We start from the raw sequence: 288,358 nt of genomic DNA on the forward strand, positions 1-288,358 counted from the left end.
TATGTGATTCATATTTTTCATGCGAATCAAAGAGACTCATGGAGTCACAACATATCCTGTACCTCAGAGTTTCATTTGCCTTTGCTTTGACAATTGTTAAATATGTTTTCCATGAAGATGGTGTTAATTAATTACGCTGCAGAAAGAACAGAAGGAGACAGACTCTTGACAATATGGTCAATGTCAAGAGGTGCTAAAAAGTGATGACGTCTAACAAGGAAAAGCAGATTTAAACTACTGCTAATCTTAGATAGTTAACTACCAGACAATATCAGGGATTGTCCCTCTCATCTCACCTGTGGGCCTCAGGCAGGTGGTAAACTGTTTAAAAGAAAAAGAGCAATGTGCTTAACTCTTGATGAAATTCTTGAAGAGAAGCGTTTCTCAACGAGAATGTTCTGTTAGTTTGTAGAAAACTTTAAAGACAATTAGATTAATAACAACAGCAATGCATCCCAGCAGGTTCGTTGCCACACAAATCAGTTTGGACAGCTGCCACACACTGCTGCTGCCTTTCCCCCTGCGTCAACTGAAGCAGGAGATAATGGGATAGTGCTCTACAGCAATGGAAAATCTCTTCAAGGGCAAGCAACTCATAGATCCCTGTTGCGTTCTTTATTCTTCCTCCAGTAATTGACCCATATAAATCTAGACTGTTGGTATACTATAGAGGTCATTTTAAAGTTGTTACCTGAGGGCAAGGACATGGAGCTTCTAGACACAAAGCCTTTGTTCCCTTGACTCCCTCTAGCAGCCCCTCAAAGCAAGGAGGCCATTTGCCCATACGGAGCCCGTGGCAAGAGTCCTTTAAAGTGGGGAGGCTGTGGTGCTACAGCTACCATATGGTTCTGGCTGACCAGGAAATGCTCCCGCTCTTACCGCCTGCATATCAGAAGGATCTAGAGGTTGATAATCAACCTGCTTGGCCACACCACAAACATGCCTTTCATGGCCATCAAGTCGGGACTTAAGTGAGACTCAAACCCAGAGCTTTTGACTCAGAGGTAGGATACACTACCCACTGCACCGCAACAACTCCCATCACTCCTGTGACTATTTTATTTGCAATTACACCCTCTGAAAAGGTGCTTACACCATCTCTTTTTTATGACCCTTACTTCGAGATACATTAAACACTCTTTGCTCAACATTACAAATAATCTTCTGTCTCATGGTATCAGGAATTACAAGGCTCCACAGCATTGCTACAAGGCAGACTTTATTTACTTATGGTGTATGGTTCAGAATAAACTTCCAGCCCATTAGAAGGTCAGAGCTCCCAAATCCATCTTAGAAGCAGACAGTGGCACCAGTTCTACAGAGCTGATTGTCTTCCTGGTATTCTCCAGATATTAGTTGTTTTAGCAAAGAAGCTGACTTTTGATTCATAATGGAATCTGAATACAACCTGACATAGCCCATAGCTTCTCTAACAGACAGTGAATGCCCTGAAGTGATTTCATCACAGGACCAATACAGCCCAGACTAATCCCAACTTTATTTAATTTCTGTGACTGGGTGACACTCGGAAACAAGGACCTTCATACGATCAAATGGTACATTTGGCCTATCATGCCTGTGTGTAAGGGCTATACCATTAAGCTAAGCTCTGGTAGGCATTTTGCTTTCACTCTCAAAATCCCTGGGGCGCTTAGGTTAAGTGCAGCTCCCCAACTATCTCCTTGACCAAATCTAATTAAATCTGCACAGGCCAGGCCTGGGGCCTTCCTGACCTGTGCAGCTCAGGACAAGTCAAGTGAGTCATCAGGGAGAGCCTGAGCAATAGGTTTCAAAGTTTAAAAGAGGGATATGCTCATCCAATTTCCGTTTGAAATCGTTGCTTGTTTCCACATCCACCACCCTCATGGGCAGCAAGTTCCAGCTCATTAACACTTGCTGTGGAAAAGAAATTCTGCCTCAAATCTTCCCTCCGCCCCTTGCCCAAAATGTTAAACCTGTGCCCCCAGTCCTTGTATAATTAGCTAATTGGAACAGTTTTTCCTTGTCTACCTAGTTTAAGCCTGTCATAATCTTGTACACCTGTATCAAATCTCCCCTCAATCACCTTTGCTCGCAGGAGAACAACCCTAGCCTTTCCGAACTAACCTTGCAATTAAAACCCCCTAATCCTTGGAACCTGATTAATGTCCTCTGCAGCCTCTCAAGGACCTTCACATCTTTATCTTCACTCAAAAAGTTTTGCCTCATGTCACCATTGCTTCTTTTGTCAATTACCTTAAACCTGCGCCCTCTGGTTCTCTATCTTTCTACCGATGGGAACAGTTTCTCCCTATCCACTCTGTCCAGGCCCCTCATGGTTTTGAATACCTCTTTCAAACCTCCTCTCCTTCTCTTCTCCAAGGAGAACAGGCCCATGTAACTGAGGTTCCTCATCCCTGGAACCATTCTTGTGAATCTTTTCTGCACCCTCTCTAATGCCTTCCCATCCTTCCTAAAGTGTGGTGCTCAGAACTGGACATGCACATTCAGCATACATCACCAATAAAAACCTTCCAAAGGTATGACTTCTTAAAAACTTTATTTGTATCAGTCTCGCACTCAAGAGAAATTCACCTAATTTTCCCCTCCTCTCTGTCTCTCTGCTTTGCTTCCTCTCCATTCTCCCCATCCTCTTCCCCAGTATTGGGGACGGAATTTAATCCAGGCGACAGGAGTCTCACCCGCTGATTGAAGAGCTGGCAAAAGCCCCTCAGCACCTTCTTTGGGGAAGGCCCACCAAAATTAAGTGCCAGTCAGTCGCTTAAGTGGCTAGCGGCATGCCTTACCCGGGATCAAGGACCCCGAGGGTGGATATCCAGCCCCCTCAAGAGCTGCCCGCCAATCAGAGGCCAGCAGCATCTCATTAGTGGCAGTGCCAACAGGGGAGTCATGGTAGCTGCTGGTAATGCTCCCACCAGAGGCCCAGGAGGGATCCAGGCCACATGTAAGTGGGGCAAGATGGGGGTTGTGGGGTGGGGGGGTTGCAGGAAAGGGCAGGGGGTGGCTCACAGAGGGCCCAATCCCCCCTCTTCCCAATGCCAGGTTCCCCGATCAGGCAAGGAGTGCTTGATAATGAGGGACCAACCCCACTCTTTCGGGCTTCCCGCTTGGCAAGTTCCCTGCCTACCGCTGGATGAATACCAGCAATGGCCTGATGAGGGCCTTAAGTAGGCATTAATTGCCCACTTAAGGGCCTCAATTGGCGTCAGGGCAGAAAGGCGTTTCATTAGCCTTCCCACCCCGGAATTATTTGGGGCAGAGGCAGAAAGGCGGTAGGGTCCCCACCCGGCACTCCCCTGCGTGCCTCCAAACTTGCCCCAGCGTAGGGTGTTAAATTCTGCCCTTGGAGTGTAAAATACAGCCTGGCATACAAATTGGCTACTTTTACACAATATCTGACAAGGTTATGTTTCAAGATACAAATGCAGACAAGAATAAACCATTTGAAAATACATCTCCGCTTCTTTTCTAATGCTGGCTAATGAGCTCTCTTTAGATTGTCCGTACAAAATCATTGTGTGAACTGAGCAGTGGAACACAAAGCCACAGATTACTTAAACAGCATGTCGAAATGCTGCATAATTCTTATCTTTTCTTCCAAGCAAACAGAAAACCAATTTGTTCTCCCCATCTGATTCATGGAATTCTGTCCAACAGTAAAAATGGAACAGGAACAATGGCAATAATTGAAGGCCAACTCCAAGTGAATAGTAACAACTGGCACGCACTGCACCTCATGTCCAGCCTGCGCTCTCTCACTGGCATTTAAACATTCCAAATTGAATGCTAGCGCTATTTCCTACAAACAAAGTCACATTCTATAGCATATCCCTGACTGAAGAGAATTTACACTTGCATTCCAAATGACTCAATTCTGGGAAAAAAAGGTTGTCTGGCAATAATATCTCTTTCATGGGCAGCTCTCCTTTCCTGTGACGCCTGCTGAGATACAATTCCACTCTGATTTGATCTCCCCTGCTCCCTCCACACCCCATCCAAGCAGCTATACTTCATGTGTGAATTTGGACACTTGAGCATACATAGTCCATTTGATCGACGAGGACATTACAAATGAGCACAATTCTACATTCATCCAATGTCGAGAACGCATGGACACCAGAAGGGTCATTGTTCATAGGTCAGCGGTGAGAAACTGGGTTAATCTTCCTCTGTTGTGGCCCACGAGTGCTGAGTCAAATTTGCAGCCTCCGCTGCTGTCCCGGTGGACATCAGATAACTCAACCCAGGCTGAGAATCAAATCCAGGATTCTATTGGTCCATATGGCTCAGATCCACCCTTACAAATTGAGCCATCAAAAGGGTGGATCTGAGCCATATGGACCAATAGAATCCTGGATTTGATTCTCAGCCTGGGTTGAGTTATCTGACGTCCACTGGGACAGCAGCGGAGGCCGCAAATTTGACTCAGCACTCGTGGGCCACAACAAAGGAAGATTAACCCAGTTTCTCACTGCTGACCTATGAACAATGAGCCTTCTGGTGTCCATGCGTTCTAGATATTGGATGAATGTAGAACAGATGGCCGTCTGTCTTACCTCAGGCCTCCCTGGCGAACATCATTGTGCTCTTTGCAGGTGCCATCTAGACGGCCTGACCGAAAGGTTTCTCAGCAGAAGCAACTTGACATAGCTGAGCCAGGAAGAAAATTCATTTCGCAAAAGGGTTCACATTCCGAGGGTACAACACAAATAAAAGGCAGGAAATGCGACATAAAAAGAGTCAGTCAGAAATTATTTTACATAGATTTGTGCAAAAGTTACATTTACTGAATAGGAGAAATGGGTTTAAGAGTAAATTTAAGAGGTGTTTTCTGAAGGAGTTATGAGGGGCATGGTGAGCAGGGAGATGGGAGATATTGGAACCACCATTACATGCTGTGGGTATTTTATACTAAATGCTTGTTTGATGTTCTGAATAGACATGTCATTCATCGCATAAGTCGACAGGCTGGCTTCTCCCAAATCTTCACTTATGTTCCTCTAAACAAGCAACCAGTAAGAGGGGAGCAGAAGCCTGGGCTGACTCACTCGCTGATTTTCATTCGTTCCATGGTGGGAGCATCTGGAATATATCCACAATCCATGGGGACTTTGCTGATTTTTTAAAATGGTCATTCTTTCCCTACTTAGACAGCACAGATGCCGAAAAATTATCAAATTGTGTGTGAAGGCCAAATCAATGGATTTATGGAACTGACCATCTGTCCTGTAGAGGGTGGGGGGGGGGGGGCCTCAGCTTTCATGTAGTTGGTAGTCAAAAACCTTACAATGCAAAATAAAAATGAACCTCTCTTTGCGCTCTGTTAATTTGTATGTGTCAAGCACATTCCTTATTTTCCTGGATTTTCACTGAAGGGTCTCAGGCTGTCATAATGAGTCTCTGAGGGTTTTAAAAAGTGAAATGTAAGCCTGACATGCAAATCCAGGGTCATTTGGCATCTCTGCTGTTTACAGCAAGTTTCTATCAATGGAAAGATGGAAATCACAGGCATCTGGTGTAGGTCTTTGAGATCAGCAGATCTGTCAGCTGTAGACCAGGGGCATTGTTAAACTCCCAACATCCTACACCATCGTTATAAGCTTTAAGGCAAAAGGAGAAATGTTAATAGCTTTTCTCACATACAGCTGGACATCTCACAGGGCTTTTTATTAAGGACAGAGGTAGACGGTGGCGTAGCGGTAATGTCACTAGATCTGTAATCCAGAGGCTCAGGCTAATGCTCTGGAGGACATGGGTTCAAATCCCATCACAGCAGCTGGTGGAATTTAAATTCTAGTCTCAGAAGCTATTGTCACAAAAACCCACCTGGTCCACTAATGTCCCTTAGGGAAGGAAATCTGCCATCCTTACCTGTAAGTGACTCCAGACCCACAGCAATGCGGTTGACTCTTAACTGCCCTCTGAAATGGCCTAGCAACTTACTGAGTTCAAGAGCAATTAGGGATGGGTAACAAATGCTGACCTTGCCAGGGATGCCCACATCTCATGAAAGAATAATAGTGTGAGGGTGGCAAATGTATTTTCAATCTCTACTCTGTTTCATCAACCCTGTTTATGAATTGCCTCTTGTCACAGAAGAGGATCTGGGGTGGGGGAGACCTTTTGATTTCCTGACCATTTACGAGCAGTTCCACTCCCTTGTGTGAGGAGGCCATCAGATATTTGGCAGTCACTGTGTTGATCAGATACTGGCGTCCTTCCCGTGTTCTGGGAGTTAATCCCTGCACTCCAATATACAAAATTCAGTGTGGTGTGTGTCAAAGCCAAGACAGATAATAGTTTTGGTGTGCTGTAGAAACAACCCTTATAAGATGTGGAAGGGGGCTGAAAATTCAAATGATGCACAGGGCATAAGCGCTCTTGTATTACTGAGGCCAGAGTGAATGTGGCCTGCTTTACTTGATAATCTTAAGGGAATTTTTTTTTGTATTATTCAATCGCAGGTGGAGCGCCATACTGGCATGGCTGGCATTAATTGTCCATCTCATGTTGTGCTTTCCTCTTTAAGGGACACTTTTGTTTTAAATAGAAAAGCCTAAAAAATGGTTGGTGAAATTAGCGGTCAAAGATTTAACACGGTTAGATGGCATTCCTGCGTCCATTAACCCATTTAAAGTAAAGGTTTATGTTTATGATGAATGTTGTCTTTTAATACCACAAATAATAATTTCTCAGTTTAAAAGGAGTACTGATTTTCTAAAATTAGAAGTAATCTGTATAGTTGAGAGCAGTGAACAATCTATGAATCAGTGCAAAGGTACAAGGAGTGATTAATACATGGGGTGGTGTTTGAGTAGGGTAGCGGAGGTGTGATTCAAAAGGCAGCTCCATGCCGTGATGAGTAGGTTGCTTGATGACTACAGGCTCCCTCATCTGTACTGATCTTTATGAAAGCACCTTACTGTCACATTGTATTACAGTGCTGCTTATTATGTGACTGGAGGCCATGGCAGCCCATCATCCCAATCAACATGTGGTCCTGAAGAGACCTGATGCCATGCTTTATTCTGGGTCTCATTCATGGTCTATCAGGCTGTGGGATGTTGACTGGGCTGGAATCCAGTGCTGCGCCCTCTCCTTTTCTTGCTGCCTGGTAAAGACGGAGAGGCTGCTATTAGGCAGCTTAGTTATCCCAGCTAGCATACAGCAAAGGGAACAACTCAATTAAAACAGAGTTATGTAATAGAGCTATCCGAACACATTATTAGGAAAGAGGAACAGATAAGATAAATCGACATTTTTAGGGCAACATTGCAGAGAATACAAATTAACCACATTCCACTGGGAGAAAGCTGAAGCTAAGGAAGAAGATAAGCAACAAATGAAATAATGTGGGACATTAGGGAAATAAAGAGAACATTCCACAACTATAAATCTACAAGTAGATCAGAGGATAGCAATAAATTAAAAAAATATTAAATTGGTTAAGAAACTGGTAAAGAGAAGATAAGATTCAGATTGCATGGAACGTAAAGCACAATGTGAAAGTCCTTCCGAAATATATTCACAGAAAATAGATAGTAAGGGGATCAGTAAGATGCATAAAGGATCCCAAAGATCGCATTATATCATACGGTTAAAGGATGACAAGGATCTTAAATAACATTTATGTGTCTTCTGAATACAGAGGTGGAATTTCTAGAAAGGAACAAAGAACTGTTGAACATATTATAAATTACAAATAGGGAGATAGCTCATAGGCTGAGAGCAATAAAGGTGGTCAAGGCTCACAGCTTAGATAGATTGCATACCAGGGTATGCACACGAGAGGAACTTGAGGAATTGGCTCATAAAATTGTCTCCAGGCAGTCAATTTTAGAGTTTTGTTAGAAATAAAAGTGCCTGAGCATTGCGGCAATGCAAAGGCAAAGCCACTTTATGAAAAATTGAATAAAAATAGCCCTGAAAACTGAAGGCCTATAAGGCTCACATCTCTAGTAAGTAAAACATCAGAGGGAATGCTGAAAAAGGGAATAAGGTGCTGTCAAAGTAGCCTTGTTGAGTTGCTGCAGTGCAGATTGTAGATGGTACACACAGCTGCCACTGTGTGGTGACAATGGAAGGGGTGGATGTTGAAGGTTGTAGATAGGTACAAATCTAGTGGCTGCTTTTTTTGGATGGTTCAAGGTGTACACCATCACCTAAGGAAATCTGAATGATCAGAAGGCGACCAATATAGTTTTATGTGAAGAACGTTGTGGCTGACTAATCCACTGGACTTATTTGAGGAGTAGTTGTATCCTGTGAATAAGGGAAAACTGAGTGGACATATATCATTAGCTTTTGACACAGTGTCAACATGAAATAGATGGGTAAGTACAGAAGGTATAAAACTGAAGGGATTGGCCAGAGAAGCTTGTGCAGTGGATTAGAAATTGACACAGAGAAGACAAATCAAATCAGAGAAGACAAATCAGAAGACTCCCCAACGTCTGTCCACCATCTACAAGGCACAAGTCAGGAGTGTGATGGAATACTCTCCACTTGCCTGGAAGAGAGCAGATCCAATAACACTCATGAAGCTCAACACCATCCAAGACCAAGCAACCACTTGACTTGCACCCATCCACCACCTTCAACAGCCACCCCCTCCATCATCGCCACACAGCGGCATCCGCATGTGCCATCTACAATCTGCACTGCAGCAACTCAACTCCTTTGGCAGCACCTTCCAAACCCACAACTTCTACAACAAATGCAACAGATGGATAGGAACACCACCACTTACAAGTTCCCTCCAAGACACACGCCATCCTGACTTGGAAATATATCGCCATTCCTTCACCGTCACTGGATCAAAATCCTGGAACACCATTCCTAACATTACCATGGGTGTACATAACACCACATGGACTGCAGCGGTTCTAGAGTTGTCTCACCACCACCACTGGGCCTGTATTCACTGGAGTTTAGAAGAATGACAGGATCTCATTGAAACGTATAAAATTCTGACAGGGATGGACAGACTGGATGCAGGGATGATGTTTACTCTGGCTGGGAGGTCTAGAACAAGGGGTCACAGCCTCAGGATACGGGGTAGGCCTCTTAAGATGGAGATGGAGAGAAACTTCTTCACTCAGAGGATGGTGAACCTATGGAATTCTCTACCATGGAAGGCTGTGGAGGCCATGTCACTGAATATATTTAAAAAGGAAATAGATAGATTTCTGGACTCTAAAGGCATCAAGTGGTGTGGGGAGAGAGCGGGAGTGTGGCGTTGAGATAGAGGATCAGCCATGATCATGGTGAATGGCAGAGTAGGCTCGAAGGGCCGAATGACCTACTCCTGCTCCTATTTTCTATGTTTCTCTGTTTCTCAAAGGCAATTAGGGAGGAGTAACAAATGCTGCCCTAGCCAGCAGCACCCATATCCCATGGAAGCACAGAAAAGGGTAATTGTTCACAGAACTGTATCAGAATAGAAGGTGGTTAATGGGTGCCCCAGGTGTCCATGAGAGGGTTATTATTGTTTACATTGCAAAGAAATTAGACTCGGATTATAAGGGATGGTTTATGTGGAGAAAAACATTGATGCAACTTAATGGGCCAAATGTTTGCTTCTGTTCTACAACATTTTAAGATCAAATAACTCTGCAAAATTATTTATAAGTGTGGTTAGAAATGAAGCTGCAGATATAAAAGTGCAGGAAGGGGGTCGCAAGTACTGGAATACTCAAACTAATGACAGATGATAAATTGAGGGATGCTGATATGAGGCTGCTGCTGGTTCATGTGGACTTACAGATTCAAGACCTTTTGACCATCGCTCCATAAAAAGGATTTGAAAAAAGAGTAACTTTAAGAGTTAAAAATAAGATGAGAGGTAGTTACAATGTGAATGAATTAGCTTTAATGCCGTTTCCTCAATGACTACAAATAATAAGCAATTTGTGATCTTGCCTTGGTATCGGTAAACATCTCATACTGACTGTGTTGGAGAGTTGCCAGTCCAGGAGACTCAGTAGGAATTTTACAAGACTTGCTCCTTCTGACTGTGAATAGCACAAGATAATAAAAGGACACATACAGAGAAAGGCAAGGGGTTTTTCTTTGAAACAGGAAGGCTGCCAAGGCAGTCAAGTTTATCAAAGAGAAAACTGTGAGGGCTTTTATTTCAGTGAAGAGGTTAAAAACGTTGGAGTATAGTTTAGAAGGCATCTGATCTAAGTCACGTTATCTGACCTATTGATCTTCAGTAAAGTGACATGTTCTTTAATATAAAAAGCAAAATGCTGCGGATGCTGGAAATCTGAAACAAAAACAGAAAATGCTGGAAAAACTCAGCAGCCTGACAGCATCTGTAGAGAGCGAGAAACAAAGTTAATGTTTCGAGTCCGTATGACCCTTCTTCAGAGCTGAAGAGAAATGGAAATGTGATGAAATTTATACTGTTTAAGGGGGGTGGAGCAGGTGGAGCTGGATAGAAGGCCAGCGATAGGTGGGGGCAAAGGAGAGATTGACAAAGATGTCATGGACAAAAGGACAAAGGGAGTGTTAATGGTAGTGGTTAGTGCTAAAAAGGTGCTAATAGTGGCATAAAGGTAAGAAAGCAGAATGTGATAATAGCAGAACAAGGGTAGCATTGTGTGAAAGCACATGGAACATGTGACAGGCGGCCCTGTCGGGGATGGGGTGGGGGGAGGGGGCAGTGGTGAAGGGGGGAAAAAAGAAAGGATAGAAAATGGGATTTAAAAAAAGGCGTTAAAACTACGGATAAATGAATAAAAAGAATTTTTAAAAAAACAAGTGGGACATGTTCTTTACCTGGACCCGAATTTTACCTTTGGCGGGTGCAGGTGATCGGCGGGCCCGGGAGCGGTCAGGAAATGGGCCCCCGACTGCGATTTCATGCTGGCTGGCCGCTAAAACGTGCGCTGAAAAGCTCAGCACTGCCGGAGGCAGGAAGAAGATGGGTGATGATGTTTCCGTGGGCGCGGGAGAGCACTGCGAGAGAGCTCCCTGAAGGCAGACAGCTGCCTCAGGGAGCTGCAGACCTGAAAACGCTCAAATAAAGGTTTAAAATGCCGCCAAAAAAAATGTCCATGCATCACAATCAAACACCTGAGAATACAGCTGATAAAAATGCTGTCCACAGATATTTATTTTTATTTTGTTTCATAACGGAAATTTCATCCCGCCCTTGGATGAGGTTTGATGAAAAATGTTAAGGCCGCCTGGCCGATTCACCCGTCCGCCAACTGTAAGGCTGGAAGGACCCCGAAAAATTGGAGACAATTGCGCCATTAATTGCCCTCTCAGTTGTCGGCGGGGTGCGCTTCCAACTTGTGTGCACCCACTGAGCAAAATATTGCGCGATGACGTTGGCACGCTCGCCCGACGTCTTCTCGCGCAATTTAACGCCCGATCAGGTCGGGCGTGTGGTGACCCACGGAATGTAAAATTCAGCCCATGGTATATACCACTTGATCTCCTAATGCTTTGGACACACGGGGTTGAATTTAGTGGCTACAGCAGAAAGCTGGGGGCAAATCCCTCTGTGTCCATTTTTGGAATTCAACAGCAATCAGGCAGTTAACTGCCTGCCATAGGGGTTTCTGCCCATTTAAGGGTGGAGGTCCCATCTCCAAGAGCTGCCAACCAATCAAGAGGACCAATAGCTCTTCAGGCCCAGTAGCACCACCAGGAGCAGTGGCCACTGCTGGGACTGCAACAGGTCCAGACCAGCAACATGGAGGCGGCCCCAGAGTGCAGTGGCACTCAGCTCGCCTGGGCCAGTCAAGCATGCACCAAAGAGCTGATGGGTGGTCCAACAGGTGGGCAGGGGTATCTGGTATTCTCCGAGTGGCAGTGGTATGAGGCCCTTAAGTGGATATTAATTTGGCCACCTAAAGGGCCTCAATTAGCTTCAAGGTGGGAAGGTCGAGATTGACCTTCCCCACCCCTGACTTAATTTGGGGTGGGTCAGGTGCGGAGTGGAGGGCTGGTGAGTTGGGAAGGCAACAGGCTTTTCAGCTCCTGCCATCCCTCCTGATTCTATGGCCCAACTGCCCCCCAGCCTGCTCCCAGTTGGGGTGGGGTGCGGGAGGGGAATTAAATTCTGCCCAACGTGTGATAATCAAGGCCACTTTTGAGGCCAACAGATTAGGAGGCAGACAGAGAACTGAATCAAGGTGAGAAAGGCAGCAGATGAAGAGGCAGAGTGAGAAATGGGAGAGAGAGATGGGTGAGGGGTTAGAAAGATGGTAGAAAATCAGAAGGGAAAAACGGGAGGGGAGTCAAATGAGGGGAAGAGGGATGGAGAAGGATAAGGAGAGGGTGGAGAGATATAAGAAAAGAGGAGTAAAGGGGAAGAGGGAAAGCAGAGCAGAAGAAGAAAGGGAGGGGATAGAAAGAGCTTGGAGAAGGGGTAAGTGAGTCAGGGAGAGAAAGCGAGGCAGGTAAGGAGGATAGAGGGAATGGAGAGAAAGAAGAGGGGGAGTTGGTGTGAAAATCTTGCCTCAAAAGGAGCCATCAGTGCATTTTTTATTATGTTGGGATGCCGATTCAGATTTCTTCAGTCAGCATGGGTGAGGCAAGTGGAGGCGGTTGCTGTCAGTAGGTTTCTCATGCGGGTATTTTGCCTCAGTGGATGGAGTTGGGGGAATGTTTATGTCTAAAATCATACTCGATTGCGGAGCTGGGTTGTTTTGATCTACTTTGGTTCCCTGATTAATCTCACTGCCTCTAAAAATTTCATTTTTAGGTTATTTCCATTTATGATATTGTCACTTTTTTCAGCACCATACTTTGCTGGATTTCTATTGGGAGTTATTTGTAGGTTGTCCTCATTTTCTCAGGTTTGACTTTTGACAATGTGCTGGTGATAGTTTTTGTGGAGTCCGTATCACTGGTTTTGTTGGTTGAGTTTTACTGGGCTGATTTTAACCGCAAAATGAGTGAATTTGGGTCACGTGGGATGTTAAAATGAAAGGAATCTCAAATTCAAACCCAACTCATTCTTAAACCCGTCCACTCCAGTCTTACTGGAAGGGGGAAGATGACTGACCCATATCCAGGAGGCGGTTGGAATGATCATCTAGATATTTCATCTCTTTTCTAGCTTTAACACTGGTTGACTGAGTTTTGGGAAACCCAACAGCTAAAAGGAGTGAAGGACTGCTACATGGAGGAGGTAAGTGCTTTTCTAACACTATTTGTGGGCCAAGCAGAGCAGGGGTGCTCGCTTGACTGCTCCAAGAGGACCTGCGCAACTGGGCTCCCTGGTCCACAACCTGAACCATCCCTGCAATCGGTCCTTCCCCACTATCACTGACACTCCCTGGTATCCTCCAATTTCCTCACCCGATCTCTCTCCAAACCCATGCAATCACTCCTGACCCTCCAATCCAAGCTGTACCCAGCCACTGCTCACAATCTCCACCCGAAGCAGTGGAAACCAACTTTGCTGCCCTTCTGCATGTTCCTTGCCCTAAAGGGTACCAAGCCTGTTAATCAGACTGGCTTCCAGGGAGAGAACCTCGTAAAAACAAACATGCTCTCTATGGAGTTAAAACTCCACAGCGTTCAGGGAAACCAGGGGCGGAATCGTCCCAGATTTGCACTAAGTGCGGTAGCGGGCGGGAAAAACGATGTTTAACCGATGTTCACTCCGTACCGTCCCAAACCCGCCGCATTAATCATGCATTCCCAGGATACACGCGTTTCGATGGAGGGCAAGCTCCGATTCGCCTGCCACACCATCACCTCGCCACTTCATCACACCGGGCACCACATTTTAAATTCACCGACGCTCAGTGCAGCAAGGAAGGCATAGCCCCAAAAGGCAAGAAGACTGCAGCCCTTGAGCACCATTTGGACACTGTACAGGCCCACTGTGATGTCCTCTAGGGGCAGCAACATTACCACTCCAGCTTGGTAGGTAATGGCAGTAGTGATCAGTGCCAATGCTGCACAGAAGATGTTGGCCATTCAATGCAAATAGAGGATGAATAATCTCATCCGTGCAGCCAGGGGGTGGCAACCATCTCATCACTCTAAACTCACAAACTCAGCCCATCACACATTCACTGGCATCTCGCTCACTGCCAGCTCAAGGGGCATCACCACCCATTCTCACACACGTGCCCTCTCATGTCCATCTGGCTTCATCTCCTCTGGAGACTGCCTCCTCAGCCCTCGCTATCTTGAGGCCACTTGCACAGATCAACATGTGCCCCCACACACACCCTGGGATACCCACTTCCCCAGTACAGCCCTTGTCCTGCAGCCTCTTCCCTTGCCTGAGGCCACTTCTCCCCTTTCCACAAGCAAGCCCTAGCCCTGCAGCCATTGAAAAGCCACCCACATGTGGCTGATCTGGTAGGTAGAGACCTGCCCATGAGCCCCCCTAAAAGTGATGTGGTGCTGTCGGTGAAGCCTGGCGCTGATGACTGCGAGTGCTGCCGAAGCAAGGTAGGCAAACAAACCTTGAAATCCCGAGCGAAGTGCAGCCCTTATATATGCCATTGTGAAACACGTTGGCGCGTTTTCCTGCCGACGTGGGCGGACACTGGCAGGCTGGCCTTATAATGATTTGCTCATGTATTCCAATGAGGTTCCTGACGTCCAGTGGCAGGGAATGCAGCCCGCCATCGACAGGCTGAGCGGACAATTGCAAACTGATTTCACAACGTCGTGAAACCGATTTTTGGCCTTCTTGCTATATTGTCCACTCACGCCACCAAACACGCCCGATGCCAGTGGGCACGGAAAATCGCAGCCCAGGAGTTAACTGCTCCTCCCGCACCACCACCCCCTCACAATGTTCCCCCCCAGTTCGAAATCCCATCCCAATAAAGGCCTCTGTTCTCTTTGCTGCAACAGCATTCTGATTTTGAGCAGTTCTACTTCTCTTCTTTATGTTGTATTTTGAACTTTTTGGATTTATTTTTGGACTTCCATTTTTAAATTCAACGTGAATTGAGTTCTACTGAGTGTGGTCGGCCTGTCACATAATGTGATGTAACATAATAGTAGGTATATAGACCCATCCTGCAGCAGCTTAAATATAATGTTGTAGTCACGTGCCACTTTTAAGATCTAATACATGGATGAATATAAATTGTACAGATTGAACTAAATTGAGCCTGATCATAACAGTTCTGTATGTACACCTTGAAATAAAATCAGCTTAACAGTTTATTTCTGGATTCATCCCACCAGGTGCTTTCTCAGTTTGCCTTCAGACATGTGAAAAATGCAAATATCTAGTTCAAGACATAAGTGAGTGCTACTGTTATATCCCCCAGATTACACTACACTACATTGCCATTTGAATGATAGTGTAAGACTCTCAGATCACTTACAGGGGTAACTGACAGTATTGAACTTGGGAAAGTATTTACAACAAATCCAAATTTATAACACCTATACAAATTTCTAAGACTGAGGATGGAATAAACAGCGCAAATATATTTTAAATTTAGAACGCAATAGAGAGGAGGGATTGGGGCGATGATAGAAACCCACAACTTTTACCATCTAGAAGGGCAAGGGCAGCAAAGTCCTGGGGACACTACCACTTCCAAGTTCTCCCCTTAGTCAAAAGCCATCCTGACTTGGACACATTGTCACTGGGTCAAAATCCTGAAACCCTGTACCTAACAGCTTTGTGAGAGCACCTTCCCCACATGGACTGCAATGGTTCAAGGAGGCAGCTCACCATCATCTTCTCAAAGGCAGCTAGACATGGGTAATAAATGCTGGCCAACTGAGCTATGGTCACATATTACAGTGGGATCATCTTCACACTGGAGAAGGTACAGAGGAAGGCAATTAAACTGATACTGAACTACAAAAGAGCAAGGAATCTGGAAATGAAGGCTCAGGGGAAAGCTTCTCAATGTTTTAAAAATTCCAAGGTAATTTGTAAACTGAAACTTAGAATCATATGAGTATGGTAGTCGAGCGGTCAGGTTACGGAACTAATAATCCCGAATCCAGAGCTAAGAATTAGGAGATTCTCTCCCTGGTTTTTAAAAAAACAAAAAAATAAATCTGATATAAAATGCTGATATCAAGCTATCAGATTATTGATAAAAACCTAACTAGTTCACTAAGTGGTTTCCGTTAGGCAAGGAAACCTGCTATTCTTACCTGGTCTGGCTGTGACTCCAGACCTGCAGCAATGTGATTGACTCCTACCTGTCCTGCAAAATAGCTTAGCAAGCCACTCAGTTGTAGCAAACCCCTAGAAAGAAGTATAAATAAGAATAAAATTAAACAAATCACTCAGCTTTGACCTCAGCATCTGATTCAGAGGCTGCATTGCCGAGCCCAATCGGTCTTGCAAAGACCTCAATCACACCAAATCACATGTGCCAAAGCTGACCCACAGACTAATCAAGCAACAACCTGGCATAGACACATAGAACCATACCTTTAGCCAATGTCCCAGACTCCTCCATTACCATCCCCGAGTATGTCTTGTTCTAGCGGCAGGACAGACCCACAGGAGATGGTGACACCGTGGTATACACTCAAGCCAGGTGACCAACTCTGATTCAGTGAGGAGTATGAAGGAACATGCCAGCAGCAGTGCTGGGCAATTCTGAAAATGAGGTGCCAATCTGGTGAAGTGACAACAGAGGACGTCATGCATGCTAAACAGCAGAGCTAAGCGATTGCACAACCAACAAATCAGATCAAATCTCTGTAGTCCTGCCATGTCCAATCATGAATGGTGGTGGATAATTAAACAGCTAAAGGGAGGGGGAGGCTGCATCGACTTCCCCATCATTAACAATGGCACAGCCCAGCACTCACGACTTTTGGCACCCATCTTCAGTCTGAAGTACTGAGTAGATCTATCTTGGCCTCCACTTGAGGTTGGGTCTGGCCAATCAAACCCAGCCATTCACAATTCCTCAGATAATGAATCAGTCTGTGATTCAGGAAGCATAACATCCAGGCTTAAGCGGCAAGTAACGTTCACACCACAAAAGGCCATCTCCAAAAAGAGAGAGCCTAACGACCTTCCCTTAACATTCCATGGCATTACCATTGTCAAACCCCCCATCATCAACATCCTGAGGAACCTCATTAACCAGGAACTTCAGTGCTCCAGCCACATAACTATCATGACTACAAGAGCAGCTCAGAGGCTGTGCATTGTGTGGCAAGTAATTCACAACTGACTCCCCAAAGCATTTCCACTATCAAGGCACCAGTTAGGGGTGTGATAGAATACTCTCCACTTGCTTGAATTAAGACAGCTGCAACAACGCGCAAGAAGCTTGACATCATTAAGGCAAAGAAGCCTGTTTGATTGGCACCACATCCACCATTCTAAACATTCACTCCTTCTGCCTATGGCACACCATGGGCACTGGGTGCAACAGCCATGCCAAGTTTACGTTCATAGCACCTCCCAAACACACAACTTCTACCAGAGGCCTGGGAATACCACCACTTCCAAGTTCTCGCCTGAGTCAAATGCCATGCTGACTTGTACGGATCGGAACAGGGTCAAAATCCTGAAGCACAGTATCTAACGGCACTGTGGGAGCACCTTCCCCAGATGGACTGCAGTGGCTCAGGAAGGCAGCTCACCATCATCTTCTCAAGGGTGGCTGGAGATGAGTAGTAAATGCTGTCCTTGCCAGCAGTGTCCACAACCAGCAATTGTGTTTTTTTCAAAAAATACAGCCCATGGCCAGAATTTGGCATCGGGCATCATGGCGAGCATGGGCATCATGATGGGCATGAGTGAACAATATGTTGGGAAGCCAAAAAATCAGTTTCACCACATTATGAAGCCAGTTTGCGATCATCCCCTCCACCCACCAATGGCGGGCCGCCTTTCCCACTGCTGCACGTGGGGAACATCATTTTAATAGTCTGCATATAAATATAAGCCCTGCTCACCAGAATCGTCGCCCCATGAGGGATCATCTGGGCACATCAGCAGGAAAACACGCCAGCCCAGAACACGTCATGACAAGTGTGACGTGCAGAAGTCAGACTTACTGTTAGGGTCTTGCTCACATCGCAGACATCCGAGGACCAGAAGATGCTGGGGCCCAACAGCAACCGGACCCTGGAGGAAGATGTTCATGGCGTGCTCCACTGCGACGCAGCTCACTGAAGGTGGGGGGTCTCCGTTAATGCCTGGGGTCTGCTTCAGGAGATCAGGGGGACTTGGCTGTGGTCTGCTATGGATGATCCTCATGGGGGTGGAGAGGAAGGTTTGGGTTTGGCTTGGAGAGAAAGGTGTACAGTGTGATGGGGGTTGGGGGGGTTGATGTTGGGAAGTGGGGGAGCGATGGTGTTAGGGGAGTGAGGGTGAGATGGGGGAACAATGGTGTCGGGGGTTGAGATTGGGGGGCAGAGAGTAAGGGCGGGAGGAAGGTGGAATGGGGGGAGAATGGGGCAACTGAGGAGGTAGGTGTTAGGGGGAAGGAAGTGTAAGAGAAGGAGTTCGGAGGGGGTAAGGAGTCCAGGAGGTAGGAAGGAGTCCAGGGGGAGGAAGGAGTTTGGAGGGGGTGGAAAGGAGTCCAGAGGAAGGAAAGAGTAAGGATGGAGGCTGGAGTAAGGATGGAGGAAGGAATTAGTGGGAGGGATGGGGGGAAATGTCCAGGTGAAAGTGCAAGGGAAGGGTCTGTGGGGAGCAAACTGAGGGTGGGTGTGGTAGGAGGGAATGGTGAGTATGGGAGGGGCAGAGGCAGCTGGTAGGTGGGAGGGTGAGGGTGTGTTGGTAGCAGTAGAAGGGACAGCGAGGGTAGTTGGTGGGGACTCAGAGGCTGATGGAGATGTGAGGGTGTGTGTGAGGGTTAGTGGTGTTGCCCCTTGAGGTGAGAGATCCCAGTGGGTGTGTGATGGGTTTTTGAGTGTGTGAGTTGAGAGTGATGAGAAGAGTGACTTACCCTGGTGGAACGGGTGAGACCATTCATCCTCTTCCTGCACTGTCGTCTTTTGTAGGGCGTTGGCACTGACCACCGCTGCCACTGCCTCCCATGCTGGATTGGTGACCTTGCTTGCTGGTCATCGCCCAGAGCGGGGGTAGAGGATTTCACAGTGGGCCTTCACTGCATCCAGTAGGTGCTCAAGGGAGGGGTCGCTAAATCCGGGAGCAGCATGTTTCCTCCCTTTGGCAGCTATCAGTTCCCAGCAGCTTCCTATCCCTTGAAGAGTGCTGGCTCTGTGCAGGGACGGCCTTTAAACATGGCACCTGGTTTACTGAAACTCTAAGGTGACAGCGGGGCAGGCGAATCAGAGACTGCCCCACCAGCGACCCGGCGTGTTTCCCGGGAATGCACAATGAATGAGGCGGGAATGGGACGATAGGGTGAAAAGTCGCCATTGCGGCTGGCGGGTTAAACATCCTTCTGCTCGTCCGCTACTGCACTTAGCGCACATCTGGCAGGGTTATGCCCTATGAATGACCTATTCAATTAGCCCCACTCAACTGCTCCTGCCCCACAGCCTTGCAGGTTTTCCCTTTCAAACATTTATCCAATTCCCTTCTGAAAGGTACTATCGATCCTGCTTCCATCGCCTCTTCAGGCAGATCACAGCTATTTTAACTCGTTTGAAAATCAGACTGTAACATAAAGCACGGACTTAAATTTGAAAGGGAAAGTGAATAGAGTGTGGCCAGGATTTTACAGACCCACCACGGCACGTTCCCCCCCGCTTCTCCCCCCACCCCCCCGGACGGATGCGGCGAGCCATTTAAATCTCCATTCAGTTCGGCGGGAGCGTAATATCCCACCGGATTGGGAGGGACCGTAAAATCCTGGCCATAGTTTAGATTGAAGTATTTCACATAGAATGTGGATAATCTTGGAAAATTTAAGAGGGAGCTTAAACAAAAAGCACAAAGAATGAGTGGGGAACGGCGTGTTTTTTAAAAATCTTTAAAGACTTAGATGGATTCTAATGGTCGTTTGTACTCCTCCCCACAAAATGGAGAAATTGCAGAGATAATTACCCGATCATTTTGCGATGCAGCATGTTCCAGCATCCCAGAGAGTGGCTCTCAAACATTGGAAAGAGACCCTCTACAAGAAAGTTTGCTTCTATAGTGCAAATCAAGACCAAGTGATATACAATGTGCTGTCAGGGGAATGATCCATGGATATAGAATTTAAATGGGGTATATAGTCTTTTTGATTCACTGTAACAAGGTTTTAATGAACATAAAAAGGAAAAATGCATGTTATAATATACATATCATTAAAGAAATGTGGTGCACTTTTCGTAACATATTGATACATTGCCACAGAATTTTGTGCTTAGATCTGAAGTTTTACAAACAGCAACTAAAAATAGGCAAATTGCAAATCTTAGTCCCACAGGCTGTTTAATTATTTATTCGGAGATTTAATCAGAACAAAATAGAAGCCACGGAAGAGAAAAGACAGATTACTCACTGAAGGTGTTCTTGTCTTCATTATTCAAGTGAGGCTCTCTCCACATATACATGTGGGTAGTGGTTTGAAGCCAGTTTTGAATGCCTGAGGGAGAAATGTGAAAGATGTTTCCCTCTTTAAGAGTACAAGTCATCCTGTAATGTGATCTTTCCATCTCCCAGCTCCTTCATCAATCCTATGTCTTTCCTGACCCCTAGTACTTTCAGTCTGATAGCCATCAATTGAGGACATCTACCAATCAAATATTAAGTGTTTTCTTTTCTTCTTTCCCCACCCTCAAATATTCTCTCCCCTCCCTTTCCTAATCTGTTGCTCTACAGTTGTCCAAAAGAACCATCCTTTATGTGTGAACCAATTCTGGCCTCTTGCACATCCCCTTTTCAATCTCTCCATCGTTGGCTGCTGCACTTTCAGCTGCCTAGGCCCTGAGCTCAGGAATTCCCTGTTTAAACCTCTCCAACTCTCTCTCCTCTTTAAGATGCTTTTCTATGACCGAGCTTTTGGTTGTCTGACTTAATATTTCATTAGTGGCTCAGTGTCAAATTTTGTCCAACGATGCTCCTGTGAAGTGCCTTGGAACATTTTATGGTTAAAGATGCTATATAAATGCAAGTTGGTACTTTAAAAATAATTATTCACAGGATGTGGGCTTCGCTGGCAAGGATGCCATTTATTGCCCATCCCTAAATACCATTGATAAGGTGGTGGTGATCTGCCTTCTTGAACCGCTGCAGTTCTTGTGGTGTATGTACACCCACAGTGCTGTTAGGGAGAGTGTGCCAGGATTTTACGTCACATTCAACCTTTGGAGGCATCACAACTGAGCCCAATCCTTGTCTTAACCCAAAAGCTACACACACCCACTTCCCAGCAAGACTCGTTGGACAGTGGTCAGGAGCAAGAACCCTGGTCAATTTTCACTCAGTGGCCTAAGGATTTTGAGATCGATTATAACGGCACCTACCCTGTCCTGATTGAGTTCAGCTAGTTTAACAGGCTGGAGAAGGGATTCATGGCATTCTAGCCTGTGTTACTCATTCCGCAGCATTTACTCATAGAAGCACTAGCGGAGCAAAAATATTGCCTTTTAACATAGAATGCAGATTTTTCTTTCAGATATCCCTCATCAAAATAAGCTTTCCTTTTCTGCGTTTAACAAGCTTCTCTCATTTTTCTTTTCAGCTATTTTAACATCAATTCTGTGGGTCCCAGCCTCAGGGCAGCCTTTTCATAGCTTCATAATGCCAAGCAATACGCATTATAATGTAATTTGCCACAATTCAATCTCATATGCATTTGTCAAATACAAAAAAATAGTCTCGTCAAGAGTGCTGACCCAGGTAATGGACCATAAATACATCATGAGTTGCCTGCGTTTTGATGCAGTTGAGGCCTCAGTCTCGATAATAGTCCGGTTAATTCGCAAGGTTCGTCAGATCCCGAGGGGCTCTGCATTTGCTAGCACTTCAACAGCAACTCATTTAATTAAATGAAGACACGAGCTCATAGGGAAATCAATTTCTCATTTAAACCCAGTTAAACTCTTTTGCTCATTACAAAGGAATATTTTCACATTCAAATAAGAAATAGGATGGGATTGCGATGATTCATGCTGGCCTATATTTTTTTTTTCTCTTCCATATTCTAATTCCGCTTGCAAATTGACCTGGGCGCAAAACTTTTCCCTGCCGCTTTAACCCCGAACGTAACCCAGACCCATTTCCCTGCATTAGCACTGCAGGATTCCTGCCCATCATTATGGAATCTGCCACTGCAATTAGACTATCACCGTAACAAGTGAAGGGTATTAATGGGGGTGAGAAGAGCCCCAGAGGAGGAGGGGCTTTCTTTGAGCCTGGGGCTGGGTTTGAGGGAAAGAGAGGCAGAGTCAGGAACATGGTTGTAGGCTTCACCGTCTGATTTTCTCACTCTTTCCCCTGCTTTCATGCAGGAAAGCAAAGGAAAATCCAGCCCACTGTATCTACAAAGGCTTTTACATGGGAGGAAAGAGTTAGGATTCCTTCGCTACGAATGGAGCCAGCCCAGGCTTTGATTGCTCTGCAGTCACACCCATGATTGTTTGACAGGGAGCCTGCAGCTCATATTTGGCAGGTTATCATTTTCTTTCCTCTAATCTCCAACTACCTTTACTTGCTCCCAACCATTCTTACCGTATGTATTTTATAAATACTCACATTGTCACTGCTTTCCGGCACTTTCCTTCGTGTTATCTTCAAGCTCCCAAAATACCATTCTTCCTCTCCATCTTTAATGTGTCGAAGCTGAAACTCATCACACTGTCTCCCACTCTCCAATTCAGAACCTCAAAATTATGGACCAATTTAAGTACTTTGACCTCCTCTTCCTGTGATAGGAGTACAGATTCTTAAATTAGCTTATATTTCACCTCTTTTCTATTTTTCCTTAGTTCTGTTGAAGAGTCATGTGGACTCGAAACGTTAACTGTGTTCTTCTCCGCAGATGCTGTCAGACCTGCTGAGTTTTTCCAGGTATTTTTATTTTTGTTTTGGATTTCCAGCATCCGCAGTTTTTTGCTTTTATCTTAGTGTTTAATTGACTGCCACTTCTCTTCAAGGAATGCCTACCTTGAAGAAGTATTGCTCTTCTCTCGACAGGATTTCCATCTCACTCTTTTGCCTCTTTCACCTTCATTGCTTTCCATTTCTCTCCTGGTGTTTGACAAGGTGTTTACTAAAACCCACTTTCACAGCTATATGTCCTTCCTCAGTGACTGTCTCCGTCTCCGACTTACCCCACGTGGATTTCAACTGAAGTTCCATCCCTCATGTTTTGAACCCACCCAGGATTACAAGTATCTCCGGGACATACAACGCTCCTCGGACTGCTGTTCTCATCGCATCCTGAGATCCACACTCAGTGTCATGCGCCGCTATATTAACACACTCGACCTCTCCCTCCAGCAGCACCGCCGCATCCTATTTCTAAGCTCCCGTGCCCCCAGTTTCATTTTATTCTTCGTCTCATCCGACGCCTCAACAAGAAGCTTTGTCTCTTTCTTTCAGGTGCAAAGGAACGCAAGCTCCAACAACTCATCAACACCAACACCCATCCAGGACCCTCCACCCCTGCCTGTCCCTCTGTCTCCATCCCGTCTTCCAATCCCAGCCCCGGCCGTGTATTCACCATACCCCCTGACCTTCCCTCTCCGATGCTGAACGTTCAGTGCTCAGCAAAGGACTTAGTTTCATACCCTTGCACCCTCATCTCAATGAATTTTGGGCTCGGCCCGATGCTGGACTCTTCTTCCCCCACCTTCGTCTCCGTGCTCACTTCTTTGGGCAAGAGTCCTCTCCCCGTTCAACGGATTCTTTTACCCGCCTCCAATATTCTCCCTCCACCTGGACCCCTCTCTCTGGATTCTTAGCTTCTCCTGATCTTTTCATTGAGAACTGTCAGCGTGACATCAGTCGTCTCAATTTCTCTGCTCCTCTCACCCACTCTAACCTGTCTCTCTCTGAATTTGCTGCATTCCGTTCTCTCAGGTCCAACCCTGACATTGTCATCAAACCTGCTGACAAGGGTGGTGCTGTTGTTGTCTGGCGCACTGACCTCTACCTCGCAGAGGCTGAGCGTCAACTCGCAGACACTTCCTCCTACCTCTCCCTGGACCATGACCCCACCACTGAACATCAAGCCATTGTTTCCAAGAGTGTTACTGACCTCATCTCCTCTGGAGATCTTCCTTCCATAGCTTCCAACCTCAAAGTCTCCCAACCTCAGACGGCCTGCTACCTGCTACCCAAAATCCACAAAGAGGACTGTCCCGGCAGACCAATCGTGTCAGCCTGTTCCTGCCCCACGGAACTCATTTCTTGCTATCTTGACTCCATTCTCTCTCCCCTTGACCAATTCCTTCCCACCTATATCCATGATTCCTCTGACACCCTACATCATATCAACAATTTCCAGTTCCCTGGCTCCAACCGCCTCCTCTTCACCATGGACATCCAATCCCTCTACACCTCCATCCCCCACCGGGATGGTCTGATGGCTCTCCACTTCTTCCTCGAACAGAGGCCCAAACAATCCCCATCCACCACTACTCTCCTCCGTCTGGCTGAACTTGTACTCTCACTGAAATATTTCTCCTTAAACTCCTCTCACTGCCTCCAAATAGAAGGTGTGGCTATGGGTACCTGCATAGACCCAGTTATGCCTGTTTATGGTGTATGTGGAGCATTCCTTGTTCCAGTCCTACTCCGGCCCCCTCACACAACTCTTTCTCCGGTACATCGATGATTGCTTCGGTGCTGCTTCATGCTATCGTCTGGACCTGGAAAAAGGTATTAATTTTGCTTCCAATTTCCACCCCTCCATCATTTTCACATGGTCCATCTCTGACACTTACCTTCCCTTCCTTGACCCCTCTGTCTCAATTTCTGGTGATAGACTGTCCACCAATATTCATTACAAGCCTACCGACTCCCACAGCTACCTCGACTACAGCTCCTCACACCCTGCTTCCTGTAAGGACTCCATCCCATTCTCTCAGTTCCTTCGCCTCCGTCGCATCTGTTCTGATGATGCCACTTTCCAAAACAGTTCCTCTGACATGTCTTCCTTCTTCCTTAACCGAGGTTTTCCACCCACAGTGGTTGACAGGGCCCTCAACCGTGTCCAGCCCTTCTCCCGTGCATCCGCCCTCACACCTTCCTCTCCCTCCCAGAAACATGATAGGGTCCCCCTTGTCCTCACTTATCACCCCACAGCCTCCGCATTCAAAGGATCATCCTCCGCCATTTCCGCCAACTCCAGCATGATGCCACCACCAAACACATCTTCCCTTCACCCCCCCGGGGCATTCCACAGTGATCATTCCCTCCGGGACACCCTGGTCCACTCCTCCATCACCCCCTACACCTCAACCCCCTCCCAGGGCACCTTCCCATGCAACCGTGCCGCCTATCTTTAAAGGTGTTGCTCTTAAGTGTAACATGGCAACATGGAGATCTTGTTTTGTCTCCCTGCACTTCATGATTAATGCTTTACCTAAGCAAACCATTCACTTGGCAAGACTGTTGGATCTGGGATAGTGTGGTAATGCTGTCATATGGTTTATGCCCCATTTGGCGCACATGTCCTTAAAAGGTCTGCCAGTATATTGTGGCCCATTGTTTGACATGATCTCTTCAGGTGTACCGAACCAACTGAATACTGCACTTATTGTGCCCACCACAGGCGCACTTGAAGTATCCTTCAGTTGCCTGATGATTGGAACTTGAAAAAAATAGTCAGCAACTTGAAGAAAGTCGTCACCATGGATACTGAATTTATCTGTTGCAATTTTAGACCAAGGGAATGAAGGAATCTCGTGAGTGTGTAGAGGTTCTTTATGTTGATGTGGTTGGTGACTTCTGGCATGCTTCACACATCTTCACTACCATCTCAATATTGTTGTTGATCCCTGGCCAATACACAGTTTCCCTCTGCTAAATGAACTGACCAATATCCATGTTTGGCGTCCAACTTGGAGAAATACTTTTCCCCTGTGAATTTGGGATCCAATTCCTCTAATATTGGAATCTTGTATGGGTCTCTCTTCAGACCTTGATTTGGACATCGTGGGTCCAAGCATACCCAGTTAGCGCCATCTTTTTTCAGTACACATGTGATAGCACTGCCCCAATCTGTGTGCTGATGCATACAAGAGATAATGCCATTACGCTATGTGTCATCCAACTCCCTCTTAAGCTTCTCCTGTATGAGCACACCGCACTTTCTAGGAGGGTCAATTGACGGAAATTATATTTTCTCTGACGTGTAATACAGCATCACCTCTGAAGGTTCCAATAGCATCAAATCTGTCTGTGTATATCTGCAATAGGTCATGGACTGATACAATTCAATTATTCTGGGCCTCTTCGGCTGCCATTGGTATGTTGGCGATCTTCTGTATGGTCACAATGTTGGGTTCTGACCACACTGGTAATCCTACAATTGCTGGTCCACTTGTGTCCACCAGGTAAAATACTTGTGGTTTCTATGCAAACTTGTATGGGTTCTGGGTAGGGGATACGTAGACTTACAAAGCAAAAGGATACGGCAGCATTGCAGGGCAGCTATTCAGGCAATGATACCCAGAGTGTGACAGGAAGGGACAAAGTGTCCAAACATAAAAAAACAACAGCAAATAGGATCAAAGAGGGAAAAAATGATAAAAAGACAAAATTAATGCCTCTTTACTTAAATGCACATAGTATTCAGAACAAAATAAATGAATTAATGGCACAAATAGAGGTGAATGAGTCAGATCTTATTGCCATTACAGAGACATGGTTACAAGGAGATCAAAGCTGGGAACTAAATATTCAGGGGTATGTGACTTTTCGAAAGGACAGGCAGGAAGGAAAGGGTGGTGGGGTAGCATTGTTAATACAAGATGGAATAAGTACGATAGCAAGGAATGATCTTGGATCGGAAGATGTAGAATCCATACGGAGGTAGGAAATAATAAGGGGAAGAAAACACTGGTGGGAGTAGTCTATAGTCCCCCTAACAGGAGCTATGTTGTAGGATAGAGAATAAATCAGGACATAATGAGGGCATGTAAAAAAGGCAGTACATTAATCCTGGGTGACTTTAATCTTCATGTAGATTGGGAAAATAAAATCGGCAGAGATAGCCACGAGCAAATAGTCATAGGGCAGAATTTTTCCCTTAGCGTGTGTGGTCAGCAGGGACGGGCAGGAAGCTGATTGCCACCCGCGATTGGCAGCACACCGTGATTTTACATGGCTGGGCCAATTAAGGCCTGCCCAGCGTAGGACACAGCTGCAGAATGAGTTCAAAGGGGCGGGCACTGATCCCTGTGGCACTCCACTAGTTACAGGTTGCCATCCTGAAAATGCCCTCTTATTCCAACTCTCTGACTTCTATTAGGTAGCCAATCCTCAATCTATGCTAATCTCCTACCCCCAACACCATGGGCTCTTATCTTATTAAGTAGCCTTTTGTGTGGTACCTTATCGAATGCCCTTTGGAAATCCAGATATATTACATTTACTGTTCCCCTTTGTCTATCCTGCTTGTTACCTCCTCAGAGAATTCTAATAAATTTGTCAGACATGATTTCCCCTTCATGAAGCCATGCTGACACTGCCTGATTATATTATGCATTTCCAAATGCTTTGCTATTACACCTTTTATAATAGACTCTAATATTTTCCCAATGATGGATGTTAAGCTAACTGGCCTATAGTTACCTGTTTTGTCTTCCTCCCTTTTTGAATAAGAGTGTTACATTGGCAGTTTTCCAGTCCTCTGGGACTTTTCCAGAATCTGAGGATTCCTGGAAGATTACTAACAGTGCATCCAGTAGCTTTGCAGCTACTTCCTTTAATATCGTAGGATGCAACCCATCAGGTCCAGGAGACTTATCGGCCTTTAGCCCCATTAATTTCCCTAGTACCTTTTCTCTAGTGATAGTTATTGTATTTATTTCCTCACCCCCTTTTGCCCTTGATTATTTAGTATTTTTGGAATGCTATTAGTGCCGTGAAGACGTAACATAGCTCCTGTTAGGGGGACTATAGACTACTCCCACCAGTGTTTTCTTCCCCTTATTATTTCCTACCTCCGTATGGATTCTACATCTTCCAATCCAAGATCATTGCTATCGTACTTATTCCATCTTGTATTAACAATGCTACCCCACCACCCTTTCCTTCCTGCCTGTCCTTTCGAAAAGTCACATACCCCTGAATATTTAGTTCCCAGCTTTGATCTCCTTGTAACCATGTCTCTGTAATGGCAATAAGATCTGACTCATTCACCTCTATTTGTGCCATTAATTCATTTATTTTGTTCTGAATACTATGTGCATTTAAGTAAAGAGACAATTATTTACAATATATATTAATGGCTTGGATGAGGGAAATGAATGTACTAGCACCAAATTTGAAAATGACGCAAAAATTGGTGGGAAGTCAAGTGGTAAGGATAATACAAAGAGTCGATGGAGTGTTATGACACAGCAGTTCATAAAGTCTGTTATTTCAAGTCCCAGAGGGAAGCTTTAAACAACTGTCATAACCTATATTTTCAATTGGTATGTTTGAGATGCAGCTCTGAATTCAGGAATAAGACCACTAGTTCTCAAGAGGTTTTTATATCAAACTAAATGAGGCATTTATTAATTTACAACAAATTAACATATACACATGGCTACAAATTACTATTATCATAACTTTGAACAAATTCCCAAATTAACCTCCGCTCAGGCAGCAAAAACCAATAGACTTAACCAGACACCAAGCAAAGCGTGTTCACCTTATGAATTCAAAAGCGGGTTCCTTTCAATTTGGTTCCTTTGCAGACAGTTGTAGGCTTACAGGCTTTTATCTTACATGCCTCTGCTCTGCACACACAAACTCCTCTCAGATCTTACCCAGCACTCCCCTTTGAATGTAAATTCTCATTGTATCACCAGGTCCTTTGAACTCCTTTCATAGTATTAATTTTATTAGTAATATAAACAGCTGGGTGCAAGATTTCACTCCCACTCCTGAATGCCCTATTCAATAAAATGCAAATGCACCTCTACCTCTGTTTACATCCCAAAACTACTATACATCAAAGCCAGACTAACTGGCTTTAATCCAATTAAAACACACACAGAGACACCCACAGACCAAACCTCTATTTTAAAAAAAAATAAAATTTCCAATAACATTATATACATTAATACCTTCATGACACCCCCCTTCCTATCGAAAAATGAACCATCATAATTCTAAAAGACGGCTTCATTTTATAATAACCCATCTCACACTATCTCTGTCATGAGGTTATTAATGTCTATGATATTTTGGAAAATATTTTTCTTTTAAAGTAGAGGTTTAATCTGCAGGTATGTCTTAATTGGATTAAAGACAGCTAGTCTGGGTGTTTTGAGATGTAAGTAGAGAGATAGCGTGCATTTGCAATTTTTGAATAGAGCATTCAAGCGGGGTGAAAACTTGATGCCTATCTAGCAGCTACCAAGCCATATGTTTATATTACTAGTAAAATTGGTACTATGAAAGGGGTTTCATTGTTAAAGGGTGAAGTTCAAAGAGGCTAGTGAGATAATGAGGATTTGAATTCAATCAGTGGTGGTAGTTATAACTTCAGTAGTTTTTGGGTGTGCAGAGCAGAGGCAATGTAAGATCAAAAGGCAGCTGCAAACCTCCAACTGGCTCCACAGTGAAAAGAACCTAATTTTGAATTCATAAGGTGAAAATGTTTTGCATGGTTTTTGCTTAAGTCTATGGGTTGCTGTTGCCTTAATCGAGATTAGTTTGAGAATGTGTTAAAATTTATGATAGTAGCAATTTGTAGCCATGTGTATATATATTTTAACCTGTGTAAATTAATAAAATGTTTCATTTAGTTTAATGTAAAACTTCAAGAACTAGTGGTCTGATTCCTGAGTTTAGAGTCACATCTCAAACATAACACTTAAAATTATTGGTTATGACAGTTGTTTAAAGTTTCCCTCTAGGATTTTTAAAATAACTCTGCTTTACCAAATGCATCAGTCATAACAATCTCCTATACTTATTACACTATTACATTACCAGATGCATGCATTAACATAACAATATATTTACACAAGTCCTTGGTACCAACAAAAATCACTCCAGTTCAGTGTCCAGATTTTTTTTAAAATTGTCTAATTTTCCTTTAGGCTTCAAACTCTTTGGGCAGAATTTTCTGAATGATGTGCGGGTGACAGGCCCCGCACGTCAGCGCTTAAAATGGCGCGCGCTGACGTCGGGCGAGCGTGCCGACATCACCGCGCACCATTGTGATATTCAGCTGGCCGGGTGCGCGATGAAATGCGACGCGCGCCCGCCATTAATTAAAGGGCTTGTTAAGGTTCTTAACTCGGCAATCAATGCCAATTTTGAGGAGCCCGTGCAATCTTTGGCTCAGCGCATGGGCGCAACGGGCAGGCGGGTAAGTGACTTTTTAACAAAACTCATCCACAGGTGGGATATGTGGGCTCAGTGGGGTTATCAATGTTTTATGTGAAGTATTTATTGCAGCAAGTGTTTTAAACTTGCCTGTGTGATCTGTAGCAGTTCAGAATGAATTCCAGTAGCTTTCTCTGTACTTTGAAGCTTCAGCTCAGCACTCTGCAGACAGTAATCTATATTGGGCCTGCAGCTTTCCGGAGGCCACCATTTAGTCTGCGTATGGGTTTTGACATCTCCACTGAAGGCAGCTCCTCCGAGTAGGAAGGGAGGGCTAGAATAAGGAGGCCAGGATTGGACAATCAGCCTCCAAGGGAGCCACCTTTGGGTGGCCAGGCGCAGGCACAAGGGGCGCAGGGCCAAGACGTTGTCCAAGGTGCAAGGGGCCGCAGAAGACGCCACTATCCTGCTGCCAGGGTATCCAGGCGGCGAAGCAGCTACCTCAATATGACTGAGGTGCAGTGCCGAAGGAGGCTCTGTCAAGGGAAACAGTCAACTACATCTGTCAGATCGTTGGCCCTGAGATATCTCCCAACTGTGTGGGCGGACACCCAATGCCAGCAGCTCTGAAGGTCACAGTCGCCCTCCACTTCTATGCATCTGGCTCCTTCCAGGGCTCAGTGGGTGATCTTTGCGGTGTCTCCCAATCAGCTGTCCACACTTGTGTCAAGCAGGTTACAGACGCTCTGTTCAGACGTGCATTGACCTTCATCCACTTCCGCTGTGACCAGGCACAGTGAGCCAGAGGCTTCGCAGCCATTGCTGGCTTGCCCCATGTCCAGGGGGCAATAGACTGTACACATGTGGCCATTAAGGCACCAGCAGGTGAGCCCGGTGCCTTTGTCAACAGCTTCCACTCCATGAACGTGCAGATAGTGTGTGATCACAGGATGCAGATTCTGCAAGTTTGTGCAAGGTGCCCAGGCAGCTCCCACGACGCCTACATCCTCAGACACTCCCAGTGCCGGGGCTCTTCAGTGCTCCGGCTTAGCTGGATGGATGGCTGGTGGGTGACAAGGGCTATCCCCTCAGAAGGTGGCTCATGATGCCTCTCCGCTATCCAAGAACAGGAGCTGAGGAGCGCTACAATAGGAGCCAGGGCACCACAAGGGCTGTGGCGGAGAGAGCCGTCGGTCTTCTCAAAATGCACTTCCGATGCCTGGACCGCTCAGGGGGCGCACTCCAGTACTCCCCAGATCGTGTCTCTGTGATAGTGGTAGTATGCTGCACTCTGCACAATCTTGGGCTGGAAAGGGGGGATGCAGTGGACGATGAAGACCTTGACGCAGTGGATGAGCCTGCACATGATGAATCCAGCAGTGGCTCAGAGGATGAGGAAGCACAGGGCAATGATGAGGGGCAGCACGCCGACCTGCTACTACACCAAGGAGGCAGGGACATCCGGGACACTTTAATCTAACGAACCTTCAGCTAGCTCCACACACATGGATCTGCAGGACCAACATTGCCTGGCGCATCCACACGCGGCACTTAAGTGGTATATCTTCCACCTCATCAGCTACAACTAAGGGCTTAGTACAGAAACATTAATGTCCACTCAAACACTCATGATATGTCTGTGAAACAGACAAATGCAGCACAAAGAAAACGCCCTCAGCCATGGAAACAAATGTGGACTTTATTGCCACCCATCAGATGGTGCCACAAAAAACAAAACAAACTGTTGCTCTGACGTTGACAAAAATAAATTCCCTAATCTAGGGGCAACAGGAAAGCACCAGTGACAAACTTGTGGGGTGCCTAACGTGCCTTATGCTTATGTTTGCGGGTGCCTCGTCTTGGTGCCACCCCATCGCTCGGAGTGGCTTGTGAGACAGCCTGCTGACTCTGCTGTCCTGCTGGCATCGATGACCTTGGCGGCTGTCCTCTGGCCCGTGGAGCCTGTGCTGACCCCGCCTGGGAGGGAGTGGCCAGTTCCAGAACTGGCACCTCCCCAGTTGTCGCAGCCTCAATGGATGCAACGGTCACTGGCAGAGGGGCGGAGGAGCTGCTGCCCTCATCCGGAGCGCCCTGAGAGGAGCTCGCAGCAACGACAGGCAGCTGCTGTGCCGACGTGAGGTCACTTTGGACCTCCCTGCTCACCGTAGATGCATGGGCACCGAGCTGGGACTCTTGGTGCCCAGAACATCTCCCACATTGCAAATGACCACCTGTGGCCATTAGCGCTGTGAGGGCTTGCAGGTCAGAGTGTAACCCAATCAGATGATTCTCAATCTGCTGGAAGCCCCTCTCCATGAGAGTCGTCAATCTCTCAATGGAGGAAGCCTGATGCTCTGAAATGAGGTTCATGCCATCACTGACACTCTGCCTGGATTCCTCCACCACAGAGACCAAGTGAAGCACACCCTCATGCAACACTGCCAGATGCTCCCGCGCACCCGGCCGCTTGTCCTGCAGCTGCTGCATGGTGGACATCTCCAGAGGCACATCATCACTGCCCGACTCAGCATGTGCCTGGTCCCCTACAGTCCTCCGGCTGCTGGCGCCATCGGCACTCTCTGTCTGTGCCATCTCCTCCAGCGATTGTGAAGTGCCCTTTCCGCTGTGCCCCGGGATACTAGCCGACGTTATATTCCCCACTGATGTGGTAGTCGTTGCGCTGGTGCCTGGCTCGCTGAAATGATGTGACGCTCGTGCCAATTGACGCCCCTCAGGTGTGGAAGGGGAACTCTGGATGTCCTCCTGGTGGCCATGCTGCGGTGATGCTGAAATTAACAACAAGGACAGTGGATCAGTTAGCATTCAATCAGTAACACAATTCATCCCTTTCCCCCCCAGGCTCATAATGCACTCAACCTTCAAGAACCTAAGGAGACGAACATTAGTGAGGTGGTAAATAGTCAAGAGGAGGCCCAAACATTACACGCGCAGACAGACAGGTTGGTCAGATGGCCTAAGAAATGCCACATGGAATGTTATGTGGGTAAGTGTGAGGTTATGCACTTGGGCAAGACAAACAAGGTACGGGAATACAGGAGAAATGGTAGGACCGTGGAAAGTAAGGACGATTACAGGGACCTTGCTGGGCTGACCCGTTAAGGTAGCAGAACAGGAACATAAGGCGTTTAACAAGGTAAAAGCCAGACTTGCCTTTATTAGCCGAGGAATAGAATGTAGGAAAAGGGAGGTCATGTTGCAAGTGCAGAAAACGCTGTCGAGGCCACAGTTACACTTCTGCGTTCAGTTGTGACCTGCGCTTCATGGGAGGGATGGCATTGGAGTGGGGAGAGTGCAGAGGTTCCTGACCAGGATGCATGCTGGCCTGGAGAGTTGGGCTTATGAGGAAACATTGCATACACTTGTGAGATTTGCCGTGGAGCACAGGAGATTGACAGGTCACATTATTGACCTTCATACCGTTATGAGGGGCATAGATCGGGTGGACACAAGGCAACATTTCCCCTTGGCACAGGGATGACTGACGTGGTGGCATTTATTTAAGTTGAGTGCCATGAGGTTGACAGGTGAGGTGCTGAGGACCTTTTGGACAGAGTAATGTGGGATGCACTGACTGAAAGGGTGGTGGAGGCACAAACCCTCCTAAGATACAATAAGTATTTGGATGTGCAGCAGTGATGCCATGGCATGTTAGGCCATGGGGATAGTGGTCAGAAATGGGATAAGGTGACTTTAGAAGGTGCTTGAGACGTGCATCCTCAAGGGGCCGAGGGACCTTTGTGTATGACTCACACGTCTGATTGTATCAGTCTGTGAATGAGCAGTGTTGCTGCATTAACGATTGCAGCAATCATTAGTGCTTTGGATGGTGGGGAGACAGAGTGGATGGGACTGTGGGCCTCAAATACCTGGCCGCTGCACCCTAGCCTCACTGACACTAGCTGACCTGGCTGCTTGGCTTCTTTCCAGCTCCATGCACTGTTCTTTGAATTGGGTCAGTGTGTGCAGCATGCTCTGGCCACCACCAGTGCGCAAACGCTCATGGGTATTGTGCGCAGTTTTCACCTGCAGAACAGAGAACACCATTTATTGGGGCTGATCACTCATGTACTCTACACGCGCACGCCGCACCCCAACCACAGTGGCCCATCTGAGGCCTCCAGAGGCTCCTGTCCACAATACTGGTGATCAGTCACCAGAAGATAGTACGGCTGCTCCCAACCCCCTCCCCCAATGGCCACCTTGGACACATTCGGCGTCCATCACTTTGAATAACACACGGGTCTTAGCGCCCATGGCAAGGAGGCGCAACTCGGTGCGGCGCCAAGGCCAGCAGATGGCTCTTGGCCACAACACCTTGAGGCTCCCCTTCCACCATCTCATCACCATCAATAAGACATGTGTTGGAGTTCTGAGTATGTGTCTAGCTGCCTCTCCTGCAGGTTGCCCCCAGACTGCTCAAATGCGGCAAACACCAACATATGCTGCGGGGAGAACCCATCTTCTCCTCAGGCGCTAAGGCTGATATAAGCATGGTCACTATCTGTTTGCTCACCCAGCGTGTGCCAAATGCCCAATGCAGTAACGACACTAAGACGTGGGGGGTGGTCTCAAAGGCTAAGGCTACCTGCTGGGTTAAATGGCCAAGGCCAACATGATACTCACCCTTCCAGAGTGCAACAAATCATTGAAGCGTTTGTGGCACTGGGTTCCTGTTCAACGGACAGCATCTTGGGAGCTGACCACCTCTGCCACCTCCTGCCAGGCCCGCTTCGTCACATGGGGGACCCTCCTTCTCTCATCCTCGGGAAACAGGATCTCTTGCCGTGCTGCCACCTCCTTAACAAGGGCAGCAAGGCAGGCATCAGCAAAGCGAGTGGCACATTGGCCCTCCGCTGGCCTACCCTGCAGCCTACCCTCCTCCTCTGGCCTTCCCTCCACCAGAGCCTGCTGTGCAGACCCCCTGCACCTGTAGCTGGCCATGGTGATCAGCCTAAAGGAGGCTGCCTGACCTTTCTTTACACAGACTGTCGGTTTCCCATTGGAACCGGCGGTCTGGACATGCCCACCGCAATTTTAAAAATCCCGCTCTCCACGGGAATGTGAAATGGACTGGGTGGGCCTTAATTGGCCCGACCGCACAAAATGGCGGCACGGCCCATGACTGGGTCGGCTCTGCCCGCCCGACAAATGGAAAATTCAGCCCTTGATAACGCATCTGCAAACAGATTCTCTCTACCAGCAACATGTATAATCCATAGATTAAATGGTTGTAATAATAAACTCCACCTAAAAAGCCTTGCACTTTTGTCTCGAAATTTGTCCAAAAACCTCAAAGGATTGTGGTCTGTATAAACAATTGTTTCTAATGAATTGTTTGCAACATAAATTTCAAAACGCTGTAACGCTAACACCAAACCCAAAGTCTCTTTTTTGATTATTGAATATCTTCTCAGTTGCACATTCAGCTTCCATGAAAAATACCCTATCGGTTTTTCAATTTCAGTGTCATCTTCTTGTAATGGTCCAGCCCTAATGCTATATCGCTTGCATCCACGGCCAACTTGAATTGCTTGGCATAATTGAGTGCTGCCAAAACTAGTGTCATAGTTAATATAGTTTTCAAACTGTCAAATGACTTCTGAAACTCCTGTGTCCATTGAAACTTCTTGTTATTTTTTATTAGTTCAGTCAGTGGAGCACCACACGGCTAAAATTTGGTACAAATTTCCGGTAAAACCCACTCATGCCCAGAAATCTCAAAACTTCTCGTTTTGTGGTAAGCACTGTGATAGCCATGACTTTCGCATCTCTTGGAGCCACCTTGCCATGTCCAATGATATGGCCTAGATACGTAACTTGCGCTTTTTCAAATTCACTTTTAGCCAAGTTCATCACCAAATTAGCTTCTTGACGTCGAGTAACTAATTCTTCCAGATGCTGAAAAAGCTCCTCCCACGTCTGAGTGAAAACAATTAGATCATCAATATAAACAGCACAATTGCTTAGACCTGTAATTACTTTGTTTGTCAGTCTTTGAAATGTTGCAGATGCATTCTTCATACCAAATGGCATGACTTTAAACTGATATAGTCCACTTGGCGTTACAAAAGCTGATATCTTCTTTGCTCTCTCCGACAACAGTACCTGCCTATATCATTTTGGCAAGTCAATCTTTGTGATAAATTTTGATTGTCCCACTTTCTCAATGCCATCTTCCAACTGTGGTATAGGATATGAATTAGCTTTTGTCACCACATTTACTTTTTGATAGTCCACATACGGTCTTTGTGTTCCATCTGGTTTCGGTACCAGTACAATAGGCGAACTCCAGTTACTACAACTAGACTCAATGATATCATTTTGAAGCATGAAATCAATTTCTTTTTGTACTTGTGGTAACTTTGCCGGATTTAATCTATAAGGATGTTGCCTTACTGAAGATGAAATTTTTACTGAAACATCATGATTAGCTAAATGTGTCTTTCGCAACTTAATTCCACAAATAGATTTGTGTGACTACAATAGCTTTTTCAAATCACTTTGACACTTGCTTGGAAAGTAACTCAATATTTCATTTAAATTTTCAAGCACCCCCTCATTATCCAATTTGATTAGAGGAAAATTAATTTCAGAATCCTTCATTTCCACCTCTTTCTCATCATCCACCATCACTAATACCTCTTTTTGTTCCTCTTCCCTGTCAAAGGACTTTTTAAGCATATTTACATGACACACCCTCTGCTTCTTTCTTTTATCTGGAGTATTTGCTAAATAAGTTATTTCACCCAATTTCTTTTCAATCCTGTAAGGCCCACTAAATCTTCCATTTAATGAATTGCTTAGTACTGGTAACAAAACTAGTACTTTCTCTCCAGGAACAAAACTGCAGGTTTTAGCTTTCTTATCTGCCTTCACTTTCATCACTTAGTCATTAAGTCACAGAGTCATAGAGGTCGACAGCACAGAAAAAGGCCCTTTGGCCCATCGAGTCTGCACCAGTCAAACAAGTACCTAACTATTCTAATCCCATTTTCCGGCATTAGGCCCTGGGCTTTGCGTGCCATGGCATCTCAAGTGCACATCCAAATATTTCTTAAATGTTATGAGGGTTTCTGCCTGCACCACCCTTTCAGGCAGTGAGTTCCAGATTCCCACCACACTCTGAGTGAAAGAATTCTTCCTAACATCCCCTCTAAACGTCCTGCCCCTTACCTTAAATCTATGCCCCCTGGTTATTGATCCCTCCACCAAGGGGAAAAGTTGCTTCCTATCTACCCTATCTAAGCCCCTCATAATTTTATACACCTCAATCATGTCCCCCCTCAATCTCCTCCACTCCAGGGAAAATAACCCCAGTCTATCCAATCTCTCCTCATAATTAAAACTCTCCAGCCCAGGCAACATCCTGGTAAATCTCCTCTGTACTCTCGTGCAATCACATCCTTCCTATAATGCAGATTCCAGAACTACATGCAATACTCTAGCTATGGCCTCACCAGCATTTTATACAGTTCGAGCATAACGTCCCTGCTCTTATATTCTTTGCCTCGGCTAATAAAAGAAAGTATCCCATATGCCTTCTTAACCACCTTATCTACCTGTCCCGCTACCTTAAGGGACTGGTGGACATGTACACCAAGGTCCCCTTGATCCTCGGTACTTCCCAGGGTCCTACCATTCATCGTATATTCCCATGCCTTGTTTGTCCTGCCCAAGTGCATCACCTCACACTTATCCGGATTAAATTCCATTTGCCACTGAACAGCCCATCTGACCAGCCCATCTATATCCTCCTGTAATCTAAGGCTATCCTCCTCACCATTTACCACCCCACCAATTTTTGTGTCATCCGCGAACTTACTGATCAACCCTCTGACATTCAAGTCTAAATCGTTTATATATACCACAAAGAGCAAAGGACCCAACACCGATCCCTGTAGAGCCCCACTGGACACAGGCATCCAGTCACAAAAACACCCCTTGACCATCACCCTCTGCTTCCTGTAACTCAGCCAATTCTGGATCCAATTTGCCAAATTGCCTTGGATCCCATGGGCTCTTACCTTCATTATCAGTCACCCATGCGGGACCTTATCAAAAGCCTTGCTGAAGTCCAAGTAAACTACGTCAAATGTATTGCCCTCATCTACACACCTGGTCACCTCTTCGAAAAATTCAGTCAAATTGATCAGACATGACCTCCCCTTAACAAAACCATGCTGACTGTCCTTGATTAATTCCTGCCTCTCCAAGTGTAGATTAATTCTGTCCCTCAGAATTGCTTCCAATAGTTTCCCCACCACTGAAGTTAGACTGACTGGCCTGTAGTTCCCTGGTTTATCCCTTCCTCCTTTCTTGAATAACGGTACCACATTGGCTATCCTCCAGTCCTCTGGCCCCTCTCCTGTGGACTGAGAGGTATTGAAAATTATTGCCAGCGTCCCTGCTATCTCCTCCCTTGCCTCACTCAACAGCCTGGGACACATTTTATCTGGGCCTGGAGATTTATCTGTTTTTAAGCCTGCCAGACCACTTAGAACCTCCTCCCTTTCTATGCTAATTTCTTTAATTATATCACAGTCCTTCTGCCTGATTTCCATACCCATGTTGTCCCTCTCACTTGTGAACACTGACATAAAGTATTCATTTAGAACCCAGCTACGTCTTCCGGCTCTACACACAAATTACCACTATGGTCCTTAATGGGCCCTATTCTTTCCCTAGTTATCCTCTTACTCTCAATGTACTTGTAAAATAACTTTGGATTTTTCTTTATTTTACCTGCAAATGTTTTTTCATGCCCCCTTTTTGATCTCCTTGCTGTGATATCTTTAAATGTTCCCTAGTCAACTCATAGGCTCTTTTCAATCTTTTCCTTGAATTTGATACGTAGTCCAGGTGAATAGTTTCTGAATTTTGACCTACCAATTTCTCATGAATCAATTTCAGTGGTCCCCTTACCTCATGACCATAAACTAGTTCAAAAGTACTAAAACCAGTTGATGCATTCGGAGCATCTCTAATAGCAAATAACAAAAATGGAATTCCTGTATCCCAATCCTACGGATAATCCTGGCAGTATGCTCTCACCATAGTTTTTTAAAGTTTGATGCCATCTTTCCAAAGCTCCGGATTATAAGCTGTTGACTTAAACTGTTTTATCCCCAAGCTATTCATTACTTCCTCAAACAGCTGTGATATGAAATTTGACCCCTGATCTGGTTGTATTTCCTTAGGTAAACCATAAACTTGTAAAAAATGTAATTAACTCCTCCACAATCTTCTTACTTGCAATATTTCTTAAAGGTATCGTTTCAGGAAACCTGGTAGGCACATCCATTATTGTCAGTAAATACTGATTTCCATTTTTAGTCTTAGGGAGGGGTCCTACACAATTAATCATGACCCTGGTAAAAGCTTCTTCAAATGCTGGTATTAGGATTAAAGGCGCCGGCTTAATCACTGCTTGTGATTTTCCTGTTACTTGACATGTATGACAGGTTCTACAGAATTTGACAACATCCCTATGCAATCCTGGCCAAAAAAATACCTCCATGTCTTTTACTGTGTTTTCCTAATTCCTAAGGAATTTCATGAGCAATCCTCAGAATCTCATTTCTATACCTTAACGGGATGACAATCTGATGTACCTCCCTCCAGTTTTCATTTGCTGAGACATGATTCAACATCCATTTTCTCATTAAAATATCTCCTTAAAGGTAATAACATACTGGAATACATTTTGCTTCTGTTTCTGAATAAGCTTTCTGATATAACTGTTTTAATTGCAAATCATTTTTCTGTAACTCCACTAACCTCCTTGAGTTAAACACTTCAGCTGAATTGTTCTGTATTCTTTCCTCCTGAACAATGTTATCAAATACAGCGCCAGCTAATTTGATTTCGACACCTTCTCCTTGCCTTTGAACTACCTGCCTTTCTTGTTTTTCTTGTTCTTCCCTATGAGCCTTTGATCTCGTTAGAACACAATCAGGAAACAATCCAGGATGTTCCTTCTGTAACACCTCTGTTGAAAACACTTCTACAGGCTGCTCAACTACCATAGGCATCACCCACATTTGCAATCCAAACTATACCATTACCCAGAATAAATTGAACCCCTGCAATGGGCAATTTTTCCACCACTCCAACTACAACGTCACCTGGCTTCCATTTGCTCTTTAAATTTACCTTCCACAATGAAATAGATTTAGTATCTCCTTGAACCCCACTTATTATTACCTGCTCCTGCAATACTCCCTTTGAACAACAAATATCACTATCCCACAATATTAAGGATTGACTAGCCCGTGTATCTTAAAAATGTAACATCTTTACCTACTTCACCCCGTACACTTGGAAAGACTTTCCCTTCACATACAAAGTCTTTAAACATTTCTGCTCCTCAGAATTCTCTTGAGCAAATTGTGATCACATTCCTACTTCTTCACCTGTCACTGATTCTCCCTGTTTCACCTGTACACAAACCACTGGTTTCTCCTGTGCCTGAACCTCAGAATCCATAGTACTTTTACTTCCAGAATGTTTTTGTACCCCAATAATTCCAACAGATTTTTTCCTGCAATTTCCAAATTACTGACTTCATGTGCCCCACTTTATTACAATGAAAACACTTAAATTTTTGAATGTCACTTCTACCTTCAGCACCTTCCTTTTTATTCTGAGAAAAAACTTCCTGGGAACTTCCAGCCATTCCTTCTCTTCCCTTTTCACTCTACCTTTCTATCCTTTTCCAATTTGAAAGGATGACGGAGAAAAGGTTTAGCTCTATGAACTAACTCATAATCATCAGCTATCTCTGCTGCTCGTCTTACAGAATCAGCCCTCTGTTCCTCCAGATAAGTTCTCACTACTGAAGGGATTAAATCTTTAAATTCTTCCAAAAGAATTACTTCCCTAAGAGCTGCATATGTTGTCTCTAATTTTAATACCTGTATCCAATGGTCAAAATTACTTTGTTTTACTCCTTCATACTCAATATAAGTTTGCCCAGACTATTTTCTCATATTCCTAAATTTCTGCCTGTATGCTTCAGGAACCAACTCATATGCATTCAAAATAGCCTTTTTCACCACATCATAATTCACCGACATTCCTTCTGTTAGCGAAGCATATACCTCATGCGCTCTACCCACTAACTTAGACTGCAATAATAACGTCCAGTTTTCCTGTGGCCATTTCATCTGTTTAGCTATCTTCTCAAATGAAATGAAGAATGATTCAATATCTTTTTCCTCAAACTTTGGAAGAGCTTGTACAAGTTTAAACATCTCCCCACTGGGTTCTACTCTAGAGATAAGTCCTTCCTCACCTACTGGCATCTCTTGTTTAACTGTCAACATTTTCTGTTGGAATTCCCTCTCTCTCTTTTTCTCTTTCCTCCTTCTTTATCTTCACAATTTCTAATTCCCTTTCCTGTTTCTTTCACTCTCCTGCCTTTCTACCTGTTCCCTTTTAAAAGCCATTTCTCTGTCTTTGCTTCAAATTCAAGATTTTTCAATTCCTTTGCTTAATCAAATTCAAGCATCTTCATTTATAACTGAAGTCTCACTACCTCCAGCTGTGACTCACTAGTGTCAGGTTTCACTTCCAACTGTAGATGCTGTGCTATACTTTCAATTATATCTGATTTCCTAGCACCCTCAGGCAACCCTCGATTTTAGCTTAACTGCCAACTGTGTTAACTTACTTTAGGTTATTTTTTCCAACCCAATCAGAGTTATATCTTCTACTCCCAGACAAGTCTTAGCAATTGCCAAAGCCATCTTGCAGTCTCACCACTTCTATAATACCTCACCAACTCCTGAATTCAAAGTGCTTCTCGTACTTGTAACCTTAAGATTCACCAATTCCAAACCAATCAAGGAATTATAAATTTTATCCCAGACAAGCCCCCAATTGTTATGACACAGCAGTTGGTAAAGGCTGTTATTTGAAATCCCAGAGGGAAACTTTAAACAACTGTTATAACCTATATTTTCAATTGGTATGTTTGAGATGCAGCTCTAAATTCAGGAATAAGACCACCAGTTCTCAAGAGGCTTTTATATCAAACTAAATGAGACCTTTATTAATTTACAACAAATTAAACATATACACATGGCTACAAATTACTACTATCATAACTTATAACAAATTCCCAAATTAATCTCCACTCAGGCAACAATAACCAATAGACTTAACCAGACACCAGGCAAAGCATTTTCACCTTATGAATTCGGAAGCGGGTTCCTTTCAATCTGGTTCCTTTGCAGACAGTTGTAGTTGTAGTTACAGGCTTTTATCTTACATGCCTCTGCCCTGCACACACAAACTCCCTTCTGTTACAAACTCCCCTTTGAATGTAAATTCTCATTATATCACCAGGTCCTTTGAACTCCTTTCATAGTACCAATTTTATTAGTAATATAAACATTGCTTGGTGTCTCCTAGCTAGGTGCAAGATTTCACTCCCACTCTTGAATGCTCTATTCAACAAAATGCAAATGAACCTCTACCTCAGTTTGCATCTCAGAGCCACTATACCATAAAAGCACTCAGACTAGCTGGCTTTAATCCAATTAAAACACCCACAGACTAAGCCTCTATTTAAAAAAATAATAATTTCCAGTAACATTATATATATTAATATCTTCATGACAAGAGGTTAAGTGAGTGGGCAAAAACTTATGGAACATAATGTGGAAAAATGTGACATTATGCACTTTGGCAGGAAGAATAGAGGAGCTGAATATTATTTAAAGGAGAAAGACTGCAGTAAGCTGCAGCACAGAGGGATTTGGGGGTCCTTGTGCATGAATCCCAAATGCTAGCATACAAGTGCAACAGGTAATAAGGAAGGCAAATGGAATATTGACCTTTATTTCAACTGGAATGGAGTATAACAATAGGGAAGTCTTGCTAAAACTATACAAGGCACTAGTTAGACCATAACTAGAATGCTGTGAACAGTTTTGGTCCCCTTATCTATGGAAAGATGTGCTGGCATTGGATGCAGTCCAGAGAAGGCTCACTAGGTTGATCCCAGGTACGGAAGGATTTTCTTATGAGGAGAGGTTGAGTAGGTTGGGCTGCTACTCAGTGGAGTTTTGAAGAATGAGAGGTGATGACCTTATTGAAACATAAGATTCTTAGGGGGCTTGACAGGGTAGATACTGAAAGGTTGTTTTCGCTTGTGGAGGAGTCTAGGACCAGAGGGCTTAATCTCAGAGTAACGGGTCACCCATTTAAGACAGAGATGAGGAGGAATTTCTTCTCTCAGAGGGTGGTTAATCTGTGGAATTCTTTACTGTAGAGGGCTGTAGAGGCTGGGTCGTTAAGTATATTCAAGGCTGAGATAGACAGATTTTTAATCAGTAAGGGAATCAAAGGTTATGGGGAAAAGGCAGGGAAGTGTAGTTGAGGGTCATCAGATCATCGTTGATCTCACTGAATGGTGGAGCAGACTCGATGGGCCAAATGGCCCACTTTTGCTCCTACATCTTATGGTCTTGCCAGAGCTGCATTTTAATGTCTATGTACCTATGCAATGAATGGGTGACCCATTATATGCAGTTAATTTGGCTATAGTGCTTGGTATCATTGACTGCCAATGATCCAGATAGACATCCTTCAGGATCTTGGCTGGCAAGAGCTTCACACTCAATCCCATGTCGACTTTGGCTGTGATTGTGTGTTTCCTTCAGGTATATGAGGCTGATAGCAGCAAAAGCATCTAATTGTTTGACCTCATCCACACATAGTTTCACATTCACAGTGTAGATGGTCTGACCACTTTGCAGCTGAAGCTTTTTCCACACTGAATCTTCACCCTGGTCCATCTGGCTGTTAACCTCCCGTATGTGCTTGTGCTTATGCGGGTCCCCGGCATGCTCACTGTTGTTGCTGCCAGTATGCTGCACATACTTTTCGTTTGGTTGTATCTTAACTGTAACCTCTGGTCACACCTCCAGTACCAGATTTCCTGCATAGGTGTGCCCAATGTCCTTTCACACCGCATACCTTGCAAAGATGTTGGAACACCGGATAGCTTCCTGGTGAGAGCAGCTGACCACACTTCCCACATGGCTGTTTGCTTTCTGTGTCCTCGCTACTATGCCAATACAGGTAGCTGCACCTAATGTTTGCAGGTGTTATTACAGGTGTTACAGCCACAATGGCTTTGTACTTCCTGCCATCTTATAGCAGTGTGTCAATATCGTGACCTTTCTTTTTCTCCAAAAGATATTTTTTGGAAAGCATTGGTCAGCATCAAAGCTATAACCAGCTCCATTATCTGTTCAGACAGCTCAGCTTCCAAAAAATCGTAGTCCATGCCCTTATCACAGCACCTGCTGATGAACGGATCAATTGATGCTTGCAGCTGCTGTCTGTAGGACATTAGCTCCAACCGGTTAATCGTGAAATTCACTTATACATGAAGCTGATCCTCCAGCATGTTCCATAGCCTAACAGGGTACTTCTGTTCCTCCTCAAACAGGCCCAAAGTGTTGAGGCTCTGCAACCCCTCATTTCCAATGGCTATCTTTATTTTCATCGCTTGTTTATCTGCCCCTGTGACTGAGACAAAGCACAGTTCCATCCTTGGTTTGAAATTCGGATTGGACATCTGTGGCCTTCCAATTTATGTTGGGGAACTTAGTTGTCATCTTCTTGATCTGTAGGAGATTTGTAACCGCTCTACTCCGTGGAAAGATTCACCAATGCAGCTGCTGTGTTTTTTTTTAACATTTATTCTCTTCCCTTTTTTTTATGGCTGCAGTTCAGGTTTCCCCTCCCTTTTTTGCCCTTTTGTCTTTTGTGCGGGAAAAACACCCGAGGACATCGCAATGACCCTGACTCAGAACCAACTTGTTGCCTCCATTAACTAACAACCCAGCCAGCCCACAAATCAGCTACTCACTATTCTGCAAAGCAGCTTCTGTAGAGGAACTTTACCTCCCCAAGTTTCAATATAGATCCAGCCTCTACTGCACCAAATCTTGCCTGCAGCTCATCCTGTGGTCTTCAAACTCACATCGCTGCTATCACATTGTGTTTCTATATCTGCTCTCCACAAACTTACCAATCTCGCACGCAGGATAGGTAAAGTGGATGTGGGTTTGGTTTATCTAAAGATAGAGTACATCCTGTACTGTACCTTCAAATAAACGTCCTGTCTCAGCAGACAGATCTACTTTATGGATTCAGCAACTATTACTCAAGGCCAGCACAACTGCAATGCCCCCACCCACCCGCACACACACACACACACACACACACACACACCCTCTAGCTGCTGGTCACATGCTGCTTTCCATCCAGGTTACTTGTCATTTGCATATTCCCTAAAAGTGATACATAACACTGCCTGCCATTTTTCCAGCACATTCTTACAAGTGCTCTCGATTCAGGAGTTGTCCCCTTGGATTGGAAAATTGAAAATCTTTATTCTAGTGGGCTGGACTACTAGGGGGTAAAAGTTAAGTTACAGTTATATAAAACTGTAGTTGGACCCAATCTGCAGTAAAGCATCTAGTTCTCGACAGCATATTTCAGGAAGGATATAATGGCCTCGGACAGGATGCAGGACAGATTCTCCAGAATGATAGTTGGGGGTAAAAAGGTCAAATTATGAGGATAGGTTGCATAGACTAGTCTTGTATTTCCTCGAATTTAGGAGATTAAGTGGTGGTCTAATTGAAATGTTTAAGATTGTTAAAGGAGTTGATTGTTCGGTAGAGAGAAACTACCTCTAGTGGGGAAAGTCCAGACAAGGCAGCAAAACCTTAAAATTAAAACAAAGTTGTTCAGGGCTAATATCAGTAGGCATTTGTTCACACAGAGGACAGCAGATAATCTGGAACCAAAGAGCTGTTGAGGCTGGATATCAATTGAAAATTTCAAAACTGGGATCGTTATGTTTTTGTTAGGTAAAAGTATTAAAGATTATGGATACAAGGCAAGTAGATGCAGTTAAAATAGAGGTTAGAAGGAGTTAAAGCAGAGGTTAGAAGGAGTTAAAATACAGGTTAGCCACGATCAAAACAAAAGCAAAGTACTGCAGATACTTGAAATCTAAAATAAAAATGAAGTGCAGGAAATACTCAGCAGGTCCGACAGCATCTGTGGAGGGAGAAACAGAATTACCATTTCAGGTCAGTGATTATAGCCATAATCAAATTGGATGATAGGACAGCATTGAGAGGTTGAATGGCTTACTTCTGTTCCTATTCTCCTAACTCCACTCCAACCTGCCATGGCAACACCTACTAACCAGAAATAGTATGTTCGATTAGTGAAAGGATTCTGCCAAAACCTGACAAGATGAGGCAGTCAGGTTTTCACATAGTCCAGAAGATGTAGCCAGATTTGGGGGAACTAGAGTAGCAGATTCTGTAGTATGTTAACTTTACAAGAGTTTATTCCACAAGGCTTGAGAAACATAAAATTATTATTGTGTGGTCTGGGATGGATTTACTCAAGTTTCAGTACAACCCACAAAAACTACTAACATAATCTAAATAAAATCATATCTAATCCAAAAAGTAATCTTATGTTATAATCAGAAACACACACAAGATCATTATTCATAAAGATATGGTAATCAAATAATCATTAAAAGAAAAAAATTGTCATGTATGAAGCCTAATTGGAATGAAATAGCTTAAACTCTTATCAAACCTAGTTTGTTGTGGCTCGTTGGCTTGTGCTGCCTTTATCAGCTGTGTATAGTGTTGGAAAATTGTCAATTGGAATATACTGTAATCATCCAGGTTTTATTCAACATTTTATGTTGAAGTGAGGATTAGCAATAATGTACAACTTGGAAGGAGTTTGTTGTGACTGGTAAGGTTATGGGAACACTAAAGGTCTCCACAAACTAAGAAACCAAATAGACCCTTTGCCAAATCAAGTTTAAACAGTGCCATGTCAATTAGATTTAAGATATAAGCATTTGTTTTAGTATGTGGCAAACTTGTGCCTAGACCCAATTATAAAATAAACTGAGACATTTCATGATGTCATATGTTTAAGGCGTTATATAAATATGTGTTGTTAATCCTCAATTAAACTTGGAGGATTCAAATAAATGAAAATCAGGGGAAACTCTCCACTGACTGGTGTCTTACCTAACACAAAGGAAGATGGTTGTGATTCTTGGAGGCCAATCATCTCAACCCCAGGGCATCGCCACAGGAGTTTCTCAGGGCAGTGTGCAAGGCCCAACTGCTTCATCAGAAGGTCATGAGTGGGGTTGTTGGCTGATGATTGCAGAGTGTTCATTTCCATTCGCAATTCCTCTGACAATGAAGCAGTCCATGCCCGCATGCAACAATTCCTGGACAAGATTCAGCCTTGGGCTGATAGGTGGCAAGTAACATTCACACCACACAAGTGGCAGTCCACTAATTATCTCTAACCACTTCCTCTTGACATTCAACGACATTGCCATTGCTGAATCCCCCACCATCAACATTCTGGGGGTTGGGCAGTCTGGGGGGGGCGTCACCATTGAGCAGAAGCTTAACTGGGTCAGGCACATAAACACTTGGCTATAAGAGCAGGTCAGAGAATGGGGATTGTATGATGAGTAACTCACCTCCTGACTCCCCAAAGCCTGTCCACCATCTACAAGGCATAAGCCAGGAGCGTGATGGATACTATCCACTTGCCTGGATGGGTGCAGCTCCAACAACTCTCAAGAAGCTCGACACCATCCAGGACAAAGCAGCCAGCTTAATTGGCACCCCATCCACCACCTTCAACATTCACTCCCTTCACTTCCATAAACAACCTCTCTCTCCATTGGCTGCAGTATGTAACGTCTAGAATATGCACTGCAACAACTCAACAAGGCTTCTTCAACAGCGCCTTCCAAATCCCCGACCTCTACCACCTAGAAGGACAAGGGCAGCAGGTGCATGGGAATACCACTGCTTGCAAGTTCCCCTCCAGTCAAAAACCATCCTGACTTGGAACTATACTGTCAATCCTTTATTGTTGCTAGGTTAAAATCCTGGAACTCCCTACCTAACAGCACAGTGGATGCACCTACACCATATAGACTGCAGCGGTTCAAGGGGGAAGATCATACCATCTTCTCAAGGACCATTAGGAATGGGTAATAAATGCTGGAACAAAAACAGAATTACCAGGAAAAACTCAGTAGGTCTGGCAGCATCGGCGGAGAAGAAAAGAGTTGACGTTTCGAGTCCTCATGACCCTTCAGCAGAACTGAGTGAAGTTAGGAGAGGGGTGAAATATAAGCTGGTTTAAGGTCGGGGGGGTGGGGGGGTGGAGAGAAGTTTGGGGGGGGGGGGGTTGTAGGGATAAGCAAGCAGTGATAGGAGCAGATAATCAAAAGATGTTACAGACAAAGGAACAGGGAGGTGTTAAAGATGGTGATATTATCTAAGAGAATGTGCTAATTAAGAATGGATGGCAGGACACTCAAAGTACAGCTCTAGTGGGGGTGGGGTGGAAAGACTGACAGGGTATTATAGTTATAGATTTAAAAATAATGGAAATAGGTGGGAAAAGAAAAATCTATATAAATTATTGGAAAAAACAAAAGGGAGGGGGAAGAAACGGAAATGGGGGTGGGGATGGGGGAGGGAGTTTAAGATCTAAAGTTGTTGAATTCAATATTCAGCCCGGAAGGCTGTAAAGTGCCTAGTTGGAAGATTAGGTGCTGTTCCTCCAGTTTGCGTTGGGCTTCACTGGAACAATGCAGCAAGCCAAGGACAGACATGTGGGCAAGAGAGCAGGGTGGAGTGTTAAAATGGGAAGCATCTTCCCTTCACCCCACCTGGCGGCATTTCATAGGGATCGTTCCCTCCGGGACACCCTGGTTCACTCCTCCATCACCCCCTACTCCTCAACCCCCACCTATGGCACCTCCCCATGCCCATGCAGAAGATGCAACACCTGCCCCTTCACTTCCTCTCTCCTCACCGTCCAAGGGCCCAAACACTCCTTTCAAGTGAAGCTGCATTTCACTTGCATTTCCTCTAACTTAGTCTACTGCATTCATTGCTCCCAATGCGGTCTCCTCTACATTGGAGAGACCAAACGCAAACTGGGCGACCACTTTGCAGAACACCTGCGGTCTGTCTGCAAGAAAGACCTAAACCTCCCTGTCGCTTGCCATTTTAACACTCCACCCTGCTCTCTTGCCCACATGTCTGTCCTTGGCTTGCTGCATTGTTCCAGTGAAGCCCAACGCAAACTGGAGGAACAGCACCTCATCTTCTGACTAGGCACTTTACAGCCTTCTGGGCTGAATATTGAATTCAACAACTTTAGATCTTAAACTCCCTCCCCCATCCCCACCCCCATTTCCGTTTCTCCCCCTCCCTTTTGTTTTTTCCAATAATTTATATAGATTTTTCTTTTTCTTTTTCCACCTATTTCCATTATTTTTAAATCTATAACTATAATACCCTGTCAGTCTTTCCACCCCACGCCCACTACAGCTGTACTTTGAGTGTCCTGCCATCCATTCTTAATTAGCACATTCTCTTAGATAATATCACCACCTTTAACACCTCCCTGTTCCTTTGTCTGTAACATCTTTTGATTATCTGCTGCTATCACTGCTTGCTTGTCCCTACAACCACCCCCCCACCAACTTCTCTCCCCCCCACCCCCCTACCCCACCGCCCCCCGACCTTAAACCAGCTTATATTTCACCCCTCTCCTAACTCCACTCAGTTCTGCTGAAGGGTCATAAGGACTCGAAACGTCAACTCTTTTCTTCTCCGCCGATGCTGCCAGACCTGCTGAGTTTTTCCAAGTAATTCTGTTTTTGTTTTGGATTTCCAGCATCCGCAGTAGTTTTTTGTTTTTATCTCTGTAATAAATGCTGGCCTTGCCAGCAACGCCCAAATCCTTTGAACAAAAAAAACTTTTAGTTTGGTTCAACAGTTCCAGAGGGCGGAATTTTACACCAACGGGATTTTACGGTCCTGCCGAAGTCAATGAAGTTTAGAATGGCTTGACGCATCTTACAGCCCTGTCCCTGCTGTGACAGAGCCATAAAATTCTAGCCAGAGCGTGTAAGAAAGACAGACTTGCCGACATATACTGCTTTTCATGGCCTCAGGACAGCCCAAAGCACTTTACAGTCAATGAAATACTTTTTAAGTGTAGTCACAGTTGTGATATAGAAAACGTGGTAGCTAATTTGTGCACAGCGAGGTTCCACAAACAGTAATATGATAATGACCAGATAATCTGATTTTTACTGTGTGGATGAGATGGCTGAATGGGATGTCGATCAGGGGCGGGGAGAAAGAAAGAATACACAGTCAACCAAAGTCAGAAGGTTAACTAACTTTGAAGCAAGTCTGAAAAACCTCTTTCTCAAACAACTGGTTCCTCCTGTTGGAAGGTTAGGAGGCAGTGCAGCGAGTGAGTGCAGTAACAAATTTATACAAAACTGAATGGAAGTTCCAATCATGCAAAACAGCAAGTGAGCAATACGTGAATTGCTTTGATTCTTTCATAAGATATGAAGAAGGATCTTCCACTATTGAATAACCATCAATAGAAATATGACAAGAAGTGATGGTCCCTGTATAGACTGATAGAACTAGGTTTCAACGTGTTTAAAAAGGAAGTGTTGCAAGCAATCATGAATTTACTGAATTCAGAGAGATTCAAATGTTTATTCAGGCGGCAAAAATATTTCCACTTTCTCAGAAGCCTTTCTAGACTCCATCATGCTATCTGCAACTGATAGAAGCAATCTAAATGAATTTAGCTTTCTTCTATCAAGCACCAAGCTGGAACGCACTGGTTAGGAGGCATTCAGCCATTCAAAAGATTTAATTTAATCATCAATCTGACTGGAGACGGTATTTAGTATGTCTGAAAACCTTGCCTCTATATAGGCTTGTTAGATTTTTCTCAATCTCTTTTTATCTCCAATTCCCTTAAAACTCACTTTGTTAATGCCGCCATCTATAATGACCTTCCTTAACTCTTCCCAAACTCCAGGTCAGTGTTTCACCTCACGTTCTGATGCAACCCTGGACATTTTTACTGTGCTTGTTGGTGTAGGTACAGAGTGGGGAGATGGCAGCATAGTGGTAATGTTACTGGGCTAATAATCCAGAGGCCCAGGCTAATGCATTGAGATCATGGGTTCAAATCCCACCACGGCAAAATCTAGAACATAAAGCTAGTCTCGGTGACTGTGAAAACCATTGTCAATTGTTGTAAAAACCCATCTGGTTCACCACTGCCTCTTTAGGGAAGAAAATCTGCTGTCCTTACCTAGTCTGGCCAACTTGTGACTCCAGGCTCATAGCAATGTAGTTGACTCTTAACTGATCCCTTAAGTGGCCTAGTAAGCCACTCAGTTCAAGAGCAATTAGTGATGGGCAACAAATGCTGGCCTTGCCAGCAATGTCCACATCCCATGAAAGAATAAATAAATTTTAAAAAACACCTTTTCCTCGAGACAATTCCCTAAGAGTGCAAGTGGTATGACAGGAAAAGTTCAAGAGAGGGATAAAATATCCAGTACTGTCTGTAGCTTAGATCCTCATCTCAGTCCCTTTCAAGCCTCTGCCAATTACAACTTAGTAAGATCATCAGGAGATGCAAAAATGGCCCAGAATGATTTGGCTGTCTTAATTTTCCTCTTACGCAGGGGAGTAAGAGAAGAGAGACTGCCTCAGCTTCACTTAGTATTTCAACCCTTTCCCTCTGACATTGTGATTCCTTACATCTTAAATTCCCAAATCCATTACTACTCAACATACAGCACTGAGGCACCAGCCCACTGCAAGTAGCATTTGATGTATGATTCCTGAAGCATGAAGTTAGGGGCCAGCTACTAACGCCCAATCTTCAGCCGAGCTGCCCATGGGAGCACCCCTGCACCAGGGCCAGGAAGAGAAATCGTCAGTCTCGGTGCTTCTCCTGTTTCTGGGCCCCTTATCTCCACCTTTGCACCCCCCACCCCCCCAACACCTTTAACCCTCCCCCTCACATCCTTCGGGCACCCAGATTTGGGAAGCATAGTCAGAGTGGGGTTGAACGGTTTCCTGTGGCTTTAGAAAAACTTATTAGGCTTTTGTACTCTATGCATCTATTTATAAAGTCCATTGAAAGTTATGGTTTCAGGATGATACTTGGGGCTGGGATTAGGTTGGGGTTAGGTTAGGGTTAGTCTTTAAAAACAGTATTGACAACATTGTTACGGTTAGGTTTAGTGTTAGAATTGAAACCACTATTGACACATCATTGTAACTGGGAACTTTCTTTTATTCCTTCATACAGACTTGTCAGAAAGCAACCTTGTGAATTGTTGATTCCAGGAGCTGTCTTCCCGCCCAATCTCAAGTTCCTCACTGCTTCCACATCTTTACATTTTTTTACCCAACAAAAAAATACCGGGAACATTTGGCTTGGATAAAAGCAAAAAACTGCAGATGCTGGAAATCCAAAACAAAAATAATAATACCTGGAAAAACTCAGCAGGTCTGGCAGCATCTGCGGAGAGGAACACAGTTAACGTTTCGAGTCCATATGACTCTTCAACAGAACTAAGTAAAAATAGAAAGGTGAAATATAAGCTGGTTTAAGGGGGGGTGGTGGGGGGTGGGGGTGGGTGGGACAGGTAGAGCTGGATAGAGGGCCAGTGATAGGTGGAGATAGCCAAAAGATGTCATAGACAAAAGGACAAAGAGGTGTTGAAGGTGATGATATTATCTAAGGAATGTGCTAATTAAGGGTAGAAAGCAGGACAAGCAAGGTACAGATAGCCCTAGTGGGGGTGGGGTGAGGGGAAGGGAAGGGATCGAAATAGGCTAAAAGGTAGAAATAAAACAATGGATGGAAATACATTTAAAAATAATGGAAATAGGTGGGAAAAGAAAAATATATATAAATTATTGGAGAAAAAAGGGAGATCAGAAAGGGGGTGGGGATGAAGGAGAGAGTTCATGATCTAAAATTGTTGAACTCAATATTCAGTCCGGAAGGCTGTAAAGTGTCTAGTCGGAAGATGAGGTGCTGTTCCTCCAGTTTGCGTTGAGCTTCACTGGGACAATGCAGCAGGCCAAGGACGGACATGTGGGTATGAGAGCAGGGTGGAGTGTTGAAATGGCAAGCGACAGGGAGGTCTGGGTCATGCTTGCGGACAGACCAAAGGTGTTCCGCAAAGCGGTCACCCAGTCTGCTTTTGATCTCTCCAATGTAGAGGAAACCGCATTGGGAGCAACGAATGCAGTAGACTAAATTGAGGGAAGTGCAAGTGAAATGCTGCTTCACTTGAAAGGAGTGTTTGGGCCCTTGGACGGTGAGGAGAAGGGAAGTAAAGGGACAGGTGTTGCACCTTCTGCGGTTGCATGGGAAGGTGCCGTGGGAGGGGGTTGAGGTGTAGGGGGTGATGGAGGAGTGGACCAGGGTGTCCCAGAATGAACGATCCCTGCAGAATGCCGCCAGGGGGGATGAAGGGAAGATGTGTTTGGTGGTGGCATCATGCTGGAGTTGGCGGAAATGTTGGAAGATGATCCTTTGAATGCGGAGGCTGGTGGGGTGATAAGTGAACACAAGGGGGACCCTATCATGTTTCTGGGAGGGAGAGGAAGGTGTGAGGGCGGATGAGTGGGAGATGGGCCGGACACGGTTGAGGCCCTGTCAACCACCGTGGCTGGAAAACCTCGGTTAAGGAAGAAGGAAGACATGTCAGAGGAACTGTTTTGGAAAGTGGCATCATCAGAACAGATGCTACGGAGGCGAAGGAACTGAGAGAATGGGATGGAGTCCTTACAGGAAGCGGGGTGTGAGGAGCTGTAGTCAAGGTAGCTGTGGGAGTCGGTAGGCTTGTAATGAATATTGGTGGACAGTCTATCACCAGAAATTGAAACAGAGAGGTCAAGGAAGGGAAGTCTCAGAGATGGACCATGTGACAATGATGGAGGGGTGGAATTTGGAAGCAAAATGAATAAATTTTTCCAGGTCCAGACTGACTTGGATATTTTGTCAGAAGTCCGGGTGGATTCAGAATTTCCACTGGGTACATTCAGTTATCCGGATTCCTGTAAAACTCTTCTGACATAACATGTCACCAGGTTGCCACCTGTCACTCTGCTTCCATTCGGGTTAGTGTTTAATTTCAGTGCTTTTCCATTGCCCTGCTCCGCCTTTTACCATCAGATACATCTAATCGAAAAGGGTGTTTGACCACAGAGCCGGGGAATGTGTGACTCTGTGCTACAGAGAGTGTGAAGGCGGCGGAAGGACAGACTCGAGCGGAGAATCGAAACCCAACTGGGAAAACGGGAGCGGAACAGAGAGAGATGGAGAAAATATGAGGCTGTGATTGGAGGAGCAGAAAGTGGGAGTTGTACCTGACTCTCTCAGATATCATGGTTTCGGCGGCCACTGGCAGAAATTTCCCCATTTCCCAATAGCCAGCTCACCCAGCTCACCTGTGCGGGCCGGAGATGTGCCTCTGCCCCCAGCCCCAGTCTGCAGCTCTGTCAAAGTCCGATGAAGGGGCGGATAATTGAAATGGAACGTGTGATAGTTCAGGGAAATGAATGTTCTGCTTTACTGCACATTGCACATCTCTCTCTCTCCTTTACTTCTTCATTTTCATGTTCAACAGAGAGGTGCAATCAGTTTGTATTTTATTTGGCAAGCTTTTCAAAAATTATTTCACTAAAAAATTTAAGCATAGCTACACTAACCCAAACATACCTCAGTCAACCTGCCTCGCTAACAGAAAGGAAGGGTGGTGCATATTCCGGGATACAAATGTGAACAATCAGAAACCCACTACTCACTTTGGTTGCTTTGTACTATAATTAAATCAGACCGATGAAAAACTAACCTGGAGAAAGAATTATGATAAAAATTCATGTTGAAGGGGGCATTTGCAGAATTCAAAAGTAAAACCCTTCCCTACTGCTCCGAGAATCATGGTCCAGGACCCTTCCCCTCCTCATCTCTTCTCTAAATCCTGAAGTCCTCCCCAGTCTAGTCCCTCCGTCGATGGTGTCCAGGGCCCTTCCCCTCCCAACAACGAGAAGAAACCGCGGGGGAGGACCGTGGGCCACAGACACCATCGTTAATGATGCCGAAGGGCTGGACTGGGCTTCAGGACTCAGAGAAGATGTTGGGAGGGGAGGTAAACATGGAGACATTTACCTTCCACCCCAGCAGCTTCCAGACTCCAGCAAGAGAAGGAAGCAGCGCACCGAGCCTCACAACACCAAGAGGTAAGCAAGTGAAGGAAGGACTGGGGAATCTGGCACGTCAAAATAGGCCAATGATTGCTGCTGTTGCGAACAACCTGTTGACTGCTTTGGACACGGAGCATCCCCATTGACAGGCTACTCGGCCAACGAGCCCGGGTCGCCCTAGGGCCACGGGCTCTAGTGATTAGCAGTGTTTGCACCCCTCCGTCCCTCCCTCCCCTGGAGCCTGCCCTGCCCTGGGGCAGTGGGAGTGCAGAATTTACCCTCTTTATCTCCTGGGAGCCTGTTTTGCATAAGCACGCTTTTTAAAACGTTTTGAGAGTGGTTTCTAAATTTGCAATTTATTTTTTTTAGAGGTTCTGACTCATTGAAACATGTGTTATTATGTGGAGAATAATGAATGGGTGCAATTACAGCAAAAAATCTTCAGAGTTCAGCTGTCCTCAAACTGTGACTAAGCTGCACTGAAGTGATTTATCATCTTGCCCCCGTGATGAGATTATTTACATTGTTATCATTCACTCGTAACTACTTTTATATTAAAAATACCTTCCACCTCATAAAATCCTAGTCTGTTGTGGCATTGCTACAGAGATTGCAGATTGTTCTCCTTCCCAAGTTTCTACTTTCTGAAGGCACTAACTTATGCTGCTGTAGGGTTCTAAGGGCATTAGGAATGCTCTGGTACCTCACGCATCGCAGTCCAAATACCAACAAACTATTCGACTGTGGAGAGCTTTGCTACTGAACCCAATTCTGTTCCCTCAAGTCACATACCCAAATCCCAGGGGGGACTATTTGGTACTAGTCAGGAGCAGGAACATAGGAACAGCAGGAGGCCAATTAGCCCCTCTACTGTTCCGCCATTCAATGAGATCGTGGTTGATCTGAAACCTAACTCCATTTACTGAATGTGCTGCAGCTGCCAAATCCAGTGCCTGTTATAGGGCGTTGGATACCATTTGGTAGGTCTTAATGAAGTTTTCGTAGTCTTAAGTAGGTTATGTATTTATTAACTACAAGAACTATACAGTAAAGGGTTCAGCTGGAAGTTGTCTCCATGCTTGCTGGTACACACGATTCTATCCAACACCTGACTGACCCCTAGGTGTGGGTCATGTGTTTTCTTACATCACTGTTTAAACTCTTTCGAGTTATCAACAGTCACAGATTGCAACTCTTTCGAGTACAATCACAGTTCTTGGTTTCCAGGAGTGGGACATGAACCCACAACCCTCTGATTCAAAGGCGAGGGTGCTATGAACTGAGCCACAGCTGACACCTCCAACATCACTGTTTAAGTGGTACTGCACTCAGTTGCACATTAACTCTTTATGTGCCAGACCCTTATACCACAGTGCCTATCAGGTTAATGGTCCAATCAACCATTGCTTTGGAAGCTTGATCACACAAGAACAATGACTCCAGAATGAGGGGACATAAAATTTGGAATATGCCCTTCAAAGCACTTTTTTACACAAAGGGTAAAGGAAATTCAAAACACCATCCCCCAAGAAGATATTGATATGGGGTGGGGGAGGCATGTGTTAGAAATCTATCCATCAGTTTTGAAATTTTTATCAGGAAAGTGTAATTAAGGCTACGGAACCAAGGCACATGGATGGAGTTAACACATAGATCAGTCATGATCCACCTTTGCTCGAGGGCTGAGTGACCTCCTGTCCCCATCCAATGGTGCATCAAAAAAATTAAATATTGCTGAAAAGAGAGACACGTTGCCTTTCCATCTTGTACTCATCAGGACAAATGCAAGAATGCCAAATTTCAAACAATCATAATTTATACCATGAGAGAAAAGAGTGCTGATTGGTTGGCAAGCCGACTGATTGGCTGAGGTGAAAATTGCCACGGAGAAAGCAACAGGGAACTATAGGCTCCCCAAGCTCCCGGATAATTAAGAAAAAGCAAAAAATTTGAGCATATTCCTTTTCCTTGAAGAAAACGGGTCTCTTTGCATGAATGTATGTTGCTTCTAGTAAGTGTAAATGAGCAATGTTACAAGCTCAACTGATTGTCTTAAATTGGTTGTTAGTGTAGCTATTAGCACACTCAGGATTGTTCAGCAAGTGCTGCGCAACCACCAAATCTAACAGTAGACATTTTGTTTTGGGTTTTGCAAGTGCAGGCTGGTTGAGTACAGTCTGTACTCTGCCTATTATGAACAACTTTTCATTTTATTCTTTCATGGGATATGGACATCACTAACAAAGCCAGCATTTGTTGCCCATCCCTAATTGCTCTTGACATTTCAGAGGACAGTTAAGAGTCAACCTCATTGCTGTAGGTCTGGAGTCACATGTAGGCCAGATTAGGGAAGGAAATCTGCCATCCTTACTCAAAGGACATTACTGAGCCAGATGAGTTTTTACGACAATCGATGATGGTTTCATGGTCACCATTACTGAGGCTAGCTTTATACTCCAGATTTATTAATTGAATTTAAATTCTACCAGTTGCCTTGGTGGGACTTGAACCCACAGCCCCAGAGCATTAGCATGGGCCCCTAGATTGCTAGTTCAGTGACATTAACATAATGTTGCCATCCCCACCAAGGAAGGAACATGCTGTTCGATTCAATCAGCCAATCACTGGGATGTACAGCCTACCTACCTGGCATCATACCTGCACTGAAATTCATACACAACATTGCTTAAGTGTGGTAGGCAGAACATTTTTTTGGACTGACAGCAGCATCTCGTTAGTGGAAAATACCACTTGCGTAGCCACTTGCATAGTAGCAGCATGAAACAGCTTGCTTAAACTGTTCAAACTGCAGAAGATAAATTAACCGGATCTTTAAAATCCACGACTAATTATTGATGGTTCCTTCTTTCAGCTGGAGATACAAAAGACCACCAGCACTGCTCCAGCTGAGACCAGCCAACTCCAGAGATTGACCCTGGGGCTTTCCTGCTCTGTACTATAATAGTAGTATAGCGTACTAAACTATTGGGTAAATTGTGGTCTCACAAAGCAGGGCATTTCTTTGAAAGGCAGATATGCCTGATTAACACAGTGCTTGCAAATTTCCAGTCACTCTACTGGTAAGACAGGGGAGGCAGGTTTAGCAATGCAGGCTTCAGGGTCCGAAAATCCAAACTGAAACTGTGCCAGTGTAAAAGTGGCCACAGGAACACGTGCAGTTTGCTTGACATTGGTCCAAAGTAGACTCTCTAAGTAAATCCAGTTAGAAAGGAAAAGGAGAGTCATTTACCGTGTAAACACATTGACAATAAACAGACAATCCTTTTGAGCCAGGCTTTGCAGCTGAACACCATACAACAGGACACTATGGTGCTGTTGTCAAAGACTGGAATAGAATGTAATACTCACCATCACCTCACATGCCACCCCAAATGTGAATAAAAATCCGCAAATCTCCAATTTATCTGGTCACCATAAATAGACACATGTCGGTGTAGCTCAGGGTCAACATTTACAATTCAATTTTTGCCCCAGGCAACCAAAAAGCAACTAAGTCCCAGCTATTAGAAATCAAACCTTTCGCCTATAATTTTCTTTTAAATTGTGCAAAAAATGTTTATCTTTGGTGATTGGAGGGCTTTCATACCAAGATAAGGCTGGTTAAGTGCAGACCATGCCCCCTCTGTCCAGCAGTGTGTTAAAAGCTTATTAACTCATTTTATTAGTTGAGGCTAATTCTGAATGGAGTTTAAGAGTATTTGAATAGGGGGATATACTTTCCTTCACTATGTCTCTGATTGTGGCCTATATATTTCACGGGAGAGTGGTTCTGTAATCACTTGTAGATAGTCAGGGATAAAAAACAGAACTCAAATGAAAATAGAAATTGGATTTGGGTCAGTAATACTTGGGAATCCCAACCACTTGCACTTATCAGCTCAAAACAAGTAATCTATAAATACACATTACAATACTCAGGTTAGCCTTTGGCTTTCATTCTTATAAAAATGGCCAACATCATTTAATCTTATGATCTTATGGGTATGCAAATCATTGCTACTAAAGACTTGGTATAGAGAAATGCTGCCAAAATACGATAAAATACACTTCCTGACGCAAGCTGTCTTTCCTTGTTTTCCGAGTACCAATCGTTCTTTGTCAAAAATGTTAACATTTCACGATATTCATAAGGCTGAGGCTTCTTGCAGTCCACTCCCTCTTTCCCAGTCACCCTGAGCATATCAGAGATGGCAAATATCTACACAGCTCCAATCAGATTTCCTAAAATTGGGGTGTCAGCAAGCTGGGATTCAGCATTCCTCTCTTGCTTACTGGCCAGTGAGAAAAATTAGTCATGCTATTAGAAGGCAGAATGATCCATATCCAGAGCAAATGAAAAGACTCTTATTAAAACCACAGAACCAGTTACAAAATGGAACTGCTGATCCTACTTGGTTTTATTGTTGGTCTCCACTAAGCAGCTCCTTGGAAACATCTTTGTCAGCAGAGGTTGTTTGGGAAGTCACTGACCCATCATTCTGTATTCCCAAAATTATCTTACTTGAAAACCAATGCTCAGTATCATGACCCTGGAGGCAAAGCTAGTGATTAACACTAAATTAAGCCAATGACACCAGGGAATGCACATCTCCATTTTGTTAGGACCAGAAAGGCCAGTTGATTGACTCAATTGCATTCAACTTGACCTCCAAGCATAGTTATCAGTAAGCAATAGAACAAAGAGGTCACACATGAACGGCCACCTTTGGTTGGAACTTGGATGCACACCGAAAAATAGTTGAGGCTTCCCAGTGATTTATTATACTGATTCCATTGTTAGAGTAAACAAACAAGAGTAAAACAGAGTTCAGATTCTAAGTAGAAGATCTTTAATGATTGAACAGTCTAATTTCCACAAGGATGGATTTGAGCAGTCCCAGGGATTGGTTGCAGCTCAGTGTTTTGACTGATTGAGTGAGTTTTATTAGGTCCAAATTAGTTCCTTTTAGAATTAGTGTCCCATGGATACTGAAATATGGTATTGGAGAGAAGGGTAGGAAACTAAATGATCATCTGCAATCAGAGGGACATGGAACGATGTTGCTCTATGCTCCCTTGGCAGGAAAAGAGTGGCTGAAGGACCAGAAGATGTACAATTTGCAGAATAGTGAAATAGTGCCCTCAAATACAAGTTTTGACTTTCAGCATGCAAGAACAGCTTCTGTTTTGGGGGATCTTAAACCCTGAGTAAAAACCAATTGCTATGGCTCTGAAGGAGTCAATATTTACATATTGTGGCAATATGTCATTAGTAAAGAGCTGGCACAGACAATGGGCAAAATGGACTCCTGTGCTGTAAACCTCTGCAGTTACATGGTTCCAAAACCAGACTAAGGATTCCCAAATGATAGCGTCAATAATCATGCAACATTCTTACTCTGCCCTCTTCTTGGAGATCACAACTATTTCCAGCAACAAGAACTAGTATTTTACACCATAAATACAAGTATTCCCTTCATCAGATTCCAGTTCAAAGACTGCACACAAATATTTGTCTGCTAGTGTCAAAGTGCAGGAGGCTGTACAGAATTACCCTGATGTACACTTTGGCCATTCATTAGGGAAGAGCAAAAAAGTCATGAGATATCTTCCTATTTGAAAAGATAATGAGTCCTCGTTTTCTTGCCCAATTTGTCGTTCTTAAACAGTTTTATTTTTCTGTCAGTTGAGTAACCTTTGATTTTGGGAAGTTAAATCTAACATGGGTGAATATTTGGCCGTACCCAGTGTTAGAAAGTAGGTTGGAACTTGTAATTTTCTGCCCATTGCATTTTTAGTTATAGCCATAATGGTATAGGGGTATTCTGAAAGGATGCCACACACCCACCAGAGTATGAGAACCAGGGCAAGTCTCAGCATCCAGCTGTTTACATAATTCCCCAAAGTAGCAGTGGAACAGCATTGGGGGTCTACCCTCTCAGTCAAGTTATTAAATGCCCTGGTGAGAGTGCGGGAAAAGATAATGACTTATCAGAGTGGTTTGTAATCTCACCAATAATAGGAATACAAAAGTGTCACAATTCATACTTGGGAGGTGTAGCTTTTAGCAGATTATTTACAACTAGGAAAGAGAGGGGATTAGGATGAAATAAGACATTCTATAACCTGGCTGTTTGCACCCATGTGTCAAATGAAACCAGGATCATCAGCACCAGTCTTCAAACCATTGAACTGTTACAAAAATTAAATATACACACAAATAGTTGAAACATAATTGCTGAGTTATCAAGCTCACAAGTTGCATCCACCAAAGAGAACTTTATTTTCACATTGCTCCCAATTATTTTTCCTGCATGGTTGAAGAAGCCGACCAGGTCCTTCCACTTATTCCATTTGTAAGCCAACCAACCAGGTAGAATGCGATAGCGGCACGGGAAGATGGACTTCAGCATTCCCAGGCTGGGAGAGAGTGCCACGGGATGCAATCGTTATCCAGTGATTTCTGCTGAAAAGTGCATGTTTGTGTGGATGCCAGATAGGGTTCAGCTTTGGTGCTCTCCAGATTCAAATAACCTAAAGACATTCAATATCTAGGTTCCCATATGAAGAGTGGCCACTTGGGCACAGTGTCAAAGGGCTACCAGCGCCCATGGATTCATTACCCCAACATGAGTCTGCACCTTTGTAGAAGAGGTGTGGGAAGATGTGAGAAAATTAGGAGAAAAAGTGACCTGGGAATGACTTCAACATTCCTCCCTTTCTAAAACAGCAAGCACAGGCCCAATAACTTAATGACTTAGGGGTGAGAAAGTGGAAGAAATACAAAAAGAGGAAAGGAGCAAGAAAAGGCAAATCTATGGCACAATATACCCTTGCCTCCATCGTTCTGTGCACTGCACCATTCACCAACAAGAAAGGTAGGGCAGAGAGTGTTACAGCTGAATCCTCCTTAAAAGAGTTCCAAATGTGAATAGGTCAGCTAGCCCTAATAATGGTATAGAATGCTTTGAAATCTTCATGCTAACCACTTGAGAGATGCACAACCTCCAGACAATTGAACATGTAACTCTGTTTGTAAGATGGAATTTCTCTTCAAAACTCAGAGTTGCAGACAATTGAACATGGTGCAATCTTATAACAGAGTGTACTTCTGGTAGACACATTCAACAAACGCAAATCTGTACAAAGTCAGAACCCTACAAAGTCAGTGGAATCTGCCAAATCAGCAATGTGTTTTCATTCTTGTTGTGTACTGTCGGCTTGAAGTCTCTGTTAAAGTTCTGGTAGCCCCTGCCTCCAGAGGCAATGGCAACCGAGCTGACCTTCTCCTTTCTGACAACCTCTCGGGCTGAAGACCTGCTTCGAACCCACACGTCCGGGTCATCTACTATCTCATAGATGGAACCGTCCTCAACGCTGTGCTCCAGGGAGCTCTCAGTGGCCTGAGCCTCGCTGCCGTGTGCTGACAGTAACTGACCGGGCAAGTGAGAAGTGGAGCGTAGGTTGTAACGCAGCAAGATCCCTTGCTTCTTATCCAGGTGGTTGTGCTGCTCGTGAAGGGATTCCTGGGAGGAAGAATCCTCTTTGCCATTCCCTTCTGGATATTCAGGCATGTCCTCGGTGGACTCGCTTTTCAGTAATTCCAAGTCCAAAGAGCCAATGGTGGGGATCAGAAACTCCACAGGCCCACAGTGTGCGTTGAGAGAAATCATTCCCTTTCCTGCACAGGAGAGAGGAATAAAACTCAGTGACTGGGAACATGACTAAAAACACAATGCAGAGTCTCGCCCGTTGGACAACTCCCTGTGTCATCATATTAACTTGAAACACTTAACAGGGATGCTATGAATGAAAGAGGTCCGTCTATGCAAGGATGCAAAAAAATAGATTGTTTTAAAAACACCAACATCAAGCAAGGGTTCAATGCAGATTCATGCTTCTTCTACAGTGTCCTGACAACACTTCCCAAGTATAATGTGGACCAGTTGCAGATAAAGCTTCCTCCACACTGCCCTAACACTTTCAGACATTTAGGAAGTGATTGCAGTACAGCTAATCTCCCCTGACACTGCTGAACAACAGGCCTTAACCCCCAGCTCAAAACAACATCCTTTACTACACTTACAAAACACTTATATTCCTTTTAACTGTCTAAATTTCTGAACCAGTTTGGTGCTACTTAGTAATAAATTATGCATAATGTTGGATTCATATATGTTCCAATGCACACCTTCATTCACTGTGGCACTACATCACAAGGTATTCTTTCCTATCTATCTGGTGTTTGAGTAACCATGTCAGTCCCTCTGTTCTCTCTATAACTCCAACAAGACTCATCTTGTGAAAGAAACTACAAAACTGCGATTATTAAGAGAGAGAAAAAAATCTTTACCTGTTACTTTTGGAATTCCTTCAAGTTTCGATACTGGTAAAGCGATCAAAATTCCTTGATTGGTCCCAATCCAGAGCATCCCTTGGCAAACCAGCAAACACGTCACCAAAATATTCCTTTGGCCTTAAAGAAGGAGGAGGAAGGAGAAAAACATCATTGTACAGAAGTCCAGATAATGTTAAGGTCCAGGAGCAAGAACTTGTTCTTTGTATTCAAACCGAAGGATTGTGGGGGCCTGGAACGCACTGCCTGAAATAGGGTAGTAGGGGCAGAGACCCTCAACTCAGTTAAAAGGTGTCTGGGTGTGCACCTCAAGTGCCGTAACCTTCAGGGCTACGCACCAAATGCTGGAAAGTGGGATTAGGCTGGGTGGCAGGTTTTTCAGCTGGTGCAGCCACAATGGCCTCTTTCTGCGCCGTGAACTTTCTATGATCCTACAAACAAAAGAGTACTTCCTCTGGACATTTTCTCTTCCCTTTATCTAATCACTAATACTATAATTAATAATAGAATTTAGGAATAGAATAATGACAGGCAGGCTGTCAAATCAGACCATGAGCTTGGTTTTGTATCATCAGCATTGACAGAGCCTGTCTGGCCATTTAAATAAATCTGGGCCCTTTCCACATTTGGTCTTTTCCATTACCATTGGCAATTTCTCTCTGCAGCCACTAACCAGACATTAAAAACCAACAGAGAGATGGCAGTATGTGCAGAACCAATTGCAAAATTTACACACTTTTGGATTTACTTAACGGATTGTGGTCCGGAGATTAAGATTGCTTTCCCATTCGGCAATCCATCAGTCCTTGTATTTCCAAAAAAAGCTATGACATTTAGCCTTTCCAGCGTGTGTGTACACTTATGCAGGTACTGTTGGGCATTGCAGCCTACAGATGAATTAACTGTCTGTGTTTGATGTGTAAGGATTGATCTGTGTTGATATGGGGCAGGATATTGAGTTCGGCGAGCGGGGGGGTGGGCCCACTCGCTGAGTAAAATGACGGGCGGAACTCCCGACATCACCCCACATCATTTCAATTTTCAAGTCGGCGGGGGCGCAGCCGAATCAGCTGTGCGCCCGCCGACCTGTCAATGGCCAATTGAGGCCATTTAAAAAGTAATTGAACTAGTTAATGGGCCTGCCCATCCAACCTTAGGATTGGCGGGCAGGCCAGGAGCCCTGGCGGGCTTCAGAAAAAGCATGAAACCTCATCCACCAGCGGGATGATGAATTAAAAATGATGGACATTTCCCAACTCATGTGACAGTGTCACATGAGGAGACGTCAGGGAAATTTTATTTGTCTATATTTCACATTTTTGAATTTGGCGCCAATCTCCCGGAGGCAGCACTTAACCTCAGGGAGATGAGTGCACTCTTTTGCGTGCATGCGTGAAAGAGCTCATTCTCGGCTTAGGGAATCCACCCCCGCCCGCACAGGGAACGCATAGCGCTTCCTGGCGGACATCACGCTGGGCGGGCTTTAATTGGCCCACCCACTTAAAATGGCGTGAGCCCCCGATCGGAGGCGCGCCTGCACACGCCCACTCCCTCCCTCCCTCCTGGGGAACATTCTTCCCACGGAGTTAGTTCAATTGCAACTTCCGGATTTCTGAAGGGCTGGAAAATTGCCTATTAAAGCCATTCACCAGTCAATGATCATAACAAGATGATTGAAACAGACCAAGATAGGCTATATACATTTTGCTGGGTCCTTGCTTTTTTTGATTTATTGATCTATATATCACCAAAGTTAAAAATGGTATACAATGGTGGTCAATCACTGGGTAGCAACACTCATAGGAATTGTGAATAAGATGTCTGAATAAAAGCGTGTGAGAGAACATGAGTGCTCAGCTGTTTATGGTGACAACAGGAAAGCTGTGGAAGAAATATTTGCAGCATTTTCTGGTTTTACTTCAGATTTCCAGCATCCGCAGTGTTTTGTTGTTCAACTGTTGAACTGTAGCAGTTTTGTGATGGGACTTGTGTAACTAAATGCTTGGCCAAGGCTGACTAAATTTAGGCCAGGTAGTTAGGAAGGAACTCACCCTTCTGAAATGAGTTGCCTTCCTAAATCATATAAATCTCATCTAAAAATCAGACGTGTGCAATACTCAAAAAAATGTGGTTGCATTTTATTATGCTGGTCTAAAAACCATTCAAACCTATTTTCGCATCCTGCTTCAGGGACTCCTCAGTCTCACTCCATACCCTAGCGTTGGGACTTTGAGTTCAACTCTATAACAACCATCTTCTCTTCACCCGCAACCCCCCCTACTCCATCCCCTCAGGAATTCCCACTGTCCCATTCTACACCCAGCTCATCGACAGTGTTGTAATCTGGTTTAGAGGACAATTGGGAGAACTGCTCAAATTCCAAACAGCTTTCCTGATTTGGGTTAATTTAACAAGCTGCAGCAGGAACCAAATAAAGCAATTCTCACAGTAAAATAATATTGTGTTACAATGGGGTGAGAAAGAGAGCACTAGGGACATTAAAATGAAATGTTGCTTATCAAAAACTCAGGTGACCAGAATGTAAATATTTTCAGTCTCTATCATGATTACTCTAACATAAACTGGATAAGTTCACTAGTATTCATAATACAGCCTGGGGCCCAATTATAGCCCATCTCCCCTCAAGTACAGCCTTATTTGTGGCTGTGAGATGTTGCCAGAGATGATACTCGGCTCTTTTTCTGCTCATTTACTTGGTGGCCATCAAGGTAAAGAAAGAGGATTAAGAAATGGAGCTATCCCAGCAAGTATAGAGGAATTAAAAGGGTCCCTTTCCCAGGGAAGGGGGACAAGTGGTTGCAGTATGCAAGGCACAAGTGCTTTGGATCAGTGGTAGTACTCCTGCCACGGTCAGGAGGTCCGTGCATGGGTTTAAATCCCACTCCAGAGACTTGAACACAAAATCAGACACTGAGGGAGTGCTGCACTGTCAAAGGCGTCACGTTTTGGATGAGACATTAAACTGGAGCCCCGACTACCAGCATAAAAGACCCCATGGCACGATTCTGAAGAACAGCATGGAAGTTCTCCCTGGTGCCCTGGCCAATATCCCTCAACCAACACTACTAAGGTCAGGTCATTCATTGTGGTTCGTTGGAATTTGTCTGTAAATTGGCTGCCGTGTTTCCTACATTTCAAATGAAGCTATACTTCAAACTACTTAATTGGTGGGAAAGTGCTAGGAATGTCTTACGGTTGTGAAAGGCACTGTAAGTCTTTTATTCTTTCAATATTTGAAGTTAGGAATTTATTTCCTAGGATCCTAGGTTTGCACCTCATCATTACTTGGTGCAGTTGGTACTATTCCTATGGGCTGCCCTCAAACACGAGGCTGGCATTGCTACCTTTGATGTTAAAATACATAGGCCAAAATGCAAACAAATTGCAGGTTTCCTGTGCAGTGTGAAGCATCTTACCTGGAGTGAAGAATGTGCCGCGTGGAACAACATTGATTTCCTGCAGATGTTCCAGAGTCTCTGTGTGAAATAATCGAATGGAGGACCCTGCAGAGAAGGCCATCCACACCCCACCACCAGCTTTCATCATATGAGTCACGTTCACCTCGTCATCAGGGTGGGCATCAAAACACTGCCGGATACCAGGGAGGGAAAGGTCAGTTTTGCTTGCTAAAGAAACACCATGACGTTGTTTTAAAAGCAGTGCCAAGCCAGATCATTCTTAACTGTTTAGCAAACTGAGTATTAGAAAGGAGTCCCTACCGTTATTAGATAAGAACATTTCTTTTGAAATTCTGTATTCAACCCTGGCATATTATTAAAAAGGAAATGGAACAACTGATTTCAGACACACAAGTCACTTTTGGCTGCTGGACAGCTAAAATCTCCCATGCAGTTGACCCACTGACACTGCGCCAACGCTCATTCTATGATTTTAACCTGCTCTTCTAAGCAGGCAAGAAGGTCATTTCCCAAAGACTAGTGGGATCCTTCTCGAAATATGCGGCTAAGGCTCTGTTGGCGACTGGGGCTGTGGTTGCTATTTTAACCATAAGCCTAAGCAGGGAAGCCATTGTCATTTTCCACCAGACCAGCCCAGTGGGCAGAAGTGTTGGGGACAGAAGAGACTCAAAGAGGTAAGTTTCGAAACTTTGTTTTAAAGCTTTCCGTGTGGGGCTAAGAATAGCGGGTTTGCCCTTCAGAGGGAAAATTTCGGCCTCTGTTTGGTCCTTGGTGGCTGCCCCTTGCAACACAATCCTCTCCTGCCTGCTGGCCAGCTCCCATTTCCCACCTGTTTTGGGCAGGCAACTGACAGGGGACCGTGCAAATGAGACCCAACAGTTTAAACTAACTGATCTTCAAGTTGAGGAGTGTCAAGATTGTTTACTTCCCACCCTATTAGGGCTCTCCTGGGGCTACAGTGCTGGCATCAAGAAATCCTAGGTTAGACGCAATACAAATCAGCTGCGAGCAAAAGCTATTTCTACTCTGTCCCTTCACCCGAGCGACACTTTTCCTCTTTCCAAATCCATCTAACTAATTGTTTTGTGTGCGAGTGTGCCAACATAAGGCAACTTTACCCACTAGGGATTGGATTCAGGCAACCTGAAATTATATGTAGTACCTTCACAAACAGTAGAGAGGAAAAAAAAAGACTTTCACTGAAATTGGACTGAATTTAAATCCAAGTGGAAAAAGGCCAGTGTACAGACAGATGTTACCAAGTCCTACCTGCAGATAAACATTAACAGAATTCTGATGAGCAGAATCACCACACAGGGCTGCAGGGCACAATCTAAAAGGCAGCCATGTCCGAAGACAATCGTCCAAACAGTGATGGTGCCCCCGTTTGCTTTTTCCACTCTGAACCAATTATAAAACTGGCATAAACACTCAATATAACTCAGCAAGACTAAAAAAGGTACAAACTCCCAAGTTCCTGACAAGAGGAAAATGGAAAACTTTCCCAATCGATGAAAAAGGCAGTTCATCCCAAAGCCTTCATTAACAGGTGCCGTGAATGATAAAGTTAGCTCTGCTATGGCAAACTGTGGGCTGATTAAATCACAAGGTAGCACTTGAGTACGTTATTCGGGCCTCTCTCTACCCCAATGCAAAACCTATTCATCTAATCTCTCTCAGCACGGTCTCATTTTTTTTTGAGCAGGTAGTTGGCCATCAACAACATAAATGGGTAAAACGTCCAATTCCTTCAGAAGGAACATGGGCATAACTGTAGTTGGGAGCAATGTCTCACGGATGCAGCTTTTACACTTTGAAAAGGAAATCAGTGAGAATAATTACTGTCAATAAATGTCAAACTCCATAGAATACAGCACACTTGGGATTCCCCAATGTATTATTGAGCTGTACACTTCAGTAAGGTTCCAGGATAAATGCCCCAGATGTATTTCCTCTCAGCCAAGGTACCCAAAAGAATGCTATAAATCAGTATCAGGTTGCCTTAGAAACCTTCCAACTGCTATTCCTGCTTCTTATTGCTAACCAGCAGAAAATGTTGAGGGTGATAAGATTTGGCCAGGTTGTGATACCCTTCACAGCACAAAAGTATTGACGCTTTGAGTATCTAGTCTCACACACGGCCTCTTTAGAGCTGAGCGAGGGAAACCAGTGCCAATGGAACTACACTCCAGTAAGAATCCATCCCTTCAGAAGTCAAGGGGAGAGAAACAAAAAAGCACATGGAATGTTTAGAATTTACAGCACAGGCTGTCAAATTCAGCTGAATTCAAGGAGATCCATTTTGTGTTTTGTAAACAAAAAGATGCGCGGAGGAAGGAAAAGCCTAGTCAGCCTTGCAAGCCAAACTAATTTTTCTGGTTCACTGCTGACAGATACTTCAGCAAATACAGTACATTCAGTCCCTGTCAAAAATATTCCAACAGACTAGCTGAGATCAAGATTTCTCTTTCTCTCCTATATCCCCTGGTTTCGCAGTTGATCCAATAAATATCATACACACAGAAGTAAAGGGTTCTTAAGTTTCAGCAGACTTACTGTAATACCATACTACCTCATCTATAGCCCAAGGAGGAAACAAAAACAGACAAAAATCAAATGTTAATTTCTGATTCAACAATTCATCATATAAATCAGGTAACTTTTATGTTTAACATGATTTTGGATGAACGAATAAGGATTCTTTTAACAGTATTCATGAATTATACTAAAAGAAGTATGTGCATTTGCTCTAAAATTGGGTGTCAGCCTTCGCTCAGTGGTGGCACTCTCACCTCTGTGCTAGAAGGTTACATAGAATTGGAGAATAAGCAGCGCAAACAGGCCATTCAGCCCAGCCACCCTATGCCAGTCTTTATGCTCCAATCTTTCTCCTACCCTTCCTTATCTAACGATTAGCATAACCCTCTATTCCCTTCTCCCAGATATGCTAATCAAGCCTCCCCTCAACTGTATCTAAACTGATTGCTTCAACTACTCCACTTGTTGACGAGTTCCACATTCTCAACTCCAGGTAAAGAAGTCACTTCTAAACTCCCTATTTGATTTCTTGGTAACTATCTTGTATTGATGGTCTCTAGTATTGCTCTTCCCCACAAGTGCAAACATACTCTTTGGGCAAGATTTCAACTCACTCAAAGCCCATCCACTTGCAGAGCAAAGTCAAGTCCTGTGTGTCTACTCATCCGATCCTCTAATTATTTTAAAGGCCTCAATTAAGTCAACCCCTCTCAAAGGAAGGGGCTCAGCCTGTTCACCCTTCCCTGCTGGGTAATATCTCACAAATCTGGTATCATATCTTTTGCACCCTTTGGTTCAATAAAAATTTAGCATAATTTCTCTACTTCTAAATTCTATCCTTCCAGAAATAAACCCAAGTGCTTGGTTTGCCCTATTGACCTGTGTTGCAACATTTAGTGATTTATGTATTTGTACTCCCAGATCCCTTTGCTCCTTCATCCCCATCTAGTTAGTAACAAAAATTAACTATATGACTTCTATTTTCCTTAGCAAAATGTAATGCTTCACACTTGTGTTGAAATTCATCTGCCAACGGTATGTTCATTCTACAAGTTTATTAATGGCTTCTTGAAATTTGTTGTAGACCTCCTCAGTGTCAACTAAGCCCCCTCTTCTCCACCTACCCCCCCCAAATTTGGTGTCATCTACAAATTAAGAAATTATGTTTTTGATTCCAAAGTCTAAATTGCTAATATGAACTGTGAACAGTGGTCCTAGCACTAGACCTCAGTTCCTACCTTCTACCACTGAATAACTACCCCTTACCCCCACTCTCTGCTATCTGTTTTTCAGCCAGTCAGCTACCCATTCTGCTCATTGTCCCCAATTCCACATGCTTGACCTTATTAATTAGCATTACCTTACCAAAGCATTTTGGAAATCTAGATACATATCGACTGCATTACCCTTGTCTTCTCTCTGATACCTCTCCAAAGAGTTCAATGAAGTTGGTCAAGCAAGACTTGTTGAAATCCATTATTTATGATATTATTATATTTTTGGTTCTAAGATGTTTTTCTATTCCCTTAAGTAAGGGTTTCATTATCTTCCACTGATGTTAAACTGACTGGTCTATAGTTCCCTGGGCATGTTCTAACACCCTTTTCAAAAAGATTGTGGGTTGAAATCCTACTGCAGGGGCTTGAGCACAGACTCTAGGCTGACACTTCAGTGCAGTATTGAGGGAGTGCTGCTCTGTTGAAAATGCTGCTGCTCGGTTCAGTTGTCAAACTGTGGCCCATCTGCCTTCTCAGGTTCACAAGACGATACTATGACACTATTCAATGATGATCAGGGGTGTTCCCCTTGTTGTTTGAGCCATTTATCCCCTAACCAATACATAAAACAAATTATTTGGTTTTTAAAAAAATTTAATTGCTATTTATGGGAGTTTGCTATGTGCGATGTGGCTGCCATTTTGCAACAGTGCCTACATTTCAAAAGCACTTCATTGGTTGTCAAGCCAGCTTAGGATATTCTAAAGGTTGTAAAAGCCACTTTAAATGCAAGTCCTTCTTTACAGTACTGCAAGCAGCATAGGCCACTGAAGTTGTGTTCGATTACCCCTCTGCCCTTCAGTATAGAGAAAGATGAAGAGCTTCCTGTGGTAAGCAAGGCGAGTGGCAGCAGTATACTAGCACAACTTTTCTGGAAGTTGTGTATTCTAAAATGAAAAGGGTAGTAGCAATTGGAAAAGTGGGATATCCAATGCAATTTTCTAGGCCAGATAGCAGAGAATCCTAGGTTAATGCTCACAATTTCGCAAAGAATTCCCTATCATGGTCCAGTTAGCAAGAGGAGCATGATGACAAATATAAGGAATAAATAGAAAAGGTGCTACTCTGCCTTCTGTACATAAGTTGCACAAGCAGAGGTTTGGTGATTGCATGATGGTAAATGGTTCATATACTAGATACTAGAAAACAAAAATTAAAAATTAAGTCAAGAAGGAAAAAAAGTCAGGCAGAATTTATTTTCACCAAAGAGCATTAGGTTTGCACACAAAAGGCCATTGAGGAATTAAGAACATAAGAAATAGGAGGAATAGGCCATTCATCCCTTTGAGCCTGCTCCACCATTCAATGAAATAATGGTTGATCTTCTATTTCAACACCATTTTCCTGCACTATCCCCCTATCTCTTGATGTTTTTCAAATGTAGAAATCTATCGCTCTCAATCTTGAACGTACTCAACGATTGAGCATCCACAGCACTCTGAGGCAGAGAATTCCAAAGATTCACCACCTGAGTGTAGAAATTCCTCCTCATCTCAGTGCTAAATGGCCTGCCCCTTATTCTGAGACTGTGTACCCTGGTTCTACACACACCCCTCCACCGCCCTCCCCAGCCAAAGGAAAAATCTATCTTGTATCTACCCTGTCAAATCAGTTCAAAGGGTAGTTATGGGGCATTTCTGAAAAAGAGAAATTGAGGAATATGACAAAAAAAGGTCAAGGTTTAATGGATTTTTCCAGTTCCAGAAAATTTTGGTGTTAATAAACTCTCAAACTCGGAAGAAACGTGTTGCATGTCAAAATCTGCCAAGACAGACAACAGTGCCCCTTTAAGGTCGAATAGATTAGAGCATGTTTTGTGCCAAAACTGACTGCAGCAATACTCTGGTGTTAGAACAGAAAGCAACATCTGCTAGTTAATTCTATTGCTGCTAGTGGGAGCATCTAAATCCATTTTTGCTTCATGTGGCTTTCATAAAATATTCTCACAGAAATTAATCAAAGATCATTTTCTGCAGTGCACACACACTCTTGCCCACTTTGTAATGCAAATGGCTCAAGCTTCTCAAAGCTAATATGAATTTTTAATGTTTTTATGCGAAGTCTTAAGAGATCATATCATTTAAAAATACATTTTAAAATTGTCCTCCAACGTCAAGGAGATAAGTTTATGGCTCCAGCTGTGCAAAGATTTCACTGACTGTCAGGAAAAGCAGTCACTGGATAGGGATTATGCCTACAAATAAAAGGTTCCTGGTACAGTGGTTGGGAATAGCCACATGTAGCATGTGCACCTTTTTAATTTTCATGTCAAAAGTGAGACAGATTGCAGGCATCAGATACTTTAGTGTTCGATCGATCAAGCTAAAACATCTCCTCCCTCTTCACACCTCCCCATAACTTCTCCTCTCTATTCTATTGAAATTACAACAGTTAGTGTTCTTCAGGATATATCCTTCATGATCCAACCTCCAAATGCATCATCCTACGCGCTCTCTTCCACTTTCCTACAGTCCTTACTGTGTTATCACCATCAACCCATTTTCTCTCTCTCATCCTCAAGGCTGTTGAAGTCCTTAATTCTCTGTCTCCTTTCCTGCTATGGTCTACAGCCTATAGTTTCATATAACCTAATTTCACTGTAACCTCTGGAAAATCTGGAAATCTATTGTGCGGAAACGCCAGTTTTCCGGAAATTTTTTGAGCAGACCCTCGACATCACCAGCATCACCTTAGTATAATATTTTGAATGGAAACATGGAGGATACAGTATTAGGATAAGTAGAACAAATTTTTATTACCACTTCATAATGCTTTACGTTTCAGGTAATCATTTATATCTACAGCATTTCCTAGTTCACACGCTTGTGGTTAGGCATTCTAACATTTTATAATCCAGAAAATTCTGAAATCCAGAAATAACTTGCTCCCAAGCATTCCAGACTGCAGAGGTTAAGAGTGTATTATTGTGATCCATCACATCTCTCCCACTCTTTTCAGCCTTGGTGCCATTTCCTCAAGCATCTCAGTCAACTTTAATATCACATTCTTTTTATTCTTTCATGGGATGTGGGTGTCACTGGCAAGGCCAGCATTCGTTACCCATTCCCATTTGTCCTTGTACTGAATGGATTGCTTGGCCATTTCAGAGGGCAATTAAGAGTCAACCACATTGCTGTGGTTCTGGAGTCACATGTAGGCCAGACCAGGTAAGGACAGCAGATTTCCTTCCCTAAAGGGCATTAGTGAACCTGATGGGTTTTTATGACAATCAACGACAGTTGTCATGATCCCCATCATATTTATGTTCCAGATTTTTTTTTATTAATTGAATTTAAATTCCACCAGCTGCTCGATTCACCTATAGTCAGTATGGAAACAGTTCAGTGAAAATTCTGAGCACCAACATTCAGATCACTGCCACCACTGTGGTTATCTACAACGTGGCCCTTGGTCCTTCTCCTTGATTCATGAGTTGCAACAGTAAACTAAAGCTCCTTTGGTAGGGGATGTAGCATAATCCAGAGGCCCAGACTAATGCACTGGAGACATGAGTTCAAGTCCCATCACAGCAGCTGGGGGATTTTAAATTCAAACAACAAATAAACCTGGAATAAAATGCTAGACTCATTCGTTTCATGATCTGTATTGTCAGATTGTCATAAAAAACAATCCTGCTTCACTAATTTCCTTCAGGGGAATTCTGCTCTCCTTACCCTGGTCTGGCCTGCATGAAATTCCAGACCCACAGTAACATGGTTAACTTTAAACTGCTCTCCAAAACATCCTGGGCAGCCACTTGGTTGTAGATGGCTCACCACTACCTACCTGTTCAAGGGTTATTGGAAGTGGGCAATAAATGCTGGCCTTGCCAGCGATGCTCACATCCCAAGAATGAACAAGGTAAAAATCTGCTAGATGCAGCTTTCACTGAACCATTTTCATTCAACCTGCAGGCATAGTAGAATGTGCAAATTACAATAGTCACCTCTTGACCCATGCCTTACAGGGAGTCCCAAGCTGATAAGCAAATGTTTACCTAGCCACAGCATGGCCAATGAGCTGGTGACCAAAACTTAATGAGAAACACAAGGCATAGCTCTAATAAGACTACAAAGAATTTTGTTTCCCCCCCCCCCCCAACTCCCCCCACCAATGTAATATGGTTTTGACATTATAGGCCTAGAATAACACCAAAATGGTTTACAACCTCACAGCAAGCTCTGAAGTGCGTTCGTTATAAAGAAGGTTGGTTTTGTACTTTTTCCCCCCATGTTTAGATTACATTGGTTTTATTTGCAACTGGAGTATGTCATGTGGTAAGGGCCCCTAGGTTCGTGAAATCAGGATTGGGCATTGCCAGATGTTGGAGGGGAATACTACAGCTTCTTTAGATATTATACATGAATTTTTGAGGGAATTTCGCATTGAAACCACTGGGAATTTGTTTTTTTTTAAAGACCAATTTCCTTTATAAGTGTACCTCAATGCATTAGATTTGAGATCAAATAGCAACAGCAAGGAGGAGAAATCTAGATCTCATTAACTTCATCAAAGGCTGCTGATGTGGCTAGAATGTTCAAGAGGAAGGAGTCTGACTAGCTGGTAGCAATACCAGCGCTCATACCCGTGTAGTGAAGCAAGAGATGTTGATCAACGTGACCTGGTTCCGACAGCTAGCCCACACCGTGTCATCCACTGCCAGGAGAGATTGGATTGAAGCTGACCCAACTTTTACCAATCGGGGAGTATCCCACTCCCATTTTCCCTCTGGAAAAATTAAGGGAAAGAAAATGTTGGAAGAATTAGAGTGAAACGAGATTCAATGGACACAGTCAAGCTCCAACGTCATTAGGTATCACTCCACAAATAAAAAGGTGTCCAAAAAAAGGTGAAAACTGGTTTGAAAATGTAAATATTGTCATCACAGGCAACCACAGGGACCACTCATCTTCCAACATAGTCCCTGATAGAGATTTGGGGCTGTTCACCGATGCTCCAGAATGCTGTTCCACGTTAGACTTGCAGTGACTCCATTCATTTCAATGAAGGTCACAACTTCTAGCTAATGGACAAGCATTTTTAAAAAATCAGAAAGCTGAAGAGACAGAAATCTGATCTTGGTCGAACGGTTGGGACTTCAGACAGCTCCAAATGATGAGGGAGACCAGTTTGAAAGCCTACAGTACGGTTCGTGCTTGGTCACTGAATCTGTCTAAAAGACTCATCCCTGTACAAACGAAATCTGGCACTATTCTAATAAAATACTTCCAAGGTATTGATGGAGGCTGCACCAGTAACGAGGAGAAAACTTTTGTCACATTTCACAGCAGGAAGTCAGGGTTGGGCAGAGGACGGAAAACTGTTTCACCACTCTCTTACCATTTGTCCTGGTGTATATTGCGACAGTCCCATTCTGCAGGCCTGCAAACAAGATGTTCAGCAAATGCTTGAGGCACACGACAGGCACCTCTCCGGGGCTTTTAAATATAAACAAACACTGGGTTGCCATGTCAACACTGGCATATCCCACCATACTGAAAAGAAAGAAAGATGAGTTGATTGGGTTTTGCTTGTGGTTAACTGAAAATTAGACACAAGTTGCGTCACATATGTAAAACTTCAAGGATACTATTGTGCAATCATTGGGGGACAATTTTTGCCATTTTGTCAAGTCATGTTCTTTCCCTGCTCAGATCCTGGAATGGTTGTTAATCTTCCCCCTCCACCCCCTGAGGTATTTATACATGATTGCACCTCTGCCTTCTCAGTGCCAAAATGGATGGCAACATGGGATTCAGCTACAGAGATGTCGAGAGTATCATGGACAGTGGTAAGGGTAAAAGCTGCTCAAGTACCCAGATATGGACAAAAGCTTATAGTAAAGGTCAAAATATAACAGGGTGATGAGAAACAAGGCGTAAATGATGACTGCTGACCATTTTGATAAGGTAGAAGAGGGCAACTGTGCCTATGGAATTGTATTCAAATAAAAGGAGTCAGTGACTCCACAAGAGGAACAGAAGAGGCGAAGAAAGGAAAAACTTTGAACCAAAAATGAAAAATATACTTGTTACATCATCTGACTGGAATCCAATTGAATCCGAATTTTCTGTTGCTTTTTTCACAGCAGGGCGTTTATTGTAGATTAATACATGTCCTTCGTTCACAAAGACTGTTTGACTGATGACTATATGTATATTTTTTTTGCTCGTAGTCCCCATTGAAAAAAAAAAGACGCAGACAATTGAAACGTCCGATTTGCTGATGGATTTATTTTCGATGTAGCATGTCAACATACAGCATCTACAGTACACATTGATCTAATTACCACATCAGAAGTTGACATAATATACATAACTGCACCTAGGGCAAGTCTGCTGCATCATACATATATAATAGGAATCAGTGCCACTACTAAGTATACAGCAAGGGGATTAGAGAGGGTGCAAAAATTGGGTACCAAGGAACAAGGTATGTGCACATGCAAGTACACAAAAACATGCACACCAGAGGGTAGGTACAGGGATGGAGTATACTAGGGGCCCGAGCAGTCCCCAAAGAGGGATTGCCAAACAATTAAGAGAAACTAAGTTTCTTTTAAATTTAATCTTTCACAGGATATGGGTGTCGCTGGCTAGGCCAGCGATTGTAGCCCATCCCCAAGTGCCCTTGAGGAGGTGGTGGTGGTGGTGAGCCACCTTCTTGAACAGCTGCAATCCTTGTGGTGTAGGTGCACTCAGTGCTGTTAGAACATAAGAAATAGGAATGGGAGTAGACCATTCGGCTCCTCGAGCCTGCTCCGCCATTCAAGATCATCATGGCTGGTCTTTGCATTTCGATTTCCACATTCCCATCCAACCCCGATAACTTTGATTCCCTTGCCTATCAAGAGTCTACCTCCGCCTTAAAAATATTCAATGACCCCCACATCCACCACCTTCTGAGGCAGAGAATTCCAAAGTCGCACAACCCTCAGAAAAAATTTCTTCTCATCTCTGTCCAAAAGGGTGACCCCTAATTTTAAAACAATGCCCCCTAGTTCTGGACTCACCCACAAGAGGAAACATCCTTTCGACATCCACCTTATCAAGGCTGTTCAGGATCTTGTATATTTTAATCAAATCACCCCTCACTCTTCTAAACTCCAGAGGAAACAGGCCCAGTCTGTCCAACCTTTCCTCGAAAGGCAACCCACTCATTCCGGGTATCAATCTATTAAACCTCCATTGAACCACCTCCAATGCATTTACATCCTTCCTTAAATAAGGAGACCAAAACTGCATGTGGTGCAGTCTCACCAATGCCCTGTATAACTGAAGCATAACATCCTTACTTTTATGTTCAATCCCTCTCGTAATAAAGGATAGCATTCCATTAGCCTCCTTAATTACTTGCTCTACCTGCATGCTAACATTTTGTGACTCATGTACTAGAACACTTAGATCCCTCTGCACCTCAGAATTCTGCTGCCATTCTCCATTTAAGTAATACTCTGCTTTTTTGTTCTTTTTTTTAAGGGAGGGAATATGAGCAATCTGAAGTAAAAAGAGAAAGAACAGCAATTTGCCACATTTTAAGAGATCAACTTTCTTGGTTTAACTCTGCTAATGAAGTGTTGCACTTAAAATATTTATTGGTTTCTTTCCACCCTCCTATGCAATTCCAGCAATTTATTTTTATTTTGGGAATGCCAGATCACTTATTCTCCACATTTCTTATTTTAGTGTCAATATATACTCCCATCAACAATCACCATTTGCCTGGGCAAAATGCCAGAGGGCAGTCAGTGCTTAATTAACATTATTAGCACATCAGTCTAAAGAGATCAATGTATGGATGCCTCTATAGGGCACAGGTGAGTTCATAAGTTCACACATTTATTGCTTCGATATTGCTTGTAGCTCTTTAAGTGTGTCAATATATTACTGTATTTAGTTTTTGGGTTCTTCATAATTTCATCAGTGGGGCTGGAAATGACCAGCTAATCAGTACTGAATTGAATCAGAGAACAGAGTCATAGAAAGCTTACGGCACAGAAAGAGACCATTAGCCCATTATGTCTGTGCCAGCTCTTTGCAAGAGCAATTCAACTCATCTCATATCCCTGCCTTCATAGCTCTGCAATATGTTTTGCTTCAGATATGCTCCAATTCTCTTTTGAAAGCCACAATTGAATCTACCTCCACTGCATTGTCAGGAAGTGCATTCCGAACTTTAACCACTTGCTGCATAAATAAGCTTTTCCTCATGTAGTCATTGCTTCTTTTGCCTATTAACTTAAATAGGTTTGCGATCCTTCTCCCAATGGGAAGAATTTCTCCCTATCTACTCTGGCCAGACTCATGATTTTGAATACCTCTATTAAATCTCTTCTCAGCCTTCTCTTCTCCAAGGAGAACAGCCCCAGCTTCTCTAATCAATCTCCATAACTGAAGTTCCTCATCCTTGGAAACATTCTCGTGAATCTTTTCTGCACCCTCTCTAATGCCTTCATATCCTTCCTAAAGTATGGTGCTCAGGACTGGATTCAATACTCCAGGTGAGGCTGAACCAGTATTTTATACAGGTTTATCATAGCATTATTGCACTTGTACTGTTATGTCACTATTTATAAAGCCCAGGATCCCATATGCTTTAACCTTCTGTCCATCCCCATTAACAGAATGGAGAAAAAAAATGGCTTGCATTTATATAGCACCTTTCACGACCACCTGACATTTGAAAGTTCATTACAACCAATGAAGATTTTTGAAGCGTAGTCACTGATGTAATGCAGAAAACGTAGCAGCTAATTTTCGCACAGCAAACTCCCATAAACAGCAATGTGATAATAAACAGAAATTCTGTTTATTGTGATATTGATTAAGGAATAAAAATTGGCCAGGACACTGGGGATATCTCCCTGCTCTTCTTCAAAATTGCTGGAAAAAAAGACATTTTTGTCAAAGCTTTTCATCTTGCAATCATCAGGATAATTCGCAAAACAGCCAAATGTAAAGTGAACAACAATTTATACTGTATGAGATGAGAGTGCTGATTGGTTGACAAGTGGACTCTGATTGGTGGAAGCATTGCCATGGACGATGCAGCAGTTGATGTTGACTGACAGTTAACTGCCAAGCATTGTTAGAAATTTAAACCAGGCAGCTTGACCTTGATTGGTCAAGGCATTACCTGAGGAATGAACCAGAGAATAGCTGTCACTTATTTTGTTTAGCTAAAACAGGTGCAATGCGTGTACACATTCTTTATGCCTGCAAAGAGGGCCCTGTGTATTAATATATGTAGCTTCCAGTACACACAAATGTGCCACACTGTAAGCCCAAATGACAATCCTAAATTGGTTGTCAGTTTAATTCTTAACACATTGAGGATTATTTAGCAAATAATGTCCAATTGTTGAATCACATCTAATGTTGGACACTGTTTTGAGTTTTGAAATCATGTGCTGGTTGGCTACAGTCTGTACCTTGCCCATTGCGAACAGTGAAAGGGACATGCTGTTTTATATGATTAACCAGCCTTTGGGATGTACAGCCTACATACCTAGCATCACACTGGTACTGAAATTAATATACCACATCACTCATTTGTGATAGGCAGAATGTCTTTTTGACTTAATGACAGCATTCTGTTAACGGTGAACACCATTTGTGTTGCTACTGTATAGTAGCAGTGTGAAACAGCTAGCTTTGCCTATGGCTCAAATTGGAGATAGCTTACCCTTCCAGGGTATCCTAAGGTAGACTGGGTAATTTTCAGGGCTGAAAGTGACAGCCTTAGCCCGTTCATGAGTTTGCACGATATACAGCATGAAATGATCTGATCAGGGTAGCCATTATCCCACAGAATGCCTTGATGCCCTATTTTGGCATCAAGCTTGCACGGTGAGCAAACGCCTTGGGTCCTATTTACAAAGTTGCTGATAAGGCCAATCTTATAGCATGTGGAACTGTAAGAATCCCAAAGTGTATATTGCCCAGTGAAGATAGGCTTGCAATAATCAGTGGTAGAGAACCCCCTGGCAAATTTCTCAACTAGTACATCAAGGAAGGGGAGTTCATTTGACTGCTCCATTTCAAAGGTGAATTCGAGTGCAGGATGAAGTCCATTAAGGAAACTTTTACTTGCAACTGCAGATTTAAATATATCAAACATATCATCCACATATTGGAAACATGCAGGGGTAGGAAGTTAGGTGTCATTCCATCGAAGACATGCTTCTCATGGAACCCAATAGAGATGTTTGCGACATCTGGAACTAGAGGGGAATCCCATGACAACACCATCTATTTGGGCATGCATTGTGTTGTTTAAACTGAACTCACCTGCAGAAGTTGCCGAGTTCGTAAGTTCGATGAATACTGACTCACGTAATGGTGGCAGGTCTAGACCACCATGTTATAGTGCCACAGCGTAAATATCTATGGCTTTCTCAAGTGGAACAATGGTGAATAGACTAGTAATGTCAAATGAGCACTGGTGCATTCTCCATGGCAACACCTCCACCAATCAGAGTCTACCTGCCAAACAATCAGCACTCTCTTCTCATACAGTATAAATTGTTGTTCTCTTTACATTTGATGTTCTTGAGAATTGTCCTGATGAGTGCAAGGCAAGCTTTGACAAAAATGTCTCTTTTTCAGCAGTACTCAAGTTCTGTACTACCAAACAACTACTTCTTCAAAATAATGCCATGGGATCTTTTGCATCCACCCACACAGGCAGATGGGGCCTTGGTTTAATACCTCATCAGAAAGATGGCACCTGCAGCAATGCAGCATTCCTTCAGCGCTGCACTGGAATGCCAGCCTAATTTAAAAATAGATGGAAATGGCAGATGTGCAGATCTGCTTCCATTTTCTTTAGTAAAAGAGGATTACTTTTGGGCAAATAGCATTCAGTCTCCTCTCTTATCTAACCTGGATCTAAGTACACCACCAGCAATTGCCGTTCTATGTCATACAGGGCACTGTTCCAATCCCTGGACAGGGAAGAATGAGTTAATGTTGGTTGCGAAACCAGCATAGACCTTAGTCTCCCCAAAAGGAGTGATAGATATGCAGCCAAGAGGAGTACATGGTTTCTGCTCATCGTTCTCCAATACTTCTGCAGGAGAATATTCATGAGCATCAGGCAAAAAGTGAAGATAGAGATAACTTGCATTTATATGGTTCCTTTTACAACCTTAGGACATTCCAAACACACTACAGCCAATGCAGTCCTTTTGAAATGTTGTAACAAAGGAAACCCAGCAGCCAATTTGCGTACAGCAAGGTCTCACAGACAGCAAAGAGTGATAATGATTAGATAATCTGTTTTTAGGCACTGGTTGAGGAATGAATATTGGTCAGGACATTGGAGGAACTCCCGTCTTCTTTGAAATAGTGCCAGGGTATGTCCACCTTAAGAGGGCAGAGCCGTAGTTTAACCTCTAATCCAAAAAGGGGGGGTGCAGGATTCTCTCAGTAGATAAAGAACAAGGCTAAACAGTGATTTTTTTTTTCAGTAATCTGTAGACACTGTCTGACCACGTGAATAATGGCCACTCCATAGCAACTGACTAGACTTCAGAAGAGTGAATGCGGAGTTGGTCACTCATATCCCAAATCACATCAAGTCCTAGCCACCCATCACGTGTGTGCTGATCTACATTGGCTCATGGCTCTCAGTCCAGTAATGCCTCGATTTTAAAATTCTCAACTTTGTGTTCAAATCCCTCCAAGGCCTTGCTCCTCCCTAGTTCAGTAACCATCAGTCCTCCAAACCCACCTAGATCCCTGTGCTCCTCCAATTCTAGTTCCTTGCACATGCCTGGTTTCCTTTACTCCACCATTGTTGGCCATGTATTCAGCTGCATGCCTGGGCCCTAAGCTCTGGAATTCTCTCCCTAAACCTCTGCCTCTTTCTCCCCTCCTTTAATGTGATCCTTAAAATCTACCACTTTGGTCAAGATTCTAGCCATTTGCCTTAATATCTCAGGTGGCCCGGTGTCAACTTTTGATTGACAATGCTCCTGTGGTGTCTTGGGACACGTTACAAATAATGACTCTCTCCATCTCCTCTGGTACTATTCCCTAAGAGGACCCCTGCTCTTCTTCAAAATAGTGCCATAGGATCTTTTGTCATCCCCCCCCTCCCCCCCACCGAGGGGGCAGATAGTGTCTCCGTTTTAACATCTCATCCAAGAATGGGCACCTCCAACAATACAGCACTCCCTCTGTACTACAGTGGACTGGAGTGCCAACCTAAATTTCATGCTCCAGTCTCTGGCATAGGGCTTAAACCCAGAACCTTCTGATTCAGAGGCAAGTGTGTCACCCACTGAGCCACAGCCAATACTCAACAGACACTGTAGTAAGAAAGTTCATTCCTGATTAATTAATAATCAAATCACGGAATGGTTACAACACAGGTGGACACCATTTGGCCCGTCATATTTGAGCTGGTTCTCTAAGAGCAACTCAAGTTAGTCCTACTCCTCTGCCTTTCCCCCTTCTGCCACTGGGAATAGTTTCTCTCCCTATCTACTCTGCTCAGACCGCTCATGATGTTGAACACCTCTATCAAATTTCCACTCAAATGTCTCTAAAGAGAATAGCTCCAGCTTTGCTAATCTATCCATCTTAGTGAAGTCTCTCGTCCCCCAAATCATTCTAGTAAATCCTTTCTGCAACCTCTCAAATGCCTTCACATCCTTCCTAAAGTGTGCTTACCAGAATTGGACACAATACTCCAGTTGAGGCCAAACCAGTGTTTTTATAAAAAAATTCACCATAAAGCCTTTGTTTTTGTACCCTATGCCTCCATTTATAAAGCCAAAGATCCGTATGCTTTATTAGCCAGTTTCTCAACTCCTTTCCTGCAACCTTCAGTGATTTGTGCAGATACTCCCAGGTTCCTCTGCTCCTGCACTCCTTCCATTTTAGAATTGTATCCTTAAGTTTTATATTGCCTCTCCTCGTTCTTCCTACCAAAATATATTACTTCACACTTCTTTGCATTAAATTTCATCTGCCGCGTGTCCGCCCATTCCAGTAGCCTGTCTATAACTATCCTCCTCACAATTCACAAGACTTGCAAGTTTTGAGTCATCTGCAAATTTTGAAAATTGTTCCCACGTCTCGGTCATGAATACGGATCAAGAAGAGCAGCGTTCAGAGTACTGAGCTCTGGGGAACACCACTATATATCTTTCTCCAGTCCAACAAATAATCGTTCATCACCACTCGGTTTCTTGTCACTCAGCCAACTTCATATCCATGCTGCCACTGTACCTTTTAATCCATGGGCTTTAACTTTGCTGACAAGCCTATTATGTGTCTCTTTATCAAACACCTTTTGGAAGTCCACGTAAGCCTTATCAATAGTTTAATTATTCTATAATGGTTTCAGATAAAGGAAAATTATAATTAAATAAATTGAAAACAAACTTTGAGTATTAAAACGACAGAAATATTTTGAGGTTGCAGGAGGGAGACTCCAAAAACAGTGATATTTAGAGTTTACAAAGAGAACAAAACCTGGTTGACTGCTTCTATTCCAGATTGATATGACATCCACTCAAGTTGTTTCTCTTGAAATACCGACTTGTATTGTTACAGCACCCTCATTACATGGCTCGGAAACATCAGTGTTTCTCACACACAAAGATTTGCTTTCAGCGGCAATGACTATTGCAGATGGATAGGATTAGGTTGACAAAATGGTTGTAATAACTGGCAGGTAAATCATCCCACCGACACTTCCATTTTGCTGAATTTCATTTCTCCAGTTTGCAAGTTTTTCTTGTACTGAACATATAGAAAGAATCTAGGAAGTTGTGTGTTAATAAATTGTTGCCTACACAGATTTCAGTAAGGCATTTGACAAGGTCCCACATGGCAGACTGGTCAGGAAAGTGAGATCTCATGGGATACAGGGGAAGATGGCAGGTTGGATCCAAAATTGGCTCAGTGACAGGAAAACAAAGGGTAATGGTCGATGGATGTTTTTGCGAATGGAAAATGGTTTCCAACGGTGTTCCATAGGGCTCAGTTTTGGGGCCCTCGCTGTTTGTTGTATATATTAATGATATAGACTTAAATATGGGAGGCATGATTGGGAAATTTGCAGATGACACAAAAATTAACCATGTACTTGATGGTGAAAAAGGTAGGTCTCGACTCCAGATTGGTATCAATGGTTTGATTGGGTGGGCAGAGAAGTGGCAAATGGAATTCAATCCAGAAAAGTGTGAGGTAATGCATTTGGGGAGGGAAAACAAAGCAAGGGAATATTCAATAAATGGGAAGTTATTGCGAGGAGTTGAGGAAGTGAGAGATCTTGGAGTGCATGTCCACAGGTCCATGAAGGTGGCAGGACAGGTGGACAAGGTGGTCAAGAAAGTATGTGGAATGCTTTACTTTATTGGAATACAAAATACAAATACAAAAGCAGGGATTTAATGATGGAACTGTATAAAACGCTGGTTAGGCCACAGCTGGAATTTTGTGTACAGTTCTAGTCACCACATTACAGGAAGGACATAATTGTTCCAAAGAGAATGGAGAGCAGATTTACAAGAACGTTGCCAGGGCTTGAAAATTGCAGCTAAGAGGAGTGATTGGGCAGGCTAGGGTTGTTTTCCTTAAAACAAAGGTGGCTAAGAATTGACCTAATTGAGGTGTACACAATTATGAGAGGCCTAGATAGGGTAGATAGGAAAGACTTGTTTCCCCTAGCTGAGGGGTTAATTACCAGGGCACACAAATTTAAGGTGATTGGTAGAGGGATTAGAGGGGACATGAGGCGAAAAGCTTTTTCACCCAGAGGGTGGTGGGTGTCTGGAATTCACTGCCTAAGTTGGTGGTTGAGACTGAAACGCTCAACTCATTTAAAAAAGGTACCTGGATCTGCATCTGAAGTGCTGTAACCTGCAAGGCTACGGACCAGGTGCTCAAAAGTGGGATTAAAGTGAGCAGCTAGTTACTTTTTTTCTCTTTTTGGCCTGCGCATACATGATGGGCTGATTGGCCTCTTTCTGCACTGTAATTTTTCTATGGTGCTATGTTTCTAAATATACTGTAAAACTGTTGTAGGAAGATGATCAGCCCTGGTATGTAATTTCAAATTTTTCACCTCCTCCCTTCAGAAGGCTCAAGGTTCTTGTTGTTGTACAGCTCAACAAAAGCCAACTGCCTCTGGTATCTCATTGTATTCTCTCAAACATGTGTCAGTTTTCAGCAGGAGCAATGGGAAGCCTGGTTGATTCCCCTCTTCCCCACTGCTAATCCAGGGACACACTCTTTTATCCAAACTGTTACCCTGGCTCAGGTCATTAACTCAGCACACAAATTAGGAATTGAACCAGAGACCTTTCTGGTTTGTGTAGCTCAGTGTCACAAAACTCAGATATCAGAGCACCTCAACATCAGTTTGCAAACCAAATCCACAACTACGACATGTTGTGGGAAAGGTTAAGCGTGGTAAGAGGCTTTACAAGGGTGACAGTTCAGCCTACACCCCTTGCTATCCAGGGCCGACCTTCGTTGGGGGGACTTGAAGGGCTCTTTTGTATAGAAAATTATTTTTAGTCTCCTAATCTGAAACTGCTCCACATCAGACACCATCGTCACACAAGAGGTCAGGGGAGCCAATTAGCTATGATGGGCAGGAGAGGATACCAGAGAAGCAACAGTTTCCTCTGCTCATGGGTCTAGCATCTGGTATGGTCATGACTGGCAACTCACCATAAAAGGCCCCGCAGCTTCAATTCAGGCTTTCTAGCCTTGCCACTGCCTCGGTGTTACTGAAATTACATTTAAACATGCTACTTTCTCTTTCCATGAATTGTGTGTTAGTGCTGGTAATTGAAACACTTGCCCATCATCAGCATTAAATAGTCCCAGTTGATTGTAAAGGTGACAATAAAATTTCTTCCAAATTAGCCTAACAATTTTCTTCAACCGTGTAAGAGAGTTCCCTACAGCAACTGGGTCACATCTTTCCCCATTTCCCACATCGAACACCATAGTCTCAGTGAGATTGCCAATTTAGTGCCTACATTTCACTTTTGTAAAGCTTCTACACAAACAGAAACAGTATTCAAGAAGTGGGAGCAGGATTATCAAGAAAGAAACAAACAGAAGTAACAGGATTAGATCACAGTGAGTGCATTTAACATTGTAAAGCAGAGGCAGGATAAAACTAAGCAGATCAGGGAAGTCCCAAAATGCAGAAGCTTTGAAATTGTGTCATGCAAGATTAATAACAAGTCCCTGATGAAATTCTTCTGTCTGCTTTTTTCAGAGAACAGGATCCAACTGTTCAAAACACTGTTCAAAAGAAAAATACTGCGGATGCTGGAAACCCGAAATAAAAAGAGTGCTCAAAATACTCAGCTGGTCTGGCAGCATCTTTTGGGGAAGTCATAATGAACTCGAAATGTTAACTCTGTTTCTCTCTCCATAGATGCCGCCAGACCTGCTGAGTATTTCCAGCGCTTCCTGTTTTCGTTTTTGTTCAAAAGAAACTTTTGGTTAATACAGCAAAGAAATTTCTCATTATTACTAACATTGCACAGTACAACCTCAAGGCAAGAGTACGAAATTTTACAGCTTTTCTACCCCTCTGGGAACTGTGGTCTCAAAAGGGTTATTTGATATTAAACTTAGGTTACAGAAGTGCCTGTTACAAGCTGTTAGTGCAAAGGAATGCACTTCATTGAGATTGCAGGGTAGACTGCATTAAACATCAGCAGCATTGAAGAAACAATGGAACACTTACATCTTTATTTGCATACACACAGTCGATTGTCACAAAGATTTTCCTTAAGGATGACAGAGGAAATGGTATGAGCCAGCTGTGGGTAAGCACTTATGCTTCAGAGTCTGAAGGTCATGGGGTCAAGTCCCAAGCCAGAGACTTGAGCACAGACATTAAGGCTGCAACACCAGTGCAGTACTAGAGTGTCCTGCTCTGTCTTTCGTTAAACCAAGGAGGCCCCACCTACCCGCTCGGATGGATGTAAAAGATCCATGACATTATTTTGAAGATAAGGGAAATTATCCCCAGTGTCCTAGCCAATAATATTTATACCTCAAATCGCTATCACTAAAACAGATTAACTGGTCATTATTACATTGCTATAATAATATAAAAGCAAAAAGCAGCAGATGCTGGAAATCCAAAACAAAAACAAAAATACCTGGAAAAACTCAGCAGGTCTGACAGCATCTGCAGAGAGGAACACAGTTAACATTCGAGTCCGTATGACTCTTCAACAGAACTAAGGAAAAATAGAAAAGAGGTGAAATATAAGCTGGTCTAAGGGGGGGTGAGACAAGTAGAGCTGGATAGAGGGCCAGTGCTAGGTAGAAATAACCAGGAGATGTCATAGACAAAAGGATAAAGAGGTGTTGAAGGTGGTGATATTATCTAAGGAATGTGCTAATAGGTGACATTAAGGGTAGAAAGCAGGACGAGCAAGGTACAGATAGCCCTAGTGGGGGAGGGGTGGGGGGAAGGGATCGAAATAGGCTAAAAGGTAGAGATAAAACAATAGATGGAACTACATTTAAAAATAATGGAAATAGGTGGGAAAAGAAAAATCTATATAAATTATTGGGAAAAAAAGGAGGATCGGAAAGGGGGTGGGGATGGAGGAGAGAGTTCATGATCTAAAATTGTTGGACTCAATATTCAGTCCGGAAGGCTGTAAAGTGCCTAGTCGGAAGATGAGGTGCTGTTCCTCCAGTTTGCGCTGAGCTTCACTGGAACAATGCAGCAGGCCAAGGACGGACATGTGGGCATGAGAGCAGGGTGGAGTGTTGAAATGGCAAGCGACAGGGAGGTCTGGGTCATGCTTGCGGACAGACCGAAGGTGTTCTGTAAAACAGTCACACATTATTACATTGCTGTTTTGGGAGCTTGCTGTGCACAAATTGGCTGCCACATTTCCTACTTACAACAATGAGTACACTTCAAAAAGGTACTTCATTGACCTTAAAGCACTTCGGGATGTCCAGTGGTTGTGAAAGGAATGCAACTCATTCTTTTTCGTGTGTTTAAAAAGATAATTTGCATCACAATAGCCTATACTGGTGAGTGACTGCTCAACCTGTTGAAAACCAGAGAAAAAAAATGGCAAAGAGTTAAGTCCTTAGTTTTCCCAGATGAGCCTGCCAAAAACCAATCCTTTCAAAATCTTGGGAGAACTGCCCTTTGTCTGCTTGGCTGAGATGCCAGCACTTTCCAATCTATGTTGGAAGATTCTGGGCTCAATTCCATTGCAGGATTTCAGAAAAAAAAATCTAAGTTGACACTCCTGAGCAATGCTGTCAGAGGTATTGTCTTCGGGTGGTGGGGAGGTTGGTGGCGGGACCAGAGAAGCAAAGCTCAATCTGCCTACAAGCATCAGATGGATGTTAAAGATCCAACTACACTATTCAAAAGGAGAAGGCGATTCTGGCCACCTGCCCACATTTTTCTTTAACTGATTATTCATTCCATTGTCATTTGAGGGACCCTGTTGAGGAAAAAATGGCTGCCAGGTGTGCCTATATAACAACTTCACTTCAAAGTAACTCACTGAGATAAGGTACAAGATGAATGCAAGTTCTTTCTACCCTCAAGAATTTAATGGTGACGTGAAAGGGTACTGTTTAGCAAAATATTAATGAAGGAACCCTTACAAGAACTAGTGACTCCGGAGAACATGTATAAGCTATTAGCCTTTTGGATTCCCAAAACAAAGTGGATGCCTACCTGCCATCTTGAAGTCCAATTACAATAATTGGACTGTCCCCAGGTTTCTCCATTGGACAATCGACATTGTCTTCATCCTGGATCATTAGAGGGATATACTCCATGCACAAGACCCGGGAGCTAGCCTGGAAGGACTTGACGTGTCTGGGAGTGGATCTATTTAAGGAGAAAAGATCAACCTGCCCCAGCCCCTGTTCTCGCCCACTGCCAATCTATAGAAGGGCACAGGAAGGAAAAGACACAAACATTAGGTTTTGTTAAGCTGCTTAAAAAGAGACCATTTAGTAAACTTTGAAACATACAAGGTCCTACATAGTACACAATGACTGACATCACCAGCTGCTTCCTACTACTGTTACAATTACTTACCCAAAGATATCCCTGTGCCAGGCAGGTACTGGCAATGGAAATCCCAAGTAGGGATGATTGCACTGGAGTGTGAAGGGCTGCTTCAGGCTGGATGGAGAGAAAGATGTTTTTGTACAGTTAATATATACACACATATACTCTTTTTTTCACAGCCCCAGGTGGACCACACAAAGACCCCACCTACTCCAATCTCAATGAGTAGAATGATCCTCATTCTCCAAATGAAGATATCCTTACAATGTGGCAGCAACAGCCATATGTACTTGCTATTGTTCTCGTCAATACAATTATACAAGTCACAGTCAACAACGGTCTTGGGGATGTCAATATTGCAAATGCCACTCTCTCTTCTCACTTTGTATACTTCAACAGCATTCATGGCATGGATTCTCTGAAATTTCCGAAGCTCATAATATACCATTTCATACACACTTCAAACTCCCTGCACCCTCAGGTATCAAAATCAGCTTCATCACATCCTGTTGCACTCATCTACAAAACTGAAACTTTTGAATGAATAAAAAGATCTATCAATCAATTTCTGGCCTTGCCCCAGTAAAGCTTGGTGCCACTAAACTCACTGCTGCTGAATTTACCTCAGCTTCACATCAATTCTTTTTGATGATTTTGGCCTTCATTCTAATCTAGGATTCTCAAATTTTAAAAAAAACTTATGGATCTATGCAGTGTAAACACAAGGGCTCTGCAATTTTTCATTAGGTTTACCCAAAGCAAACAGAACAAATCACCCCCTCAACTACTCCAGCATTGTGCTCAGCACCTCACTGGCACCATTTCAATTGGAGTCACAAATCAATACTGCTCAAAATCTTAACAAAAGTCCCGAACTCTGAAAACTAAAGAAATGGCCAAACTTGGAGAGGTGTGACAATTGCTCCCTTCCAGTTCACCTTCCCCCTCCCAGCACTCACCCTATGTTTCACCAGCAAGCTGCCTGGGGGAGACGCTTGCTAATTACTAGCAGCTTTCTGGGCTTATTAAAAATTAACCCCAAGGGGCCAATATCTGGGATTTTCATAGCTCTTCTACCAAAACTTTGTGACAGACAGGTTAAGAGAACACGTAGAATTATACCACCCCCAACACCATCCCCCACCCCCCCATCACCACCACCACCACCGCTCCCACGGCACCCCCCTCCCCAACACCGCCCCCTGCCCCAAATGGACTGCAGCTTCCTTCATTGTAAAGAGTGTGTAATCGCTTCAGAAGGTCAGCAGACAGACCCAGTGGAGTCTCCAGAAGGGTGCATTTCTAACACTGAAACGGATTCAACTTATTCTAGAATCCCTGGAATAGTAATAGTTGTCACAATTGTTTTCAACATTCATACTTGAACATTTTAACCACTCTTGAGCAAATAGTTAATGCACAGGAAAAAGATACAAGCTCCTGCATACTGCCAGACTAGGAAAGTTCAACACTCGGTCAACTTTATTAGTTGACCATAGTCATGGCAGCCAGCAGGATGTGTTATAATTGGCCTCAGGATACCTGGGCCAAAAGAGGATGAGCCAATTCTTGCTTCCAAATGTGGGCTCATGCACTTACATGCCAGTACAGAAGGTTACACATTGCAACCTTGGCAATTGCAGTCACTTGCCAGACCCAAAATACATAAGATTTAATACAGTTCATAGTCATAACTTGTTGGCAGCTGCTGCTCCATTCAGTCTCTGATGATCAGGGGATCTTGAAGCTGAAGAAGGGAATTGATATCAAAGAAACATTCGGAACATTCAGACAGAGCATTGTTGTAGTCAGTCAAACCATCTTTTATCTATTTCTAGGACTCCATTACACATCTTGCATTATCCATTAGCAAGCAAATGCTCCTCAAGAAAGAAAGACAGGTTTCAATTGAAGTGGCTAATCTAGGAGTTGTCGTTAAGATAAAAATGCCGTACCCAACCCCATACCTCCGCAGAAGACCGCTTGAAGTTTCACTGCCGATTCTCACCCTGGCAAGTGGCAGTTTGAAGAATATGCTGGAGTTCAACTTCTTTGAAGCAAACTTGTAAAATGGCTATCACTTTGGGTGAGCATTCCTCCCATTCCCATCCAAAAATAAAAGTACAGTATTAGTGCTTGGCTGTTTCATAGTACAGGAGCTGAAACTGGTTGGTACAGGGAGACTAAAAGTTTCCTGGACCTACTGACAACCAAAGGGTTGAGAACCAATACATGGTACACAAAGTTATGTGGGTATTCTACAGCCATCGGCTTCCCTTACATTTGATTAAAGTGCTTGGAAAATGAACACAGTGTAAAGAGTTGACAGATGGTTGAAATTTTCACACTAAAAAAAAAGTGAGGGACATAGGTAGAAGTCACTCATGCAAATTACTGTTATTTATGCTGGAATATAATTAAAAGCTGTAATTATTTATTTCTGTCAGTCAGTCACTACACAAAGCCCAGGCAGCTGCAGTTTGCATCTATGCGGTCCTCATAATTATAAAAAAATATCATTCATCTGTCTGTCAGTCACACTTTATGGAGAAGGCTAGGATCGGTGTGAGTTCAGTGCTGTCCTGGTACTCTTGTAACCATCAACTACTGGAAAAGACAATCGCGTGGTCCCAGTTTGGAGGTTGTAAGCATAATGCCCGGTGTGGACCTGAGCTGTAGAGTCAGAAAGGTCCCAGATGTGAGCCTGAGGCTTTGTTGAGTCAGCCAAGCTCAAACAAAGTAGCAATTGGGAACCCTCCAATTAGCCTCCATGTCCCAAACTCCGGAAGTTATTCAAAAAAATGTCCGCCTAGGTTCACGCACTTGATCATAATAAAGTGACTCATGGCAAAAGAACTTAACCACCTCTTTCTTCTTAAATACAGCTACAGCTCTGAAAAACCTGTTGGTCATCTGTGCCGTCAAATCTCAGGTACTCCAAAATTTTTTCTTTGCAAAATAGGATTTAATCAAGTATGGAAATATTTCCACACGGAAGCAAATCTTTATATTAAAAACAGACCAACACTCTGACTTGTATACAGACGGCACAATCACTTTCCATTTAGGTCTCTACCTCTCCATCTAACTGAATGGCTGCACCAGCCGACTTATTCTAACGTTTCATCCTCCAAGTTACTAATAATACAACACTGAATAACAACTTCATAATTAGGTAAATGCCAACACACAAATTCCATCTGTGAAATTAAATCTGCAAGTCTAGATCTAATCTGTTGGTGAACTAAAAACTGTAACCTCAAGGATTCTCTCCAAATGCTGACACTAAAGTTGATCACTGTATTGTCATTCAAAACAAACATTTGCACTTATTTATAACTGATCTATTTTTTTTATTTACATACATTGCAGGATTTCCAATAACATATCTGTAATTTAATACAGAATGACTTTACTTCTATCAACTAGTTACACATACGTAGTTGTATTTAGCTGTTCATATCACTATGAATCTTTCTTGAACATCTAACTTCACAAACAAAATCAGAAAGTGCTGGAAAACTCAGCAGGTCTGGCAGCATCTGCAGGGAAAGAGAAACAGAGTTAACATTGAGTCCGTATGGCTCTTCTTCAGAGCTAAAGAGAAGCAAAATACTGCAGATGCTGGAAATCTGAAATTGCCCTGAAGAGGAGTCACTCGGACTCAAAATGTTAACTCCTTTCTCTCTCCACAGATGCTATCAGACCTGCTGAGTTTTCCAGCATTTTCTGTTCTTATTTCAGGCTTCCAGTGTCCGCAGTATTTTGCTTTTAACCTCACAAATAGATCTGCCTATCCCACAAGTTTCACTTTAACAGGAGTTTCAATTTAGCAGTCAGCCTGGGTCAGTGGTCGCACTGTTGCTTAAATTAGAAGGTTGTGTGTTCTATCACCCCTGAGACCTGAAACGCCTAATCTAGGCTGACACTCCAGTGTAATATTGAGAGTGCTGCATAGCAGAGCTGCCATCATTTGGATGAAACATTAAACCAAAGCCCAGTCTGTCATCTCAGGTAGATATAAAAGATCCCACAACAATATTAGATAAAGAGCAGGCATATTCTGCCGGTGACTTTCCCCTCAACCAACATCACTACAGTAACTGGTCTGGCCATTTATTTAATTGCAGTTTGTGGGAGTTTGCTGCGTACCAAGTTATCAGTCTAGAGCAGTACTGGAGTCATGATCAAGGCCACTGGTATTTGGAATTCAGAGAACTACGAGTACAAATGATGCAAGGTGACCCCAAAATACTGGATTGCTGTGATCTTTCCCATTCAGTCACCATAAGTCAGTGGGCCTGAAGGCCTAACTTCTGTTTGCCTTGTTGCTGATAAAAAACCCAGAACCCTCGTGTTATTTGTGATATATATCAGGCAAGTGGAATAATTGACTTTAAAAAAAACTTCTTGGTGCCTTAGTTAAATGTTAGAAAATTTCAATGTGTTGAAAAACCAGACTGTCTGATTCAAAACTCTACAGGTGATGACCCAAAATTAGTGTTGTATTCAGGTATCACTTCTTAACTTTGTAAATCTCAGCCTTCAAGCAGTTGAACATTGGGGTGGGGAGTGATAGGTCAGCATTTCCTGGTGTAGATTCAGCATAGACACTCTACCCAAAATGCACAGAAATACCTCAAATATTTTGGCAGTTGAGAGGGAAAGGTACTGAGGAGCTGGGATTTGCTTCAGTGATATCCTTAGGGAGGCAACTGGTAGAATTATATTTCCAGTAGGCTGGAGCTGTGGGCAATGCTCAAATAAACTAGATTAATGAAAAAACAAAACAGGAACTCAGCAATAATGGTTAACAAACTGAGCAGGAAAGAGAAAAGACAACTGCAAATGCTGGCCAACAAATAATATATTTAAAAAACCAGAAGACATTGGAATTGCACAGATGTGTAGAATCTTTAATGAGAAAAGGCAACTTAAAGGTTTGGGTGAGTACCCTTCATTGGAAGGCCAACTACAGTGCAAACATCTAATTTGAACTCAGGTCAACAAGTCTGAAGTTAACTTCTCTCTCTCTTCTTGTCCCACATTAATCTAGTGCTTAAATGGGGATTGGCCTTCACTTTACAGATGGTGACAAGATAGCAGAAATATGTTCATATTGTAGCGGGCAAGAAAAGTGAAAAGAGGGATTGCCATCTCCACATTGTCATACTGGACCAACTGGTGCCAAAGAGTATTCAAAATTTTCCATTAAACAATCTTCCCTCCTCTTCTCTTGGGACATTTTACTATATTAAAAGGTGCGATATAAATATATACAAATTGTTGTTGTTGTTGTTGGAGGCGTTGACTCATGTTGAAGTACAGAACTATGGGCACTTGCCAGATTATATCAGTACCTTGACCAAAGGCCCAGTCTTTGTGCGTTAGCTTAAAATGTCCCATCTGACCTTTGGACTGTTCTCACATAGCATGCGCACACTTTAGCGGGCTGGATCACTGAATCACATAAAAGGGACCGATCGCTCTGTGCCACGCAGCCAGCTTGCCTCTTCAAGCCACCCATGCACAAGCAAATCATGAATAAAATGTAATGTTTTAAAAAGTCATCAGCCAAATGTTCCATCCAGCTTCATTCATTACAGTCTGCTTCCAGCTTCCAATTAGCATTTAGATTAACATTGGATTTCAGACAGCAATTCAGAGGTTGCTAAACTTTAATCTTATCCCTAGGTAATTGGCCATAGACCACAAAAGGCCATAAGCATCTCTCTCCATTAGAGAGACAATTGGACATATATAGCTCAAGGGGCACCACTTTGCAAGTGTGGGGCAAGGTAAGAACTTCAATAGCCAGTACTAGGATTGAACCTGTGTCATAGGCATCATTCTGCATCACACTTTAGCCATCCAAGCTAAGCACCTCCCCATCCACCCCATTAATTTCAAAAATTAGAATCAGAAAGGTACAGAGTGATTGCCCAAACAAGGGCATTGGTGGGATGAGCAAGAATAAAATATTGCTACAACCAATTTGTTCCTCACTCACACCACACCACCCCAACCCGAGGAGAAATAATCTGATTAATTGTTAATAAAGACTGGGCATTTATTTCTGGGGTCACTCACAGGCTCCAACATCTAGAACATATTTTTCTTCAGCATCCAGAGTTACTGTTAAGTTGCTAAATGCATCAAAGTAGTTTGCATTGCAATGGTGTGCAAATTGACCATTATTTCATCATCTCTGACCAATAGGAATTGTAAATTCAAAGGGGAGCATACCTAAACACACGGTTTCACCTGTGATAATAACTTGGAAGTATAAATTGAATATGTCTGCCTGTATTTGAAGCCAAAATGCAGATCATTTGCACAGATTCAAAATAATGAGCAATCAAGGTACATTATTCTCTGTGGTGAAAGATTCAAAGACAAGATTAACATTAGGAAGACAGGACTGCGAAGGTGGAGAAAGTCATCAGGGAAGGCCATTGAAGTGGACCGTGGAAATGGTTTTAAGATTTCTGGGGAGAGAAGGAACTAAGCAATATTGCTTCAAGGCAGATATGTGGGGCTCATCTATAGAAAATTGTTTTGGTTTAAGTTGCCTAATGGCTTTTTCCTGCTTTAAAAATCCAACCATTTAGCAGTAACTTGCACCAAGGGAACTTGCTACAAATGACGACTGGAATCGGCTCATGTAGAGACCTTGGTGTACAGAACATGGATTTTGAATAGAGAATATTGTAATTCTGAAAAAATATTCTCAAAAGCATAGTCAGATTATGCAAAGCCGTGTTAGCTGTAGCTCAGTGGTAACACTTGCACTGCAACAGTGATTCCTACTTCAAAAAGTACTTCATTGGCTGCAAAACACTTTGCGATGCCCTGAGGTTACAAAAAGCATTATTATAAATGCAAATTTCTCCCTTTTAAAGGCCACAACATAAAAACCAAGATTAAAACATATACAGATGATTAAATATGTAACAAATAAAGATTCTTTTTAAAAAGAGACTATGGAACCTCTTGGTGCTATCTCTTTCACTTACTTTCAGGTCCTGACATTTTGAGCCATACATGGGCATACGACAGGCAAGCAAAGGGCACCAAAATGGTGCTTTTGTTTTTCCATCATCCTCAATACAGAACCAGCCAGGCTGGTTATCTTTTGCTGTGGATGAGGGAGAGAGAAAAAAAATCAGGCACTTATCAAGAGGTTTAGAACCACAGGCTCTAAGCCTACTGCATGATATTCAGAACACTTCAAGCATCAAATTCCCAGCACTAATTCTAACTCAATTCAGTTATAATTGGTTTCAAGTGGTTCAAAATATGATCTAGTGAATGTTCTTTGTACAATTGCCCAGCCTTCTCCTTCCTGACATGACTGATTTGTTTTAGGGGACTGTTTTACAGCTTCTGATCACCCTCTGGTACCTTGTTCATGTGGTTATTCATCACACGTGAACCTTAACCATGTCACAAAGCTTTTCACACCCATGGACACCTCAAGGTAGAGCTCAAATCAGCTGCCACTCGAAGTTTACACTTGCATTTTGTAGCTCCAGTTGTGATAACCCTATTCTTGCCCCGAGCTGTGTTCGCCTCATTCAGCAGCTGATGGGAGGTCAAATTCAGCAGCCTCCTAGTTGGTGTGCTTCAGTGTTACACCAATCAATGCATTTATAACAGCAGCCTTCAAGAGAACGGATCCTTTAAATACTGATTACAAAGTCCTGTTGCAGATGTGGTGATCAAAGAGGAGGGTCTGCACTAAACAACTCCACACAATTCCCATTCAGCCATTATTAGATATTCTTTCAATTCAGGAGAGTGGTCAAGGGACTATTTTGTGGCCCACGTAGGCTGAAAACCATTACAATCCATTCTATGCAATGAAAAGCCGAGTATCATTTTGCTAATGTTTTATAAATTGCTGGTGTCTTTTAATTAAGTGTCCTCAATATGAAGAGACACCTACACACCTTAATGGTGCGGCTAATCAATCTCACTAACAAGCTGACAGGTCAAATTTATGAAGTGAATCCTGTCAGATGTGGCAATTATTTGGTACCAATGTACGCAATGCTTAGCAGGAGGTGTCCATCGCATCAGGTTGATTCAGAGCATGCTATAATTGTTCAACAAGGTACTGGGAAAGTAGGGGGTGAACAACACTCAGGGATCACTTCACCATCTGCTAGTGAAGCATAAATGAGTGTTACATCCATTAGTATTCTGCTTTCCTTCCAGTAAAATGAAAAAGTATCTGCTTTGAAGTACTGCACTTGTTTCTGCTCACACTCCAGGCTAAGACTAAGGTTGCCACCCATTAGTGCAGCACTGAGCTGTTTTGAGCAGCCTGTTGCTAACTTGCTAAATCTAAACTGAGCTCCAAACTCTGATTTTCTTGTAAAAGTGCCTTTTTTTGCCAATTTTTATTCTTTCATGGGATGTGGACATCGCTGACAAAACCAGCATGTGTTGCCTGTCCCTAATTGCCCTTGACATTTCGGAGGACAGCCAAGAGCCAACCACATTGCTGTGGGTCTGGAGGCACATGTAGGCCAGACTGGGTAAGGATGGCCGATTTCCTTCTCTAAAGGATATTAGTGAGCCAGATGGGTTTTTTCCACAATCGATGATGGCTTTGTGGTCAACATTACCGAGCTTTACGCTCCAGATTTATTATTTGCATTTAGATTCCATCAGTTGCCTTGGTAGGGTTTGAACCCACACCCCTAGAGAATTAGCTTGGACCTCTGGATTACTAGTTTAGTGACATTACCATTATGTCACCATTTCCCCCTTTACGCCTGGAAGTAAGATCAAGTGATCTTTATTTTCTGCAACTAGAACACAAGCTATGAATCTACACCCTGTCTTGCCCCACTGAGGTCAACAACCAATAATACAAGGATCAGGATATTTACTGGAGCTCGTACACCTTCTGCATATCTGGTCACCTTTCAAAGCATGGCTAGATTACCAAGTCAAAACTAAGATGCATCTAAGCTATATCTAAATATTCCACCCACTCACTACAACATTGCTGTAGGTAGTCACAGGGAAGTTGCACAGTCTAGAATCATTCTGCCTGCTCAACATTGTGAATGCACGGGTATGTGTACATGCACAAGACAAATTCAAGTGCCTGTCAACAAAGGGACTTAAATTCACAGCCAGGGGTGTGAGAAGCAAGACAACATAATCTCTTACTGTTCAGTTAGAAAGTGGGGTGTGGGCAGGGGTAACATTTCAGTTATCTCCAGACCATTACCTACTTAGTGCAACTTTAGCCATATGTAGCCGATTCACCCAGGAGATTTTACTGCGAGCGTTCGGAGTGTTAAATACCACCATAAAGCTGACTGGCCTTCCAGACCTTTAGCAAAAAAAAAGCAGAGGGGGAGGGAGAGAGAGAGAGAGAGAGAGAGAGAGAGAGAGAAAGAATTAATCACAGTGCAGTTTACTGGTCAGCAGAAATCTTCAACAGCTCTCAGAAAAGTAAAGCAAGAGATTTTTTGTTATTATTAGGTTGTTTCCATACGACTCTCAGAGAACAAGCTTTTGAAGGCTGCTGTAAATTATAGATTAAAAGCTAAGCCTTTCTATAACCTCCGGAAAGGCATTTCTGGAAGCAGATTTAGAAAACTGCATCTTTTAAAAATGAAGAACTTTTCGCTAAATCAGTTATTAAATAAGACGTTTAATACCCAATGCAGCAGAGATACATTTTTATTAAGAAACTTTAACCCATCACATTAAAAAACGTGTCATTCAACATATTTAGGTCTTCCAACACATCAGTTGGGAGCCCATCACATATCCTTGGCCTGAGAAAAGTAATCCGGTTTAGTTGATGTTCATGCAGTCTGCCAGTGATACATGTTCAGCACATCGCTTAACAGTGTATTTAATTAGAAAAACACAACTCATCCAAGTGGAATCAAGCTTCAGTAGTTTCTTTTGGTCATTTTCTCCCTTCCTCAATTGGAGATACTAATTATTCCAGGGATATAGTCCCAAGAACACTAGTAGTCTTTGGGTAGCTTACCCCAGCAGCTTAGCTTTGTCTGCAAATCGAAATTATATGCTAGTGGGCTATTGCACTGTGAAGGGCATCATATCCAAGTCCAATCCCTTCCTCAGCCGATTCCAACACAAAGATACTTTCCAGCCAGGGAGGTGGGGGCAGAGCGGGAAAGAACTCACTGGATCATGATCAGAGGCAAGAACCCTGACTGATTTGCCCCGTTCCCTAATCCAAGGCAGCAGAGACCAAGTGTAGCAGCCCCAATGTTTGCTGCGGCTGAAATAAAAACCTCTTAATCTACACGGTTCAGATATGCATTCCCTTTAACAACTCAGCTTTTGACAGAGTTTGAATACACAGGGCAAAGATTTTTAGCCCTCACTGGCTGGTGTGCCTGTTCCCCGGCTCCGTCCTGGCCCCGGGCAATTTTCCCCGAGGCAGGGCTGGGGAGGCTGGCAGAGATACCCACCCACAAGCAGCAGGTCACCGATTGCAGTGTTTTTCGGCCAGTGAAGCCTATCAAAGGAGGCCGAATGGGATTTTCCAGTTGGCCTCCAGGTTCCCAGAGGTAGCATAGGAGTATTCAGCTGCCTGGAGGTGGTCTTCCAATGTTCAGGGTGACTAACTCCCATTGGTGGCCTGCAGCCACAGTGCGCATACTCACAAAACAAAAAGCGGCAAAGGCAAGTGGAGGTTCCCAGGCTCAGTCTCCCAAAGGTCATCAGAGAAGTGAGGGACAAAAGGCGACTCTCAAAATAAAAGGACAATCCCTTAAAATACAGGACGGTTGGTAGGGTGACCAGACATCCTGGTTCAGCCGGGACAGTCTGGTTTTTCATTCCACGTCCTGGTGTCCCAACCATTTCTTCAAAATGGTTCAGATGTCCCGGCTTTCAGCTTTCTCATTTATTTGCAGGAACGGAACAAGTTCGAGTTGAACTTAGGTTTCTGCATGCATCTTAAGTGCACCGCATTGCCCTGCAGTCGGCGTAGCTTGTGTGTTGCTTTGCCCCACAGCACAACATTACACTTCTGGATAACACAGTGTGCTAACGGGTGAGGGGGGGGGGGGGGGCAGAAAATGGGCAGCAAGGAGCACTTGTCTGAGTTCTTTACATCTGCAGAGTGGGGTTTCCTCAGGACCTGGCAGGAAGTGAAGTGAACTTTGAAAAGGAGTTGTTGCACCGGAGAAACTGTAAAGGGAAACTTATTTGTGTTGTGAGGTAGCATTAGTTTGCACTTTCAAAAATTTGGTCACCCTGCCAGTGCTGCAGGCAGGCTTAAAGGGCTCGCACCCCCCCCCCCCCCACATCCCTGCATGCAGGCTACCCTGTGAAGGACACACACCACCCCCTTCCCAATCACCCTCCGCAGCGGTGGCCTTGTTGCAAAAGCTTTTTTTTTAAAAATGGAGAGGGGTTACTCCATTATGGGGTGTGGCATCCTGCTGCTGCTTTCAAGCTGGAAAGCCTCTTATTTTCCCCTCCAGCTTCAAGAGCCACCACTGTCCTGAATTGGACAGCAAACCTGCTCTGACTATTATCTGGCTGTCCTGGGGAAAATCCCAATGGATGACTGTTTCCCCACATAGTGCAGGCTTCTGACCCCCATTTGAGCCTGAGGGCGGGGTTCATAAGCCCAAAGTCCAATTTAAAGGAAAGAGAATACAGCTTATCCTATTGAAACCAGGCGAACATCATCTCCCATATCCCTTTACCCGCTCCTCATCACTAGCTCACAGCACATGCAACATGGAGTCATCCAGACCCACCTCGCATGGCTAGTCTTATTCATCTTTCCCTTCAACATCATCATCGTCTGAAAAAGCAGCATCAAAAATAACCAACCCTATAGTATTGAAAAAGGAGACACTCAACTACTGCTGCAAATGTGAAGCAGAAAACAGGCAATGCTGCAAACACACAGCAGGTCAGCCAGCATCTGAAAGGCAAAATAAAAAAAAGTCACATTTTGGGTGGGACCATTCAGCACAATGTTCACGATCAGACAGGTGAAGACTGGCCAAAGAAAAGAACAGAAGGAAGCCAAGGGTACAGAAATGCTAGCGACTTCTCGCAAACAGACAGCTGGTTTATTCAACAATCTGTCTGCCAAAAAAAGTAACCAGAATTACTGTGTCCTTTAGAAAACATTTTATGGCATCATATCTGCAGGCTGTAATTAAAAGAAAAACAACCTGCAATCAAATTAAAAGGAATTTTTTTCTCAACTAATCCATTTGCCACAGAAATTGAGAAACAGAAATATAAATAGTCAAAATTAAAATTACTCTGCCAACTTGTTCACAAATAACATGTTAATTTGCTGGTTGGGTTCTCCTCTGACCCCTCCCACCCTACCCCTGCTTACTTGTCTGGTTTCCCTGGCAACAGGAGACGGAGACGACACTTGTTTGCTGATTGGATCTCGTCCTCTTTAATCCTGATCAATCTCTGGAGAGCTCGGGTCCAATCCTGGGCTACAATGAGATTTAGATTCTGGGAAATGGGACAGATCAGAATAAGCCATCTAGGACTGACAGCATGAGTATTATTATAGAGACAGCGTGAAGAAACCTGGGCAAAAGGTAAGCCCGTTTTATCACTTTAAGGAGTCAAAGTTACACAAGTAGAAAAGGGTCATTATACTCAACTAACTGTCCCCCTCAGTCATGAGGAAACCCTGCCTCTCCCTCTTCTCACCAAATCCCTCAATCCCTTGGCTCAGCGCTTGAACCTTCGACCAAACAGCCACTTCAATGTCCCTTCCTTGTCATCTATTCCACGGTTTAGTTATTCTTAGGGTGAAGAACTTTTCCTTCAAGGTCATGTTCTTAATTCCCCCCCCCCCCACCATAAAGGGCTCATTAGGAATTTTGCTCTAGCGAACAACTGCTTGGGTCCACTTGGTGAATCCGTTCCTCAAGTGTGGAAATTACAGAACCACCTCCGTGAGCCACTGTCCCCTTTTTCAAAGCTATGGGCAGACCTTGGCATGAGATTTTTCAATATGAGAAAAATATTCCATAGTGAACAATTTGAAGCATCGCTCACTGAGTGATCGAGAGCTGACATCCTTCTTTTGCAGATACACCATTGAAGCATTGCCTCTGTTACAGATATCAATGAGTGGTATGGCAGCCTCACTGCAATCTGCAGCAGACACACGCTTGAGGAGCAACTAAAGACCGGTCAGTGGCTTCCAACTCCACAGAAGGACAGACTGCAGCTCTGGTTACAGATTAGACAGTACCCAGTGTACCAGGATTCAGACCCCAGCAGTTAGGGAGAAAAGGCAGACTTGTATTTATATAACACCTTTCACAGCTTCAGGACATCCTAAAGTGCTTCCTAGCCGACGAACCAGTATTGGAAGTGAGTCACTGTTACAAAGTTAGGAAATGCGGTAGAAAACGTGCGCACAGCAAACTCCCACCAGCAGCAAAATGATAACAACATATAAAGTGATGCTGGTTGAGGGATAAACGTTGGTCAGCACACCAGAGCGAACTTTGCTGTTCTTCTTTGAATAGTGTCGTGGGTCATAGGGGCCCAGCCACATGGCCAGAGCGGGGTGGCTTTGATTTGACACCTCAACCACAATACAGCACCTCAGATCACAGAATCACAGTGCAGAAGAGGCCCTTCAGCCCATCAAGTCTGCACTGACACGTGAGAAACACCTGACCTAACTACCTAATCCCATTTACCAGCACTTAGCCCAGAGCCTTGAATGTCATGACGTGCCAAGTGCTCATCCAGGTACTTTTTAAAGTATGTGAGGCAACCTGTCTCCACCACCCTCCTAGGCAGTGCATTCCAGACCCTCACCACCCTCTGGGTAAAAAAGTTTTTCCTCACATCCCCCCTAAACCTCCTGCCCCTCACCTTGAACTTGTGTCCCCTTGTGACTGACCCTTCAACTAAGGGGTACAGCTGCTCCCTATCCACCCTGTCCATGCCCCTCATTATCTTGTACACCTCGATCAGGTCGCCCCTCAGTCTTCTCTGCTCCAACAAAAACAACCCAAGTCTATCCAACCTCTCTTCATAACTTAAATGTTTCATCCCAGGCAACATCCTGGTGAATGTCCTCTGCACCCCCTCCAGTGCAATCACATCCTTCCTATAATGTGACGACCAGAACTGCACACAGTACTCCAGCTGTGGCCTCACCAAGGTTCTATACAACTCCAACATGACCTCCCTACTTTTGTAATCTATGCCTCGATTGATAAAGGCAAGTGTCCCATATGCCTTTTTCACCACCCCACTGACATGCCCCTCTGCCTTCAGAGATCTATGGACACACACGCCAAGGTCCCTTTGTTCCTCAGAACTTCTTAGTGTCATGCCGCTCATTGAATACTTCCTTGTCAAATTACTCCTTCCAAAGTGTATCACCTCACACTTTTCAGGGTTAAATTCCATTTGCCACTTATCTGCCCATTTGACCATCCCGTCTATATCTTCCTGTAGCCCAAGACAGTCAACCTCACTGTTAACCACCCAGCCAATCTTTGTGTCATCCGCAGACTTACTAATCCTAACCCCCACATAGTCATCTATGTCGTTTATATAAATGACAAACAATAGGGGTACAGCACCCCCTCGGATGTCAACCTAGATTTTTTGTGCTCAAACCCCGGAGTGCTGTCTCAAAGTTTTCAGGATTTGATAGCTACCAGGTAGCTAATAAGCCAGGAGACACATCCAAGGCCCCATGGAATGGGTGAACTGCCTGACACAACAGCACATAACAGGCCTCCAAACTTGCTGCTCAGGGTCCTCGCCAGTGGGCCTTGGAGGTGGCAGCTATAGTGAAGCAGCTGCAGGAGCTCCTGCTCAGGAGTAAGCTGTCTCGAGAGCAGGGCCACCCTTTATCCAAGGCAAGAGCAGCCAACCATCAACTGGCATTATCTTCTCCCTTGATGAGGTCAGGGAGACCAAAATTTTGTAGGATGAATACACTGTGACAACTTCCAACATATCTCGCAGGATCCTTTGTACGCTGTCACACATGATCCATACAATCAGGGAGTGGAAGCCCTTCCAGCTGAGATGGACTTTCAAGTGGAAAAATCAAAGGAAATGGTTTCTGCCCCATTTTTCCGCCTACAAAGACGTCTCAATCTGACACAGAAAAGAGCCAAAAGCGGTTTGTAAATTCAGGGGTGTGCTTTTTGTTGCAAGGTCAAGAGTTCAAGAGGTATACCTGATAAATGCCATGAAGAGTATTTATAAGCTGTGATATCTGGTTCACAACAATCAGATCCTGTTGTAACTCCTGAAGCTCCTGGTAAAGCCGTGGAGGACCCATATAAATCTTACCTAAGGGAGAAAAATAAAATATATGTAAAAGGCAAGTGTCTAACACAAGGCATTTATAGACAACACAAGATATTTATAGGCAATATATAGGAACTCCAATGCACCAACAGACAATTAATGCCAGACCTGTGCACGTTTTGCCCCCTCATTTGCAGTTTCCCTTTCCTGAAGGCAACGATCCATGTGGTTTCAAAGGTATCTACTGGCCTTATGTCACCTTATGTGCTTTCTATTCTCCACGCATACGCCAAAGAAACTGTTGGCGAGGAGGAGTAGTGGGCAGAGCTCCACAGTGGAGCCCATTCCTGTCACCATGCACAAAGCTGAGCTTTCCCCGAGCAGGAGGTGGCACAGAGCCAGCAGAGTAACTCAGAGTAACTGCACATTGGGCACTGTGTCCATGACAAAGAAAGACTAATGACCTTAAATGACAACATGTAGGAATCCATTTCACCCCAGATGCAGCTATTCCTGTATCACAGAATAATATAGCATAAAAAAGGAAGCCACTCAGCCCACTATGCCAGTTCCTGGAAGGAGATATCCAATTAATCCTTGGGGCTCTTTCCCCAGTGCCCTGCAAATATTTCCACTTCAAGTAGTTAACCAATTCCCCTTTGAAAATTCTTGCTGAATCTCCTTCCACTGCCCTTTTAGGCTGTGCATCCCAGATCATAAAAATAACCATTCACCAGTACTCTCTGCTTTTTGTCCATTGGCCAGATTTTGTAACCAGGCAGCCACTGTTCCATTAGTCCCACGGGCTTCAATGTTTCCAGGGGGTCATTAATGAGACTCAAGGGAACTTCCAGTTGATAAATACACAACAAACCCAGACTTACTTGATAGAGAGGTAGAGGAGGTCTTTTTACTCCCTGGATGCTGAAAGATTATCGTATCCTTGTCATAACCTTTCCCTTCTAGGCCAACCTCCACGACCTGAACCTGCAGTAGTGGGGTGCTCCATTTCACAGTGTACTTTGGGCCTACCGGAACCAGGCTGCCAATGTCTGGCTGACCCCTAGAATAGAGATTACAGAACAGGAATGAAATGCTACAGCACAACCATTTATTGTTCACTAACAAGGGTGTTGGTGGGGTGGGGGGGGAGATAAAAAAAAGAGAGCTTGGTCCATTCCAGCTTCATTGGACAGAAAAGCAAAAAAGAAGAATGCGCCACACATCAGCTCCCTAATTAACAGAAACAATAAGACACCACAACTCATCCATGATCCTTAGAAAAAGGTTTCTTTTTTAAATTGGGGAGTGTGAGGGGGGGGGCAACTTTTATTGACTCCTTGGTTTCCAACCCAACTAAAAGCACTCATCAGTGCTGAGCAACAGTTCCACCAGTATCAGCTATCCTTGGGTACCTAACTTAGATGCCATTCTTAAATGTACACACCTGGATAGCGTTGGCAAGCTATTGACCCATGGAGAATATCTCAGCCAAGACCAATTCACTGCCCATACACCTCTGATTTCCAGCAGGGTTCACAGGACTGTGCTCAGGTGTGGGGATATTAGCCGGTTATTTTCCTGTGTTTCTCCCCAGGAGCAATGAGATCGACCTTAAGGACCTTAGCACCTCCACAAATGAGATTGGCCACCTCAGCACAGACAATAAGATTGCATCAATGACCTCCCTGTCTTGTGCGGTGATGCATTGATGCACTGGACCATGGTGGAAAAAAGCCATGTCTAATACACTTTAACAAAATTAGTTCAAGGGTGTAGAAGCAAGGTTTTACTGCAATTTTTGTTGACAGGGCATTATAGGGGAAGAAACATGAAGGAAGTCTAATAACACCAATAATAAATTCATTGCGCAACTTCAGACGGAGATTCTGTTCCCTTGTGGTACACCTCTTCCCTTCAATGTGAACTCGTGATGGAAATTTACTATAACATGTTTTCGATTAGGTGCCACACAGTAAGATGTGGATTTAAAGCTCCCACTACATAAATCTCAAATTCAGAAGAGCATTTCTGCTGCATCAGTGTAGCATTGCCACCCCAAATTACTAACCAGAAGCAGCTGCATGCCATGCGTCAATAGTCAGCACCTAGCACTGATAAGAGACTCATTTCACTTCTACAGCCAACAGATGGAGGGGGACTAGCACTAAATCTGGGCTGGATTTTAAATTAGGTCGCAGAAGTGAACCCATCCCAAAACATCCTTTACCCACGCCCATCAGATTATATGCTTCATTTACCTCGGGACCTCCATTCATCATTTGCTTGGCTATGGGTAATGTTATTCGCTCTTTTTCCCCAGTGAGAGAAAGCAAGGAAATGATTTTAAAGTGACATGGTTATCTCTTTAACAGCAAGAGAAGGGGCCCTGATGGAAGTGCTGGTTCTATACTTTTACCTCTCTGTATGGCAGTAACTGAGTCTGTAATCTGAGATTTCCCACACTGTGAGCTTCTATCATGGCACTGTAGGCACCTGCCAAATAAGGACTAGGAAAGGAACAGCACTGCAGGACAATCATGTACCAATAGCACTTATTTGCTACCATTTGAGAGACAGCAAGAGAAAGGGAGAGGGAACAATAATGAATTTCAGTTTGGTCACCATCACACAAGCAGATCATAAGTAGTGGCACAGAGGGGAAGGGAGCAGCAAGTCTGACAAGGGCTACATGTGAAGGAGAGTGGGAGGGAATACAAAGGGCCCACAAGCCATATCTGGAGTGCCAGTGTTAAATACTTACTTTACATTGATGTTGGCACAGATGAGCAGGTCATTCAGCAGGAACACACGGCGTTCCTTGGCTTTAAGTATCTGTCCCCTTTCTCCATAAACAGTCTCGGTTAGCGTCTCACACAAGACAAGCTGCCGCTGGCCAGAACTTAGCAACTGCAACAAGATCAAAAGACACATTGAAAACTGTGTGTACATTAGGTTTGCTTTCTGTGACAGGTGGTTATAAATTGATAACCTGGTTGGGGGGGTTTACAATAAAAAAAATTATCAGGAAGTGCATCCATTTGAAAACCGTGCCTGTGCAGTGGATAAGGGCAATTTACGATTTATATATAAAGCTCTTTCCTGTTTTGCTCCCTGTCACTGATCATAAAGTTGAGCCTTACAGATCGTCAAGATACCAGATTTAATGCCCAATCTGTTTGGAGTTAGCTATGTTAGACAGCGAGCAATAAAATTTATTGGATTCTCATGCCTGACAGCTAAAGACCTGGATGATAAAGTGCATGTGGGCAGATCTTAGGCGAAGACAAAATTGGCCTCAACTATGATGTCTCCCATGTTGGAGAGCTGCCAAGGTTCACTGTCTAGACCGGAATGTGATGAATAGCTACTTGGGCAATGCACTGGAGTGCTGCCCATTTTGGTGGAACTGAACCCAAATATGTAGTTGCATGGTGTATGAAGGATGACAGTTTCCCATTGATTAAGTAACCTAATGTCAATACTGCAACTTAGTTGATTAAAATTATTACACTATAGTTTCACAATTGGCAGCCACTAACACCTGGTATACAGTTCAGCATTTTTAGAACCCAACATAAATATAAAAAAGTCTGCACCTTTAGGTGAAACGGGGTGCAAAGTGGGGTTAGGGGCAAATACTTAGGTGTTCAGAATGCAAGCGGTGTATGATTTTGTCTCACTGCATGCAAGCGATGCAACATTCACTGCGCAATAATACTCTCAAACTCAGGTTGCATTGAACTTAACCGAAACTTACTTTCCCCCTAGTTTTTAATAAAGTCTGTGCCATTTACATGTGTGTCATCAAATTTGCTCATCTTCCATCACTCTGCCTTAAGCCACATGCAAACAAGCCCAATGCAGTCAGATCTGTCAGTGTCTGAAGAATGTATCCCACTGTTATACGGTGTCTGAGGGATGTCAATTGCTTGCTTATTAAATAATCCAATGTCAATGCTGCAGATTAGATGATTAAGATTATTATACTACATTTCATGATGTGGCTACTGGGCAGCCAAAAACACCCGGTAGGGTTCAGCATTCTTGGAACCCAGTCTAAATTTAAAAGAGCAATTGCATAATCTTAAGAGCACCACTGTGCTGTATTCAGCAGTTTCTGTACAGATTGTCAATTGCCCAATTCAAGTTGCAGCACATTTCCACTTAAAATGGTTGTAGTCCCACAGGAGCTGCACCAGAGCTCATCTCATGGTGCAGTTGGTAACAGTTGCTGATGTGCAATTGAGTTACACTGAGGGGGGAAGATCCTACACTTGATCCCTATCTGTGCTGAGCTGGCTCACCTCTGACAGCTTGGCAGTGGGAGGGCTACAAATTTAATTGCTGCTTAAATTTCTCCCCCCACCCCACCCCCCAACCTTCAGTCCAAGAGAGTTCCCACTCCTGATCACTATTCAAAGGGAGCCCTGCCAACGCACACACTCCAAGTCAAACTGTCTCCCGACACATTGTTGAGTGCCCTTCTGGTTCTCCAGCAAAATGACAATTAATTACATATAAACTTATACACCAAGTGCTGGCAGATCATTGGCAATATCACAGGTCAACCAACTTCCAATTTCATCCAAACTCCACACAGAGGTTGCTGAGTAACATACAGGAGTGGGAACCAGCAAAGCCTCAAACTGTCTCTCTCAGAAATGCTTGGGCCATTTGTTTGCATCGCAGGCCCTTTAATTTTTTTTTGTGCAGGAGAACATTTGGGTTGCCTTGCAGCTTAGAAGTTATAGCACAGTCGATGGTAAATGCTAAGCTGCTCAAATCCCAAAGGGCAGCTTGAAACAACCACCACAACTATTTGCAATTTATATATTTATTTCAAGATGCATTCCTTGAATTCAGTAGTAATAAGACCACTGAGTCTTATTGGTTTTTACAAAACTAAATTAAACATTTATTAATAGAATAAATGATTTTAAGCACATACATAGGTCTACAAATTACTAATATGATAACTCCTAGCTCCTCTGGTTAATCTAACTCTCAATTAAACTTCCGTTAAGTCAATAGTAAAACACTCAGATTTAAACAGACCCAGGCAAGGCACACGCCCTGGACAGTAGAATTCAAAGTAAGATTTTCCTCGGCTTCAGTACCTTGTAGACAGCAACTTGAGTCATAGATGCTGGAGGCTTTTTCACACTTGTTAGATCTTAGAACTCCTGCCCTTCTACACAGCCTTATCTCCTTTATACCTATTTTCCCCTTTGAATGCAGATTCCCACTTTTTCCACTATTGTCTTTGGACTTTACCTCTCTTGATAATAAAAATCTCATAGTACCAATTTTACCAGTAATCTCGGGAAAAATAAAACACTCGTTTCTTAACTTCTCCTGTCCCACACACAGAGCCCTACTATTACTCTACCTTACAATAACTTCCAATAATATTACGAAAATTATTATATCTCCCTGAGGGAAGTGACATTGATGGGAGTCCTGGATGTTTACTCCCCTCCCTTTCTGGGGGGGGGCGGGGGGGCCTGAAAATCAACTGTAGCAATCCTACAGCCTCGTGGGTAGCTTAGCACAGACTAGGCATCAAACTTCAGGTGTTTCTGATCTGTCTGACACAATGCCACACTGAACGGGCAGCGCAATTACCCATCACAGAAGAGCTGATTAGTTTTTTTTTTATGGATTCTAGACACAAAGGCAAAGTCTTTTTGCTATAGCCCCATTTATTCAGCCATTGAACGACTCAATCAAAAGGCAAAATGTTCTACTTGAACTAAATTGCTCGCCTCGTATAACAAGTAAAATTTGGCGGCGAATGAAGTGTCTTTAATTTGCTGACTATTGCCAATCCAGATAATCAGATGATATTCTGTGCTCAGATTATGAATTGTGTGAAGGGGACAAAAGTCCCCCGTCGAGGTAAAAGCTGCTTCTTCCGATGTTGCAGCGAGGGGGGAGTGGAGGAAAACGGAGCAAAAAGATAAGGAATCATTCCAGGTGTGTGTGTATACATCAGGGATGTTCTGTGATAATAAAAGCAACTACCCAAAACATATTTTCTACATTTATAAAACTTATGCTGGTTTCTGGCATAGCTCTACAATTCTATAATGGACAATGTATACATAAACCCAGAGCCAGATGGACCTGTTTGGTGCTATATTGATAGCAAGGCACTAATCACTCAAGGTATTGGGTAAATACATTGTGGGTACACTTATTTAGACTAGGCACATGGGAAGATTTACACATAGGTAGAAAGCTAGAAGACATCAGCAGCAGAGCTGTGTGCACATGTGCACTCTGCTCCAAAACGAAAGTGAAACTAAGACTGGATCACATGACACATTCCCCTTCTAGTGATGTCATGCTGCCATCCCTTAAAGGCATATTACAACAGGACCTGCTGCTGACCTTCCCAGGTGCTCTCCCAGCTAAAACTGTAGGCTTCCCACAGACAGAATTTAAAGACTTTACCAATGTAAAAGGAAAGATAATAAATGGGCAACAGATCATTTTCTTTGTTTTTATGCATTCTTTCATGAGATGTGGCGTCGCTGGCAAAGCCAGCATTTGTTACCCATCCCTAATTGCCCTTGAACTGAATGACTTGCCAGGCTATTTCAGAGGGCAATTAAGAGTCAATCACATTGCTTTGGTCTGGAGTCACACATAGGCCAAACCACGTGAGGATGGCAGATTTCCTTCCCTAAATGTTATTAGTGAACCAGGTAGGTTTTTACGACAATCAATGACCACCAGTACTGAGACTTTATATTCTAAATTTATTAATTGAATTTAAATTCCACCAACTGCCATTGTGGGATTTGAACCCATGTCCCCAGAGCATTAGTCTGAACCACTGGATTGCTAGTCCAGTGATACTACCACTACATCACCATCCCCACTTAGTTAAAATAGAGATGATTAAAAGAGATGTGGAGTTCTTGACTCCAAAATACTCCTTTCTCCTGCTCTTTCTCTTGCATGATGCCACTTTTCTTTCTTAAATGGCTTGCAGTTATGTAGGACATCACTACAGGAGTTCCTCAGGGTAGTGTCCTCAGCCCAACCATCTTCAGCTGCTTCGTCAATGACCTTCCTTCATAAGGTCAGAGGTGGGGATGTTCGCTGATGATTGCACAACGTTCAGCACCATTCTGAGTCTCCTCAGACACTGAAGTAATCCATGTCCAAATGCAGCAAGATCTGGACAATATTCAGGCTTGAGCTGACAAGTGGCAAGAAACATTCATACCACACAAGTGCCAGGCAGTGACCATCTCCAACAAGAGAGAATCTAACCATCACCCCCTGACATTCAATGGCATTACCATCACTGAATCCCCCACTATCAACATTCTGAAACTGAACTGAATGAGCCATATAAATACTGTGGCTACAAGAGCAGGTCAGAGGCTAGGAATCCTGTGATGGGTAACTCACCCCCCTACTCCCCAAAGCCTGTCCACCAACTACAAGGCACAAGTCAGGAGTGTGATGGAATACTCTCCACTTGCCTGGATGAGTGCAGCTCCCACAACATTCAAAAAACTTGACATCATCCAGGACAAAGCAGCCCACTTGATTGGCATCCCATCCACAAACATTCACTCCCTCCACCACCAACGCGCAGTGGCAGCAGTGAGTACCATCTACAAGATGCCTGCAGGAACTCACCAAGGCCCCTTAGACATCACCTTCCATACCCATGACCACTACCATCTAGAAAGACAAAGGCAGCAGACACATGGGAACACCACCACCTGGAAACCACTGACCACCTTGATTTGGAACTATATCGCCATTCTTTCACTGTCACTGGGTCAAAATCCTGGAACTCCCTCCTGAACAGCATTGTGGGCGTACCTACATCACTGGACTGCAGCAGTTCAAGAAGGCAGCTCACCACCACCTTCTCAAGGGCAATTAGGGATGGGCAATAAATGCTGGCCCAGCCAGCAACACCCACATCCAAATGAACAAATTTTTTAAAAAGTGCTTTATGACCAACAATATCCAAAATATTTTGCAGCCAATGATTTACAATTGAATTGTAGTCACAGTTATAATGCCAGAAATGCAGCAGCCAATTTGCACACAGCAAGCTCCCTCAAGGTAGCAAGGTGACAATTCCAGATAATCAGTTTTAATGATGTTGGTTGATGAATAAACACTGGTCAGGGCACCCTGATCTTCGAATAGTGCTGTGGGATTTATTTATTTTAAATATATACACACCCACCCGAGAGCTGACAAGGTTTCAGTTTAACATCTCACCCCCCAAAAAAATGACACTTCAATAGTACAGGACTTCCTCATTGCTGCACTGGAGTGTTAGCCTGAAATTGTGTTCAAGTCCTTGGAGTGGCATTCGAGCACACAACCTTCTTATCCAATAGTACAAGTGCTGCTACTGAGCCACTGCTGACACTTTTGCAAAACGCAACAATAACAGGTTACACCTCGGAGATTGTGCAGTATTACTGTAATCATGCTGCTCCAATTCTTCCTGCCATTATCTGCTAAGGTACAGACCTGCAGTTATGTCCAGATATTGTTCTGCCATTAATATGGATTAGATTTAGAGATGCAATTGGCTGATGATTACTTGGGGTTATGTAAAACCTATTAGGTACAATTGCCGTCACTAACATCTCTTTCTGCACCTCCTGACCTTGTTGAGGTTGCGATCTCCGACGCTCTTTGCCAACTGCTGAATTTCAGCAATCTGATCCACCACTCGCTTCTGCTCGTTGAGTTTCTCTGCCAACGTTTCCAGCTCTGTCAGAGCGAGCTGCAATGAGAGCCGGTCTGGGTGCCCTTTTGGCGTATTCTTCAGCATATCCTGAATGAAGCAGAAGGCGCAAGCCGGAATAGTGGGAGAAAAGAGGAGAACAACACAACAGCTTGGTCAGTATCCAGAAGTTAAAGGCAGATTAATGATTCAGCCAGGATGCTTCAACAGAATAATTGACAGGGAAACAGAGTAAAAGTCGATGTAAGACAAGGGGCAGACTGAACTTGAACTAACTCAGATATTTATTTTCTCATATCCCAATAGTAGCTCCCAGCCAAGTAGGGCTTATACATAGGAAATAAGCTCATCTCCAAAATGTAAAGAAAAGCATTTTTATAGTCATAAAATTAAAACTCCTTGGAATGGATGTTAAATTAAGTAAATTTTATTTCCCCTGCAAAAGGTATCCAATTTCTTCCGGGCATACGTAAACCCAGCACAGGGTCAGCAGCCTATTCGAGTTTGGTGGGTGTTACAAAGGAGGCGGGAGGTCGGAGCTTATTCTGCCTTCACTAGAGGGTCGCCCATCAGGGCTCATCGTGTTGGAATAGTTGCCGAACCGAAAAACTCTCTTTTCAGCGTTCCCTTCTTACTTGTTTCACACTACTCTTGAATAATTGCACAACATCAGGAGCAGGAAGACCAACTTCTCCTGCCAGCCCATGTATTCCCCCCAAATCACACCCCAAAACTGCTGCCTTTAATCGGAGATCAACCAGCTCAGTACAGACCAGGGATCCAGCCTAGCAATTCATAGCTCAACTGTACAGGAAATGTACTTACACACTCAACAGGGCAGAGAGTGATGCTATTTTAATTTAATTGATGAGAATGAACAAGTTAATAGTCACAATTAAATTTATTTTCCCCCTCACCTGAAGTAACAGAATAAACTGTGGGAATCGTTGGATTGGCTTCACCATCAACCCGTAAAGTGTTATCCGGTCAGAATTGGAGGCTTGTTTCTGCTGTAGAAGATCAGACAAATTCAGTAATTTGCCTGCCCACTTCCATTGGCTGTACTATCTGCAAAGCATTCTGAACATGTAGCATTGCCTCACTGTGGCAACTCCTGCCTGGTATGTTGGCACTGGAGAAAAACCACTTTATGTGACATCCACATCATGCTACATGCTAACTGTTAGTCACCACAACCTCAAATGCTGCCTTGCCCACAAGCCAATCTCCTGAATACAGAGGTGGAAGAAACCGACTCCCATTTTCTACTGCAGCTGGGTGTCGAGTAGGAGAGGGGAATAAACTGCAAGACCAATAGTTTGATTGAACAATGTTATTTTATTATAGCCCCTTTCATTTTTCTGTATGAAGAGGAATTTTCAGGACCAGAAGACTGTGCAGCCCACCTGGCTGAAGTGCCGTGGGATCTTCTACATCCGCCTAAGGCAGCAGAGGGAGCCTCAGTTTGACACCTCATCCAACAGAGTCACGATACAATTAATTGCTTCCAATAGAAGGAACAGAATGTAATGGTAGAAACTAGTTTACATATCCCATTCTTTGAAAGATTAATACAGGACATGAAATGTTTAACATGTCGTTAATTCATTTTAACGAGCAATAGAATACTGGCACTTTACAAACTGGCTGGTTTCTGCTGAGATGAGGCAAATGATTGAATTTGCTGCCCCCTAGTGGAATGGATTCCCAGCATTCTTTGCAGTAAATATTTTAAATCCAGTATGGAGCAATTTAATAGAAATTTCACAGTGCCCATCTTAAGACCACAACAGAAACATTTGTTTGTCAAGAATGGGAGATTCATAATTATATCCCTTATCCAAAACAAATACAAGTCAAATGAATTTCTGCTGGTAAGTATCTGCTGTGAGACTGTGCCACACTGAACAAGAGGGCTTGATGCCTCATGTGTGCTGACAAAACTGATCTCAGCCAAGCTGGCACTAGGGGGTACAACAATTGGCTTCAGTGCCAATAAGGCTAAGGGGAGAGGTGCTAATGTTATGCTAACTGCATTGTTAAAGTTAAGGATAAACAGGTGGAAGGTATTGATTAAGTATCTTGAGCACACATAGAAAGGGACGCGGGATTGAGCTGCTGGTCCGCCCCGAGGTGAACTTCCGCCTGTCTGAGCCCCTGCTTCTAATTTAATTGGAAAAGCTTCCTTTAAAGTTTTGTCTTTTTGTTACAGTGCCCCTCTTAGGGGCTGTTAACTTGTTTATTATTGTTAATCAGAAGAGTATAGAAAGGGACACTGAGGTGTTAGTAGATAGGAGGCAGAGATGTGTACTGCTGCATTCTGATGAACCTACCATCAAGAAAAGGATCTGTGTCTAGTTTCATACTTCGCCATCTGGCTTGGATCAGTTTAGCAGGAGACAGGTGGAGATAAAGGAAAATAACTAGCCTCAGTTTGCACTCTAGATCAATATCAAATGACCCCTTTCGTGCCTTGTGAAAATGAAATTTTTTTTTTTTAAAAAGGGAAAATATTGGGTGATTTTTCATTTATTTTCACATTTGTAACAGTCATGGGTGGTTAAACCTTTAGGAGAAAGGGACACTTGGAAATAGGATGAATGTAGAGTGAGTGGCAGAACAATCAACCGCAGGGCAATAAAGTTGCCTCCTACACTTTAACTCACCTTCAGGAATTCCAGAAAAGCTGGTTTGGTTAGACAGGCCTTCTTAATGAGCGCCATAGCGTTGGTGAAGTTATTCACGTAGTCACTATATACATCCAGCACCATAGACTTTGAGAACTGCAAGCAAATAAACAAATACCATAAAATTACAGCCACAAGTTAGGACGGTAATCTGTGGACAAGATGTATCAAGTGTACCTCCCGAAGTGCTGTGAACCACAGCTCAGTATTATCAGAGAGATCCAGGCTGGGCTTTGAGAAAACAAGCAGCCCAGTAAGACTGGATAGCACCATCTCACTGCAGCCATTCCATCTCAGAGTGCTGCTGGGTGGCACACTGAACTCGGGAGGGTGAGCTAGAGAACGGGAAGAAGCACAGTGCACACTTACTGAAGCTACAAAAAGATCTCCGATTTTCTCCGTGGCATCCCACTCAGCTACCCGTGAAGACAGGGCAATCTGGAACATCGAATGGCATTGGAGAATTTCTTTCAGACGGTAAAATACCACCCGCAACTTTCTGATGCTCAGCAACTTTGGCTCCGCCTCTAGCAAAGGCTTCTTATATTCCTGAGAGAAAAACGAGGGAAAGAGGGAGCATTCAGAGATTTTAAAGAAAACCTGACTACTCAGATAACAGACTCAATATGGATTAGGTTCTCAGTACTTGTACTATGGACAGTGGTAAAGAGAAGGAGCATTGTAAGTGGTCCCTAACTTGTGCTGTGTGCCTGAGCCTCCGGTCATAGTTTGCTAAGTTGTCGTGAGCTGAGACTAAGTATCACCCCTTCTCTTTTTCTTGCTGCCCAGTTATAAGAGTATGGTAGTGTACTGGTTACTTTATGAGACTAATACATCCTGGCAGTTTGAGAATTTTTTTTCTAATTCATTAATGGGATGTGGGTGTCACTGGCAAAGCCAACATTTATTACCCAGCACTTATTGCCCTGAATTGATAATAAACCACCTTCTTGAACCTCTGCAGTCCATGTGGTGCAAGTACACCCACAGTTGTAAGAGATTTCTGAATTTACATACCATACAGTAAAAGCACAGGCCATTCAGCCCAGCCAGTCCACGCTGGTGTTTATGTTCCAATTGCGCCTCCTCCCATATATAGTTGTGACAAACAGCCGGGCAACAAGGGAGGACAGTAAATGTCAGCCTTACCCCAATATAGAGAATAAATTATTTCAAAAGTATAACAGAATCCAATTTGTAGGCAAAGATAACCCAGCATCCATAGCACCAAATTTCGATGAAAAACAGAATTAATGAACATAATTATTATTTCTATGGGTTTCCGCTCTCCTGCTGTGAGGAAGGAACTGTCACCTGCATTGGCAAGTTAGAAGCTCACCCCATGGGAATTTACAGACCGCGGCCCATCATTCTGTGGTCTGATGGTTACAGTATTCTTGTGAGTGTGCCTTGGACACCAGTTTAGTGAATGACACTGGATTAAACATTGATTTTAAACCCTGTAGGCAACAATAATCAATCTATTTTCCTTAACAGACATTGAACACAGACTAGTGTTCTTTGGACCGGTACCATTGTCCAGCATTCTTGGTTAATTCATTGTCGTTAGACCTCTACCCCATCATCTTTATAACAGATGGCACTTTGTTCCGCAGCTGTCAAGAAGGACTACCTCCTCCATTTCATCTCCTCTCCACCACCCTCCCATCCCCCCCAACAAGATATTTCAACCACTGATAGGATGCTCCAACTAGGACAAAGTGGTGACTTACACTGGGCACAGCAATTGGTTGTTAAGCTTCTGTACAAATCCTTTTGCCAGAATTGCCACACCACTCTTACAAATGCTGTGTTTATTTATAGGATTGTGTCTGGATAATGTTATGTTGCCTCCTTTTCTTCTTGATCCTTCAACCCTTCACAACAGAACACTTATGGCACATAATGGAATTCCAAACTCCTACCTGCAATATCCGCTTTAGAGACTCGACATAACTCCGCTCACTCTGTACAATAGAGCTCAATATATGTCGTCGCACAATCTGTTGGGTAGGATAAAAAGATATTCATGTTTCACAATCAATGGAAGATCTTTCAAGAATCAAAAATGTCTATTATAGTCTTCAAACTACAGAGTTCATGACTGATAACTGGAAACTGCGATACAGGAATGGTGTAGCTGGTGGCAAAAACCACAAGGTCAAAAAATGAGAGAGAGAGAGAGAGAGAAAGAAAACACAGCAAACTTCAGGCCAATTAGGCTGACATCAGTCATCAGAAAAAAGCTAGAATCTATTAAGAAAGTCTCAACAATACATTTAAAAATAAATCGTTGTACGATCAGACAAAGTCATCATGGTTTTACAAAAGGGACATAATGTTTGACAAATTTAAAGTTTTTTGAGGATGTAACTAGTAGGGTAGATAAAGAGGAACCAGTAGATATAATATACCCGGGTTTCCAAAAGGCATTTGTAAAGCACCACACAAAAGGTTAACAGGCAAGACAAGGGCTCGTGGATTTGAGAGTAATAGCATGGATGGAGAATTGGTTATCGGACAAGAAGTAAAGAATAGGCATAAACGGGGAATTTCAAGTTGGCAGGTTGTAACTAGTGGAGTGTTGCAAGGGTCATTGCTAGGCCCTCAGCTATTTACAATCTATAGTTATAACCTAGACAAAGAGACAGAGTAATGTATCTAAGTTTGCTGATGTTACAAAGCTAGGTGGAAATGTAAGCTGTGGGGAAGACACGGAGAGACTTCAAAGAGATAGAGACAAGTTAAGTGAGTGGGCGACAGATGGCAGATATTGTGTGGGAAGTGAGATATTATTCACTTTGGTCCTAATAGAAAAGCAGAACATTTTTTTAAAAAGAGGTAAAACTTGTAAATGTTGATGTTCAGAGAGAACCGGAGGTGCTTATACAAAGAACACAAAGTTAGTATGCAGGGCCAGCAAAGCAAGGCAAATGGCATGTTGGCCTTTATTGCAAGAGGATTGGAGTATAAGAATGAAGAAATGTACAATTGTACAGGGCTTTGGCGAGATCACATTTGGGATACTGCATGCAGTTTTGGTCTCCATATTTAAGGATGGATATCCTTTCTGTAAATCCAAAAGGGGAACACAGACCTTGAGCACAGGAAGTCTTAGTAGTAAAAAGTGCACTGTTTACCTTGTGACTTTTGTTGTGAATATGTCAAAAAGAAAATTACAGGTACCCTGTATTTATTATTCAGTGATACATCTTACTTTTCCAGCCATTTTATTTACTTCAGACTTTAGCTAGCCTCGGCTCAGGCTCTTGTAACGCAAGTAGACCTAGGCTTACATGCGGTATCCGAAAACCGAAATTATCTGAAATCTAAAACACAATCGGCATAGAGGGTTTGGGATGAAATATACTCTACTTATACTTGCACTGGAGGCAGTACAGTGAAGGTTCGCTAAATTAGCCCCTGGGGTGAGGGGGGTTGTCCTATGACAAGAGGCTGAGTAAATTAGGCCTATATTTGCTGGAGTTCAGAAGACTGAGGTGATCTCATTTGAACATACAAAATTCTGAAGGGGCTTAACAAGGTAAACACAGAGGTGGCTTCTGCTGGTTGGGGAATCTAAAACATGGGGAACAGTCTCAGGATAAGGGGCCGATCATTTAGGTCCGAGATGAGGAGAAAGTTCTTCACTCAAAGGGTTGTGAATCTTTGGAATTCTCCACCCCAGAGGGTTTGGATGCTGCATTATTGAATACATTTAAGGCTAGGATGAACAGATTTTTGGCCTCTCAGGGAATCAAGGGATATGGAGAGCAGGCAGGAAAGTGGAGCTGAAGCCCAAGATCAGTCATGATCATACTGAATGGCGGAACAGGCTTGACAGGCCATCTGATCTACTCCTGCTTCTATTTCTTCTATTCTTGTTTTTTGTCAAGATCAAGCAGATTGGTCTATTATCCAGATGAAGGGGACATGGTAATATTTAAAATGCACCAAGCCCCTCCATTGGAAACCAGAAGGACTCCAATAGTACCTGGAAAACCTCCAAATTGGGCATCCAGAACTATTCAAATAAGCCACTAAGAGGAAGAAAATTCATCAGCATTAATGAGGAGAGTGGCCGGTGCAGTGGGGCAGGGTTGGGGGGGGGGGCGGGGGGGGGGGGGGGGGTGTGGCAGTAGTGCTGAATGTAGAGGAAAGGCCATATCAAAAATGGGCGAGTTATCCTTCTACGGTCAATTTAAGGTGTACCGTTGCTAGGGATGTGGAAGCAAGTCACTTGCTTGCTCTCTGCCTAATTTTCTTCCCCATCCTCTCCTGAGGCACTGCCTCAGAATATGGCTCAGCTTACACTTTCCCTCCCCACCACCCCACTGGGAAACTACCCATGTGTCCATTCTTCCTGGATGGTGAGGAATCACTGTGCAGCAAACAGCAGGACCTCTCGATAATCTTTTCCCCTCTTCTTAACCAGGGTGACAGTCCAATGACAATTCTTCCAAACCACTGATCTGGCCAACTTAACAAAAGTTAGAAATCAAACTTGGGACCTTCCTGCCCGGACGCCTCAGCTGTTCAGCTATTGTTGTTGAGAAAAATCAGACGACAACAAAAGAACCCTTAGAGAGTGGAGGCATTAAAAGACTACACGCCTGTTGAGAGGTCAGCCCTGCTGGCATGGGGCTGAGCTCTGGTGGAGGGTGTTTTGAGTCCAACACCTGAACATCAAGATATCCAGCATCATCTTCTTCATACTGATCTGAAAAAATAAAATTCAAAATTACTTCACGCACCGGAAGCAAGACAATAATATTGTATTTCTCATACAATAAATGTATTAAAACATGGAAGACATTCAAGATAAATGGCATTTAACAGAGAACAGAATAAAAAGGAAAAAGGCAGGAAGAGAAAACATTTCACAGCTCAAACTGGTCATCACTAGTACCTCTTCTCTCATCCTTCTCTTTACTCTGTTCTCTTTTAAAACGTTGCTTCATCTTGAAAATCTCCCAGTTCTGTTGAAGAGTCTACATCTGAAACCTGAACTCATCTTCTCTCTCTACAGGTTCTATAACTGACATGTTAAGTGCTTCCAACATTTTCTGGTGCATCCAAATTTCCAGTATCTAAAGTTTCTCAGCTTTTTGTTTATAAAAGGGATTCTTGGATTAGTTAACTGGATACCCAGCCTGTTCTCAATGGCAACAGGGGCAATGTTCAGCACTACAGGCGACCTCAAGGCCTCTGGGCAAGGGAGGAAGAATTTTCAATTTCAAAAATTAAACTGGCCAAGTTCCTAATTGTTGCTCACTGTGTTGTTCAGGTTCAAGATGGACAAGGAAAGAAACCTGGCCAATTCATACATCCGTGTGTGGAGGAATTGGCTGCTGACACTCACTGGCAAAACTTACAGATGAAGAATGGTGACTATCGGCGAGAATAACTCACACTCCTGGAAGTGACCAGCATGATTCAGCAATTAAAGAGAAGGGCAAGAAATAAAATGTTACTATATTAGAAACTATGACTGATTTGTTTCACTCATGTTAGCAAATGACCTCAGTACAATCTGAAGTCTACTGTAAATTTATTTTAAATTATCAGTTTCTGCTGTCTCTTTTGTAATTAACACAGCTCAAAATGCAACTCCTAGATGCAATAGTACTGCAAGTACTTCCATAAAAGATGGGCCTCTATTTTTGGACAAGACAATAAGATTACACAATGAAAACAATCGTTGTAGCCGTGCAGGAAACTGAGACTCTACAGATTAGCTCTCTTGAGCAGATATTTATGCACTGAAGGATGCAGCCACAGATTCATAAACAGACATTGCAGGAGAGACCGGAAGATGGCATCTACTTATGAAAAAATGCATGTTAACATTCTTACAATAGGTCAAACCTTTGGCACTAACCTTCATTCATCTATCCACTTTTTAAAAAATATATGTGCTGGTGAACTGTTCCACTGGCACTGGCTGCCCTTGGGTAGCTCACCCTCATAACTGTTGTTTTTGTGTAAAGGTCAAGTTAGGTCTTCAGCCATTGGGAAAAATGGGCAATAGTGCATCACTAGCCCAGTTTACATCCTGCCCAATTTTCTTTTCCATTCTGTGCGTGATGTGGAATGAGTTGTTTATTCACTATCACTTGCTTGGCACCACCACCCCAGGTGTCAGCAGGGTACTCATTCATGAAGGTCACCACAACTGAGCTTGATATCCCCTACACACCAGTTTTTACTCAGAATAAATATATATTCACAGGATGTGGGCTTCGCTGGCTGGGCCAGCATTTATTGCCCATCCCTAGTTTCCCTTGAGAAGGTGGTGGTGGTGAGCCACCTTCTTGAACCGTTGTGGTCCATGTGGTGTAGGTACACCCACAGTGCTGTTAGGAAGGGAGTTCCAGGATTTTGGCTCAGCGACAGTGAAGGAACGGTGATATATTTCCAAGTCAGGATGGTGAGTGACTTGGAGGGGAACTTCCAGGTTGTGGTGTTCCCACCTATCTGCTATCCTTGTCCTTCTATATGGTAGTGGTTGTGGGTTTTAAGTGCTAACTGGCTTAATAATACTCAACTGAGCTACCAGGTAGGGTGGTGGTGATGCAGAAACTCCACAATCACTTAACAGTTAAATCCTGCAACAGGCAACCATGGGTTCTTTCCAGTACACAAGAGGGCTGAATGCCTACCCCAGCCACCTTGTGAACACGAAGTTAGTCAGCTCTAAATTATCTCCAACAGCACTCTCGAGTCTCTTGCCTAAAGAGTCTCTCTGCATAGCAACCTGGCCCATAATTCCAATACCATTTATAATGTTGGTAACGTCACCATGACCATGTCCAGCATAGTTCTGGAATTGACCATTACAATGCGCTTTCCAAAAGCAAAATTGGGGAAATCTCCAGTTTTCTTAATCTGATGGATTTGCCGCTGTAAATTCAGTACCTTTAAAATTGTTTAAAAAAGGTCAGCTTGGCAGGACAGCAAAAGGGATCATAGAAGATTCCTATGTCATGTTAACAGAGCATTAGACTTATGGAACAAGTTCTCAAGGAAGACAGCATATAAGGGAAGACAAGTAAGCAATGTTTGGAGAAGGGAGAGGTTGAAGGACATTGTGATGAGGCTGAAAGATAGGACTAGGACTAAGACAAACTAACAAAAGGTGAGTTTGTTGGACCAATTGCCCTTTCATATTTTTAAACACTTTCTGCAGCATCACAACAATCCTAGCCCATCTTTCCTATTTGACAAGGTGCCAAAATCCCAAAGCTAAGTTTTGGCTCATTCGCAAATGTAGTTATCAAGATCCAAAAAAGGCCTATAGTTTGTACGTAATAATACTTGCAAAACACCAGAGGAAATAAGTCTTCCCAAAAGCCTAGAAAGAAGAGTTACATTTTCCACATAATCTTCTTGGAAAGTAATGGTATTGATTATATTTAAAGAACCCATGATGTAATTCAAACCAATTAACAATACCTTGAGGCTCTCTCTTTTGAAGGAATGATACTTTCCGCATTACAGCATTTTTTGTCTTCTCCAGCCCATCTTTAGTCCCATTTCTTGCCGCCTTCATTAGCTGCTGCATCTAGTGTGAAGAATAATAAGACAGTCAATATGCATGTGCATTGGAGCTGGCATTCTTCTACCAATGACTCCAATAAAATGGAGGTTGCTGATATCTGGAGAAATCACTCCTTCAGGTAATTGTTCCTTCAAAAACAAAGCAAACTTCAAGCAGAATTGTTCAGACAGTGAGTTTTGTTCAGAATCACAAAAAGTCCAGCGTCCAGCAAATCATTTCTAGCTTCAAATTTCTCTCACCTTTCTTCCCTCATTTCTCTAAAGTTCTGAATTCACATTTTCTACAGGTTCTCCCTTCACCCTCAGGCATTGAAATCAAAACACTTTGTACCATTGTCTGCTCTAATTTTGTAACTTTCTAAAATCCACCATTTCCATCATCAAACCACTTCTATTTCTTATGATCTTAGGAGAGGAGTAGGCCATTCAGCCCATCAAACCGCTCTGTCATTCAATAAGATAATGGCTGATCTGATTTTCGCTTTCCTGCCTGTGCCCATAACCTTCCTTCATAGATCAAAGCTCTGTCTAAATCAGCCTTGAACTTTTCAGTGACTCAGCCTCCACTGCTCTCAGGTAGAGAATTCCAAAGGCTAATGTCCCACAGAGAGAAGCAATTCCTCCTCATCTTAAATGGGAGACCCCTTATTTTGAAACTGTACTCCCTAGTTCTAGACTGCTCCTCAGTAGGAAAACATACTCTCAGAATCTTACGTTTTAATAAGGTCACCTCTCATTCTTCTAAATTTCAATGAGTATAGGCCCAACCCGCTCAAAATTTCCTCATAAGACAACCCCATCATCCCAATCTGTGGAGTGAACCTTCTGAACTGCTTCCAATGCAATTGTATCCCTCCTTGGAGAAGAGGTCAAAACGTACGCACTATTCTCAGTGCAGACTCACCAATGCACTGACATTTCTTCAATGTGGAAGCTTGGGAAATGAAAGCAGTGTGGTAGGGCATCAGACAGAGCACTCTTTTATTTTTAAAGAGAAGATGATTCAGTATAGCTTTTTGGATCCGGCATTATGTAATAAACTTGTGAACCTGTCACACTGCTGATTTTTAAAAATGCAGCAAGGAGAGGAATAGTAGTGTTGAGAAGGTAGCCAGTTTTAGCTCAAGCACTTGCAGGTCAAATATCAAAGAGCTAGATTCAGAGTAAAGCTTTCTGTGCTCAACTCCAAACTCCAAAAACATCCCCATTGTTATAGTACCTCATCTCGCAATCCAGCCATCCTGCGGCCTCGCTGAAATTGGGGCGGTTTTGTACTGTGGGGCCTTGCCCACTTGAAACTGGGCTGAGCCTCCCCAAGTGCTTAGTCTCCAGATTTTGTCTTTACGGCAACATTAAAGCCTCACTCCCCGGTACTATCAGTGTCACTGGGGCTCTCTAACCTGAGAGAAGTAAAAAGGTGGAGAGGTACCTTGCAGTCATATCGCTGTTTCAGCTCCTGTACGTCTCTGCCCCTGACTTTCATGGCCAGGAATTCTCTCTTAGTCCTGGTGTACTTCTCCTTCAGTCTACTGAGATCCGGGGAAAGCTGAGCAGCAACCAGGAGAAGAGGGCGAGCACAAGAAAGGAGGAATAAAGATGGGTGGCAGAGGAATAGAAGTGCATGAGAGTTAGTGACGTGGTATGAAAAGACACGGTGCGCATTAACATTCAATGAAAGTCCAGTACTGCTAGCGTAAAGATACAAGCACGGCAGACAGAAATGAAGTTAATGTTAGAGGTCAGGTTTAAGGTGCTAACCCTGTTGGCTTTATCAAGTATCAATAAAAGTCTGCTTTGATCAGACTGGCACCAGAAAGTGATATCTGCACCAAAGGCTGACATTCAAAAATAGGCAGCATTAAGTGCAAGAGTGGAGGAAGCACAGTTGAAGCAAGCAGTCTGCCCTATGCAGGAGAGTCAAATACTCAATGGAACCAGAAGGAAGGAACCAGCTCCAGGTCCAAAAGTGTATCCAAGCCATTCAAAAATACAACATATCACCCAAGCAAAACTGAAATGTCCCATACACAACATCTAGGAGTACTTTATTATTAAACTCAAGCATTTACAATATTGGTCCAAGTTTGCACTTAAGTCTCAAATACACTGCCAATTGAGAATGTCTAGCAAACCATGCATACCACACCCATCAACAGCTCAACTGTACCATGTCTTACTGAGCCAGGAGGTTCCCAAGTTTGTTTCTATTTGTAATCACCCCCAATGCTGCCCAGTTAAAATTAACTAACTTCAAATATTGTGTTTTACAAATTTATTTTCCTCTTTTATCCATCCTCCCCAATAATCTGACTGTTGTCATTAGGAATATACAATATTTGTTCTGTAATTCTCCTCTTTTAACATCGGACTCCTATTTCAATATGTCCGAGAGATCACGCGCACATTTCGCTGTATTATGAAAAACATTTCTTGTGCCCTGTCCCTAGACTCATTGCTGGCTTTTACTCGCCCACAGAAACAGCAAGTGGTACATCAAAATATTTACAAGTCAATGGACAAAGGTCTGACCAGTGAAGAAATGTTATCTTCAGTCAGGTGCCACTACATTAGGAACTGATAACCTGGACTGCTCATACGTCTAATTCACCTTTGACCAACCATCACCCTGCAGTTAAGGTACAGTGACACAATTCATTTAAAAAACACACAAGAACATTATCACATTAGTTTTCATGCAAGTTTATCAGAAACTGAAGAAAACATGCCGAAGAGAATTATTAGTTGTTTGAAAGTTTGAATTACCCAGGACTAGAACAGTGCTGGCATAAGGAATCAGGATACTAAATGGTCACAGCCCTCAGATAATAAACAACTCCTGTTTCAAAGCATTCCCAAACATATATGACTCTCAATGCATCTGCAAGTGTTGTGCAACCTGTAATGAACCACAAATTAGCAAAACTGAAGGCAGTAAAATTTGTGCATTACACCACAATAAAAATATAGAATATAGCCTCTAGTTCCCTGCTGCTTTTTCCATGGCAACACCTTGACCAGAGTTGATTACCAACCAACCAATCAGCACCCTTTTCTCCTGTAGTATAAATTGTGATAATTTGAAATTGGCATTCTTGGGTTGTCCTGATGAGTGCAGGATGAAAAGCTTCAGCAGCATGTTTTTTCAGTAATAATCAAAAATATAGCAAGTCAATTAGGTCTAACATTGCTAGTCTGTGTGTGGGAAAACAGTGTATCCTGGTCTATGAGTAATTGCTCTTTTTCACTTAATCGTGCAACAGTTGAAACTATTGCTTTATACCCATATATTTTACGAATACTTAGATTTTACTGAACAATATTCAGGCCTCTATTTAATTTACACAAGTTACTTCCTTCATCCAACTCCTTTCCCTTCATGTTTTCCATTTATTGCCATCTTTCAACAGCAACCTGCATTTATTTAGCACCTTTTATCATAGAAAATAAACTTTCCATGGTGCTTCACAGAGCAGGTTTACCTTTGCTCTCAAATCGGATTTCCTCCCACCCCAACCAAAGCTGCAAGCATTATTACGAAGAGCAAAAAACCCCTGTAACAGTAAGCCGGGATTCGTCCAGGAATCTCAGCTCGCCAGAGGTTAATTTAATTGGTTGTCAACTTTCAAAAAATCTTTAAACCATATATTGATGAAGGAAATATCACATTGATAACTTAAATGATTCATCTATCCAAAGGTTCAAAAGCTCACTTGAATCTCCTGCACGCATTTTATTTCCCTTGAAGCAGAACGAAGCATTTAAGTCAGGAATTTAAAATTGAAGTTGAGGTCAAAAGCTCCAAGCTTTGAATCTAAATGACAATTTTTAAAAATATACTGCCAAAGCATGAAAACAGTATTTCCCAACATGTCAGACATACAAATGCAGGTGGTTTTATTTCTTAAATATTCAGAATAGCTAGACAAAACAGATCCGTAGGCTTTGTTTCTTCATTAGCTCAGGATCCCAAATTTCCACTCTTGCTTCCCCCAGACCTTCTGTTGAAAAGCTGTTAGCTTCCTTAGCTGAAGCTTTGCTCCCTGTTACAAATATGAAGTTTATAAGATTATGATGTTTTAGGGCTGTATCTTTAATTTGTGGCTAAATGGAGGAATGAGGTTGGAATTAAGCCTAGCATCAAGCCAGGGTGGGTGGCTGGCTGTCAAAAGTTAAAAGGGGGCCCAGATTGTTTCACTGGGAAGAAGGTGCAAGATATTCACACCTGTAAATAATGGCAAGAGCATCTCTGCTGATTGTGGGTAGATTGTTAGTCTCCAAATCTCACAGGGAGGTGTCAGGAATGTCAGGTTTTATGAACAGCTATACTTTAAACTGCCAGTTTAATTCCAAGCTACATTAGAGTTGGAGGTCTTGAGGATAGCTAATTCGCACTTCTACCTGTATATAGGACCCATGTGATTCATGTTGCCACAGGGATGGGCTTTTTAGGAAGGAGAAGCCAATAGAAAGCTATTGTGATATTGGGTTGAAGTCTGCAAGAACCTGAGGCACACACACTTGCACCTGAAGCAGAGAAAATGCTACCTTTATTATTCACCATGCAGACGAAAGGTGGGAGCTCATGCTCAGATTGAAGAAATCAAGTTTGAGAGGATTTAAACGAGGCTAACGCTAGGTGGATCATCTCTAGAGTAACCCTCCCTGTAAATGTCAATTTGGGTGGGAAAGGAAGATGAAAGCCAGGCAATCGGGAGTGGAGAACAGCTTTGGACTGAATAAAGAGTCCGCTTAAGGGACCAAGTAAAGTGTTACTGTGGCATAGGATTGTTGATCCTGTTAAAAATCACATGGGGTATCTTTTCTGCAATTTAAACTAAGTTGCCTACAAAGATAGTGTTAGTCAATGTTGCTTTTAGTTTCTTTATTAAAGCAACTTGAAATCTTCTTGTGTGATCTTTTCAGTCAGTCACTGGAATTTAAATATAGTTTAAAAAGTTATTGGTCTCTGTGGATCGTAACTCTCACCCACTCTTCACACCCTCTCATCTTTATACCCAGTCGATACTTTCTTTGGCTACTGAAGCCAATGCAAGTTTTCCCAGTCAAGTCCTGCATATCACAACTCACCAAGTCTTTTGGCCTCTGGGGACAATGCATTTCAGTCTAATCAATAAGCATCATAATAATTTCTCATAACACTTTGTGCTCACACCACCATTTCTTCAACCCAACTATTATTTTGGCCTTTCAACTTGAACAAAAGTTTTGTTTCTCTCGGTTTCCCAGCTCCAATAGACTTTGGATACTTAATTTCTACATTCAGTCATTCTCCAGTTCATTTCCAAAAAGTAGCTCCTTCAATTTGGGAGTACTGACCAACAAACCATCAAGTCAACCAGCTAAGCTACCTTCACTTCCACTGACAATCTACTTTAACTCAATCCAAAGGTGAACAAATGTTACCATACTACATCCACTTCATAAATGCCTCTTCAAACTCACCACACGCTGCCACTTCACTTCTTTGTTAAGCAACAAAGATGTTAACTGCCGTAAATCTAAACATGTACAATCCTGAAAGCAACGCTTGTCTCCCTGGTCAGCCAAAATATAACCAAGCTGCAGAGTCAGACTTCACCAGTCATTTGACTAACTGTCCCAGTGCTTGGCGACATCATTGACCACCATGACTTTCACCTTTGGCTGAAGGACAGCTTTGGATTTTTGCTGCTCTCCTCCTGGTTTATTTTCTTCATCCGAGTGTTCATCATAGCTCTCAAATTCACTGGAACTCCAACCGTCTTCAAGCTGTGCCGGACTGGTGCAACCTGCTTCTCGATGCACATCATCATAGATCAATTCATCCATGGGCACTGTGTGAAGTGATATTACAAAGAAGTTTTTAAACTCCAACGATTGATAAAGCAAAGCTTTAAACAATATCAATAAGCTCTTAAGGGAATTCAAATGAAAATAATTAAACATCAAGAGCTTATCAGGGTCCTTGACGGATTTCAATCAACTATTTTGCAGTAATTAATTCTGCACACCAAAAGAAACAAGGGTATGGATTCAATTCAAATATCAAACCCCTACCAGTTACTGGGCCATTGAGAGAATAATTTTATGAACAATTGAAAATTCAAGATAAAGGAAGCAAAGTACAAATTAGCCTTCTTTGGCTCCATGTATTAATGTGCATTAAGGATTTCTGTTGAGAATAGATACAAGTACCCAAATCTGCCTGGATTACAGGCATCTTCAATCAAGGAGTTCGATGTTTACAGAGTGCAAACTCCTTGAAGGCATTCAGGCACATGGGCCTGGATTTTCAGAGCCAGAACAACTCCACGCGCCATTTAAAAATGGTGGGCAGGAACCAATTCTGGGATTGTCAGCACCCCCAGTTTTCACCAGCTCGGGATAAGGGTGTGGGTAGCGAGCCCACAGCCCGCGCTCCCAAGTTGTCCGGCTCCAATTTTTAAAAATTCATTTACAGGATGTGGGTGTTGCTGGCTGGGCCAGCACTTATTGCCCAACCCTAACTGCCCTTGAGGTGGTGGTGGTGAGCTGCCTTTTTGAACCACTGCAGTCCCTGTTGTGTAGGTACACCAACAGTGCTGTTAGGGAGAGAGTTGGACATCTATTGACCTAAATTATAGAGAAAAGTTCTTACCCTGCTCCTGGACAAATTGGTCTTCATGTGTAACATCATCATAAATCACATCATCGTCCGCACCTGGCAATTTACACGGGGCTGAGGCAGCCTGGGCTGAAGCAATATAGAGAGTAAATATTTTTCAATTAAAATCTGCAAGTGGCATTGTGCTACATTTAATAGCTAAAGCTAATAGCCAATCAAACTTTTATGAATAAACTATCCGAATTATGACAAGTGGAAAATACAGGACTTATATCAAGAGAACAGACATATGATAGCAGTTCCACACCCCCCCCCCCCGCCCCCCGCCCCCGCCCCCACCCCCGCCCCGCCGCCCCCGCCCCGCCGCTACTCATCCACCTGACACCAGAGAACCTTCATTTTCAGTTTCAAAGGAATCAGTGCAAACCAACATTCCAATTATGTGATTAAGCAATTAGGCATCCAATCAAGTGATCAGATTGGCAACAATGACATTGGTTGGTTGCATCTTCCTAAGCCATTATTCTGTTGGGGGATAAAAGAGGGATATATTTTTGAATCACATGATCTAAATATGTGACTCAACCACAGTTGCATATGTGATGTGATCACTGGATAGAACATCCAACATGGAAATGATAATTTGGCCCAACAGGCTTCTGCTCCACGCAAGCCAGCCCCACACCCAAATTTAACCCCTCTTCTTCCTCATGTGTTTATCTGGCTTCTTGCTGATCCACATTTGGATGAAATAACATGGGGAATATCAAATGGAAATGACAAACTAGGCACCTTTTTGAAGATGATGGTACCCTCTAGCTTCTGCAGTGATACAAAAAAAACTTTCACTTGATCCAAGTAGTACAAAAGGTTCCCTTTTTCCCCCCTTAGTGCAAACTTTGCCTGTTAGACCACAAAATTTATTTTGAGAGAAACACGTCACTAATTCATTGTTAGGAAACCTGCCCACATTAATTCATTTCAAGGTAAAGTAAGGATAGAAGGGAGTTAGTAAGGCAGCACAGAGTTTAACAGATGGCTCCCAACCACAAGGCATCTCTCCGAAAGTACTTTGTCTGTTCTACCAGTCTGCATTGGCAGAGGCTGGGGAGCAAGCAGCTCACTTACAATTGGTATGTGGCCCACAAAGAACAGATAAGGGAGCATATCCTTCAATTAAAAATTATTTTTAAAATCAAAGATACCAATGGCACAATGGGGATAAGCTTGTATTGGAACAAACACAAGTGGATTTTTAAAAAAGCCACCTTTATTCAAACCACAAGAAGAGAGAGATGGTTGTACAATTAGGCCATTTGACAAAATATTTCTCTCAAAGATTAAAAAGTGACTGAGGAAAACTAAACTCCCAGCTACTCACAAGAAGTGAGAATGAACACCAAAGAAGACAACAAACTTTTAAATTAGAATTCACATGGGAAAGGGAAGAGAGGAGTAACTAATTTATCTGAACAAATGGCAGGCTTGAGAGGAGTCCTAAAGACAGTTAATAACACCCAAACCAGCGTTATAGGGAACGCAACCAGGAATAGAGAAAAACAAAAGTAATTAAAAAGGACACAAGTACTAGTTCCCAGAAAACTAAAAAGAGCAAATTACCAGACACGATGCAACACAAGCACCTCATGCTCACAAACAGGGTAAAAACACTTAAACACAAATATAAACAACACTCGTCACAGGGAAAAGTGAACATGGATTAAATATGGAAAGGAACTCAGCTGCAATCAATAAAGAGACAATGAACAGCTTAAGCAAAACAAATCCCAGCTGAAGAACATAATTCAACATCAATCTTAATAAAGTTAGTGGTGGCTGGAATTCAGCCAGTTCAATTTATTTCATGAGTTCAGGAGATAGGAATTCTGCCCTTTTTTAAAAAAAACCTGGTAATTATGTCACTCTAAAGACAGACACCAGTCTCTCGCAATCTCTCAGTTTTTATACTGTCAGATGAAGTAGTGGGAAAGCAGCTTCTGGGGTTGGCTACGTGGTGAAAAGTATAAGCAGGCAGGGAAGCTTTAATGAGGGGACAGGTGTTGCCACCCATGAGCTGAGTTTCAGTCAAAGCCAATGGTGCCAATGCATCCAATAGAAGCACAGAGTACAAAAGCAAACTGAATCTTGATAAAACACTGGTTAGGCCTCAACCCGAGTGTTGCATTCAATTCTGAGCATCAAACATTATGAGGGGTGTCAAGCCCTCAGATTTATGAGATTTACTAGAATGGCACCAGGGATGAGTGACCTCAGTAATCTGGAGAGGCTGGAGAAACTGGGGTTATTCGTTGATAGAGGTGTTCAAAATCATAAAGGACTTCAGAGTAAGGAGAAACTGTTTCTAATGACAGAAGGGTCAGTAACCAAAGAACACAGGTTTGTGGTGACCGGCAAAAGAACCAAAGGTGGCATGAGAATAAAAAAAATGGTTATGCAGCAGGATGTTAAGATTTGGACTGCACTGCCTGAAAAGGTGGTAGAAGCAGACTCCATATTAGGAAATTGAATAAATATTTTGAAAAAATTTACACGGCTATGAAGAAAGCTGGGGGGTGCTAATTAGAAAGCACAACCAAAGTATCAGCATAATGGACAGAATGGCCTCTTTCTGTGCTATAGCATTCTATGACTCTCTCCTATATTTACCTAGGGGGCAGAAAAATTCTATGTCTTGCATATCCATGGAAATTGCTGTTAAACGGGCTTGGTTCATCCAGAAGCGTACTTTATCAATAGAGAAGGATTGAGACTTACTTTGGTTACAATAAAATCCCATACCTGGAAATTAAAGTTCGTTGGAAAGATCAGTTCAGAGAAGTAGCCTGTCTACCTTACCAGCCCCAAAGCAAGTTTGTCAAATTTAAGTATTCATCTCCAGCCATCACTCACCTAACTTTAGGAAACAGCACATAAAGATACTGGAGAACACACAAGCAAAAGTTATTCGATCCATCAAGTCCCTATTTATTCCACAGCCCAAATTAAATCTGCCCTATTAGAGACTCTGGATTGCCCATTTACTCTCCGTGAAACTCTAAATTATTCAGCTATGTCATGTCTCCAATAATCAGCCCTGGCCAGCTACCCTCCAAAGAGAAATCATTAAGTCCTGTGAAGTATTTGATACAAGATACAACCAAACTCGGGCCTACATCATAGATAAAAACAAAAAGCTAAAAGCTACTGCGGATGCTGGAAATCCAAAACAAAAACAGAATTACCTGGAAAAACTCAGCAGGTCTGGCAGCATCGGCGGAGAAGAAATCAGTTAACGTTTCGAGCCCTCATGGCCCTTCGGCAGAACCGAAGCATAGTTAGGAGAAGGGAGAAATATAAACTGGTTCAAGGTGGTGGGGGGGAGGTGGGGAGGTGGGGGGGTGGGGGGGGGGGGGTGGGGAAAGAGAGACGTTGAGGGTGTGGTGATTGTGGAGATAAGCAGTGATAGGCACAGACAAAAGGGTCAAAGAGGTGTTGAAGGTGGTGATATTTGTCTAAGAAAAGTGCTAATTAAGAATGGAAGACAGGATATTCAAAGTACAGCTCTAGTGGGGGTGGGGTGGACAGACTAACAAGGTTTTAGTTTTAGATTTAAAAATAATGGAAATAGGTGGGGAAAGAAAAATCTATATAAATTATTGAAAAAAAAGGGGGGGGGGGAGAAACGGGGTGGGGATGGGGGGAGGGGGAGTTTAAGATCTAAAGTTGTTGAATTCAATATTCAGCCCAGAAGGCTGTAAAGTGCCTAGTCGGAAGATGAGGTGCTGTTCCTCCAGTTTGCGTTGGGCTTCACTGGAACAATGCAGCAAGCCAAGGACAGACATGTGGGCAAGAGAACAGGGTGGAGTGTTAAAATGGCAAGCGACAGGGAGGTTTGGGTCTTTCTTGCGGACAGACCGCAGGTGTTCCGCAAAACGGTCACCCAGTTTGCGTTTGGTCTCTCCAATGTAGAGGAGACCGCATTGGGAGCAACGAATGCAGTAGACTAAGTTAGGGGAAATGCAAGTGAAATGCTGCTTCACTTGAAAGGAGTGTTTGGGCCCTTGGACGGTGAGGAGAGAGGAAGTGAAGGGGCAGGTGTTGCATCTTCTGCGTGGGCATGGGGAGGTGCCATAAGTGGGGGTTGAGGAGTAGGGGGTGATGGAGGAGTGGACCAGGGTGACCAAACGCAAACTGGGCGACCGTTTTGCGGAACACCTGCGGTCTGTCCGCAAGAAAGACCCAAACCTCCCTGTCGCTTGCCATTTTAACACTCCACCCTGTTCTCTTGCCCACATGTCTGTCCTTGGCTTGCTGCATTGTTCCAGTGAAGCCCAACACAAACTGGAGGAACAGCACCTCATCTTCCGACTAGGCACTTTACAGCCTTCCGGGCTGAATATTGAATTCAACAACTTTAGATCTTAAACTCCCCCTCCCCCCATCCCCACCCCGTTTCTCCCCCCCCCACCACCCCCCACCGCCTTTTTTTTCAATAATTTATATAGATTTTTCTTTCCCCACCTATTTCCATTATTTTTAAATCTAAAACTAAAACCTTGTTAGTCTGTCCACCCCACCCCCACTAGAGCTGTACTTTGAATATCCTGTCTTCCATTCTTAATTAGCACTTTTCTTAGACAAATATCACCACCTTCAACACCTCTTTGACCCTTTTGTCTGTGCCTATCACTGCTTATCTCCACAATCACCACACCCTCAACGTCTCTCTTCTCCCCACCCCCCCACCCCCACCCACCTCCCCACCTCCACCCCACCACCTTGAACCAGTTTATATTTCTCCCTTCTCCTAACTATGCTTCGGTTCTGCCGAAAGGCCATGAGGGCTCGAAACGTTAACTGATTTCTTCTCCGCCGATGCTGCCAGACCTGCTGAGTTTTTCCAGGTAATTCTGTTTTAGTTTCGGGCCTACATCAATCTTGTTAAACCAGAAAATCTGCGTTCCAAACTCATCACATGCACTCTAATCTTATGTTTTCGATGCTGCTGCAGAGGGAGCTGCATCCTATTTCTTGTGTGCCCTATTTAAATGGTGTTGAAACAGATACAAAAGGGGAATGCCATGCAGCTGGAATCTGAGGCCAGGAATTTACGGTCCCTCCCGCCCCATGGGATATTACAGTCCGGCCGAACTGAAAGGAGATTTAAATGGCTTGCTGCATCCGCCGGGGCAGGGAGACACCCCATGGCAGGGCCGTAAAGTCCTGGCCTTAAAGTAGTGTCGAGGAGCGAGGCTTTCAGGATTGTGAGTGTTAGCAGCATTGGGAAAATAATTCCAAAACCCAGGCCCCATCTGACTCAAAAGGCAACAGTGCGAGAAATTACTTGTTGAACTACATGGACATTTTAGTCTGAAAGAGGATTTTTTTTTAGATATTAGTAGAATATGGATGCTCGCTGTCACCCACAGTCCGAAAAGATCCAACATTTATTGCAGATCTCTCTCCTGGCACCCAGAGTACCATTCACTGCCAAGGCAGCTTATGTGGTACTGTGGAATCATCTGAAACTGGTATCATAGAATAACCAGAGCTTGAGACTCATTCTTACACACAAGCTACAGCACAGAAACAGGCCACTCAGCCCAACAAGTCCTTTACTCATGATTATAATTCACACAAGCCTTCTCCCACTTCAAAAACTTCTTTCCATTCCTGTTTCTGTATCCCAGTATTTGCTTTTTCCTCATGTAAGTGTTGATCTGCCCTTAAATACACGGGCTACCATTTGCTCCAATCACTCCTTGCAGCAATGAGTACTACACAGAGAGTAGAGTCCTCTGAAGTTTTTTCATTGATCTGGTGGTAACTAACTCATATTTCTGCCCACATGTTCTAGACTTACCCACAAGTGGAAACAGATTTTCCCTGCCCGCCCTATCAAACCCCTTCAGAATTTTAAAGACCTCCATCGGGTCTCTTAGCCTTTTTTCCAAGAGAAAAGAGTACCTGCTTGCTCAAATCATTCTTGACAGTTGCATCCTCTCAATTCTAGCACCATCTTTAGAAATATTTTCTGCACCTTCTTCAACATTGCTTTTATTCAGAGCTGCATGCAGAACTGCGAGTGAGTTCTTAAAAGTTTATAAATTTAACACTACCTCTCTACTTCTGTAGGTAATTCCTCTCAAAATGAACCACATTGCAGTCTTTATAGCCTTATTAACTTGCATTGCTACTTTTAGTGATGTATGTGTCTATATTTGCAGATCTCTCTGCTCCTCTCTCTCATTTAGTTTCCTACCTTCTAAGGAATAAACAGCCTCCTTATTCCTATCAGAATGAACCACCTCACACTTTGCAATACTGAATTTCATTTGCAATTTATTCACCCAATGTATTGTATGGGTGAATTTATCTTTCTGCGTTTTGTGCAATCCTCCACATTATTACAGGTACATTGTCTCAAAACCAGCAAACTCGGTACCGAAACCATGCCAGATTTCAGATCTTGCCAGATTCAGGTCAGACAGTTTGGGTCAAGTGGGGTCAGATGGGGTCAAGGGTCGCTCAGAGCATGAGAATTGACCGGCGCAAAAACGGCAAAGGGGATAACAAGTCAGCCACCACACCGCGCCAATACCTAGCCAAATTGTCCAGTTAATTGAGTAACATTTAAAAAAAAGACTTAAGATTGATACACAGCACATTTTCAGAATATTCGGTTTTCAAGCAACTCCGGAGTTGACAGTCGGATTTGAGACACTGTACTGTAGTGATAACCAGCCCCCCACCCACTAAAAATTGTGGCAGCACACCTCTAATTCCTTATCTAACTCAATTATGTGTAAGTTTAACAAAAGTGGTTCCAGCATGTATCCCAGTCGGGTGCCATTTCCCACTTTTTGCCAATCTGAGAAACTTCCTATAATTCCTGTCCTGCTTTCTGTTTTGTATCTATCTTTCAGCCTTTCTGCTTCTTGGCTCCTGACCCCACCTGCCCTGACCACTGTCACGAGTCTCTGTAACACCTCATCGAAGGCTTCATAAAGTCCATGTACACCACATCCACCACATTACTCGTCAACTCTTTCTGTTGCTTCAAAAAAATTCAATAAGTTTGTTTGAACATGACCTTTAGACTATTATCTCCATCCCTTCTCACCAATCCTCCTACCTTACACCAGCTGCAGCCAAGATTAAAGGCAGTCAAATTGTTTCCAGGCATGCATTAGTACTGTTCTGGAACTAGTGGTAAGGGGAAAATAAGCCGAGTGATCACTATCATTCCAATTTTTTTGTTTTGCCTCAGTCCCATTTGTTTTTGGCCTCAGTCAGACAAAGGTCAGGTGTTGCACATGGTGAGGGAGAGGAAAAATAAATAAAGGCAGAAAGTCATCTGTTGCCTCACCTCTTTTAAGAACCTGATTGTACCTGGTCCAGAAAGCAGAGGAAAGCATCTTAAATTCTCTCTTCATATTTTCACCATTCAACACCATGAGCATTAAGAAATCATCTATGCTTTCTTGAGGAGACCTTCTGTGGCAGATCATCCTGAATAATCTGATCGGCACTGCCACACTGTTGGCAAATTTTACATGTACTTCTGCCAAGTAAAAGAAACTTTACCCTTGCCCTGCCACATTGTGCCAGGCCTCTGCTACAGTGCAAACTTACCCCAGTGACCACTCCACAGGATGAAGGTTAGAGTATGTTTGGACCCAAGAACTCCTCCATTATAGAAACAGCTGCAAGTTTAACATTCTGTGGCTTATCACTTGAATTGCCGGGGCTCTCTTTATAAATGTCCCTACTTTTGTTCTGATGCCATAAATAGGGAAGTAGTGTGAGGAAGCAACTTAAGAATTTTGGTCTAAAATAACAAACTTCAACAAATCAAAACCAGATGAGCACAGCAACTTACAGCACAGAGGCAGGTAAAGAATCCCTAGCACACTTCGCATGAACATTCTTTCCCTTTCCCACCACTCTTCTGTTTTTTCTACTTTGTATTTATAGAGTGAGCTGTCAAACTATCCCACAGCTCTTTTTAGAAATCATTTTAAAAATTAGTCACATCCAAGGGCATTAATTCTCAGTTTTCATGTAAATTAGACAGGAACCTGTAAAAAAAACAGTAAATATTCTATTTTTATTGGGAATGAACCTATTACGTCATTGTTACAAGTGGGCCTGATTAAAGAGAGCAACAATTTTTTTTTATTCATTCACGAATGTGGGCTTCGCTGGCTGGGCCAGCATTTATTGCCCATCCCTAGCTCCCTTGGGAAAGTGGTGGTGAGCTGCCTTCTTGAACCGCTGCAGTCCACGTGGTGTAGGTACACCCACAGTGCTGTTAGAGAGGGAGTTCCAGGATTTTGACCCAGCGACAGTGAAGGAACGGCGATATATTTCCAGGTCAAGATGGTGAGTGACTTGGAGGGGAGCTTCCAGGCAGTGGTGTTCCCCTATGTCTGCTGCCCTTGTCCTTCTGAATGGTAGTGACTGTGGGTTTGAAAGGTGCTGCCTAAGGAGCCTTGGTGAATTCCTGCAGTGCATCTTGTAGATGGTACACACTGATGCGACTGTGCGCCAGTGGTGGAGGGAGTGAATGCTTGTGGATGGGGTGCTAATCAAGCAGGCTGTTTTGTCCTGGACGGTGTCAAGCTTCTTGAGTGTTGTGGGAGCTGCACTCATCCAGGCAAGTGGGGAGTATTCCATCACACTTCTGACTTGTGCCTTGTAGTTGGTGGACAGGCTTCGGGGAGTCAGGAGGTGAGTTACTCGTCGCAGGATTCCTAGCCTCTGACCTGTTCTTGTAGCCACAGTATTTATATGGCTAGTCCAGTTCAGTTTCTGGTCAATGGTAACCCCCAGCGTGTTGATAGTGGGGGATTCAGTTATGGTAATGCCATTGAATGTCAGAGGGCAATGGTTAGCTCCTCTCTTGTTGGAGATGGTTATTGCCTGGCACTTGTATGGTGCAAATGTTACTTGTCACTTATCAGCCCAAGCCTGGACATTGTCCAGGTCTTGCTGCATTTGGACATGGACTGCTTCAGTATCTGAGGAGTTGCGAATGGTGCTGAACATTGTGCAATCATCAGCAAACATCCCCACTTCTGACCTTATGATGGAGGGAATGTCATTGATGAAGCAGCTGAAGATGGTTGGGCTGAGGACACTACCCTGAGGAACTCCTGCAGTGAAGTCCTGGAGCTGAGATGACTGACCTCCAACAACCACAACCATCTTCCTTTGTGCTCGGTATGACTCCAACTAGTGGAGAGTTTTCCCCGATTCCCATTGACTGCAGTTTTGCTAGGGCTCCTTGATGCCACACCTCGGTCAAATGTGGCCTTGATATCAAGGGCAGTCACTCTCACCTCACCTTGGAGTTCGGCTCTTTTGTCCATATTTGAACCAAGGCTGTAATGAGGTCAGGAGCTGAGTGGCTCTGGCAGAACCCAATCTGGGCGTCAGTGAGCAGATTATTGCTAAGCAAGTGCCACTTGATAGCTCTGTTGATGACCCCTTCCATTACTTTACTGATGATCGAGAGTAGACTGATGGGGCGGTAATTGGTCAGGTTAGATTTGACCTGCTTCGTGTGTACAGGACATACCTGGGCAATTTTCCACATTGCCGGGTAGTTGCCACTGTTGTAGTTGTATTGGAACAGCTTGGCTAGAGGTGCGGCAAGCTCTGGAACACAAGTCTTCAGTACTATTGCCGGAATATTGTCAGGCCCCATAGCCTTTGCAGTATCCAGTGCCTTTACTGTTTCTTGATATCATGTGGAGTGAATTGAATTGGGTGAATACTGGCATCTGTGATGCTGGGGACCTCCGGAAGAGCCCGAGATGGATCATCAAATCGGCACTTGTGGCTGAAGATTGTAGCAAATGCTTCAGCTTTATCTTTTGCACTGATGTGCTGGACTCCCCCATCATTGAGGGTGGAGATATTTGTGGAGCCTCCTCCTCTAGTGAGTTGTTTGATTGTCCACAACCATTCATAACTGGATGTGGCAGGACTGCAGAGCTTAGATCTGATCCGTTGGTTGTGAGATCGCTTAGCTGTGTCTATCACTTGCTGCTTATGCTGTTTGGCACGCAAGTAGTCCTGTGTTATAGCTTCACCAGGTTGACACCTCATTTTTAGGTATGCCTGGTGCTGCTCCTGGCCTGCCCTCCTGCACTCTTCATTGAACCAGGGTTGATCACCTGGCTTGATGGTAATGGTAGAGTGGGATATATGCCTGGCCATAAGGTTGTGTTCGAGTACAGTTCTGCTGCTGCTGATAGCCCACATCACCTCATGGATGCCCAGTCTTGAGTTGCTAGATCTGTTCAAAATCTATCCCATTTAGCACGATGGTAGTGCCACATAACACGTATCCTCCAATGTGAAAGCGGGACTTTATCTCCACAACAACTGTGCGATGGTCACTCCTACCGATACCGTCATGGACAGATGCATCTGCGGCAGGCAGGTTGCTGAGGATGAAGTCAAGTATTTTTTTACCCTCTTGTTGGTTCCCTCACCAACTGCCGCAGACCCAGTCTAGCAGCTATGTCATTTAGGACTCGGCCAGTTCAGTCAGTAGTGGTGCTACCGAGCCACTCTTGGTGATGGACATTGAAGTACCTCACCCAGAGTACATTCTGCACCCTTGCAGTGCTTCTTCCAAGTGATGTTCAACATGGAGGAGCATTGATTCATCAGCTGAGGGTGGGCGGTACATGGTAATCAGCAGGAGGTTTCATGTTTGGCCTGATGCCATGAGACTTCATGGGGTCCAGAGTCGATGTTGAGGACTCCCAGGGCAACTCCCTCCCAACTGTATACCACTGTGCTGGGCCTATCCTGTCGATGGGACAGGACATACATACCCAGGGATGGTGATGGTGGTGTCTAGGACATTATCTGTAAGGTATGATTCCGTGAGGATGACTATGTCAGGCTGTTTCTTGACTCATCTGTGAGACAGCTCTCCCAACTCCGGTAGTAACCCCCAGACGTTGATAAGGAGGACTTGGCAGGGTCGACAGGATTGAGTTTGCCGTTGTCGTTTCTGGTGCCTAGGTCAATGCCGGGTGGTCCATCCAGTTCCATTCCTTTTTATTGACTTTGTAGAAGTTTGATACAACTGAGTGGCTGGCTTGCTAGGCCATTTCATTTAAGAGTCAACCACATTGCTGTGAGTCTGGAGTCACATTTAGGCCAGACTAGGTAAGGACGGCAGATTTCCTTCCCTAAAGGGCATTAGTTTTACTTAGTCATTTTACAACAATTAACAATGGCTTCATGCATCATTAGACTTTTAATTCCAGATTTTTATTGAATTCAAATTCCACCATCTGTGGTGGGATTTGAACCCGAGTTACTCCGGGTGATTGGATTACTAGTCCAGCGACAATATCACTACACCAACACCTCCCCACAAATCAGTTTGTATAGACTATGCAAGGTCCCTGACACTTCCCTGTTCACAGAAAGATGAAAAGAATCACTGAATCTGCAAAATACCAGAAGAAAGACTTACATTTATATAGCGCTTTTCATGACCACCGGACATCTAACAGTGCTTTACAGCCAATGTAGTACTTTTTGAAGTGTGGTCGCTGCTGTAATGTAGGAAACGTGGCAGCCAGTTATATACACAGTGAGCTCCCACAAACAGCAATGTGATAAAGACCTAATAATTTGTTTGCATACTGACTTGTCAGGATAACTCCCCTGCTCTTCTTCAAAATAGTGCCACGGGGTCTTTAACATCCACCAGAGCAGGCAGATAGGGCATCGGTTTAATGCCTCATCCGAAAGACAGTACCTCCAACAGTACAGCACTCCTCAGAACCGCACTGGACTGTCAACCCTGTTTATTTTTGTGCTCAAGTCCTCGAATGGGGCTTGAACCCCACCCTTGTGACTCAGAGGTGAGAGTGCTACCAACAGAGCCACAGCTGACATACAGTAAAAATCCCTTATGTCAGCTTCAAGCCAGTAGATTCTGTTGCTCTGTCCCTGGTAACTTTGTAACATCCCTTGTGGATTACTAACTGGTTTCAACATGCAAGTCAGCAAAAGAACGTGGACGTGGACGTACAGGTTGAAAAGCAAACTCACCAGATCAAAATGCAGACCGCTGTCCTCAAACTTTTATCTGTTAAACCAGTAACAAGTGTTCTTCAAATTAACTCAATGAAAAACGTGCATTTCCTTTATTCAACTCGAGCTGCCGAATTCCTCTTTCAGTGCTCAAGAAACTTTTTTTTTTTAAAATTCAGGAACTTCCTGTCAGCTGTATCAGTTGGTCACGTTTCTATTTGCTTGCTGAACAGTTTAAAAATGGGACCATAATGAAAGTAAAAACTTGTGTCTCTTAATGGTCTGGTGAACATTGAGGAACTTCTATATCTCACTGCAGGTATAAAGTACACACCCTCTCCCCACCCCAGATTCTTGTTATAAAAAGAACTACAAAGGGTTGGGTTTTAAGTGGAGCCTGGTTGTGTTCAGTGTGGGGTAGTTGCTCAAGAGATAAATCAGGTCACCACTCTAACAGACCCCTACATCTGCTCTCTTCTTAAAGGAAATCATAACACAAACCCAAAATAGGGAATGTGAGGAAAAGGAAATACAGAACCAAATGCATGTCACTGATAGGGGTGCAGAATGGGGCGCAGGATGTGCAAGACTGAATCCAGAGAAGGTAGTCCTTCAAAAATAAAAACAAAAAACTACTGCGGATGCTGGAAATCCAAAACAAAAACAGAATTACCTGGAAAAACTCAGCAGGTCTGGCAACATCGGTGGAGAAGAAAAGAGTTGATGTTTCGAGTCCAATGACCCCAGTAGCAGTAGTTTTTTGTTTTTATCTCTGTGTTTAATTGACTGCCACTTCTCTTCAAGAAATGCCTTCCTTGAAGAAGTATTGCTCTGTTCTCGGACAGGATTTCCGCCTGTCTCTTCTGCCTTGTCCACCTTCATTGCTTTCCATTTCTCTCCTGGTGTTTGACAAGGTGTTTACTAAAACTCGCTTTCACAGCCATATTTCCTTTGAAGGGTCTTTGGACTCGAAACGTCAACTCTTTTCTTCTCCACCGATGTTGCCAGACCTGCTGAGTTTTTTCAAGGTAGTCCTTCACCCTCTCAAAATCACACCCTTACTACAATCCCATTAGAGAATGTAGTTTTTAAAAAACAGCAACTCCTTTGGCCTCAACCAGTCTTCCCTACAACCTGCTCCTGCTGTTAATATCTGTATAAAGGAACAAATCATGCTGCCGTCCTATATGTGATCTTCACTTTGCCACTGTGCATGGAACACTAACGCAAGCAACCTCTGAAGACATCTTACCCTTATATAGGATGTTTTCCTTCCAGGATAAATCTTCAATGCCGGTCTCACAGCTGCTGTTAGATTTGTTGCACAGGACAGTGCAAAGACTCCTAAAAACACAAACCAAGGGGACAACCACATAAGATCCAGGTCAAAGACTATGGCCTTTACTAATGTTAACAGGAAATAAACCCAGTGTTTGTATTTATCCAATGTTCACATCCTAGGACACAGTTCCACATATCCTGGCCAATATTTATTGCTCAACAAAAATCACTTAAAAAAAAAGCAAGATTACTCGGTCGCTATTGCATTGCTGGCTTCGTTTTGAGCAAATTTCTGACTGCATTTTACGCACTGCAACAGTGCTACACTTCAAATGTACTTCAATGGCTGTAAAGCACTTTGGAATATCCTGAGGTTGTAAAAAGGCACTGTATAAATTCAAGTCTTTCAGTTTCTTACTGTGGCCACAATGCTGTGGTATTTTACCCAAATGGGAACTTTTCACATGAGAGCCTAGACTTGTTAGATGCTGGCAGATTAAGGCAAGAAGCTATGATAGCCTGACTCAAACCTGTCCACATAAAGACCGGGATTTACCGCTCTGGGCCTAAGTCCCATGGCGGGGGTGGGAAGACAGAGGGTCTCCTGCCACAGAGCCTAGCGGAAAAACCCACTGAATCGAGCAACGCTGCGCAGATTAATTTTGCAGCCAGGGGTTTCCCGGGGAATCACATAGCCTGGCGGACAACAAGTCGCGCGCCCCGCCATCATATCCAGGCGCCATTTCAAAAGGCAACCGGCCAGCTACTCGTTCACTGCACGGTGTTCAGAGGCAGACATGGCAGTCTGGAGTCAACAAGCACCAGCCCCATGGTTCAGCAATGCCTCGCTGGGCACTTCTTCTAACAGTGGAGGACAGGAGGGGGGGGAACGTCCTTTACCTGAGGGATGGGAGGAGGTGGCCCATCTATCTCACCACACCTGCATGGGAGGAGGTCGCCAGGGTCGTGAGTGCCAATTCAATCCAAAGGAGGACTGCCATGCAGTGCAGGAAAAGAATGAATGACTTCATCCGTGCCGCCAGAGTAAGAGAGCCCTCTACTCCCCATACTCACCTCACTGAATGGGAACTGGGAAATAGGCCTCAATGGCAAGGCCACTATCTGTGCTGCCCATACATAAAACCCCTTTGTAAGATGTTGGGGTGCTGCCTCACTGCAGTCCATGTGCTCTGCAGGTAGGGAGGTGAAAGCAGGTCACTGACCTAGCCACACTGAAGGCATAAATTTTGGGAAGTGGGGGTGGCACTGGTTGGCATAGAGGGCAACTGCAGGCACTGCTGCTGCCATGTCTCTGTTGTCCTTGTCCTTCTAGCTGCTGGAGCTCGCAGGTCTGTAGGGTGCTGCCGAAGTACCCTTGGGGACCAGCAGCAGTGCATCTTTCATATGGCACATATTTGCTAATGGGTTTTTAGTGAAGATTGGCAGCATGCGAATGTCACTTGCACCACAAGCGCTCACAAACCATCTTTTATCTTTACGTAGGAGAGGACAGCGCACAACAGGCATGAGAGAAAGACGACAAGAGCAGGCATTCCCAATCTCCACTCCCTCACACAGTATGAAGATCGGGCTGCCAAGCTGGCAAGGGAGGACTGTGACGTGCATGTGCCAACGATGAGGCCAGCCTCCCCCCAGCCATCCAGTGAGGAAACTTAATCTCTACACATAGAAACCTGAGGGTGATGCTCAGTGCAATGTAGGAGGCAGCCCTTGCAGTCGCTCATTCTCTCCTCCTCCCATTACAGTTGCCAGATGAAGAGAGTGAGGCCATCCCCTGAGCCTGAGTCCATCCCCAGCCCGCAGAGGACTGAGGAGGGTGAAGATGATGACACCAAATTCACACCTGTAGAGATGCCACAGCATTCTCCTGCACCCTCCACCAGCCCAGAGACACACATCTCAGTGGGTCATACATCTAGTTTAGGCTTGTGCTCATACCCTGGCGGTCACTGCACAGATATGTGTCCACAGCAGGAGAAGGCAGGGACAGCCAAGGTCCCCGGCACGCAGAGGACTGCTGGGGAAGAGGCCAAAGCTAAGTCCAAGTCTGATGATGAGCCTCTGAGAGCAGTCCTGGAGAAGATGCTGGAGATGTAGTGAGATATGGGGGAACATCAGGCAGCGATTCGGAGGCCCTCAGAGCGGCATATGAGGAAGAGGAGTCCATCTGCCTGCTGTCTGATGTAGGGGCCCTGACATATGCGCACATCGAGGACTCCATGGGGAGGATGGTGGAAGCCATTAAGAACCTGGTCGAGCAGAATGCCCAGTTTTTGCCAGAAATGTTCACAGACCTGCACTCCATCGCTGTAGCCATGGGCGAGCTTTTGCAGTGGCTACACAAGAAAGGACGGGGCACCTCAACCTTCCTCCAGGTGCCCCTTCTCCTCAAGAAGTCAGGGGGAGGCCCTAGAGCACCCAAAGGGAGGAGGAGCATCAGGTGGACACCCCTGGGGCCTCCATTCAGGACTCTCCAAGGGTGTCCCAGTGTTCCAAGTCCCCTATGTCTGTGAACCCATCACCTCCAGCCTCCAGGACCGCTGAGTGTATACCTACTCCAGAGCAAGAGACCCAAAGAAGGCCAAAGCCCTTGGGCTTCCAGAGGGTGGCCACCAAGGTCAACAAAGACAACAGGGCATAGTAGTCAACAGGGTGCCTCCACCCCTGCTGTGGATGTCAGGGAAGAACCGAGACGCAGTGGTAGGGCATGTAAAATTAAAAAGTTTTGAGTTCACTCTGGTAACACGATTGTACAATCATTATAAATTGTTGTTGCACACTTGTAAATATATGTATAGTTGCACATTATGGAGGTCTGCTGGTTTTTATTGCTTCTGGTCGTGTTAACGCCTGCGCCCCCTGCCCCCAAATCAAGGGGCTGACCCAGGTTGGATCTGTGTCCCCCTGAATCATGCCTGCCCATGGAGGCATTGATCTTTGCCAGGGCCCTTGTGAGCCATGTGCGAGAAGCCTCCCACACACATTGTTCCCTTGTTTTCCACTGTCTAGTTTATAGAAACACTTTTCCCCTGTCAGCAACAGTACATTAGGGTACCCTTTCAGTTGTCCAGTTTAGCTGACCTGCAGCTCCACCCACCCACCCTCCTCCCAACCAGCATCTCTTGAGCTGGACATCAAGGGAGTCCACAGTGCCTCAGCGCAGGATGGTGCTTTTCTCCTCTCAAACAAACAGTCTCTAACACTTTCCACCCTCCACCTGTAACCCACACCCTCTCCCCAATCACCACTGACGACGGCCCCTCCGCCCCCCAAACCCACCAGTATAACCTTTATCTCCCAACTGTCACCCTTGAACCACCCTCCCATAACCCTGCAGCCCATCGCTGTCACCGTTCACATGCCCTCCCTCCCCACCATGCCACCCCAGTTATGGTCCCCATGCCCACCCTTATCCTGCCCACCCCTAGGATCCGCGTCCATCTCCAAATCCCCTCCAACAACCCAAACCAGCCCGTCACCTGCCACCAACGGACCCTCACCCTCCCACCCTACCGCATTCAACTGCCCCCTTTAACCGATACCGTTCCTTCCTACTGCAAGTACCCTCTGTTTGCCCCCAGGATTCCGCAGTTGACACCACTGACTCCTCCCCCTGAACCCTCCCACATGGTCCCCTGCTGTCCACCTGCCCTCTCTGTCCCCTACTTTTCCATGTACTTGCGCCACTCCCCGGTCCCCCGCCGCCCCCCCACCCCCCCCAAAACAACCCCGCCTCAAATAACCCCCTGCCTCACCAACCCCAAGCAAGGCTGCCTGCTTACAGCACCCAACCCCGCACCCCCGGCATCCCCACCCGCCCCATCCTATGCCTGCACTCTTCTCCCCTCCCCATGCTCCATCGACACCCCCGCATCCCGGTTGCAGTGCACCTCCCACCTGCTCCAGCCTGCTATCCCAGTGAGTCTCAACAATTGCACATCACATTGGTCCGGTTGTATTTTGGATCGGCGTGGACTCCCACTAGTGGGCAGATAATCGGACAGGGCTGGGGGAGTGGTGGAAACAATCCCTACTGGGTGGTAATTTGAAACCTGCTAATTAGATAGTAAACAACTTCCCAACAGCCTTTGGCAGGAATAGTGATCTTCCATGACATTCGGGACCGCAAGTTCCCGCCCTAGGGAAACCAAATTTTTCACTTGCACTGTAATCTCCACCTCCTCCCACCACAAACCCCACCCAAGTGTACTTTTCCCCCAGAAGGGATCATCAGAAGAAAGACATGTAATCACATAGCACTTTTCATAACCACCGGACCTCTCAAAGCAACCAATTAAGTACTTTTGAAGTTTAGTCACTGTTGTGAAACAGGAAATGCCACAGCCAATTTGTGCACAGCAAGCTCTCACAAACATCAATGTGATGATAAATATTAATCTGTCTTTTTTTTTGTGATATTGATTGAGGGATAAATATTGGCCAGGGCACTGGGGAGAACCCTCTGCTCTTCTTCGGAAGAGTAACATGGGGTTTTTCAAAACCTACCCGTGGGATGTAGATGGGATCTAAGTTTAACATCATATCCGAAAGATGGCACCCCCAACAGTGCAGTACTCCCTCAGCATTGCACCGGAGTGTTAGCCTAGATTTTTGTGCTCAAGCCCTGGAGTTGGACTTGAACTCGGAACTTTGTGACTGAGAGGCAAGAGTGCCACCAACTGTGTCACGGCTGATACTAACAATCAAGGGCTGATTGGCTAATACCTTTCTCCCATAAACTTGAGCTCTGAGACCAATTGTGGCCCTGCAATCTCTGTCCTTGTTGAGATCATTCAACTTAGTATAAATTGGCAATCAAACTTGGACCTTCCGATATATATGGTTTATTACTACACCATGTGATGCATTCATCCACTTAAGCTACGGGACAATCTGCAAACTGCAAAATGGTGCCAAGACAGACAGGATAGTCAAAACTAAATTAGCACACACTAACATTGTGCAATACCTTATCAGCTCAAATTACTCCTGCTATTAGTGACGTACCCATTATCGTTAATTACTTCACCTTTGCTGTGTGTAAATTATCTATCTTGTTTACCTTTATAACAAAAGTCATTGCACCTCTGAGTAACTGATTATATGTGAAGTGTTCTGGGATGTTTGAGAACTGTGATAAGGCGCTGTATAAATAAGCTAACTATTTTAGAATTCTCTTCAGGCTCAAGTCACGATTGCACATATTTCACAGTCCAAATGGGTGCAGTGTACAAACTTCACACACCCACCAACATTGCAAATCTCAGAAACCTTACAAATAACACGGTGTGATTTTTTAAAATCACATGAGCCAGGATTTTCAGCTCGGCGTGCAGGTGCGCGCCCTAAGCGTGAAGCAGCACGTGGTGCCATCGGACGAGCGTCCCGCCGTCATCGTGCACTCGCGCGCTATTTGGGTTGGCGGGCGCGCACAAGAGTTGGCAGCACACCCGCCAACAATTAAGTGGCCTGGTAAGGCCCTTAAGCAGGTAATTAAATAGAATTTATCGCTGCCTGTCCAACCTTATGGTTGGCGGGCAGAAGAATAGGCCAGGCAGGCAGCCTTTGCATTTTTTTGCGAATTCATCCACGGGCAGAATGAGGTTTCCAACAATGAATTTATTTTTAATTTTTAAGCTCATTTTTAACATGTCCCTCTTCTTGTGACTGAGTCACATGTGGGAACATGTTTATATTCATTGTAGAGTCTTCATTTTTCATTTGTAAAGCCTTTAGCTCGCTGAGGCAGCTCTGTGCCTTCAGGGAACTTTCAGTGAGCGCACCCCTCCGCGCATGCGCAAACTTCAGCGCTCGCGCTCCTCCCTCCCCCATCCCGGCAGCGCCAAGACTCTCAGCGCACGTTTCACGCTGACTGGCCGTTAATTGGCCAGCCAGCGTGAAATGGTGGTCGGGGCCCGATCGCAGGTGGCGGACCATTTTGCAGCCACTCTCAGGTCCACACGCCACACCCGCCCAACAGAGGGAAAATCCTGCCCATGACATGGCAACTTGAACTATAACATGTGCCCCCACCCTGCCCATGTTTGTGCACTCTATGGTACCAGAACAGCACCTACAACCTCTCGAATTCAAGGGATTTCCAAAAAGGTAAGACTGGCCACCTAAAACAACAGTCACAAGCCAGCTCACATATTGGGACGTAACAAAGAGCATCTGCAGAAGTGAATTACTCCCTTCGCCAATTGTAGCAAATAATTTGTTATGTATATAAGGAACTATTCGTTGCTTAACCCTTAGATTGGATTTTTTACTAAAACTAGAAGAAAGGAATTTTATACCTGCCCCTGTTTTATACACAGAACACAGAAGGGAGTATGGTCGAATAAATTCTGACGGTAATCTTAAAATTTAGGAAAAAATAAATCCCTCCCCATTGTATGTGTGTGTATATATAAAAACATATATAATACACATACATACATATAAATATATATATTAAAAAGTGAAGGTAGTGCAAAATATAGAATGCCACTTCCAACACTGGAATATTCTGTTACTACTCGTGTGACTGACATGCATTTCCTGTGTTTGAATGGTTGCACAGCATCACACTTACTGAGGTCATATCACATGAGCAAGACACTGGTGAACGTTGACATTTTTCTGTTTTGCTTCTCACTTTTGGATGCTGGGCTAATGTCCTCTAGGTTTGGCAATTTACTGGCATCCTTCCCATTCGCCACATGGGAACCTAGGCCAGTGGTTTACAACCTTTTTTTGGTTAAGGAACCCTATAATATATTGTGAACTTCTGTGGAATCCGAACCCTTTCTCCCTCCTCCCCTCCCACCGTATACAAAATAAAAATGAAAACAAAGTAAAAGACTATTGAATTATTATTTTTCATTAAATGTAAAAACAAAATATCTTGGAAAAAAAAATTGGTAAAATTTTCAAATGACCTGAAAATTGCACAGAACCCTTTAGGGGTGCTCGGGGAATCCTTGCGTTCCATGGTACCCTGGTTGAAAGTGCATTGCCTAGGTCAGTGTTAATTTGACAATGGGAGTGTCACAGGCAAGCCTAATCCTGTCCTCACCCAATGCCTTTTTCAGCAGGCGTCACTGGATCAGCGATCAGAATCAGGATTCCTGGCTGGGGAACACCTAAGATTATTTAGCACCCCTTCCGCTGCTCTGTTCAAATTCAAACTGAAACAAAGACCTGGGACACCTCAGGCCTTCCCAGTACCATATCAGCCAGTACCGTGTCATCAGGAGAGCTCGTGATTTTTTTTTAAACAAACCTAGGTAAAAGACAAAGTAGAAGAGAAGATAAATCAAGCTCAGTTGGGTGATAAGCATGGGTTTTAAAATCTTGCCGGTTTTAAGAGCAAAGACGGAGGAGGATTTCTATGGCCTGTCAGTCCTGCTGTTATAACTCATATCTCATTGATTCCATGTATTGTATACAGTACTGATCTCCTTATATAAGGAAAGATGTAAATGCATTAGAAGCAGTTCACAAAAGGTTTACTAGACTAATACCAGGAATGAGCGGGTTGTCTTATGAGGAAACATTGGACAGGTTAGGCTTGAATCCACTGGAGTTTAGAAGAGTAAGAGGCGACTTGACTGAAACCTTTAAGATCCTGAGGGGTCTTGACAGGGTGGATGCGGAGAGGATATTTCCTCTAGTGGGGGAATCTAGAACTGGGGGTCACTGTTTAAAAGTAAGGGGTCGCTCATTTAAGACAGAGATGAGGGGAATTTTTTTTCTCTCAAAGGTAGTGAGTCTTTAGAACGCCCTTCCTCAAAAGGCAGTGGAAGCAGAGTCTTTGAATATTTTTAAGGCAAAGCGAGATAGATTCCTGATTAACAAGGGGGTTAAAGGTTATCAGGGGTAGACAGGAATGTGGGGTTGAGGTTATAATCAGATCAGCCATGATCTTATTGAATGGCAGAGCAGGCTCGAGGGGCCGAGTGGCCTACTGCTGCTCCTAATTCGTATGTACCTTAGGTGTGGCTTTAACATCAGAATAAAACACAAAAGATGTCCTGACTATCAGTCAAATATAGTGAGTGTCTGAAATACAGGCTGGCAGAATGAGAGATAGCTGCCTTGCAACACAATAACGTTTAAAGCTGTCACCTCACAAGTGATAGCTGGCATTGCTCTCTCCTTGCCTTGAAATATCTGGAACTCCTATGACAGTTTTTCAACTGAAAACAAAAGCTGGTCTGTTTTTAGGCCAGGAAATCAATTCAAACTATCTGATGATGCAGCTTTGTGGTCATGACTATGTTATGACCCACCCCCAGGTGAGGTTCCCCAAAGTTGTTGATCCAGACGAGACCCCTCAATTTGTCACCGTCTGGCTGGGACACCCCCAAACGGTTATGCCCCGGGTGAACAGGGATGAACTGGTGCCCTGTCTTTATTCAGCACCTTCTCCCCTACTGCTGGTCACGACAAGATTTAATCTAAAAAGGGTCCCTTTCAGGAATACCTTTTTCCCAGACCCAATTTTTCTGGTTTTGAAGGAGCCAATTTGATCAGACTTTCTTGAGTTAAAGGTAAGAGTAAGTTCATTAACTACTAAAGGCATATACGGTCATACAGGCTAAAAATAAGAATTTAGCTTGAAGTAAGTGAATATATATATATATATATATAAATAAAAGGAGGTATAGGCAACGGTCCTTGACTCATGGAGAGTAGGATTTGAGCTTTGCAGCTGTTGCGATTGGAGATTCCAGTAGAATTGACTCCGGTACATGAACAGTCGGCTTTGAGGGTCCAGTAGCATTAACTCCGGTACATGAACAGTCGGCTTTGAGGTTCCAGTAGTGTTGAATTTGGTAGAGAGGGAGGGAGATCGGGATACCTGCAAAACGGCAATTTGCAGGGATATTGTGTGTGGCTGTTACTTCTGAGTCAAACTTCCAGCACTTGCTCTCTCTCAGAATCCCCACCAACAGACACCGGGGCAGCTTGACAGCTCACTTTTAACCCCTCCTTTGTATATTCCGAGTGGGACACAAATTCACAAATCTGTCTGGGCATTGCTCACAAGATTTCTCGATGAGATGATACTCATCTCCCATTGTCTCTATTGGAGGGAGCAATTAGTTTCTGGATGTCTTTAGAAGTACTTTGTCTGGCAACAGTTTGGGATTCCCTTACCTCTCAGAGAGTCACTCTGTAGCATTGCAGCCAGTGGCTTGTGTGCATTTAAAAAGACTCGGGTCTTATTTTTAAAGTCCAATATTTCCGGATGCAATTCGGTTTTTCCTTCATCATCATGACAACTGCATGCCCTGCAAATATGGCTTTGCTCCCAATGGTTTATGCGATGCACTGAGAGAAAATAGAATCATACAGCACAAAAGGCAGCTATTCAGCCTATTGTGTCTGTTCAAGGACTTTGAGAGAGTTATCCAATTAATTCCAAATCCCTGCTCTGTCTCCATATCCCTGCAATATTTTCCTTTTTAATTGAGTATTGTTGAAAAAAGACACGTCAAAGCTTTTCATCTTGCACTCATCAGGACAATTCGCAAGAATACCAAATGGAAAGGGAACAACAATTTGTACTACATGAGAAGCAAGTGCTGATTGGTTGACAAGTGGACTCTGATTGGTAGAGGCATTGTCATGAAGATTGCACTCCCTTACCATGAGACAACGCCTCTACCAGTCAGAGTCGACTTGCCAACCAAGCAGCAGCCTCTTCTCATGAAGTATAAACTATTGTTCCCTTTGGATTTGGCATTCTTGCGAATTGTCCTGATGAGTGCAAGATGAAAAGCTTCAAGAACATCTCTTTTTTCAGCAATACTCAAGTTCTGTACAACCAAATGACTATTCAATTATAATTCCAATTTCATTTTGAAAGTTGCCATTGAATCTGTTTCCACCACCCTTTCAGGGACTGCATTCTAATCACAACAGCTCATTGTGTAAAATAATTTCCTCATCTTCTCTTGGGCCCTTTTGCCAATTATTCTAAATCTGTATCATGCTGTTAGTGACAATCCTGCCAGTGGAAACAGTTTCTCCTCATTTAAAAACTCACTTTAAAAATCAGTCACAATTTTGAACATATGTATTAAATTGCCATTTCTGCTCTAAGGAGAACAAACCCAGCTTCTCCAGTCTCTCCATATAACTGAAGTCCCTCATTCCTGGTCAGATCAGCTAATTCAGCCCAGATGATGCATTAAACCTGGGACTTTCCTAGGCTTAAAGACTCGATATTGCACCAGACAGTTTCTGACAGCCATCAGGGGTGGATAGTTTCTGTAAAAGTCTATTGCAATCTATTATACTGGCCAGAATCTTCGGGTCAGTAAGCGGGGACGGGCCCCGCTCACCGACGTGTAAAATGATGCGCGGTGACATCTGGGACGTGTCCGGATGTCACCGCACGTCATTCAGATCTTCAGTGCGGCGGGTGCACAGCGGAGTTGGCTGCATGCCCACCAAACTGTCAAAGGTTTATTAAGGCAATTTAAATAATTAACTGAGCTGCCCGTCCAACCTTAAGGAGGTTGACAGGTGAAGAGCCCAGGCGGCCTTCGCATTTATCATGAAACCTCATCCACGGGTGGGATGAGGTTTCATGAAAGTTTCTAAAGTTTAGTAGAAATTTTAAATAAAATTCAATGATATGTCCCAGCTCATGTGATGCTGAGGGGACATCTTAAATTTTTTTTTTTCTTTATTAACATTTTTTTAAAAACACACTAATCTCCATGGGGCAACTCTGTGCCTCGGAGATTTCTGCGCTCTTTCGTGCACATGCATGGAAGAGCGCAGGCCCCAACTCAGCCTCCTCCCCCCGCCCGCACAGGGAGTGCTTCCAGGTGTACGTCACACTGGGCGGGCCTTAATTGGCCCGCCCACATAAAATGGCGGTGCGCAGCCTATTGCGGGCGGCAATCGGCCACGTGCCCGCTACCGCCCAACCTACCCCCCAACGGGGAGAAAATTCTCCCCACTGCGTCAGGCATGGTCAAAAATATTCAGTACGTGTTATGCTTCGTACCATACTGATCTACACAGTCCAGGAAGGTCCACAGTTCAATGTGCAGTCTGTGCCAAATTAGCTTATTTCAATTGGGGAGGAGGTAACAACACTATCTCAGCATCCCCAGGCGAGGTCGAGGGAAATTGGCTAGTATTCTCTTTACTACTTGCTATCAAGCGACACTCCAGTCAAGTGCAAATGTCAGGATGTCAGATAAAAACAGGATTGCACAGAGTCACGTTGCATCTCAAGGAAGAATAGGCTGTTATTATTTACTATCTAGGTTCACGCATGAAGGATGGTCATGAGGATGGGAAGTAATGGAGGATGGCTGATCTCCATGGAACCATAACCATGAGTTTATGCCTTCATGAGAGAGGGGAAAATCAAGAATCCTGGGAATGTGATTGTTACTGTAAACCAGAAAGAAAATGCTGCATTTCAAAGGATTAATATCTCAATCATTAACATGGGTGGGCATTAGTAAATTGCAGGAGCTACGTGTGTCCATGAGAAAAGACAGGAAGTAAACTAAAAAGCGAGAGAAAAATAAAAGGAAATTGTCTACTGATTTTGTAACCCACCTTACTAAACTAGAGATCCTTCCTGGTAAGAAGCTTTGGATTAGTCACATGACAAGGTTTGCATGAGCTTGTAGGAACATATATCCGCAGCACAGCCATGATATTCGAGATATGTCCACTCCGCTGTAGGATCCCTTACCAGGTAATATAAACTACCACCACCACCCGCAGCCACAGAAACAACACTGGCTACATACCTGTTGCAGGCTTCACTATTGCAGTTCATAGCTCTACTCAAGGAATTAAAAATCCACTTCCTGCTCTCCCTCTCTATCACATATAGCACCTCAAACACACACAGCACCTCTCTTGGTGTTTCTCCTCTGTCCCTTCCTCCATGAAAAATTTCTCTATAAAAAAATTCATTCCTTTGAATCCAGTCACACACACTGGCCCGGTACTAACAAACCATTCTAACACAGGGAGTAAAATTCCTGTGTTTTCTTTGTTGCTGGGTGGAGCCAGTGACACAGTGGTGAAACATGTCTGAGAAGTCACATGCACATTAGTTACATTCTAGCAAAGGGATTAACTCTTTGATATCATTTCCATTTTTCCTTACAAATAAAATTTACCACAATTATCTCTCTCTTACATTGTATTAATGTATTGTCATGGTTTTGCTCACTAAGGCACATTTACACTGCAGATTTACAGGGCCTTAGTGAAACCACATCTGGAGTACTGTGTGCAGTTTTGGTCTACTTATTTAAAAAATATATATATAAATGTTTTAGTGCTTTAGAACCGTTCAGAGATGGACTCATTCCTGGGATGAAGGGGTTATCTTATGAAGAAACGTTGAACAGGACAAGCCTATATTTATTAGAGTTTAGAAGAATGGGAGGTGATCTTATTGAAACATATAAGATCCTGAGGGGACTGGATAGGATGGATTCAGGGCACCAGTGAGACCACATTTGGAGTACTGTGTACAGTACTTATTTAAAGAAGTACCTTATTTAAAGAAGGATGTAAATGCATTGGAAGCAGTTCAGAAAAGGTTTACCAGTCTAATACCTGGAATGGGTGGGTTGTCTTATGAAGAAAGGATGGACAGATTGGGTTGTATCTGTTGGAGTTTAGAAGCATTAGAAGGGATTTGATTGAAACATATAAGATCCTGAGGGGTCTTGACAGGGTGGATGAGGAGAGAATGTTTCCTCTTGTGGCAGAATCTAGAACTAGGGATCATTGTTTAAAAATAAGGATCGCCCATTTAAAACAGAGATGAGGCGAAATGTTTTCACTCAGAGGGTAGTGAGTCTTTGGAGCTCTCTTCCTGAAAAGGTGGTGGAAGCAGAGTCTTTGAATATTTTTAAGGCAGAGGTGAATAGATTCTTGGTAAGCAAGGGGATGAAAGGTCATCGGGGGTAGGTGGGACGCAGATTTCAAGTTACTACCAGGTCAGCCATGACCTTATTAAATGGCAGAGCAGGCTCTGGGGGCTGAATGGCCTACTCCTGCTCCTTGTTCGTATGTACCCAGAGGATGTTTCCTTTTGTGGGGGAAACTAAAACTAAGGGGCATAGTTGAAAATTAAGAGGACTCCCTTTTAAGACAGAGATGAGAATTTTTTCTCCCAAAGGGTTTTTGGTGTGTGGAATTCTCTTCCACAGAAAGTAGTGGAGGCTGGGTATTTGAATTTACTCAAGGCAGAGTTAGTCAGGTTTTTGTTAAGCAAGGGGGTCAAGGGTTATGGGGGGCAACCAGGAAAGTGGAGCTGAGACCACATCCAGATCAGCCATGATCTTTTTGAATGGTGAAGCAGGTCCGAAGGGCCAAATGACCTCCTCCTGTTCCTCTGATATCTGTTTGAACCTGGTATATGCTTGGAGCAACATTGGGTATGCAGAGACAAAGTATAGTGTTGCCACTGCACCATCTTCTGGCTAAGGGAAGTAGGAGTCTTAGATGCAACCAAAATGCTGATTAAACTTGAAATTTTTTGAGTTAGCTTTTCACGTGCACTGAAACATAAACAAAGAGAAGTTTCTGAGCAGTCAGTTAAGAACTGTTTACAATAATATAAAAGCAAAATACTGCGGATGCTGGAAATCTGAAACAAAAGCAAAAATAGCTGGAAAAACTCAGCAGTTCTGACAGCATCTGCGGAGAGGAATACAATTAACGTTTCGAGTCCGTATGACTCTTCATCAGAACTAAGGAAAAATATAAATGAGATGAAATATAAGCTGGTTGAGGAGGGTGGGAAAGGTAGAGCTGGATAAAGGGCCAGTGATAGGTGGAGTAAAAGAAGAGATTGCCAAAGAACTTTTTACAGTCTGCTTAGCAATGGTTGTATTTATGGTACTAAATCAGAGATGGGAGGACTCCTCGAGACATTCTTGGATTACCAGCTGATGTTCACACGTTACACTGATGTGAGGGAACAAGGCAATTGTGTGGGACATACATAAAATGCTTTTGAGGCAATCCCAGCTCAATGGGCATGGGTGTACAACACAAAATTCACAGACTAGCCACAAGATGGCAGGTGGCACAGGAAGTGGAGATGCAGAATGGGTATTTTCCTAAGTATGGGTTAGTTAAGGCATGTTATTGGGATACAGCAGAGGGGGCTTTACACAGCATCTGTCCATGCAGTATCAAGCCTGGGAGGGCTGAAAGGGCAATGTGGTTTGACATTTACCCCTAACCCGAAGCCATTCTGTACCCGACCGGATTAACACAGAAACGTTTATTTTGCAAGGTCAAAACAATGGAAAACTATTCCACCCACCTTTAGTGAACCTAAAAATTGTGATGTTATCAAAACAAAAATACCAGCAAGTGTACCAAAATGAAAATCAATTCTACCTCATTTCAAACTGGTGCTGGTTATAATAACAATTAACCCCCATCCAGTCAATCAATGAAACAAAAAGGAAAAAGCAAAAGCAAAAGATGCTGGAAATCTGAAATAACATCAGAAAATGATGGAAGCACTCAGCAGCTTTGGAGAGAGGAAGGGACGGGTTCATGTTTCTGACTGATGCTCCTTCATCCGAATCAGCTTACACAGAGGAACAGAGCCAGGCGGAGTGAAATCAGAGAGAGAGAGAAAGAAATGAATAGGCTGTGAGTACTTGGAGGACAGGATTCAACTGAATGGCAGAGGAAGACAAAAGGAAGCAATAATGAGAGGCATTAGAGAAATAAAAGATTCGTCCAAAACCCAGAATATGTGCAAGTAGAAACAGCAGAAAAGCAAAGGCCAAGGGGTACATGGAAAATCAGGGAAAGGCAAAGCAGCTCCAGTGGCCCTGGAGTATGGTGGAAGGAAAAAGCAGTTGAGACCAGGGGTGCAGACCTCCCTGCCAGCTGTGTACTGATAGATCTTCACCTTGAACATCAGTCCACAGCTTCCTCCATTCCTGGAAGCACTGTTGCATCATCCTACACCAACACTCCAGCACCTACTGTCCAAGAGAAAATGAAGCAGTAGTTAAGGTCTGAAGTTGTTAAAATTGATGTTATAGCCAGCCGGCTGTTAAATGCTTAGTAGAAAGAAGAGAAGCTGTGTCCCGAGCTTGCATTAAGCTTCACTGCAACGTTGTAGGAGGACAAGGACAGAGAGGTCAGAGTGGGAGTGGGATGGAAAATTAAAGTGGCAAGAATACGGAAGCTCAGGGTCACACGTGCAGATAGAATGGATTTATTCAGCAAAGCGATCACCCAATCTGCAGTCATCTGACGTAGAGCGAGACCTCATCATGGGCAGGCGACAGAATATCAGGTTGGAGGTTAAACCCGGAGGAGGGTTTCAGGAACTGGATGGTGCTATGGGAGAGCATAAAACACGATAGAAGCAGGAGCAGGTCATTCAGCCCCTCGAGCCTGCTCTGTCATTGAATAAGATCACGGCTGATGGGATTCTGGCCTTAACTTCACTTCCCAGCCTGCCAGCTCCCCCACCACTGCACCCTCCCCCACCACCACACCCCCCAACCCCACAGCCAACAACCTTTGACTCCTTTGTTGCTTAAAAGTCTGGCTAACTCAGCCTTAAATATATTCAGTGACCCAGCTCTACTCTCTGTGGCAGAGAATTCCAGTGACTAACAACACTCTGACAGAAGAAATTTCACCTCATCTCAGTTTTAAATGAAAGACACCTTAAGTTTAAACTGTGCCCCCTAGTTCTAGATTCCCCCATGAGAAGAAACACCCCCTCAGCATCTACCCTGTCAAGATCCCTCATAATATGTTTCAATAAAATCACATCTCATTCTTCTGAACTCCATTGAGTATTGGCCCAACTTGCTCAACCTTTCCTCATAAGACAACCCCTACACCCAGGAATCAGCCTAGTGAATCTTCTCTGAACTGCTTTAAATGCAAGTATATCCCTTGTTAAACAAGGAGACCAAAACTGCAAACAATATTCTAGGTGCAGTTGTCGCAAGGCTCTGAAGAAGGGTCATACAGACTCGAAACTTTAACTCTGTTGCTCTCTCCTCAGATGCTGCCAGACCTGCTGAGGTTTTGCGGCATTTTCTGTTTTTATTTCAGATTTCCAGCATCCACAGTATTTTGCTTTTATCTTACTGTAGCAAGGCTCCCCTACTTTTATACTCCATCCCACTTGCAATAAAGTGCAACACTCTATTTGCCTTCCTAATTACTTGCTGTATCTGCATGCTCACTTTTGTGATCATGTACAAGGACACCCAGATCCCTCTGTGCCACAGCATGCTGCAGTCTCCCTCCATTTAAATAATGCCTTGCTTTTCTATTCTTCCTGCCAAAAGAAATGAAAGGGTACTTGTTGCATCTTCTGTGCTTGTATTGGAAGATGCCGAGCAGGAAAAAAAAAACAGGCATTAGGGGTGATGGAGGAATGAACCAGGTGTCACAGAGAGAATGGTCCCTTCAGAATGCTGAAAGAGGAGGGAGGGTAAGATGTGTTATGGATTGAGACATCATGGAAGATAGTCCAGTCAGAGAAAATCACATAATCCCCAAGATTAAAACAAGAGACACTATACAAAATCTGATCCCCCTCCCTGTCACCCTGCCAGCACCTGGTTCACACAGCAATAGTAGTCCCACATAAGTTGCGCACCAAATATCTCAAGCATGCTTTACCTCACCCAAACAAACCTCAGCTCTAAAGCTAACCCAAAACTTTCCAGGTATTGAGCAAGCAGAGAAGTACACAGTGACATCATCTCCACTGCCTGGAATCAATCTCAATGGCCTGTCTGCAGCAGAGCTAATTGGCCTGTTTCTTGGGGGACAAGGATGTTTGACAGTGCTCCTGGCTGTACCAGGACATTTGTAAAGTGTAAAAGACTATTCTCTCAAACAGGCTTTTGAGGTGCCAAAACATTATAATTGGTGACGGGCCAAGTTTGTTTGTCCAATAATTTGGCTTCAAACATTGGGTTCAAGTGTCACTGAGGTCTACCAGACATACCAGGTGAAACATTCATCCTCTTGTGTCTACAAGTGTAGGTCAAGTATTAACAAGGAGCAGCTTTGATGAGGAGTACCAGAGGAGCATTCCTAAACATTTCAGAATGTATTAGGTCTTGTTTAGCCTACCCCTTTTCCTAAAGGAACAACAATTGAACAAGATAATTTCCCTACAGCCATATATAATCTTTAAAATCCAAAGAAGAAGGGATTTCCTAATAGTTTGGATGGTAAAGGCTCTTTATTAACCTTCCCACTACAAGCAGGAGAGGGTCACTGGAGGCTAAATCTTCAGATTCGAATAAAGCGACCTTGACCTGCTGCCCACGATTCCATCTCCACAATGGTGGATATCAGACTATCCCATTGTGGGGAAGTGTGGATCCACCATTAATATATTTAAATCAAGCTCCTGGAATGCTGTAATACTACAACTATGGGGTTGGGGGGAGGGGAGAGTCAGGATGAGGACAAAATTGAGCGACACTTTATCAGATTGGCTAAGGTCAAGAGGGCAGGTGTGAAGAAAAGTTCAGCGCTCCCAGTTGTTTTCTCAATTCCTTCTCAGAACTGGTTTGACGGGAGTACATGTGACTTATTTGTACATTCCCGAGGTGTTCACACAGAGAATATCTGAACAGGTGGCGCCATGGCTGCTTTTGACTGGACTTCCAATGGGGGAGAGAATGAGCATCAGCAGCTGTAAGGGCATGCTGAGGAGGGAGCTGCAACTGGCCAGCAGAGAAGGGAGCAACAGAGGAGTCCCAGGAGTCAACAGACAGGAGCTCAGCTCCCTTGAGCTCTCAAAGGAGCAATGCTTCTGAAAGTTGACGTTGTCATGTCAGGTGGCAGCAAACATTTGCAGCCTCACAGAAGAAAACCTGCTTCCTACTGCACCCATATGAACTACAAAGCTTTTCTCCTTCTTTTTCTAGCCTTCCTATATGGAACAATCCCAATGGCTTCATAGTGGCAGGCTGCTTTGATCCCTGCTCTGACTTATGAGATGCTCAGGGCCAATGAACCCCGGGTGTTATAGCACATGAGGGTTTCATCAAAGACTGCTCTACCTGCATCAGTGCAAGGACATAATGGGCCAACGGGAGAAGAGGCAGCATGTCGGGAACTGGTAAAGGAGTGGCAAAGGGTGAGATGCAAGAGGAGTTTGCACTTTTATTGCCCCTTTTGTAACCATCCCTCTCCTCGGCCAACACCACAACTCTGCTGGAAAGCAGAATGGAAATCAGCAATACCTCGTAAACCCAAGGTTAATCCTGTCCATTATCCTGTGTAGGACAATGGGTACGTTGGAATCCATCATTTGCGGGGCCTGGAGTTAATGACCCAAAATTCAAAATCCACAGAGGAGGCCACTCTCCAAGGCTTGCAACATTACTCCACAAGTATTTCAGTTGGGCTTCTCCATTTCGCACAGTTGCTATTGATGCTCTATCATTCTCCTTTTCTGCAATGCCTCCCCCTACCCCCACCAAGTTCAGCATCTCTGTCCAACTGAGCAGGACTTGGAAGGGTCTGTGCCCTCCAACACGGACTCTCTACCGCCATCTCTGTCACCAATCTCTGCTCATGCTCACTTGTGAAGTGTGATTCACCAGCTGAGGTCCCAACTAACTCTCAAACAGGACCCAATGAAGTGCTCATATCTGCACTAGGGTACTGTGTGTCATGTGCTCGTGCAACCTCAGCAAGAATCAGCTCCTCTGAGGAATCCTCATCAACAAAAGGCAGAGATTGCTGTTCTTCACCTGATGGATCTGGAGGACAGAAGAGATGGATATGATTTAGTCATGGAAATGTACAAATGTTGAAATGCACATGATTATGGTGATTATATTTTACTAGATGCTGAATTCAAGTCACAATGACTAAGTCTTGCAGGTGATGTGGGCCTGGGAGGTTAATTCTGTCACCCTACTAATTTGCAATCAAGTGCAAATTCAGCATTATCCACATTTGAGAAAGCTGAGCTACTGCTAATCTCCAAAGCTTCCTGTTCGGCATTGATTAGCTCCACAATCTGTGGCAGTCTGCCTCTGGTCCCACTCCCTTGTACTTTTGTGCTCACTTGTCTTGCAAGGGAGAAAAACAGGCCAATGAGTGGCTGTAAGTGCATCTGATGAATACAGTGCATTCGGTGCGGGTGACACCACAAGTGGCACTGGCACTAGGGAACACATTCACTGTACCATCTGAGGGTGTGGGCTGAGAATCAGGAGTGGCGTCAGATTACTCAAGGATAGGGACAAGTGGCAGTGGTGGATGGAGGAAGGAAGAGGTGAGCAAATTCACTGAAACAGAATGATGGGTGCTGCTGAAACTTAAGTGGGTATGAGGAGTGATGTGAATGGAGTACACTTAGACAGACAGAGTGAGATGTGTGATAGCACATAAACAGGATATAGGTGCTCACCTCTTGGGCCACCTCCAGCCATACCTTTTTTGCTATGGCAACAAGTTTCTTTTCCCCACCACTGCGAGGAAACACAGCCACGTTCCTCACCCTTCCCACACCCAGTAGTACATCCAGGAATGCCTCATTGAATCTGGCCATGCTCTTTGCACTCATTATTTCCATTTTTCTCCTTCAACTTCAATGAACAAAATGCACAATCCACAAACCTCCTCCAACATCGCATCTGTGAAGCGAGTTCTTTAAACAGTCGCAGTGAATCATGCCGTGTAGGTTCACTTTGCACTTGCTCACCTTCAGTGTAGATATGAAACCCGGAAGTAAAATCGGACATTCCCACACAACCCATGAACTTCCTCATTTGTCGCCTGCTGTAAGATCCATCCCGACTTCAATTGCATCTGTGTCAATATCGAGTACTGTCTAAGAACATTGGGGATTTAAGTTGGGACCATTCTCCTATACAATCTGTACTGAGTTACCTGATCCCAACAGAGACAAGATTTGGGACTCAAAAGCAAATGAGACTGGCGTTCCAGCTCATAATCACAATCCAGTAACCCCTGCTGGAAGTGTATGTGTATGAACGCCAATGAAGACAGGATTGGACTTGCCTATGATGTCCTTCCCTGTTCAATATCATGCTAATATTTACTGTTTAGATTCACTCATTAGCAACTGATGAATCTGGCAACACTGGTATCACTGTTCAACTAAGCTCTCAACACAATGTAGAGGAGAAAATTGGAGAAGCGGCCAAAAATGTGAAGAGTTTACTGTTGCCACCGTTTACAGTGTGCGTCTTCGTGTGAACAGGATTTGCCTCTTGTACATGATGGCCAGAATAATGGGGGTTGGACTATGGCAGTGCTCTGTACTACAGATCATTACTGACGTCATATTTGTTACTGCAGTCTGCGCTTAATATAAACTAAGCGGAAGAAGAAGAACCCACACAATATTTATAGAGGATTAGAAACACTTAAATACCTAAAAGTCCTCGGATCTTAAAATGAGGTGCTATTTACTTAGAAAATTCTGAAGGAGTCATATTTGATTCAAAATGATAACTTTGCTTCTCTCTCCATAGATGCTGCAGGACCTGCTGAGTTTTTCCAACACTTTCTGCAGCTTTTTCAGCAGCCGCTTTTATACTATTTACTTATGTTTGTTCCTACCCCTGTGCACCTCACCGAGGTGCAAACTAATGAGTAATTTATTGTCATTTACAGCACAGAAGGAGGCCTTCTGGCCAATAGTCTCTATTCCAACTAACTATGGCACATAAGACATTATGAGCAACAACTTTGAAAACGTGTTAATGCAACTGTTAATGGTTTTTGCTTTTTGGCCAATGAATAAGTGACAACCTGTTTTAAATGTGGACATTTTAAGTGGTGGGGACTGTATTTTTATATAAATGAATAACACATAACCTTGAGCCTAAACTGCCCTACAACATGTCTTCCTCCTAGAATGATGTTTCAGTTTGTACTGATGTTTGAGGTGTGCAGTCTAGCTCTCTCATAAACTGTCAAATTACAGAGGAATGGTTTCATTTCCACTTTGCAATTTAATCACCAGAATTTTTAATTGCTCCAGAAGATGTTTACCTTTTGTATACCAACTACCTCCCTGGCCAGAAGGATTGTTCCTACCGTCCCTACTCATGGTTATCCCCTATTATCCTGATTGTTTCTCAATAAACCTTGGTCTCTCTGGAAATAAGTTTCAGGTGTCTGAGCGCACTTTGTTTTATTGGAACAAAAAGGGATTTTTTGAATCCTAGTTTTAAACCATAATAATAGGCCAATCCTCAATCAACAGGCAACTGGGACAAAGCAGTGAGGTAAAACAGCTACTCCTAAAGCCACACATACCAAGCTGGTAGACAAGACGCCAACTGGTTTCAGGACATTCTAATTCAAGGAGAATTTGTAGGTTAGTCCAACATCCTTCCAGACAAACTGGTCCTCCTCCCTGCATCCTCACTGTGTCAGAGATGTGGTTTCTTGCACCATCTCCTGCCATTTTACCCCAGGAATATCCTTGACCTGAATTTCATGCTTGGCGTGCATGCCAAGTTGGCAGAAGCAGGTGTGGAATCCGCCCCCGGCCATGGTCGCGTTGCAAACGCGATGTCACGCTGGATGGCTAATTAAGGTCCGCCCAACGTGAAACGTATCTTCTGAATGGTCGGGAAGGGCCGGGCGGAGTCCTGTCGGGCTCCGGGTCCAATGGCGAACTGGCTGGCACTTTAAAAATCAGCAAAGGCTGCCAGGGGAGAATCTTTACAATCGGTCCGGAGACCGGAAAATGGCCTCACCAGCGGCAGGAAACGTCAGGCAGGAGGGCTAGTCGGTTGGGCACTCGGCTTTCCTGTTTCTAGGGCGAATGCCTCGCCATCCTCATGGAGGAGGTCAGTGTCAGGCGGGACACTCTCGTACCCAGGGATAGCAGGAGGAGACCACCGCACCAGACCAAAAATGCCTGGGAGGAGGTGGCAGCCGAGGTCAGCAGCCACGACATTGTGCGGCACACATGGGTGCAGTGCCACTAAAGGTTCAACGACCTGCTGCACTCGGCAAGGATGAGTGCCAAGTTGGCATGGATCGGGTCATTCCCGTGTGGAGCTCAGGGGTGTTAAAGTCTGAGTGCCAGCTGTCAATGACGCCGGAGGTGGCCAAGAGGGTGAGCCCTGGCGGCTTGGCTTGAGTGCCTTGTGACTCGAGGGTCATGGCTTGGATGTGCCCTGCAAGGTGCTCCTCAGGTGGGGTTGGCCAGGCTGCAATGTTGCTGCATAGTAGAGAGGGGATTAATCAAAGCTCCTCTGTCCTTTCAGGAGAAGAGCAGCCATAACAACATCGAGAGGTCGGGGACAGGCAGAGGCCCCCCCAAACCTCCTAATCTTGACGAGGTACGAAATGGATGGATTGGAGCTGGAGAACCACCAACCATCTCGGTCAGCCGGTATTGGAGAGGCTGGGGTCTCTGACGAAGCTAAGAGTGCAGTGCACAGAGGTGAAAGTGTCGGATTGTGCAAACATTCCTGTGTAGTCTCATCATTAGTGGGAGTCTCAAATCTGGAGCCCCCATTGATCATTGAAAGATGATGGCACCATGCCGTGCCACAGGTGCCAAGGCATGGAAACACTTGGCCTCCTCTCCCTTCTGCCCCTATTTTCCTCCTCAGAGGAGGTGCCACCAGTGGGGACCACAATCCTCATTACCAGGGTAACAGAAGACTGTCTGACACCTGGAAGGGTCCACACGGTCTGAAACCTCCGGGGGCCATGGAGACACCAATGAGTCCTGAAATGAAGCCTAGAAATGCTAAGAGTGAAGCTCAGAACAGAGATGAAATTGTCAAGTTCAAATAAACAACCAGCAGCAAACTATCTCCTAAACTCCTCACTACTCACAATGGCAATGCTGCTGACCCTTTTTATCCCATCCTTGGATGAGGCTTTGTTAAAAATGGGCTGCCCGTCTGCCTGTTTTGCCCGTGCAACAAGCGCAAAATTGTGCAGGCAATGTAAAATCGAGTACAATTAGCTTTTTAATGGCCTTAAGTGACCTTTTAATTGGTGGGCGTGGCTCTGACACCCGCACGTGCCCACCAACCTAAAGATTGCTCGCATGCGGGATGAAGTCGGGACCCCCACCTGATGTCAGCTTGCGCTATTTCACATCCGTTCGCACGCCCGCAAGGTGTAAAATTCTGCCCCTTGAATTTTATCTTCCATAGAGCTTCAGTTGCTTTGAGACACAATGATGAGAATTTCTATTTATAATACCTTATCATGTCAATGGATGATTTTTGAAGTTCAGTCACTGGTATCAAGTTGGCAAATGCACCAGTTAACTTAAACACAGTTAGGTCAGACAAAAAGCATGGGGAAATAGTGACATAGTGGTAATGCCACTGGACTAGTAATCCAGAGGCACAGGCTAATGCTGTGGGGACATGGTGTCAAATCCCACTATGGCTGCAGGTGGAATTTAAATACAATTAATAAATTGGGAACATAAAGCTAGTCTCAGTAACGGTGACTGTGAAACCCATCACTGATCATCATTAAAAATCCATCTGGTTCACTACTGTTCTTTCAGGAAGGAAATCTACTGTCCTTACCTGGTCTGGCCTACATGTGATTCCAGACCCACAGCAATGTTGTTGACCCTTAATTGCCCTCTGAAATGGCCTAGCAAGCTCCCAGTTCAAGGACAATTAGGGATGGGCAACAAATTCTGGCCTTGCCAATAATACCATCATCCCATGCAAGAATGAAAACAAAAATCAGATTTTAGTGGTTGATGGGCAATGTTGGCCAGGATGTAGGGAAGATTTCCTGTATTTGAGTAGGGAATAGGACATTTTATGTCCACCTAAGCAAGCAGCCAGAACCTCTGCAAACAAAAGACAGTACCTTCCTCAAAGCAGCATTCCCACAGTCATGCACTAACGCCAGCCACGATTATATACTCAAGTCTAGTGAGGCTTGAAACCACAACTTTCTGGCTCAGAGGCAAGAGTGGTACCAGTTGCACCAAAGTGACACTTAGGCCCAGAGTTTTGCCACGATGGAGAGGCTCTCTGTCATGGCAAAAATCCCGGAAATGGCCAAAATTTTTAAGTCCTGCCCACGAACGCAGCATTTCCCATCTTCGCGAGAGCAGGACTGGAGTTCAGCTGGGGTTCGGGCATGCGTGATTTGAGGAGACAGCCAGCCATTTAAATCAGCAGCTGCCACCACTGAAGTGAAATTTTGGAAGGCCAGGAGTGTGAAACCCAGACTTTTCAGATTAGAACAGGTAAGAGGTGGTCTGAACTTAGTAGATTCATTTGGATAGTCAAGGTACCCCTTTGGGAGAGGTAAGGCACCCTTTGGGATTGTTAAAAGTGAAAACGATTGTGCACAAACTCATTGGAACTGTCCAGCTGTGTCAAAGCTACCCAGGAAGTGTCAAAGCTGTCAAGAAACTGTCATTGGCATGGTGTGGGTAAGGGCAAAGGGTGATGGCTGGGGGCATGGGTTGACATGAGTTGGCACTAAATTGGCATAGGAGGTATGGGGCAATGGGGCGGATGAGTAGAGGGAATGGGGTGGCATAGGTTGGCATGGATGGGACAAAAGGAGTGTGCGGAGGCAGTGAGGCGTGAGGGCTGAAAGGATGTTTTTGTTTTTTTTAAAATTTATTTAAACACAGTGCCGAAGCACAGAGGCAGGCCTTGCACCCAGCCCACCTCTGCACTTGACAGCCTCCGCACTTATTCCAGAGTCACTTGCCCAACTCCTATTACAGCACACCCCCCTCCACCCCACCCCCCCGCCCCCCCACCCCACCCCAAAATCTGATCTCCGGGTGGCCATTTTTAAAGGTTGTCTTCGCCGAGTCCGAAATATCCCAACTCTGTGAACCCAACCAGGGGCCATAAATCTGGGACTTGGCTTCACTGCCAGTACAACTAAACCTCAGAATAATATAATCTCTCCACCCAGACACGCTGGAAACCTCTCTCTTTCAGACTATTCAGCTCTGTTCAACATTAGCTTGCATTAAATATGAAATCTGATTTTTGTTCTTTAGAATGGAGAGCACTGGGCCCTTCCGGTGACCATGGTAGTTCAAATAAATCTTGTTAATGGCCTAAGAGAGTAGACAGGCGACCGGCAATGACGATTGCGGATATTAGAAATTTGAGTCAAGGGGGAAGGTTAAGTAAGTTCATCTATTGGAAAAAGGAAGCTTTGAGATGATCTAATTAAAGTTCTCAACATTATGACAAGAATCAGCCAAGCTGATTCCAGCCAAATTCTTCAGGTTGAGAAAGGGTTCAAAATCACAGGAAGTTAGGAATAAGAATCAAAAACAAAAACAAAAATAAAAATAAAAATACCTGGAAAAACTCAGCAGGTCTGACAGTATCTGCGGAGAGGAACACAGTTAACGTTTCGAGTCCGTGTGACTCTTCAACAGAACTAAGGAAAAGTAGAAGAGAGAAAGAGAAGTGAAATATAAACTGGTTTAAGGGGGTTGAGACAGGTAGAGCTGGATAGAGGGCCAGTGATAGGTGGAGATCGAAAAGATGTCACAGACAAAAGGTCAAAGAGGTGTTGACGTTGGTGATATTAGCTGAGAAATGTGCTGATAGGTGACATTAAGGGTAGAAAGCAGGACGAGCAAGGTACAGATAGCCCTAGTGGGGGTGGGGTGGGGGGAAGGGATCGAAATAGGCTAAAAGGTAGAGATAAAACAATGGATGGAAATACATTTAAAAATAATGGAAATAGGTGGGAAAAGAAAAATATATATAAATTATTGGGAAAAGGGGGGATCGGAAAGTAGGTGGGGATGGAGGAGAGGGTTCATGATCTAAAGTTGTTGAACTCAATATTCAGTCTAAATTGAGGGAAGTGCAAGTGAAATGCTGCTCAACTTGAAAGGAGTGTTTGAGCCTTTGGACAGTGAGGAGGGGGGAAGTAAAGGCGCAGGTGTGGCACCTTCTGCGGTTGCATGGGAAGGTGCCGTGGGATGGGGTTGAGGTGTAGGGGGTGATGGAGGAGTGGGCCAGGGTGTCCCGGAGGGAAAGATCCCTGCGGAATGCCACCGGGGGGGTGAAAGGAAGATGTGTTTGATGGTGGCATCATGCTGGAGTTGGCGGAAATGGCGGAGGATGATCCTTTGAATGCGGAGGCTGGTGGGGTGATAAGTGAGGGCAAGGGGGACCCTATCATGGTTCTGGGAGGGAGAGGAAGGTGTGAGGGCGGATGCGCAGGAGATAGACCGGACACGGTTGAGGGCCCTGTCAACCACCGTGGGTGGAAAACCTCAGTTAAGGAAGAAGGAAGACATGTCAGAGGAACTGTTTTTGAAAGTGGCATCATCAGTACAAATGCGAAGGAGGCGAAGGAACTGAGAGAATGGGATGGAGTCCTTACAGGAAGCGGGGTGTGAGGAGCTGTAGTCAAGGTAGCTGTGGGAGTCGGTAGGCTTGTAATGAATATTGGTGGACAGTATATCACCAGAAATTGAGACAGAGAGGTCAAGGAAGGGAAGGGAAGTGTCAGTGATGGACCACATGAAAATGATGGAGGGGTGGAAATTGGAAGCAAAATTAATAAATTTTTCCAGGTCCCGACGAGAGCATGAAGCAGCACCGAAGCAATCATCGATGTACCGGAGAAACAGTTGTGGGAGGGGGCCAGAGTAGGACTGGAACAAGGAATGTTCCACATACCCCATAAAGAGACAGGTATAACTGGGGCCCATGCGGGTACCCATAACCACACCTTTTATTTGGAGGAAGTAAGAGGAGTTTAAGGAGAAATTGTTCAGTGAGAGAACAAGTTCAGCCAGACGGAGGAGAGTAGTGGTGGATGGGGATTGTTCAGGCCTCTGTTTGAGGAAGAAGTGGAGAGCCATCAGACCATCCCGGTGGGGGATGGAGGTGTAGATGGATTGGACGTCCACGGTAAAGAGGAAGCGGTTGGGGCCAGGGAACTGGAAATTGTTGATATGATGTAGGGTGTCAGAGGAATCGAAGATGTAGGTGGGAAGGGACTGGACAAGGGGAGAGAGAATGGAGTCAAATAGCAAGAAATGAGTTCCGTGGGGCAGGAACAGGCTGACACGATCGGTCTGCCGGGACAGTCCTGTTTGTGGATTTTGGGTAGGAGGTAGAAGTGGGCCGTCCGAGGTTGGGAGACTATGAGGTTGGAAGCTGTGGAAGGAAGATCTCCAGAGGAGATGAGGTCAGTAACAGTCCTGGAAACAATGGCTTGATGTTCAGTGGTGGGGTCATGGTCCAAGGGGAGGTAGGAGGAAGTGTCTGCGAGTTGACGCTCAGCCTCTGCGAGGTAGAGGTCAGTGCGCCAGACAACAACAGCACCACCCTTGTCAGCAGGTTTGATGACAATGTCAGGGTTGGACCTGAGAGAACAGAGTGCAGCAAATTCAGAGAGACACAGGTTAGAGTGGGTGAGAGGAGCAGAGAAATTGAGACAACTTTATTATAATAAGAATCAAAGTCAGGTTGAACATTTCCATTCCAATGGTAACACAGTTATGGAATACATCATCATGGAAGGAATCTAGTACAGATAAGCTCTAGAAACGATTATATACATTTTCAGAGCAATAAAGGTCTGTGGTATATGGTGAGAAGTTGCATAAGAGAAACTGATCTTCAAAAAAAATCAACTGACTTGCTGGGCTTAACAGCTTTTCCTGTTCCTAAAAGTACTTACTTTTTGGCCAGTTTTCTCCCCTTTCACTCCTGTCCCGAAAGTGTTAACTCCGCAGGTACACCCCAAATTCTGATAGCTTACCTAATGGGCATTAATTATATATAAGACTATATAAATAGGAGTAAGCAACTTGGTCACGGGAGTGAATCACAGTGATCTTATCCTTACCCACACATTTAGATACCTAGGTATTTAGGTGACTAGATACCACCATAAGTAGATTTTTCCTACTTTAATATAAAGAGTAATGCTGAGGATTATTGCAACATCCTTTGTTATCTCCTTAAGAGATTCCAAACCAGTTTATTGATGGTAAGTACTGGATTTGCCAAGTGAGATATCATTTTCAAGCTTTTACTGCCTGCTTATGTGCTTAATGCTCCATGGAAGACAGTGGACAGTTTCTTATGTTATTTATTTTTCTTAAACATTCACTTACTTAAAACAACATCCTGGTATCGCTCCAGAGCCAATCCTTTTGCCAAGTCACCTTTCAGAAATGGAACATCTAGTCTCTGATCTGGGACATCAGGAACCAAACAAATTGCCTCAATTTCTTGATTCTTTGTAACCTGTGTGTAGTCTGGAAATTTCTTCGTCAAAGTCAACATATATCAAGTGCAGTATCTCCAAGTTGGCCAAATAAATTCTCACTTCTCCAAGTAAATTCTCAATCTGTAGCCCTAAATTTGCTTTGGTGCAAAGGGAATATGAAAGTAGTTTATTTTCAGTGAATCTTTGTTGGCGTGCTCAAATCAAATTGTCAAATCATCTCAGAACTTTACTCATGAATGAATTTGACAGATTCATCATGTTGGATTCTTATTTCTTTCATAAAGGAGAATGCACTCCAGAAGGCCTATCCAACAGTAGAAGGGCTTTGGGCTCAGGTTTTGGTTTCCCTTAAAGGTGCAATCACTTATCAACAGGCTATAATTCTTCACAAGCTAGAAGGCTTTTCAATGAGACACAGGTGCATTTCAAGTTGGCCACCTTCAAGTGTTCATCAATAATGCTGCTTTTTTAAAAACTAATATAACTGTTAATTTTAAACTGAGTAACCTAGGTGAAGGCACAAGCCCCACTGTGCAAGACTCCACAAGATGTAAAGAGTGAGTATGTTTTCAAATCAGTATTTTATCCTAAATAGGTTAATGCTTACATTTTTCAAAAAACGCCAACTGCAAAAATACAATAATCTAGGAGTAATGGTGAGATAACTCTAAAGTTGTTTTTTAAAAGCCTAGAGGTCACACAAGAAGGGGAACCTAAAGTGTGGATAAGGAATTCCAAGGTCAAAAAGAATGAAGTTGAGTCGGAGATAGTACAACAAATCTTTATGTATTCTCCACTGATGTTCAGACATGCGTTCAAATTTTAAAATGATAGGAAATGCTGTAGTCATTTCTTCCAGTGAACTACAGTAATGACTCCTGTGGTTTGGGTATTGTTTACTACAATGAAGGGGAAATAGCTAGTTCTTTTCAGTTAAAGAATTATTTCAATGAGTTCTCCTGGTCCAGGCACACCATTAAGGGCTTCCCTGTGCAGGATTGACAGTACTCATGTTTCTCTTAATACTTGAGATTCCTGTAAAATGGAGTGATCTCCAAAATTGCTTTGTCATGCTCCAGCAACATCGCTCTGTCAGAGAAAGACAAAGTGAACCCTCTCCCACCCACCTTCAGCTCCTATCGGGAAGAAAGGATAAGCAGTCCATAAATTACAATGTTTTGTTTAAAAAGCACCTCAAATTGCATACTCTGTGAAAGCTCAGCCCCATATCAACAGGGCTGGTCATCGGAAGTCTGTACCTTTTCACACATTAACTCTCCAGTGTGAAGCCAAGAATCATCAATACAATAGAACAGAGCCACAAGAAAGAAAGAGAGAGAGAGAGACAGAGAGAGAGAGAGAGAAAGAACTTGCATTTATATAGCACCTTTCACAATCAAAGTCAGGACTGTAGCTGTTCATTTATGATTTCAATAATTTCCATTATCCTCTACTCTCATAGCAAATCAACTTGCATCAGTGTGTAAGCAGGCTTAGACAACGTCTAGGCTTTGCCTGACAAGAAACAGATGGCACTTGTGCTATGTAAGTGCCTGGCAATGGCTATTTCCAACAAGGAAAGGCCTAACCACCAACCCTGACCCACAACTACATCACCAACACCAAATTGCCCACTATTATATACTGGGGAAGGTAGGAGGGGGTTTGTCAGCAATGTCCAACACTGCAATTACAAAAACAGAGAGATCAGTGAGTCATGTCATGACCCTTCAAAGCCCCCTCCACCGTCAGGAGTATGACGAAACACTCATCTGGATGAGTTCAGACGCAACATCATTCAAAAAGCTTAACATCATCCAGAATAGAATAATTCACTCGATATTCACCACAAACTCACCCATCCCACCACCCCCAGCCCCCTCCCTGCCCCACCTCCATCACTGTTACTCTCTAGAGGATGCACTGCCATTACTCACCAACATGAACTTTGACAGCAACTCCCTACCCTATGACCTCTACTACTAAAAAGTAGAAGAGGACCAATGTCGCAGAAACACCGTCACTTCCAAGTTCTCCCCCAGGTCTCACAGCACCCTGATTTTGAAGTATGTCACGGTCCTTCATTGTTGACCTGTTACTATTTTGGATACCATTGTGGAAACATCATAGCAGCAAAGTAAGGCCCTCGCCACCTTTCGGGGAAACTAAGGATGGACAATGAATGCAACATTGCTCACAGAGGTCTTGTTGTTCTGTCAGGAGTGCCCTGCCTCTGAACCAGCAGCTCTAGGTTCAAGTCCAACTCCAGGACTTGTTGACCATGGAAGGATCGTTCATGATATGGTTCAACAGGCTGATAATCAGCTTTCTAATTCTTCCAAAACTTCCCCAAAGGGGAAGAAAAAGTGTGTGAAGATACGAAACAAATGTTGCTTCCACCAGGGAACCTTGTTTATCAAAGCAAGGACCAGCCCTTTTACTTCAAATTTCAAATAATAACATTGAATATAAGAGATTGACAAATGTAATAGAGAGAGGCTCACCCTGAACCAGAGGCTATGGCAGCAGAGTCTGAAATAAAAATGAGAGAAATTTAGGATTGTTGCAAGTATAGTTTTTCATCTTTTTTTCCCCAAATCAAGCCTTCCTACTCTTAGATCCTGAATGTGCTGACTTATGTTGGGTTACCATTTCATGAATGTTATCTGTCCTTGGGTAATCTCATTCAATCATTTCTCATGTGTAAACCTCTACAGTGAATAACTGCAGGTTATTCAACCAGGCAAGGCCGCATAATGTAGCCTGACAATATTCATATCTGTGAGAAATTGGGAACAAAACAGACTGATTTTGTCTCATTACCCCTCCAACCTCCCCACTGTCACTCAAACTAATTCAGGACGGAATTCAGATTGAACCAGGACCTCCCTGACGTGTATAGCTTAGTTAAACAGGGAGCAATACATTTCTCAATGTGGTTATTGAAGGGCCAAGGAGCAGTTCTTTGTAACATGCTCTTGTAAAATGAACAAATGGTTCTCTTTATAGAAAATTGTCATTTGCATGTATAACAGCCTAAAAAAAAAAGGTGGACAATTCCTGCATGATCCTGCACAGCCAGCAGGGAGCCTGCATCTACAGCAAGTGAACCTTCAGGAAAATCAAGAGAGACAGCCTGTAAACTTTCCACCGATTCATTTTCATGAATGGAGGAGAATCATGGGCAGCATTGCTGTGATTTCCCAAGATGCACTCCCTATGAATGCTGAATTGCAGTCACCCGCAGTGTGCATTATTACAAAGAGGCCAATTAAATTACACACTGCAACGATGGATTTCATATTTGCAAATTAATTTAAACAGTGTTCTTTGTGAGTTTTGCTCTGAAATTCCGGGGAAAAATCTGTGCACAGTGCAGGAAGTTTTAAAGCATTGACCTTCAGTCACTGAAGTTTGAGTTCATTACTGACCTTCCACCTTTGTGATCAAACTTTGATTCTAGCCCAACCCATGCGATTAATGTCTCCTCACTGTGACAAGATGGTGCATAGGCTTGGAGCATGTCAACCCACTTCCTAGTAGGCCACAGCATAATATTGTCCATAACCTTTTACAAATTAGCAACCTGACCCTGTAAACGGCAGCTTGTGTATTGATAACCTTGGGCGTACAGGCCACTACATACGAACAAACGAATACACACTAAAGCACTCTCCCTCCTTGCTTGCCTGGAAATGCAAGAATGATAAAAAAAAAGTATGGGATAAATTCTACTGAAGGCCCAGTGGGCAAATACATTGTGTGGTCAAATACGAATAATGTTTGAGATTTTATCCGCAATCTGTGTGGATTTTGGTGATTCCAACTGTAGTTGCAGTTAGTGTGCTATGATTGACCTCAGTGCCCATTAAGTTATAGAGGGGAAAGTGCCCCAGGGTCCTTGCTCCAGATTGCTGTTCAGTGATCCACGGTGAAAACTGAATGTGTGTACACAAGGGCGCAAAACCTTTAAAATCAAAGTCAGGAGAGTTTAGGAAACAATTCTTCCTGAAAAGGATGGTAAAAATTGTGGAACGCTCTTCCCCAAAAACTATGAGATGTCAGCACAATAAATCATTTTAAATCTGAGATCGAGGGTTTTTTTTTGGCTGGCCAAGTGTATTAAAGGATATGGAATCATGACAAGTGGAGTTAAGATACAGATCAACCATGCTGACGTTGAATGGGGGAAACAGGCTTGAGGGACTGAATGGCCTACTCCTGCTTCCATGTTCCTTTACACAGGTATTGGGTGAAGAGAGCAACAGGATCAGCTATCATACATTCCTGCATCCAAACATCATGACTGATCATTTGGGCGCAATACCCGAGGGCTGCTAGTGCCTGTGGAAAAATGCTTCAGCAAGACCCTGAACCCTTTAGAATGGAACAGGGAAGAAAATTGATGGGAAGACAATAAATTGAGGACTGAGGAAAGTCCCTTCATCCCATTGCACCCACTTCCTTCACAGGTTATGTACAATCCATAACTTCTCCAACTGACTAAAATCCCTGAATAACCATATGTGAAATATTTAAACTGATAATACTCTTTCACACTCTCCCTGACTCAAAAGGGCAACTGTATGACATATTGCAGTGGTTACAATAAAACAAGAACTCCAGGGTTTTAGGGAATATTTGTCATGCTTATTTTTCTAATGCTGTTACTAATTGGGAAACCCACAATGATAAGTCAGTCAATCTGTGTAAATACAATTACTTTGGGCAGTTTGAATGGGATTCAGGAACGGTCTGTTCCTCTCCTTCTTACCTGTGCTGGTAGAATGTGCAATTGAATCTGTGGAAGACATGACATTATTGAGGTGAGATGTCGAGCTCAGAGTTTCTGTTGTGTGGACTATAGAAGGTGGGTTGGAGTTCGGTGGGACTGAAGCCTGCAGAGATTGGATAGACTTCGCTGATTCAGACACGGACACGGTGTCAGCAGCCTGATTATCGCCTGTGTTTTCTAGTGGGACGCTGAGTTCTGGCTCGTTTCTGTCTTCTTCTTCAGCCAGACTATCATCAAAGTCAAACTCTTCCCCATATTCTTCGTCTGAAGTTGACTCCAATTCTTCAGTCAATTGGCCATCTGTCAGAACAAAGACAGAACTCAGGTCACATTGACTAGCTTTACAAGCAGTTCCAATTCAAAACTGTCCAACTCCCCAGTGTGTGCAAAATCGATGAGACTCTTATAACACTTCTCCTGAAATCCTGGATACCATCCAAGAAACAGCTTGTAATTTGACAGGCATTTCTTCTGACAGCACTAACCTCCTAGATCTTACTCGCTATCACAACCGTTTTCCTCCTCCCTGACCTCATTCTTTATATTCATTCACAGGAATGCAGACGTCACTGGCAAAGGCAGTGTTTATAGCTCATCCTTAGCTGTCTTTGAGAATGTAATGGTAAGCCCCAAATAGTTTGCTCGGCCATTTCAAAGGGCAATTAAGAGTCAACTGCATTGCTATGGGTTTGGAATCACATGTAGGTCAGACTCGATTAGGATAGCAGGCTTCCTTCCCTGAAGGACATTAGTGAACCAGTTTTTTTTTTAAAAATGACAATCAAGTAGTTACAGGGTCACCACTGCTAATGCTATTTTTTAAATTCCATATTCATTCAACTAACTGAATTTAAATTCCCCAGCTGCTGTGGTGAGATTTGAACTCATGTCTCCGAATCATTAGTCCCAGCTTCTGGATTATCAGTCCTATTATTTAACCACTATGCTACTGTTCGTAATTCTTACCATCACAATCATTGCTCCTTTGAATACCGGCCTTACTCTTCCTAAAATATACTGTCCTACACAATGTTTGATCTCACTCTGTTGCACTCAAAACTCCACCACCTCCTTCTCTAATTCATTCTTTCCCAGGAATCTCAAAATCAGAGGTTGTAGAAGCAGTAGGCTTTTAAATGCAAGCTTGGCTTTATCTAACCACTACCTTTCGACTCATCTCATCTTTTTAATCTTGGCCGTGTCCAGCACATCAAAGAACTGTTCCAACACCAGGAATGATATGTCAGTGGACAGCATTGTGCTTCAGTGTGCTGTTCAGCAACATAACACACTCAGGGCTGGATTATCCTCCCCAACAGAAAGGTCACCGAGTGGGACATCTGCCTGCGCATGAGACACCACCTAATGGTTTTCAGTGATTTTCCTACCATTCTGTGGTTTAGTGCCACTGGGTCGAAGGGAAATGTGGTATTGCTCTTAACAAATAAGAAACTGCAGCTGCTTAAAGGAACAGAAGCTGTTGACATTGAAGAAGATTGCAAGGCAGCATTGGTGTGAAATGACAGAAGGAGGGCCGGTATCAAAGCCTTCAGTTATACCAAGAATGCCCCAAATTTTCAAATACTTCTGCTGCAAGTGAGAAGGGCATGGAGAGATTGGCTTTCTGACATCCAAGAGAGGACGTTTCTGTAGCAGAAGGATCTGGCACATAAAGGGTTAACATGGGACTGAGTACAGTACCGCCCAAACAGTGATGTAAGAGAGCACATGACCCAAACCTAGGGGCCAGTGTAGTGTTGGACAGAGCCGTGTGTAGAAGCAAGCATGGAGGCAGCTCCTAGCTTGGACCTTTACTGTACCCATGTATATCATTTCTAGCAGTTAATAGATACTTACTGTTGAACTACCTAAGACTACGAATACCTTAATAAGAGCTACCGAACTACACCTAACACCTTACAACTGTTTCAGCGAGTGCTACGGGGGAAAATGGCTCAAGAAGTTTGTGCAACCTCAGCTAACCAATGAAAAATGTTAATGATCACTAATTAGTGACTACGACAAATTAAGTCATGAGATCCCTAAGAATTCTGGAGGTATGACTCAACTTCCTACCTACCTTATATCCCTACCTTCTTACGTACCACGTCCTCACACTGCAACTGATGATGTGAAAGCTAGTTATATTTGCAAGGCATCTCAGGTCCTCCACTTGCACTCCTTCTTCGCCTTTCCATTGTGCTTCAGACCAAGGCCCAAGACCCGTGTGGCAGTCTTAGGTTCAAAAGAGAAAGGAATCGCTGCAGGCACCCAGATGAAATTAAACATCGCGTTGATCAGGTGCCTTTCTCAACCTTTATGCAAAGGAAACAGTTGCCTATAAAATCTGTGGCAAGGAATTGGCATTTGTGGAGCCAAGGCAGTCCTCCAACTGCTTAGTGTGCATAATGAGGAAGCGCTTTGGGGGCTCACGAGAAGAGTGGCCTGATTGACAGTCACCAAACATTGTCTGGGCTTCCACAAGAAGAAAGGTATTTGGGCACCATACTGCAACCAGCATCACGAAGAGAGATGATCTGGTCATTAATACATTGCTATCAGTGGGAGCATCCTGTGTGCAAGTTAGCTGCCGCATTTCATACATTACAAAAGTGACTCAAATTCTAAAAATCACTTCACTGGCCTTTAGGTGCTTTGGGGTTTCCTGAGGTCAAGCAAGGTGCTGTATAAATGTAAGGCTTCCTTTGGAAAACTCCTGCAACCCGAGGAACACCATATCCCCAACTCGAACCTTCAAAAGAGACGGCAAATTGGAGGTGGAAGAATCAATGTACTATATAAATAAAATTGTCGATAATGATCTGAAGGTGAAAGAGTTAACACCTGTATTGCGTCAGCTCTGCTGATTATACTCTCTCTCTCTTTGTTATCATTCATGTCAGGGATTTACCTGGTTTTGATTGTTGTTCCTCCTCATTTAGCTGACTTTCGCATGCGGATGCCCCTTGTACCACATTCTCTTCTTTCCTCACTGTATGACCCACAGCCATGCTAGACAAGCAGAGCTCAATTTCCTCTCCCTTCTGATCTGAAAAGAAATAAACAGCTCGATTAAACTAGGAACGATAACAGCAGTGTTCTATTATTATCAAGGAACATTTGATTCAGTCACATTTTTCTTTTCAAACTTCATGCTGCATTAATGCTCCACAGCTCTCTGATACCCGAGCCAACGAATACAAATGAATGGCACGCAGTATATTACAAGGGGCCTTTAATGGCCAAGTGGCAGACTGGCACTGGTGTGCCCACCATGTGACGGTGCTTGAGTATTTCACATCAGGTAGTTTAAATGAAAGTGAACATCAGGCGAAAGAGCTGAGAAAATGACCAAATGACAAATAAAAGCTTTCAAGAACCCAGGACAAAAGTGCCATCAGCTAACTGTACGTGCAAGAGTCCAAAGGGAAGCAGCAAGCACTTCTCTTCACCTGTGAGCGTCAGGCCACAGCATGGTTGTGGGGTTATTCTGCAGGGAGATAAATTGTGCTCTTCTCATCTCATATCTGAAGTGTACCCTTATTAAAACTGATAAAACAAACAATTGTTTTTAAAAACTGTTGTGTTAAAGATTTATAAAAACAGATGCCCAGCTGATTTTTCCCCTAATGGCTATTGTTTCATGTTATGGCCAATAATTTCCTCAGATCTGTTCCAGCTTTGTTGTCATAACTTCACCAGAGGTGTCAGAAATCCCATTTACGCATGTAAACAGGACTTTTGCCACACTTCTGGCAAAGTTATCCATAACGTTGCAGGAGAAACTCTAAAGGAATTTTTCACCAGCGTGAGACATTAAACCAAGGCCCCTGTTTGCCCTCTCACATGGATGTAAAATCCCATGGCCAATATTTATCTCTCACCCAACATCACATAAGCAAATGATCTCATTGCTGTTTACAGGACCTTTCTGGTTACAAACTGAATGCCACATTCTCCTGCATGACAACAATGACCACACTTGAAAAACATTTTATTGGCTGAAAAGTGCTTTGGGGTGTGCTTTGGGGAGGACATGGAAAATGCTCTCAATTGAAAGTTCTTTATTTCTAAGGCAATCGATATCGCAATCAGTTTTGGTGACAATGCAAAAAAAATATATTGATTTGGCTTGGAACTGGTATGAACTTTAGCAGTGGGACTGGGTCCAAGTTTAAATTGGATGAAAAGTTAAAGCAGTTTAAGTTTTATCTTGTAGAAACAAAGTGATTAAGAGGGACATTGCTGAAGTACATAAAATTATTACATTAAAGAGCTTATATATGGTTTCTTGCAATTCTTTTGAAATATCTCAAAATACTTCCCAATAGTGAATTACATTATTTTGGAAGTCTGTTGTTAGGTGGCCATTTTGTGCACAGCAAGGTCCCACAGACAGCAATGGGGCGAATATCCAGCTAATGTGTAATTTCACCAAGGAAGCATATTCAGAGGAATTGGTCAAATGAAAAAAAGAGTGAAAATTAAATTTAGAAGAGATCGCTAGTCAACTAGTCTTGAGTGCAGTTATCTATTGCGAGGATCACTCACAACAGTGAGCAAGCAATAGAAAGAGTGGTCTTTGTGGAATGTCTGCCACCTGATGGTGAATTGTAGAATTACAGCAATTCTCACAATTTTTTTGTATAAGCTGGAAAAGCTTTTTGTGCATGTTTGATAGAACACTGTAGTAAACTTTAGATTCTTCGACAGTTACTACTTTTTCTTTACTCCTGTTGGGATAGTGCTCTTTTTGTACTACTCTCCTGGGTGTTCAGCACTCTACTTTGTAAACAGAAACCAAGGGCCATGATTTTCATCACATCAGAGAGTGGCGAAAATCCTGGAAATGGCCGAAAATTCTAAGTTCCACTCCTGAACCCGGCATTTCCCATCTTGGTGGGGGCAGGACTGGAGGGCAAAGGGTGGTGGGTGTGGGGGGCATGGGTTGGCATGAGTTGGTACTAGGTTGGCATGGGGATGAGGCCATGGGGGTGGATGGGGACATGGGTTGGCATGGATGAGGCATAGGGAGTGTGGGGGGAGCTGAGGAGTGAGGGCTGGAGGAATGTTTTTTGTTCTGTAATAATTTATTTAAATACAGTGCCAGGACATAGAGGAAGGCCTTGCGCACAGCCCGCCTCTGCACCCGGCAGCCTGCACATTCATTCCGGGGTCACTGGTCCCGACTCCTGTTTCAGCCCACCTGCTCTCCCCCCATCCCTAATGGCTAATGGAAACAGCTTTTCTTTGGCTACCTTATCCAAACCTGTCATAACCTTATACACCACTAGCAGATCTCTCATTTCCTCTGCTCCGAGGAGAACAACCCCAGCTTCTCCAACCTAACCTCATAGCTAAAATCCCTCATCCCTGGAATCATTCTGATAAATCTCCTCTGCACTGCTCAAGGACCCTCACATCCTTCCTAAAGTGTGGTGACCAGAATTGAATGTAATGCTCTAGTTGTGGCCTAACCAGAAGGTTTAGCAAAACTTCCATGCTTTTATACTCAATACCTCCATTAATGAAACCCAATGGACTCACATCTTCATGAGGTGAACTGCAGTCAGTTCCCTGAAGATTGCTTGGGAGTCAAATGGTAGAAGAACCAGGTACTTGTGTTTGGCTGGACTCTATCAACGTAAAGACACCTTTCAATGATAAACATCTTGCAAAATTGGTCCAGATGGTTGTTGAAACAAGACTTCTATCGTCATTATCTGGAGTGCAACAGCTACTGATTATACACAAGCAAGGTGGCCTTTTGGGAAGTCCAAAGCTAGATAAGGAGGGACAGGATGATGGCTTGGTGTTCAATGTTGGCTTTAGTGCTGATGAAAATTTATTCTGAAGCCTCAATATCTTAAAGCCTCAACATCACAAAACACATAAGGGAATTCTGTTTTGGGGGGAAAAAAAAAATCAGACTTTTGGTGGCTGGTTTACATTTTACTTATTTCTGAGTGTGCCATTTATAAACCCAACAATCATTAAGCCTACAGCCCACTGTCACATCCAACAGCCATGATGTCGGGCAACACTGGTGATATTTATTAATTGCATAGCTACAAAATCTCAAGGAGAAAACTCTTTGTATTTGCAACATGAATAAAAAATTCAGGCACAAACCCAACAGAAAGCATCCGAGACTGGAGGGTCTTGCACAATTAGGTAACTTCCAAAATAAATGTGAGCAAATAAACAGCTTCTATCTGCGTCAAAACAGGCCAGGGAAACATCTGCCCTGAAAATCTGTGGGCTGCGATCCTGGTAGCAGTGCCAGATTGCATCCTCCAGCACTGACCCCAGCACAGTTAGCAGGGTCATCAGGAGGGCAGATTTACATGGGCCCAGTCGGTGTCCATACCACTCATATCTCCGGCATTCATTTACCTCATGTGACCAGAAAGGCTTGTTTACCATCAGAGCAGGGGGCAATCAGGGCATCCCTCGAGTCCCTATTGAGCTGCCCTCTTCCTCTTATGGAAAAGATCATCTTTTTTTTAATAAAAAGGACTGATGTGTCTCACCTGGAGTCCTCAGTTACACCCATATGGATGCCAATCCTTTTACCTGCTCAGTGCACCACCCTCCAGTGGTACAATAGGTGGCTTCTGAATCAGGGAAACATTAACTCCCAGTATCTGGAGCTTCCGGATTAAACCCCCTCCTCATTCCAGCTGCACCATTTGAGCATCAATGGCTTTGGATGGGGCAAGAGAGGCTTCCAGTATTGAGAGTGTTACGGCATTAGAATGGTAGATCTCCAAGTTAAATTCCAGGCCAAAGTCATTAAACTGACACGGAAACCATCCTACTATATTATTAATATATTTAATATACAAAGGGTTTCTTTCTTACATCAGCAAAAGTTGCCATTTAGAACCAGTTTGATGCAGAAGCGCCTTTGTTTGGCTCCTGTACACGGAGCACATAACTCCTTATACGCAGATCTGACACAGTTATCCTGCAACAACCAACAGTAACAAAAATCCATTATTTCCTGAGTCTCCCACTCTGCCTCCCAACTTAACGCGACATTTAATTGTATTGTGGCCCGAGCATTCACAATTTTTGGGCTCGATTCAGGGCGAAGCTTAAACTGGTTTTTAATTAAAGAAGTAGAGTCAAATCATCTATTTTGTTTCTCTTGGCTTGCAGGGTCCTGTTGGAGGCTGATTCAGAAAAATGAAAGATGGTCCATTCACATATCAAAGTCTGGGTTCCAACTTTCACATTGACATCCTTTTGAGCCTATAAGGGAGCGGAGGAGAAGGACAATAATACAAGGAAGTGGCATATGAAGGCAGCTTGATACTGTTCTCTCGCAACCAGAATACAATGACAATGTAAAAGGGCTTAACGTTTTACAGTTGGACCACAGCTAACAATGTTGGTGAATTGCAGAACTGGGAGTAGGTATTTGAAGGCAACCTTGCTCCAGATGGCTATGTACACTATAAGCAATCTAACATTTCAAAACATGGCTATGATATAAGTGATGAGTCACAGAAAATCACATGCAAAATATAATTCATAACGCCAAGCTAAATGTATTAATTAATGGTATGTAGAGTGTAGAGTGTATGTAGTTTATCTTAATAAAGCTCCAAGCAATTATGAAACCGGGTGTAACGCACTTTACATTTTCAGGAGCCACCTTGCCTGTAGGACAAACTGAATTAGTCACATATATCGCTTCAAATATTTCCAAGCTGCTCATGTCCTGGTTCAACCAAAGATTAATTATGCTTAGGGGTGGATTTTTGCAGAGTCGGGAAGACTCTACGGACCTTTAAAACTGTCCTGGATAAGCAAGTCCTGTTCCCATTTCTGACAGATCCACTTTTTGCCGGTAGGGGAAAGAGGGAGGGGCGGGATTCACACAGAAGGAAACCTGAGGTCAGCAGAGCCATTTGAACTCAATGCTGCCTTTAAACAGATCCCGTTTTGGCTGTTGCAAGGGCCTTAAACCACAGTGTGGGAGTCACGAATTGATGAAGGAGATATAAACGCTCTTGAAGGGTGGATAAGATCTGCATTGCTGTCAGAAAGTTAAAGAGCATGGAATTTTTAAAAATTTCAAACATTAAAAGAGAACAGACTGCAGCTGTCACGCAACTTTAAAAAATCTCTCTGCTGGACTGCTTTGATTGACATGCCATCTACAGCAGATTGGGGAAAAAATAGCATCTGTTTGTGCCGACTTTCAACCTAGTTCTTTGTTGACATTTCCCCAAGGGCTATTATTAGGTCATTATGAATGCTTGACTGAGCTTCACAAGCTTCAATTATCTCAGGGGGTTCTGAGTTCACAGTTTAATTGACAGTTTAAAGAAGCTATTAAATAATTACTTGTCTTTGATGTGGGGTCTGATAGAAGTTTTGATTCTATACAAAATTAACCATTTGAATAGATTTAAAAGTTTTGAATGGGCTCTTTCACTATCAAGTGTGTAGCAGTGAGAACTGAATAAGTTTATTATTTAAATTTCCACATGGCTCGTGAGGTCTGCCCATGGTGGATACTGGGTGACTGGCTATGGAAGTGGCATGTAGGATATGAGGGGCCATGGGCAGGGGTGGGGGTTTGGGAGAGAGGGGGAAATGCAAAGGGTGAGGGTTGGAGGGCCTAATAGCTTCTGAAACAACTGGGAACAAGGTCCCAGAGAACCAACAAGCACCTTATAACCAGCCTCCCTTGGTACCATTCTCACCCCTGTGTCTGCCTATGCTCTGCTTCTGGGGTCAGCGAGCCCAACTCCATCCCACCCCTACTGGAGTGAAAATCACACATTTGGGGTACTTTTTTTTTAACTGGGGTGGATCGGGCAAGTCAGGAAATTACCCAACTCAAATCACCCACCTCAGTAGCAAAAGTACAGCCCTTAGAACTTGCCCAAACCCGTGAATTAATTTAAAGTATATTACACAGAATTTTACAGCACAGAAACAGACCATTCAATCCAACAGTTTATGCCAATGTTTATGCTTCCCATGAGACTCCTTCCATCTTATTTCATCTTATCCAATCAACATTTCCTTCTACTCCTCTTTCCCCCATGTACTTACCTAGATGCATCCGTGCTACTCACCTCAACCACTCTGTGTGGTGCTGTCACATTCTAACCACTCTCTGAGCAAAGGCATGGTCACATGTTATAGGGGAAAAATGTGGCAGCCATGGGATGAATGAACAATCAATTTGTTTTGGTTAGTACCGGTTTGAGGGTGGAATGTTGGCCAGGGCATTAAGAGCATATCCTGCTCTGCTTCAAATCATGCTATGGGTTTTTAATATCTATCAAAATCAGTAGATAAGGCCTTGGTTTAAAGTCAAAATCCAAATGAGAAGATCTGTGATGATCCAGCATTTCCTCAGTACTCCCTCTAAGTGTTGATCTAAATTATGGGCTGGGATTTTCCAATCACGCCATGGCAGTAGCGCCGTGGGGGATGTGGCAGTCCAGCCAAAAGTCCATTGACTTTCAGCAGGACCGGATGACCCTGGCAGCATGCAAGGCCAGAAAATCCCACCCATGAGCTCAAACTCTCTGAACAGACTTCAACCCAAGACCTTCTGATCTGAGGTGAGGGCGTTAACCTTGTTCAATTGCCTCTAACACAAAGCAAAGCAGAGAAAGCCCATGGAATTTCTGGTGGGGAGTTAGAAATCAGTCACTAACCAAGGTTTCAACTGCCTTTGTTCATGCTGCATTGATACTATAGAACCGCCTCTTGAATACAGTGTCTTGCCCACACAGTTATACTCACGGATTTCTGGAAAATGGACGGTTTACTTTTAAAACAAAATGGAGAAGGGACACTCTGCTTTGAATCAAAATGGAGTTGAGAGGTCAGGTGAACTTTCCTTTTCTGTCAATATACATGAAACTACACCAGGCTGGAAGCTAGCCTGCTTGTCCGGACAGGACATTAAAATGCAAAAGACCTTTAGGGATATTTCATTGAGAAAACATTAAAATGCAACAAACCTTTCCTTATGGATTAATGGCTGCTATATGAACTTGCAGACAACTTGGCTTCAGAATGGAACTCCACTGAATGGGTGCAAAAAGAAACCATTCTATCACAAGGAGATACAAATGGATGAAACTCAAACTCAAACACTATTGTATGCCAATGGTCAAGTCATCAGAGACCACTTGTGTGGATAACGAAAAGCAGATACTATGATCACCTGGCAGAAATTTTGATGAGGAACATTTATTCCGACACATTTTTGGGAGCAGAGAGAATGAGAGGGAACAGATGCAGATTAGCAAAGGAAGCACCCTGCCTAGGACCCATCAGCAGGCAGAGAATTGGGGTGAGCTTTTACCTAACAATTTGAAGAACAAAGCCAGGTTTTCACTACAGGTTTTCAACTGCAGTGAAGCCAGAAACCTGTAAGCCACTGTGAATTTATCATCAGAAACTTCCAACCTCCATTTCTTCAGTGAACCAAAAGGAAATCATCGGCCTGCAAGGTTTCAAGACTGCAACTCAAGAGAATCAAGGGTGATAATCAAGTTTTGGACTCTTAGGACCGAAGTGCATGCTTGACCCTTTGTAATCACGTGTGTGTGTGTGTGTGTGTGTTGTTGCAAGTACAAAACTTACGAGAAAATCTGTGTTTTATCTGTTCTTGAGAGTTACAGCACTCAAGGGGTTAAAACACATCTCTGTCTCCAGTCAGTCAATTGGTGGAAAAAAAGGGAAACCATCCTATCATCTCTCCCCTGTCCGAACCAGTAGCCTGAGAGTTCAGTTACCATGTACACAACTGCATTCATACCACATATGACATGAAATTTGGTATAACTGATAAACGGTGCACACAAAATGCTTCAAATACTTGTCTTTCCTCGATCACTGGCAAGGTCCCCACAAGCGAGTAAGTGAAAAATGCATCACCAGCCTATGCAGGAAAGGATCAGTTACCCAAATATTCCACCAGGCAGTAAACATTGTAGACCCCCTCTCAAACTGCAGGGCTTATATTAAGTGGGAGTTCTTGGTACCAATGCCAGGGAGGGTGAGAGTGAAACATTCATACCTCCACAGCTCTATCAGGTGGTGGACATGAGTAATTTGCCTTTGAAGCAACACCGCATTATTTTGGTCATAACTTCCAAGCTCCCCATTGGATTTGGGGAGGTACCCCAAAGATGCACTGGGGAACCCTTCTTCAAACTTCAAAGGTAAGGGTTTGCCCAGCAATTGCCCAGAAGTGCAAACTTCCTTTGGGAAATTGCCTGGTTCTGGAAAACATCCAAAAATGCGATTTAAATCACAAACTTAGGATGGTTCTGGCTGTGTTACACAAACTGCTACTCAAAAAAAGTTAGAAGAATTAAAGCCTCTTCTAACTTTGGATAACTATTGTAAAGACACAGGCCGAGCCCCACACGGGGCTTCCCTACATCCCAAACCCCTCAGGGGTCTCCGCGTCTCCACCATGCTCCGACTACGCTCCCCAAAACAATAATCCCCACCCGACTCCCTATGGGATTCCCCCCCCCACGACCCGCGATTCCCCTCACCCAGAAAGGCACAACTACCCCACCCCCTGACCACCCCCCTCCCCCCAGACTGGGCCACTGACCTCTCCTAACCCCTCGCAGGCCTTACCTCCCCCCCTCCCGACCTCTGACCCCCCAACCCTCAATGTCCGAACCTCACCCTCCCACCACCCCCTCCATGACGTCCAACACCCCCTACCTCTCTCATGATATGACACCCCCTACCCCTCCCCTGATATCAGACCACCCCTCCCCCGATGTCCAACCTCACCCTTACTCCCCTGCCGATGTCCAAATTCCTCCCCACCCCACCGTTGTCCGAGGAAGGTATGGTCCATTATCTTAACAGTCATTTAAAACTGTCACCTATCCTGTTTTGAAGCAGACATTCTAAATTTTGACTAGGAAGAACAAAAATTCCTAAAAGTGTCAGCTTTTATCGGTTGATACTACGTTTGCCTCTGTCATTCCAGTTAGTGGTGAGGCCCAATTTGTCTGTTCTTGTAGCTCAGCTGGGTGTGAAAGTCGATTCACTAGAGAAGGGAGCTTCTGCTTAACATTCCTACCTCGACTGATGTCATTAAAAAACATTAATTGGGCATCCATCTCATCTCTATTTGAAATCGTTCTAAGGGCAGGAAAGGTGAATGGCATGACAACCCCCACACACTTGACTTCCACAGCATTCTCCTGCACAGTGCTCCTCAGAAGGTGGCTGTAGTTGGAGGTCAATCATCTCAGTTCCAGGACATCACTACAGGAATTCCTCAGGGTAGTGTCCTAGGCACAACCATCTTCAGCTACTTCAATGATGATTTTCCTTCCACCATAAGGTCAGAATTGAGGATGTTCACTGATGTTTGCACAATGTTTAGCACCATTTGTGACTCTTCAGATACTGAAGCAGTCCATGTCCAAATGCAGCAAGACCTGGACAATATCCAGGCTTGGGCTAACAAGTGGCAAGTAACATTCATGCCATGGTTGATGAGGGAAAGGCCATTGATGTGGTGTATATGGACTTCCAAAAGGAGTTCGATACAGTGCCACACAACAGACTTGTGAGGAAAGTTATAGGTCATGGAATAAAAGGGACAGTAGCAACACGGATACAAAATTGGCTGAGGGATAGGAAACAGAGAGTAATGATTAATGGGTCATTTTTGTGCTGGAACAAGGTTTGTAGTGGAGTTCCCCAGAGGTCAGTATTGGGACCCTTGCTTTTCCTGATATATATGTAAAAGTGATCTAGGTCTTGTTGTGCAGGGGACAATTTCAAAGTTTGCAAATGACACAAAACTTGGGAGAATTGTAAACAGTGAGGAGGACCGTGTAGATATTTAAAAGGACATTGACGCATTGGTGCAGTGGACAGATAGGTGGCAGATGAAGTTCAATGCGGAAAAGTGTGAGGTGATACACTTTGGTACAAAGAACATGGAGAGACAGTATAAAATAAAGGATACTATTCTAAAGAGTACATAGGAGCACAGAGACCTGGGTGTATATGTACATAAGTCATTAAAGGTGGCAGGACAGATAGAGAGAGCTGTTTACTAGTCAGACCTCAGCCGGAGTACTGTGTACACTTCTGGTCGCCAAACTATAGGAAGGATGTGAACGCATTGGAGAGAGTGCAGAAGAGGTTTACGAGAATGGGTCCAGGGATGAGACACATCAGTTATGAGGAAAGATTAGTGAAGTTGGGACTGTTTCCCTTGGAGAGGAGAAAGCTAAGAGGAGACTTGATAGAAGTTTTCAAAACCATGAGGGTTCTGTACAGAGTAGATAGGGAGAAATTGTTCCTGCTCATATACGGATCGAGAACCAGAGGGCACAGTTTCAAAGTGTTTTGCAAAAGAAGCAAATGCGAGGTGAGAAAAAACTTATTCACACATCGAGTAGTTAGGGTTTGGAATGCACTGCGTGGAAGTGTGGTGGAGGCAGGTTCAATTGAGGCATTCAAGAGGGCATTGGATGATTATTTAAATAGAAACAATGTGCAGGGTTACAGGGAAAAGGCAGGAGATTGGCACTAAGTTAAAATGCTCAGAGAGCCAGTGTAGACACGATGGGCCAAATGGCCTCCTTCTACACCGTAACAATTCTGTGATTCCGTGAATGCGCTGCCTGAGAGTATAGTGGAGGCAGGTTCAATCGAATCATTCTAAAGGGAATTAGACTGTTATCTGACAAGGAAGAATGTGCAAGGGTTACAGGGAGAATGCGGGAGAATGGAACCAAGTGAATTGCTCATATGGAGAGCCGGTGCAGACATTATGAGCCGAATGACCTCCTTCTGCACTGTAATAATTCTGTGGTGTGCAAACTGGCTGCTCAATTTCTTTATATATTGAGATGTGCTTTGGAACACCTGGCCACTAAAAAAGCAGTACATGGGGAGACTGTGTCATAGTGGTAATGTCACTGGACGAGTAATTCAAAGGCCCAGGCTAATGATCTAGGAACATGGGTTCAAAGCCCACCATGGCAGCTGGTGGAATGCCGGGCAGTAGGATTAGGCTGGGTGGCTCTTTTTTGGTGCAGACATGATGGGTCAAGTGGCTCTTTCTGTGCCGTAAACTTTATGATTCTACATGTGACTCCAGACCCACAGCAATGTGGATGACTCTTAAATGCCCTCTGAAATGGTGTGGAATTCCGCTCAGTTCAAGGGCAATTAGGGGTGGGCAACAAGTGCTGTCCACAAGCACACGCACACACGTTCTTTCATTAAAATACAAACTGGGTACCAAAGGTCTGATTTTCCATCTTATGTTGTGGAGGCATTCATTATGGGGCACTTGTCTCAACGAAATGTCCCAAGGTCCTTTTACAGAAATATGGTTGCCAAGGCTGAAGAGGCAATTTTATAAGAGGTGGGAGAGAAGCAACAAGCTTCAGAAATTAGGGAATGAGTCCCAGAATACGGTGGTTGAAGGTTCTGCCACCAGTGATGGAGCTGAGAGAGAGTTGCATGCAAACATGCAGAAGGCCATAGCCGGAAGAGCAGAAGATATATGTAGATGGAGAATTGTGTAATAATACAGTAGAGGGAGGCCACTGGCTGATTTGCAAACAAGGTTGAATATTTTGAAATCAATGAAAGAATAAGAATAAGAATAAAAAATGCAGCATTTTCACATCCTAAGGATGTGCCAAAGTCCCTTATGACTAATTAAGTACTTCTGAAGAGTAGTCATTGTTGTAATGTAGGAAATGCAGCAGTCAATTTGCCCACAAATAGTAATGTAATAATTATTTAGTGATGTTGACTGCTGGGTAAATATTGGCCAGGACACCTGTTCTTCTAATAATGCCATGGGGTCTTTTGTGTCCATCTGAGAGGGCAAATAGGGCCTTGCTTTAACATCTCATCCATTTAGTGGGATACAGAGATATTGACGGTCACTGAGGGCTGGTAAGGATTGGTGTGCAGGATAGGGTGCAGGTTCCAGAATTTCTAACAGAATTTGTGGAAAGTTTATCAAATTTTAACAGCCAGAACTCGAGCCATCATCGACTCCCCTCCTCCTTACACTAACCTCTGCAGCCGTCTGTCTGCATTTAGACTTGGCAAAAGATATAGCCTGTTTGTAGAGTGAAGGAGGAAAATGTGTCTGTTTGTTTCTTATCGTAATGGGTACTGGCTCAGCCTAGGCTCCTCCTGTGTTCAAGGGTTTTCAAGAATCCAGATGCCATGAGGGGTAGATTCCTAGTCTACATGTTTTGATTTTACTTCTATGATTCCTATGATGATTGTCAGAAGTTGGCTAGAACTGCTGTTTTGTCCCTGATTTATGGCCGTTTCTACCAGTGTTCAGGAAAGGACTGCGTCAAACACATACCTAAAGAGGCTCCAAAGGAAGAACGGCAAGAGGGGGAGGGTACAATTTCTATCTGAACTTTCTATTATCTTAAAATATTTTGACATGAAGAGGAAAGTACGCACCCAGCCATCAATTTTTCTTCTTTCCTGAATGTACTGATTCAATATTGGGTGGATGTTCCGTGTTCCCTGTAGCAGTGAGCACCTCTCCTAAGTGGCCATTCTACATAGGCAAATCCAGACTGTGAATGGCACAGGCCATTTGATCAAGGACAGCGGGGAAATTAACAACTGGATATGATCCACACACAGATGCTCTCCAGCAGGGATCACTGAATAATGAGAAGGGACTCGAGCTGATTTATCCCGTTCCTACCCAGAGGTGCTGAGGCACATTTTCACTGCTTCCTCAGCTAAGACCAGCTAACACCTGTTGCAAGGTTGTTTGGTGTCTCACTGAGAGGTCTGGAAGCTTGTGTGATTGAACATAAACTGTTTATTGTTAACACACAACTATAAAACTATCTCCAAGGTATGGTGCTATCTAGGTGCTTTCTTCATGCTGAATTCCCTCAGATTCTCTCTACATCACAATGTGGGCAGTACTGTTCTCCAGTCCCACATTAACCTTTGCTATGTCGAACACCCTTATTCTACACCTCCCCCCAAATCTTGACCCAATATATTTACAAAACAATCTTTTTTTACATGCTACCCCTTCTCCCCCCACCCCGCATCCGCCCCCACCCACACCCAAGTCTCTGACTTTATAAATTCAGACGGTCTGGAGGCTTGAATATTCTTCCAGATCTCATTTTTGTCCTGTTTGGAGGAGTGGTGAGTTTAGTTGCTTTGAGCAGACCATGTTGGTTTGGAGTTGAAATCGTAGTATTCCATATTTCTGGCACTTGGCTGTCTCCATCTGATTCGCTTTTTGCGCTCCTCCGAGTTGAATTTCTCTTTATCAACAACACGTCTGCTTTGTTTAGGCACCGTGGGTTTGTCCCATTCCTCCCAAAGGGAATATTCACTCGTTCATTCATGGAGTGGACTTGGGCTTTCTTTTTCTGTGGTGTTCGCAATGATCTTCCGGGGAATAGAAGGTGTCTCTCCCTCATGTTTGAGCATCCCTCATCCATGAGCTCAACCTACAGTTCGGCTTCCATTGCCACACCATGTTCACTTCTGCACCCTTGTGACTCACTAAGGTGTGCTTTGATGAGTTGGTGGTCACTGCTCTCCTGCTCCAGCATTGACTTACTGCTGTGTGTTTCAGATAATGACTGCAGCTTCATTGCTGTGGTTTTCGCTGGTCGTGTGCCAGCAACTGTTGGGCTCCGAGATTGGGGCTCATCATTCTCCTGTGCACCTACTGCTCAAAGTATGTTGGGGCTCATCTGAAGGTTTGGCTGATCCAACCGAAGAGGAGCTTCTGCCGTCATCTGCGAAGGAGTTGGATTAACCGGCTCTGCAGAGTGAAGACAAGTTAGAGATGAAGTCCCAGTTGAAAGTATCTATAACTGGTGGACCTCACAGGAACCTGCTGTTCCCTGTAGTTGATGACAGAGGTTGCTTTGACGTCTTCTGCCGTTTTGAGGAGGTTAAGGGCCACACAGGCATCCCCGCTTCAGAGAGAAAAGGATTGGTTTTAGATGACATACAAAATTTTGCATATTTGCTCGTGACCATACCGGAATGGTTCTAGGTTATGCCTGCACCCGGAAGTCACATTCCTCCAGGACTATAGAGTGATTTGTCTGTCGTTCATAACCAGAGGTCTTTCTGCCACAGTTCCTTGTCTGAGAGAACCTTAACAGTGGCTCCCATGTCTAATTTGAAATTGGTGAGGTGACCATTTAGAGATGTCAACATTCCAAAAGGAGAATCCAAGATCCTTGATCTCACCCAAAGAGAATGGTTGGACTTTGTCCTGGTGTAGTACCTCAATCTCATTGACTGTTTTGGTATTCTCCAAGTCTCGAGGTCCTAGACTTACACAGCTTTCCAAAGTGTCCCAGCCAGTTGCAGTTGAAGCACTGCACAGAGATTGTTGGGCATTGCTCTTACCTGTGAAGTCATTTGGCTTCACAATGCTGGCGTGGTCACCCACCATCTTGTGGTCTGTTTGGGTATTGCCATCCTTGGTCTGGAGTCTCCATGCCCTTTTGTTGCTTTATGAGTTGGAGTTGCCCTATACCATGGTTTAACTTCAACATGTAAAATGGGCTATCGTTGTTGGCGGACTTCAGACTGCCTGAATATTTGGAAGGCTTTTTCTAGGATCAGATCTTCTTTTGCCTAGCACGTCCAAAAGGGAATTATCAGCCACTCCGACTATTACTCATTGTCTTATGAGCTCTTAAGGTTGCTGTAGCCACAGCCTTCAGCCAATCTGTATAACTCATTTATGAAACAGTCAACAGGTTCTCCAGGCTGCTGGGCTCGCTTATTGAAATTTGCTCGCTCTAAAATTTAATCGAAGGATTTCAGAAACTCTTCAAACTTATCTGAAGATTCATTTATTCCTTGCCTCTCAATGATGTCATCAGCAATCAAGCCTACTGAGTACAGTAGTGTATTCACTTGTTCAGCCTCTGTCTTCTCGTCTAATCTTGAAGCTATCATGTATCTTGAAAATCTTTTTCACCAAAGCCCCCAATTCTGTACCTGGTTTGGCCCTTGTCTCAGCCCAAACTGGATCTGGTAGTGTTGATTTATTATCCACTGTCGTTCAGCACAGGGGAGCACAGTTTTAAATGTTGTGTCTGTTTTAAAGACGATGTTGCAGTAACCATTTTTTTTCCTCTTCTTCCCATGCTTGTCAGGTTTTGGTGGGCTCCCACTGCGATTGCAAGCCTGATTTCAAAGGGATTGACTTTTTGCAGCAAATCTTTAAATCGAAGGTTTGGGTCCTTTAGAACATTTTCGGAGTATTCCATTAAAAGGCAATTCCCGGCTCTGGCTGAGGTTTTAAAAATTTTTCTTCAACGGAGCTCGGTTGTCAAATGGTATGGCATCAATCCTGGGCCTGGGCTGGCTGTGGTGATTAAACAAACAGATTGCTCTGCTGGATCAATGCCCTGAATACTGTTAAAGGCTAGTTCAGCCTTTGTACTGAATCCTGTTTTTTGTTTGCTGCTCAACCTTGTGATCTGGCTAGATGGGGACTCACAATGGACCTCCATGTGCCTCTATATACTCCTTTAGCTGCATAGAGTATTTTTCTTCTGCCCTTACAGCCTCCACATCTGCAATGCAGCTTCATTTTAGGCAGTCTCCAGTTGTGGCTTCAGTTCAGGTGCACTCCAGTCAGGTCAGGATGTTGTTCCTTTGCTTTTTCAGGTTCTAGGGCCCCTCGCCAAATTCTCTGGGGTTCTGGGTTCATTCATTAGCTACCACCATGTTGCAAAGTTGTTTGATGTCTCACTAAGCAGTCTGGAGGACTCAGATTCTTAGACGTTTACAGCACAAAAGGAGGCTATTCGGCCCATCGTGTCCACACTGATCAACAAAGATCTGACTACATTAATCCCATTTTCCAGCACTTGGCCCATAGCCCTGAGGGCTATGGCAATGCAAGTGAATATCTAAATACTTTTTAAATGTTACGAGAGTTTCTGACTCAACCACTATTTCAGGCAGTGAGTTCCAGACTCCCACCACCCTCTGGGTGAAAACATTTCTCCTCAACTTCCCTCTTAGCCTTCTACCTCTTACCTTAAATCTATGCCTCCTGGTTATTGACCCCTCTACTAATGGAAAAGGTACCTTCCTAGCCACCTTATCTATGCCTCTCATAATCTTATACACCTCTATCAGGTCCCCTCTCAACCTTCACTGCTCCAAGGAAAACAAACCCCAGCCTATCCAATCTTTCCTTATAGCTCAGGCCCTCCAGCCCAGGCAGCATCCTGGTAAACCTCCTCTGCACCCTCTCCAGTGCAATCACATCCTTCCTATAATGTGATGACCAGGGTTGCACGCAGTACTCCAGTTGTGGCCTAACCAACGTTTTATACAGTTCCAGCATAACCTCCCTGTTCTTGTATTTTATGCCTTGGCTAATAAAGGCAAGTATCCCATATGCTTTCTTAACCACCTTATCTACCTGTCCTGCTACCTTCAGGGATCTGTGGATATTCACATCAAGGTCTCTCTGATCCTACCATTCAGAGTGTAATCCCTTGCCTTGTTAGCCCTCCCCAAGTGCATTACCTCGCACTTTTCTGGGTTGAATTCCATTTGCCACTGCTCTGCCCACCTGACCAAGCTTGTGGGACTGAACATAAACTGTATACATATATTAGGTATAGCCCTACCTAACTGCCATCTTCAAGCCAAATTCTCATAGACTCTCTCTACACATAGTCTACTATCATGTTACTCTACATCATAATGTGGGTGGTACTGATCTCCAGTTCCACATTCGTCCTTGCTATGCCGAACACCCTTTTGCTACAATACCAACCAGGAACTAATCGCAGGACTTTCGGGTTTATATAGCCTAACGTACAGTATTCATACCCAATGAGGCAGCCAGGCACTAAGTTCTTAATATTTGCTAGCCGTGCTCCTTTAACAGCACAGTATCGACAAAACTGTCTGAATGCATCATTCCATCTCTAATTTAAGGGCTACCTAAGGAATCGATTCACATTGATGCCAAACATTTCAGTCTTCCTTCCATCTGCTGCTAAGGCAAAAATTAATCTAGATCCAAATCATTTCAGCCCACTTCAATTTATTGTTCTAGAGTACCAACCTTAGCATCTCCAGATTGTAATATCTGGCTGTTTCTTAAATTAATACAGTGGACCTGACCTCAGCCATTCTTTGTATAAACCCATTCCAACTATTGATCACCATTACGCAAATAAATACTTCCGGACGTCTAACCGAAAACTGCCCTTCACAGTGCAGACACAGACACAGAATCCGTGTCCTGTTATACTGCTGCTCTGCCACATCTGAAAGCACTCTTTTGGATTTAGATTATCCCGTATCTGCAAGGTTCCCTCAGGCATCTCTTTACAAAGGTGAAGAACATTAAGATCTTATATCTTTCTTCATAATTCCTTCCTCTCACACTTAGGACCACCTCGTTGTTATTCTTTGCACTGCCTCTATGCGACCGTTATGTCACAGTGACCAGAATTGTGTGCAATTCCTCAGCTGAAGCCTGATTAGGACGTTATATAGCTTCAGCATGAACTGTGGGGATTCCGTTCGGCACAATAATAACATCCTATTTGCTTTATTTAATGATGCCTCACACTGTTAAGACACATCAGCCAATGCCACGAGATTTCTTTTGGCTTCTCCCACAAACAACGTATTAATGATACTCATGTAATATGTGTCAAGTTAGTGTTATCCTGGGAATAAATTAATACATAAAGCTCTCCCTCAAGGTTAACTCCTATTATATTCCTTTTAAGAAATCTTTCTGTTATTGGACTTTTGCCTTTTCAGGAACAGGACTGTTTTTTTATTTAAATGTGGCATAGTTAGGTGTACATAAATAAAATCTACTCCCTTTTTGTGCAGTAGGCTGTAACGATGACATACTTCCAACCCTATCTTCCTCTGTCCAATATGACTAAACACCCCTATATAGTCACACACATGCACGTATGCAGGTAGACACACTAGGGTTGCAAATCGTCCCATATTGTCCTGGAGTCTCCAGGAATGAAAGACCAATCTCCCAGACACTGCCGCAAAACAACCCAGGAGGAAATTCATTGGACATTTAAATGAAATTGTGTACTTTTTCCATTCCTTTGTTTATCAGTTATAAAAATATTAGACATGAGCAAAAAGGATGTTTGAGTGATAGTCAAGAATTTTCCAATTGGTAAGGAAGAACCGGTCTGCTTTCCAATTAGTAGTTTGCAGGGATGAATGTATCGGATGCACCAATGAAGGGTGCATATGGAGGCAGCGCAGTTCATATATCATTGCATCCAAGTGTCCCACCATCGAGAGGCTGAATACAATATGATGAAACCTTCCTGAATATGTCATATCACAGTTGGAAACCCTAGTATGCACATACATTGGCCCGTGCAACAACTGCACTCATCCCAATTCAAGGTTCGGGATCCAATGCTTCTCAAAGCTACTCCCAATGCATCCAGAGATGTCAGTACACACACCTAAGTCTACCTAATACAATTACATCAATTCCAACACAAATGCCTGCAGTCTCACCAACAAATGCCTATATTCAACCAATTCCAACATAATACACAACCATAAGCAAACATACTGGGCCACCATCCCTAACAACAGGCAGGAGAGGGTAGGGGAGAGGCAGAACTTAAAGACTTAAATAAAGAGAACATATCCCAACATGGCACACATGCACCCACCACCTTTTTTTTTAAAACAGCAGTAGATATTGTGGTGTCTGAGTGTCTCATCATCAAGAGGCTGGAACATAATTAACATTTTCAAATTAGGCACCCACGGTGCAATAGGGAGCTTGCCTTAAAATTCACTGCTGCTGTGTGGGTTTTCTCAAGTAGGAATGTTTCTCCCAGCTCCTCAATGAAGCCTTCGGCCTCCCCTCTGCTGATCGCAGCTTCTCTTCCCTCTGCTGATCGCCAAGCTCCTCCTCCTGCAACCCTACCACAAACCCCAATCACTGATTCACCCCTTACCCCCACAACTGCCTAATTTCCAGGGGCCCTCCCCAAGGGTCTCCTTCCTACCCGGCCATCTGTCAGGGAAGAGACAGAACAAAACACAGGTAATGAGGTTTTGCTGTTAAGTTTGGCAGGATCTCCATGGTCCCTCCGGGTTCTTCAGATACCGATGGTCTCCCCTGCATCCTACCCATAAATATCGAGCCAGTGTCACAGCGACTGCAACACATGCAAATACATTTTCTCTCCCAGCCTTTTAAGACAAATAGGCATAAAATCTATGTAAAAAGTCAACGCACATCTAGTTCTTACTGCAACCTAATTCAACATACTGGAATGCAACTTTCTTAATTATGTAAATCTATTAAAACAACATTGCAATCCTGTCCCAGCTGGTTAAGGCAGTTGAGTAGGTGAGCTGCACAGGGTAGGAATGTCGCAGGTTTGATTCTATCTGTGCCAGATTAGCCTGCCTCCACAAGAGCATTTGCAGGGGCACTACAAACACACTCTGCACCCATGGAGGGAAAGGGAGCAGGGAGGAGGGGAAACTTCTTGATCACTTTTTGACAACATCCTGTCAGAAAATGGATGTTAGATGGGAGGCCTTAATCTGTCTTGGCTGCAGTAGTCAGTGCAAACCACTTGCTGGCTCAAACACAGGATACCAAGGGGGCAAGGTGCTGGAGGGAAGTTGACTCCTGTAGCATTATATTCTGACTGTGCCTTCAGGAAAGCAGGAGAGTAGAAAATGGACAAGAAGAGGGGAAAAAGTAATAGCCAGAAGATCTGTCAAATATACCACTTTACCGACAGTAACTTAGGTTAAAAGTGATAGACAATAGTCACTGGCTTACAGAATTAGCTCACCACAAAAGCACTTTCCTGTATTAACAGAGGACAATAAACGTTCATATGTAAAACTTCCATTCACTGCTTAAGTTGTCTTTAATCAGAGGGGAGCTTTCATGACTGGAGGTTGAACATCTAATGGGTGGTTCTACATTTCAACTGTTTGAACCCCCTTACCAAGAAACCCGTCCCTCCTCTGATATTTAAATCAGCCATTCTTCCACTCTCCTCACTGTCACCAACTCGCAGTCACTGAGGTTTGTTTTGATTTGTTCTTCAATAACTAAAAGATTAATCAGAAACAGATGGTGTTGCTCAATCTCTTTCTGGAAAAATGTTTACACCATTACAGCTGATGACGACCCTTTTGAGGAAGTCAAAGATCAGCCAATAGACAATTTACAGTCCAGAATTTTCCAGGCCTCAACTTCCCCACTTTGTAAACAAGTATATCAGAGACAGCCGAGGAATGTGATGCAGTACTAGGAAAAACCTCTTTCTAATGTACAGCATGACAGCTCTGCCTGGGTGTTCTAGCAGCCTTTTTGGATTAAAACATTTAAGGGCTAAATGAGCCTCAGCTTTTGAGGTTGTTATATTTCCTCTCTGTCTACCTTGAAATTTTCTCTCCTCTGTTTTTGAAGACACCTACAGGTTCAACGTGCACTAGCCACCCCTGATGTCTCAGCCAAGTGGTCATTCTTTGTGTGAGAGCCTAGTCCATGTCACTTTCTATTTCACTGAATGAGACATCACAGCGAAACCCATTTCTGACAACTGCTGACAAACCTCGTTATTAATAGTGATCACTTGTTGGATATCTGGAGCTATAATCTTGCTCAATTTTCCCCTCTCTAGCCCAACAGGATTAAGACCAAGTAAAGCTGCTCTATCACCACCTCAGTTAACTCAACAGATACTGGAGAATCAAGTCTGGGGGCTTCTTGATCTTTACGGTTTAACTAAACCACTGAGTTTTGCTTCTTGATTTTATGTTGAGGGTCCTCTATAGATGTTTATGTTAATGCTGTGCATTTAAATTGTAATAATTAGCTGCACTGAAATGGTAATGTGAAAACAGATTTTACTTGGTAACAGCCCCTGCGCCACTTTGAAAATAATTAAGACCTATCCTTTAGAATAGGGAGCGATATCAGACTTTCAATGATGAATTGAGTGTTCACTCATTTAAATATTGTAAGTTACCTCTTGCTCACTGCTCAGTTAAAGTGTAGCAGCAGTTAATACCCAGTTACTGTCCTCCGCACCCTCTGCATGGTCCTGATTGGGCTCAGCTGCCAACCCTCACTGCCTAGGCTCACAAGCAGAGAATAACATGGACACTTGGGCAAGGTATAGTATACTTGCACGGTGCCTACTGTATCAGCTACAAGTATGGCACAATGTCATCAGGTGAGCGATGAATGTTGGGAGGCGGAGTGGGGAGAGGGATTATCATGTATCACTCATTTATACTTTATACTCACAAAATAAACCATTTAAGCTTTCATCACTAACACCAAATCTTGTATATAATACATGATGCCCAAGTTAATGTACTTTCTGGTAACAAGTATTAAGACTCCAGTCTGCATCGATATCAAGTCCTTTTTCTTGACACTCTCAATTAATATTTGCACTGAATGTTTTTTAGGCATCTCACAACATCTGGTTCTGACAGCAGTTTCCAGGTTTCCACTAAAATAATGTTCTGAAGTAGGTAACGGGAAATTCTGCTAAAACACGTTAGGCTGAAAAATTCCTGGTTTCCCTTACCTCCCCATTAATAAGTGTCTCACCTTTGCTCAGTAAGCACCATCCCTTTCCTTGCTTCCCCCTATATTAGCAACTCTACGTGCAGCTTCAACAGACTACAGCAGTCAATCATCCTCTGTGTATCTTTCAAAACTATGTAGTTTTTCAACATGTGGGAATGTGGTAAGGTATTCCATAAGTATCAATTCGGCAGCACAAAGAGAATGTGGTAAAGTATTCCATAAGTATCAATTCAGCAGCACAAATCAAAATATCACATGGCCAAATAACATTGATTCACTGCATTCCATGTGGCTCACTGAGGCATTGAACTATAGAAATTACAGTGCATGCGGAGTCTATCTGACATGTTGTTCTACTTCTAATTAATCAGTGTTAATCTTTCCAATGGAGCTTGGTGTTCTAACCCTATTTCCCTGACCTTATCTTCTGGCTTCTTATATATTTTGTTTTGAAATACTTATCCAATTCCCTCCATGTGATGTTATATTGTATTTCAATGCCCATTTGCAATAACACACTTCATATTCTAAGGTGTGGTCTCCTCTACACTGGAGAGACCAAACGCAGTCTGAACAATCGATTTGTGGAAAACCTCAATTCAATTCATGAGTGTGACCCCGAGCTTCCCATTGCCTGTCATTTTAGTTCTCTACCTTGCTCCCACTCTGATCTTTCTATCCTTGGCCTGTTGCAGTGTTCCAATGAAGCTCAATGCAAGCTCGAGGAACAACACCTTGTCTTTCAACTGAGCACTTTTGGACTCAACACTCGAGTTCAACAATTTTGGGTCACAACCTCTGTCCCCAATTTCTTTCATTTTTCCTTGCTGGTTTGGTGTGGACGGCAGCTACTCAGGATCCTGCCATTAACACCTCCTCTAGAATATCTTTTGTTTTTTTAAACTTGTCCCATTACCATTCCCTTTGGCTTCGCACCATGAAAATTTGTCCTGCCCTCCACCCAATCACAGACGTTCCTTTCTGATCGTTTTCCCATCCTCCCCCCTTTTACTTGCTCAAAAATCTATTGCATTTCAATCTTTTCCCAGTTTTGACAGACGGTCACAAACTTGACATGTTAACTGTTTCTCTCTCCGTAGATTCTACCAGACTTGTCAAATATCTCTAGCATTTTCTGTTTTTATTTCTTTTTATTCAAACTTCCTACTTTACTCCTCAAAAAGCAACCCTATTCATGAACTGAATGGAAACAATCCTGCATAAGGTCATCACAGAATCACAGACATTACAAAACTGAAACAAATCATTTGGTCATTCGCGTCTGTACTGGTGTTTTCCTTCATACAAGCCACAGCTAATCCTACCCGCTTGTATTTTTGCCCACACTTTTCAATGTCCCTCTTATTAAGACACCACCTAATTCCCATTTATATATTTCATAGAATATATATTTATGGGCTCCCCTACTGCAGTAATTACATGTTCTACCATACTGAAGCAGAACATCTCCCACCCTCTGCCATTTTGCTTGGAAAGCTATATTGTCTGTTTAGCTAAAGCCCATGCTGGGCAGACCTAACTGAAAACCATCCTAACATAAAACGGTGGAAACATCTCTCAGATGATGTGGATGATTCCTCCATCGTCTCAGTTTGATGTGGTCTATGTTAACATGCAAATCTGAAGCACTTGTCTCGTATTCCAACTAGTTTGTCCTAAACATCCCAGGCAGCTTGCATCTCTGGGAGTTTAATTCATTGTGAATTGAACCTAGCGTCAAATTGCATGGAAGGGATTCCCTCTCTGCTCCCACCCGCCCCGACCTGGCAGCGGTTTTACGGTGGAGCGGGCAGGGCCTCAGACGGGAAGACTACCCTTGCCCCAATCTCCCGCCCAGCTTCAATTTTTAGGCTGGCAGGCGTATGACAGCTCGGGCGGGCAACTCGGAAACAAACGGAGTTCAATCTCAGGTCGGGGGTGAGGGCGCCTCCATTAGAAGGCCCGTTCTGACTGGGGGCACCCTCCCTATTGGACCCAGTGACCTCCAGCCCTCCCTCCCCTCCCCACCGGCCTATCCCACGTTACCCTGATCGCAGCCCCACCGGCGACCCCTCAGATTTTGCCTACCCTCCCTGCCCTGGGACACCTGCCACTTTCCTGTCCTCCGGGTCCCTGGACTTAGTTGCAGGCAGCTCCCTGCAGTGCCTCTTCTGGCCACTGCTGTGCTGTGCCTGGAGGGACTGGAGAGCAGCTGGCCAATCTGATTTGGCATGACTTCCTCCCGAGTGACAGCGGATGTCCCGCCTAATGCCAATCAACGCTCGTTAGAGCGTAAAATGGCATCGGGGCTGCTGGAGTCGATGAGGATGTATTCCCCACCGAGCCCTGCCATCCTGAAAATTCAGGCCCTGATTACCAACCACTGCTAAAAAGTTTGTATGTGAACACTAGGATGCAGATTAGCTGTCACACTCCCTATGGTGGAACTGTCTCCACTCACACACAAAGAATATTCTGAGAAATCTATGCTAGCTGGAGGCAGCATTTTCAAGGGAAAGAAGAAAATGATTCATATACTGTTGTTATTCCTCGTGAACATTTATTAATTAAATTTTCAAAGCGGTTTCCTGATGAATTTTGAAAAAATGCAGGGCAATTTTTGTAGACTTTTGCAGATGTGCTACTGCAGCCATCCTGACAAATAAGATTGTGCTTTGCATCAGACATCAGTGGGGCCTAACTGTACACCAACTGTTTTCAGCTGAATTGGGCTACCCTGTATCAAGATTCTAGATAAATAAAGAATCCCAGTGTTCTCTGGAACACAAGCAATGTCTTTTTTTTGCATGAAACTATGTTGTATACAAGGCCAATCCAATACTTCCCATGACTTCATGCAGGGAAATGTGTTGGCCTATTGTTAAAGCGGATCTTCCCTGCAGGGCTAAATGTGATATTTACCGACCCCATATAGTGATCATCTCCCACTCAACTCCAATTTTACACTTCTTCTTCTGAAGCCACTAGTTCATTCCTACCTACTCTCCAGTCCCTCATCTAAGGAAACAACCTTAAAATGTGAAATCTGAGGAATACGGATCACATTCTCATATGACGTTTGGATTATCAGTAATATTGATCAAGAATAGTGGATTTTTTTCTGTTCCTTAATCCAAGGATGACACTGAAGGCAATAGTAGTGTACCTACTACTGTCCCAGCTAAGATTATCTAAGTACTGACCAGGCTTTGGATGTGGAGGTTTCCTGGACTGTATGGCTCATTGCACATGGAGTAATGCATGTGCCAATAGAGTCATTAAAGCAGCCATAACAATGACCTTCCCTATGGATGCTGCTGTTTGAATTGTATGTATGTATGTTTGTCTGTGGTTATGGGAGGGCAAAGACAATCCCAGAAAAACTTAGGTCAAAGTAACAGCGTTTGAACAATGCACGGCATTATTCACATGCGAATCAGCCAGTGACTAGTGGTGAGGTAGAAATACTCCCTGAATTGCAAATCTCCACAAGTTGCTGGATGATTTGCACCACTCTGCCATTAGCGTCGTGAAAATGGCAGCATAACATCTGCATGATTTTCATGGTTGCTACATTTGTACATTAACTGCCCATTAAACTGGCCACAGACAGTTAAGTCTGGTAATTAGACAGCATTAGCACTCTTTTAACAACTTGATAAATGTTTATGATTGCCATAAAACATGAAACGTTTCTTGTCCAGAAAGTGGACAATTAAAAAAATGTGGAGTCACATTCCTTCAGTTTGTGAATTATTGTTGGAGATCTTTAAAATGTAATTTTAAAATAAACTTTTCCCTTCTGACTTTCTTTCTCTCTCTTAGTCCAACCTTTCTATTCCTCTTTATTTGTCTTTCTGACATTGAATTCACCATCCCTAATTCACCCTCCATCTCGGTCCTTCCTATGATTATTTCTGAATCCTTTACTATCACTGGTTAAGGAGACACACTGTTCTTCCAATTGTTCAACATTCCAAATGTCCTTGCCATACCGTTATCAGTTTGCATTTACATCAACTCTGTAGACAAGAAGTTTAAAACTTAAAATGCGCATAAGCATGACCAAGATGCCAGCAAAACCTAGGCCATATCGGCAGCCAAAGATAATGCATCTCAGGTTCCTCCCCAGTTACAGGGTGCTTTTGACTCAATTGCTGAATTCTAGGCCAGTAAGCCATACAGATGGGAAATGTCCCAGTCTGGACTGAACTTACTTGAATATGGTCACAGCAACAATTGGAAGTGCTACAGTTGACTTCAATGCTTCAGGGGGAAAGAATCAGCCATGGCCCCTGTTGCTGCTTTCACTGAATTATATGCTACTGGCACCCAGAATCAGGCTTGGTTATGATGGCCCCAACAGTCCAGTAGCTTGTTGAAACCCAGGGTTTACATTTAAGAGTAGAAAATGGGGGAATGACTGGTGCCTGTGGATCCAAAACTAAGCATGAGTAGGCGGCAGTCCTTCAGGAGAGAAGGGCCAAGCCAAAAATAAACTCATTCATTATTCATAGCACACATACAGACAGAAACTGGACTTGAAATTCATGGGAATTCCAGCAGTCTCCCATCAGAATTATAACGGGAGATCAGTGAAACCCCACAGGATTTCAAAACCACTATCCTTAATCCACTCAGAGTGTGGTATACCCTTTGTGTTAACCTTTTGTTTCGGGTACTATGAATGTGCTTGCAAATTGATATATTTGGCTGTATATATAATAATAACAGTCATGGTATTTTAAATAATTTCTGTAAGTTTTTGAAACATTTGTGAGGCATTTAATAAAGAACTATATAAATGCTAGTTTTTCTGTTACTGTAGAAACGTGGCAACCGTGTGTTTGGTTCAGAGCGCCCGCTGGTTGGCAGCAGTTACCAAAGATTTGATGATGTCTCCTTGCAGGGATAAGCTTGGATTCCTGATGTGTCGGGAACGTTGCTGTATCAAGAGCTGCAAAACGCATCAGAGTACTTGGAATGTCTGTGGCTGATGTGAAGTCCAGCTTTACTCTTGCCTTTCCAAATATCATTTATTCTACTATCAACATGGATGTCTCAGAAACCACGCAGATGAATACAATGCCAAGCTTTTGAGTACGGAGACTGCAACCGGAGACTGAAATCTTTCATCTTCAGGAAGATTAATAAGGGGTCAGCCGAGGCTCAGTGGTAGTACTGTCTCCGAGTCAGAAGATTATTGGGTTCAGGTCCCAATCTGGTCAGGCACTTCACTGCAGTGCTGATGGAGTGCTGCACTGTCGGAGGAGCCTCTTTTGGGTGCAACATTAAACCAGTCTGCCCTCCCAGGTCAATGTAAAAGATTTCATGGCGCTATGTCGTGGAACTGCAGGGGAGCTTTTTCTAGGATTTTCTTCAATATTTATGTCTCAACCAACATCCCTGAAACAATTTATTCAGTCATTTATACCTTCTTGTTGAACTCTGTTGTCTGCAAAGCCACTTTTCCTACATTACAGCAGTGACCAGGCTTCACAAACTGCTTCATTGGTTGTGGACTGCTTTGTGATGTCCTGAGATGCTGAAAGATACTATATAAATACAAGTTCTTTCTTTCCTTCAAGGTGAAGCCGCAAACCCTGAATTACAAGTGTAACATAGTGGCTAAAAATTCCACAGACAACCATAGTTGAGCAAGAACAGAGGGCAGTGGGACCTCTGCCCAACTGTTCATACAAATCTCTTCCTGTTTTCAGAGCACATACATTCCACAGTGTAGGTGAGATCTGCAAGCTTGCAGATGCATGGCCACAATTTGGCAGCATTGCTCGATATGAAGAGAGCTAGAAAGATAAATCTACCCAAGAAAGCTTTACGTTTTGAAGTAGATGGACCAAGTATGCATGCACTATTTTCTCTCAACATTTCATCTGGTTCAGACAAACTTACAGGTGTTTAAATACGGCATGTTACCAGGTTTTTGACTACTTTACATAAAAGGATTCTAGTCTAGTTCGTATTAAAATGTTATTTAAATCTTTGGATAAGCCAGGTGCTGGGGATATGAATTAGATCCACATGAACCAACTGGTGAAGGGCTTCTTCCCTTATACCTCTTTCATTTGAGACAAGAAGCATTCATATAGATATTCTAGTAACTGTTTGAACCCAATGGGCCAAATTTTCATCTGGGCTTGGGAAAACCCAGCCTATGCACTTTCGTGGCTTGCAAAATGCAAACACGGTCCATGTGATTTTACAAGGGATTTTTGTCTTTTCGCATGGGTCAGGTTCACAATGCATTCTGTGAGCTGCGATGGGGTGCATGAGGGGCGTGGGTGCTGAGGCGGGCCAGTTAAAAGGCCCTCCTCAGTTGACCAACACAGCCTTCCAATTCCCAACATCGTTTAAAGGCCCCCTAAAAATCATCCCCCAAGCCACCTCACATTCACTGACACCACCACATTACATCTCACATCCCTCGTGCTATCTCTGCCTCCATGCCCCCTCAAATTCCCCATGCTCCCTCACATTCTCCATGCAACCCCCTGCCCCACTCATTTCCCATGCCACCTCTATACCCCCAATGCCACCTCATATTCCCCATGCCACCTCTAAATAAATGTCCTCCATTTATCCTCCATTACCACTTGCCCAGTATGCACCATGTACAGTTCTCAGCAGCCATACAGCTGCAAAGAGAATTATTTTTAAAATCATTGGAAAACTATTAAACTCCCAACATTCCAAGAAAACTCCAAATTCAAACTCACTATCATTGATATTAAACCAAAAAACCCCAATGGGAAAAAAAAGTTGTAATCCTGAAAGTACCTATTAGATTTGTAAAGAAACAAGACACCACTTAAAAGACATATTCTATAACAAGCTTGTAAAAGTTTCAATAGTTCTTCATTCAATAAAACCACCTGCTGAGTTTATGCTTTTGAAACTCAGCCGAGTATTCATAATGGAACAGCTATCATAACAAATGCTCCCAGCTCCACTGAGGGAACAGATATCCATTTCCATTTCAAAGCAGAGTGACTGCCAATCAATGAAAGGAAAGCAGATGCACACCATTTGTTCTACCTTCAGAAGCAGGGTTCTTTTTGAAAAACAGCCAGATCTGCCAGTCCAACTAAATCAGAGCACAAAAATATGACAGCAGAGGACATTTTTTTAAAAAATTATACATTATATAGTGTTTTCTCCATTGGTGAAGTACTGTAATGCATGTGAACAATTACACAATGCTGGTCAACTTAAGGGTCAAGTTACCTCAAGGACAGAGCGCTGTGATGAATCAATGCATTAAAAATACAGTGCAATTTAGCACCTAATAGTGACATTTTAAGGTGTAAAAACATTTTACACTTAATTTTCAGAATGTTCCCGACTCCTCAGCAGTCTTTCCATTTTCTTCATAAACTCTCAAATCTGGCTTTCAATGAGCTTTCAAAACCCACACTACCAGGCGAAAATGGTACATGGAAGGAAATCCGATTTTCATTCCCCACTTCAAATGGTGAACCCGATTTCAGGGAGGGCAGGTATGCGTTTTGCACACTAGGCATTCCTGACATGCAGGAAGGCCAGAGGAAAACGGCACAGGGTCAGGAATATGGAGGAAAATCAGATTTCCTCCAAAAAAACTCGACGCGTGACCATTCACACATCAAAACATGTTTCTGCACCCGGACCGAAAATTCGGCCCAGTATGTTCCAACGGCTATGTTCAATAAAACTCAGCAGAGGGTAGCTGTTAGGTCTGACTGACAGCCCAGCTGGCCAACCTCTGAACAGAGGGTGCTGGGGAGTGTTAGAGCGCAAACTATTGATTTCCTATCCGGCTAAGAAAAGAACACACAGAAATCCGGTTTGGAAGATCGCATGCTGAAGACTGATACAGGGTGAGTTTACTCTCTTTGAGCTTAGTGATAATTAGGCTCAGGGAAATTACTGGTCAGAATATTATATTTAGCCAGCTAACTGGGGCAGTGTGGCATATTTCGTCATATTTTATGTTAAGAAAAGTCTTATGAAATTGTTGTAATTCATTATAGTCACTGCTTATTGTTAAACTTTTCTGCATAAACAAAAATCAGCTTGTTGATTTATTTTTGGCCTTGTCTCACTAAACTGTCCTTCAGTGCACCCTTTGGGAGATTAGAGAAGTACATGTGGGCAACAATTAAGAATACAATATTCACTTTGCATAATAAGGGGTTTCCATTGTTCTAGTCCTCTTAGATCATTTCCACATTATTTGAGTAGGTATTAGAGTAGTAAGGATAACTCCTGACCATAAGGAACATGGGTCCACTTAGGGCTGACACCAGTGATCCTGAACTCAGGAGAATATCCTGTGTAACTCAAAATTCATAATAGTGTCCTTATTATGCATAGTGTGTGACAGTAAGACATATACCAATTTCTTAAATGGCCCTCACACCATGAGGAGCAAGGTGCAGGCTCATTTACACACACACATACCAGGATGACCACACACACACACAGACACACACACGCACAACCAGGTTGACCACTTGAGAAACCCAACATCAATGGTGGCTACACTTCAAAAGTACTTCATTGACTGTAACACCATGCACTTTCACTTTATCAATAAGTATTTCATTTAAATGGTTTTTGAAAGTCCAGAGCACTTTCCATTTCAATACACTTGACTATTTCCTCAAAGGACTCTATTAAATTTATCACCAATGTTATCCTGCACCTTGGAGAGCAATTCAATGTAATGAAATTGGGAAGCACCATTCATTGTATAAAGTAATGAATCAGTAAGTTCTGCCAAGTAATGCGGTAGACACCTGTATATATCCTAGAGGGAGTTGGAACCATAACGTTTGAGGGAGTAAATAACCTTTACCATCACTGGTAGTACGGATCCTGAGATTGAGGTTTTCTTCATGCAACAGAATGCACAATGCTGAATCTCAAACTGTGAAGACAGTTTTCCAATACTACCAGGTAGCTATGCCTGGTGCTGTAGAGATAGATATTTGAGTAATGACGGATGCAAATCAGTTCTTCTACCCTGCAGTCTGACACCCTGGCCCTGTCTTTTGACTCCTTTATCCTCTTCTATCAAATCAGTTAGAGAGCAGCAGTGAATCCAATACCCATTACTTCCAACCCAACTACAGTCAAAATGTTTGGAGCAGTCCAGCTTTAAGAAATCTTGTCTATCAAGGCCTTTAATTTCTATAGTCAAAAAGTGTATCCCAAACACACAGGTCAGCATTGTAAACTCCTTGATCTTTCTCATTGGTCAATGTGTCCTTCATTTGAATTTAATTTCAGGATTGTATTGAGGCTCGCAAACATTCTGTGCAAGACCAAGGAATGATGACAATCCACCACAGGAAAGGATTTTACACAAGGCAGTTCATTAGCAGGGAAGTGGCGGCTTAAAAAATGCTGTAATTGTTAACCATCTTCCCTGGCACTTGGTGGAATTTCTATCCTTACATTTTACACATTTAAAAAGGAACATTCACTGGCACTTTCAAGGAGGAAATTTCCAATTGGTCTATTCCAGAAAAGCAATTATATGAAAGAATCATATGAAAAAACTGTTTGCCTGAGACCCAAATAAAATGGTGGCTCTTAAACACCTCCAAAGCTGCTGTTTCCTGCCACCGGGGGCACACAGGCAAACCTCTTTATAATAGTGTACCAACCAGGAAGCAGGGCTACAGGATAAATGGGGAACACATCTATAGCCTATCCCTAAGCACGTTTCTATCCATGCTGTATTACAACAATAATCCTCAATAGTATATCAGAGTTGATGGGAACACAAGTCAGCAATGTCCTACCTTCTGGTTGGAAAGGAGGGGAATCGGAGGAAGCCATTCCACAATACGCCGCCATCTGTCACATCAGCAAGAAGATCCCCGGCCTTTCCTGTTGCAGGAAACATTAGTTTTAATGAAAGCCATGAAATTATCATTTTATATTATGTTTAAATACAAGCTGTAGTTTGTGGAGGGGCCTGAAAAAGCATCGTATGAAGCGCACCCCCACTGTACAAACCAGCAGTACAATAGTAATGAAGTGAAATCTTTCACACTTAAAGATACGGTAGGTGACAATAATGGGTAAGCTTCACATTAAAGGGTATTTTTCATTCCTCTATAAAGGTACTGACTTGGCATTGGAGTCTGGTTCCACAGTCTTAGTTGGCCCTCAGTACCTAGTCAAAAGTGACCACCTAGACAGTGAGTGTTGGTAAGCTATTGTACCATGAAGCAAGTCACATCAAAGCCTTATCCATGAATGAAATGTATACTTTCACATTCCAACACATAGCATATTGCAATCAGATGCATCACCATCAGGCAGGCTGGTAACTGATGCCAACCTTGAAAGCAGTTATATACCAGTCGGCAGTGGCAATCTTGCTTATTTTCTTTCCACTCCCTAGCCCAAGAACACTGGGCTCCATACCTGCCAAAGCCAAGATCAGCAAACTCAACACAGCTCAGTAAAGTGAGCCTTGCTGGGACCTTCCTGGTCTATTTGGGTCAAGGTCACACCCATTTATCTAACGGGGTATTCAGTTAACATTGCTTCAATGGAATATCACTGTGGGTCTCAAATTATTGTTTCTTCATTAAACCACTGGGATAAGAGGTTGTATGAATATGTACTCTGTCAGTATCGTGGACCACAACAGGTCTGTGAAGTTTACTAGTCAAAGGAGAAAAAGAATATTTCCCCTAATTTTCTTCTCTCCTTTGCTGAAGGCACTGACTATTTGTAGCTGAGACTGAAGGCAAAAGGCTTCCAATATCAGCTAAGTGGATGACTTATCTCCATCATTGGGTTGGTCATTCAGTCCCATCAGGAAATATGCTTCAGCTGACCAATAATTAGATAACCCTACTTCTCCACCTTTTCCATTTCAGATTCGATATTATCTTTCCTCCCATTGACAATCCATACAAGATGAGCAGAAATAGCCTCTTCAGCCAGGGATATCAGTCAAAGGTTTGGAATTAAACTCAGGCCTTCGAATGAATGCCTTAGTGTCATAGCTACCAGTCTGAATATTTTAAAATTAAGTTTAGAAAAGACAATCACCTAAACTAACAACCAATCTGTTTGGAATAGCTTTCTCCATTCGGGCACCTGGATCCATTCCACTGGGAGATACTTTGAATTCTAAAACATATTTCCAATAGCAGTGAAACTGGGACTTGGAATTCAGTTGGCACCTCAAGAGCAATCTCAGACTTTTGTCCCAAACGGGCACCCACTGAGAAGGATCTCCACAGGTGCTTGGAGGCCTGAACAAATTTCTGGGTTCAGGACTCATATGATAGTTGCCAGTAAGCAACGGATGCCAAGCTGGTGCCCCACTGCTGCTCACCAGCTGTGCACTTGTCTGTTTCCAGTAGCTCGCCCGAGGTACAGAGCCAACCATGGAGGTATCAATTCCTACCTCCACATCTCTGTTATATGTGTGTATTCTGCAATAGTTGATTAGATGATGAATCAAACAACTTTTAGATGATGAATTTTCACAAAAAATCGGTACTTGGCCACTTAGTAATGAAAGACTTGAACTTATATAGCGCCTTTCCATGACCACTGGATGTCCCAAAGTGCTTTCCAGTCAATGAAGTACTTTTGAAGTATGGTCAATGCAGTAATATAGAAAACACAGAGCCAATTCACACACAAGATCCCAGCTTGAGATCAGGCTGAGGCCCCAGATTGGCCAGGATACCAGGAGAACTCCTCTGCTCTTCCTCAAAATAGTGACATGGAATTTTTACATCCGCCTGTGGGGGGGAGCAAAAAGGAATGTAATGGGAGTAGGATCCCGTTGTCATGGTCTGCGTAGGTACCAATGACATAGCCAGGATGTGGAAGGAGGTTCTGCACTAAATTAAGAAGCAGAACCCCAAAGGTAATAATCCCTGGATTATTAACTGAACCACGTGCAAACTGGAATAGGGCAAATAAGATTAGAGAAATTAATGTGTGGCTCAAAGACTGGTGTAGAAGTGGATTCCGGGTCGTGGGGCACTGGCACCAGCACTGGGGAGGGGAGGGGGGTGGGTGCTATACCGTAGGGACAGTCTACACCTGAACCATGCTAGAGCTGGGGTTCTAGCATGCCGCAGAACTAGGGAAGTAGAGAAAGTTTTAAATTAAATAGTGGGATCAAATTTGGGAAGATGTGTTAAACCAAGGAGTAGAGACAAGGCACGAGAGAAAGGTACTAATATGGGAAATGATATTGACCATGACAAGAAGGGACAGAGAGTACAAATCTATGAGTAAATCAGCAAATAAGGCTAGACATTATAAAAATAATAAAATATCAAAACTAAAGGCTCTGTGTAGTCAATATGCACGTAGCATTCAAAACAAAACAGATGAACTGATAGCGCAAATAGAAATAAATAAGTACAATCTGATAGCCATTATAGAGACACAGGATGACATAGATTGGGACCCAAATATTTTTATTATTTTTTCATGGGTTGTGAGTGTTACTGACTAGATGGCATTTAAGAGTCAACCACATTGTTGTGGGTCTGGACAGCAGATTTCCTTCCTAAAGGACATTAGTGAACCAGTGGGGTTTTTACAACAATTGGCAATGGTTTCATGGTCATCACTTTTAATTCCAGATTTTTATTGAATTCAAATTTCACCATCTGCCATGGTGGGATTCAAACCCAGGTCCCCAGAGCGTTACCCTGGGTCTCTGGAATACTAGGCTAGTGACAATATAATTATGCTACCACCTCCCATGACATTTAGGAAGGTCAGGAAGTTAGGACAAGAAGGGGTGACTCTGTTAATTAATGATGGTATTGGCACATTAGAGAGGGAAGACCTAAGTTCAGGAAACGAGGATGCAAGAGCAGTTGGGTTGAGAAAAGAAATAATATAAGACAAGAAGTCACTTGCGGGAGCAGTGTACTGGCCCCTTAAATGTAACTACACGGTAGGATAGAGAATAAAGGAAGAGATAATGGGAGGTTGTCAGAAAGGTACAGCAATAACCACAGGAGATTTTAATCTATATATAGACTGGAAAAATCAGATGGGCAAAGGTAGCATAGATGAGTTCACAGAATGTTTTCGGGATAGTTTCTAAGAACAGCGCATTCTGGAGCCAGAGGCCAGGCGATACTAGACCTGGTTTGGGAAGCGAGATAGGATTTATTGATAACCTCATAGTGAAGGCATCCCTAGGTAGCAGCGATCACAATATGATTGAATTTTACATTTAATTTGAGAGGCAGATGAGTGGGTCCAAGGCTAGTATTTTAAACTTAAATAAGGGCAATTATGAGGGCTTGAAAGCAAAGCTAGCTAAAGTGAACTGGCAAATGAGGTTAAGGGATAGGTCAAAAGAGATGCAGTGGCAGACATTTCAGGAAGTATTTCAGAATACACAGAATAGATACATTCCAAAGAGAAAGAAAAATTCAAAGGGGAGAGCCCACTATCCACGGTTAACTTAAAAAATTAAAGACAGTATCAAACTTAAAGAAAAAACATATAAGTGAGCAAAGACGGTTGGCAGGTCAAAAGATTGGACAGAATATAAAGAACAGCAAAGAATGACGAAAAGATTAATAAGGAGGGAAAAATTAGAATACGAGAGAAAACTGACGAGAAACATAAAGACGGACAGTAAGAATTTCTATAGGTATTTAAATAAGAAGTTAACAAAGTGAGCATTGGTCCTGTAGAAAGTGAGTCTGGGAATTAATAATGGAAAATAAGGAGATGGCAGATTAATTGAACAGGTATTTTGCATCAGTCTTCACTATAAAGGATACAAGTAACATCCCAGAAATAGCTGTAAATCAGGAAATGGAATGGAGGGAGGAACTCAGGAAAATTACAAATCATCAAGGAAGTGGTATTGAGCAAATTGTTGGAGCTGTGGGCTGACAAATACCCGGGTCCTGATGAACTTCATCCTAGGGTAAGTGGCTAGTTGACGCGGTGGTTGTAATTTTCCAAAATTCCTAGATTCAAGGAAGGTTCCATTAGATTGGAAAATAGCAAATGTAACTCCTTTATTCAAAAAGGGAGGAAGGCAGAAAGCAGGAAACTACAGGCCGGGTTAGCTTAACATCTGTCATAGGGAAAATGTTGGAGGCTATTATTAAAGATGTTATAGCAGGGCACTTAGAAAAATTCAAGGCAATCAGGCAGAGTCAGCATGGTTTTGTGAAAGGGGAATCATATTTAACCAACTTATTGGAGTTCTTCGAAGGAGTTACATGAGCCGTGCATAAAAGGGAACCAGTGGATGTACGTTCTAGAAGGCATTTGATAAGGTACCACATCAAATTGAAGAAAATAAAAGCTCATGGTGTAGGGGGTAACATATTGGCATGGATAGAAGATTGGCTAGCTAACAGGAAGAAGAGAGTTGGCATAAATAGGTCTTGTTCTGGTTGGCAGGATGCGACGAGTGGTGTGCCACAGGGATCAGTGCCGGGGCATCAACTTCTTACAATTTATATAAATGACATGGATGAAGGGACTGAAAGTATGGTTGCTAACTTTGCTGATGACACAAAGATTTGTAGGAAAGTAAGTTGTGAAGAGGACGTAAGGAGGCTACAAAGGGACATAGATAATTTAAGTGAGTGGACAAAGAACTGGCAATTGGAGTATAATGTGGGCAAATGTGAAATTGTCCATTTTGACAAAAAAGCATATTATCTAAATGGTAAGAGTTTGCAGAGCTCTGAAATTCAGGGGGATCTGGGTGTGCTAGTGCATGAATCACAAAAGGTTAGTATGCAGGTACAGCAAAAAATTAGGAAAGCTAATAGAATGTTATCATTTATCACAAGAGGAACTGAATACAAAAGTAGGGAACTTATGCTTCAGTTGTACAGGCACTGGTGAGACCACACCTTGAGAACTGTGTACAGTATTGATCTCCTTATTTAAGCAAGGGTGTAAATGCATTAGAAGCAGTTCAGAGAAGATTTACTAGACTAATACCAGGAATGAGTGGGTTGTCTTATTAGGAAAGGTTCGACAGGCTAGGCTTGTATCCAGTGGAGTTTAGAAGAGTTAGAAGCAACTTGATTGAAACCTTTAAAATCCTGAGGGGTCTTGACAGGGTGGATGTGGAGAGGGTGTTTTCTATTGTGGAGAATCTAGAACTAGGGGTCACTGTTTAAAAATAAGGGGTCACTCATTTAAGACAGATGAGGAGAATTTTTTTCTCTCAGAGGGTCATGAGAGTTGGAACTCTTCCTCAAAAGGCAGTGAAAGCAGGGTCTTTGAATATTTTTAAGGCAGAGCTAGATAGATTCTTGATTAACAAGGGGGTGAAAGGTTATCGGGGGTAGGCGAGAATGTGGAGTTGAGGTTACAATCAGATCAGCTATGATCTTACTGAATGGCGGAGCAGGCTCAACAGGTCCAGTGGCCTACTGCTGCTCCTAACTTGTATGTTCGTATGTACCCAAGAAGGCAATGAGGCCTCGGTTTAATAACCCATCCAAAAAACAGCACCTTTGACACTGCGGCACTTCCGCAGCCTTGATCATTGTGCTCAAGTCCTGGACTTGCACTCAGAACCTTTTGACTCAGAGACGAGTGTGCAATCAACTCAGCCATGGTTAATATGGCCTAATGAAGGCCCCGAATTTGATTTGGAGGCTGCTCTGAATTAGCTGACCTAAGTCAGGTGGCTATTGTGACACAAAAGTCAACCTCTGCTTCCCTGGGCTGGCAGAAATGGAACCCAGGTGACCACACAATTGAGTTCAAATGCAACGCCCTCTGAGATCTCACACGAAAATTGAGATCAGTGGAAATGTACTCCCACCAGTCTCAGTGCCTTCGGAGGAGAGATAAATACTGGGAAAGTAAATGATCTTTCAGGTGATAAATGGCAATTTTTCGTTAAAAAAAACACTGACTGAATATTGCCCTCGAAGAAGTCTTAAATTATTTTTCTGCAGTCATTTGAATAAGGTCATGTATAGATCAACCTGTGTCCCAAGGCGTCACAGGCGTTTTCACAATATGTGAGAATTAATAGCATTATTTTAATATTGCAGTACTGCCATAGTCAGACCATGAAAAACTGTAAAGATAAGGTTAACAGACTGGCTATGAGTTCACAGCAGTGTTTGTTACGTAGAAATGTAACACACGTACGTGTGATAATTGCTAATTACATCATAACTTGTTAATTGCAGTGATTCTGCTGAATCGAATAAAACAATTTGAATTGAATAGAACCGTTAATTGCAGCAACTGGTTGAAATCAGCAATCAGCAGTAGCTGATTGAAACCAGACAGGTAATCACAGCAAGACAGGGAGAAGTCCTTATCTGGCTAAGCCAATGGAAGACAACTTGGGAATACACTAACCAACCAACAGCCACTCACCAATCCGCATCTAGAAGAGCACGAGCTCTTTGATGTAAACCCCCGAAAAAGTCCCACAAAATTATGCTCAAGAAAGAAAACAGAAGATATATATCAACAGAAGAATCCTGGTGAACCAAGTAGGAAGATCTCAGTCAAAGATCACTTCTAAGCAACCTATAGTCATTTCAGATTGACCACTTGAGGGGTAACTATATGACTTGAAACCCTTTTGTTTAAAATTCTCAATAATGATGTTGGATTTAGTCTGGAATTGTGTTAATCATAAATCTCGGTCTCCAAACTTGAGAAAGAGGTAAAATCCCCTACAAAACAGTGACATTTATCAAAAGCAGCAGTCAACTGGCATCCTGCACCTTCAGGTCCTAGGTCAGTATATTATTTGGCTTTACTGTTTTTGTGTATGTCCCTCACAGCTATATCTCAAAATAAATTTAGCATTTCTGTTGGGGAGAGGTGGTGGGATAACTTTTCCCTCACCTCTCAGTTGTTTGCAATAAGATGTATATTTTAAAGGGAGTGTTTTAAACCCTTTGAGTGTGTGACTTTACAGGGTAGACACGAACAGACTTTCTGCCAAGTTAAAATCAAAAGAAAAGATAAACGCTTGTTCACACAACACCCAAAATGTAAGCTCAACAAAACGCTCACTCCCTCAAACACACGGACATATACACACAAGATGAATTGTACAGATGACGTGGACTTAGATTATTACTGGAATAACAAGAAGACAAATTGCATGTTTAAATTAGTCCTTTAAGATCAAATCATTGCATGCCTGGATAGGGTCCTCTCTCATAGTTCTTTGAAGGTGAGTGAAAGTTGGAAGTCTCTGGGTTTTCAGATGTAGCTGAGCTCCTGTAGAAAAGAGTTCTATTTTTTCACAGGTGGGAACAAATTAGACCCTCTCTCACTGCCTCAGCTGATTGGCTGTTAGGCAGGGTTCTGTCATCTTGTTGAAGGATGGTCCCTTGTATCCTGTTGGTCTCCAGGCTGAGCTGCCCCTGGCTGGTCCTTGGAGTAATAAGGTGTATTATCTGAAGTCAATTTAAATCAGGTGATCACATGATCAATGCTGCTATTGTCCACATTAATGATTAAAAGTTAGAAGCCACTGGTACACAATGGGGGATGAATGGTGGCCGTTCACACCGGCTTGTGATAAACTGGTTTCTCCATACCTATTTTGTTTCATGTTCGCAGAAACTGAGTCTGGGGGACCATTATCTTTGAGTTCCTGTTAATTTCCAGACAATGGAAGCTGTAAATTCACAAGTGATTTTGTGTCCAAATGTCCTTTCAAAAGGGGGGGTGGGGATGGTCTCCACCCATGCACATTTACATATTAATGACTTTCCAGAAGCTTGAGATATATATCCAGAAGACAGGTTAGCTGACCTTTGGCCATCTTTTCAGCAGAATATTGCTTTTTTTAAAAATAAAGAAAAGGTCCATTTCAAGAAGTCCACATTGAATAACATTTATATCTTAAAAGTTAGAAATATGATATGTCTTTACTGGGAATAATACTTTTAATACAGCCTAAAGACACTTGTGGCTTCTCCTGCATTCCCAGCCCTACACAGGTTCATAGGTTCATCCTGTGAACCTATGGTCCTTCACTTACTCCTGTGGAATTCACCCATGAGTGAGATTCAGCATTGCTTGCTTTCCTTCTGTTGCTCTGCAAAGCAAGGGAGTACTATTAGGAAGCAGCACTGTTCTCAGATCCATATAGCACCACTCGTAGAGCTATGCGAGCTGCAATTTTAACTTGAATATTGTTATTTCCTGTCTCTTTTTCCAGTGGTGTCTGGTCTCCAATTTGCCAGCCGGCATATTTGAAATCCAGGACTTACAACCTGATGAATTGCAGCCCATCACTCTGTGGTGAAAGTGGTGCAGTATTTCGAAGAGTGGATCATAGTGAAGGTATCATTTAGATTTGTGGCTGTCAACAAATAAGTTAATGGGAAAAAGTGATTACATTACATCCCATTCTTTAAAACAAAAGTCGGGCAGACAGGAGGAAACAAATATCAGCAGACAGTAAAGTCTGGCCTTTTTCAATCAACTATGAGCCTAACCAAAGGTATTGCATGGCATGATATTCACCCACTCAACATGATATATACTCGTCCTGCAGTAATTTCCAGGGTAATCTTCATTAGAATATTTTGGGCAAGGTACATTCATAATGGACTCGCCTAATTGGGAGTTTGGCAAACGATTTAAATGCCTGCAGCAGCTTAAAAAAAAATCATTACTGCCATTTCACTCAGAAAAGGATCTGAGATTGTAGTCTGGATGAGCCTCCAACTAAATATCGGAAAGGCTGAAGCTATTGCCTTCAGTCCCCAACCCAAAAACCCTTCCCTAAGGTGTGGTGCCCAGAATTGTTCACAGCACTTCAGATGTGGTCTAACCAGGGTTTTGTGTAGCTGAAGGATGACTTCTACTCCTTTATATTTCAGTCCTTTAGGTGCCAAGATCAACATTCCATTTGCAATTTTCAATATTTTCTGTATGCGTTCATGACATTTTAATGATCTATGTACCTGGACCCCTAGTGCCTTTGGCCCTTCACTATTTAGAAAGTATTCTGTTGCATCCTTTTTATATCCAAAGTGGATGATCTTGCATTTTCCTATACTGAAATTCATTTCAACAATTTTGCCCATTCTACCTTATTCTATCACTACCTTATTGTAATTTTACACTTCCATCTACGCTGCTTACCTATCTTTATTTCATCAACAAACTTGGACATAAGGCCTTCAGTCCCATCATCTCAGTCATTAATAAACCCTAACACAGACCCTTATGTGATACCATGAGTCACATGCTGCCAATTAGAGTACCTACCATTGTCCCTACCTCTGTCTCCTGTCATTCAGCCAATTTCCTAACCAGCTCAATAATTTAGTGAGCCTTTGTTCAACTCCCTCTAAGGCAAGGATACCCTTTCTCAAGTAAGTTGACCAAACCTGTACCCAGTACTGTCGGTGTGGTCTCACCAAAACCTATAAACGAAGTAAGGATTCCTTACTCTCATTCTTCAGTCCCTTACAATAAAGGCTAATATATCATTTGCCGCCCTAATTGCTTGGTGTACCTGCGATTCTTGTACGAGGACTGCCAAATCCCTCTGAATACCAACTTTACTAGTCTCTTACCTTATAAAAATTATTCTGCTTTCTCATTCTTCCTTGCAAAGTGGATAATTTCATATTACCCCACATTATACTTCATCTGTCATCTTCCTGTCCAATCACTTAACCAGTCTACATCCCTGTGCAGCCTTTTTGCACCCTATTCAAAGCTTACTTTCCCATCTAGCTTGATATCGTCAGTAAATTTAGATATACTGCACTCAGGCCCCTCATCAAATTCATTGATGTCAGTTATAAATAGCTGAGGCTCAAGCGCTGACCCTTGTGGAACTTCACCAATTACATCCTACCATCCTGAAAATGGCCCATTGATTCCTACACTGCTTTCTGTCCATCAGCCAATTCTCAATGTTAATGCCATACTAATGTATTAACCTCCATCCCATGAGCCATAGCCTTGTATAACAATCTCTTGATTGCCATCTTACTGAATGCCTTCTGAAAACACAAATATATTACATTCACTGGTTTCCCCTTATTTACCCTGCTAGTTGCACCCTCAAAAATCTCTAATGAATCAGTTAAACAAGATTGTCTTTTCATAAACAAGAACAAAAAGCGCTGGAAAAACTCAGCAGGTCTGACAGCATCTGTGGATGGAAAGACAGAGTTAAGGTTTCAAGTCCGTATGACTCTTCTTCAGAACTAAAGAGAAGTAAAAATAGTGAAATATATACTGTTTAAGGGGGGGTGGGACAGGTGAAGCTGGATAGAAGGCCAGTGATAGGTGGAAGCAAAGGGGAGATTGCAAAAGATGTCATAAACAAAAGGTCGAAGGGGTGTTGATGGTGGTGATACTGACCCAAGGAGGTGCTAATGGTGACATTAAGAGTGGAAAGCAGGATGAGCAAGTGACAGATGGCCCTAGTGGGGATGGGGTGGGGGTAGGGGAAGGTGTGGGAAAAAAGATCGAAATAGGCTAAAAGGTGGGGATGAAACACTGAATAAAAATGGAAATAAATTTTTTAAATAATAATAATAAAAATAGGTGGGAAATATATATGTATATATATAAATTAAAAAGTAAATATTTGAAAAAAGGGGATCAAAAAAGGGTGAGAATAGAGGAGAGAGTTCATGGCCTGAAGTTGTTGAACTCAATGCTAAGTCTGGAAGGCTGTAAAGTGCCTAATTGGAAGATGAGGTGCTGTTCCTCCAGTTTGCGTTGAGCTTCACTGGAACATTGCAGCAGGCCAAGGATAGGCATGTGGGCATGAGAGCAGGGTGGTATGATGAAATGGCAAGTGACAGGAAGGTCTGGGTCATGCTTGCAGACAGACTGAAGGTGTCCTGCAAAGCTGTCACCCAGTCTGCATTTGGTCTCTCCAATGTAGAAGAGACCGCTTTGGGACAGCGAATGCAGTGGACCAAATTGAGGAAAGTGCAAGTGAAATGCTGCTTCATCTGAAAGGAGTGTTTGGGCCCTTGGATGGTGAGGAGAGGGGAAGTAAAGGGGCAGGTGTTGCACCTTCTGTGATTGCATGGGAAGGTGCTGTTGAAGGGGGTTGAGGTGTTGGGGGTGATGGAGGAGTGGACCAGGATGTCCTGGAGGGAATGGTCCCTACGGAATGCCGACGGGGGGGGTGAAGGGAAGATGTGTTTAGTGGTGGCATCATGCTGGAGTTGGCGGAAATGGCAGAGGATGATCATTTGAATGCGGAGGATGGTGGGGTGAAAAGTGGGGACAAGGGGGCCCCTATCACGGTTCTGGGAGGGAGGGTAAGGTGTGAGGGCAGAGGCGTGGGAACTGGGTCAGACACGGTTGAGGGCCCCGTCAACCACCGTGGGTGGGAAACCTCGGTTAAGGAAGAAGGAAGACATGTCAGAAGAACTGTTTTGGAAAGTGGTATCATCGGAACAAATGTGATGGAGGCTCTGATGCCCTAGATCATGTCAATAATTTCCAGTTCCCTGGCCTCAACCGCCTCCTCTTCACCATGAATGTCCAATCCCTCTACACCTCCATCCCCCACCAGGATGGTCTGAGGGCTCTCCGTTTCTTCCTTGAACAGAGGCCCGAACAATCCCTATCCACCACTACTTTCCTCCGTCTGGCTGAACTTGTTCTCTCACTGAACAATTTCTCCTTAAACTCGTCTCACTTCCTCCAAATAAAAGGTGTGGCTATGGGTACCCGCATGGGCCCCAGCTATGCCTGTCTCTTTATGGGGTATGTGGAACATTCCTTGTTCCAGTCCTACTCCGGCCCCCTCCCACAACTCTTTCTCCAGTACATCGACGACTGCTTCGGTGCTGCTTCATGCTCTCATCTGGACCTGGAAAAATGTATTAATTTTGCTTCCAATTTCCACCCCTCCATTACTTTCACATGGTCCAGCACTGACACTTCCCTTCCCTTGCCTAACCTCTCTGTCTCAATTTCTGGTGATAGACTGTCCACCAATATTCATTACAAGCCCACCGACTCCCACAGCTACCTCGACTACAGCTCCTCACACCCCAATTCCTGTAAGGACTCCATCCCATTCTCTCAGTCCCTTTGCCTCCACCGCATTTGTTCCGATGATGCCACTTTCCAAAACGGTGCTTCTGACATGTCTTCCTTCTTCCGTAACCAAGCTTTCCCACATACGGTGGATGACAGGGCCCTCAACCGTGTCTGACCCATCTCCCGTGCCTCTGCCCTAACACCTTCCTCTCCTCCCAGAACCATGATAGGGTCCCCCTTGTCCTCACTTTTCACCCCACCAGCCCCTGCATTCAAAGGATCATTCCAGCATGATGCCACCACCAAACACATCTTCCTTTCACCACCCCCCTCCCCCCATCGGCATTCTGTCGGGACCGTTCCCTTTGGGATACCCAGGTCCACTCCTCCATCGCCCCCAACACCTCATCTCCCTCCCACGGCACCTCCCCATGCAATCGCAGAAGGTGCAACACTTGCCCCTTTACTTCCCCCCTCCTCACCGCCCAAGGGCCCAAACACTCCTTTCAAGTGAAGCAGTGATTCACTTGCACTTCCCTTAATTTGGTCTACCGCATTCGCTGCTCCCAATGTGGTCTCTTCTACATTGGAGAGACCAAACGCAGACTGGATGACTGCTTTGCGGAACACCTTCAGTCTGTCTGCAAGTATGACCCAGACCTCCCTGCTGCTTGCCATTTCAACACTCCACCCTGCTCTCATGCCCACATGACCGTCCTTGGCCTGCTGCGTTGTTCCAGTGAAGCTCAACGCAAACTGGAGGAACAGCACCTCATCTTCCGATTAGGCACTTACAGCCTTCCGGACTTAACATTGAGTTCAACAACTTCATATTGTGATCTCTTTCCTCCATCCTCACCCCTTTTTTCAAATATTTATTTTTTAATTTTTATGTATATATTTTTTTCCCACCTATTTTTATTATTTTTTTTAAAAAAATTATTTCCATTTTTATTCAGTGTTTTATCCCCACCTTTTAGCCTATGTCGATCTTTTTTCCCCCACACCATCCCCTCCCCCCACCCCACCACCACTAGGGCCATCTGTCACTTGCTCATTCTGCTTTCTACTCTTAATGTCACCATTAGCACCTCCTTGAGCCAGTATCACCACCATCAACACCCCTTCGACCTCTTGTTTACAACATCTTTTGCAATCTCTCCTTTGCCTCCACCTATCACTGGCCTTCTATCCAGCTTCACCCGTCCCACCCCCCTTAAACAGTATATATTTCACTATTTTGATTTCTCTTTAGTTCTGAAGAAGAGTCATACGGACTTGAAACATTAACTCTGTCTTTCTCTCCACAGATGCTCTCAGGCCTGCTGAGGTTTTCCAGCGCTTTTTGTTCTTATTTCAGATTTCCAGCAGCCGCAGTACTTTGCCTTTGTCCTTTCACAAAACTGCTTCCTCGGCCTAATCATATTGTGATTTTCCAAGAGCCCTGTTACCACATCTTTATTAAAGCTCAGCATTTTCCCAACAATTGATGCCAGGCTAACTGGCCTATAGTTCCTTGTTTTCTTTCTCCCTCTTTTCTTGAAAAGCGGGGGTACATTTACTAACTTCCAATCCATTGGGACCATTGTAGAATCTAAGGAATTGTTGAAGACCAATGTGTCCAACTCATTCAAAACCTCAGGGTGTGGACCATCAGGTCCAAGGGATTTGTCAGGTTTGTTCCATTAATTTCCCCAGTGATTTTTTTTAAAACCAGAATTAATTACCTTTAGTTCCTCACTCTCATTGGATCTTTGGTTCTCCACAATGTCAGATGTGTTCTTCGTGTCTTCTACTTTGAAGACAGACAAAAAATTTTTGACTAATGTCTCTGCCATTTTCTTATTACCCATTATAATTTCTCCTATCTCTGTCTCTAAGGAAGTCATGTTTAACCTCTTCCTTTTCACATACATGTAAAAACTCTTACAAACTTGGGCTGATAAGTAGCCAGTAATATTCACAACATACAATTTGCAGCAATGATCACCAACAACAAGAGACAATCTAACCATCTCCCATGACACTCAACAGCATTTGCATTGGTGAATCCCTTCCATCAACATTCCAGGGATTACCATTGGTCCGAACTTTAGTGGACCAGCCACATAAACACTGTGGCTACAGGAGCAGGCTAGAGGCTGGGGATTCTGCAGCAAATAACGCACCTCCTGACCACCACCCCGCACCCCCCCCCCCCACCCCCACCACCCCACCACCACCTCCCCAAAAGCCTGTCAATCATCTACAAGGCACAAATCAGGAGTGTGATGGAATACTCTTCACTTGGCTGGAGAGGTGCAGCTTTAACAACGCTCAAGGGGCTCAACATTACACAATGGCAGCAGTAGATACCATCTACAAGGTGCACTGCAAAAATTCTCCAAGGCTTTCTCAACAGTATCTCCCAAACCTGTGACTTCCACCATCTAGAAGGACAAGGGCAGCAAGCAGACCGTTTGCAAGTTCCTCTATATTTGCATTCTTTCACTGTTGCTGGATCAAAATCTTGGAACTCCAAACCCAACAGCACAATGGATGTATCTACACCACAATGACTGCAGTGGTTCAAGAAGGTGGTTCACCACCACCTTTGCAAGGGTAATTAGAGATGAACCATAATTGCTGGCTTTGCCAGTGCTGCCCATATCCCATGAACAAATAAAAATATCTGCTTTTATATTTCTTGCCAGTTTACTTCAATAGTCTATTTTCTCCTTCTGTATCCATTTATTGGTCATCCTTTGCTGATGTTTTAAACCTTCCCAATCCTCAGGCTTCCTACTCTTTTTGGAAGCATTGTAAGCTCTTCTTTTAATCATATACCATCCTTAACTGCTCTAGTTAACCATAGCTGTGCCATATTTCCAATGGAGTTTTTATTCCTCAAGCAAATGCATATTCATAGAAAATTCTGAATTATTCCTTTAAGTATTTGCCCTTGCTTATCTACTATCATATCTTTTACTCCAATGTCCCAACCTATGTCAGTCAACTTGCCTCTCATAACACCATTATTGGCTTTACTTAAATTTAAGACTCCAGTTTCGGACTCAACCACATGACTCTCAAACTTAATATGAGATTCTACCACATTATGGTCGCTCTTCGCCAGAAGATCCCTCACAAAAGATTGCTAATTAACTCTGTTTCATTACACAAGACATGATCTAAAATTGTTTGTTCCCTAGATGGTTCTTTGACATATTGTTCTCCTAAGGTTTGCAGACAAACATCTCATGGGACTTTGTGTTTAACTGGGGCCATTAGGTCTGTTTTCCATGCTTAGCCAACATCCAGTACAAGTAGAATGGCAATGATGTTGGTGCAGCATCTCAGCATGACAATATGTGTGAGCCTCCTCTGGTACCCACATGTGGCAGAAAGGAAACAGGACCAGGCTGCCTACGCAGCACCACAAAAAACACAGCCAACCTCTGAGGAGACAACAACCTTCTTAGTTATAGGAAGCTCCTATTACAAAATAGTACCCAGCACACTTGCCACTGTGGCAACACCTAAGAGACACACAACAATAAGGTTTATGAAGGTGGATTTTCCTTTACTCCCTCCCCCAGGGGAATGCACAGTTTTCTAGGATAAAGGCCAGCAAAGGGGATGCAGACCCATCACATGGTGACATAACTTGTTTCCAGAGGCACTGCTAACCAAAGTTCAGGTGACCAGCCAAATGCTTGAAGATGAGCATTGTTTAAACTTATTTAAAACACCCTTAGTATTTAAATGTTCAATTAGAACAAGGTCCTGTCCTCTGTGCCCCAAGTTACCAGCATTAGGTCCTACTAGGAGCTTCCCTGAACCATCCAAATGGGCTAACAACAGAGGAAAAGGAGTAGACTATTTAGTCCGTCACACCAATTCCACCATTCAATGAGATAATGATTGATCTGCAACCCAACTGCACATACCATTTATCCCATTTCTCTTAGAAGATTTTTTTGGTTTATAAAAATCTCTCAGATTCAAAATTAACAATTGATCTAGCATCAACTGCCATTTGCAGAAGAGCATTCCAAGCCTCTACTGCCATTTGCAGAACTGTTTCTTTATTTTATTCCTAAAAGGTCTGGCTCGAAGTTTTAGATTATGGTCTCTGGTCCTAGGCTCGACAGAAATAGGCTATGTGAATGGTCCAAGGCATGTCTATGTTAGGATGGGGGTGGGGAGAGGGGACAGGAAAATCTTCTCTACGATTTCATACTTTGCACATTGGCACCAAAGGAAACCCACTTCTATAAGAGCCAGGAACACTCAATATGCATTTTCACTGAAGCAAGTTAAATTATGGTAAGACTAAAGATGTTTGTACATGCAAACACTATGTTTGCCAAAGTTTGGAACTAGCTTTAATCAGATGGCATGAATGAGAGCTTGGTGACTTGTTGCGCACAGGAAAGGACTTGGAGGTGGAGTGCCTTAAAATGAAAGCATTGTAGCAGCTCCCAGGGAAGGGGTCATTCATTTGAATTATGCAGTGTTGCAAATCAGCTGCCCATTGAAAGAGTGCAATCTTTTATCATAGGCAGTGACATTGAGCAGAGAAGCGCTTGGGGACATGTGGGAGCAAACTATGACTCCTTGCCCTTTCATGACACTGTAAACTGTGTATGGAATAAATATGAACTTGTTTGCTTTAGCAAACTGCATCCATGATTTGCTTAGTGAATATGTGCAAATGTTAGTGCAAAGGGCAGCCTGAAATGATTCCATTGCATCAAAGTTAAGGGGTGATCTTAACAGCCTCCAGCAATGCCGTGCCTCTAGCGGAGGTGAGTTATAGACTCACTTACTGCATGTGGCATAAATCATTGATGGCTTCCTTGATAAAGCCCCTGATTCATTAAAATAAAACACATGGTATGTGTGTCTGGTGTGAGGTGCTAGCAAGTGAGTGTCGTGCCGTATTGCCGAATCAGTCAGAAATTTCTCCATTGCTCTTCAATTTCTAAAATGCCAAGATACAGAGAAATTCTCAATAGAAATGGCACTTTGTACCCTTTGTGAGCAGGCAGGCATGGGGATGAGGGAAACAGCAGCCTCACAGCAAATGGCACAAAGGAGATGTCAAGATGTTGGCAACAGCTGAAAACCAAAATAATCCTACAGAAATGAGGGAGAAATAAACTTTAATGAGACATGCACATTGATGCTGGTCTACTTAAATTCTCTTATGCAATCTCCCTAGTGCCTAGCAACCTACAAGCACCATATAAATTGTGTTGGGAAACCGGGGGAACCCTATAAAATGTCAGTGTCAGTCTTAAAGCTTTGCATCCAGAACTTATAAATTGCAATACATTTGCTCCATCAGTTTCTTTTTAAATTGAAAATTCTAGGTAGGATAAGAGGGTAGGATAACTTCCTACAAACAAATCTCCTTTGTGAACCCTCAATCCAGGCTAATCATGGACATCAGGAGGAACAAGAGAAGGTAGCTCATGGGGCAAGGACCATAGCATTATTAATAAAATAGTTAGATGCTTTTTTCAAATTCATTCATGGGATGCGGGTGTCACTGGCTGGGCCAGCAGTTATTGCCCTCCCGAATTGTCCTTGAGAAGGTGACAGTGTGCTGCCTTCTTGAACCACCACAGTCCATGTATTGTAGAAACACCCACAGTGCTGTTAGGAAGGGAGTTCCAGGATTTTGACCCAGCAACAATGAAGGAACAGTGATACAGTTCCAAGTCAGGATGGTATGTGATCTGGAGGGGAGGTGGTGTTGTTCCCATGCATCTGCTGCCTTTGTCCATCTAGGTAGTAGAGGTTGCGGGTTTGGAAGGTGCTGTCAAAGGAGCCTTGGTGAGTTGCTGCAATGCATCTTGTAGATGGTACACACTGCTGCCACTGTGCATCAGTGGCGGAGGGAATGAATGTTTAAGGTGGTGGATGAGATGCCAACCAAACAGGGTGCTTTGTCCTGGATGGTGTCGAGCTTCTTCAGTGGTGTTGGAGCTGCCCTCATCCAGGCAAGTGGAGAGTATTGTATCTTGCTCCTGATTTGTGCCTTGCAGATGGTGGACAAGCTTTGGAGAGTCAGGAGGTGAGTTAATCTCCCCATAGCATTCCCAGTGTCTGACCTGTTCTTTTAGTCACAGTATTTATATGGCTGGTCCAGTTCAGTTTCTGGTCAACGTTAACCCGCAGGATGTTGATAGTTGGATGCGAAACAAGGAAGAAAAATACTTATCTTGAATAACAGGATAGTAAAAAATTGGTATTACTATAATCCCAGGTTAATAACACTGTATGACTTCATCTGAAAAAAGAGATTAACTGGTCATTATCACATTCCTGCTTGTAGGAGTTTGCTGTGTGCAAATTGGCTGCCACGTTTCCTACATTATAACAGTGACTACACTTCAAAAATTGTACTTCATTGGCTGCAAATTGCTTTGAGATACCCAGTGGTCATGAAAAGTGTGATATTAATGCATGTCTTTCTTTTTTCATCAAATGCCTTTTGAAATTCTATATAAATGCCAGCTGCACCACCTTTATCAACCCTCTCTGTTACATCACCAAAGAACTCAATCAGGTTACTCAGACATGATTTACCTCTAAATGAATCCATGCTGGCTGTCTCTCATTAACCCAAGTCAGAATGAATTTTGTCCTGGACAATGGTTTCTAGTAGCTTTCCCATCACAAACTGACTGATCTGTACTTAACGGTTTATCCCTCTCCCCAATTTTTGAATAACATTTGCAATCCTCCAGTCTCCAGTTCCACAAGGAACAGACATTTTTCAGGACTTAGAATAAATGGCCATCTTTTACGCATGAACCAAGGTGGCGATTGCTGGCTTGCTATTCCACAGTGATGGCATACCAACCAATGCTTGCTCAATATCCATAGGAGTATTTTCCACCTGGATTTGCTGGAGACTACTCAAGGGTGGGAACTGTGGCTGATATGTTTCCCTTCGATGCCATGCCCAATTGTAGCAATCATACATTGCAGCAGATGAGACTTTCCTTATCTGAACGATGCAGTTACATACTGACCATTAGCCAACTGGGCTATTGGGGAAGCTCCTTTTTATTTTAGAACCAATACTCAACATTAAAACAAGTCTATTAATCACCACACCACTCTCAATCCCAAGCTACAGCAAAGGCGAAAAGCATTAACATAATGGATTAGTTTTAGTTACTGCTCATTCAGATCCTCTGCACTGTCTTCCCACTGATGTCACATCAGGCTTCTTCACTGGTGGCCAATCATATTTTGGAACACTTTGTGAGATCCTGACTGCATCAGCTGAGCTTGAAAGCATACTGTTGAGCTATTCAGGACTCTTGTTATTGAACAGCAGATAGATCCTTTGGAGTATTTGTGAGTTAACTAATATTAACAAAGGAAGGAAACAACTTGGGGGAGCAGTGCACTGGAAAAACAAAGTGTACATTCACTTAACCGGCTGGCAAAATGCACTGCCTGCTCTAGCGCTTAGCACTAAAAACCAGGAAAATCCCAAATTCGCTCTCTACTCAGGGCTGACTTTACTGAGGTGGTAGTAGAAAGACTACAATGTGCCTCAGTGCCCAGGTGGAGAAGGAACAGTGAACCATGCAGTAGTATGCTTCCCTAACCCTAGATACTCTATACCCTGATATCATGCTCAAATAGTCATTCATTGACATGCAAGTATATAAATGGTGAAATGAATAACTGGTAGGTTGTTTGACCATAAGCCCCAACCTATCCCTACCTGACAGTCACACATAGGAATTTTCAGCAGGGAGTGAACTGGCCACTTATTTCCCTCACCAGCACTGGGGCAACTTAAGCCCACTGTAAAAACCCGAAAGCCAAACCAGTGAGAACAGTTAACCTATCACAGACCGATAATTGAACTTGTGACCTTCCTAACCCCATGTAGCACAATACCACATTAGGCATTGCCTTACTGAGCCCAGGGACAGACCCTCATTTCTGTTACCTGGGTTATCTTTCCAACAGCTGTGTGTGTGTAGCACCCAGTTTTAATTCCTGATCTATACTGAGTTCGCAGCCCTTAAATATGGCAGCAACTGAGGCACAACAATTGGCCTTAGTTACCCTTTATTGGGAAAGAAAAAATAAATCAGCTATGTTATTGCAGACCAGAAACTCCTGCTGAAAAGTGAACTAATGCACACGGAGTGGGGGGGGGAGAACAGGTTCGACCCACCTCATCGTCAAATAGTCAACGTCTAGGCTTACGCATTGAGAATAATCACTTGGACAACCAGCACGAATCAGGCCAGTAAAAAGACATTGGCGATGGAAGAAAAACTTTGGAAAAATTCCCAACTCCCAGTCTGATGCCACATTCCTCAGTATTTTGAGAGTGTGAGGTTGGTGCATCCTCAACACGTTGTTGCAATGACAGTGGGCCTGTGAGTCATGTCAAAAACAGTAAAATATGTCTGGCATGGACCCAGCAGAGGCCAGAAATGGAGCAGAGAAGAGGCACTAAACTTTGTCCAGCTCAGCCAAGCCGTGAGTTTGAACCGATTCCCTCAGACCCTCTCCACTTGACACCAGCACTGCCTTCCCAAACCCATGTCACATAACGTGAGAAACGCTCGGGCTTCCAGGTAAATAAAGTGAACTCCAATCGTTCCCCCAGCGAACAAACTCCTCCCACTTCATCCCAAATCGCACGGATACACACCCAAAAGAGCTGCTGTCACCCGGAATTGGTATTTTGCAGCCGTTCAATCAGAATTCTCCAGCCACCAATCCCCTACCCTCACCCCCACCCCCCGTCCTTTCCAACACCTTAGCGCAATTTTATTATTTTGAATATAAATTGAACTTGCTTGTTATTTCCTGGTGTGGTTGCCTCTCTATCTCCCAGCCTCCCCATGCCAATAGGACTGAGGTCTCCTTTGCTGGCTCCACTAGGTCCCATTGTCACATACTGGTTGGCAACGCGACTATGAGTGCCTGATGAACGTAGTGTTTGTTGTGCTGCATCTTCGGTGCAGAAACACACTTCCCCACTTACCCGGTTATGTCTTTGTTGCCATGTACAAAGAGCTGGAGACGGCACTGGTTCTGCGGGACTGATATTAACTCGCAGGGGTGGAAACATAAAGCCTCACTGGTCATAGTCTCTGCATCAGAACGTTTTCCATGCCATATTTAGTCGACACAGCCATCAGAAAAGAAATCCTTCAAAAATAATGCTGGCATGTCTGCAGACTCCCAGAAGAAGCAAGCAGGGCTCAGTCACTAGGTCTCTTTCTCTCTCTCTCTCTCAGCCTCTCCTTCCCTTTCTGATCAATAGAAGCGGCTCAGATCCTGCACAGAGCTGGGCATTCATACAACCAATGGGATCGCTCAAAGTTGCTCCGCAATCCTCAAGGGCGCTTCAGTCTTGCAGCAATGAATATTTATCAGCTTGCGCGCTGTACTCTGAACGGCCAGCAGCTGGAATAAACTACTTTGCCTCCTACATGAGCTTTCTGCAGCTCAAACCTCATACCAGCTTTGCGGAATTTTCCAGGGAAAGAAACAACAATCAACACGTCGGGAAAACTGGGTGGGAGTTGGAGTTTAATAATTGCAAATGCGCTGAACAGTGTGCAGATCTCATTAGAGTCCCGGTATCCAGGATACAGTAGGCAGGCTCTTGCAATGACAGCAACAGCATGACCTCGATGGGGGGCGGGGGAGGCTTCACCCGGGCTGGTTCAAGCACTCACAGACTTCGTTGTTTAAAAAAAAATAAACTTTTAGTGATCAGCGAAACTCATTAAGAATTTCATTGTACCGAGGTTTTAAGTGTCCCCACTGACGTAATGAGATTTTGACGGGGTTTAGGGGGTAAATCAATGAGACAATTGTAAAAATGGAACTTTGTAACAAGTTTTTCCTTATTAACCATGCCCAGAATTAGTGAGAATTCTTAGTTTTTATAATCAATTATTTGTAATCTATTAAGTGTTTCAATTTAGACGCTGCAATGTAAACCATCGTATTGCCCTGAAATCTTTGGGACAAATTTTGTAAAATAATATATCTTTATCACTTTTCTCCCCTTTAGGGTCTAGTTTCAGGGGTGTCAGCCCTCCTGATCAGGCATCCACACATGTGCACTTTTAAACATCGTTTAACAATGTTGTTTAACATAGTTAAACAATAGTTCGCTGGATAGTGATTGGAATTAGGAACTCTGCTCTTTCTCATTCTAATCTAGAAGGCACCAAGACTAGTGGCAGCTCCCCCAGTGTTGGGGACCATATCTGGATCCCATCTGATGTGTGTGACTCAGTCAAAAACAAAACACTGCAGATGCTGGAAATCTGGAGGACAAACAGGAAATGCTGGAAGTACTCAGCAGGTCGGGCCCAGTTCTGATGAAAGGTTGCAGGCCTGAAACATTAACTTAGTTTCTCTCTCCACAGATGCTGCCGCACCTGCAGAGAATTGCCAACATTTTCTGTTTGTATTATGTATGACTCTGTACAAGTCTGGGCAGAAAATTTAGCAACCCAGCTATGAGGAACAAAGGCTTACCAGTGTATAATTACAGGTGTCTATACCTGTGTATAATTACAGGTGTTTATACCTGCTGAATGCCTCTACCCCCACTGTGTTAGCTTGGAGTCAGCATAATGGATATTGGTAGTCAAATGTGCCACCAGGCTCACATATTAATAATCATTTAATCAAAAGTGAACAATAGCACTGAATCATATAAAGTGCAGCATAGTAGATGGCTATATTTTCCTTCCACCCCAGAAGCAGCTATAACTTATCCTGGAGACTCACCTTATCAATTCATCAGAATATTGAAGAATATTTCTTGGGTGCTTTTGGTGTAACCTGGGTCTATGGATTAAGAGATTATCATGGATGCCACTGAAAATGTACTCTGTGCAATTGTTTGTCAATAAGGCAGCCCCAGCTATCATATTTCCCCTTAATAAGGGCCATGCATGTCACTGAGAATATTACAAGCTAAGAAGGATCAATAGTTTAATTGTTCTTGGTGCATTTTCACTCTTGTGCTTTCAGCAGATGTACCAGAAAATCAAGATGATCGCTCAGTTGGTAAAGGCACTGATTAGAACAGAACCGAGCTATAAGAATCAAGGAGGTGCTAGGTTTCATCCCCAAGCTGCGTTGATCGAGCTGATTATATCTTTGACAGTATTTGTAGTGTGATAACTAGCTTAGTGGTATTGCTTTAGAGAGAAGTGACATTCCTCCACCTATTGGCTATCCAGTAACTCCAGAAACTTGAGCACAAAATCGAGACTGACACATCAGTGCAGTACTGATGGAGTGCTGCATTGTTGGATGCATCATCTTTTGGATGCTATTTTAAAATGAGGCGCAGTCTCTCCTCTCAGGTGAATGTAAAGATTCCATGGCACTATTTTGAAGAAGACCAGGGGAGCTCTCTGCACTGTCTGGACAATATTCATCCCTCAACCAACTTCACTAAAACCGATTATCTAGTCATTATCCCTGCAAGAAGAGAGAATATTATTGCACATTTTGTAAAATATATAATTTCCAACAAAAAATACACTTATTTAATAGGAGAGCACACCTTACATTAATCAGTTCCAACAATCAATAAAACTCAGGTACAATAGAAATTATTTATGGTTTTTAATTTCATTCACTTAAGCAGAACTATTCATTAATCTGGAATCATCTGTACCACTGTGGTATGTCTTTGTTTGGAGCAGCATTCCCAAGATGGTTTATATACAAATGTTTATAAAAAACACATATCCCTTTATCTACCTGATATTTTTGTGTTCTTTTTCTATGTTCTCATTTTCTCTATTTCATTTTCTTTTTCCAAAAAAAAAACAAGTCAGGTAATATTTTAGACCTCCTTTCAGTTCATCCCTATGAAGGCATTGGAACGGCTCATCAGGTAGCATTGAAGAGAGAAAACCCCGACAGCTTTTGCCCTCTGGTTCAGGTGCCCTGGCGCCAATTGTAAACCTTTTCCCATCACATGAGCAGGAAACCTGACTGATCTTACCCCTTTCTAACCCAGGGGTAATTGTAGGCTTTTTTATAGTCATCTCAGCTGAGGTTAACTAACACAGACCAGGGAATTAACCTTTGGACCTTAGTCATCTGCATGGGCTCAGTTACTCATTAGATAAACTTGCTGAGCTACCCAGGGGAGAGAACTATGTCCCTTAATCTAAAGGAGTTACCGCCGGAAGAAACAGTCTGCTGCATATGACTATTTATTTACTTCCAAATAACAGGACTGATATGAAATGTGTTTAGAATGGGATGTGCCTTTTAGATAGTTTTGCACAACACAACTCAAAACTGAAGGATATTGCATATGAGAGCTCTACTATGGAATTCATTCTACTGTGCATTCTCTGACCATTCAGAGTTTTAATTGTGATAAGCATAAGGCAGGTTTATGAAATTGGGAGGTTGGGATTAAAATTCTGCTATCCTGTGATTTCGAAGTATCAGATTTTGTCTCTAGTTTTAAAGCAACCAGTTTCACATTTTCTTTCAACTATGTCTTGAGTTGACAGAACACTCCTTTATCTTCTCATATCTGAGCCAGTATTGTACCTGTTCTCTGTTAATTCTCACACCCCCTCATGATTTCAGATATGCAAAAAAGAATAGAAGATTGAGAGATTTAATGTCTGGTCCACGCCCATTTAGCCGGTCTCAACACGGGTGGTGATAGAGGTGATATTATGAAAGAGCCGCCATTGACGAAAACTTTAGCTTCCTTCACCCTGTGGAAATGGGGCAATATCAGAGCGAAAGTGGAGGTGGTAGGTTTATTCTGTTGTAATATTTCCTGCGGCTTTCCACTGGGCAACTGAGGCATATGCCTGAATCAGGTGGGAGTGACATTAATCTGTGCAAATCAGGGTGCTCTGAGTCCACAGAACTTCGTGCGATTTTAACTACCTACTGAGTGACTAGATAGTCTAGGACTGTTTTCTTTGGAACATAGGAAGCTGAGGGAGGCCTAATTGAAGTGTATAAAATTATGAAAGGTCTAGGTAGAATGGATTGATAGGCCCTATACCCTTTGATTGAAGGGTCCATAATCAGGGGCCATAGATGTAGAGTAAAAGGTATGAAGTTTAGAGGGGATACAAAGGGAAATTTTTTCACCCAGAGAAAGTGGTGGAGATCTGGAACTCACTGTCTGAAAGAATGCCAGAGACAAAAAACCTCATAACATTTAAAAATTATTGGATATACATTTGAATTGCTGTAACATACAAGTCTACAGACTAACAGTTGGAATGTGGGATAAAAGCAAAGAACTGCGGATGCTGGAAATCCAAAACAAAAACAGAAACAGAAATACCTGGAAAAACTCAGCAGGTCTGGAAGCATCGGTGGAGAAGAAAAGAGTTGATGTTTTGAGTCCTCATGACCTTTCAACAGAACTAAATAAAAATAGGAAAGGGGTGAAATATAAGCTGGTTTAAGCGGGGGCGGGGGGGGGGGGGGGGGGGGTGGGTGTTGGGACAAGAAGCCAGTGATAGGTGGAGATAACCAAAAGATGTCACAGACAAAAGGACAAAGAGGTGTTGAAGGTGGTGATATTCTCTAAAGGAATGTGGGCTGTGAAAGCGGGTTTTAGTAAACACCTTGTCAAACACCAGGAGAGAAATGGAAAGCAATGAAGGTGAACAAGGCAAAAGAGAGATACGAAAATCCTGACGGAGAGTAGAGCAAAACTTCTTCAAAGTAGGCATTTCTTGAAGAGAAGTGGCAGTCACTTCATTGAGAAATGTATGGAACCCATTTTGGTCGCATCTGTCATTGTGTAGTGTGGTGTGTTCAACCGCAATTGGCTTGTTAATTCACATGTGCCTCACACTTAACCTCAATTTTCGAGTATAAGATAAATATTGTAAATTGTTTTATCTTTCTGACCTTGTATCGTAAAGTTTATTTTTTGTTTGTTGAAAACCCATGGAATCTTGTGGCTTTATTCTATTGTCAGGGATAAATGTTTTGATTTTGTATCTGTACCAAATGTAATAGCTGACACCGCATCTCAGATCCCCTGAGCACCAACCTAACAGGCTGCAGAATGTGTCCTGAAAATGGTACAAGGGAGTCTTGAATGGAGTATAGCAGATGAAGGGTGTGTCAGAGGGACCCTCCCACAACCACGGTCACCCACACGTCCTCAGTGACGATAAACCCCGGACTATGATTACAACCACCAGGGAACCCTTAAAGTGCCCTCAACCCCATCCTAGACCCCAAAGTGGATTTGTGGTACAGGTCTCCAGTCAGAACCTGTTTGAGAACATACACCACGAGATAGTTTTGATTGTACTTAATATCAGTAAGATGGAGCTACCGAAGTGGTGAGAAACACAGACAAGGTCCTTTAATCACTAACTTCTCAATATGGTAGTCTCCAACACCCTCTGAGTATCTGGGGAGCGCACATGGTGGAATGCCCCCTCCCCCCCCACCGTAAATGACCCTCCCACAACCACGGTCACCCACACGACCCCAGTGACGATAAACCCCGGACTATGATTACAACCACCAGGGAACCCTTAAAGTGCCCTCAACCCCATCCTAGACCCCAGAGTGGATTTGTGGTAATGGTCGCCAGTCAGAACCTGTTTGAGAACATACACCACGAGATAGCCTAATTAATGACGCAGCCACTATCTATGGTGCAGGGACATCCACTATTAACTCCATGGACATAGTAGGGATAGATGACAAGGTTAATCACCTGATCTCCACATTGCAGGAACTTATGTTAAGAGCCAATGAATTGGAGGGACACAGGGGCAGGCAGGGAAAGGCCTGGCCAGATCCTTCTGAGGATTCATGCAGGTTCTAGCAGACTATGTCCACACCATTAACCAGGTGTCAGCATCCCTACATCAGGCCTCCATACGGGCAGGCAGGGACGATGTGTGCACAGCCTATGGCACATGGTGCCAGGTAATTTGAGACTGGGGTATTAGGGTGAATATTCATCCTTGGATCAGAATTACCTCTCATACACTGGTGGTAGTACAACTGCTAATTGCTAAAGTAGCGACGAAAGCATTGCGCAAGCCTGGGGAGAAACAGAGTATACTAGATGTAGTTTAGAAAATACGACCGTGTGAATCTAACCACCTGCCTGACCCGCAGTGATGGGGCGAGGAGAATAGGATAGTTTAGTGTTAGTTGGCCATCTTGTGAGTTAATAGCCAAGGGCCAAAAGAGGCATATGAGGATGCATCATGGGATTACCCAGGTTTAACCAAGTTGCGGATATAAGTTTTAAGAGTGTTTGCTGTAAAAAAAAACTAGAATGAATGTGACCTTGAATGACTAGCCTGTGGGTCACTCCATGATAAAGCTAAAGGAGTGTGATCTTTGGGTTATGATAAAATAAGTTGATGAATGGTCTATGAGTTATACTGTAATAAACTGATAGCTTGACCTCAGAGTCAAGATATGCAGATGGCTTGGCACAGCAGCAAAATATCCAGACAGATGAACATAGTTTATGTTTTGGAATGAACTGTGAACATCGTTTGTGCTAAAGGTCAGGTCATTCCGTGATTTTTGACAAATTCCTCCGGAACTGCGGGGGTGATGAACAGGTCATTCTGTGTTATTGATGTAAACTCATTTGTAATTAAGGATGTAACAATTAGACATACAAGATTAGAACATTGTGAGTTAATTATGAGTTATCCCAAAGGTGGTATATATAAGCAACCAAAACTGTATAACTTCAAATTGCCTTTTAGAGCATTCTGAAAGAACATGTCCCATGTGTTCACACTTGTAATAAATAAAGAACTGCTGCGGAATCTACCTACAGTCTTTTAGATACTCTACATAACTATCAGCAAGTGTCTTGAACCCCAAACTTTGTCCACTTTAAATGAAATGTTATTAGTCCCTAACCGGATCTCACCAACAACTTGGGAGGTCTGGCAAGAATCATAACAAACTGCAATGCAATTATTTCTGTTCCATTTTTAGTCTTAAAGATACTGTCTGTTACTTGGGATGGTCCCCCAGGTGCCAAAAGTACCATCGCCCCTCGTCCCCCAGCACGTTGCACGAGTAACCATTCCACATGTGAACCTTAATAGTGAGTGTCAATCGGCCATTCAACCAAAACAAATACCACAGCCATTCCCAATCCTGTGCTCACAAGTGTCCCATTCGTGCACACTTCCCAGCAGGCGGCACTGGACAGCACCCAAGAGTGAGAACCACAACTGATATTTCCCTCCTTAGACCAAGGATACCTCAGCAAACTATTGGCTCTTCTACAGCTATCCTAACTTAGAACATTACTGAATATGAGCCTTCTTGTCTGTGTAGCTCTGCAGCACATTAGGCTTTATCTATGAGGCTAATGGGGAAGCATCAACAATTACAAGCTAACAGCAATGATATGGTATATTTGAAATATAATTTCAAGGGAAAGTTAATTCTGTCAATTGTCAGATACAATTCTAAATATTGCAAACGGAAATGTACGTATGCATGATGTGTCCTGGCCATGACTAAACTTTGAGTAGTGGCAGAGGAGCACATAGTTCCTCTGAAGCATTATTATAAAATTTCCCCTCAAGTGATGTCAGGAATGGAGAGTCCTGCAACCCCACAAGTATGACCAGTTCAGACAGCATGTTGGAGGAGAATGTTAGTCAGGGTTAATAAATGTTGTGCACCTGGATGGAATCTCTGCTAATTCAGCTGGCTTAGTGTAAACTGCAAAAAACTGCTTGGAATTAACAGTAGTTTGAAAAGCATTTAATAGAGAAAGACAAAATACTGCAGATGCTGGAAATTCAAAGTATATACAGATAGGCCCAGATTTTCATCCCTGGGTCAGGTTTGCAGAGTTGGGAGATTTCCCGATCCTTAAAAATGGCCGCCCGCTGGGTTGTCGGGGGTGGGATGGTGGGATGGTGCTCAGGCTGAATTAGGAGTCGGGGTGGGTGACTCCTGGATGAGTGCGGAGGCTGCCAGCTGCGTTGGCTGGCTGGGCATAAGGCCTACCTCTGTGCTCTGGCACTGTGATTAGATTAAAAAAAACCAAAACCCTCCAGTCCTCACTCCTCCGCAGACTCCCTATGCCCCACCCATGTCAACCTATGTCAATCCATACTGCCCACCCATCCCCGTGGCCCCTCATACCCCCATGCCAACAATGTCAACTTACACCACCCCATACATCCCACTCACCCCCCTTTGCCCTTACCCTCTCCATGTCAACTCACCTAGTATCCTTTGACACTTCCTGGATAGCTTTGACAGTTGTGACACTTCCTGGACAGCTTTACGGTTCCTTGACAACCTGACACTTTCTGGATAGCTTGACATGTCCTGGACAGCTTGACACTTCCAATGAGTTTGTGCGCAAAAAATGCAAAATTATGTTTAATTCTAACAATCCCAAAGGATGCCTTACCTCTCCCAAAGGTGTCCCAGGACCCTATCCAAAGAGGTACCTTACTTCTCCAAAGGGATACCCTGACTATCCAAAGAATCCACCAATTTCAGACCTCCACTTACTTGCGCACTCTGGGATACACGCAGCTAGGGTTCAAAAATCAGAAGTCAGTAGAAGCAGTTGAAGATTAAAATGGCCAACTGCCTCCACGAATCACATATGCACGAACACCGGCCTGACTCAGTCCCACCCCCGCAAAGATGGGAAATGCCAGGTTCAGGGGTGGGACTAGAAATTTCATCCATTTCCGGGATTTTCGCCATGACGGAGAGGCCCTCTGTCGTGGCGAAAATCCAAGCCTATCATGCTGGAAATAATCAAGCAGGCCAGGCAGCATTTGTGGAGAGAGAAACGAAGTTAACTCTTCATACCAGTGGAATTTCATCAGGCCATTGTTAGAGAAAGGCTGCTTATACTCAAGAGCTCTGCCCTTCCAAACAGGGTTCTCCTTTCCTCTGTAAGTGCACAAGTTAATGATTGCATTAAAATACCCAGGAAGGGACTTTTACTGAAATGCATTAACGAATGCACTATCAGAGGGAATTAAACTTCTTGATCAGAACAGGGTTCAATTGAAAGGTTTGCCTCAAACACAAATCTACCTTTCTCCTCAGAACCTCACTGACTCACTGTGCATTTTTACCACATTCTATTTTTATTTCAGATTTCCAACAGTCTTGCTTTTACTTTTATCTTTAAAAGTTGCAAGCTTCAGTCCTATAATCACACAGTTTAGAACTTAAGTTGGTTTAATAATGCCTTCACAAAAAACAAACAAAAACACTGTTCATTTATCATATAATAATGGATACAAAGTATAAACCATACCACTGACTAATGCTGGTCTTGTCCTGCAGCCAGTTCAATATTGTATAAATATTTACTTTGAGCATTTGTCCCCTCCGCCTTCATGCTCACTTCTTTGGGCAGGAGTCCACCCCCAACCCCTTTCAACAGATCCGTTCACCGCCTCCAGTAGTCTCTCTCTACCTGGACCCTTCCCTCTGGCCTCTCACCTGCTCTTGATCTTTTCATTGAGCACTGTCAGCATGACATCAGTCGTCTTAAATTCTCTGCTCCTCTCACCCACTCCAACCTGACTCATTCTGAACTTGCTACACTTGGTTTTCTCAGATCCAACCCTGGCTTAGCTATCAAACCTGCCAGCAATGGTGGTGCTGCTGTTGTCTGGTGTACTGAGCTCTACTTTGCAGAGGTCGAGCGCCAACTCTCAGGCACTTCTTCCCACTCCCCGTGGACCATGACCCCACCATTAAACATCAAGCCATTGTTTCCGGGACTGTCACTGACCTCATCTCCTCTGGAGATCTTCCCTGCACAGCTTCTAACCTCATCGTCTCCCAAACCCGCACAGCCCACTTTTACCTCCTTCCCAAAATCCACAAACAGGACTGTCCTGGTAGACCCATCGTGTCAGCCTGTTCCTGCAACTCAGAAGTCATTTCTTTATATCTTGACTCCATTCTCTCTCCCGTTGTCCAATCTCTTCCCACCTACATTCGCGATTCCGCCAGTGCCCTACGTCATACCAACAATTTCCAGTTTCCTGGCCCTAACCGCTTTCTCTTCACCATGGACGTCCAATCCCTCTACACCTCCATCCCTCACCAGGATGGTCTGAGGGTTCTTCGTTTCTTCCTTGTACAGAGGTCCAAACAATTCCCATCCTCCACTACTCTCTTCCGCCTGGCTGAACTTGTTCTCTCACTAAACAATTTCTCTTTTAACTTGTCTCACTTCTTCCAAATAAAACATATGGATATGGGTTCCTGCATGGGCCCCAGTCTGCCTGTCTTTTTGTGGGGTATGTGGAACATTCCTTGATCCAATCCTACTCAGGCCCCTTCCCACAACTCTTTCTTTGGTACGTCGGTGCTGCTTCATGCTCTTGTCTGGATCTGGAAAAATTTATCAATTTTGCTTCCAATTTCCACCCCTCTTTCACCTTCATATGGTCCATCTCCAACGCTTCCCTTCCTTGACCTCTCTGTCTCCATTTCTGGTAATAGACTGTCTGCCAATATTCATTACAAGCCCACTGACTCCCACAGCTACCTCGACTACACCTCATCACACCCCGCTTCCTGTAAAGACTCCATCCCATTCTCTCAGTTCCTCTACCTCCGTTGCATCTGTTCCAATGACGCCAGCTTCCAAAATGGTGCTTCTTACATGTCTTCCTTTTTCCTTAACCCCCACACTGGTTGACAGGGCCCTCAACCATGTTTGACCCATCTCCCGCACCTCTGCTCTCACCTTTTTGCCTCCCTCCCAGAACCATGATAGGGTCCCCCTTGTCCTCACTTTTCACTCAACCAGCCTCCGCATTCAAAGAATCATCCTCCGCCATTTCCGCCAACACCAGCATGATGCCACCACCAAACACATCTTCCCCTCCCCCGCCAGCATTCCGTAGGGACTGTTCCCTCCGGGACACCCTGGTCCACTCCTCCATCACCCCCAACACCTCATTCCCTTACCATGGCACCTTCCCATGAAATTACAGCAGGTGTAACGCCTGCCCCTTTACCTCCTCAACGTCTGAAGCCCCAAACACTCCTTTCAGGTGAAGCAGCGCTTCACTTGCACCTCCTTCAATTTGATCAACTGCATTCGCTGCTCCCAATGTGGCCTCCTCTACATTAGGGAGACTAAATGCAGACTGGGCGACTGCTTTGCAGGACAACGTCGCTCAGTTTGCAAGCATGACCCAGAACTTCCTGTCGCTTGCCATTTCAACACACCACCCTGCTCTCATGCCCACATGTCCATCCTTGGCCTACTGCAATGTTCTAGTGAAGCCTAACACAAACTAGAGGAACAGCACCTCATCTTCCGTTTAGGCACTTTACAGCCTTCCGGACTTAACATTGAGTTCAACAACTTCAGACCATGAACTCGCTCTTCCATCTGTACTCCTTTTTTAATCCATTTTTTAAATACTTATTTGTTTCATTTTTTCAAATTATTTTTATTTATTCATTTATTTTTTATATCCCTTCTCCCCAACACCTCCCCACCCACACCACCCACACCCCCCCAACCCCCAGAGGGCCATCTGTCACTTGTTTCTACGTTGTGCTTTCACAGAGCGCTGACCCGTGTTCTGCTATTAACGCATTCTGCCACTCTCAGCATCTTCTTTAGTCTTTACCACTACCATTAACACTCCTTTTGCCTTGTGTCCATGACATCTTTGTCAATCTCTCCTGAGCTCCCACCCATTCCCGACCATCTATTTTGCTTTCACCTGCTCCGCCGCCTCTTAAACAGTATAAAACCCATCACGTTTCTTCTTCTCTTTAGCTCTGAAATACAGTCATACGGACTTGAAACATTAACTCTGTTTCTGTCTCCACAGATGTTGCCAGACCTGCTGAGTTGTTCCAGAGTTTTTTGTTTTTAATTACTTTGAGCATTTGTTGTCTTCTCTAAAACCAGCTTCCCATATTATATTAATAGCACAGAGATGACTTGATTTCTTGGGTTATTCAGTGGCTGACCAGTATTTTTTACAAAGAAGCCTTAGTGAAGGAGCCACACCCACAGTACAACACTAAAGTGGATAATGGTGAGAGAGAAGGCAGGTAGATCAGGAAATATGGATTACGCCACCCTGTGCTTGGATTTTTAAAGCAGTGGGAAAAGACTGAGGGAGGTGAAAAGTTCCACAGTTTAAAAAAGCTCAGCACAGGAAACTAATTTCAACAAAACAAGGATGGTGGGAGGAAGAAAAAGAGGCCAGATGTTATATTTGCAGCTTAGAAGAACGCAAAAGTTTAGAGATGCATAGGCCATCATAGTATTTGCGAAATAGAGAGACACTAAATTGTTAAGACAGAGATTAAGACATTTGAGAGTAGGAGTAATAGAAAGTTCATCTATCGTGCAAAAACGTTCACTTGACCATGAATGACATCCCCAAACTTCTCAGAGGTCTCAGACTTCACGGAAATATATCTCCTGTATAACAGGCTTGTTCTGAACAGCTTCAGCATGTTACTGTGCAAGACACTTAATACACCAGGGAGAAATATTACATAGAAGCATTGAATTACATAGGATATAGAGCACAGCAACAGGTCATTCAACCCAACTAGTCAATGCCAACAGTTATGCTCCATTCAAACTTCTTCCCATCCTTCCTTATCTAACTCTCTCAGCATGACCCTCTAATCCCTTCTCCTTTATATATTTATTTAGCTTCCATTTAAATGCTCCTATACTACTTTTCCAAATTCCACACTCTCAACCCTGGGGAAAGAAGTTTGTTTAAATTCCCTATTTGATTTCTTGGGTGACTCTCCCAGGTTAATGGTCTCTACTCCATCAAAACCTTTCCTAATTTTAACAACCTCTATTAGGTCATCCCTCAGCCTTCAAAGAGACCAAGTCTATTCATCATTTCCTAACAGGTATAATCTCACACTTCTGGTGTTATCCTAATAAATCCTTCTTGCATCCTCTCCAGTGTCTATGTATACTTTTTATAATAAGGTGACCAGAAATGTACATAGTACTCCAAATGTGGTCTAACCAAGGTTTGATTTAGATTTAACATAACTTATTGTCTTTTCAATTCTCTCCTTCTAGAAATAAACCCTTGTTCTTGGCTGGTTTTACTTATACAACGATTAATCAAATATTGTATTAGTGCACCAATGGTACCCCGCAGTGTGGCACAGTGCCATAAAGAGCAGCAAAGTCCAGGTTCCATTGTTGGCCTGTGTTCTCCGATTTAAATTGGAGCAGCAGTTGAGTACTATAGTTGGCAAATATGCCCTGAGTTAAAGAAGGAAAATAAATGCATGACTAAATCATTTTTCCATTGTGTGAAATGTGTTGTCAGTCATAGTCAAAAGTGTTCCTCTGTTCCCATGCCAATTGCTGTCAAGTTCAGTGTTCTCCAACAGATCTATAAAGACATTCTTAGGGTCTGGAGAGAACATTATCCTTTGCTGGCAAATGACCTGTAGCAAATGTCCATCTACGTGAAGGCTGGAAAAACTGACCAAGTGTGCTGCACAGATTGAAGGCTTTATTGAACAGCTTGATGCGAGGAAGTGGACCGTACTCTGTGCCTTCAGGATAGTGGTGTAGGCGGTGTTCATGATGAATCCCTGAAAGCTGGTTAGCTGAGGGGAGGGCGAACAGCACAGATCTTGGAGAATAGTACTTGGAACCACGAACTCACTTTGCAGCTGCCTCTTCTGAGGCTATTGATTAGGATTCTGTTTAAGGCACACGTGCATACATACCCTTGGTGTCCTAGTAAACAGTTTTGATTTCTATCTACAAGAAAGGGGATCCTAATGAGCTTGAAAACCACTAGGGACCTTACTAATAATAGGATGCTTTTTGGGTTGTTGTGACACACACGTCAGAGGAACATAGCAGAGCAAATTGAAAGGAACAGACAGAATTTTGCTCTCGTAAGGAAAATGTAAGAAAGGTTGCAGCTTTAAATTATATCACAAAATTCCAGGGAAGTGCATTCCATTTCAATGTATTCATTGATTTTAACAAGGCTAGTGTCTCATGTAGCTCTCATGAAGAAGGTACAAGATATGTAAGTACAAAGCCAAGTCTTGGATTTTATTTGCAATGTATACTCCAGTGCCAAGATTTATGTAAGGGTAGACAAGAGTCTCAGTGAACCTGACTCTTTTGAAAGAGCAGTGAGGCAGAGTCATCCACTGTCACTCATTCCATGTAGCAGGCACAGATGTCACCAGGATATGTTCATCATGCGAAAGGAAACAAATTTATGTTTTTCTTATTTTACATCTGGAACCCTTTTTTTTAGAACATTAGAATTAGGAGCCAGAGTAGGCCATTTGGCCCCTCAAGCCTGCATTGCCATTCAATAAGATCATGGGTGATTCAATTGTAGCCTCAGCTACACTTTCCTGCCTACCCTCCATGACCCTTGATTTCCTTGTAGGTTCTGCCGAATTAATCCTAATCTGTCTAACCTACCCCTACATCACTCCTCCTGAAGAGAAGCTACAACCGAAGAGCTTCCATATCCTTGGACATGTACAAATATATTAAATAATGAATAACATGAAATGCGACAGCAGAGGAACAGGCCACTTGATGCGTCAGAAGTAGATTTTGACTTTATGCGACAATATAAAATGGGAGGAGATGTAAAATGGGCTGTTGATTCATATCACCTGTTTTACACTATTACGCAAAGTCAAGACCTATCCCATTGAATTTACTGGTGCTTTTTTCAGCATAGACCACTTAGTCTAAGCCCACCTTCCTGCTTCGTTCTCCTCCCAATAGAGGTCAGTACATCGAGTGAGGTGACAGGTCATAGCCTCCACAAGGGCAGATGCTTGCCTCACTGACTAGGTCGTTACCAGAGATGAGTGGTTACAATTATGAGGCAAGATGAGAACTCTGTACTTTAAAAAAAAATCTGAGGACAAGATCGACCCCCTTAACATGGTTGGTGTTGGGGATGAGGATGTCTGTTCAAATGCTATGCCAAGGTCAAAGTGTCCCTTGGCATGGGGCAGGAGGGTGCCTGAGATCTGACTAAAGTAGCACTTGCAACCACCCATCCTGTGTTAGTTAGGTGCCTAATTAGTTAATTAGATGCTACCTCTACCGCCCCAGCAAACCCTAGTTGGATAATAGTTGAGGGGTACCAGTACTGTTGGGTTTGACTTAAATAAATTATTTATTTATTTTTATTCATTCGCAGGATGTGGGCTTCGCTGGCTGGGCCAGCATTTATTGCCCATCCCTAATTGCCCTTGAGAAGGTGGTGGTGAGCTGTCTTCTTGAACTGCCGCAGTCCATGTGATGTAGGTACACACATAGTGCTGTTAGGAAGGGAGTTCCAGGATTTTGACCCAGCGACAGTGAAGGAACGGCGATGTATTTCCAAGTTAGGATGGTGAGTGACTTGGAAGGGAACTTCCAGGTTGTGGTGTTCCCATGTATCTGCTGCCCTATAGACGGTAGTGGTCGTGGGTTTGGAAGGTGCCATTGAAGGACCCTTGGTGAATTCCTGCAGTGCATCTTGTAGATGGTACACACTGCTGCTACTGTGCGTTGGTGGTGGAGGGAGTGATGTTTGTGGATGTGGTGCCAATTAAGCGGGCTGCTTTGTCCTAGGCGGTGTCAAGCTTCTTGAGTGATGTGGGAGCTGCACTCATCCAGGCAAGTGGGGAGCATTCCATCACACTCCTGGCTGGTGCCTTGTAGATGGTGAGCAGGCTTTGGGGAGTCCTCGCACGATTCCTAGCCTTTGAACTACTCTTGCAGCCACAGTATTTATATGGTTAGTCCAGTTCAGTTTCTGGTCAATGATAACCCCCAGGATGCTGATAGTGGGGGATTCAGTGACGGTAATGCCATTGAACATCAAGGGGCGATGGTTGGATTCTCTGTTGTTGGAGATGGTTATTGCCTGACACTTGTGTCATGCAAATGTTACTTGCCACTTGCCAGCCCAAGCCTGGATATTGTCCAGGTCTTGCTGCATTTGGACATGGACTGCTTCAGTATCTGGTGCTGAACATCATGCAATCATCAGCGAACATCCCCACTTCTGATCTTTTGATGGAAGGAAGGTCATTGATGAAGCAGCTGAAGATGGTTGGGCCGAGGACACTACCCTGAGGAGCTCCTGCGGTGATGTCCTGGAGCAGAGATGACTGACCTCTAACAACCATAACCATCTTCCTTTGTTAAAAGCAAAAAACTGCGGATGCTGGAAATCGAAAACAAAAACAAAAATACCTGGAAAAACTCAGCAGGTCTGGCAGCATCTGTGGAAGGGAGCACATTTAACGTTTCGAGTCCGCATGACTCTTCAACAGACTCTGTTGAAGAGTCATGCGGACTCGAAACGTTAATTGTGCTCCCTTCCACAGATGCTGCCAGACCTGCTGAGTTTTTCCAGGTATTTTTGTTTTTGTTTTCCATCTTCCTTTGTGCTAGGTATGACTCCAGCCAGCAGAGAGTTTTCCCCCTGATTTCTATTGACTCCAGTTTTGCTTGGGCTCCTTGATGCCATATTCTGTCAAATGCGGCCTTGATGTCAAGAGCAGTCACTCTCACCCCACCTCGGGAGTTCAGCTCTTTTGTCCATGTTTGAACTAAGGCTGTAATGAGGTCCCATAATTTAGTCCCATAATCTATAGTTGCTGTTGTTGCAATCTTCTCCAAAATTATCCAACTTAACCGACCAGCACCAAAAAACATTTGTATTAAGTTACACATGTATCTCATTTATAATTCTTTGATGTCTCATGAAATTGAGCTATCAGTAGTTAATCTGGCTATACTGGTTTTGGCTGAAAAAAAATGTAGACAGAGGTGTGAATTAAGTGTAGCTCCACAGAATCACAAAAAGTTCCCTAATTTATAGATTTGGTCGTCATTAGTAAGGTGAACTTCAAGCAATAATGTAGCTGTGTTCTTCATCTTAATTTATTTTACTAAGTGTTTCAAGCTGCACTTTTGTAGGCATGTTTGATGCATAATATTTGAACTGATTACGCACGAACAGAAAAATAACTTTAACAACAGGTCAAGTGAACGTGGGAAAACATGTAGCACTATAGAGCCACAGCACCTAGCCGCTGGAGGCCTGAATAGTGAATAATGGCAAGTTCCAAATAGAAAACAATGGAATACAAACCTTGCATTCTGCTTTACAGCAATTCAGGCATTTAACCCAGGCATGACAGCAAGGTGTGACAAAAATCATGACATAGGACACGTGACCAAGGGAAATGGAGGAAGGATTTATCATGATATAAATACATAGCTAGATGATAGATAGATGGACTGATAATACACATTGATACTTCATTGAAGTTAGGATGATATGCAGTACATACAATGATGTAAATTTATTCATTACTTGCTAACATTTAATGTATATGAAGAATAATAGATCAAAATACTATGAATAGCTAAACAAAGATGACAGAACGTATATACTATACAGAAAATTTAAAATAATTAAAATGCAAAAACAACAACTTGCATTTATATTGCCTTTTATGGAATAAAACATCCTGAGTTGCCCTTCAGGAGCGTTATCAAACAGAACTCGACATCGAGTCACATAAGGAAGTATTAGGGCTGATGACCAAAAGCCTGGTCAAAGAAATAAGTTTTAAGGAGTGAGATAAAGAGAGGAAGAGAGGCAGAGAAATGCAGGGAGGAAATTCCAGAGCTTAGGACCATGGCAACTGAAAGCACAGCCACCAATAGCAGGGCAATTAAAATTGGGAATGCTCCAGAGACCAGAATTGGCGGAACACAGAGTTCATGGAGAGTTGTGGGTCTGCTCTAGATTACAGAGCTAGGTGAGGCCATGAAGGGATTTGAAAGGAAGGATAAGTATTTTAATATTGAGGCATTACTTAACAAGAAGTCAATAAAGATGAGTGACCACAGGGAAAATGGATGTGAGTTAGGACATGAGCAGCAGAATTTTGAATGATATCAGGAGGGTAGAATTTGGGGGGATAGCCAGGAGTGCATTTGAATAGTTAAGTCTGGAGGTTAATAAAGGCATTGATGAGCAGCAGGGAAGCTGACACAAGGGAGGAGTCAGGCAATGTGATGCAAGTGGAAACAGGAAGTTTTAGTGATGGTGCCGTTATGTGGTGGGATGTACACCTCAGCGTCAGATACAACACCAAGGCTGGAAACAGTCTAGTTCAGCCTCAGACAATTGCTAGTGAGAAGGATGGAGCCTGTGGCGAGGATCGAATTTGTGATGGGCACTGAAGTCAATGCCTTCCCAATATTCAATTGGAAGAAATTTCTGCTTATTCAGGAGTGGATGTCGGACAAGCTGCCTGACAGTTTAGAGACAGTGGAGGGGTCAAGGGAGGTGGTAATGAGGTAGAACTAGGAATTGCTGCATATATGTGGATACTGGTACTGTGCGTTAGGATGATGTCGCCAAGGGGCGGCATGTAAATGAAAGATAAGAGGGGCCAAGGAAAGATCAGAGTTTGAATTCAATCACAGTTTTAGTTCAGAAATAATTTAAATTAGAGACTCTCACACATCAGTGGGTAAGATTGCTTATGTATCTAAGGGCAACAAATGCTGGCCTAGCCAGCGACGCCCACATCCCTTAAATGAATAAAAAAAAGAAAGACACACTATGACAGCTATTACCCCTTCACCCATACAGATTTAAAATAAAACAGATTATCCAATCAGTATCACAATACTGTTTAGGGGAGCTTGTTGCATGCAAGTTGGCTACCCCGTTACCTAATTTACAACAGTAACTACATCTGCATATCATTATAAGCCCAGTTTGTCAAAATCATCCCCCCACGCTGGATCATCCGAGCATGTCAGTGTGCGATCACGTGTTTCACAACTGCATATAAGCGACATGCACCTGGCGGGCTGCACTTTGCACGGGGCTTTGAGGTTCATTTGCCTACCTTGCTTCGGGCAGCACTCGCAGTCATCAGTGCCAGGCTTTGCAGACAGTACCACATCACTTTTAAAGGGGTTCTGGGGCCGGTGTCTACCTACCAGACAAGCCATAAGGCGGGGGTGGCTTCTTAACGACTGCAGGGATAAGGCTTGCTTGGGGAAGGGGGAGAAGTGGCCTCAGGCAAGAGAAGAAGCTGCAGGGTGAGGGCTGTACTGGGGAAGGAGGGTATCCCAGGGTGTGTGTAGGGGCACAGGCTGATCTGTGAAAGTAGCCTCAAGATGGTGAAGGCTGAGGAGGCAGTCTTCAGGGGAGATCAAGTGAGATGGAGATGTGAGGGTTTGTGTGTGAGAATGGGCGGTGATGTCCCTTGAGCTGGCAGCGAGTGAGACATCAGTGAATGTTTGATGGGCTTGAGTGAGTGAGTTTAGAGTGCTGAGATGGTTTCCTTACCCTGGTGGCACGGATGAGATCATTCATCCTCTACCTGCATTGGATGGCCAACCTCTTCTGTGCAGCAATGGCACTGATCACCACTGCCATTGCCTACCAAGCCCGAGTAGTAATGTTGCTACCCCTCCTGTGGCCAGAATGGGGGTGGAAGACATCATGGCTGCCTCCATGGCTTCCAAAAGGTGCTCGAGGGATGTGTCACTAAACCAGGGGGCTGCAGTCTTTTTGCCTTTCGGGGCCATGTCTTCTTTGCAGCAGTCGTGGGCTGGAAACATTGAGAGGTGTTCGCGCGGCTGCACTTTAAATGTGGCGCCCGGCGTGATGAAGCAGTGAGGTGATGGCATGGCGGGTGAATCGGAGCCCATTCGTCATCGAAATGGTGTGTTTTCCGGAAATGCGTGATTAATGAGGCGGAATTGGGGCGATACGGTGTAAAAAGCCGCCATTGCGGCCGGCAGGTAAAGCGTCCATTTTCGCACCTGCTAGTGAACTTAGTGCAAACCTGGGATGATTCCACCCACCATGTCTATGGGGCAACTGTGCGTGCACATATGTGGTCGAAATTCATCAACTAATGTCTGAGACTCATAGTGGCATAGGAATGTACAGTACTGGGAAAGATCATTGCAATCCAACAACACAGTCCTACTCCTTAGTTATTCTTAAAGGGCGACTTTACTCCTATTAAATACCAGGAGGGCTGTTTCCATTGTCCAACATGGCATTTTGTATGCAACCAGACATTGAGCTTCCCTACCATTGGTTAAGTTTTTCTGAATGGCCTGATCGCTATGTGTAGTAAAGCTGAAAAACGACACTGTTTTCCTTTGTGAGTTATGCTGTCCTATAAATGAGGCAGTATATTGCCACTGGAGGCAGAGAACAACACTTGGTGAGATGCTAAATGACTGCCTCCAACGTAACTTGCTACTAATTCCCCCATTTTACTTTGTCTGAGAATGGATTCTCAGTCTGCCACGTTCACACTATGAGTGTGAACTCCACAAACTTTCCCTCAACCCTGAGGAAGGGTTTCATGAACGCTTCCGAAATGTGCAGTATGCTGCATCACAGCTCAATCTGTTCTAAACCTCAGTTTCTTATGAGGTGTGCTATTGCTTTGCTGATAAGTTGCATTTTCCCTTGTTAATTCAGGGTTCTTTGTGCATGAAAAACATCACTGTGTACCCATGGGAATCTTATATTGTGTCTCTAACACTCAGGTTTGGAAATGTGAATGGTTCAGCAAAGAAGCAAGTAGTTGCCAAAACAATTATTTCCTAGACAAAAATGTTGCATGTGGAGTATAAGTACAAAGCATACTATTCTGAATCATTTCTTGATGAACACAATAACAGGCAAAAATACTTTGAATCAAACTGGGTAAAGTGTATTTCCATGCACAGGACTGTGTTAACCCTTATCCATACAACATTTCGTAGTCTATAATTATTTTCACAATTTTTTTTAACAAAGTGGCAACTTCTGTAACCCTTAGAACATGAGAGGATCCCAGGGTTAAACTTGGAATATGTAGATTCCCAATGAAAAGAGCAAATTGATTATACGCTTTCGCTGTCGGCATCTGGTCAGAGACAAACAAAAAAATATCGAGATGGCAATTGAACGAAACACTTGGGAAACAAATGAGCAAAAGAGAGAGGCCAAAATAGAATTTGAAGAGTTTTGTCACCATTCTGTTTTTCCTCCAAATTTCCCCCCTACTTCTTCGAAATGCACTGACTCTTTGCTAACCTCAATTCCACAGGCACTGACAATCCCCCTGCACAAACATGGGTGAACATTTTTCACATTTTCGCCTACAGTGATTCTTGAAGTTACTTGACCTGAATTACATCTGGATCCTCAATCAATATCAAACCAAAGGGCCGATATTAACCCTTCCTGAGTGGATGGAAACTGGACAGTTACATTCGACTGGGTGACCTGTGTGCTAATACCTCACCTGGATCCTGCTGTCTTGAATTTTAACCTGCTCTTCTGAGCATTTGGAAAAGACACCAGCCCAAAGCCAAAGGGATTCTTCTTCAAATATGCAGATATCTTTAGGTCCTCCTGCTACCCAAACGTCCGCTCCCTCCAGTCAGCCAACTGCCACTTTCCACCTGTTTCGGGTGGGCAGCTAAAGGTCTCTGAGCTATCAATGTTGAGCATGTTTGGCTCTCAGCCCACCCCTTGCCCATCCTAGTCCCTCCTCCTATTAAAATCTCATACGTGCTTTCCAACAGGATCCATTAGTTAGTGAACAGGAGTGGGAACACTGTCTGATTTTTCGTATCCATAAACCAGAGGGGGGGACGGTGGGGGGAAGTGGGGGGGTGTTGCAGCACATTATAGAACTTTTTAACTGTTGCCCAACTTGAGGTCAACTGACTCAGCAAAGTCCAAGATCATATCTTTCTGTATCAGTTACATGCTGGCCAGCACCTTTACTAACTGAACCTGCAAATGAGTCAATTTGTGGAATATTTGAATTACCATCCCACAAATGGTATTACTCCCAGGTTAACCGCTATTCTAGTGTTTTGGGTATGCTGATGTGACTCTGAATGAGTCACAGATTGCTTAGATTTGCTTAGATTTATTATTGAGCTTTTATATTCTCATAAAACTGAAGACCATCCGAGAATCTGGCACCTTCCCTGTAATGTTCAATGTATTTAGACACAACTTCTGCTCGACTAACAGTATTTTAAAATAAGAGATTGCCCAACTGGATATATACTTGAAAAGGGAAAATTCGCAGGGCTATTGGGAAAGTGCAGGGGACTGGAACTAAATGGACAGTTCTTTCAAAGAGATGCCATGGGCTGAATGGCCTCCTTCTGTGATATGGCATTTTTTGATATGTTAATTCTCCATTCAAATTCCTTCTCACTTAGCAAAAATAATTATAATTGGCTTATTTGTTCAAAAGTAATGATTGCAAAACAACTTAGAGAAAAGTTCATTCAGCAACCTACCTAAAGGGTGCAAGTACAATCTCTCCAATTATACAAAGTCTTTAGATTCTTACATTAAAGATTGCCCAGTCCATAAAAGCAAAATCTCGCAGTCATCGAATTGTCTGACTTCCTGCTGAGTGCCTTTCAAATAGTTTCATTGTTTTTTTTTCCCTCTTATATTTCCTGATCCTCCCTGTGAACGTTACACCTGCAACAGAAGCATTAATCAGAGTCTGAAAGTGTTGTGTCACAATCATCTGTCCTCAGCAATATAGTTCATTTGCTTTTAAGTGTCTTAAATAAATTTAATTAAGACGATGGCTGTTCTTAGAGTTTAGGTTAGCAAGGATATGTATTTCCTAGTGTTAGCTTGGCAAGGACCTGCGTGTCTTCAGCCAAGTTTAATATGCAAAACTCCCACCAATATTTGTGGAATGGTGATTTCATCAGGGGATTTTATGGGACTGAGTTGGGAAGGAGGGAGGCAGGCAAAAAAATCAGATGGTGTTATTGGAGTCAGCACAAAATAAGAGAGATTCAAAGGTTCTTTTTGATTTGAAGAAAATGACTGAAAGAGGCATTTGGTTCCCCGGTGACCCCTGGTTAAGGCCCACCCATCTCCTGCATGTCCTAACTCGAGCATGGGCATCAACATCCTTTCAGTGCCTCATTCAAAGTAATCATTCCTTACAGGTTAGCCTAGACATGTATCAGCAGGTGACTCAACCTTGGAGGGCATCACAGCTGAACCAATCACATTTTCTAGTAATGGCGCAGTAACTCTGGTAAAACGTGTACAAATTAAATTAATTGATCAGCCAATGAAAGCTGAGTTATCCAGCTAAACACGCTTATAGTTGTACCTAAAGGAAGCCCAATGTTAAGCTAGATTGTTATTTAAGTCGGAACACTATAAAGAAGTAAGGGCATATTCACAGAGGCTCCGTTCTTGGCACAGAGCCTCACTGAATGAGACCATGTGTCAGAGATAAAATCTAACACCCGAGTCCAATTGTCTAATTTACACTCTTACTTAGGCCAAGAGCAGATCCTCACCAAATTTGCCCATTCAGTCCTGACTCAGTTGGCAGCACCCTTGCCTCTGAATCGGCAAGTTGTGGGTTCAAGTCTATCTCCAGGACTTGAACACAAAAATCGAGGCTGGCACTCCAGTGCAGCACTGAGGGAGTCATTTGGATGAGATATTAAACCTAGGCCCCACCTGCCATCTCAGGTGTTTGTATTGATCCCATATGAAGAAGAGCAGGGAAGCGTTGTCCTGATCAATATCAAACACTCAATCAACATCACAAAAATTAGATTATCTGGTCATTATCGTGTTGCTGTTTGTGTAAGCTTGCTGTATGCAAGTTAGCTGCCACATAGGAGCTGGATGAGATTACTGAGATGGGGGATGGGCAGGGGGGGTGGCGAGAAAAAAAACAGAGCATGCTCGAGTGGCCAAATGGCCTACTCCTACTCCTAATTCATATGTTCGTATTTTCTACTTTATGCCAGTGACTACACTTCAAAGGTACTTCATGTAGAAAGCTTTGAGACATCCTGTGGTCATGAACGGTGCTATATAAATGCAAATTGTTTTTTTTCTTTACAGGTTGAGACCAGCTATACTGAATTCTGCAGCTCCATAATATTACAGTCCACACTTAATATTCAAGCATATACTCACACTAGAAAGAGTCACCGGATAGTGAGTAGGAACGGGAGTCCTGGGTAGATTTTCCCTTCTCCAGCCTAATGGCGCACTAAGTTCCAACATAGTGCCCAGCTGAGGCACCGACTGAAATCAGGGGCCGGATTATGGAGGCAAGCGAACTAAAAACTTGGCACTGATGTGCGTCCTGACCTCTTGCCTCCATGCCCAGCTCTGACAGTCTTCGTGAGGGAGGGAGGAGGGCGGGAAAGTGAAGTTGCCAGCACCATTAATTAGGGGCATTAAGGGTGACTAAGCAGCTTCTTAACAGTTCGCCTTCTGAGGTAACAAAACTTTCACGGGGGGCGGGTGGCTGTTAGGAGCTGTGTAAAAGCTGGGAATGGCTCCAGTTTGTCAGGAGCAGAGTTGGCAGCATGAAAAAAAGTTTCATTTGACTGGAAGAAGTGCAAGTTTTCAAGAAAATCTATTGCACAGCATTGAAACTTTAATAACATTAACATTTCTCTACCCTACCCTGAGTTCCAGCTCTCCATCTGGCCTGGCCAATTTGAAGATGCAAACACTTTCATTTTTTTCAAATCATGCGAAGATGGTAGCCACAGCAATGGTTGCTGCATCGTGCCAGAATACGGCCCGCTTCCCTGGTGCCCTGCTTCCATTCCTGCCTCTCTCCCCACTCCAGCCACTAATTGGCCAGCACTCATGACCCCTTACCAATTAGCCCCTCACCTCCACCAAAATTGGAAGCTGTCGCCTGCTTCCTGTCAGGGGTGGATGCACGACACAAAAATAAGCCTGTCTCATGAATCCCGCCTCCTCAGCTACCCCAGGTAGCTCAATAACAATGCCAGTGCATGCCACCTTTTAAAAATTGGAGGTACAAGTATCATGATCAGATGAAGCGGTTGAATGGTTTCCCACTTTTCCATCTCCTTGTTTGACTTTAACAGGTTTGTTTGTTTGAAAAAGCTATACTTGACAATTCGAGAAGTACTTAACTATTTACGTGCTGTGGTCATAGAAGAATCAATATGACAGGTTTTCTTAAGTTTAACAAAGAAAGGGGTTAGCTTTATTACACTTAAACCAATCTAAGTAAAATGATAAAATACGCAACGGCTTTCACACATACACACTCGAAATTCACAAATACACAAATACAGATTACAGAGTGAGGAAGGGTCGGTTGGCCAGATTAGAATCCATAAAAAAAGTTAAAGATTATACAGTCTGTAGTTTAGTGACTTGGCTGGCTTCAGGCTGATTTCAATAGTCTTGATGCTTCAGATTTAAAGGTGTAAATGTCTGATTTGGTTGTCCATTGGGAGAGGGTAATGCTGGGTTGGATTCTTTTAAGAAATCTCTGTCTATAGCAGAGCGTTCCTGCATGGTCACCGTCCGCAAACAGGGCTCAAAGGTCACCTGGTGGGTGAGAGAAACAAGGAGGCAGGAGGAACCCCACTTAGGTCTTCTCCCTAAACTGTCCTCAATTCTGCTGAGAAAATATGTGCTTAAAACATACAAAGGGTTGGTTTGTCACGTGATGTTCCTTCTTCAACTGCCAGGGGAATTCAAAAAAAAGACATTGGGCGGAATCATCCCAGATTTGCACTAAGAGCAGTAGTGGGTGGATAAAACGATGTTTTACCCGCTGGCTGAAATGGCAGCTTTTCATGCCGTATTGCCCCAAACCCACTGCATTATTTATGCATTCCCAGGAAACACGTCGTTTCCATGGTGGGTGGGCTCTCATTCGCCCGCCACACCGTCACTTCATCGCTTCATCACGCCGGGCAACATATTTAGACTTCAGCCACATGCACACCTCTCAGTGCTTCCAGCACACAACTGCTACACAGAAGACATGGCCCTGAAAGGCAAAGAGACTGCGGCCCCCACATTCAATGACGCATCCCTCGAGCACCTTTTGGACACAGTGGAGGCTCACCGTGATGTCCTCTACCCCCACTCTGGTCGCAGGATGGGCAGCAACCTCACTAACCCAGTTTGGGAGTCGGTGGTCAGCACCAATGCCCTGCAAAAGAGGACAGCCACCCTGTGCTGCTACAAGATGAATGGTCTCCTCCATTTCGCCAAGGTAATTCACTGTTCTCATCACTCTCAACTCACACACTCACAAACCCATCACACATCCACAGGGATCTCACCCCTCAAGGGACAATACCAATAACTCACACACATACCCTCACATCTCTATCAGGCTCATACCCTCTCGAGCTCACGTCCTCATCCTGTCCATGGCTCCACTCACCACACGAACATTCCACGCAATGTCATGTGTCCTGCTCATACCCTCTCCATGTTTTCATGCAGAAGAAGCTTGCTCACGTCAGCAAGAAGAGTCCCAGACCGGGATCAGAGCGGCCCACATTGGCCCCCTCAACATTGAGGAGTGTGCCATCATACTGACTGGTGAGGACATGGACTGTGCCTGCAGTAACAGTGAGGTCGGCAGCAACCACCCTCGTAAGGATCCTGTACAACATCATCCCTCTGTCAACACAAATATGAGTGCTCTCTCTCCTGCTTTTGACTCTGCTGCCATGCACTAATCATCTCTACTTTGGTTCACAGGGAGCTCTGCCAAGCGACCGACACCCTCAGCCAGCCAGTACCTCAGCTCCACCCAGGTCCTCACCTCCAACCAAGAGGACACCTCCTCCAATGAAGAGCTGGAAATAAGCAGCCTGGAAGACCCGTCAGCACTTACCCACACCCTCCACTAGTGCAGAGACACAAATCTCGGTGGAACCTAGATCTAGAGCAGGCTCGGGTTTGCAATCTGGCGGTCACCACATGGACACACGTCCACAGCAGCAGGAGGCAGATTTGTGCGAGCTCCCTGGCACTCGGGGGGGCTGCTGGGGATCAGGCATCTGTGAGGTCCAAGTCAGATGACGAGCCTCTAGATTTGGCCTTCAAACTCAACCTGGAGAGTCAGCAAAAGGGCTGGCAACATCACACAGCATTGTTGGAAACCCTCAACAAAGTGGCACGCGAGTCAGAGGAGTCCATTCGCCTACTCTCTGATGAAGTGGTGTCCACATGTGTGTGTACAGCAGTCTCCATGGGGAGGATGGCGGACGCCATGGAGACTCTGGTCCAGCAGAACGCGGAGGAGATTGTGCAGACCTGCTCTCTATCACCGGAGCCATGGGTGAGTTCCTGCAGTGGCAATGCGAGAGGGAAACAGGGCACTTGGACATCCCTCCAGGTGCTCCTTCTCCTCAAGGAGGGAGGCACGAGCCCCGGGGCACCCGAAGGGAGGAGGAGCAGCAGCTGGACACCCCTGGGTCATCCACTCAGGAATCTCAGAGGCTGTTCTCTCCCTCTGAGTCCCCTTTGCCTGTGAACCCCTCAACCTCGTCCTCTGTCATTGCAGAGGGAGCAGCTGCCCAATGAGTGATTCTGGAGGGAGAAGTGTGTGTGGCAGGGCCTTTTGGAGCCACGTGCAAGCACTCTCTCACACACACGGATCCTTCACGTGCCATACTCATCTCAATGTCCTGAGCATTTTGAATGCTGCCTGCTGGGGTTCGCTTTCACTTGTCCATCCGAGCTGACCTGCACCTCCGCCCACCCAATGATCACACTCCCATGCAGCACCTGATCTCACCCACCACGACTGTTGTTTCACTTTCGATTTGGACAGCATGGTCTGGATTCGCTTTCTCGTCAGCTCCCCTGTCTTTTCCCCTCCCCCAGTCACCTATTTCCTTTCCCCCATCACAGTTGAACCCCTGGCATCACCTTCCACCTCCCCTCCATGGCCTATCAGCCACAGCCTTTATCCTTTGACATTGTCCAGGTGAATGAACACGTTCCCTTCCTTCCCGAAAATCCCACCCCCATCCACATTCACCTCCCTGACCTCCTCCTTCCCACCCCCAGGTGCCTTTGAGTCCCCACCAAGCACCCTCACCCTCCCTTCTACCACTACCATTGAACACTCATCAGGAAGATGACTGCCTCACTCTGCCCTCGATCATTTTCATCATTCCCTCATACCATGCCCATCCTCAGTTTGCTCCCCAGGACACAATCATGGACCCATGACCCCTCACTTGCAAGTTCTCCTGGACATCCCCCCCTCCGGACCCCTTCCCCCCGGAACCCTTTCTCCCGGGATCCCTTCCCCCACCCAGAACCCCTTTCCCCCTCCGGACACTTTCCCCCGAAACCCCTTTCCTCCTCTGCACCCCTTTCCCCGGAACCCCTTTCCCTCTGGAACCCTTTCCCACCTCTGGACCCCCTCCCCCCTCTGAACCCCTCCCCCTGGGGACCCCTTCCCCCCGCCCCCCACCTCCCTGGACTCCCCACTCCGCTTAGTGTCTCCCGCTTCCTGACTCCCTCAGACACCCTTATTTTTCTTGCCACCCTTAGTCGTTCCCCTCTCCCAACTCCCAACTTCCTCCAGCCTTGCTCTTTCCCCTTTCCTGACTCCCTCAGACGCCCTCACTTCTTCTCCCAGCTTTACTCCTTCCCCCTTCCTGACTCCTTCCTCCACATTTAGTCATTCCCCTCTCTGGACTCCTTCCTCCCCAACCCGGATTCCTTCACTTCTCCGCACTCTTTCCTCCCTTTGGACTCCTTCCCCTCTTCACACTCCTTCCCCCTCCAAACACCTTCCCTTACACCTTCCAACCTCCTTATACCTACCTCCCCAGTTGCCATCTTCTCCCCCATTGCCTCCTCCTCCCTCTGCACTCCCTCCCCCTTCCCAACCTTATCCCAAAACCTTTATTCCCCCCTTCCCACCTCACCTTCCAACACCTTCATTCCCCCAACAACTTGAACCCCATCAACACCTTCATTCCTGTTGCTGTCAGGCTCCAGCATCTTCTGCTCCTTGGAAGTCTGCAATATGAGCAAGAACCTGACGGTAAGTCCCAATTTCTGTACATCACAGTTGTCAAGGCGTGTTCTGCACTGGCGTGTTTTCCTGCCAACGTGGGCGGACGATCCAATGGGGGAGGGATGAGTCCGGCAGGCTGACCTCATATGCTGATGTATTACAAATAGGTTCCTGACGTCCGATGGCGGCCATCGACAGGCTGAGTGTACAATCGCAAACTGGTTTCACGACATCGTGAATCCAATTTTTGGCCTTCTCGCCATATTGTCTGCTCACGCCACTGAACACACCCGACGCCAGCGTGCACGGAAAATCCTGGCCATTGTCTGTATATTCTAAAGGTGACTTGATTAGCTCATGTCGGAAAGCTAACTTAACCAGAGTCCCATTGTCCAAGTAATTAGTCTTAATGGCCTGATCCCAAAAGTTGAATACATCACGTGATTGCCATAGATGCCTTGCTGATGAGACAGGAGATGTGAGTCCTTCACACTCCACTGAAGTCTTTGCCCCAGGTTTCCCTCCCTGGGTTGAGTTTGCCAAATCAGGAGATTTCCTGCCATGGTGAACCTGACCTTTAAAAATGACCATCTGCAGACGAGATTTTCAGGCAGGGGTGGGGGGCCCAGTATGAATCTGCAGGCTGCTAGGTGCAGAGGCAGGCTGGGCTCAAGGCCTGCCTGCCTCTGTGCTTCAGCACTGTGTTAAAATAAATAACAAATAAAACAAAAACATCCCTCCAGCCCTCACCACCTCAAACCCCCCACACATTCCCTACACCCAACCCATGCCAACCTGTGCTAAACCATTCCCCCCACCCACCCCATGGCCCCTCACACCCCTATGTCACCTAAGTGCCTTTATACCCACCCCATATTCCCTATGCCAACTTAATACCAAATCATACCAACCCATGCCTCCACCCACAACCCTTTGCCCTTACCCCCTCCATGCCGATTCACCTGGTATCCTTGGACAGTTCTTTGACAGCTTTGATATTTCCTGGGTAGCTTTGACACTTCCTAGATAACTTTGACAGGTTTGACACTTCCTGGAAAGCTATGACAGCTGGACAGCTCCTTAACATTTTCTTGACAGTTGGACAGTTCCTTGACAGCTGGGCAGCTCTTTTATAGCTTGACAGTTCCAATGAGTTATTGTGTAAAAATTGCTTAATCATATTCAGTTTTCACAACCCCCTAAGGGTACTTTACCTCTCCCAAAGGGTGTCTTCTCTTTCCCAAAGGTATCCCAGGACCCTATCCAAAGAGGTACTTTACCTCTTCGGTTATCCAAACACACGCACCAAATTCAGACTTTCTCTTACCTGTTCTAAACCACACACTCCAGATTCCAAAATCCCACTCCAGTGGAGGCAGCTGGTAATTTAAATAGCCAGCTGTCTCCATGAATCGTGCATGTGCAAACCCCAGCCTGACTCCAGTCCCACCCCCAAGAGGGGAGGAAATGTTGGGGGTTTGGGGACAGAACTTAGCATTTTCAGCAATTTCCAGGGTTTTGCAATGATGGAGGGGCTCTTTACTGTGGTGAAAAGAATTGTCTTTGATGGGTTTTGCAGACAGACTGACTCCACTGCAATGAATGGGAATGTTTGGTTTGGACATATAGTAATACAGATTGGGGTTAGCCATCTTGGGCAGTGAGTTCAACTCCGTTTAGTCTCTGTGTTTTTAAAAGTTCAATTCAGATTTCCAGTTAGTGGATTAAAAATCATTATTTGGCATTAAGGACAATTTTGTGACACAAGTTTACCCCTTAACTCTCACAAGGCAGTGACTCCTCATTTTATTCCCTCTAGTGACTACCTTCAGAAATTGTAAGCTAACTTAAAGTAGTACAACTTTAAGTAAATTGCAAGCATATTTTGGCTATTTATACTGGTTAGCGGAAAATTGATAGGGTATTTCATAGCTGTAAAAAGATTCATAACTCACAAGCCCCATAGATGGAACAGTTAAAAAGCTCGTTTGACCAAGTTAGGTTTTAATGGGCTTTTCCTGAAATACCATATCAAACTATCTTTAGTACTTTCACTGACATTGGCACCAGTAATCTACAGGCTCCTGCTTAATCAGCAAAGTCAAGTTACACATCCAGTGTGACATGAATATTTCAAAGTTGTGTGTTCTAGCGGGTCATCGATTATGGAGTTCTTCAGTAAAAGAGTGGCTTTGGTCCATATCTTTAATGTGCTAATGATGTCTTCTTAGCGTGATATCTGCGTTATTTAAGTCTTTTACTCTATTTTATGCTTTTTGGCCCACAGAAATGTAATGACGTATGTACTATTTTATCCAGTGATGATTTCCAATAACAAAAGTTTACCTTATATGTCTCTTTTGGTTTGAAGTTTCGCCCTACCAACCTACAAACTACATGTCAAGTATTACTAAATTCAACCAAAACAAAACAAGTTTCATTTTTTCAAAAACATAATTTATTCATAAAATTTGTAAAGGTACATTACATAACAGTTCAAATTTAACATTACATAATGTGCAAAACAGACCTGTTTCTTTCAACACATGATGTGGCTCTCTGAAATATCTCACTACACTTAAAATTGCAGATTATATTTACAATCTTCATTTCATCTCAAACATACAGCCCAAGGAGTTTTATAGGTTCCAGCTCCTCGGTACAATGGTGGGAGGACCTTAGAGAGTGGCCTTTCCCCATTGAGCCTTTGTGGTGGCTGTCCGAAGTTTTAGTGCATCCTCAGCACTTAGTCTTGGACCTTGGATTGTGCCAGTCTGCAACACTCAGTCATCGACAGCTCTTTTCACTAGAAGACCAACAAGTTTTAGGCAGAACAAAAGAGCATTTTTCACCAAATTGATGGTCCTCCAGTTGATGTTTATCTTGGTGTGCGTCTCTGGAAACAGCTAGTAAAGCACAAGGTCCTGTGTTATGGAGCTGCTCAGGATGAACCTTGACAAAAACCACTGCATCTCTTTCCAGACCTGCTTGGCAAAGACACATTCCAGAAGGAGATAGGCAACAGTCTCTTCCCCATGCCTTGAGGGCAGCATACAGAGGGGACAAGACTCCAGGCATGCAGGAAGGATCTAACAGAGAGAGCCCTTCTCGCCACCAGCCAAGCTATGTCTTAGTGCTTGTTTGGAAGTTCTGGCAATGAGGCATTTTGCTAAATGACAGTCTGCTGAGGGAACCATCCAACAGGATTCACCATCTCCTTTTCCCGCAGGGCCTTATGTTGCATGCAGACCACTATCTGATGGACCTCTGGTCAAAGATCCTTTTCTGCACAAACTTTTCCATGAGAGACAGGTGGTGCAGCATGGATCCAACTAACAGGAGTGTTCCATGGCAATGTGGCCAGACCCATCCTTCACAACGCTGGGGACAGATAGAACCTCAACAATTAGTGACACTCGATGTTTGCGTACTGAGGGTCTGCACATAACTTGATGCAGCTGCATACAAGGTGGCAAATTTTAAGTTTAGGTGTGTAAACTTTTTTTCCATTTTGTTTTATTTTCTCACCCTCCCTCTTTTGAACATTTCTCCTCACATGCACCATTTGGGTCAAGAGAACTGTCTGGCATGAATTTTGTTTTTAAATTATCCCCATGGAATGGGTCAGAGCAGCTCACTTTGTGACTTTTCTGTTGTTGACGCTTCTGGAGAAAGGTCTGAAATCCACTCGAGTTCTCTTTGATGCTAAGGCTGAGATTGGGAACTCAGAACAATACATATTGAATCTCGATCACCTATCCCATTTTCTCGTTTCTGCTGTTACTGTGTGACTTCCTTTGAGCCATTTACTGATTTTCTTTCCCCTGTTTAGAGGTGTGCTATACCATTTATATAGCACCTGCAAAAAAAAGACTTCCATTTATATAGCACTTTTCACAACCACCAGACATCTCAAGTGCTTTACAGCCAAGGAAGCACTTTTGAATTGTAGTCACTGTCGCCATGCAGGAAACACTGCAGCCAAACCCACAGCAAACTCTCACAAACAGCAGTGTGGTCATCTGTTTTTCTGACGTTAATTGAGGGATAAATTTTGGCCAGGACATCGGAGATAATCCCCTGCTTTTCTTCAAAATAGTGCCATGGGATTTTTTGCATTAACCAGAGCAGGCAAATGGGGTCTCGGTTTAACATCTCATCTGAAAGACAGCACCTCCAACAGTGCAGCACATTCCCAGTACTACAATAGGACTTCAACCCAGAACCTTGTGATGCAGAGCCGAGAGTGCTACCAATTGAGCCACATAAAAATGTAATTATTCAACATTGATTATTCAACAAGTGATCTTCAGATGGATCAGCTGATAACTGTACTGCCTGCTGCAAAACTGTTACTATAGGGGGGTATAGTGCTGTGGACCACAAAGGAGACCAATCCACTAGAGTGCTTTGTCTTGGCCATTATTTAATGATCCCATGCTCCTCCCTCTGCCCCTCAAACACACACTGTGTAAAATGTAGTTGTATAAACCTCAAATCAGAGCAGGATCAAGCTCTCATGTTGCCCACATGATCAAATAACCTGCCAATATTAACAGACTAGAGTTGAGCATGAGGAATGGCCACTTGGTCAAGGTACTGGAGGGTGGCCTGGCACCCATGAAACTGAATCCCAATACAATCAGTAGATTTGGGAGATAATGGTGGAGTGAGTTGTAAGGGCAAAAATGTTAAACAAGGAAAAAAATGACAAATAGCTGAGTGCTTTTTTCTGAGTCTCAGGATGTATTTTAAAATTCCTATCCCTTTGCACTCTTGTTTATATCTCAGCATGCCCAACTTCCCTTTTTAGGTCTTGTTTGGATAATTGAGAGTTGAGAACTTTGGGCCATTCCATGTACCCATCACTGAGTGTGTGCTGGCATTGGATACAGATCTCTTTTTGTTTGGCAGCCGTTTTGATATTTAGTGCAGCAGATGTCTCTTTTGTGATAAAATACAAGTTGCATGTGTCTCTCCTTGTCAGGCTTCAGCACTGATATCCAGTTGCAGTTGATCTTCCCTTCCAGAACACTTAGGCTGCTCCAAAACACAGCCAGGGAAGTACCTGCAGAATTCAGTCTATCTTCAGGAAACAGATTTTTTAAAATATAAATTTGCTGACCCAGTGGGTACCCTCAGGAGGCTGTTCCCAGCATGATGAAGAGCTCATTGAAGGTCTCTAGTGTGGCTTGTGTGGTTATGATTTTCACACATGGTGGGCAACTACTTCCAGCAATGCCACCAAACTACTCCAAACCCCCACTGTGAGCAGGGGGTTAATAAATGCCAGCTGTTTTATTTTAGGAGAAAATATCAGAGGGTGTGACACTGTGCACTTGCCAGTGGCAGAAGCCTGAGGAATTAAATTTACGGAGAAAAAATATATAAAAAATACTTATGATCTCCAGTCTGATGGCTCAGTGAATAAATGCACTTCCTGATGTGCTACTGTGTTTTATATATTCCAGGAGGGTCCTCATTCTCATCTTGAAACCTTTTTATAGTCTCGCCTACCCTACCTTTACAATCTTCTTTGGCCTTATGTCCCCTCTAGCACCCTTCGCTTCTCTGACTCGGTCGGTTGAGGTACAGATCTACTATGTTCTAATTGATAGCTTGAGCAGGCTCAAGAGGCTGAATAGCCTACATCTGTTCTTTTGTTCTTCAGTGTAGCCCCTCAGTCCCTAACCCCCACCTCAGTTCATCACAATTTTCCATTGGTGAAAAAGCCGTTAGCCACGTCAGCCCTACTCTCCAAAGCATAGCATCCCAACAAACCTTTAGGCCTTTCTACTTCTCTTCAGGCCTTTGAAAAACTTTCTTAATAACCTTTTTTTGATCAATTCTACTACCTCTCTCATCATGTCATGATGTCTATTCTTATTCTTTTCTCTACAACACGCTTCTTCCATGTTCCTTAGACTCAGGGGTGGTACCAGAGGACTGGAGAATTGCAAACGTTACACCCTTGTTCAAAAAGGGATGTAAAGATAAGCCCAGCAACTACAGGCCAATCAGTTTAATTTCGGCAGTGGGGAAACTTCCACAAACAATAATTTGGGGCTAAATTAATAGTCACGTGGAGAAATACAGCTTAACTAAGGAAAGCCAACATGGAAAATCATGTTTAACTAACTTGCAGGAGTTTTTTGAAGAGGTAACAGAGAGTGCTGATGAGGGTAATGCTGTTGATGCGGTGCACATGAATTCCCAAAAGGCATTTGAAACAGTGTGCACAACAGACTTGTGGGCAAAGTTATAGCTTATGGAATAAAAGGACAGTAGCAACATGGATACAAAGTTGGCTGAGTGACAGGAAACAGAGAGTAATGATTAATGGATATTTTTCAGGCTGGAGGAAGGTTTGTAGTGGAGTTCCTGGGGGTCAGTATTGGGCCCCTTGCTTTTCCTTTATATATAATTATCTAGACCTTGGTGCATGTACAAGGCACAATTTTGAAATTTATGGATGATACAAAACTTGGAAGCATTGTGGACTGAAAGGATAGTGTAGAACTTCAAAAGGACATAGACAAGTTGGAGGAACGGACAGACAGGTGGCAGATGAAGTTCAATGCGGGGAAATGTGAAATGATTCATTTTGGTAGGAAGAACATGGAAAGACAGTACAAAATAAAGGATACAACTCTAAAGGGGATCAAGGAGCAGAAGGACCTGGGTGTATATATATTGAAGGCGGCAGAGCAGGTTGAGAAAGCAGTTAACATAGCATAGTGTCCTAGGCTTTACTAATTGGGGCAAAAACAAAAATACCTGGAAAAACTCAGCAGGTCTGACAGCATCTGCGGACAGGAATATAGTTAACGTTTCGAGTCCGAATGACTCTTCATCAGAATCATTTACTAACTGGGGAACTGAGTACAAGAGCAAGGAGGTTATATTGAACTTGTATAAGATACTTGTTCAGCCTCAGCGGGATATTGCATCCATTTCTGCGCACTGTACTTTAGGAAGGATGTGAAGGCCTTGGAGAGAGTGCAGGAAAGATTCACAAGAATGGTTCCAGGGATGAGGAACTTTTATGGTCTGGAATGCACTACCTGAAACTGTGGTGGAGGCAGATTCAATTGAAGAATTCAAAAGGGGATTAGACTGTTATCTGAAAAGGAAGAATGCGCAGGGTTATATGGAGAAGGTGGGAGAATGGCACTAAGTAAATTGCTCATTCGGAAAGCTGATACAGACACGATGGGCTAAATGGCTTCCTTCTGCGCTGTAACAATTCTGTGAATGTTTCTCTGCATTAAAAATGATATATAAATGCTGGTAGTTGTTCAGTCTCTGATCTTGATGACTTAGTGGATGACCATTTGAGGTAAGTTAAAGGCCAAATAAGGCCAATTATGAAAGGCCAACTGGAGATTTTCAGTGAGTCTGTGACCCCCCTCCCCCAGTAGTGTCAGCAGCACAGCAGCTGCCTGGAGGTGACAGACTGGAGCAACCAGCACTCCAAGCAGACTCTGAGGCCATCCCCACCTACTAACCCACAGCTGCAGTTGCAGGCCATCCTGTGGAGGGGCTACCCCTCCACAGTGGTGACCTGGCAGCTCTTGGTTATCTTTTTATTTCAGGCTTTTTTAAAGTTGCTGACAGGGTACCTCCATCTCTCTCTGTCCATTACCTGCAATGACAGGCTGCAGCTCATTCTGTGCTGAAGGACCTCCTATTGACCTTCCAACTTTGAGGTTCGGTCTGTTGTTCTTAATTGGATGGTGAATGCACCCTTGGGCCACTGATTGGCCAATCAAGGAAAAATCACAACTGGGTGACTGCTCCGACAAAGTGCGGGGTCAGGACTCCCATTTGACCCCAGCCCAAAATGCAAAATCCTGCCCGATGCTTCTGGGTTCAGCTGAGATCAGGCTATCCTGTTACCATGAAAAATGGTCACCATGATGGGGTAATGGAGGGACAGCCTCACATTAATGATCAGTTTATAGAGGAGGAGAATAGAGGCGAGCAAAGAATATATTTCTGTCAAAAGAACGCAATTTTTGTAATTATTTTATTTTAGAGAAGTAATTAATTGGAACAAAATATCCCTTTAAAGAAAGTGTCAACATTGCAGGAAAACTGTTCTTATTTCTGTTATTTAAAAATAACCATCTGTAAACATTAATGCTGTTGAGGCAATCATCCATCTGTTTTGGACCCGATGCTGTCTTTGTTTAGGCTGTAAATGCCTAAGACAAACTAGATACCAAAAATCTAGTTTTAATTCTATTCACTTGCTATTTTGCCTCATGAAGTGCAAGTGTAAACTATTAAAAGGCTGTTAAATTTAAATTAACCTTTACCAGCAGCAACTCAAACATCAAGACTTAGAGCATGATCCAATTCCCTGCCACAACCCTATCCATCACCTGACCAACTTGGACTTGGCAAAAGGTGTCAATTGTCGTGGCACATTTGGAGGAAAGGTTTCCATTCTTGCTCACTATGCAGTGGCCCCTATCAACGAGTGTGTGAACATTGGCTGAGGACAGTATCGGACTTGGCTGTGACACTCTCCATATTAAACACCTCCCAATAATCACATATAAAAAATGGGCACTCAGCCAAGATACCAGAGGCCAATCAATGCCTATAGAAATGTAACCCAGCAAGGAATCATTGCCTTCATGAGAGGAAACAAGGGGAAATAATTGGCAAAAACAAAAGCCAACCTATATGTGTAACAGTGACACTAAAATGGTGATGCAGAGATTAAAGTGCAGCTGATGTTAGAGCAGGGAAACTTTTGTTGGAGAACTGAGGCTTATCACCAAGAATGTCAGGACAATTCCTTGCCAGGACTAATCATTGTTTGTTCCCCGCACCCCATCCCCCCACTCCCCCACAATGAGTACAGACAGCACAATTAAGCACAGTGAACATCACTTGTAAGCAGACTCAAACGCAGAACAATTGAACACGACAGCAATGAGTACATACAGCAACTCATGAAGTGCTCCTGCTGGAATGCTAAATGGAGGTGGCAGCCAAGCAGGGAAAGGCACAATCTGAGACTAGTCACAACTCTCTATATAATAGGCATATGTGTGCACACTGCACTGAAACACATGGGCAAAGAGTGTGGTACCTCATGCCTCATTAATTTCCCTCCACATGCTGGGCAACCTGAAATGAGCAAAAAAATGCAGTTTCAATGCAGCATCCAATAGTATCAAATTGTCTGTTATCAGATTAGGACTTCTTATTCTGTTCTTGCTGAGGTGCAGGAGTTATGGGGAGAGGTCTGTAAATCATAACTTTTTCGCTCAGGGAAATGTTATATTTTGGATCATTAATTCATTGCAGTTGAGCTGCAGATTTGTGAATGAAGAGGTTATATTTGTAACTCTGGTGAGAATGTGAGTTATAGGTTTGGTAATAATAGACACCATAATCAAATCCCATTTTCTCAAACTGAAGGTGATAATTTTTCAGGGTGGATATTATGTTTACTCTGCATCAAGAAGAGGAGGAAAAGGGAAAAAAATGAGATTTTTTTGCTAAAAGGAAAAAAAAATGGAGATTTCTCTGGTCTTTGTCTAGGAAGAAGTAGCTCCTCTGTCTGCCTCCCCCACAATCATCCCACTTCTTTCAACCTGCCCACCATACTCGATTCCAAGACCCAGTGATCATTTTAGGCGCTTAAATCTGATTTTTGTGCCATCAGATATAATAGTTTAATTCGACTGAGATCAGCTGTTACCTTCTAGTTTAGTAGCTTCTTCTAGCTTGTTTACAAATGGATTCCTGCACAAAGCCAGCTATAGACACAACATTGGTACAAACTAACAGAAAAAAACAGTAGACAGAATAATGACACGCATATTATGAGGGAGATTAAATACAACATAGTACAAGGGATACACACAATCATACCATGAGTTACAGAATCAATATGATGCAGCTAATGAAAGGGAAACAGATCCATTTTGTATAGTTCCATTCCAAATCCCTGTGAATTCCCAATCTTAATCAGTTGCAAAGGATCCACGCAAAAACTATTTTGAACATTATCCAGTAATGCAGAACAAAACTGCTGTAATTTGGCATCAATTTGGAAATTTCAATCAAAGGCCCCAGTTATGGAAATGGAAGTCTCATAATGTTGCAGTAATGAATGCTCTTATACAGTTGTAGTAAAGGCACATTGTAGGAACAGTGTAGAGGGAGCTTTATGCTATATCTAAATGGTGTTACACTTGACCAAGGAGTGCTTGTTCCTGGCACTGGGTGTGAGAAGTGGAAAAGTGGTCCATTCTTTAAAATGATGAATACAATCAACTTCTCACCACCCCACCCCCACCAACCCCGCAAGCCCAGCCCTCTGCCACCAAGGGACAAAAGTTGAGACAACCGCACAGAAACTATGTTGGCAATACTGACCTAGACATCATTCTATACCTTAAAGCTTTAATTTTCATTTTACAGCCTCTTAGCTGTCGTTTACTGAAGTGATGTACTATTGCTGGCCATTCTGCCTTCCTCTGCAATGTGATATTGAAAGCATCTTTCAGGAGTATGTAGAGTTGAGCCAGAACAATAGACACTTGAGTAAGCAGCTTTATTTCCATTTGCACTGATGGTATTCTGCGTTAACTGATTTCTTCTCCACCGATGCTGCCAGACCTGCTGAGTTTTTCCAGGTATTTCTGTTTTTGTTTTGGTATTCTGCCTTCAGCTTGTCCACATCAACACTTATGGCCATTACCTTCTCTGATATCTCTTTCAAATCTGTCTTGGACCAAACAAGGGAATTTTAAAATCTTTTAGATTCTTTCCACTGCCTAATATGTACTGCGCAATCATTGTAAAGTTTTCAGAATTTCAGATATTCTTTTAATATAGTTGTGGGTTTTTTTATAAAATTGCACTACACTTCTTAAAAAAAATGTTTGAACAAATTCCTGTGTAACAAAAACATCTATTTCTTTCAGGCTGGCATCATATTTCAGCTGCTTGCGAATTTGTGTACATTATCAGAGGCCCTGGGTTTCATATGATGAATCTGAGCCAAATCCAGACTGCTGGTACTTTCCAGACCCCTTAAAATTTCAGCTAGGTCGAGGATTGCCAACCCTCTAGGATTGTCCTCGAGTCCCCGGGAATTAAAGATTCAATTACTGGACACTGCTACTACAAGCAACCAGGGAGAAATATCAATTGTGTTTTTTTCACTTTCTTCAAATACCTTTTTTTTATTAGTTATAAAAAGATTGGAGACTGGAAAAATGCTGCTTGACTGAGTGAAGCTTTTGGAGGTGGGTGGTCATGTGATGAAATCTCCAGGAATACATCCAAGCGGAGTTGGCAACCATACTGAGACCTGATAATGAGAACACCATTTACCAAGTTAATGTCACATATTCCGTTTCTTTTACCAGCCTCAACTTTGAGGAAGCATCACAAATTCCCCCTATCAACAGGGGTCTTTGTACTGGCAGACTGTGCATTGCAGCAAGTTTAAGAAATTTGTCTATATATACCACAAAGGGACATTGTACTGAACATTGTGGGCCTCAGAGATGTTTTTTTGACTCCTATATATCCTTGTTCATTTTCTACTCTTCTCTCCTGAAGGTGCTGATGATTTGCTCAGGTATAGCTCCATATGTGTTAGCTATCCTCCACTACCTTACCCAGACAACATTCTTTATATGTGCAGGACAAAGAGCCATCTCTCCAGGAGGCAGAGGGCAGAAAGAGCCCCTGAGATCTATATGTTCAGCATCACAATACATTCATTGTAGTATCTACTGACAAATTTCTTACAAAAGGTGCAATTTTATCAGCGATTATGCGACCTATCTAAAATTAATAGTAAAGGCCATTAAGCCATTTTCATTATTACCTGGTGATTATACTGCGGCAGAATGCACTTGTCTACCTGTGGGCGATATTGAAAGCATCATCTGGCAACATGTTGGGGTTAACAGATTTGGTAGTCTCATCATGCAGCTGCTCACAGAGGGAGTAAAACTCCCACTAGATCAGAGACATCAGAACTATACAAGCAAAAACATACAAACTTTATTTAGCAAATAACTTTTGTGTCTAATGTGGACATTGGCTGCCATGCCATGTCCCTGTCAACTTTCTCAAGCTTCACTGGACCATCATCTAATTGACAAGACTTTTGACAATAAGGGGCGAGGTTTGATAGACTCCAATCATCATCTAAAACACATCACAGATTCCAAACAATTTAAATGCACATGACTATCAAAAGGAATTGCTATTTCTTCATAGTGGGTGTCACCATGCTAAATCCAGCCTCTATTAGTCCCCAGGACTTTAGTTCCTGGACTTCATCTGTGCTCCATTTTCCACCTCAGGACCATCTACTGAGATCTTCCATGGCCCATTTCTACATTTTGTGAGGTATCCGAGAAAATCATTGGAATGACTGGATCTGTTTTCTATCTTCTGTTAGGGCCACTGATGCTATCCTGCACTGTCACAATGTTGCTCTTGCTGATAATGCTCCAAGATGCTACATGTAGTGTAATGGGTTAATAGAATATGCTAATGAGTACTGTAGACTAGGATATACCTGTGACATCAGCAGTCATGTGCTAGAGATTCTGTACAGCAGATAGGCAGCACTCAGAGGAGATGTGCCTACTCAGTAACCCACCTTGTATAGATTGTACATAGTATAAATAAACTAGTTTTGCGTAACTACCTGAGTCAGGCTGCAGTCCCTCTCCATAACATACACAACCTAGCACATCCACCAAACACTACGAGCAGGATTTTCCAGTCCCCACCACCCCCCCCCGTGGCAGGTTTAATGGTGAGGAGGGGGGTGTGGAGACAATGTGGCGGGAGCTGTAAAATCGGTTTTCCGAAAAATCGGCTGGCATGAAATGACGGCGGGAATGTGCACACCTGCCCGTCATGGCAGGTCGCCATTCCCGCCAGGCTGCATGAAACCATTTTGCATCCCATTAATGGGATGCAGATGAAGGCCCAACCAGAATTACCCCCCCCACCCAAGCATTTGTGCTGCCAGTGGGATTTGGCGCCGGTCGAGAACACGCTTGGACCAACATGGCGTGTACATGTCAGGAATTACCTGGAAGGAGGGCTGGGGCAGCCTGTGGAGATCAGAAAATGGAGACCTCCAGCAACCGTGGAATGTGGAACACCACGGGCAGCAGTGGGTGGGTGCAGCATCAACTACATGGATCTTCTCACTGTAGCAGCTTCCAGGAGGTGGATCTTCTAGCTGCAGGTGGATGGCTGCATGAGGTACTGTTGGGCTGCAATGGTCTGTGCTGGGGGACAGGGTTGCAGGAGGAGAGGAATGAAGAGGTGGGGTGGGTTTAGAGGGAATTGGTGATAGGGAGGAGTGGTTAAAGGGGACAGTGGGAGCTAGTAGAGTGGAAGGGTGAGGCTTCGGCGATGACGAGTGAAGGGGATTGAGATAAAAGCCTTCCAGACTGAATATTGAGTTCAACAATTTTAGATCATGAACTCTCTCCTCCATCCCCACCCCCTTTCCGATTCCCCCCACCTTTTTTTCCAATAATTTATATAGATTTTTCTTTTCCCACCTACTTCCATTATTTTTAAATGCATTTCCATCTATTGCTTTATCTCTACCTTTTAGCCTTTTTTGATTCCTTCACCCACCCCACCCCCACTAGGGCTATCTGTACCTTGCTTGTCCTGCTTTCTACCCTTAATTAGCACATTCCTCAGATAATATCACCACCTTCAACACCTCTTTGTCCTTTTGTCTGTGACATCTTTTGGTTATCTCCACCTATCACTGGCCCTGTATCCAGCTCTACTTGTCCCACCCCCCCCCCAACTTAAACCAGCTTATATTTCACCCCTCTTCTATTTTTACTTAGTTCTGTTGAAGAGTCATTCGGACTCGAAACGTTAACAGTGCTCCTCTCCGCAGATGCTGCCAGACCTGCTGAGTTTTTCCAGGTATTTTTGTTTTTGTGAAGGGGATTGAGTGTTGTTGGAAGGGATCTGGAAAGTGAAGAGGATTCTGGAGGTTGGCAGAATGGGGGGTGGGGGCAGGCCTACTGTCATAGGGGTGGGCTCCTCAGGAAGGTGGGGCATGGATGTTCACCTGCACGTGACAGAGGATGATGGAGGCAGGTTGACGGGTAACTGTGGGGAGGTCAAATGTTACTTCGGCGGGGAGGTGTCATTGGTTATGGCGGGTAGGGCGCAGGTCACGGAGGAAGGGGTAAAGGTACTGGACTGAACATCAAAGATGTTCCCTGGCCGCTCGCAATGATGAACAGCCTCATGGTCAAGATCTCCTGATGCTGCATGTGAGTTGGGTCTTCGGCTTGGGCAGAATGGCAGGTCATCTCAACTGGACAACTGAAGGGGAACCACAGTACTGACAATGCTAGGGGGTAGGAATAGATGAGCGTGTGCAGGGCAAAGACTCAGCTTGAGCGGGAGATTTCTTGCACATGACTCACAAGGGCCCTGGCAAATATCTTTGCCTCCCTGCACATGCATGATTGCAGGGGACATAGGCACAGTTTGGGGTGTCCCTCTGAGAATGGTGAGGTGGGGGAGGACGGGGGGCACGCACAGGCTTAAGGACTACGAATCACAAACAAACCACATCTGTCCTCATTAAAGTACAAATGTACTCTTTTTACAAAAGTGTCATAACATTAACAATCATAGTGCACCCATGCAACCACCTGTAAAATCAAAACTTCTTAATCTTGTGTTCCTACCACTTCTTCTAGGTGCTCCCCCAACATCTGCAGCAGGGGTGGAGGCAGTTTGCCCTGTTGTCTTGGAGGGCTTTGGCAGCCATTCTCTGAAGACCCGAGGCCTGGAAGGCCCCGGCTTAATTTGGCTGTCCTGCTGTGCGGCAGCTGCTCCCTCTCCGGTCATAGGAGACAAAGCTGAAGGGGTCACAGGCAAGGGGGATTCCGAAGGGCCAGACACCTTCAGAGAATCCTAAGTAGAGGTCCCAGGAGTGTCCAAAAGCCGCTCCTCCTCTCTTTGGGTGCCCGTGGGCCCCTGCCTGACTCCTTGTGGGAAAGGGGCACCTGGAGGGAGGTTGAGGTGCCCCGTCCCCTCTCACGTAGCCTCTGCAAAAGCTCACCCTACCTATCGTGATGGAGTGCAGGTCTCCGCGCATCTCCAGTAGAAACTGGGTGTTCTGCTGGACCAGGTTCTCTACGGCTTCCGCCACCCTCCCCATGGAGACTTCAATGCATGCACATGTCTCACCACTTTATCAGAGAGCAGGCAGGCAGACTCCTCCGCCTCATGTACCACTCTTGTTGAGGGCCTCCGATATCTCTGCCTGATGTTCCCCCGCTTCTTGTAGCTTCCCCAGCATCTCATGCAGGGCCCATCTTAGAGGCTTGTCATCCAATTGGACATCACAGATCTTCCCGAGCAGTCCTCTGAGTGTCAGTGAGCTTGGCTGACCATGCCTCCTCCTGCTTCAAACATGTGTCCGTGCGGTGACCACCAGAATGTGAGATCCTGCCTGAACTCTGTGTTTCTGTGCTGGTGGAGGTGCAGGTGACTGCTGTGACACCTCTACATGTGCACTTTCTTCCTCCTCCCCCATGTCCTCAGTCCTCTGTGGGCTGGAGGCACAGGACAGGGATTCCTCTTCTTCTCTCACCCTCTTCCTGTTGGCACCTATGAGTGAGAGATGAGGGAGCGACTGACTGCATGAGCTGCCTCCAGCATGGAGAAACACATGACCCTTAGGTTGCTATGTGACCTCATTATGCATGGATCCTTACTGGATGAAGGCCGCCCACCAACCTCTCCATCTGTGCAGGCTCGATCCGGTTCCTCCCCTGCCAGCTGGGCTGCCCACTCCTCGTACTCTACGAGGTTCTTGAGGTCTGGCCAGCCCCCTCCCATCTTCTCTCTCACTCCTGTTGTGCCTCAAATTTTCCTGTGCAAAGAGAGATGGGGTTGAGAGCAATTGGGTTTCATGTATCTTTCTCATGCTTCCAGTCTTACAAATAACCCACTGGATTGTGTGCCATCTGATTGATGCACTGCAGGTTGTCCACAAGAGTTCTGAGGCAGCATCCTCCAGAGCAGTGAGCCCATGTAGGTAGAAGGATGAGGCTGATAGAGGCATGTCATTAGTGGTGCTTGCTAGTGCCCTTAATGGAACGGAAAATTCCACCCTACGTTGCTGTACACATTACCTGCCTAAAGTAGTGTCATAGTGAACTGTACTGGCGCAACAATAATGGGCATAAAGCCCATGCAATCTCCTGAACTGGTTTTGATCAGCTGAGAGGGTTAGAGCAGAAGTTTAGAGTTTTGTTTTCCTTATTGGCCCTTGTATTTTTGTTTCCTCTCCCACGGCTGCAGGGGTGAATGGCATGTGGGGGGGATGGAATAAGTGCTAGTCATGATGTTCCAGCCATCATAATTGTGTGGGCAGGTTTGAAAGTAAACTGCTCTTTTCCTGCCCATCAGTTTTATTTGTTGGCATCTTATCCTAGAGTTAGTCCTCAATCCTGTTTTCGCTCCTCAGTATGCAGAGTTATGCAAATGAATAAAAGCCATCAGTTTATTCAGCCTCAATCCTGCCAAAAGTGAACAGAAAGAAAGATTTGCATTTATATCGCACTTTTCACGGCTACCAGACATCTCAAAGTACTTTACTGCCAATAAAATACTTTTGAAGTATAGTGGCTTTTGTAATGTGGGAAATGAGACAGCCAACATGCTCACAGCAAACTCCCGCAAAAGGCAATGTGAAAGTAACCAGATAATTTGTTTTTGTGATGTTGTTTGAGGGAAACATATTGGCCAGGACACCAGGGATAACGCCCCTGCTCTTCTTCAAAATAGTGCCATGGGATCTTTTACATCCACCTGAGCAGGCAAATTGGACCTCAGTTTAATGTCTCATCCTAATGACAGCACCCCCAACAGTGTAGCACTCACTCAGTTCTGGCACTTCCTCAGTACTGCACTAGAGAGGCAGCCTAGATTTTTGTGCTCCAGCCATGGAGTGGGACTTGAACCCAGAAGTTTGTGGCTAAGAGGCAAGAGTGTTTTCAACATTGCACAGCTGACATAAGAGATTCAATGTTGAACTAAAAGAATTCCAACAGGCTAGGGGAGATGGAGTGCGCATGGGGGGAGGAAAAGAAAGGGACACAAGAGTACTACCAGTAATCTACTATTGTATAAACAACAAGAAAAAGCATAAAGCTTCTTTAACAGCAACACTGGTGAATACTGTTGCACCTCATTGAATGTCTCGCTCAGAAAACAATGTGTAACCCATTCAGCCGACAGAGCGCATTCTTATAAACTACTTACTGACTGGAATTTTCTGGCCTCGTCGGGTGTCATGGCGGGTGGGGGGGGGGGGGAGGGGGGGGTGGAAAGCAACATGGCGAGAAGGCCGAAAATCGATTTTATGCCGTTGTGAAACCAGTTTGTGATCATCGGCTCCACCCGCTAATGGCAGGCTGTGCATTTCCCACCGCCGGACGTTGGAAACATAATTTTAATACATTTGCATCTAATTATAAGCCCGGCTCACCGGAATCATCCTCCCACATCAAATTTACCGCCCACATTGGCATGACTTCAGAACAGTGTACTTCATGACTGCTTTTAAAAGGCATGCACCTGGCAACCTGAACTTCAAAAGGAACTCAGAGGCGAGTGCACACAACCTTGCACAGCGCTTATGAACATCCCCCATACGACATCAAGGAAGAGGCGCTGTGTATTCGCAGCAGGTACAGGCAAGTCGTCTTTTCCCAGCTGGCTTTCACTGTGGTGCCAGGGTAAGGGCTCCAGTGCGGATCAGGCTGAGGGGTGGAGCAAGGCAGCACATACTGAAGGAAATACTCAAGCACATGCTGGGGGGTGGAGCAAGTGGGGGGGTGAGGGGAGTAGCCACAAACTTGGAAAAGTGATCAAAAGTGAGCATTCTTCAGCAGCTGAGACTGTTCAGCTGCAGCTCCACTAACTTGCTTGGAGTTGGGCCTCTGAAGCTTTTCTGCCCACCCAAGCAACATAAAAGCATCAAAGTGCCACCAAATACTCCAGAACGTTTCACCCCTGAGGCGCAGACTGTGTTTTAGGGGACAGCAGAGCAATTGGTCAACTAGGCAAGTTGTACAATCCCCTTGCGAAAAGTGCCCATGGTGCAGTCACTGGTGAAGGCACTCACAGTCCCTTGCAATGCCTTTATTAAGTTCTAGACCAGTAACAATTATGGTTCAAGCTAACAGAACAGCCTTGCAGTGTGGGTTAGGAGAATGCCTGTGCCTGAGCTGAGAGCACAGCATGCAGTCCAATGGATGAAGCTGCCACCAATCTAACAAGTGGAGTGGGACGGAGGTGGGGTGGGGTTTTGGACAGCCAATGAGTGCACTACACATTAACCAAGACTTAACCAAGAGAGGCTCTTAGTACATCTATGCTAACCCACGCATCTTTCTCTTTGATCCTGCAGGAGGAGAACATCAGGATCATGGAGCCTGGTGCTTTAACGGTATGCCTCATGGCTTACAGAGGCCAGAGAAGAAGACAGCAGCGGAGGCGACTGGCTCGGCAAAGGGAGGAGCACCTCCCTCAAGATGAAGGGGCAGCAGGACCTGCTGCGCACGCAGCTGAAGATCCTCAATGAGCCGCCACTCGTAGGCACCTCACTAGACCCAGGGTCTATAGATGGCACCTGTCATTCCTGCAGATGACAGAGAACCAGTGTCGCCAAAGGCTGCGCATGTCTAGGGAACTGGTCGGTCACATATGCCACTTGCTACAGGATTTGGCACCATGAGGACATGGTGGGCATCCAAGCATGTCAGTGGAGCTGCAGCTAGTGGTCATGAAAGTGACCGCGGTGCTCAATTTTTATGCCAGAGGCTCCTTCCAGCGCTCCACAGGTGACTTGTGCAGGATCTCGCAAGCCTCCACACACAAGTGTATTCAGGAAGCCCAGGATCAGGAAAGCCAGGAAGCAAGAGTGCTAGGATTTGCACAGGTCTCTGGTTTTCCACAGGTGCAGGGTGCCACTGACTGCACACATTTGGTGCTTAGATCTCCATGGCAACAATCAGTCAACTACCTCAACTGCAAGGGCTTCCACTCGCTGAATATTCAGCTGGTGTGCAACCACCACAAACACATTCTACAGGTCTGCGCATGATTCCCAGGGAGTGTCCACGACTCCCACATTCTTAGCAGGTCTCAGATCCCTGACATCTTCCAGGGTCTAGAGAGGCTGCAGGGTTGGCTCCTTGGGGACAAGAGCTACCCACAGAGGACATTGCTGATGACGCCCGTGCGGCGATCTCAGACTGCTGCAGAGCGACTGTGTAACGAGGCTCCTGCCACGACCTGGACATTGGTGGAGCAAATGATTGACACTTTGAAAATGTGGTTCTGGTGCCTCGACAGATCCGGTGGAGCATTGCAATACAGTCCCCGGAGGGTGTCGCGCATCATTGTCGCTTGCCGCATGCTACACAATCTGGCATTGCAATGGTGGAAGGACCTGGCTGAGGAGATGGAGGAGCTGCAGGTATCCTCCGCTGAGGAGGACGTCGAAGGGGATAATGATGATGAGATCCTTGAAGGTGAGGATGCTGGCGATGAGGCTATCGCACTGGCCAGACGAAGTAGGCGTGCTCGGGAGGCCCTCATTGCTGCAAGATTCTTGGAGGATGATGATGAGATGCAGTGAGGACAGTCCTGACATCCTCACCTTGCTTCTGTGAGCGTTTGACTCCTGTGTGGCTAATAGCAGTGCACATACCCTCGGTGCTCAGGCTCATGTTATGCAGACGCAGCGGAGGCTCTAATAGGTGCTAGATTCCGTGAGGGTGATGACAACATGCAGTGAGGACACTCCATAAATCTTCACAGAGCCTCTATGGATGTCTGACTCCTGTCTGGCTGAGGGCAGCTTGATTGAAAGGTGTCGTCTGGGGGGCCGAGACCTGGAGGGCCCCAACCTGCCTTTGGGGTCCTGCTGTGTGGCAGTGGCACCCTCCTTAGCCTGTGGAGTTGGAGATGCTGGGGTCACAGGAAGAGGGGATTTGGATGGGCTGGACACTCCCAGAGTCACCTGGATGGATGGCCCTGCTGCTGCTCCTCCCTATCGGTGCCCAACGACCCCTGGCTGACTCCTTGAGGAGATGGGGAAACTGGAGTGACATCGAGCTGCCTGCACCCCTCTCACATTGACACTGCTGGAGACCAACTATGGCATCAGCGATGGAGTTCAATCGGTGCAGCAGTGCAGGGCCAATGTCCTGGACCAAGGTCTTCATGGTGGTCACCATCCTACCAGTGTTGATCTCAGTGCATGGGCATGCTGGCGCAATCACCTCAGACTGAAGGTGGATGGACTCCTCCATCATGCTTTGCAATCTGAGGAGTGCAGTGGACATCCCTTCCTGATGTTCCCGAGCTTGCCTTTGCAGCTCCAGCAACTGTGACATGACCGAGTCCAGAGGCTCCTCATCTGACTTGGACTCAGCAGATTTCTGGCCTCCAGCAGTCCTCCGAGTGCTGGAAGCCTGGGAAGTCACTGCCGCTGCCTGCTGTGGATCAGACAGTGCTCACCAGATTGTGAACCGAAGGCTACTCTAGAACTAGGTCCAACCGAGGTGTGCGTCTCTGCATTGGTGGAGGGTATGGGTGAGCGCTGTGATGGGTCTTCAATTAGGGTGGCATCAGATTCTTCTTCCAAGGTGTCTTCGGGGCTTGGCTCAAGGACCTGGCTCGTAGACTCCCTCGGCTGCTTCCCTGACGTGCCTGCAAAAGCAAAGAGAGATAATTAGTGCATGGATTGGACTGTGGACCAGGGGAACTGACTCACAGCATGATTGTCTAATGGATGTTGCACTGCTGGATCCTCACTTGGTTGAGTACCACCGACCTCACTATCAGCACAGGAACTGTCCAGATCCTCGGCGGCCAGCTAGATGACCCTATTTTCAAAGTCTATGAGGACCTTGATGTCAAGCATTCCTTGACCTGTCTGCGGCCTCTCCCTTTTGTTGTGTACCAACTTGTCCTGCATGAAGACAGATGGAGAGAATGTAAGCAAGACGTCTGCCAGGCCAGATGAGAAAGATGCTTGGCATGCGTGGGTGGTGAGTGGTGCCATGGGCAGGATGAGGACACAATCCACAGGGCAGATGATGGTGTGTGTGAGAGAGTGAACAGTGATGTCCCTTGTACTCACAGTGAGTGAGATCCATGTGGATGTATGATGAGTTTGTGAGTGTATGAGTTGAGAGTGTTGAGAAAAGTAACTTACCCTGGCGGAACAGAGATCATTCATCCTCTTTCGGCACTGGGTGGCTATCTTCTTTTGCAGGTGTTGGCGCTGACCTCCGCCTCCCATGCTGGATTGGTGATCTTACTTGCTGGTCTTCACCCAGAGCGGTGGTAGAGGACTTCCCAGCTGGCTTCCATTGTGTCCATGGCACCTGAGGGAGGCGTTGCTAAATTTGGGGGCAGCATGTTTCCTGGCTTTGGCAGCCATGACTTTGAAGCAGCTCCTGATCCCTTAGAGAGTGGCAGCCCTGTGCACGGGCACCATTTAAATATGGCGCCTGGATTATTGACGGCCTGAGGTGACGGTGGGTGACCCTCTAGTGATCCCGTATGTTTCCAGGGAATGCATTATTAATGAGGCGGGTCGTGCTGGGAATAGGACGAAACGGTGCAAAAACCCGCCATTGCGGTCGACATCCTTTATCCCACCCACCGCGCTTTGTGCAAATCTGGGACAATTCTGCCCAGTGCCTACAGATTCTTTACTGATTCCTTTTCAAGACCTTAGAAACTGGTATAATCAATCTATTTGTCACCTCACTGCTGCAACACTGTCGATATCACATTAAGCCTTGCTGGACAATACAATTTACTTCGTATTTCCATTGACTCTTATATCATTCAGTAACTTCTGTAATGAACATAGTCTGGGATCTTACAGTACTTTCACTTGTAGGGTTGGTCAACATTGCTGGTCGCTCATGTAAAAAGAACATAGCTGATGCAATAAAGAAAACACACTAATAAATGGGATATATGTCCATAATTGTACTACCAATGCAGTTCTCAAGATATTAACTACATAAGTAATGTGCACATTATCACCCAGGGCAACACCATGATTGAACTCAGTGTGGCATCAGTGGCCCAAGCAAGCGATAGAAAATAGATGCAGCTATCCCAATGACACCATGGGTAAATAACTCACAAATTACAGAGCTGAGCCATTGAAGATCCCAATTTCAATCCATGGTCTATGCCAAGATAGCTATCCTTAGCCAAGTTGGAGGTAGGAGTGGTCCTATTGATTCCCCCCCATTCTGATCACATTGAAGCATGCTGGGGTATGGCTTCAAAGGCAATGCTGCTATCCATTATCTCATCCAAGTTTGGTTTTTCAGATTTCCAGCATATATTTTTCTTGTCACTCAAGATAACTTTGCCTGTGGGAAAGTTAACAATGACTTTCCAGCTCTATTCTTATTCTGCTTTTTCAGGTTTTTGAATTTGTCGAGTATGACATTCCAGACAACACTCTCCACCTGCTTGCTACAGGGAATAAACTTCATATGGTCCAGAGGTTCCTCCAAATTTGCACCCAGACAGATATGCAAGTTCTATGGCTTAAAAGATTGCAGAATTGTGCATGAATTATACACACAAAAAATCAATTATCTTTGATCTTGTATGTCTGTCTATTAAACCTAATGTCCGAATAAGTCTCGACACATAAAACCGGCGGATGTTGGGAGGGGAGGGTAGAGGTGGAATCTGCGTCTGGATTTTCAGATACACAGGTCATCTGAAGCAAGCACAGATCAGTTAACCAGGAGAGAATAGAAGCCATCATCCTGTTAATGCAGGGAGGCATTTACATTTCAACAGAAATTACACTTCAAAAAGAGGGAATCAAAGGCAGGAGGCACAAAAAGTTCTGAGAGAAGTCAGCTCTGCTCTCCCAGAACATCTTGGGGCCAGTATTGGTGGTCACAACATCTGCAACATCAGTTATGTTGGAGAAGCCTGTACCAAATTTGCAGGCAGCCCGGCCAGGGTGCGTGCAGTCTCACCTGACATTCCAGGTGATGTCAGAGGGGTTGACAGTGCACTGTTTGTGTGTCACAAAGGATGCCATTGGCCAAGTGTGACCAAAATGAGAAGCCACATGCCGCAGAGTCTCAACAGTGGAACTGAAGGTGACTGTGGCTCTTAACTTTAACAAGCCTGAATCCTTCCATGGGGGATCCTGTGCAGGATGAGTCAAGAGTCAGTGAAAGGTCCATCCATAATTAGCCATAGTCCACGAGGGGCCACGGGCATTTTTTTCTGTTCGGTGCAATTCTGCACACTGCTGTTATTCCTCCCACCATCTAGTTTCTGATATTAGCCACCAATCCAGTCCTTCTCCAATCTGGCCTGTTCTTTCCTGATGTTTCACCTTCTTTGTTGCTAATACTAGACTCTCACCCTGCCTTCTCTAGTGATCTTACCTTCTCAACTTTCATTTCTTCACTTCAGCTATAAGCCTCTGAGATGCTGGCATTCTGATTTTCCTGTGGACAAATTCATTAGTTCTTCACTCGTCTGTTCAACTATTTCTAAGGACCCTTCGCCAAAGCCACATTTCAAAAGCTGTAATCCTCTTCTCATCAGCCTTATTGAGGATCCAGTTCTCACACCCATACAGCACAATGCTCCATACCAGGGATTTTGCAAGTTATATTTTCAAGTGCAGGCCGACGTTGGACGTCCTCCATACTTAATTTACCTGATGAGTTGATTGGCCAGAAATTGCTAGCCTTGTCTCGATTTCATTCAAACATACGAAATAGGAGAAGTAGGCCAATTTGCCCCTTGAGCCTGTTCTGCCATTTAATAAGATCATGGCTGATCTGTTTGTGTTTTGAATTCCACGTTCCCATCTACTCTGGATAACCTTTAATTCCCTTGTCTTACAAGAATCTATCTACCTCTGCCTCAAAAACATCCAATGACCCTGCCTCCACCGCCTTCTGAGGCAGAGAGTTTCAAAGTTGCATGAGCCTCTGAGAGGAAAGAATTCTCCTCATCTCTGTCCTAAAAGGGTGACCCCTAATTTTAAAACAGTGCCTCTAGTTCTGGACTCATCCACAAGAGGAAATATCCTTTCCATATTCACTTTGTCAAGACCATTCAGTATCTTATATACTTCAATCAAGTCACCCCTCAATCTTCTGAACTCCAGTGGAAACAAGCCCATTTCAGTGTTGTTATCAAAATTTATGGTCACTTACAATCACATAAATTAAAACTGATCTACATTCACAATGGTTGCAGACTGAATCGTTGCATTGCTCTCATTGAGTATGTCTTGTTGTTGTTGATGCTCAATCCAAACTTCTGACTTGACTCAACTCTTCAGCCAATATGGATAGTTCTTGCTTTTCTCTGGCCATTAGGTTAGTGTCATCAGCATAACTGATGTTCCAGATTTTGTGACCACCAATACTGGCCCCAAGATGTTCTGGGAGGGCAGAGCTGCCTTCTCTCAGAACGTTTTCTCCTATGACGTTGAAGTAGTGAAGAGCGGCATTTGTCATGTGTTCTGTGGAGCTGTGGAGTTCATTAATGTTGGGATGGCTGCAGTGGAGCAAAGACAGATTCTGTAGAATTCTGTAAATGGCAAGGCTGCCAGAGTGCAGCTCATTGAACAGGCCATCACCCAATGAACCACCAACTCGCCGATGTCCCAACCAGAAGGCGATTGATCTCACTAAATTTTATTTCAAGAATGTCAGAATGCACATTGTTAAGGACAAAGCTCTCCTTTAAAATACGTAAACCCCTTATTATTTCAAAAATTCTTCCATTATCATGCCTTAAGAAACATGTTTAAATATTGAGTGTTTAATTTAAATGTAAAAATATAGAAAATATGAAAAAACATTTGTAGAAATGTAACTGAAAACAAAAAGATCAAACTTTACAATAGCTGTAAACAAGAGTTCAAACGCTGTAAACATTTGAATCGTGTGCAAAGTTTTGATAACTTTCAAAAATTCAAAGATTTAACATTTTCAACCGTGAATCTTTTCAAATATTCGAGACAAAAATGGGATGACAGCTTAACCTCCAGCCAGGCAGCTTCTCCACCTTTGATGATGAAGATGAAGAAATTCCCCCAACAAATTCCCCCTATTCCATCCAGATACCTTACTTGGCTCCCACATCAAGAAGAGCCCTTCAGCCAGCTGTCCCCCTGCGCGGTCTACAAGTTAGTCTAGATGGACTCGAAACTTGAGACATGGTCATAGGATCCCATTAATAATTCTTAGAGCCATCTGTGTTAGAACTATCAAGAAGATATAATAATGTCTATAATATTATTGGAAATTATTTTAAAATAGAGTTTAATGGTATCTGTGTCTATGTGTCTTAATTGGATTAAAGCCAGCTGGTCTAGAGAGCAGAATTTTGCCCTTGGTGGGCAGGTGGGCCCCACCGGCTTGGCAGCGGGCGGCCAGCGGAACTTCGCCGCTGAAACGGGGCCTGCTGCCATTTTGAGTGGGCGGGCCAATTAAGGCCCGCCCAGCGGCCTGCCCAACAGGAAGCACTATGCACTTCCTGTGCAGGGGGGGGGCGAGGGATTTCCCATCTGTCAAAGTGCGCTCTTGCACGCGCAAGAGCGCACTGCTCCCTGAGACCAAGTGCTGTCTCAGGGAGATTACTGACAGGTAATGGGACATGTTAATAAGAAACACATAAACTTTATGAAACTTTTTAAAAACAGACATGAAACCTCATCCTGCCAGTGGATGAAGTTTCATATATAACCAGGAGCCCCCGGGGGCTCCTGGCCTGCCCGCCAGCCTTAAGGTTGGACGGGCAGGGTCTTTAACAATCTTAATTAGCCTGTCAATGGCCTTAATTGGCCATTGACAAGTCGGCGGGCAGACAGCTGATTTCGCTGTCTGCCCGCCTTCCTGAAAATTTAAAGGGACCGGGATGACGTCAGGGGTTCCTCTCGACATCATCCCGCGTCATTTTCCTGTTGGCGAGCGGGCCCCGCCCCCAAAATGCCGACGGGAAAATCCTGGCCAGAGGCTTTGATGTATAGAAGAGAAGTAAGTTTGAAATGTTATTTAGATAAACATGGGGGCAATTTGCATTTTTCTTTAAACAAACTAGTGTAGCTTGGATTCAAATAGAGGGGGTGAAATATTACACCTAACCAGGTGAAGCACAGAAACAGTGTGTTTGTTTATTTTTCCCAAGGATTACTAATAAAGTGGGTATTATGAAAGGGTCTT

The 288,358-nt window shown here is 43.9% G+C and overlaps 1 protein-coding gene across 1 annotated transcript; it reads right to left on the reverse strand.

The window, feature by feature from the left end:
- Nucleotides 1–60,345: 60,345 nt before the first annotated feature.
- On the reverse strand, nucleotides 60,346–233,474 carry LOC144690565 (rho guanine nucleotide exchange factor 10-like protein). Its single transcript, XM_078558178.1, has 29 exons — nucleotides 233,140–233,474; nucleotides 211,913–212,000; nucleotides 180,378–180,515; nucleotides 177,446–177,766; nucleotides 175,176–175,203; nucleotides 144,386–144,477; nucleotides 131,095–131,190; nucleotides 130,116–130,291; nucleotides 125,887–126,003; nucleotides 124,353–124,461; nucleotides 121,511–121,617; nucleotides 118,823–118,900; nucleotides 117,267–117,446; nucleotides 116,877–116,993; nucleotides 115,128–115,220; nucleotides 114,130–114,300; nucleotides 108,235–108,380; nucleotides 106,355–106,533; nucleotides 105,397–105,512; nucleotides 102,553–102,680; nucleotides 99,431–99,531; nucleotides 97,196–97,317; nucleotides 90,207–90,293; nucleotides 89,838–90,049; nucleotides 76,470–76,624; nucleotides 75,715–75,857; nucleotides 67,312–67,483; nucleotides 63,872–63,994; nucleotides 60,346–63,199 (listed from the first exon to the last, which is right to left on the reverse strand). The coding sequence occupies exons 2-29, from the start codon at nucleotides 211,965–211,967 to the stop codon at nucleotides 62,676–62,678; spliced, it is 4,086 nt and encodes a 1,361-aa protein (XP_078414304.1). The 5' UTR covers nucleotides 211,968–212,000; nucleotides 233,140–233,474; the 3' UTR covers nucleotides 60,346–62,675.
- Nucleotides 233,475–288,358: the final 54,884 nt, after the last annotated feature.

The sequence above is a fragment of the Cetorhinus maximus genome, chromosome 15 (assembly GCF_964194155.1).
Source record: "Cetorhinus maximus chromosome 15, sCetMax3.hap1.1, whole genome shotgun sequence".
In the NCBI taxonomy this organism is placed as follows: domain Eukaryota; kingdom Metazoa; phylum Chordata; class Chondrichthyes; order Lamniformes; family Cetorhinidae; genus Cetorhinus; species Cetorhinus maximus.

Bases quoted from the DNA above. Each gene is read 5' to 3' on its own strand.
- LOC144690565 (XM_078558178.1), bottom strand. From the start codon at position 211,967: ATGGCGGCGTATTGTGGAATGGCTTCCTCCGATTCCCCTCCTTTCCAA. The intron at 102,681-105,396 runs GTATACCTCTTG...CCCATTTCCCAG, and splicing joins CTCTTCATGGCATTTATCAG to AATCTAAATCTCATTGTAGC. The intron at 63,200-63,871 runs GTAAAGATTTTT...TCTCCTGTGCAG, and splicing joins AGGAATTCCAAAAGTAACAG to GAAAGGGAATGATTTCTCTC.